This window comes from Nycticebus coucang, chromosome 18, assembly GCF_027406575.1.
Source record: "Nycticebus coucang isolate mNycCou1 chromosome 18, mNycCou1.pri, whole genome shotgun sequence".
In the NCBI taxonomy this organism is placed as follows: domain Eukaryota; kingdom Metazoa; phylum Chordata; class Mammalia; order Primates; family Lorisidae; genus Nycticebus; species Nycticebus coucang.
In genome coordinates, this window is record NC_069797.1 from 31,921,264 (window position 1) to 32,137,038 (window position 215,775).

General features: G+C 48.9%; 2 protein-coding genes and 1 long non-coding RNA gene across 18 annotated transcripts; 1 reads left to right on the top strand and 2 right to left on the bottom strand.

Moving 5' to 3' along the window:
* Positions 1 to 49,207: 49,207 nt before the first annotated feature.
* MYO18A (myosin XVIIIA) lies at positions 49,208 to 151,201 on the top strand. 14 transcript variants are annotated; one of them, XM_053569619.1, is made up of 45 exons: positions 89,262 to 89,396; positions 91,667 to 91,728; positions 94,277 to 94,987; positions 97,101 to 97,175; positions 98,355 to 98,390; positions 100,370 to 100,457; positions 100,656 to 100,762; positions 100,876 to 101,052; positions 101,400 to 101,613; positions 101,857 to 101,999; positions 102,659 to 102,759; positions 103,593 to 103,656; positions 103,861 to 104,005; positions 106,056 to 106,232; positions 106,447 to 106,537; positions 106,835 to 107,027; positions 107,815 to 107,901; positions 110,138 to 110,279; positions 110,429 to 110,588; positions 111,921 to 112,107; positions 112,404 to 112,647; positions 116,266 to 116,375; positions 119,155 to 119,220; positions 122,190 to 122,318; positions 122,978 to 123,121; positions 123,496 to 123,585; positions 123,672 to 123,791; positions 123,976 to 124,087; positions 124,448 to 124,575; positions 124,861 to 125,015; positions 126,675 to 126,798; positions 126,887 to 127,087; positions 127,671 to 127,781; positions 128,298 to 128,402; positions 128,683 to 128,829; positions 129,214 to 129,327; positions 130,991 to 131,107; positions 131,302 to 131,385; positions 131,816 to 131,953; positions 134,554 to 134,739; positions 135,037 to 135,176; positions 136,238 to 136,282; positions 139,410 to 139,532; positions 141,143 to 142,419; positions 148,036 to 148,176. In XM_053569619.1, exons 1-44 carry the CDS (start codon positions 89,360 to 89,362, stop codon positions 142,413 to 142,415), a joined length of 7,203 nt encoding a protein of 2,400 aa, XP_053425594.1. In that variant the 5' UTR covers positions 89,262 to 89,359; the 3' UTR covers positions 142,416 to 142,419; positions 148,036 to 148,176. The 14 variants fall into 14 exon arrangements, 13 of the variants coding, with proteins under 13 accessions (XP_053425592.1, XP_053425593.1, XP_053425601.1 ...); XM_053569617.1 differs by lacking the exons at positions 89,262 to 89,396; positions 91,667 to 91,728; positions 94,277 to 94,987; positions 97,101 to 97,175 and adding exons at positions 49,208 to 51,176; positions 51,303 to 51,451; positions 58,721 to 59,800; XM_053569618.1 differs by lacking the exons at positions 89,262 to 89,396; positions 91,667 to 91,728; positions 94,277 to 94,987; positions 97,101 to 97,175; positions 98,355 to 98,390 and adding exons at positions 49,208 to 51,176; positions 51,303 to 51,451; positions 58,721 to 59,800.
* Positions 87,581 to 90,208, bottom strand: LOC128570461 (uncharacterized). Its single transcript, XR_008375584.1, has 3 exons — positions 89,718 to 90,208; positions 89,282 to 89,385; positions 87,581 to 89,019 (listed from the first exon to the last, which is right to left on the bottom strand). It is a non-coding gene; the product is annotated as an uncharacterized LOC128570461 (long non-coding RNA).
* Positions 151,202 to 162,993: 11,792 nt separating the features above from the next.
* PIPOX (pipecolic acid and sarcosine oxidase) lies at positions 162,994 to 178,061 on the bottom strand. 3 transcript variants are annotated; one of them, XM_053569640.1, is made up of 8 exons: positions 176,602 to 176,737; positions 176,201 to 176,349; positions 167,308 to 167,521; positions 166,765 to 166,947; positions 165,522 to 165,668; positions 165,045 to 165,203; positions 164,392 to 164,467; positions 162,995 to 164,121 (listed from the first exon to the last, which is right to left on the bottom strand). In XM_053569640.1, exons 2-8 carry the CDS (start codon positions 176,263 to 176,265, stop codon positions 163,991 to 163,993), a joined length of 975 nt encoding a protein of 324 aa, XP_053425615.1. In that variant the 5' UTR covers positions 176,266 to 176,349; positions 176,602 to 176,737; the 3' UTR covers positions 162,995 to 163,990. The 3 variants fall into 3 exon arrangements, with proteins under 3 accessions (XP_053425614.1, XP_053425615.1, XP_053425613.1); XM_053569638.1 differs by lacking the exon at positions 176,602 to 176,737 and adding an exon at positions 177,545 to 178,061 and having other exon boundaries at positions 162,996 to 164,121; XM_053569639.1 differs by lacking the exons at positions 164,392 to 164,467; positions 176,602 to 176,737 and adding an exon at positions 177,545 to 178,061 and having other exon boundaries at positions 162,994 to 164,121.
* Positions 178,062 to 215,775: the final 37,714 nt, after the last annotated feature.

Genomic DNA, 215,775 nt, shown 5'->3' on the forward strand with positions numbered 1-215,775 from the left:
AATTCAATTGTAGTTGACAAGTAGACGTAATTTCTCTGTAGCAATTTTATTAAATATTCATTCTGCAGTTTTCTCTAAAGATCTGGAGCCAATCAGTCTTTTGGGTGTTTCAATATATTGTTTTAGGCCCTTGGAAATCTCATCGTCCCAAGGTACCGTGCCTATAGTCTCCTTAAAGGTAAAATGACTTCTCCCAGCAAGTTCAAGACACTTGATGAAGGCAGGGCAGGGGAATCAAGGGCCTACCCAGGGGCCTTGAAGGGGAAGAAGTATTGATCAGGTATCACAGGCACTGTGGGAAGCAAGAAGACAGACACAGTGGGTGGGGAGGGCTTTGGACCAGGTAGGTGTGGGTTCAAATCCCAGCCCCCAGACTTTGGCAAGTCACTCAGCCTCTCTTCAGCCTCAAAAAACAAGACAATATCTACCTGACATATTGTTAGTTTACTTTTTTTTTTTTTTTTTTTTCAGTTTTTGGCCGGGGTTGGGTTTGAACCCACCACCTCTGGCATATGGGGCCTGTGCCCTACTCCTTTGAGCCGCAGGCGCCACTCAGTTTATGATTATTTATTATCCTACTCTCTTTTCCAGTGACAGACACTATAGAAAATCTTATAGCAGCTTGGAGGGAAGAAAGTTCTCCAAATCCCTCTGTAATCTCACTAGCCCATACTTCAAGTTTCATCAGAGCCCCTTATTCTCTAGAACCAAAAATTAGGGGATGGCAAGAGGGACTTTACCTAACAATTGCAATCAGTGTAACCTGGCTTATTGTACCCTCAATGAATCCTCAACAATAAAAAAAAATATATATATATATATATATATAAAAATTAGGGGATGAAGTCTGGTATATATGTGAGTATTTACAGATTTGGGCAGAATATTCTAGCCATATAAGTTTTTTTTTTTTTTTGAGAGAGAGTCTCAAGCTGCTGCCCTGGGTAGAGTGCTATGGCATCACAGCTCACAGCACCCTCCTGCTTGGGCTTAAGCGATCCTCTTGCCTCAGTTTTTCTATTTTTATTTTTATTTATTTGTTTATTTTTCTGAGACAGAGTCTCACTATCTCACCCTAGGTAGAGTGCTGTGTTATCACAGCTCACAGCAACCTCAAACTCTTGGGATTAAGCGATTCTCTTGCTTCAGCCTCCCAAGTAGCTTGGACTACAGGCACCCACCACAACACCCAGCTATTTTTTGTTGCAGATGTCATTCTTGTTTTAAAAGCTGGCCTGGGCCGGGTTCAAACCACCAGCCTTGGTCTATGTGGCCAGCGCCCTAACCACTGAGCTACAGGCACCAAACCTAGTTTTTCTATTTTTAATAGAGACGGGTCAGGCTGGTCTCAAACTTGTAAACTCAAGCAATCCACCAACCTCTGCCTCCCAGAATTCTAGGATTATAGGCATGAATCACTGTGCCGTCCAGCCATATAAGTCTTATGTGTTTGCATTTGGTTTTTTTGATCAAACATGAAGCATGACGCACCACCCCAAGGATGTTTCTGCTGCTTTGATCAATTAGTGATGTCTGGGCCAATGGTTGGCAAAGGACAGAGTTGCCCTGGGTATCACAGCACACTATGGCTTTCTGATGTCTGTACAATGGCTTAAAGCACTAGCTGTTCATGGCTGGTGGTTCTTCCTCTATTTTCCTCCTCTTTCTCCTTTCTTTCCTCTCCAGAATTGGGGTCTTAGGGAAATACTTATTTGGCCATTTGTTCATTCATTTATTCCTTAACCCCGAGACTGGCTTAGGTAACCCCACAATTGTGCTCTAATGGAACCTTGCACTTCTTCAATGATCACATTGATTATGCTGAAGAAATTAGAAACTAGAAATATTGGGCCCCAAGGAGGGGAACTGAGATACCTGGATCTCAGGTACATAACAAAATTTCCACAGTGTACGTTTCTGTAATCTTTGAATTTTGAACACTGAGAACGTATTTTCCATTAAAACAAAGTTATTTTTAAAAATACTGATTGCTGGCTCGGCACCTGTGGCTCAAGCGGCTAAGGCGCCAGCCACATACACCTAAGCTGGCGGGTTCTAATCCAGCCCGGGCCCTCCAAACAATGACGGCTGCAACCAAAAAATAGCTGGGCGTTGTGGCGGGTGCCTGTAGTCCCAGCTACTTGGGAGGTGGAGGCAGGAGAATCACTTGAGCCCAGGAGTTGGAGGTTGCTGTGAGCTGTGATGCCACAGCACGCTACCCAAGGCAACAGCTTGAAGCTCTGTCTCAAAAAAAAAAATACTGATTGCGGCTTAGCGCCTGTGGCTCAAGCGGCTAAGGCGCCAGCCATATACACCTGAGCTGGCGGGTTTGAATCCAGCCCCGGCCCACCAAACAACAATGATGGCTGTAACCAAAAAAAAAAAAAAAATAGCTGAGTGTTGTGGTGGGCACCTGTAGTCCCAGCTACTTGGGAGGCAGAGGCAGGAGAGTCGCTTGAGCCCAGGAGTTGGAGGTTGCTGTGAGCTGTGATGTCACAGCACTCTACCCAGGGTGACAGCTTGAGGCTCTATCTCAAAAATAAATGAATAAATAAATAAATAAAAATAAAAATACTGATTGCTTGATTATCTACTTCTTCCACTAGACTCTGTACTCTGTGAGGGCTGGGGCTTTATCTGTCTTGTTTGGCTATAAACTATAACTCCTACTTTCATAAATATATTTTGAAAGAAGAAAGGAAGAATTAAGTTCTGTGGCTCTATGGGCACAGAAATACTTGTGGCATAGTCCTTATTGCTAGGAGCACCCAGCTAAGCTTGGTCCACTCACCCCAGCCACAACTGGCTTACTTGTTCCATATGTGTATTTCTTCATTTTTTTAGTATTTTTTATTTTTTTATTTTTTTGCAGTTTTTGGCTGGGGCTGGGCTTGAACCCACTGCCTCTGGCACATGGAGTCAGCGCCCTACTCCTTTGAGCCACATGGTGGCTCATGCCTGTATTCCGAGCACTTGGTAGGCCGAGGTGGGTGGATTGCCTAAGCTCACAGGTTCAAGACCAGCCTGAGCCAGAGTGGGACCCGTCTTTACTAAAAGCCCAGACACAAATGCACAAAACTATTGTGGGGGAGAAAAGTCAAGAGTTATTGTGCTAAGAATTTAGAAATATCCATAAAGCATTCTTGGAGTCATAAGCAACCCTAGCCTGTGCTCCCTCCACTTTCCTCAATCACCTTAAGTCCTGGAAGCTTGAGAAGGATTCTCAGATCTCCAGTGCTAACAAGCAATCTCAAGCAATCCTCCTGCCTTGGCCTCCAAGAGCTAGGCAGGAGGATAGGCAGCAAGCTTTCCAAATGCCAAGTCAATGTGTTGTTTTTTTTTTTTTTGTAGAGACAGAGTCTCACTTTATGGCCCTCCGTAGAGTGCCGTGGCGTCACACAGCTCACAGCAACCTCCAACTCCTGGGCTTAAGCGATTCTCTTGCCTCAGCCTCCGGAGCAGCTGGGACTACAGGCGCCCGCACAACGCCCGGCTATTTTTTGGTTGCAGTTTGGCCGGGGCGGGTTTGAACCCGCCACCCTCGGTATATGGGGCCGGCGCCTTACCGACTGAGCCACAGGCGCCGCCCATCAATGTGGTTTTTAACCAAGGTCTAGAGCAGTGGTTCTCAACCTTCGTAATTCCACGATACTTTAATACAGTTCCTCATTAATTATGGTGACACCCCCAAGCATAAAAAATTATTTTCGTTGCTACTTCATAACTGTAATTTTGTTACTGTTATGAATCGTAATGAAAAATATCTGATATGCAGGATATATTTTCATTGTTACAAAGGTTGAGAACTGCTGGTAGAGAATCCAATGTCTAGAAACATTGTCTAGAACTGCTGCTTTACCTACTCCTCATTTGGGTCATGGACTTGGAGCTCCATCTCCCAGCCCCATCTCTTTCTAGGACAGTTACGGCAGAGCCATTCAAAGAGTGGAAATGAAGGGAGCAACTAGCCTGAAAGCCAATGCTTTTCAACCTTTTTTATCTCATGGCACACTTCGATTTATAGTTAAACTTCCATGGCACACTTAAATTATGTTGATCAAAAAGAAAAAAAAAGTTAAAAAGAAAAAAAAGAATACACTTACTGTGTTTTGAATTTCTTTGAAAAATAATTTAATTAATGATCTTTAAAAATTGTGGCACACCTAAGATCCTCTCATGGCACACCAGCGTATCACAGCCTACCGGTTGAAAAATCACTGCTATACTCCCTTCCCACTCTGACTTTGGATCGCTCTTGCTCACCTGTTCATCCTTAGCAATAATAGTAACTACAGCTTACTGAGCGTTGACTACAAATCGGACAGTAATTTTGTAATCCTCACAACAAACCCATGAAGTAGATCGTTATAATATCCATTTTACTGATAAGTTAACTGATGTTGAGAGGCTAAATTCCAGGTCAGGGAAGGTTTATGTCTTACAGCAAAGCCCATGCTCCTCTCTGGCATGAAGTAAGAGGATAATATACGGTCAGCTGAAGGGAGATCAAAAGGTGTGTACGGCAGTGGTAGCTATTCAGAGTTCAATGAACGCTAACTCCATTACTGACTGTGCCACATCAGATACAATCTCGTGCCAGATTCTCATAGAGACAAATTGGAGTAAACGGCAGAGATTTTAGAAAAATTCAGACAAAAAAATATTTTCTTGGAATTTGGAGAAGGCCACATTCACTCAGTTTTTCTTCTTTCCCAATTATTTTTTTAATTCAATTGCAGCAGCGCAATCTATCAGTCTGGTTTTCTGAAGGGTATTGCTCTAGTGGGGGCATGGATTGTGAACTGTGTTCTCAGCCCATACACTTATTGCATACACTGGCTGCCTAGCGGGATAGGCTTCTAAATTTGGGGGTGATGCCTGGCATTTGGACTTCTGGACCCCAGAGCTACCAAGGATGGTAGGTGCTCAACAGAATTGTATGGATGGCTTGGACTCCCTGGCCTTGCCTGTGGGCCTAGTGGGGGAGGGAGTGAGGTCATGGGGCCAGGGAACCCCTTGGACTCAGCACTTTGTGGTAAGAACACAATAGGGCCTGCCAGGCGGCTGAGCAGCACTTTTGTTGTTTGGGAATAAGCAGGATGGGTACAAAGCAAAGGGCCCAGTCAGCATTCAGCCAACACCTACCTCCCCACGAGGGGGCTACTTCTGGGGGATCTTTTTTGCCCTGTCCCTTTCTGCCTCTTTAAACAAGCAGGACCGTCTGAGCCTGGTTAGGTCTGAAAATGCGGTAAGGCAGGCACTAGGGGAGAATTTAGGAGACATCTCTTTCTTGTTCTTTCTAAGCCCTCTCTGAGGTCATCCATCCCTTTATTTCCAGCAAATGGATGCCAGTCTGCTGGGAGTACCGTTGTCCTAAAGGCCCAGCCTCCACAGCTGGCTTGCTCTGTGTGCAAATGGCTCAAGGATATTTCAATTCAACTCAGTCTAACTGAATTTCTTCATATTGCAGCTTAAGTCTTTCTCCCTTGATTAAGTCTATTTAACTTAGAAAAAGTGGTATGAGGACAGTACTTGTTCTATTGCGTGAAGCTCAGCTTACTCTGTCCACTGTAGCCAAGCAGTCCAACTCTATGTCTCATTTAGGATTGCCAGAGTGAGCAAATAAAAATACAGGACACCCAATTAAATTTGAATTTCAGATAAACAGTAATTATTTTTTAGTATAAGTCTCAAACATTTAGTAGGTCTCAAACTTTTTTTTTTTTTTTTTTTTTGAGACATAGTCTCATTCTGTCACCTGGGGTTAGAATGCAGTGGAGTTAACATAGCTCACTGCAACCTCAAACTCCTGGTCTCCTTCCTCAGCCTCCTGAGAAGCTAAGACTAGAGGCATGCACTACCACACCTGGCTAATTTTTCTATTTTGTCTCTTCTTTTTTTGGAGACAAAGTCTTGCTTTGTCACCCTTGGGAGAGTGCCATGGCGTCATAGCTCGCAGCAAGCTCTAACTCCTGTCAGGGGTCCTCAAACTACGGCTCACGGGCTACATGAGGCAGTGTGATTGTATTTGTTCCCATTTTGCTTTTTTACTTCAAAATAAGATATGTGTAGTGTGCATAGGATTTGTTCATAGTTTTTTTTTTAACTATTGTCCAGCCCTCCAACAGTCTGAGGGACAGTAAACTGGCCCCCTGTTTAAAAAGTTTGAGGACCCCTGGATTAAGCAATCCCTTTACCTCAGTCTCCCAAGTAGCTGGGACTATAGGCACCTGCCACAACGCCTGGCTATTTTCTTTTTTTTTTTTTTTGAGACAGAGTCTCACTCTGTGGCCCCAGGGTAGAGGGCCATCACGTCATAACTCACAGCAACCTCAAACTCTTGGGTTCAAGCAATCCTCTTGCCTGAGGCTCCCAAGTAGCTGGGAGCCACAGTGCTGGGCTATTTTTAGTGATGGGGTCATGCTCTTGCTCAGGCTGGTCTCAAACTCCTGAGCTCAAGCAATCCACCTACCTTAGCCTCCCAGAGTGCTAGGATTACAGACATGAGCCATCGCACCCGGTCCCTGGGCCTCACTCTTGCTTAGGCTGGTTTCCAACTCCTGGTCTCAAGCAATCCTCCTGCCTTGTCCTCCCGGAGCTAGGATTACCACCATGAACCACTACACCCAGCCAGCAATCTCAATTTTTTTTATTTCCTTGCTTATTTTTTATTTTTAATTCTTTGCTTATTTTGTCATTGTTGTTGTTGAGACAGAGTCCTACCCTATGCCCCTGAGCAGAGTGCAATGGCGTCATAGCTCACTGCAACCTCAAACTCAGGCTGTGGGCATCCTGCTGCCTCAGACTCTGGTAGCTGCTGGGATTACAGGCATTCGCTGCAGCACCCTGCTGGGAGTCAGGGGTCTTATTCTCCTCAGCCTCCCACAGTGCTGGGATTACAGGCGTGGGCCACTGCGCCCAGCAGCAGCAATCTCAATTTTAAAGAGAATATTCAGTCCATGGTAGTGACCCAAACTTCAGTCTCCTTTCAAAGGTAAGTCTTCTCCTTGTGACCCAGATAGGGCCTGCTTTAGGCAGAAAGCTGCACCCAGGAAGGTGCATCTTTTTTCTTTCTCCCACTTACTCAGTGGTTTCTGACCCTGAGGGTTGGAGAGAACAGGAGAGCATGCCGAGCAAGGAATTTCTTACTCGAATGGTCCTGTGATAAAATAGCTTCACTCTCTCTATCTGGCAAGTGTTCAAAGCTGTCACTCTTTGGCTCAAGCAGTTCTCTTGCCTCAGTTTTTCTATTTTAGTAGAGATAGGGTCTTGCTTTTGCTTAGGCTGGTCTCAAACTCGAGAGCTCAAGCAATCCACCCTCCTCGGCCTTCCAGAGGACTAGGATTAGTCGTGAGCCCCTGTGTCGCCCTGCAGAGACTTCTCTTGACTGATGTCCTAGGAATTCCCTTTGCTTCCCTTAGGTTTGAACCCTGTGATTTTCTCTTTTATAGCTTACCTTCTATTTTAATAAAGCACATTCTTCAATAGTGTCCTGAGAAATGGTACATGGAGATAATTTTTGAAGTAAAAATGTTTGTTTGAGACAGAGTGTCACTCTGTCGCCCTGGCTAGACTGCCATGGCATCATCATAGCTCACAGCAACCTCAAACTATTGGGCTCAAGTAATCTTCTTGCCTCAGCCTCCTGAGTAGCTAGTGCTATAAGTGTTTGCCAGCTACCACACCTGGTTAGTTTTTCTATTTTTAGTAGAGATGGGGTCTCACTCTTACTCAGGGTGGTCTCAGACTCCTGCCTCCCAGAGTGCTAGGATTACAGGTATGAGCCACTGCACTCAGTGTGTGTATTTTTGTGTTGTCCCATTTGATTGAAGGTTTGGCTGGATATAGAGTAAGTTCTAGTCCTCTATAAATTGTGAAAGTATTCCCCTTTTGTCTTCTATGTGCAATGGTGCTATTGAGGAGTAGGATGCCATTTTGACTTCTGATTTTTCATGTGAGCTTTTTGTTTTCTTTCTAGAAGCTTTTGAATATTTTCCGCTCAGTAATCTGAATTTCCTGAGGCTATGCCTTGATTAAATAATATTTTTTAAATTTATATTTATATTTCTGGGCATTTGATACACTCTTCCAACCTTCAGGAAATGTGTGTCCCTCTATGGTTTGGAGTGTGCATATATTATTTCTTTGATCATTTTTCTCACCTGTTTATTATGTCTCTTTCTGCAACTTCTTTTTTTTTTTTTTTGTAGAGACAGAGTCTTACTTTACCGCCCTCCGGTAGAGTGCTATGGCGTCACAGCTCACAGCAACCTCCAACTCTTGGGCTTAGGCAATTCTCTTGCCTTAGCCTCTCAAGCAGCTGGGACTACAGGCGCCCGCCACAACACCGGCTATTTTTTTGTTGCAGTTTGGCTGGGGCTGGGTTTGAACCCACCACCTTCAGCATATGGGGCCAGCGCCCTACTCACTGAGCCACAGGCGCCGCCCCTCTTTCTGCAACTTCTATTCGTTGGATGTTGGACCACCTGAATTGATATTCCACTTTTCTTACATGCATTTCTCTTCTATTTTATGTCTCTTTCTGACTTCTAAGATATTTCCTTGATTTTAGCTTTTAACCTTGTATTAGTTTCCTTTTGTTGCTATAACAAATTACCACAAATTTAGTGGTTTAAAACAATACACATTTATTATCTCACAGTTCGGGGTGGGGGGGCGGGAGGACTGCATTCCTTCTGGAGGCTCTAGGGAAGAATCTATTTCTTCATCTTTTCCAGCTCTTAGAAGCAGCCTGCATTCCTTGGTTCATGACTCCTCCTATCATCTTCAAAGCTAACTGCAAAGCATCTTCAAATTTCAATCTGTCTCTCTACCTCTGCCTCTGACCCTTCTTCCTGACTCCCACAAAGACCTTTGTGATCACATACTCAGATAATCTAGAATAATTTCCCATAATTTCAAATTCATTTCCTTCCTTTCTTCCTTCCTCCCTCCCTCTATCTCTCTCTCTCTTTTTTAAGACAGTCTTGCTCTGTTGCCCTGGCTACAGTGCAATGGCATCATCATACCACACTGCAACCTCAAACTCCTGGACTCAAGTAATCCTCTTGCTTCATCCTCCTAAGTAGCTAGGACTAAAGGCACATACCACCATGCCCAGCTAATTTTTCTATTTTGTATAGAAACAGGGTCTCATATGTTGCTCAGGGTGGTCTTGAACTTCTGACCTCATGATCCTCCTTGGCCTCCTTGGCCTCCCAGAGCGCTAGGATTATAGGCATGAGTCATGGTGCCCAGCCTCAAGTTTTATTTTCCCAAGTAGCTGGGACTACAGGTGCCCATCACAATGCCTGGCTAACTTTTAGAGACAGGGTCTTGTTCTTGTTCTTGTTCAAGCTGGTCTCAAACTCCTGAGCTCAGGCAATCCATCTGCCTCAGCCTCCCAAAGTGCTAGGATTACAGGCATGAGCCGCCATGCCCAGCCTCAAGTTTCATAATCATATCTGCAAAATCCTTTTGCTATGTAAGAACATGTTTACAAATTGTGAGGATTAGGACACGGACATCTTTGGAGGGCTGTTATTCTGTCTATCACAAACTCTTTTTCCCAAATTTATTAGTTTAACTATCACATTTTCAGTGTCCAAGAGCCCATTTTGTTTAGAGAGGAGGATTCTTTCTTCCTTTCTCTCTCTCTCTCTCTTTCTTTCTTTGAGACAGAGTCTCACTCTGTTGCCTTGGATAGAGTGCCATGGTGTCATAGCTCACTACAACCTAAAACTCTTGGGTTCAAGCGATCCTCCTGCTCAGCCTCCTAAGCAGCTAGGACTACAGGCTCCTGCCACAACAATGCCCAGCTAGTTTTTATATATTTTTTTAGTAGAGACAGGGTTTTGCTCTTGCTTAGGCTGGTCTTGAACTTGTGAACTCAAGCAATCCACCCACCTCAGCCTCTCAAAGTGCTGGGATTACAGACATGAGCCACCACACTTGGCCTCTTAAGGATATTTTTGCTTCTCTGAAGTTTTCTCCATCTCCCTACATTGTTTCTATTCCCTTTGGATTACTTTATTTATGTTTGTTCATTTCAAGCTTTTTAAATATTGAAGGTTTTTCTCAAATGTGTTATTACCTGTGAATGTACTTTCATATTGAAGTAAAAGCTGATTAGAAGCTGATTGGGAAAATCTGACTGGAAATTCTAGACGCTTGAGTGAAGATTGTCAATTGGTGGGTTTTCCTATTTGACAACAGGTGGTCAACTGGCTTTTTTATTGAGGACTGGACCCTTCCTTTCCCTTCCCTTTCCCTCTCTCTCTCTTTTGAGCAAGACAGTCTTGCTCTGTTGCGCAGGTAATCAGTATCTGTAGTTATTTTCCTTAGTCTGGTTCAATTTCTTGTAAGACACCCTGATTGTCTGATGTCTGTCTGTTAGTTTTCTGGAGCTGGGTGGGAGGGAATAGATTCACTTGAGGCTTTCATTTCTTCCTCCTGCATTCAGAAATCTATCCTCATTTGCGCTGGAAGCCCCTCTAATTCAAAGTCTATATAAAATCCCAAGGGTTGATAATGAGTGGGAATATGAGGAGAACCAAAATATAGTTACTCCTTATCCAGATTTTTAAAAAAGTGTCCTGTTTTGAGTCTCCTTTTTAACCCTAGCCTCAGGTGGATACTCGTATTTGGTGCCTCCAATTCCAGGCCCCTTTCAAAGTTCTTTTTTTTTTTTTTTTTGTAGAGACGAGTCTCACTTTATGGCCCTAGGTAGAGTGCCGTGGCATCACACAGCTCACAGCAACCTCCAAGTCCTGGGCTTAAGTGATTCTCTTGCCTCAGCCTCCCGAGTAGTTGGGACTACAGGCGCCCGCCACAATGCCCGGCTATTTTTTTGTTGCAGTTCAGCCGGGGCCGGGCTTGAACCCGCCACCCTCAGTATATGGGGCCTGCGCCTTACCGACTGAGCCACAGGCGCTGCCCCCCTTTCAAAGTTCTAATGGGTATTCCTCACTGTCCTCTCTTATGTTTGATTTTTTGTCAGTCTATAGACTACCTTCCATTCACTTTTTAAAAAATAAACTTTAAAAACTTTTAGAACAGTTTTAGATTTACATAATTTTTTTTTTTTTTAAGAGACAGAGTCTCACTTTTTTGCCCTTAGTACAGTGCTGTGGCATCACAGCTCACAGCAACCTCTAGCTCTTGGGCTTAGGTGATTCTCCTGCCTCAGCCTCCCAAGTAGCTGGGACTACAGGAGCCCGCCACAACGCCCAGCTACTTTTTTGTTGCAGTTTGGCCGGGACCGGGTTTGAACTCACCACCCTCAGTATATGGGGCTGGTGCCCTACTCACTGAGCCACAGGCGCCACCCCACTATGTCCTTTTTCACCTTCAAGATATAAACAAGGACATCATACACATTTTATTGTTAGGCTATCATGTCACATTTTTTTTTTTTTTGTTATGTCTCCTCAGGCTTTTTTTGGTGGCAAAAAAAGCCTGACTTTTCTTGTTTTTGATGACCATGACAGTTTGGAGGAGCACTGGTTAGATATTTTTATATAATATTTCTCGATTAGGATTCGTCTGATGTTTTTCTCAAAATTAGACTTGGGTAATGTCATTCTCATCACATCATATCAAGAGTACATACCATCAAATGAGTTATCACTGTTGATGTTAACCTTGATCACCTGACTTGAGGTAGTGTTTGTGAGATTTCTCCACTTGTAAAGTTACTTTTTTATTTTTCTGTCCATGCCGCCCTCTTTGGAAGAAAGTCACTCTACATACCCCCTACCCCCTTAGGGAATGGTGAGTTATGGGCATCTCCTCAAAGGCTCCCACTCACTTTTGGTCTTCAGTATTAGAAGTTATGTAAGTCTACTAGTTCCATCAATAATGGAGTTTGCATTTCTGTTTTTTGGTCTCCATGTTCTGTTCCTATAATTTTAATCATTTCTTTACTGATTTCTTTTTCTCAGCTTCTAAATATGTTTAAATCTCTCTTATCTCAAGCAAAACTCAAATCCCACCCAGGACTCTTCTCCCACTTCAGAGAGTAGGATCATCACCCACTCTCACCCTGTCTTTTATAGCTCCGGGCCTTAAAAGAATAGTGACCGTTTCAATGTCCTCATCTCCTGCTCAGTCTTCAGTAACAGCATTCTTATTCCTACCCTTGCCACTTTTCTGCAACTGCTTTGGTAAGGAAGACTAGAGACTTCTGTATTGCCACACCCAATAGACTCTTTTTGTTTCTCTTGTGTGAGGTATCTCTACACTATTTGGCCTATTGAATAAACACTTCTTTCTTGAGAAACACTCTTTTCTCTTGACTTCCAAATCACCATTCTCTGCTACTCCTCTTTAGTCTTCTTTGTCCATTCCTTTTCTTCTTCCTGCTGCATAAATAGCAGCCTTCCCCAGGGTCTGCTCTTGGCCTTCATTTCTCCTTTTGTATGCTCCTTCAGTAAGCTCCTCTGTCCCCAAGAGTTCAGTAACCACTGTGTGGGCTCGGCGCCCATAGCGCAGTGGTTATGGTGCCAGCCACATACACCGAGGTTGGCGGGTTTGAGCCCAGCCCGGGCCAGCTAAACAACAGCAACTGCAACAAAAAGTAGGTGGGCGTTGTGGTGGGCACCTGTAGTGCCAGCTACCTGGGAGGCGGAGGCAAAAGAATTGCTTAAGCCCAAGAGTTTGAGGTTGCTGTGAGCTGTGATGCCATGACACTCTACCGAGGGCGACATACTGAGACTCTGTCTCAAAAAAACAAAACAAAACAAACAAACAAAAACACCTTCTGCAGATGACTTCCATATCTACATGTCAAATTTAGACATCTCTCTTTGTATTAGTTTCTTGAGGCTACTATAACAAATTTGCTACAAACTTGGCTTAAAACAACAGAAATGTATTCTCTTCCAGTTCTATAAGCCAGAAGTCTGAAATCAAGAGTTGATTTCTCCTGGGTCAGGCACAGTTGGTCACCCCTGTAATCCTAGCACTCTAGGAGGCCAAAGCAGGTGGATTGCTTGAGCTCAGGAGTTTGAGACCAGCCTGAGCAAGAGTGAGACCCCTATCTCTACTAAAAATAGAAAAAACTAGCTGGACATTGTGTTGAGTGCCTGTAGTCACAGCTACTTGGGAGGCTGAAGCAAGAGGATCGCTTGAGCCCAAAAGTCAGAAGTTGCATTGAGCTATGACACCACAGCACTCTACAAGGTAGACAAAGTGAGACTATCTCCAAAAATCTTCCCATGCCTTTTTTTTTTTTTTTGGTAGAGACAGAGTCTCACTTTATGGCCCTCGGTAGAGTGCCATGGCCTCACACAGCTCACAGCAACCTCCAACTCCTGGGCTTAAGCGATTCTCTTGCCTCAGCCTCCCAAGGAGCTGGGATTACAGGCACCCGCCTTTTTTTTTTTAGAGACAGAGTCTCGTTTTGTCACCCTCTGTAGAGTGATGTGGCATCACAGCTCACAGCAACCTCCAGCTCTTGGGCTTAAGCGATTCTCTTGCCTCAGCCTCCTGAGTAGCTGGGACTACAGGCACCCACCACAATGTCTGGCTATTTTTTTGTTGCAGTTTGGCCGGGGCTGGGTTCAAACCCACCACCCTCGCTATATGGGACTGGTGCCTTACCCACTGAGCTATAGGCGCCACCCCATATGGCCTTCTTATAAGGACATTCATCATTACATTTTGTGCCTACCTTAATCCAGTATGACCTCATCTTAATTTATCTTAGTTCATCTTCAAAGACCCTATTTCCAAATAAGATCACATTCTGAGATTCCAAGTGGACATGAATTTGAAGGAGACATTATTCAAACCAGTCCACTCTTCAACTTCAGATTTGAGTAGTTAACTGTCTCCTGGACCTTTCCAATTTGATGACATCCAACAGATTCCTCAAACTCAAGACAGTCAGGCTGTTCAGGTTACCTCCACTGTTGCCTCTAACTCCAACCTGATCTTCCTTTGATAGTCCCTGTCTCAGAGCTAGCACCACTCCAGGCAGAAATCTGGGAATCAATCATGCCACCTCTTTCTTTCTCACCGTCATATCCAGTGTTTGGCTGAATCTTGCTAACTCTGCCTCCTAACAGTGCTATATGTCTCCATGTCATTGTAAGTTTGGCTGCAAGTAAGAGAAAACCTAAAGCAAATCGGCCTAGACAGTCAGAAAATTATTTAGTTCCCTTAACAGAAAATAACAGTCAGATAAGCTTCAGGCTTGGTCGATCCAGTGTTTGTTTCAATGACCTGGGTTTTTTTCCATCTCTGTTCTACTGACTTCAGCTTTGACTTCATCCTAAGGCTGGCTGCTTTCATCATTCTTGGATGATTTCCAGTAGCACTTGGGGCTGTGTGCTTCATTGTTCATATCCACCCGGAGCTGGGGAGAGGGGCGCGGAGAAGCTTCCTGTGGCTTTCTGAAGAGCAAGGCAGAACTTTCCCAATAGCCCCCAGTAATCCCAACTTTAACCAAAATGAACAAAGCTAACATTTTGTCATATTTGCTTCAGATCTTTTTAGAAAGCGAAATAAACCTTACAGATGAAATGGAAGATTCCTTTGTACTTCACCCTAGTCTTATTCCCATTTCCCCTCCTCAGAGGCTTGAAGTTGGTATGTATTCTTCTCATCTATGTTTGTATCTTTTTGCTATATACTTATAGAAATTGATCGTATACTTTTTTGTGTGCTTTATTGAAAAAATGTAGGTGAATAATGTGCATGTAAATTGCATTTGATGTATATGATACATATGAATTCTGCAGATCACTTTCTTCCTTCAACATTATATTTTTGAAGTCTGTCCATGTGGATACGTGTAGACCATGCTGACTCATTTTATGGGCTGTATGACATCCCACAGTCTGAATATACTACAGTTTACATTCTTAGTTTTTTTTGGCAGTTTCTGGCCGGGGCCGGGTATGAACCTGCCACCTCTGGCTTATGGGGCCGGTGCCGTACTCCATCGAGTACAGGTGCCGCCCCCCTTCTTACATTTTTATCTCTCATTTGACATGATTTTCTATGCTTCTTGCCCTCTATTCCTGCCTTCTGATGGAGTTTTCTTGTTTTCTTTTTTCTCTCATGTCTTGAAAAGTATACATTAATTTCTACTATATTAAAAATTATATTTTAATTTTAACGGTGTCAGTTTCTCTACCCTTCTGAACAAAGAGATGAAAACTTTCCATTCCCTTCTTCTATGTAAATATTTGGTCCTTCATTTTATTTTTTAGTGATCAATACTTATTTAGATTTACCAATTTATTTATTTACCATTTCTTTTTGCATTTCACTCTTTCCTTCTGGATTAGTGTTCCTTGTTAATGAAGTACTTCTTTTTTTTTTTTTTTTTGAGACAGAGGCTCAAGCTGTCGCCCTGGGTAGAGTGCTATGGCATCACAGCTCACAGCAACCTTCAACTCCTGGGCTTAAGCGATTCTCCTGCCTCCGCCTCCCAAGTAGCTGGGACTACAGGTGCCTGCCACCATGCCCAGCTATTTTTTGGTTGCAGCCATCGTTGTTTGGTGGGCCCAGGGCTGGATTCAAACCGGCCAGCTCAAGTGTATGTGCCTGGAGCCTTAGCCGCTTGAGCCACAGGCACCAAGCCCTGAAGTAATTCTTTGATCATACTTTCAGCTAATTTCTATAAGTGGTAAACTTTACTTTCTTTCTTCTTTTTTTTTTTCTGAGACAGAGTCTTATTCCTATCCCCTGAGTAGAGTGTCATGTAGTCATAGCTCACAGCAACCTCAAACTCTTGGGCTGAAACGATTCTCTTGCCTCAGCCTCCTAAATTGCTGGGACTACAAGCACCCGCCACAACCCCTGGCTATTTTTAGAGATGGGGGGGTCTTTCTGTGGCTCAGGTTGGTCTCCAACTCCTGACCTCAAGCAATCCACCTGCCTCGGCCTCCCAGAGTGCTAGGATTACAGGCGTGAGCCATGGTGCCCAGCCATATATTTCTTTTAAATTGGTTTTCATGGGGCCAGGCACCATGGCTCACACCCATAATCCTAGCACTCTGGGAGGCTGAGATGGGTGGATTACTTGAGGTCAGGAGTTCAAGAACAGTCTGAGCAAGAGTGAGACCTAGTCTCTAAAAACTAGCTGAGTGCTGTGGTGGGCACCTATAGTCCCAGCTACTCAGGAGGCTGAGATAAGAGGATCACTTGAGCCCAGGAGTGTGAGGTTGCTGTAAGCTATGATGCCATGGGCACTCTACCGAGGGCAACAGAGTGACATGCTGTCTCAAATAAATAAATAAATAAAGTTTTCATGTTTCATGAACTAAAACATTTTTCAGATTGTCCTTTTATCCGTACTTCCCGAAGTATACAATGTTTTATTTTTTGCATCTGCTGCCTCTCTATCATTGCATTTGCTTCTTTATTGTTTCTTCAGGGAGCTGGGTATTTTTCATTCTCTAGGTTTTGGACTAATTCCTATGTGGCTATTTCGCTTCTCTATGCAAGTACTATACGTGTTTCGCCATTTCTGGTCAGTTGTTACTAATTTCCTAGCCTGGCGTTCTCAAACAGCAAGTCTGGTGCATTCTCAGGTGCACCTCTGTGACTGGCACAGTGTTAGAGAACTGACTTTGTCACCCACAGGCTCCAGGCAGGTATCTAGCTCTCTTGCTGTGTTCCATGGCTGAGTGGTACAGTTTTTCTAGAACCCATTTTATCTACCAGATAGCCCTTTTGTTCTTGACTTTGAGCAGGAAATCTAGTTTCCAGATGGGCCCGATGCGCCACATCTTTCATCCCCAGAGGAGCATTAAATTCCTGTTTCTGATACCATATAAGACTCTGGGCTTCAGTGATAAGTATGGACTGGGTATATTCTGTGACTGGTCATGAAGGACCTACCAAGACTTTTTTTAGTAAACTTTTTATTGAAATCTAACATCCTCATAGAAAAGTGTGCAGATTTTGAGCAAACAGCCTGGTGGGTTTTCTAAAGACTTTTTTTTTTTTTTTTTTGCTGTTTTTGGCCAGGGCTGGGTTTGAACCTGCCACCTCCAGCATATGGGGCCAGCATCCTACTCCTTTGAGCCACAGGCACTGCCCAGTCTGCTGGGTTTTTATAAAGTTCATACACCTGTATAAGTGCCCCACAGATCAAGATGCAGAGCATTACTGGCAACCCTCTCCCCAAAACTCCTTCACAGACCCTCCAATCATTATTCTCCATCAAAAGGTAACTATGATTCCAATTTCCAAAAGAATAGAGTCACTTTACCCTTTTGTGCTTTATATCCATGGAATCATGTGGCCTATACTCTTCAGTGTCTGGCTTCTTTCTCTTATTATATATTTGTGAGATTGACCCATGTAGCTGCATTTAGCTGTAGTTTGTTTACTCTCATTGCTGTGTACTGTTCTGTGAAAATGCCAGGTTTTTAATCCATTCTAGTGTTGATAGATACTTAGATAATAACTTTGCTGTTATTATAAATAGTATTGCTATGAACATTCTTGTATATGTTTTGTTTTCGTTTGTTTGTTTTTTCTTTTGAGACAGTGTCTCAATTTGTCACCTTGGGTAGAGTGCTGCGGCATCATAGCTCACAGCAACTTCCAACTCGGGCTCAAGTGATCCTCTTGCCTCAGTTTTTCTATTTTTTAGTAAAGATGGGGTCTCGCTTTTGCTCAGGCTGGTCTTGAACTCGTGAGCTCAAGCAATCCACCTGCGTTGGCCTCCCAGAGTGCTAGGATTACAGGCATGAGCCACTGAGCCCGGCCTTATGTTTTGGTTTATCTATCTATCTATCTATCTATCTATTTATTTATTTATTTTTATTTTTTTAAGAGACAGAGTCTCACTTTGTCCTCCTCGGTAGAGTGCCGTGGCATCACAGCTCACAGCAACCTCCAGCTCTTGGGCTTAGGCGATTCTCTTGCCTCAGCCTCCCGAGTAGCTGGGACCACAGGTGCCAGCCAAACGCCCAGCTATTTTTTTATTGCAGTTTGGCTGGGGCCGCGTGCGAACCCGCCACCCTCAGTATATGGGGCTGGCACCCTACTCACTGAGCCACAGGCGCTGCCCTATTTATTTATTTTTTGAGACAGCGTCTCACTCTCTTGCCCTGGGTAGAGTGTTGTGGCATCATCATAGTTCATAGCAACCTTGTATTCCTGGGCCTGAGCGTCTACTCTTGCCTTGGCCTCCCAAGTAGCTGGGACTATAGGTGCTCACCACAAGGCCCAGCTAGCGTGTCTATTTTTTTAGTAGAAATGGGGTCTCCCTCTTGCTCAAGTTGGTCTAAAACTCCTGAACTCAAGCAATCTACCCACCTTGACCTCCCAGAGTGCTGGGATTACAGGCATCAGCCAACATGCCCAGCCTCTTGTATATGTTTTTAGATTAACATGTATAAACATCTCTTTGGGGCATATACCTAGGAATGGAATTACTGGGTCACAAATATGTTCGGTTGTAGCAGACACTATCAAACTATTTTTCATAATTATTGTACTAATTTATACTCCCACACAGTGTGGAACAGTTTTTATGTGCGTGTATCACACATTAGAGGATTTCAGAACTGGAGCAGATCTTGTCTCTCAGCTACAATGGCTTGAGAATTATTAATGTTCCTTTTCAAGTTGAATGAATCAATACTGATGCAAGGGCCAGGTGTGGTGGCTCATGCCTGTAAACCTAGCACTCTGGGAGGCCAAAGTGGGAGAATCCCTTGAGCTCAGGAGTTGGAGCCCAGCCTCAGCAAGAGCAAGACCTCCTCCACTAAAAATAGAAAAACTGGCCGGGCATTGTGGCAGGTGTTGTGGCTACCCAGGAGGCTGAGGCAGGAGGATTGTTTGAACCCAGGAGTTTGAGGTTGCTGTCAGCTAGGCTAACACTGCCTGGGCAACAGAATGAGACTCTATCTCAAGAAATAAAAAAAAAAATGACTGATGTCAGAACCACTGATATATATTTTTTGTACTTCATGATATAAAACTACAAAGTATACAAAATTACTACAGATTTTTTTTAACTTTTACCATGTGGCAAGCACTTTTCTAAGAGGCCATTTTATTCTAATTATAACTCTATGAGGTACGTGTTATTATTATTCACGGGGTTCAGGTGAGGCAGCTGTAGCTCAGAAAGAGGAAAGAACTGTCTCAGGGTCCCAGACCTGAGGCAGCAGAGCTGGGGCAGCTTCTTCCCACCGCACTGCAAATGCAGACGCTCCTGTGTTCTCATTCCAGCGTGTGGGCTCAGCATTTTTCAAAACACTCTTTTTCAGCTTTCCAGAAGCCCTAAAATTCAGAGCCATATGTTGTTAGATACAAATACTTAGACCAGATGAAATTTGTCCAACTGCTACTTAAAATCAATGCCTGTCTATCAGTGGATGTAAACAGGTGAGCAGTCACCTTGAAGAATTCACTCCCCCAAAGTCTTGTTTCTCTCCGTGTGCTGTGTGTTACAATGGCTCCGTGCTGGCACAGAGTGGCACCTCAGTAATATTGGCTGAATGGAATTCTAGAAAAATTCACATTTGTGCAGTTGACTGAGGACCCTGTTGGCTGCAGCTCCTAGCCTGTAATCTCTGACCACCAGGGGGCATATGTCTGTTCCCAGAATACACTCATTCCCAGCAGACTCCTGAAAGAGAGCTCCCTGGGAGCAGGGGGTCCCAAGGAAGTAAAGGACTCTGCGCCAGAAAACTCTCGCGTTAGAAACAAGGTACATTAGAAATGGGTGTTCAGAGTGCAGTCCAAGAGCCACTAAATTATAAACCCTTAAAGTACAGACTTCACCTTGTTTACCCCAGACCTAGAGAATCAGAATTTCTGGGAGCAGGACCTGGGAATCGTATGTTAAAGAAAGTCACTATGTGATTTTCTTTGATGCATATGGCTCTGTATTCAGACTACCTATGTTCAAGATTGACTTTTTTACATGTTAACTATGTGACCTTGAGCTAATCAATTAAGCTAAGACTCAATATTCTCATACTAAGAGAACATAAAAACACACCTAACTTTTAGAGTTGCTGGGTAGCAATAAATGAATCAATTAGTGTCGAGAACTTTGATGCTGGGCAGCATCTTAGCACTTGCACCTCTTAAGATATGGTTGTTGTTTCTTAAACTTAGGAGGGAGGGTAGAGAGAGGGCAAGAGCACAGTGAAACGGCAGCTAGAAGTTCAAGATACATGATTCCAATCTCAGTTGGGGTATTCTTACCAGCTATGTGACCTTGGCAACTTACCTCAGCCTCAGTTTCTACACACGTAAAAAGAGGGAGTGGCCTCGGCACCTGTAGCTCAGCAGCTAGGGCGCCAGCCACATACACTGGAGCTGGCGGGTTCAAATCCAGCCCGGGCCTGCCAAACAACAATGACAACTACAACCAAAAAATAGCCAGGCATTGTGGCGGGCACCTGTAGTCCCAGCTACTTGGGAGGCTGAGGCAAGAGAATCACTTAAGCCCAAGAGTTTGAAGTTGCTGTGAACTGTGACACCGTGGCACTCTACCCAGGACATAGCTTGAGACTCTGTCTCAAAAATAAAAATAAATAAAAAAATAAAAAGAGGGAGTGGGATTAAGTGATCTATAAGATCCCCTTCAGGGCTGATGTTTTATGGAAACTTCATGGGTTTGAGGAGCCTCCTGAGCACACACATGCGGGTGCCCACGTGCCCACACATGCACACCATCACCCTTCCTCTATGTCCCTACCGCTCCTGATGGTTTAATCACCTTGGATTACAGTGTTGACTCCTTCTCTGCTTTTCTGAGGAGGGCAGGGCCTGCATCTTCTTTATCCCAGGGCTTCAGACCCTGGTCACGATTCCCATCTTACAGTTCCTGTAAAGTAAATATACTGCAGAAAGTAGAGAATAAAGTGAGATACAAATGGGAGGAATGGGGGTAGTTTTTAACTAGTATTCCTAGTTTTTAAGAAAATGGTTGTTGGTGGTGGGGAAGAGGATTAGGCCAGGAATGGCTGGAGGGGTTAGAGACTTTAGGAGGGCATTCTGGGCATTGTGGGAATAGAGAACAGTTATAGGATATGGTAGAAGAAAGACCAGGCTGGAGTCTACAGTGTGGCTTACCTCCCAGGCTCCTCCTGCAATTAACCTTCTTTTGGTTGTTGTCAGTTTTTTTGAGAGAAGCAGGAATGGGGTCAGTGCCCAGCCTAGTAACCTGCACCATCTAGGTCTTCAGCTACTTCACAGATTTAGCCAAGGATCATGGGGTGTGGGAGCTGGAAGGAAGAATCCCATGCTTGTCAAAATGACACATCAGGTAATAGTGACCATGGGAATGTGGATCTGATGACTTCCAACCTAAGGTCCTGCCCTGGACCCTGCTTCCTCTGACACTTTTGGATGAAAAGTGAATGCAATCACATAGGAATGTTTCTGAATGTGTGATCTTTTTTTTTTTTTTTTTGTTTGTTTGCTTTTCTAGACACAGGGTCTGGCTCTGTCACCCAGGCTGGAGCGCAGTGGCACAATCATAGGTCACTGTAGCCTCAAACTCCTAGACTCAAGTGATCCCCCACCTTGGCCCCCCAGGTGCTGGGACTACAGGCATGATCACAGCCTCTGGCCAATGTCTTTACTAGTCTTTGGTTCTGTCCAACTCTGCGTGTCCAGCTGCCTCCTGCATGACTCCACCTGGATGTCCCCCAGGCATCTGAAACACAGATAGTCAAAACCAAACTCATTATCTTCTTCTAGAGTCTTCTCTTTTCCCTCTTGTGCTTCCTCCCACAGCAAATGATGCCGCCATTTATTGTTGCGTTGTCTGGATTAGAAATCTGGGTGCTGTGCTTGACTCTCGTCTCTTCCTTACGCTTCAGATCATTACCTGTGCTTGTCAGCCCTCCTCCTGCTCTCTCTCCATTTCATCCCTGTGAAGCTTCACTCTGGGGACTCATCACTTCCAGGCACCTGACCCTGGCAGACACCTAACCACTCTTGATACTCTGCACTCAATCTCCAGTCCCCAGCAGCCCAAAGTGTCACCTGCAGGCTGTTTGTAAAACATGAACCTTATAGGGAGGCACCTGTGGCTCAGTGAGTGGGGCGCCGGCCCCATATACTGAGGGTGGCGGTTTGAACCTAACCCCAGCCAGGCTGCAACAAAAAACAACCGGGTGTTGTGGTGGGCACCTGTGGTCCCAGCAACTAGGGAGGCTGAGGCAAGAGAATTGCCTAAGCCCAAGAGCTGGAGGTTTCTGTGAGCTGTGAAGCCACAGCACTCTACGGAGGGCGACAAGGTGAGACTCTGTCTCTAAAAACAAAAAACAAAAAACCATGAACCTTATCAAATGCTTTTTGTATTTTTGTTTTGGAGCAGGATCTTGCTCTGTCACCTGGGCTAGAGAATCTCTGGTTCTTGGACTAAAGCGACCCTCCTGCCTCACTTTCCCCAGTAGCTGGGGCTACAGGTGCCCACTACCACAACCAGCTAATTTATTTATTTATTCCTTCCTTTCTTCCTTCCTTCCTTCCTTCCTTTCTCTTTCTTTCTTCTCTCTCTCTCTCTCTCTTTTTGGTAGAGATGGGGTCTTGCTCTTGCTCAGGCTGGCCTTGAACTCAAATTTTGATTGAAGTCCTGTGTTTGGTGCTAAGCAAATGATAATGAACAAGACAGACATGATCCAAGGGTTGACCAGAGTGGGGGTGATATGGACAAATATATGCCAATTACAATACATCCTGGTGAGGGCTGTGGGCATGGAAATGCAGAGTGAGGTGCGAGTACTGGGGAAGAACAGCTTCTGAAGCTGCTGTGTTAAGTGCGTTAACATGAGTAAATGAATCATACTCCTAATCCTGTGAGAGTTCAGTACCTGCTTAGCCTCTGTGTCTTGTAAGCTGTGTGGGCTGTGAATGGGACTATGTCTTTGTACATATGTGTCTCTTAGGATTGGATTCAGCTGTCAATGACATAACCAAAAGAGTCACACCTTGCTGAAAAGAAGACTGGGAAATGAGGTCTTTATTCTGAGTGGTTTCAGCAACACAGAGTTAATTTTTTTCTCTGACTTAAGGTCCAGATCTAAGTGGTCCAGGGACGGTGTGGTGTTTTTAAAACAAGGTTGCAAATACTTTTGCCACTTCTCTCACTCAGAATACAGAGTCTACATCTCTTCTCCTTGAATCTGGGTGGGTTTGTGATTGCTTTGATCAATAGAGTAGGTCAAATAGAGTAGGCAGAAGTGATGTCAAGTGACTTTTGAGGGTCAGTTGTAAAAGGCCATGGAGCGTCTGTCTTGATCACTGGAATACTTGCTCTTAGATCCCTGAACTCCCATTATGAAGTCCAGCTCTCCAGAGGCCATCTGCTGGAGAGGCCACATATAGACGCTCCAGGTAACAATTCCAGCTGAGCCTTTCAGCTGTCCCTGCCAACATGCCAGGTATATGAGTGAAGTTGTCTTGGAGCCTCCAAGCCAGCTCGTGCACTAGCTGAAGGACTATAGTCAGTGACACAAAGAGTAAAAATATTGTCCAGCTGAGCCCTTCCTGGAAGTCGCCCACACCACTATGTTGTATATCTCCATCAACCATACATGTAGCTACACCTTGCTGAAAAGAAGACGGGGGAATGAGGTCTTTATTCTGGGTGGACATTGCCCATGTGTAAATAAAATGTTTTATTACTATAGAAGAAACAGTATCTCGTATTAGGGCAAGGTTAGCAGTCTTGTCAAATTTGTGTGTGTGTGTGTGTGTTTGTGCGCATGCATCCAGGCAGTAGATAGACTTGGAACTTGCAGCTTCTGGCCTTGGCCCTGACCCTCAACTCCTAGGATCATACTGCCAGCGCCTGCTCTGCCTGGCACCAACTTTCAGATACTCACACTCACTACTGAGTAGATTCAGAGACCCTGGATTAGGGTAATAGTTTCCCAACCTTCTCCAGAAAAGAGTAGACAAGAAGGAGGTGGCTCGAGCCTGGAGCCCTGGGTAACTCTTCTGATCTCAGCCTGGGGGCATATCATCAGGTGAGCCAACCTGGCTGAAGGACCTACAGTCTGGTATTTTGATCCCTGGGAATAACTCCCTTCTCCCAGCCAACTTCCCGCTTCTGCATGGCAAAAACAGTTCATGCCAACATTTCATCATATCCTTGTCTGGAGAGGTATCCATCTACTAGGTCATATATTTCTCAAGGCTGTTGAATGGGCAGCCAGAGTGGCAATAGTTTTTGTGGTGCATCTGGACAGTGTGGCTCAGTGCATGTATGATCCTGTGCAAGATGTTTTTGCTCTCTAAAGATCAGTCTCCTGATATGTAAAATGGAGATAATAAGAAGTGCATCTTAGGATTTTTATCAGCATTAAATGAAATAATATGGGTAAAACACTTATCACTGTGCCTGCCCGTAACAAGTACTCAGCACACGTTAGCCATCATTATGATTGTTGTTGTTATTTTTTGAGACAGAGTCTCTCTATGTTGCCCTGGGTAGAGTGCTATGGTATCACAGCTCGCAGCAACCTCAAGGTCTTGGGCTTAAGTGATTCTCTTGCCTCAGCCTCCCAAGTAGCTGGGACTACAGGCACCTGTCACAACGCCTGGCTATTTTTTGGTTGCAATTGTCTTGTTTAGCAGGCCCGGGCTGGATTCGAACCTGACAGCCCCCGTGTATGTGGTTGGTGCCCTAGCTGCGGAGCTACAGGCGCCAAGCTGTTGTTGTTGTTGTTAAGCCCTGCAGGGCTATAATATCTCTGTCCCCCAAGAAAAGAGAAATTGAGAGAAATAATAATAATAAATTCATGTAAGGTTATTGATGTAATTTTTTGGAGGTCTTACCCCTCTTTTCCTTACTGGTATTTTAATGCCTCTTCCATCACTGTCCCCCTTTCAAGGTGCTGGGTTATCCTGTGCTCATTGCCTCAGGAGGCAATGCCACAGAAATAAAATGGCTTTTTGGTCCAGCTCCCCAGAAACCTAGCCTTCAGGGAAATGGAGAGGCCTTTGAGTATAGGCAAATATTTGAAGAAAATACCATAAGTGAAAGCTGGGTGGGGAGTGGGGCTCCATTCAGACTAGAGAAGTTTCCTCCAGGCTGATGGCAAAAAAGACAGAGGGGAAGGGATGATTGTTTAGGTGGTCATGAGTCCCAGTAAGAAGGACCCTACTGTGTATCTGTAGCCACACTCCTAAAGGATCAGAAAGGGAATGGCCCCATCGTGAGGCTGGGCAGATGGGAACTTGGCCCCCAGGAATCCTGGAACTTAAAAGCCTGGCAAGGATGTAACAAAGAAAGTCACCAGACCAGAAACAAAGGATATCTCATCAGTAATACATGTGTGGGTCAATGACTAGATGGACAAAGGGTGGCCCAGTGATACTCATCAGGAGAGATTACCTAGAGACTGTGTGTTTTCACCCCTGTCTGGGGGTGAAAAATTCTGACGAAATCCTGGTATAGAGGGAGGGCGAACCTAAATTGACTGGGATTAACCGAGTTATGCAAAAGTTAGTATCTATTTTCTGTATCTTACGGTTGAGGACAGAGTCATTGCTGCTATACTTCCATTAAGCGCCATATAATTTGTGGTAGAAAGCTATGGAGTTTGAAACACCTGGATCTGGGATTTGAATTCCAGCTGTGTGGCTCAAGCTAAGTTACTTAACCTTTCTGCTCTTTAGTCTCCTCTTCTGCAATGTATGGATCCAAATATCAATCTCGTAGGGTTGGTAGGAGGATTTGGACAAGGCAAGGAACGGAAAGATTCTATGTGTTTGGCACTAGGAAAGCAGCTAATATTTGTTGGCTTTTACACAAATGAGGAACCAAAGAGTATTGTGAGTTGCCCAAAGTTACACAGGAAGTGATCAAGCCCTGCACCCCTGATTTCAGGCTCAGATGCTAAAAGAGATCAGGGAGACCAGAGAAGCTGGGAAGCCTTTCTGGAGAAGTGGGCTCTTTCTTGAGAAGGTGTTCCTAAACTTCATCCCTAAGCTTCTCTGTGCCCTTCCATAAACATAGGAGAAAAGGGCTTCACCAGTAGGAATTTGGGGGTGGATAAAGCCACAAACTCTCATTCATTCCTGCCAATGTAGGCTGAGCTCCCTCAGGGACCAGGTGGTTTCCAAGCTAGGCTTCATCTGTCCTTCCTCAGGGTGACCACATAGGACCACCTAGGTGTCCACACTTGCGGAATGAATTTCACAAATCTGGCAGGCCATGGCCACAGCCAGGTCCTGAATGCTGGAGGTGGGGGGATTCTCGTGGCTTCTATTGTGCTGAGTGGGCAGGCTTTAGAACACGAGGGATGCCCATTGTTTTCTCCTTGCTTTTGTCCCAGCCGTTTCTGAGTTTTCCTCCTGCAGGGGCCCCAAGGCTGGGGGATAAACAGCCCATGTTCTGTGCATTCCCTGGTCCACAGTACTCCTAAGCAGGCAGCAGATTTTGGCTCCAGCTGTCAGAGACAATTACTCCTTTTCAGGTAAGAGAATGGTGGGTCTGAATGCGGGGGTTCTCCAAGAGTCCAGAGCCATACTACAGGGCATTTAGAATATGTTGAAGGAGCACCTTTCTGATGGGGAGGAGGACAAGGCTCCAGAAAAGGCCTTGTTTATGGGACTGGTTCAATTATTTTTCTCTTCGAGGATTGCCAGATGTATAGACCTTTTTTTCAAGCCCCACCGTTTCTCCTTTGGGAGGCTGTTCAGTACAAGAGCACAGGCTTTGAAGGCAGCAAACCTAGATTCAAATCCTGGTTCTGCCATTCAGCTTTCTCATCTGTAAAATGGAAATAATTGTATCTACCTCAAAGAGGGCTGCAATAAGAACATGAGTGAGGATCCTGGCATGGATCAGATGTTTACTGCCCCTCCTTCCCTGGAGAGGAAAGTGAGTTCAGAGAGATTTTTTTCCTTTTTGAGGAGACACCTGGGTGCCTGTCCCAGGACCATGTTCCATAAGAAATTGAGGAGAAGTAGAAGAGAAACTTTAGAGTAGGAGAGTCAATATAGGGGCCAACAGCCAGTGGTGTGTTGGTAATTGTTTAAAAACTAGCTCTCAGCTGGGCAGGGTGGTTTAAGCCTGTAATCTTAGCTGAGGCAGGTGGATTGCCTGAGCTCAGGAGTTCGAGACCAGCCTGAACAAGACTAAGACCCTGTCTGTACTAAAAATAGGAAAAATTAGCCAGGTATTATGGTGGGTGCCTGTAGTCCCAGCTATTTGGGAGGCTGAGGCAAGAGGATCACTTGAGCCCAAGAGTTAGAGGTTGCTGGGAGCTATGACACCACAGCACTCAACCCCAGGACAACAGAGACTCTGTCTCAGAAAACAAAACAAACAAACAAACAAAAACTGGCTTTCTGAAAAGATGTATGTGTATATTTAAGTTTATTATATATTTTCATTTATGTAAAGGATATATAGCATATAATTTACAATATTCTTTGTTGCAAATTCCATCGAGGCATTTATTCACTATGCTTTCATTGATTTTTGAGGAACACTTGTACCAATAACAACCCAGGGTTATAAATGACAGATAAATGAGGTTTTGACATGAATGTTAATTGATATTCTCATTTAAGTTAAGGAGTAAGATGAAAATAAAACAATGAAGATTTTTGTCTGAATTTCACTCCCTATTCAATGATATGAACAGCCTCTTTGTTGTATTGGACAGTAGTTTTCAAATGCTGGAAGAATATTTACTCAGATTGTTGTACTACTCACAATTTAATGGCTGTAGACAAGCTATACAATTAAGTTTAGTTAGTATTATTAACATTTTATCCATCAATACCTTAAGTCTTTTTTTTTTTTGAGACAGAGCCTCAAGCTGTCCCCCTGGGTAGAGTGCTATGGCATCACAGCTCACAGCAACCTCCAACTCCTGGGCTCAAGCGATTCTCCTGCCTCCGCCTCCCAAGTAGCTGGGACTACAGGCACCCACCACAATGCCTGGCTATTTTTTGGTTACAGCCATCATTGTTGTTTGGTGGGCTTGGGCTGGATTCGAACCCGCCAGCTCAGGTGTATGTGGCTGGCGCCTTGAGCCACAGGCACTGAGCCAATACCTTAAGTCTTGACAATCAACAAACCAATAGATCAAGCCCTGGTTTGTAGTGTTTGATGGTAAGTTTTGTTTTGAATATAACTCATTTAATTGTAATTTCATATAATTTATTTTTTTATAATGACTATAATTAATAACAGACTGAAAATTTGACGATCAGCTGTTGTGAACTGGTAAAACTTCAGCTCGCCAGTGCACAGGAGATAGGGTGGGTCTTTTAAATGGGAGAAGTTGGCTGGGTGTAGCTGAGGGAAATTGGGCAGCATGCACCTCCCCTAAATGGGAAGCCCCCCTAACCAAGTCCCAAAAGCTATTGCCCATGGTAATTGCCTATTTTTTCTAGAAATCTGGATTTTTATGTGACTGTTGATTTTTTAAAAATTGGCAACAAATAAAGAATTTTTTACAAATAGCGCAGGCTAAACAAAACTCATGTGTGTACCAAATTTAGTCTGTGGACCCCCATCTGTGACCTCCACTTTCACATGTGCCTTGCAGGCTCATCTGTTGGCCCTGTGAGGCAGGGCCAGGATGACAGTGACAGGAGCGAGGCACAATATTTAAGGGAATGCCAAAAAACTCAGTAATCAAGATAAAAAATATTTTAATGCCACATTCAAAATTTTTTTCTTAGAGATGAGGTCTTGCTATGTTGCTCAGGCTGGATTTAAGTTTCTGGAGCTGAGTGATCCTTCTGCTTCGGCCTCTCAAGTAGCTAGAACTATAGGTACATGCCACTGTACCCAGCTAATGCTGTAATTTATTTTTAGAATATAAAAGTATAAGTTTATTTTACATTAGAGAGAGGGAAGAGATGAAAAAGAGAGAGAGAAAGGAGCAGAAAGTAGGGAATGAAAGAAAACAAGATTGGGTGAATAAAAACGAGGGTGAGAATGGGTGGCATCCCAAAGAAAGAAAGGAAGAATGCCAGCTAATACTGTAATTTTTAAAATAAAAATGAATGCAAAAAGTCCATATTGACCACAATAACACTTTGAATAAAGACAGAATCAGTGACACACTGGAGCCCGAGGCAAAATGAAAAATTTATAATACTGATTTGGGACTAGGGAAGCTTAATTCATCAGTGTCATTCCCTGATTTGATGGTTCCCTGGTTGAATGACTTATTCATCAGTGTCATTTGTGGTTTGATGTTTGCAGGGGTGTCCAACCTTTTTTTCTTTCCTCTGCCACATGTTGAAAAAATAAGAGTTGTCTCGGGTCAAACATTAAATACACAACCCTAATGAAAGTTGATTCGCCTAAAAAAAGATACATGCATACTTTTCATGGTATCTGACAGCACAGATGAGTATAAAAAGTCCTCACAAAATTAGCATGCAGCCCAGGGCAGGTTGAAAACTCCTATTCTAGGGCTTTAGAGAGGGCAAGGATACTCTAAGATTTGAAGCTGGGAATTTTCTTTCCAGGACTTGGTTCTTCTTGCAGGTTCTATTTTCTGTGTGGCTCCAAGGAAGGCCCAGAGAATGGCTGCTCAGCTATCTCCTCTAACCCCAGAAAATCTGAGTTCAGAGGAGTAGAATCAACCCAAGATGGAGTTGATTTGAGTAATAGGACTTGTAGTTGCTGAAACCCTGTGGATTCACTTCTCCTGACTCTGCAAGGTCCTTACTATGTGACTTCGGGCAGCTGTCTGGAGTTTCACAGTTTCCTATGATTGGGGGCCTATGTTCTCTCTGATTTCCAGCCAGTTACAGCATCTTGCTTACCCCTTCAGGAGTTTTACTCTTTTGTATCCTAGAACCTAAAGGTCAAATTTTTCATCCTCTGGCTCTAAGAGAAAAACACTTTGCTTAGCCTAGATCAGTGGTTCTCAAACGGGGGAATGGGGGAGATTTTGTTCATCAGTGGACATTTGGCAATGGAGACTTTTTTTATTGTTATGATTGGGGGTGGGGGTGCTTCTAGCGTCTAGAGCAGTGGTTCTCAACTTTCCTAATGCCATGGCCCTTTAATACAGTTCCTGTGGGTCACGACCCGCAGGTTGAGAACCACTGATCTAGAGAGTAGAGGCCAGGGATGCTATTGAACCTCCTACAGTGCACAAGATAGTACCCTACACTGTAGGATTATCTGGTCCAAAGTGTCAGTCTGTTGAGGTTAAAGTTGAAGTTGAGAAATCCTGGCCTAAAAAGATAGATCTCTGCTCCATTTTCAAAGTTCTCCTGGGAGACTATGTTCCCTTCCATTGCCTTAAAGCTCTGGTAACCAGAGCATCTAACCTCATTCACTTATATTGCTATTAAAACTGTCTTTCCCTCTAGCCTCAAGGGAGATAGAAAGTAAGTTCCTTAACCACTCCCCCTATCTTCTTGGGCTGTCATTTCCCCATCAATATTCTATGGCTCGTTTGTTTTTTTGTTTTCCACCTTTCTCTCACGAGGACCCATGTCAGCAGAAGGAAATGCTCCATACTTGTTTCTTAAATTTGAGAAAGAGCCCATGCCTTTGCTCTTCAGAAAGGCAAGCTAGGGTACCTAGAAAATAAGTTTCAGAGTCTTTTGGGGGCCAACGACTGACAAGCATAAGCTGAGAGCCCACCAAATACCAATTGATTAATAAATATTTGAACGATGGAAGGCAAGTAGTTTCATCTTGCCACCAACTCCTGGCTGACTTTGCTTGGTAAGAAGAAAAGAAAGTTCCCAGAGGCATCCATTTCCCAGGAGATTTCTCCTTGACTGAGGAGGCATTATAGAATGCCAGCCTTATGGCAGCTCCTACTTCCTTGAAGGTAGTTGTGGGAAGTTTGAGTACTCAGACTTCTTCCTGAAGAGTGAAGAGAAGGGGGTTGGGCAGGGTATATGAAAAGAGCCACCAATAGCAATAATAATAGCTTCTACTTATTATTGAGCATCTACTAGGTGCCAGGTATCGAGCAAAGTTCCCCTTGTTTGGTCATGCAAATTTTTCATGGTGAAGTATACATATAGAATTTGCCATTCTAGCCATTTTAGGGGTACAGTTTGGTGACATTAAGTATATTCATGATATTGTATAATCATCATCATTCTCCATGTCCAGAACTTTTTCATCATCCCAAATAGAAACTCTGTCCCCATTAAAGAGTAACTCCCCATTCCCCCTATTTTCCCAGCCCCTGGTCACCTCTATTCTACTTTCTGTCTCTCCATGTTTGGGCAAAGAGTTTTTAGAAACACATTATAATTGCCACCATGTCTTTGCAATTCTATGTTAAAGTCTCTGCTTTAGAGATGAGAACACAGTCCCAGAGCAGGTAAGTAGATGGCCTCATACATGGCAAATGACATAGCCAGGATTTGAACTCAGGTCTCTCTGGCTCCAAAGGGCAGAGAGAGAAGAGGCAAGGAGAGAGAATGGAGGAGTTTCCCGAAGTGAGGAATGGCAGGAGCTTGCATTTTCCTTCTTTCTTTCTACTGATGGGTCACTCGGGAACTGCAGACGAGGCCTTTCTCTCCAGCCTCCCTAACTCAAACCTGGAGCTTTGAATGATGAGAACAGGTGGGTTTCTTTTCTACCTGGTGCCTCTTTTTGTTTTTTATTTTCTTTCTTTTTTTTTGAGACAGATTTTCACTATGTCACCCTCGGTAGAGTGCCATGGCGTCACAGTTCACAGCAACCTCAAACTCTTGGGCTTAAGCTATTCTCATGCCTCAGCCTCCCAGGTAGCTGGGACAACAGGCACCCACCACAATGCCCAGCTTTTTTTTTTTTTTTTTTTTTTTTTAATAGTTGTCATTGTTATTTAGCAGGTCCTGGCCAGGTTGGAACCCACCAGCCTCGGTGTACGTGGCTGGCGCCCTAACCACTGAGCTATGGGCTCCCTGGTGCCTCTTTTTCCACAAATTCACCTGAAACCCTTCCCAGATAAAGCCAGAATGATGGAAATTTGAACTCTAGGCTCTAAATAAAATCTGGTAGGGCTTCCTCCTGAATCTCCTTCCTCACAAGCCTTTTTATTCTTATACAGTTTGACCAGGAGTCTATTTGTATGAGTCTATCAGAACAGCTCCCCCTGGTTCGACCCAGTGCTGGGTGCTTTGCTAGACACAAGACAAAGCCTGACAACAGGGAATCACACCAACCAGAATGTGCCCAGTGACTCAGGCTACCAGTGAGGGTAAGGAATTCGGGGATGGAGGCATTCAGGATTGGTTGGAATAGTCAAGGAAGAATTCCTAGAGGAAGTGGGTCTCAAGAGACTGGTAGGATTGGAATGAAAGAAAAAACAAAGAGAGTTCTTGGGAGATGAGAGTAATTCAGAAGTCTTGTGGAGGACTCCTTTCTCTGGAGCTCTGGGAACCCCAGGGATGGAAGATTCTATCATCTACCCATTCAGTCTGTCCCTTATTTATCCAATAAACAACTCATTCATGTGAAGCATAGGAGTAGTGACAAATAAGGTACAGTTTCTGCCATCAAATAATTCACAATCTAATAATAAAGATAAGTTCTTATGTTTTAGAAGAGGTGGCATTGAAGGGACAAGGTTACCAATTAAATGTGAAGAAGTGAGAGGAAGGAATTACGGGTAATGAGTAGGATTTCAGCTTTGATGAGCACTATTCACCAAGACAAGAAGAAAAGTAAGTTTGGGGGAGAGATAATAATATCTGATTTTCTTTTTGGTAGAGTTGAGGGTTTCACTCTTGCTTAGGTTGTTCTCCAACTCCTGGCCTCGAGCAATTCTCCCACCTCAGTCTCCCAAAGTGCTAGGATTACAGGCCTGAGCCACCACATTCAGCCAATAGTATCTGATATGTATAAAGCACTTACTATGTGCCAGACACATTTCTAAGTCTTTTATATGTTCTAACTCAAATAACCTGTACAACTCTATAAAGTAAATGCCTTTATTATCTTCACTGAACAGATGAAGAAACAGGAGCCTAGAGAGGTTGAGCAACTTGCTCAAGGTTGCACAGGTCTGAGCATTTAAGTCCAGGTCTGAGTTCATAGCACTACACCACTCCTTTCTGAAGGAGTAAGTTTAATTTGAACTGGGGATGCCCTTTGCTGTCCTAACAGACTGAATCTTCCCCAGGACCAGCAAGAGATTCTCAGATATCTGGAGGAACCCTGATGTTTGCAGAGGGCAGAGGGGAAGAACCCCACATTAACCAAAATGGAACAGCCAAGGGGGATAAGAATCAAGACAACTTGGGTTCCTGAAAGTTAAGAGGGAAGAGGGAGGGGTGCCAGCAGGACTTCCAAGATTTTGTTTCGGAGGGGATTATGGAAGGCAATCAGTGTGGTGAAGGCTGGGATCTTGTCTTCACCTGGAGTTTACGCAGTAAATATTCTACTGCTGCTGCTACTGAAGGTGCAAGGGAGGTTCAGTATAGGTCTACGTCCTTGTCACACAAAGATCCAATTATTGAGACAAGGAGAATCGGCAAGGAAGAAAGTCTTACTGCAAGAACAGGAGAAGCAGCCTCAAATCATCTCTCTGACTGAGGAACTTCAACTTTTTTTTTTTCGAGACAGAGTCTCACTTTCACCCTGGGTAGAGTGCCATACTGTCATAGCTCACAGCAACCTGAAACCCTTGGGTTCAAGTGATCCTCTTGGCTCAGCCTCTCAAGAGCTGAGACTACTGTCACCTGCCACAACTCCCAGTTATTGAAATTTGTTGGTGGACTGTTACATTGCTATGTTTAATTGGGAGGCTGAAGGGAAGGTGTTGACAGAAGCAACCTGGGAATGTTATACACCCTGGGGATATTTTCTGTAATTCCCAGGGCCAAGAGCTGCCCTGGGAATAAATGTAAAATAAAATGAGATTTTTTTGCAAAGTGAGGCTCTAAAGAGCATCCACTAGGCAGGAAAAGGGGGATGTGAGCCCTGTCTCTTCCAAACTCTGATATGGTGATCAAAAATCATACGTTGGCTTGGTACCTGTAGCTCAGTGGCTAGGGCACCGGCCACATACACCGGGGCAGGCAGGTTCGAACCTGGCCCAGTTTGCCAAACAACAATGACAACTACAGCAAAAAAAAAAAAAAATAGCCAGGCATTGTGGAGAGCACCTGTAGTCCCAGCTACTTGGAAGGCTGAGGCAAGAGAATCGCTTGAGCCCATGACTTTGAGGTTGCTGAGAGTTGCAATGCCACGGCACTCTACCAAGGGCAACAAAGAGAGACTCTGTCTCAAAAAAAAAAAAAAAAGAAATCAATCATATGTTATCCTGGACCCTGGAGGAAAACAATCTAAGTCAGGAATATGCCTGATATTATGTAGGTCTGAAGAAAATGCCCAAGACAGGGTCAGGGGCAGTGGCTCATGCCTATAGTACCGATGGCTTGAGCTCAGTAGTTCAAGATCAGCCTGAGCAACAGTGAGGCCCCATCTTTAAAAATAGAAAAACAGGGCAGGCGCTGTGGCAGGTACCTATAGTCCCAGCTATTCAGGAGGCTGAGGCAAGGGGACTGTTCAAGCCCAAGAATTTTAGGTGGCTGTAAGCTATGATGCCATGGCACTCTACCTAGGGTGATTCTCACTCTGTCTCACTGAGTATAAATCTGTCTCAAACAATAAAAAAGAAAAGAAAATGCCCAGGACAGGTGGAAGGCCTGAAAGCCTATTTAGTTAGGAACATTTCAGTGGAGGCCTCCCTGTAACGTGTGTGCAGCCTGCTTCGGTTAATTCTGGGTTGCATTGGGGCTCCTTCAGGGTGCTGCTGCTTCCGTCCCTTCTTCCTCAGAGTCCTTTCTGTCAGCTTGTTCCTCTTGTCCTTGTCAGGCAGCAAGTGGCATGCCTGGGCGTCTGGTGCAGATAGAACTGGAGCTCTTGCTTTGGGCCAGAATTAGCTTTGCAAATATCTGGCTGTGGGGGCTTTATGTTTTTATCACAGCCCCTCATTTCAATTTCTTCCTCAAGGCTTGTGGTTTCTGTGTGCAGGGGTGAGTGATTGGCTGTTCCAGGCTGGCTCCTGACCCAAGAGCAGAAAGATTCCACACACTGGCAAGGTGTGGCTCATTGTCCCCCTGATCTTCTGCATCCTGCTAGTCACTCAGGTGGGAGATGGTGTCCATGGAGATGAGCAGTGCAAGTTCACCTGCAAGCCCCTGAAGCCTGGCTACACCCAAATCTGCTGCGACCACTTCTTGCCCATCTCCCACTTCTGCTTCTGGGTTTTCCAGATTGTGCTGATGGTTATGCCCTCCATCTTTTTCGTTGTCTGTGTCCTGCACCAGATTATGAGGGAGAAGAAAGTGAGTGTGGCAGAGAGGGTACCTGGTGGAGATCTTATAAAAGGCAGCAGCTCGCGGTAGGTCTGGGCCCTGCGAGGACCCAGGCTGAAGCTCCTAGGGTCTTCTTAGAGGGGCAGCTCTTCCTAGGAGAGCTCTTCCTCTCCAAAGGCCATGGTGTTGCAACCTGGTACCCTGGCCTGCCGTCACATAGGGTCTTGGCCATCTACTCTGCCTTTGTGGCGACACAGGCCCCTTCTGGTGCTGGCGTTGCTGGTGGGGTCGCGCTCTCTCTTTGGGGATGATGTGCCATTCTTGCTTTACAGCCATTCATCCCCCTGTTCCACTGCTTTGTGTCCAGGGCTGCAAAGAAGATCAACTTCTGGAATTCCTTTTTCGTATTTTTTAATTTTTATTTCAAATTAATATGAGGGTACAAATGATTAGGTTACAATGTTTGTGTACCCCAGTTTCTTTATTCAAAAAATGGGAATAATAATAGATCCTACCTCCTAAGAATGTTGAGGATAAAATGAGCTTATACATGTAAAGTGCTTACCAATGGTAGTTGGTAACAATAAATATTAGCCATCGTATTAACCTTAGCTACCTAGAGCTAATCAATTGTCAACTCTTCCCTCCGTTGCTCTTACAGCTGTTGGTAGCCAAGTCCCCACATAAATCTTCCTTCCACCTGTATGTGTTCCCTCTTCCTGGTCCCTGTGTCATCTCCCTAGTTCAGGTTTGCATTCTCGTTCCTCTGGGCTGCTATTGCTGCACCTGCCAAGAATTCCCTCCATTCCAACCTCCACTTGCCCTCCTGCCGATTCTCCTTGAATTAACCACTGGTATCCAGCATTTTCCACCAGCTTGCTCTGCTCCCAGCCCGAGGACCCACTCTTTTCCGCAGAAGCCCTCCATTCTGGCTGTCCTGGAAGTGTGTCCAGGACCCTCCCGGGCCTCCTCATTCTCCACTCTCTGCTCATGCTCCCTCCTGGGGAACTCTGACCTGGGAGGCTTCAGAACTAAGTTCAAATCCGGCCCTGCCACTCAGGGGCTGTGTGACCTTGGGCAATCTACTTGGTCCTTTGGTGGATCAGTTTCTTGCTGTATAAAAAAAGAGACTAATAATACCTACTTCCCAGGATTATGAAGGATTACAAGACAATGTAAAGGAAGTACCAGACACGCAATGCTCCTCAACAAGCAGCAGATGCTGTTTTGATGTCTACTCTTCTGTGATAAGTACCGCCCTCTCTCTGCGAAGCCTTCCTTGACCACTCCTCTGGTCTTTTTCTCCTCTGGGCCTCCATGGCAATTCCGCTTGCTAATTAGTCATGCACTGTTTTGTCACTTCCCCTTTATTGTGGTCTAGAGCAGTTATTTGAATCCCATCCCGCTCTGTAACTTTGCATGTGTCTCTGACTGGTCTTTTCATCTTAGTCATAAGGAGGGACGGAGACCATGTGCTTTGCAAGAAGAGGACACACAATCCTGCTCCTAGCTCAGCACTTTGCATGGAATAGGGGCTCAACTCCTACACGGCGATTTAATTAATTTTGAGATCTTTAGGCTAGAATTAGGACTGAGTCCAAATAGAGCTACATCTGAGGCTTGTTCGACAACTGGAAGAGAGAGACATTCTTTCATCTCCTTCCACAACTTGGGCAAATTGCTGACAATCCGTTAATAACTAAGAAATGTCGTGCTGGGGTCTAATTTGATTCCTGCTTGCTGCAATTGAAGTTGTTTTCCTTGCGCCTCAGGTTACTAATGTCTAGATCCTAACAAGCGAGGGGACAATATCAAGTATAATTGGAGACACGAACCTCCTGTGACCCAGAAATTCTATTCCTAAACACACAGCCCAGAAGATATATTTTCAAATGTTCACAGAAGCATTGTTTTGCAATAGCAAAACCCAGGCACAACCATAAATATTTATCACCAGAAGAATGGATAATTAGATGGTGGTGTATTCACACAAGGGAATGTTATACAATACTGAACATGAATACATAAGAGCTAATGATATTAATATGAATTTTTCAATGATGAGCAAACCCAGAAAGTTTCAGAAGAGTAAAGAGAATGTGCTACCATTTTTACAAACTGGACAAAATAATACTTTATATTGTTTGAGGATATGTACTATGTAGTAAAAGCATATTGAAATGCGTGGGGATATGGCAGCGCCCGTAGCTTAGTAGGTTGGGCGCTGGCCACATACACTGAGGATGGTGGGTTCGAACCCAACCCAGGGCCAGCTAAAAGAATGACAACAACAAAAATAGCCGGGTGCTGTGGAGGGCACCTGTAGTCCCAGCTACTTGGGAGACTGAGGTAAGAGAATGGCTTAAGCCCAAGAGTTGGAGGTTGCTGTGAGCTGTGACGCCATGGCACTCTACCCAGGGTGACAGCTTGAGATTCTGTCTCAAAAAAAAAAAAAAAGAAAGAAAGAAAGAAATGCATGGGGGTGATAAACATTCAATTCAGAATAGTGGACCCCACTGACAAGGGGGAGGATAATGCAGGGTGATACTGAGTGTTCAAATAGAGTTTGAGTAATGCTTTATTTCTTAAGTTGAATAGTTTCCCTTTTTCATCTGAATTATCTTGTCATTTATATTTATATTTGTATTGTACTATCTTGTATTATACTTAGTTAAAGCAAAGAGCCTAATACCAAAGGATTTGTTTTCTCTTTTTATATTATGGTAAAACATATATAACAAAATTTATCTTTTTAACCTTTTTTTTTTTTTGAGACAAAGCCTCAAGTTATTGCCCTGGGTAGAATGCCACGATGTCACAGCTCACAGCAACCTCCAACTCCTGGGCTTAAGCGATTCTCTTGCCTCAGCCTCCCAAGTAGCTGGGACTACAGGCACCTGCCACAACGCCCAGCTATTTTTTGGTTGTAGTTGTCATTGTTTGGCAGGCCCAGGCTGGATTCAAACCCACCAGCTCTGGTGTATGTGGTTGGTGCCTTAGCCACTTGAGCTACAGGCACCGCCCTTTTTAACCATTTTTAAGTGAACAGTTTAAATAGATTTTTATATAGAGCCACTTTCCAAGGAAAAAATAATGGAGGTTTTTTTTCCCCCAACTCTGCAGGTTCACACCCTTCCCTTTATAAGTGGGAATTCTGAGATGGAGAGAGGTGGAATGATTAGCTAGGTGCTATGTGAGAAATCAGGAGACTTTTTCTTTGAAACAAGGTGAAGTTGTAGTAGTTACTTGTAGTTTTGGAGCCATTGAGACTTGCGTTTTAATCCTGCCTCTGACACTATCTGGCTGCATGGTCTTAGCCAATCTTTAACTTCTTTAAGCCTGAGTTCCTCATTTAAATACGAGAATAACAACACCCAGTTTGCAAGGTTGTTGGCAGGTTTAAAATGGGAGTGGTCCACTTTGCTGTATGTCTGTTACATTGTAGAAATGCAGCATAGGTCCCCTTTTTTCATAATCAACTAATCAGTAATCTCCTGGCCCTTTGTTCTTAGGGACCTTAGCCACCTCTTCTCCCTGTTTGGAATCAGGAATCTCTTCTGAAGAGATAGTCACTTTTCATATAATTATGACATCTTGTACCATGGAAATGATGAATACATTTAATTTCAATGCATTTTTTCATTAAGCAAATAACTATCAGTCAGTATAGTATGAAACTATGGGCTTCATTTAATCTTTTTTTTTTTTTAGTAGTGACAGGGTTCTCCTTCTTACTTGGGCTGGTCTCAAACTCCTGAGCTTAAGCAATCCTCTCGTCTCAGCCTCCCAGAATGCTAGGATTACAGGCGTGAGCCATAGGGCCCTGCCAAAACAACTCATCTGGTTGAAACTATGGACTTCAAACTGTAGAATCAAACTCTGGACTTAAGGTTAGAGATCTGGGTTCTAGTCTTGGCTATGCCATTTACAAGCTGTGTGACCTGGGCGAGTTATTTACACTGTCATTTCTTTACCTGTATAATGGAGCTAACAACAGTACGTACCCTCATGGGACTTGCTGCAAGTATTAAATGAAAGCTCATGTATGGTGTTTGGCAGTAGTTGTTACTCTACTAGCACAATCCAGCAAAGTGCTCAGCAATGGGAGGAGGAAGTATGAATAAGACTGGTCTTGAAGCATCATGGTCAAAAGGGATGATGACAAATAAATACCATATACATCCCTGGAATGATGAATGTAGTAACAGAGATAGGTAGAGAGTGCTGGAGTCGGTGAAGGAGGACCAGCTCTTTCTGACAAAGTTGTGCGGCAGCTTCACAGAGGAACTAATACTTGGAATGGACCTTAAGAATCAGTAGGCTGGCTTGGCACCTGTAGCTCAGGGACTAGGGCACCAGCCACATACACCGAAGCTGGTGGGTTCAAATCCAGCCCAGGCCTGCCAAACAACAATGACAACTACAACCAAAAAATAGTCGGGTGTTGTGGTGGGCGCCTGTAGTCCCAGCTGTTTGGGAGGCCGAGGCAAGAGAATCTCTTAAGCCCAGGAGTTGGAGGTTGCTATGAGCTGTGATGCCATGGCACTCTACCCAGGGTGACAGCTTGAGGCTCTGTCTCAAAAAAAAAAAAGAATCAGTGGGCTGGCCTCGGGTGTGGTGGCTCATGCCTGTAATCCTAGCACTCTGGGAGGCCAAAGTGGGTGGATTGCTTGAGCTCGGAAATATGAGACCAGCCTGAGCAAAAGCAAAACCCTGTCTCCATTAAAAATAAGAAAACTGAGGCAAGAGGATCACTTGAGCCCAAGAACTTGAGGTTGCTATGAACTATAATGCCACAGAACTCTAGTCAGGGTGCCAGAGTGAGACTCTATCCCCCACCCCCCACCCCCCCAAAAAAGAATCAGTGGGCTCCCTGGACTTAGCAGAATGATGTTTCAAATTGAGAGGACAGCATATACTAAAAGATGGTGATAAATTTGGGGAAGAGCAAGGCATTTCCCATGGCTGCTGTGTAAAGGGCCTCTTGGGTTGTACTAAGAAGCTTGAATTTTATTCCCTAGGCCAGGGGTCAGCAAACTACAGCCCTCTGGTAAATCTGTCCTACCACTTATTTTTCTAAATAAAGTTTTACCGTGGTACAGCCATGCCCACTCATTTATGTAATGTCTATGGCTGCTTTTGTGCCATAGTAGTAGAGTTGAGTAGCTAAGACAGAAAGCACCTGGCCGGCAAAGCCTAAATTATTAGACCCTTCATAGAAAAAGTTTGCTGACCCCTGTGCTAGGCCATTGGGAATCTTTGAAGAATTCCAAGCCAGGGAGTGACATGATTATATTTGTATTTTAGAAAGATCACTTTGGCAGTCACATGGAGGACAATTTAGATGGGACGAAGTAGAAGCAAGTGACCACAAAAAGGCTGGTGCAATTGTCCAGCTGAGAGCTAACAAGGCCTGAATTGAGGTGATGGCAGTGGGAGTCAGCGGGTGATGCAGATTGGTGAGATATTTAAGGAGTAGCACCAATGGACTTGGTTTCTGAGAGGATGGTGGCTAAGGAGGGGGAGGAGGCAGGGAAGTAGGGTTAGGGTCATTAACCAAAGAGGAAAACGTTGATAAGAAAGGTTGTACATTTGGCTTTGGACACAATTAGTTTGGGGTATTTATAAATGAAAGTGGGAATACCAGGCTGGCCTCTAGAGTGGTATCAGCCATGGAGATGTGAGAAGTGTCTGGAAGTCCTGGGAATGCACAAGATCTCCCCAGTAGAAGATGTATGATTATAAGAGCAGAAGGCAATGAAAGAAATCCTGAGAAGTATCAGCATTGAAGGTCAAAAAGTAGATGTAGATCCAGCAAGAAAATCCAGGAGAAGTGGTTCTGGAGACCAAGTTCTAGAAGGAAGGCAGGTCAAAGTGGAAATGGTCAGCAGGCCAGAGAGGCAGGTAGTCTCTAGAATTGGCAACTGAGAGGTCTCTATTTGAGTGACCAACTCATGTCTAGAACTTTCTCAGTTTTAGCACTGAAAAGTCCACACATCCAGGGAACACCCTCAGTCCTTTTTTTGAGACAGAGTCTCACTATGTCACCCTCGGTAGAGTGCCATGGCATCACAGCTCACAGCAACCTCCAACTCTTGGGCTTACGCAATTGTCTTGCCTCAGCCTCCTGAGTAGCTGGGACTACAGGTGCCTGCCACAATGCCCGGCTATTTTTTGTTGCAGTTGTCATTATTGTTTAGCTGTCCCGGGTTGGGTTCAAACCCACCAACTTTGGTGTACGTGGCTGGCACTGTAACCACTGTGCTACGGGCGCCAAGCCAACAATCATAAATTTCTGATGTCTAAAGGTGTTACTTCAGAGACCACCAGATACTGTGTGTTTCCTGATGGAAGCAGACTACACTCCCTATTAAGTATGCTTGCTAAAAAAAAAAAATCAAACTTAAATCTGATCAAGCCTGTAGATCTATCTACCAATTCTAGAATGTTAAACGACACTGTGGGGATGCAATCAGAAAAATCCAGACTGTGGAAATATCCGTAGTATCAATGATTTAGTTCCTACAACAAAGAAGTTACAGGGAGAAAAAAAGAGATAGAAGAGAAACTTGTTTATTAAAAGATATGTAAAGATCATATCCGGGGTGGCACGTGTGGCTCAGTGAGTAGGGCGCCAGCCCTGTATACCGAGGGCAACGGGTTCAAACCCAGCCTCAGCCAAACTGTAACAACAACAAAAATAGCCAGGTGTTGTGGCAGATGCCTCTAGTCCCAGCTACTTGGGAGGCTGAGGCAAGAGAATTGCCTAAGCCCAAGAGCTGGGGGTTGCTGTGAGCTGTGACACCACAGCACTCTACCGAGGGTGATAAAGTGAGACTCTGTCTCTAAAAAAAAAAAAAAGAAAGAAAGAAAAGAAGAAAAAAGATCATATCTGCTCATTGCAATGTGTGGATTTGATTCAAATATTTTTTTTAAAAACGACAATTATAGAGATAATTGAAATTTATGAAGGTACTTTCATTCTGGAGATAATTGAGTATTTGATGACATAAAATAATTATTGTTAAAAAATATTAGGTGTGATGATGGTATTGTGGTTTGTTTAAAAAATAATCCTTATCTTTCAGAGATACACACTGAAATATTTTCATATGAAATAATGTGATATCTGGGATTTACTTCAAAATTATACCAGGTATAGGGAGTGTGGAGTAGGTGGGAAAATAGTTGAAAAAAGAGTTAATAACTATTGAAGTTGTATGATGTCTAGCTGGGGGTTATTATATTATTTTGTTTACTTTTGCGTGTATTTGAATTTCCCAAAGTAGAAACTTTTTAATGTCATTTCAGAGGTGTGCTCCTTCATTTGGTACTGATCTTTAGCAGGTGCTCTCTTCTATAAATTCGGCCGTTTTAAGTTTCCTAGAAAACATTCTCCACCCATATGCCACGCTCCTATGCAAAGGAGTAAAGGATCTTAAGCTAATAAATACATTTTGAGGAACAGTATTCAAAGGTGTGCTTTCCTCATTTGAACAACACCAATTATCAGGCATATTTGCAATTCTGTGGAGAGTGATATTGTGAGTGATATCAGGCATTTTTCAATTCTTTTTGGAGAGTGATATTGTGGTAACTTGCCATGTGATAGGCATCATTTTATCTGCTTTACATTTGCCATTTTTTTCTAAGGCTCAAAATAACTGTACATATTATTATTAGCTTCCATCTTACAGATGAGGAAATAGAGACTCAGAGAGATTAATAATAGCTAACATGCTAATCACTTACTATGTTTCAAGTAGTGGGCTAATTGCTTTTAATGAATTTGCTTATTTTATCTTCTTGCACCCTTACAGGTACAGGTATCCACTATTATTATCCCCGTTTTATAGATGAGGAAATTGAGGTTTAGAGAGGCTAAGGACGGTTCGGCACCTGTAGCTCAGCAACTAGGGTTCCAGCCACATACACTGGTGCTGGTGGGTACAAACTCAGCTTGGGCCTGCCAAACAACAATGACAACTATAACCAAAAAATAGCTGGGCATTGTGGTGGGTGCCTGTAGTTCCAGCTACTTGGGGGACGGAGGCAAGAGAATCACTTAAGCCCAAGAGTTTGAGGTTGCTGTGAGCTGCGACGTCATGGCACTCTACTGAGGGTGACATAGTGAGACTCTGTCTCAAAAAAAAAAAAAAAGAAAGAAAGAAAATTGGGAGGCTAAGGAGCTTGCTGCCAGCTGCTAGAGCCAGGCTGTATGGCCCCAAAGCCCAGGCACTTTCCACTCCAGAGGAGTGGTTCAGGGCAAGCATTCTGGGCTCTGTTATTAGTCATATGGCCTTGGGCAAATTAATTCACTTTCTGTAAAATGGGGATAATAGCTCCTCCCTAATAAGGTAACTGGAATTAAATGAGCCTATGCACCAAGGAGTTAGCATAAATGCCTGACCCAAAGTAGGGGTTCAATTGATGGAAGTGATTTTTATTTCCAACCTTCCTTTGAGGGGGCTCCTCAATTAAAGTCAGATTGCCTTAAGACTTTGGAAATCTTCTGGAAAAATTGGCCTTCCCATGACCACCTGAGTTTTTGTGTGAATACTGCTCTGGCATTTTTCTGTGCGAGGCGGAGAGGGTGCTTTTACTTTTACTTTTACTTAGAGCCAGGGAAGGGATCATTCTGGCCTTTGGGAAAGAAAAGACAAAAAACAAGTGACCAGGAACCAGAGTCACTGTGTCACTGTGAGTGTTGCCCTAGCATTTTTAATCTTTCCTGGTGTCTGAAACTGGTTCCTAGTTCAGGCAAAAGGAGCTCTTAGAAATATGGTGTGCTCAGGTGGTGCCTGTGGCTCAGTGGGTAGGGCGCCATTTACTGAGGGTGGTGGGTTCAAACCCGGCCCTAGCCAAACTGCAAAACAAAAAAATAGCTGGGCATTGTGGTGGGCACCTGTAGTTCCAGCTACTTGGGAGGCTGAGGCAGGAGAATTGTCTAAGCCCAGGAGTTGGAGTTTGCTGTGAGCTGTGATGCCACGGCACCATACTGAGGGCGATAAAGTGAGACTCTGTCTCTAAAAAATATATATATATTGTGTGCTACCCTGACAGTGCCCTAGGTGTGGAGACAGGTCAGTAAAAGAGGTTTTTTTTGGGCCGGGGTTACGTTTGAACCCGCCACCTCCAGCATATGGGACTGGCGCCCTACTCCTTGAGCCACAGGCGCCGCCCGGTTTTTTTTTTCTTTTTTGAGACAGAGTCTCACTATGTCACCCTCGGTACAGTGCTGTGGCGTCACAGCCCACAGCAACCTCTAACTCTTGGGCTTAGATTCTCTTGTCTCAGCCTCCCAAGTAGCTGGGACTACAGGCGCCCGCCACAACGCCCAGCTATTTTTGTTGTTGTTATTGCAGTTGTTGTTTGGTAGGGCCAGGCTGGGCTTGAACCCGCCTGCCTCTGTGTATGTGGCCAGCGCCCTAACTGCTGAGCTATGGGCACCAAGCCAGTAAAAGAGATGTTAACATGCCTATTCCTTTCACTGCCATGGTGCAGGGAAAAGAACATGGGGCTTTGGGGACTTCAGCTTGAATCCTGACTCTGCCATTCTTAGGCTGTGCTCAAGTCACAAACCTATCTGTGCTTCATTTCCACCTCTGTGAGTTAGTGTTTACTATATGCTGGGCACAGTTCTTTTTATCTATTAACTAATTTAATGTTTTTTAATCAATAAACTTTAGGAGGCTGAGGCAAGAGGATTGCTTAAGCCCAAGAGTTTGAGGTTGCTGTGAGTTATAATGCCACCGCACTCTACCGAAGGCGACAAAGTGAGATTCTCTCTCAAAACAAACAAAAATAAAATGTATTTTTTAAAGCATCTTAAGTTCACAGCAAAATTAAGTAGAAAGTACAGAGATTTCCCCTATGACCCCTTCCCCTCTATATGGGCTATCTCCCCATTATCACATCCTACTCCTGAATCAGAGTTGTATAGTTGTTATAATTGATGAAGCTACATTGACACATCATTGTCACCCAAAGTCAGTCGTTAACATTAGGATTCACTCTTGGTATTGTATATCCTGTGGGTTTTGACAAATGTATGGTGACATGTATCCACCATTGTAGTATCACACAGAATAGTTTCGCCACCCTAAAAATCTTCTGTGCTCTGCCTAACCCATGGCACTACTAATTTTTTTTACCGTCTCCATGGTTTTGCCTTTTCTAAAACATAATATAGTTGGAATCGTAACAGTATGTAGCCTTTTCAGATTGGCTTCTTTCACTTAGTAATATACATTTAAGTTTCCTCCATGTTTGGCTCAGAGCCCATAGCACAGTGGTTATGGCGCTAGACATATGCACAGAGGCTGGTGGGTTCGAGCCTGGCCCAGGCCAGCTAAACAACAACAACAAATGCAACAAAAAAATAGCCGGGTGCTGTGGCGGGCACCTATAGTCCCAGCTACTCGGGAGGCTGAGGCAAGAAAATCACAGCAATCTGAGGTTGCTGTGAGCTACGACACTACGGCACTCTACTGAGGGTGACACAGTAAGACTCTGTCTCCTCTCTCCCTTCCTCCCTACCTCCCTTCCTATCTCCCTCCCTCCCTCCCTGGATTCAAACCCGCCAGCTCAGGTGTATGTGGCTGGCGCCTTAGCCACTTGAGCCACAGGCGCTGAGCCTTGTGTGCAGGATTTAAAAAAAAAATTTTTTTTTTTAATTCCTTCCTTTCTTCTTTTCACAGGGTCTCCCTCTGTTAGCCAATCTGGAATGCAATAGTGTGATAATAGCTCATCATAACCTCTAACTCATGGGCTTAAACAATCCTCCCACCTTAGCCTCCCAAGTAGCTGGGACTACAGGAACATACCACCAGACCCAGCTAATTTTGTTTTCAGTTTTTGTAGAGACAGTTTCACTATCCTCCAGCTTTAGCCTCTCCAGTGCTAGGATTGCAGGAGCCACCACACCCAGCCTGTGTGCAAGCTTTCGGCTGGATGATATGGTAAAAGTTTGTTTATTTATTTATTTATTATTTTTGAGACAGAGTCTCACTTTGTCGCCCACAGCAACCTCAAACTCTTGGGCTCAAGCGATTCTCTTGTCTCAGCCTTCCAAGTAGCTGGGACTACAGGCACCCACCACAACACCTGGCTATTTTTTAGAGACAGGGTTTCACGCTTGCTCAGGCTGCTCTCCAACCTGTGCTCAGGCAATCCATCCTCTTTGGCCTCCCAAAGTGCTATGATAAATGTACTTTTACTTTCAAAATATACATTATAAAATGTTACAAAGAGGTGGCCAACACATAGAGAATATTTTGTAATGAATATTTTGTAAAGGTACATTTAGCTAGAATTTCCCATTTTCCCTATGAATGGTGACTTTAGGGACCATATGTTACCCATTTTGAGTTAATTTTTGCTTGTGAAGGGTGTAAGGTCTATACCTAGATTCTTTTTTTTTTTTTTTTGGTATGTAAATGTCCAGTTTTTCCAGGACCATTTGTTGACAAGACTAAACTCCTTTAATTTTAAAATAACCTTTGAGAGAGAGAGGCACTATTATTATCCCCAATTACAGATAAACAAACTGAGGTACATGAGAGTTCACAGATCACTCAGTAACACAGCTAGTACTTGTCAGAACTGAGATCTGAACCCATGCAGCCTGGCTCCAAAATCCATGCACACGGGTAGCGCCTGTGGCTCAAAGGAGTAGGGGGCTGGCCCCATGTGCCGGAGGTGGCAGGTTCAAACCCAGCCCTGGCCAAAAACTGCAAAAAAAAAAAAAAAAAAAATCCATGCACACTCAACTTCTATCTATAATAATAATTTTTCCTCATAAATTTGTTGTGAGGAATAAAGATATTGTCTAGCATAAAGGAGGTGCTCAGGAAGCAGGAGGGATAGTCATTCCTACCTAGTTTCCAAGGTTCCACTCAAATGTCACGTTCTTGAAGTAGCTTCCTCACTCTTCCAGCTAACTAGGACTTCCATCATAGCACCTATCTCTATCTCATCATCCAAGGAATGACAGCATGGTGAGCCCTACTTCAGGCACTTCTACCTGTTCCCTCTGTGAGTTCCCTGGAGACAGACAACAGGCCACATCTGAATTTCTTCTGTGTCACTCAGAGTGCCTGGGGCTGCATTTGGCACTTAGCAGGCATCGTTTGTTAAATTGAGTTTGAGTTGCGTGTTACTCGTTTATCCAAAATGCTCGTCCCAGCTGGGTAAGGTAGCTCATGCCCATAATCCCAGCACTTTGGCAGGCCTAGTGGGTGGAAAGATAGCTTGAGGTCAGAAGTTTGAGACTAGCTGAACAAAATATTGACGCCCCATCTCTACTAAAAGTAGAAAAATTAGCTGGGCATGGGGGTGGGCACCTGTAGCCCCAGGAGGCAGAGGCTGGAGGATCACATAAGGCTTAAGTCTTAAGCCCAGGAGTTTGAGGTTGCTGTGAGCAATTACCATGCCACTGCCTCATGCCTGGGCAACAAAGTGAGACCCTGTCTCTAAATAAATAAATAAATAAAATAAAATAAAAATAAAACAAAAAATTTAAAAAACAACCAAACTGCTTGTACTGGTGTGCTATTCCTCAGGAACTCCTAGCTCTTACTCAACTCTGCTCCTAAGACTCCTCCTCACTCTACTCTCCAGCCTTTCCTGTTCTGTCCGGCTGTGCCACCCTTGCCTAGAGAAGTTCCTGTTTGGGCTGTCTGGGGGGGGGGGGCAGTTGCCATTATCTGCTGTACCCTTTTTCCTGCACCACCCCACCCAGTTTCTTCCACATTCTGGGGCACCCCACTCCAGCATGGACACTGCCTGGAGAAATGTCCACTTCTCTCTTTCCAATCAAGACAGCACCTATATTGGAGGCCTGGTCTCTCAACACCTCTTGGCCTCTCCCAGGAAGTCTAAAACCTCTTTGAGTTGGATAGAGCAGCTCACTTGATACCACAGGACATGACAGACCCAGGGACAGACTGCATTCCAAAGAGCTTCTGAAGGGTGTTAATCTTGGCATTGGTGGACTCTTTCAGGGAGTGAGTGCCACTTATGGCGGTGCTCTGGGGCCCTGGTATACCTCTTGGGCAGCTTCACTTTAGGCCGGGCTCTTTCAGAGCAGGCTACTGGGAGACTGTTCCCACTTTGGGGAGTGCCTTCGGACAGTGCCACTTTGGACATGGCAGGCAGAACCTGCTATGGACTGAGCCAGCTGGTGCCATCCAGCAGGGCCTAGCCACCTTGGGAAGAGGTGGCCAGCAAGACTCAACTGCTTCCTCTAAGTAGCACTACCCTGGTCATAGCCTGCAGAGTCCAGTGTCTGCGTTAAACAAAACCTCTTCTACACATTTATCACAACCCTGATGCCTACCCTGGGCAGGCCACTAACCAACTTCCGGACATGTCCAGCAGCCTCCAGCGCTCAGGACAGACAGGACCTGCAGGCAGGGCCTCTCGGGCACAGCGAGAGGGGCCTCGGAGCCCACTGCGGACAGAGTCTCCCAGGGCAGCGCCGGTGCCCCGCATGGCCCGCGTCTGGCGGTGCGCCTAGCGCTGCCCGGCAGGCCGGGCGTTTTTCCCGGAGCCGCCAGCAGGGAGCTCCCTTTCGGCTCGGCTCGCGCGGTCGCGGGGGGCGGCGCTGCGCCGCGCCGCGCCGCGCTGCGCTCCTGCCCGGACCGGGCCGGGGCCGCTGGATGCCGCGTCTCCGCTCCTGCTGCCTGCCGGGCGGGCTCCGGCGGCCGGTGAGTGCGGGGAGACGGGGGCGGGCCCTCGGTAGCTGGCCGGGCCTGGTGGGGCGGTGGGGCGGCGGGGCGGGCTCCGGCTGGGTGGACGGGCGGGCGGCGGGGCCCGCCGGCTCCTCCTACTGCCCTGGCCCCTGGAAGCGGCGGCCCGGACTCCCGGCTCCCGTCCCTGGCGGCGCCTTGGAGCTCGACGAACGGGAGAGGGGTCCGACCGGGAGGGGAGGGCTGGGGTAGGGCAGCTCCGGCCCCTCCGGCCAGGCTGGGGACGCGGGGAGGCAGAACAGGGCGGCCTCAGTTTGGGGGGATTCGGAACTTGGAGGAGCCGAGTTGGCCCAGAGCTTCGGGGTTGGGGCTGCAGCTTTGGGGGTGGGGGCTTCTCGGGGCCAGGGCCAGGCCCAGGCCCCCAGATACAGCGATGGAGCGAGGAGCTGAGGAAGGCAGCGGGGAAGGCGAGCACCTCCGCTGAGCCCTGTATCCCTCCCAGCGGCCTTCACTCTTTCACTGCCAGGCCGACAGCGGGCTCCTCTCAAAGGAGCAGCTGCTAGACAGCTGGCAAAACAATGGAGACCCCGCTTCCCTGGGCCCCCTCCCCTTGGGACAGAAGACGGAATGAGGGGGTGGGGGTGGGGGTAAATGGCAGACTTAGGGGATTAGGAAGTGGAGGCTGTCCCCAGTGACGGCTGCTCACCTCACCTTTCCCTGCAAAGGGGTGGGGTGTGTGTGGGAAGGTCGGACAGGCTGCCCCAGGCCTCTAGGAGACCGCCCTGACGCCCCGCCCTGCTAACCTGTCATGCCGGTTGTTTCGCCAATGGGATGGGGAGATGGTGGGGTTAGCTGCCCCCAACCCCGTGTTGGGGGGACGCTGCCTGGTACCTAGCCTGGTCAGGAGTGTGGGTCGTGTTCCTGGCTGAGATAAGGCCTACAGGGACACACCACACGTTGGGGCTTTGTTGTGGGGGTGGAATGGGGGTGTCGCCCTGTTGCAAGGCACATGTGTCCTGCTGATTAGTTGGAAAGGCTGAGGGCAGAGTAAGCCAGAGGTGGGGGGAGGTGAGAAGGAAGACAGCTAGTTTGTTTTTTAAGCCGGTACTCAATTTGCCTGGTCACTTGGCCAAGGGGCGTATGTTTGGGGTTGGCCTCTTAGTTTGTGCTGGTGTGGGGATGATGAAGAGAATGCTTTCTGAGAGGAGGTCTCCTGCCTAAGACTGTCTTGCCCTCAGGTCCCCCTAAATTATAGAATTGGCTTCCCTCTCCTTCGCTTTGCCAATGATAGGCTAGTTTGCTGGGTTCATTTTGTCTCTCCGAGTCCCTGGCATGGCTGTGGCTGAGGAGACCTTTGTACCTGCCCCTCCACACAGTGAACTGTGGAAAGTGTGTATGCACTGGGGCTGTGGTGGGAGGGAGGGAAGGTCACCCGGGTGATTAAAAGCAAGATCACCTTGGCAGGACATTGAATCCAGAACACATGGAATGAAGCTGCCTTTCCTTATGCTTACCAGATCTAGGGCCCTTTTCTTGACAAGCTGGTATCCTGTAGGCATGGCAACAGGTCTGGCCTAACATTCCCCACCCTTTTTTGATTGGGGGCTACTTTCTATTTGGGGATATTGAGTGTTGCTCTCCTGAGGTCTCTGGCTTCCTGACAAGCCTCCTTGGCTCTTTGTCAATGGCCTGCCACCTCCTCAGCTTCCCCTTTGTCCTTTTGTGATGAGGGCTTTCCAGGAAACATGCTTCTGGTTTCTGGACTTGACATGACTGGTTATGTATAGCCTCTGGTGGAAGTATGTTTTTCCATCTGGGGTTGAGGGCATCGAGGCTGGGGCACAGGGCCTCAGTCCCAGGAAGACAATGGCTTTGGGAGCAGGATTGTGTTGGGGGGGATTAGAAGAATGAGAAGGGTTGTAGGTCAGTTATGAGGGATGGAGTGAGAGGGATCATGGGCTTACGGTCACTTCCTTTGGGAGCTTTGAACTTTGAACAGTTGACGACCTAGCACCTGGTAGCTCTGAGTGTCTAATTTGTTTGCCCTGCTGGCCTGGCTCAGGTGCCAGGGTGTGTGCCTGAGGGTTTCCTCCTGTGCCCCAGACTTTCCTGAGAAGCCTTCAGTGGATTATGCCCTTTCTGACTCCTGCCTGTCTCTCAACCTCACTCCTAGTTAGTCTGGGCAACCAGCCACTTGCCTGGAACCCCTTTGCTGGGGTTCCTCATAATGGGATGCTTGTGTCTTCAGAAGTTGGGCCTGAAAACTCTGGAGTCTCCCAGAAGCAGGTACCTAAAGATGGATTGGGTGGGGCAGAACTGAAGCTTATGTGAAAGGGAGAATCCACCCTGCTGGGGTGGAGCAGGGAGTTGTTGGAACTCAGGAAGCCTTGATCCGGACTTGGTGTGTCACAGGTCTCCAGGGCAGCAGAGCTGTTCTTGCTCCTTCAAACCAGAAGTCCTCCCAGCCAGACTCTTACCGGAGTGGATACCTCCAGTGGGAACCAGAACATCCATGTGAGCCAGGTCCTGTCAGTGGCCCTGGGGCCCTAGGCCTCTACTGGGTATGTTGGATAAAGCTGAGGGGCTCCGGCTTGATGTAACTTAAAGATTTGAGGGGTTGGGCGGCGCCAGTGGCTCAGTGGGTAGGGCACCAGCCCCATCTACCCAGGGTGGCAGGTTCGAACCCCGCCCCTGCCAAACTGCCACTGCTGGACATTGTGGCAGGCGCCTGTAGTCCCAGCTACTCGGGAGGCTGAGGCAAGAGAATCGCCTAAGCCCAGGAGTTGGACGTTGCTGTGAGCTGTGTGTTGCCACAGCAGTCTGCCGAGGGCAATAAAGTGAGACTCTGTCTCAAAAAAAAAAAGATTTGAGGGGAATGGGATGGCCCAGCCCACTGTGTGCTGATAGGACTTGGGATGGGGGCTTGATGGAGTTTCTAAATTCTGCTTTGGGCCAGGCCAAGAGAGTGCTTTAAGATCTGCACACCCCAACCACCTTCACCATTCCTCCCCCACCCCCAGCATTTGAATTAGGGGGTGGAGAGGTATAGAAGTAAGAGCTGGATTGAGGGCGGGGAGCAGACCTGGTGAGCCTCCACTGTCTGCTCCCTCACTTCCCTAACCTTTTCTGGAGGTGGGAATTGTGTGACTTGTAAATTATGCACATTCTTTGACATTTCAAACAGTTTTAAGTGAGCCAGTGGTTTGAGTTGTTGGACTGGTGACTTTACTGGGCCCAAGGCCTTTGCTCTCTGTTAGGTACTTTATGTTTATTTACAAGGGATTATTTTTATTATTCTCTGGTATTCATAGATGTTGGATGATGGGCTCAAGGTCACACAACATGTCAGAGGCAGAGCAGAATTAGAACCTGCAGTTTGTGGCTGAATAGAATACTCGCCGGGAAAGTCTTAAGGCCAAGTCTGAGATCTCAGGCCCTTTTAGATTTTAGAACTGAAATAGCTGAGGCCCAGAGAGGGGATGGGACTTGCTCAAGGTCACACAGAGGGATTGGAGCTGAGTGCGACTGTTATGGACTTGAGCGGCCCCTTGGGGCAGAGCCGTGTACCTGGAATAGCAGCAGGGGACTAGGCTGGGCTGCTGGCATCTTTCTGCTCTCTCGTGTCTCCGGCCCGCGGGATTGCTGCGTTCCGGGGGAGACGGTATCACAGCGGGAGGCGCCACGGGGCTGCGGCTGCGCCCGCCTGAAAGCCTGGAAACGCAGAGGGCCGCCGGCTCCCCGCGCTTGCGGCGGGCGGGCCGGGCTGATGTCATGTGAGAAGTGTGCAGTCGGAGTGAGGGAGCACACCTGGTGCCAGATAAGCTCCGTGTGACCTGGCAGTGAGTCACCGGACGCTGTGGAGCTCAGCAGAACCCGCCAGGAGCAGGCTTGGGGAGGCCGCCGGGCTGGGCCAGGTGCTGCGCGACCCCACGGGGCCGCTTTTGCAGTCAGTCCTCGGTGCGGGCCAGCGCCAAGTTAGGGGCCTCAAGGCTGTCGGAAACGGCCGCTCAGGGGAGGTCAGAGGCCGAGAGAGGGAGGCAGGCTCTCTTGGGAAAGTATTTCCTTTGTATTTATTTATGAGTGTGGTCTGGGGTTGGGGGTGGGGAACTGACCTATGTATACTCCCGCAGCAGCCTAGTCTGGGCGCCCTCCTCTCGGGATGCTAACGTTATAGTTTCCATTTCCTGGGGTTTCTACTTTGCCAGAAGCTGGGTGACCCATTTAAATCTGTCCCCACTTACAGCCACAAGACACCACTGAAATATATTTTAACCAAGTCCCCCAAGTCACTGAAACTTTTGCAAGATACCAAGGCAATCCTTAAACTATTGCAAACCCGTTTACAGCTTTAATGTTAATGGTTTGCTTACTACTTTGGCAAGACCTTCTTTGGTTTTTGTTGGTCTTTAAAATCATTCAAGTAACAGGCTGGAAAAAAGTTGAGTCAGGTACATTAGATAGAAAGCTCAAGTGTTACCCTCTTTCGTCCTACCACCCGGAGATGACCATTGGTAGATTTTTGTAATGGATCTTTCCTGACTGTTGTTCAAAGAGCTTGTTACATTTATTCTACATATTATATATATTTATAGTTTAATATACACATTATATAGTGCATAAAATATTTTATATAAATATTAAAACTTTTTCTTCTGGGCAGCGCCTGTGGCTCAAAGGAGCAGGTGGCAGGTTAAAACCCAACCCCGGCCAAAAACTGCAAAAATAAAAACCCAACAAAAACAAAAAACTTTTTATTCTGTAGGAAATAAATAGCATCTAGAAAAGTAGAAGAAAAACTGGGCAGCACCTGTGGCTCAGTGAGTAGCATGCTGGCGCCATATACTGAGGGTGGCAGGTTCAAACCCAGCCCCGGCCAAACTGCAACAGAAAAATAGCTGGCCACTGTGGTGGGCACCTGTGGTCCCAGCTACTCGGGAGGCTGAGGCAAAGAGAATCGCCTTGGCCCAGGAGTTGGAGGTTGCTGTGAGCTGTGTGAGGCCACGGCACTCTACCAAGGGTGATAAAGTGAGACTCTGTCTCCACAAAAAAAAAAAAAAAAAAATTAGAAGAAAAATTACAAATAATCCCATTACCCTGGGATTAAATATGTATATACACACACATACCCCTATCAACTGAATATTCTCAATGTGAAAAATTAAAACAATATAGGGAAGCTAGCGTCATCTAACTTGGCCATGTGCTTACTAGGTTGCCTTTACTTCTTTGGGCTTTACTTTCCATATACGAAGGTCTTAGTTACATTTGTGCACTCTATTATCATCTTAGTATTTCATTTAGACGGCAAAAAATGCTACTATTAGATATTATTCTTGAATGGGGTAGGCATTATAGGAAGGGCTTATATACATATTTCTTGTAATTCCTATACTTTATGTGGTATGTGCTATTAACATTATCTCCATTATATAGATGGAGAAATGGAGTCACAGAGACCTTAAATGACTTGCCCAAGATTGCATAGCTATTAACTCGGATTTGTTCCCATTTTTATCACCTGACATTCAAAGCCTGAGCGCTTTCAGGAGACTTGTTTACCTTTATATCATTTGAATCTAGTACATACCTGATAGATACATAATTTTTCTCAACATGCCGTGGCGGCACACGGCTCACAGCAACCTCTTAACTCTTGGGCTTACGCTATTCTCTTGCCTCAGCCTCCCGAGCAGCTGGGACTACAGGCGCCCGCCACAACGCCCGGCTATTTTTTTTTTTTTTTTTTGTAGAGACAGAGTCTCACTGTACCGCCCTCGGGTAGAGTGCCTTGGCGTCACACGGCTCACAGCAACCTCCAACTCTTGGGCTTACGCGATTCTCTTGCCTCAGCCTCCCGAGCAGCTGGGACTACAGGCGCCCGCCAAGGGCGGCTCCTGTGGCTCAGTGAGTAGGGCGCCGGCCCCATATGCCGAGGGTGGCGGGTTCAAACCCAGCCCCGGCCAAACTGCAACCAAAAAATAGCCGGGCTTTGTGGCGGGCGCCTGTAGTCCCAGCTGCTCGGGAGGCTGAGGCAAGAGAATCGCGTAAGCCCAAGAGTTAGAGGTTGCTGTGAGCCGTGTGCCGCCACGGCACTCTACCCGAGGGCGGTACAGTGAGACTCTGTCTCTACAAAAAAAAAAAAAAATCTGTAAACATTCAGAAAAGTTAAAGGATTTTTTAGCAAACACTTTCTACCTCCGAGATTCTTCAATTAACATTTTCCTCTCCTTAAAGTCACCACTTGACCCAGCCATCAAAGTATCTTACATTTTTGCCACATCTCAAATTGTAGACATCAGTATATTTTACCCCCAGTACTTTAGTATATTTATTTACAATTCTTTTTTTCTTTTGAGTGAATATTTACACACATCGAAATGCCTAAATATTATGTACACTATTTGTTGATTGTTGACAAAGGCTTATACCTGTCAACCTAAACAACAGGCAGTGTACAGGGCATGAGCAACACCCTCATGCCCTTGCTCATACCATCTCCACTCCTACCCTGCAGAGGTAACCCCTGTTCTGAATTTTTTTCACCCTATGTTAGTTTTGCCTGTCTACAAGTAGGTGATAGAGCCCAGCTGTCTAGCAAAGTGGGGGTGAGGAGCATAGGAACAGCAGTTGGATTTTACATCTGGTCCTAAAAGAGAAGGCTACAGGGAGTCAGGTAGCTCTAGACATATGGCTCAGGAGAGAACTAGTCCACAGCGAGGCCTGGCAATTATGGGGGTGACAGTGGAAAAAGGGTGCCTTGTGAGCTGTGTAGATGATAGTGGCAGGACAGGGATAGTGAGGGAAGGGCTGATGTGGCCTTAGTCTCTGATGGCTCCAGGGTTGGGAAAAGGTTAATACTAAGTTGCATCCCCCCAAGGGGCTTAGATATTTGAAAATATAGACCTAGAAGAGAGGCCTAGATCAAGGGGCTCAAGGTCCCCCAGCAATTTTTTAGCAGATCCAAACCTGAATACCAAATCTCCTAAAACTTATGGCTAATGCTATTACCTGTGCTGCTGCTATGACTGACTATTGTTCCTGCTTGCTGCGGTGACTGAGGAACAAGATGGATTTTGCTGAGGGATTTACATGAAATTACTTCTCAGGGACCTTTTTAGCTCAAAGATTCTGAAATTCTGGGGGCTGTTTTCCATTGATACTGCTTAGCTACCCAGGCCCCAGCAAAAAGCAAGGTTGGGATAAGGATTGCAAAGTGAGGATTGGGGGTCTTGGTGGGATAGCACTGTAGGCAGTTGTGTTCTCTGTGGTTGGGCTGAGGCCAAGATACTCTTATATGTCCCCTCGAAGTCCCCAAGGTGGATTTCTGTCCTCATTCCCCCCCAGGATCATTTTCTTTTTTTTTTTTTTTTTTGGCAGTTTCTGGCTGGGGCTGGATTTGAACCCACCACCTCTGGCATATGGGGCCAGTGCCCTACCCCTTTGAGCCAAGGGCACCACCCCTTAGGATAATTTTCTAAACCAGTCCTTTTAAGACTGTGCAGGTAGAAGTGGGTGAGGGGTAGGATAGGCAGTAACCAGTTGAAGATTTCACATTTTTGTATGTGGTAGGTCTGTCACCCCTATCAACATTCAGGAGGAGAGAGATTCCCTGTGTTAAAGTTGAGCTTTGAAGAGAGGATGCCAGCTGTCAGGCACTCCTCTACTCCAAAGCAGTTCAGATGTAGCTGGCCTAGGCCCTTGGCTGTGTACCTCTTAGGCCCTAGATTTCCTGTCTTCCAAGGTACTGTGCATATTCAGAAAGCACTTTGTTTCACCAAGTAGAACCTGAGGTCAGAGGGGAACATGGCTCATGCTAGGCTCCCAGGGAGCTAGTGACTGGGCCAGATTTTCTGCCTCTTTGGATGTGCTCTCCTAAAGAATTCTCTAGAATAGCATTGTCTAATCCAATAGCCACTACCCTCGTGGGGCTGTTGAATACTTGAGATATGGTTAGTCTGAATTGAGATGTGTTCTAAGTGTAAAATACACACCAGATTTCAAAGATATAATTTGGAAAAGAGAATGTAAAATGTCTCAATATTTTTTTATAGATTACATGTTGAGATGACAATATTTTGGATATATCACATCAAATAAAATATTATCAGCCTGGGCAACACAGTGAGACTAAATCTCTACAAAAAATTAAAAAATTAGCCAAGCATGGTGGCAAGGAGCTATAGTCATGGCTACTTAGGAGGCTGAGCTGGAGGATTGCTTTACCCTAGGAATTTGAGGTTGCAGTAAGCTGTGCCATTGTACTCCAGGCTGGGTGACAGAGTGAAACTCTGTCTCTCAAAAATTAATTAATTAATTAATTAAATTAAAAACATTCAAGTTAAGTTCACCTGTTTCTTTTTACCTTTTTTAGAGTGGCCACTAGAAAATTTCAAATTACACATATGACTTAAGATATATTATTATATTTATGGACAGTGCTACTTTAGAAAGATTTGTTGGTCTGCCAGGAATCACATGGGTCAGAGTCCTGGGGCAGGGGAGCAATTAACCATTGCACCAGGCCCTTTGGGAGTTCCAGGCTTGGATGCCTTCCAGGAGGCTATACCTGTGTTGGGTCTGGGGGGTTCCCTCTAGGTAGAATGGGGAGCTTGGTGGGCCCTGTTTGGCTGTGAGGGCTAGGGGTACACAGAGAGGGAAGGCTTGTCCTGGGCCTGGCATGAGACCATTAGGTACGGATCCTGTGTCTGAAACTCAGAGGGAGAGATATTCACTAAAGAAAAAGTGACATTTAATTTCTAATTAGGTGGTGTGGCCCACTTCTTGTTCCCTGCTGGTTAGAACAAGAAAGACTCTCAACTCCTCCTCACCAGGTTTTTCTCAGTCCCATCCCCACTTGGATGTGCAGGGGCGTGGGGTAGGTTGACGCCATAGTTGCTGGTGTCCTGGAGCTGGGATTTTCTCTCAGGATGCCACAACTTTCTTCCCGAGGCTATATTTAGGTGTTGATCTGGGGAAAAGGATGTGAGTTTTTCAGGATCCTGTTTATCCCGTAGACCCTACCCCACCCCGACCCTGTTCATCCTCTGTTCTGTCTGGAACTTCCCCTTCCTTCCCTCCCAGCTTCACTGTGGGCACCCAGACCCTGGAAAGAATGTAGTTTTTGCTATCCGATCGTGGCATGTCCACTTATTAGCAGTATAACAACTAATATACACTTAAAATGAGTCCTGCTTTTCTCATTTGTGAATTGGAGATAATGATACCTACCTTGCAGGAATGCTATAAGGTTCAAAAGAGATAGTGTATGTAAGGTGCCTGGTATAATCCCTGGCAAGTGATAGTCGTTAAATACATATTGGTTCTTTTGTTAGGCAGTGCCTAAGGATGTTGCTCTAGGGATAACAGCCCAGGGGCATGCGATGTCTGTTGCTTCAGTGGCTAGCTGCAGGGAGGTGTTGGTGTATTCAGCCTCTTTTCTTTTCTTTGTGTCTGAATCCTAAGGCAGGTCCCTGGTTGGCTTGATACATCCATTTTCTAGGAGATCAGGTCTCCCAAATGCTACCTTCAGGCACACCTAAGTCTCCATCTATCAGGGATTGAAGTAAATGACAGTCTTTGGAGTTTGGACTTTTACAGACCTATCTAAACCTAAAGTTTCCTTTTTGTAAAATGAGGTAGTAATAGCACCTATGTACAGAAATGTTATAGGATTAAATTAACTGAGACAGTATTGGGCAAAGCAGAGTGCCTGGCACACAGCTAGTACCTCATCAGGGGTAGCTCAATAAGCTGCTTTTGTCTGGACTGGAGACACAGGAAGAGGCTCTGCTCGAATAACTTTTTCTTTTTCTGTGTGTTTCTGTTTGCAGCAGCAAAGTGGGGCACAAAGACCCTGTACTAAGCACTTATAATCCTCTGGGGGTGCCACCCCTAAGAACAGCACCCTCACCATGTTTAACCTAATGAAGAAAGACAAGGACAAAGATGGTGGGCGGAAGGAGAAGAAGGAGAAAAAGGAAAAGAAGGAGCGGATGTCAGCGGCTGAGCTCCGGAGCCTGGAGGAAATGAGCCTGCGACGAGGCTTCTTCAACTTGAACCGCTCCTCTAAGCGTGAATCCAAGACGCGCCTGGAGATCTCTAACCCCATCCCCATCAAGGTGGCCAGTGGCTCTGACCTGCACCTGACTGACATTGACTCTGACAGTAACCGAGGCAGCATCATCCTGGACTCAGGCCACCTAAGCACAGCCAGCTCCAGCGATGACCTCAAGGGTGAAGAAGGCAGCTTCCGAGGCTCTGTGCTGCAGCGGGCAGCCAAGTTTGGCTCTCTGGCCAAGCAGAACTCACAGATGATTGTGAAGCGCTTCTCCTTCTCCCAGCGTAGCCGGGATGAGAGTGCCTCAGAGACCTCAACCCCCTCAGAGCACTCTGCTGCCCCATCACCACAGGTGGAGGTGAGGACTCTAGAGGGACAGCTGTTGCAGCATTCTGGCGTGGGCATCCCTCGACCAGGGCCCCGGTCCCGAGTTCCTGAGCTGGTAACTAAAAAGTTCCCAGCTGACCTGCGCCTGCCCCCCGTAGTAGCCCTTCCCCCACCTGCTCTCCGGGAGCTGGAGCTTCAGCGAAGGCCCACTGGAGATTTTGGCTTCTCCCTGCGGCGTACAACCATGCTGGATCGGGGCCCTGAGGGCCAGGTCTGTCGGCGGGTAGTCCATTTTGCTGAGCCTGGTGCAGGCACCAAGGACCTGGCCCTGGGGCTGGTGCCAGGAGATCGACTGGTGGAGATTAATGGGCACAATGTGGAAAGCAAGTCAAGGGATGAAATTGTGGAGATGATCCGGCAGTCCGGGGACAGCGTACGACTCAAAGTGCAGCCCATCCCAGAGCTCAGTGAGCTGAGTCGGAGCTGGCTGCACAGCAGCGAGGGACCCCGCAGGGAGCCAGCTGATGTGAGTGCTTCCGTGGGTACCAGGGGTGAGCAGGGATCAGGAATGCTGGCATCTCCTGCTGTTGTGCCAAGGTGGGTGTTTGGGGTAACCAAGAGCTGCAGTCAGAGCTCAGCAAGTGTGTAAGTGAGGTTGCCTGCCATTCACTTTCTGAGCCTGCAGGTAGGAGTGACCTCAAGAGAAACTAACTGCCCTACACCAGATGCTCATTAAAGGAATCACACCTTTGTCTCTGTACTTTGTCTAGGAGCTGAGGAAGGTTCCCCAGAGTTCAGTGTGGTAGAGTCCTCTACAGTTTAGCCAGGCCTGTGGTTTGTTGTTTTTGTTTTTTGTTGTTGTTGTTGCAGTTTGGCCGGGGCCGGGTTCAAACCTGCCACCCTCAGTATATGGGGCCAGTGCCCTACTCACAGAGCCACAGGCGCCACCCATGGTTTGATGTTTTTGTCCAGTGTTCTGTGTCTGTTGGATTGACTTGACCGAAGATAGCATAATGCCTTTCTCACAGATACGGGGCTAGACCAAGTTCTGCCTGAACTTAGCTGCATCTCTAATAGATCTTAGGAGGGGTCTGATGTTGGTTGGTAATTACCATGAAAGTGTTCTGCTTCGTGATATCAGGATGGATTAGGGTACCATACAGCATGGCCAGAAAGTTTGTGTGCAATTTAAATTAATACTATTTTATTTATTATTATTTTTATTTATTTATTTATTTTTTTTTTTTTTTGCAGTTTTTGGCCACGGCCAGGTTTGAACCCACCACCTCCCATATACTGGGCCAGCACCCTACTCCTTTGAGCCATAGGTACCTCCCAATACTATTTTAAACTGCATATGAACTTTATGGCTACCATAGATTTCCTAATTCCTAACTTGAACATATAGGCTAACATGTGTCTGTCACTTCCAGTCATGATAGAGACAATCTGGACAATATAATACAGTATGTCCATGTTATGTAGATATTGGAGGTTAATTTTTTTTTTTTTTGTAGAGACAGAGTCTCACTTTATGGCCCTCGGTGGAGTGCCGTGGCCTCACACAGCTCACAGCAACCTCCAACTGCTGGGCTTAAGCGATTCTCTTACCTCAGCCTCCTGAGTAGCTGGGACTACAGGCGCCCGGCTATTTTTGGTTGCAGTTTGGCCGGGGCCGGGTTTGAACCCGCCACCCTCGGTATATGGGGCCGGCGCCTTACCGACTGAGCCACAGGCGCCGCCCGATATTGGAGGTTAAAAAAAAAGACAGTTTCAAATTGGGGCTGTCATGGAACATCTGAGATGTATAGCTGCTGTGGTTATAGCTCCTGGGAAGATGACCTAAGGCCAGAGCCTCTTTTTGCCCCTGAGTGAGCAAGGTAATACCAGGTGAGGTTGCAGAGATAGCAGGGGCCAGTTCATGAATGACCTTGTAAATAATGGTTGGAGTTCAGATTTTCTTCTAGTGAAATGGGACCATTGAAGGGTTTGAACCAGGGGAGTGACTGGATCTGATTTGCAAAAAAACGCTTGGGCCCCAAGAGCCTTTATTACCTCTCCCTGAAGAAGAAAAAGCATGGTCTTAGAAAAGCAACAGGTGGGCGGCGCCTGTGGCTCAGTGAGTAGGGCGCCTGCCCCATATGCCGAGGGTGGCGGGTTCAAACCCAGCCCCGGCCAAAAATAGCCGGGTGTTGTGGCGGGCGCCTGTAGTCCCAGCTACTCGGGAGGCTGAGGCAAGAGAATCGCTTAAGCCCAGGAGCTGGAGGTTGCTGTGAGCTGTGTGATGCCACGGCACTCTACCAAGGGCCATAAAGTGAGACTCTGTCTCTACAAAAAAAAAAAAAAAATGTTAAAAAAAAAAAAATAGTTCACATTTAAAAAAAAAAAAAAAAGAAAAGCAACAGGGATCAAACCTGCACAGATAGTATGGCCTGGCTATCCCTGAGATCCCAACTATTATCCTGCCCACACAAAAGAGCAGTGGGAGGCACTGGAGTGAAAGAGATTTAGATCAGATCAGTAGGAGCAGCTCTCTAAGGGAGCTCAAACTCTCAAGGGAGTCCGGGGGTCTTTTGATAGGGTGATTACATATCAGTTTGGAATGTCTTATCTGGAGGCAGCAGATGAAGGACAAGTTGACCTCTGGCCATCCTTCTCTTCCAGTTGTGGCTTTTAGGACTGTCTAGATCTGGCCTTTGCAGCCTGACCCGTACACAGCCTGGCTAGGACTTTGCAGCAGTAAGCAACCAGCCAGATGTGTTAAAATCAGAAATGGGAGGAAGTGCTAAGGAAACAGGCAGAGTCCTGGTCTCAGCTTTCTCCCAGTGAAAGGAAGTGGGATGGCTGCTCAACCTGGAAGCATATTGGGCGTGAAAGGGGCTAAGAGTGGCAGGATCAGACTCTGGCAGGAAGTGCTGGAGTTGGGGCTAGTTTGGTTTAGGCAGCTTGATAGTCAGGGAGCAGTAGTAAGTGGGAAGGAGCCTGCGTGGAATCCAGGGCTCATTCATTCTAGAAGCACATCGAGCACCTACCATGTATTAGCCTCCAAACTGGGCTGAACTCAGAGAACCACAACTTAGAGGAAGAAGAAAGAGGGAGTGGTCTTTACCTCAGAGCCAATGACTATAAAGCATTGCCATGCCTGTCTGCTTTCTTCCAGGCTAGCATTGCTTTTAACAGATGGAATTTTCTTCTTAAAGAATGAATCTCCCAGGGGATTGTTGCCAGCTCCCTGCTGAACCAGGGCCCTGGGCCTGGCATCCCAGATGCTGTTTAGTTTTCTCTTTATAGCACAGGGATCATCCCGGCATCTCACATTTCCTAGCCACCTTTTCTTCTCATCAGCTGCTGCTGTCCCATCTCTGGGGAAGTGAGTGGTTTAGCTTTGGAAGTTCTGGTGGATTCCAAGTTACTGCCGGTACTATGCGTCTCTGAGATGCTGGCTCACTCTAGCTCCCAGGGGACTTCTTACCTTGGCATCAACCTGGAGGACCCAGCAGGGGATGTAGTAGAAAGTGCCACCCCCTTACATCTCCTAGAGCCATCTGGCAGGACAAGAAACACAGGGCTGAGAGAAGGTCTGTATCTTAACACTCCAGGTAGGTGATGGCGACTTGTGCCACAAGTAGAGAGGAGTAGGGTGAGCCCAGTATTTCCATCTTCCTGGGACAGACCCAGGTGCTGAAACAGGGGTGCTATAGCCTCTTTTGTACCCTCAGTGTCTTTCTCCTCTTCCTCCCACTCCTCCTACTGTTCCTTTTCTTGACAGCAGTTCTAATCTCAGTTCCACACCAAGAAAAGAGTCTTCCCGCCTCCTCAAGGCTCCTGGGCGGCGTATCCTGATGACTGCAGCCCCACAGGGACAGCTCCTGGTGGTCACCCTGCCATCAGGCCATCCATCAACTGTGTCGACACATTGCCTATCCCCAGGGAGCTGACTAGCCATCTGTTCTCTTCCTGCACACATATGGGGCCAGGCCACACGGCTCCTCTCCATGGCCTGTTCAGAAAGCCCCAGGGAGAGACAGCCCCTCGGGTTTCCCTCTCACATGGTGTGTGTCTAGATGCTTGGCTCACACCTACTTCATGAGGCCCTTTAGCTGCCAGACAAGGTTCCACTGGGAGCAGGGGTGAGCCACAATGGTAAGATAGACTTGGGGCTTGACAGAAGCCAGCCAGTAGGCCTGAGAGAAGCAATTCTATCCTTTTCCCCACCTGTCCATTAAGTAAGCACTTGTTGAGCACTTTCTGTGTACCAGGTCCTGGGATCCAGCAGCACATAATCCCAGCCCTAAGGAGCTCTTTTTTTTTTTTTTTTTGAGACAGAGTCTTACTTTGTCACCCTGAGTAGAGTGACTTGATGTCATAGCTCACAGCAACCTCAAACTCTTGGGCTCAAGCAGTCCTCTTGCTTCAGCCCCCCAAGTAGCTGGGACTACAGATGCCTACCACAATGCCCAGCTAGTTTTTCTATTTTTAGTAGAGATGAGTTCTCTTGCTCCAGCTGGTCTCAAACTCCTGAACTTGAGCAGTCCACCCACCTTGGCTTCCCCGAGTGAGACACCACGCCCGGCCTTCCCAAGGAGCTCTTATCTGATGGGAGAGATGGTCCAGCACAGACCGTGACATGCCTTCTGAGAAGTTCCACACAGGGCCAGTCCAGGTGCTAGAGAGGAGATGAGTGAGGGGGAAGCAGGAGGAGGGGGAAGCCTGTCACAGACGTAGGCCTAGAGGTTGGAGAGAGAAAGACACATGTCAGAATAAGGCCAGAGGACAAGGACAATGTGTGGGTGGGAGTGTGTTGGGAGAAGCAGTAGGAATGGGCAGAGCCAGGTCACGTAGGCCCAAACCATGCTAGGGAGCGTGAACTTTAACTGAAGTGCAATTTAAGCAGGAAGTGATAGGAGCAGATTTTAGGAAATTGCTCCAGCTGCTTATGGATGTAGCAGGGGTGGCTGTGGGGAGAGTGATGAGGAGCTATTGTAATCCTGGTAGAACTGCGGAGGCCTGAGCATGGGCAGAAGCAGTGGGATGGAGAGGAGTCTCAGACTCCAGCAACTGAGATAGGCTCTGTGGTTTCAGTGATTGACTGCAGTGGGGGCCGAGGAAGCAGAGGGGTCAACCATTTGAGGGGAAGATGCTATATTCTTTCCTTGATCCCTCAGGGAAAGTTTTGTGGAGTCATCTGTATTTGGATCAGTTACTCCTAAGTTTGCTAAAGGCCAAGTGCTTCCTGAGTCTGGTGATGTTAGGGGAGGTGTTGGTAAAGGTGAGGATGGGCAAACCCATGTTAGATGAAACTTCCCTCCTCCAGTTCCGTAAGTCTAGGTGGGAAGTGAAGGCCCCCTGAGAAGGAGTAGAGCCCAGCCTGGGGACTAGGGTCTAGGAGTGGAGAAGACTGGTTCCTTCTGTTTGTTTCCTCAATGGACCCATCGCAAGGGACAAGAGGAGGTCTTTGGGGTTGGGAGTGTCCCCCGACATTTGGGAAGGTAGGATTTTTCTGCTGAGTTCAGAAAAGCCCATTCTGCTAAACCCTGATCAATGTGGTTGTCACTGCCACGAAGCGCTGGAGAAGCTGACCTGCATGGGCGCCTTCCCCAGAAAGCACTGCCTCCTTGAACTTTTGAGGATGTGGGAGGAAGGGAGGGGATTTTAAAGAAAGGCCTACTGCTTCTTACTCTATTTGCCAAGATCTGAGATACAGTTGCTTCTCCTGTTGGACATTGGGGTTTATAGTGAAAAGCTTTGGGGCTGTGTAAGGTCATCATGTCCATGAAAACCAACTCCACATTCAGGAGAGCCTGGGAGGGGGCATGTTACAGTGGAAGGAATATGGGCTTTGGAGCCAGAAAGATGTGGATTGGGGTTTTACCAAAGTTACTCAAACCTTTCTGAGCCTCAGGGTACTTATTTCTTCAACAACCATTTAATGAAGTTTATTTAAGGACCAGGCACTGTGCTGGTGCTGGGGGATTAAATAAACAAACTATAATCATTCCTTGAGGAAGCATAAGCCTAAGTAAAGAAATGCAATCCAACACCATAGCTGCTATCACTGAAGTCTGCACAGGCATATGGTGGAGCAGGAGCAAAATGGTCAACTTTGCCCAGGGGGAAGAGGTGGCAATCAGGAGAGACCTCCTGATGGAGAGGACCCTTCATCTCTATAAAAAAAGCCTGTTTATCCTCCCAGAGTTTGAGAAGGTTAAGTTTGAGAGGAATGCATACCCAACTAACTCACTCCCATTATCTCTGAGGAGAGGGGAATTGGAGGCTAAAAGGAGATTTGCTTTTTATTCTGTATACTATACTTTGTGGGTCTTTATATAAGATAAGCATTTTACATATCAGGTGAGTTCACTTATGTGTCAACTTATCAGGTGGTAAATGCTTAGGAAGATTAGTACCCTTCCCGTCCCTCTGCCCAGTCTCTAAAGCCATCCAGGACAGGTAATTTCGTACCTGTCTTAATCCATTCTAGTGCTCTCTCCTCCTTGCTCTTGATTTTCTGTCCAAGGGAGACTCCCGATGCTTTTGTCCAAACCTTCTCTGTAGCTCCAGCCTTAAAGACAGCTGAAGGGAGAGACAGGACACTGGGTGCTCTCTGTCCTTTTCCAGCTTATGAGAGCCCAGTGTCTCAGACCTGCAGGCTGGTCACATTGGCCATCCGGTCACAGTGGCCCTTCAGGAGGCTGGCCAGTCAGGGTTGCCTGTATCTGGGAGGACAGGAGAGCCCCCTTTGGTGTAGTGGAAGCCCTGACCTAGACCCCTGGTTGGAAACCGTGAACCTAATCAACCTTGTCCCCAGGGCACCTGGCTGCTGTCAGGAGTGGGGCCTGTAGGATTCCAAGGGGAGACTCGAAATTGTCCTGCCTCCAGGCCTGTCAGGCTGGGCGTGAGCAGGGCTGTCCTAGAGGCTTCTTGTGGTGGTGGAGCTATTGGATGCTGCCTAGGCTCAGTGTTCTAATTTTACTCCAAGTGATCCTTGAAGGGGTTTTTGTTTCTGTTTTTTTTTTTTTTTTCAACTGGAAATTTTTACTTCATTTTGTGCCAAAGCTTCAGGCACCTCTGGCATTGGAGTCTCACCATGTGCAAGTCCCAGCTCTGGGCTTAGAGTGGGACTCAAACAAAGTCCTTTGGCAATGAAGGCAGATGTGAAGGGCATATATTTCAGTAGTGGGTGAAAGGTCTTTGGGAGCATCTTGAAGGGTTACTGATCCTGGATTAGTGGGGGGCATGGGATCAGCAGGTGGACCAGATCATTTCTGTGCCCTTCCCGAAGGCATTCTGTTCAGCTGAATCTTAACCTCCTCTTTCCTTGGAGGACCATTCTGCCTTCTTCCCCATGAGATGCTACGTGAACTGCTGCTCCAGAGTGCCCTGGCCACCCAGCCCGTAGGTGTAGGGCACAGTGCCCAGGTCACACTGAACTGGGTATGGGTATATGTCATGGACATCGCGTGTTTTTGCAGGCGCGGCTTGGAGCACTGACGTGGGGGCGGGGTCTTAAAGGTAGCCTGCCCCAGCTCCTTCCTGCCCTGGCCAGAGGCCCTCAGTCTAGCCCTGACCCAGCCACCCTGCCCTCTGCTCTCTTGTAATCTTTCTTATTTACATTGAAATGATTCCAGAAAATACCAGATATGCAAACACCCTGACTGGGGGTGGATGGGGAGTGGGGTGAAGGGGGTTGTGTGGCTGGTGGAAACACAAGTATTTTAAATATGCTGCAAATCTCTACAGCGTTTTCCAGAAACCACAAGCACGCGCTCTGCCTGCCAGCAGAGCTCCTGCCACCCCACTGCACTAAGCTGCTAGGATCTCCCCACTGCTGCCTTGGATGGACAGTAGCATGTGGGGGACTGTAGGGGCTCCCCTGCCACCTGGGCAGACCTCCTGGGGCCTCCATTGTCAATGCTGGGCAGTGGGTGTGGAGGTGCCCAGGCATCAGGCAGTGCTATGGGCACCCAGCAGGCCAGGCAGGCACGGTGAAGAAGTGGTGTTTTCAGGACCCCCCCCCTGCTGTGCAGCTGGATGGGGCAGCCAAGTCTAGGGTCCTGCGTGGTGTTTGGCATCAGCGTCTGTTCTGTTAAATACAGGGGACAGTGTCAGCAAAGCTTTTTTTTTCACTCGTGGGCTCTAGTTTGGTTGGGAAACTATTTCCCTAGACCTCAGTCACCACTTTGTCTCCCTTAATCTCTTGCCATATATTCCCCAGAATGAGGGCATGGCATTCTGCCCTGGCACGACTCAGCTGGTCGCTTGCACAGCCCTTGGGTCTGAGAAGAAGGTACGGTAATTGGCTCAGTGTTATCTGTATGGTGCCCAAGACAGCGTGTAGCACATACATGCTCCCTAAGTGGTGTTCAGTTCATCTGGTTAAGATTCAGCTGAACAGAATGCCTTTGGGAAGGGCATGGCAAGGACTGGCAAAGTGAGGGTCACAGCTAGCATTCACCATGTGTTAGGCACTCTTCCCAGGATTTTATGTCTGTTAACTCATGTAATTTTCCCATCAACACTTAGAAGGAAGGGTTATAATGATCACTGTTTCAACAAATGAGGAAACTGGATTACAGAGACGTTAAAGTTAAACAAGTTGTGTAATGTCACACAGGTATTAAGTGACTTGTCAGAATTTGAACTCCAGCCATCAGCTGTTAATTAACGAATGTGCCACACAGGGGAGGGGAAAACAGCATCTGGGTATCTTTATAAATCTATTGTCCAGCTTAGACCTAGATCCTTCTAATTCCTAGTTCTAAAATCACCAGAAGCTTCTTCATCTCTTTATCATCTCCCCAGAAGGGAAGGAGAAGCCAGGAGTGATCGGCCTCTCTTGCTGTATGGATAGTGTGCTGCAGAAGGGTGTGACCATTGCTTTCAGTGTCTCCTGGGTTAGCTGGAAGTGTAGCAAGCAGGATTCAATCTTGTAGGAGCTAGGAGAGGTCTGGCAGCATTGGAATGTGATCCTCCTGGGGTGCAGGAAGGGCACACTACTGCTACCAATACTAGATTTGGGAGGCAGGGACTTTACCCTCTCACCTTTTTGGCCTACTAGCAGGTAAATACTGATCTCCATGGCACCTGGGGTGGCGATACCCTTTGAGTGTCACCTCTGACGAAGATCAGGCTGCTGTGTGTTGGATGGAGCTATATGCTGTTGTTTCCTCAGTGTGCGTTGTGGGAAAACAGCAGGGAAGCACAGCCTGGTCTGGGCCTAGCAGGGAGGCCTAGCATGTGATGGGTGTGGAGTACAGAGTTCTCATTGACCTCTATCCTTGAGCTCCTGCCCTGGCTTTTATTTATAGTACTTTTCCCTGCCCATTCTCTTACACTTGCACACTTTGGCCTCAATTTGAATATTGCTTCCTCAGGGAAGCCTTTGCTGATCCTCCCAGATTACGTCAGGCCCCCATCCTGACAGCACCCCATTCTTCTTCATTGTAGCATTTACACAATTGTCATTAATTTAGCTCTTTTGTCATTTCTCCAATTCTGGGCACTAGAGCAAAGGAGATTTGTTGCCTGGACGCAGTGGCTCACACCTGTAATCCCAGCACCCTGGGAGGCCCAGGCAGGTAGATCGCCTGAGCTCACAGGTTTGAGACCAGCCTGAGCCAGAATGAGACCCCGCCTCTAAAAATAGCCTGGCATTGTGGTGGGCGCCTGTAGTCCCAGCTACTTGGGAGGCTGAGGCAAGAGGATCACTTGAGCCTAAGACTTTGAGGTTGCTATGAGCTATGATGTCCACAGCACTCTACTGAGAGGAACCAAATGAAATTCTGTCTCAAAAAAAAAAAAAGGTTTGTTGAAGGAAAGAAGATAGTTCTTTAATCAAGAACTGGTTTCCCATTCTCTCTAGGCTTCTGGACGGGAACCCAAACTTTGGCTCAGTTTTGGCTCCTGGAACCCTCCCCTCTGACTAGTCTTAGTGACTTGCCTGTCCTGCCTCCATCCATGGACTCTGTTGTTTACGTACTTGGGGACTGGAGTGTGGGGACATGGCTCTAAGAGCCTGGGGAAGGAGGGTCTTAGAGACGGGCTGCCTCATGCCCCTCCATAGGAGCCCCTGTGAAGGGGAGATTCAGGGTTACATGGGAGCCCCAGTGTCCAGCTCAGGAGACCTTGGAGGAAAGTGCATGTCTTACTGGCTCCAGGTCTCTGAGGGGCTGGAACATGGCCCGGGAGGGCTCTGAGCGGATTCCTCTTCTTTCTGCTGCTTTCCTTGAACTGCCTACATGTTGGAATATCAGCGACCTGGGAGTTTTCATGGCAAGGATATTTCCCAGTCAGTGCAACAGATACTAGCTGGAGCCTGGGGACAGCCCCCACATGGGTAAGGTTGACTAAAGAGGGCAGGGCAGGTGCCAGGGGAGCCCCAACTGCTCTGTTCTTGAGGCCCAGACTCAGTTCCAGTCCCCTCCTGAAGACACAAATAGATATCTCTCTACTGACCAGGCTGGGGGCAACCTGGTCTGGAGCTGCAAGGCTCAGGAGAGAGAGTAGGAAGCCTTGGAGGCCAGAGACTCCACCTCTGTGAGGAGAGGAAGAGGCTGGCCACATCCCATAAGGCCTCACTGCCTCCAGCCACATGAGTCAGGAGTGGAGCCGCCCTGGATTCCATCCTCAGGTGGGGCCGTGCCTGCCAGACCCAGGTTCTCTGGCATACAAGGGCCACCTGGACCTGGCCTCACTCTGTGGGCCCCACATCTCCAGGGCCTGGCTCCTTCTCTCCAGTGACCTTTCCAGGCTTCTGTGCCCTCTGCCCCCAATCTCATTTCTATAGGCTCCTCCCTCCCATTCCCATTTCTGCAAGGAGCTGACTCACTTCCCTCTACACCCTCTCTCACTGCCAGGCCCCGTGGCCAGCAGGGTACACACAGGGAATTCTCACAGGGCATTTGCTGGGTTCTCTTCTCTGGCAGCAGGGCTGTGAGGCTGTCCCTGGCTCAGGGGCAGGTTAAGGCTACATGTGGGTGGGCTCTGGGCACTACAGAAGGCCAGGTGCAGATGTCCCGGGAGCCTTGGCACAGTCAAGGCAAAATATCAGGATGTCTTAATGAGCACCTGCTCCATGTCACCCTATGGGTTTGGTTCTGTGCAGGAAAGGGGATGAAGGTGTCATCCCTGTGATCAAGGAGCCTGTGCCTCCACTAGAATAGGAGACATCTGCAAGAAGATAGATCCTAGCCCTGGGTGGCATGGGCTAGAGGCCAAGCAGTGACAGCACTGTCAGGCAGCATGAGACAGCTTTGACTCTTGGTGACATCCAGTATCATGGCCAGCCCCAACACATCAAGGGAAAAAAAGTATCTGGAGATTCCAATGGAAACTTCCAGGAATGTGGAGAGGGGAAGGGTCTGATACTATTTCTTTGCGTTAGTTCTTCTTGCTGGGGGGCTGCCTCCTGTTGCCACCCACACCTCTCTGGTTTGTTTATGAAGCTGAGAGCTAGCCTTGGAGCAGAAAAGGTGTCCTTCCTGGCTGGGCCAGCATCTTCCACCTTGCCCTCCCTGGGGCTGTCAAGACTGGGTGCCCATGTGCTGAGCCTGGCACAGCCATGCATCCTCAGCAGGCGTGGGTGACATAGAGGACATAGGCACAGGGTGAGGTCGAGTCCCCACTCGCTTGGCCATGCCTCAAGATCAACAGAGGCAGGAGGGAAACTGGGCTCGCTGCCTGAGAAGCCTGGGGGACTGCTGTGGTCTGTCTTCCTGGAATCAAGAGACCAGCAAACATCCCTATTCCCCTTAGCACTTGGCTTTGCCTGGCAGAGACCCCATTGCACTGGCAGCCTGAGATTCTGATGTCAGGACTTCTGGACAATGACGGGTTTCTTGTTAAGGTGAGGATTGGTTGTGGGGGACAGAGCATGCAGGAATGAGGCCAAGGCTCGGAGAAGGTGAGGGGAGCCAGCCTGACCACCTCACCCAAAATGCTCTGGCCCTTGCTCGTGGGAGGCAAACCACGGAGTGCCGGCGCACAGATGCCGTCTGCTTTCCTCTCTCACAGCTGCTTTGCTGTTCCTTGTCTCCACCCATTATTACTTGGCCTCTACCTGGGGAACAGAACCTCAGGACTGGGCTCTGTGGCAGGACACACTGCCCAGGAATGCCTGAGTGCCACACACGTGCACCCACACACACACTGCAGAATTTATATGGGTTGTCCTTTTCTCCCAGACCCCTCCAAAGCCTTTCTGCCACAAGCTTCCAACCCTTCTAACTGGCCCTCACCTTCTCTGCCCTTCAGACCAGAGAACTTGGAACAGAGGCAAATAGAGTTTTTCTCCTTTAATCAGGGCCTTGGGTTCTCTACCCAGCCACTTTATCTTCTTGACTCCTGGTTTTGGGGTCTCCTACGCCTCTGAAAGAAGAACCCATCCTATGAAGAATGTCCCCTACCCATTCTTTTTCAAAATCAAAAAAAACGGCAGCTCTGGTTGTTGCTGTAGAAACAGATGCTTGGCAAATATGAAGTTGGCTGAAGGGCTGGTTTTGGCTGTAGGAACTGCTTTCAGCTCTTTTGGGAGAAGAGAAAGAGAAGGAAGGCAGCCTAGTTCTGTGTGTATTGTTAACACATCGTTGTTATGGATGGGCCAAGGCATGGCCTCTGGAGCCAGACTGCCTGGGTCCAAATCCTGGCTCTGCTGCTCACTGGCTAGGTGAGTGTGGGTAAATTATTTAATTTCTCTGTGCCTCATTTTCCTTATCTGGAAAATGAAAATAATAATAGTACTTTCCTTGTAAGGTTGTTCTAAGGATTAAATTAATCAATACGTATAAATCACTTAGACTAATGCCTCAAAATTAGTGCCTTTTGAATCAAGGCTCGTAAGTGAGCACTGCCGTCATCACCATCATCAATTGATCTCCCTGTGTTGGGAAGCACTTGGTGCCTGGTAGCTTGGTGGATCATCTACCCACAGGGATGCCAGAGCCTCTGTTCCTGTTAATGACTCAGCTCTGCTCATGGGACGGGTGGGAAGAAAGCTGCTTTATTCTTGTCCCAAGGCTGGTGCTTTTGCCCAGAGCCTTTTGGATAGAGATAGGGAAACAGCCCAGGCTAACTGAGGGCCACACAGTAATCTCAGAGCAGGATTGCGTTGCCCTGAGTTTCCAATCTGCTCTGAAGTTCAATGCCAGTTTTTTAAATCATGCTGTTTTTTTCTGTGATTCCTTCCAGTTAAATTCTTAGCTGCTGGCAATATCTCTGGAGTGCCAGGCTTCTTTCTACCTACTTGTTTTCCCATTGAACAAACGGACTACTTTTTAGGGGGTTGGTCTTTAACTTATTTTGTTTCTTCATGCCAGTCTTGCTTTTGACATCTTGACTAGGGCTAAGCAGGAATTGAGGTACAGAGCAGAAAGACAGCACCGACCTGCCAGTTCCTGGGTCTCGCCTCTGCTCCTTCCACCGCACATATGAGCTTGCCCAGACTCTCCCACTCAGATTTTCTAACTACTGTAGCAATACCTCTGAAATGAATTCCCCATGATGGAATGCCAAGCAGTCAGATCCACACTCTGTACCTTGAGCTTCTGTGAATCTGTGGTTGGTGGAGCTGGTCTGAGCCTCACTTGCATTTTGAGCATGCTGAATCCATTCTCCACCATGTTCCCCTTAGCCTCTTCCTCATTTTGTTCATTCAGCTGGTGACACAGGAAGGTTGTCCAGTTTGGTCTTCACTGCCCCGTGGCAGAAATCCTGGTATGCTGCCCCATGCTGTGGACTTATTTGCCCTTCAAAGTTCAGGATTTTGTTGGAACTTCTCTCTCTGGGAACACAACATTAAATGAGTCCTCCAGTGGTGACATGGGGAAGCCCTCAGGCCACTACATTCCAGATGTCTCACCAGTGCATGGCCCAGAGACTGCAGAAACAAGGACTGATTGTGTGGCACTGAGGGGCTTTCTCCAGGGCTGGGACGCCTTCGGGTGGGGGCAGGTTTCCAGTCAGCCTTGCCGTTTCAGGCTCTTGGCATCTGGCTTCTGATCCCAGGCATGATATTAAACTGTGACTACAGTCCCTTCCTCCACTTCTTTTTGAAGGCATAGGGACCAATGCAAAGCACATGGAGTCTCAGTAGACCCTGGGGTGAAGGTGGGAAACAATAGCAGGTATTCAGGGACATCATCTGAAAAGGCTTTGGCAAAGGTGACCAGGACAAACTGAAGGAAGAACTTGTAGACCAGACCTGTCCAATAAAACATCATCCGAAGATGGAAATGTCCTACAATTTGTGCTGTCCAACTCAGTAGCCACTAACCATATTTGGCTAGTAAGTACTTAAAATGTAAATATTAAATATTAATCAGATTTTAATTTAATCAGAAGTATGTCCATTGTTTTGACTTAACTCCAATTTAAATAGCATCTGTGGTTCACAGCTATGATATTTCACAGTGCAGCTCCAGACAGCTCCCGGAAAGAAATGATGGGTGCTCTTGAAGGTTTGTCCCCTCTACAGAGTCCTCCTGGTGAGGCTGGGGGTGGAAGCATTTCCCCTTCCTCTCAGGAAGGAAGGTTTCTCCTCTCTGGCAATTTTTATGCTTCACCAGCTCTGGAATCCTGATGCCCCAGGGCCAACAGGTCCCTGGCTGTGTGCCACCACAACTGGGGCAGTGCTTCCTACCTTGCCAAGCATGTCTTCTGCCCAGCTTTGTAACACACAGATGCTCACAAGCCCTGGTGGATCTGGCCTGAGCTGTTAATGCGGAGGTGGTGGATTGGTAGGCAAAGCAGAGCCTTTCACTTCTTCCTTCCTGCTTCTGTGAAGATTTGGTCTGTGTTTTATTTATATCTCAAAGGGTTCTAGAAACAGGGCTGAAGGTGAACACACACACCTTCAAATATTTATTGAATGTCCAATGTTTGGAGGAACCTGAGGCTTGTCTAAATGAGCCTTTCTGATTTTGAGAATAAGCACCACAGGCCTCCAGCTCACACCTAGGAAGACTTTACTGATGTTTTATTTAAATCAGCGTGGCTGACCCTTAAACTGGTTTTCTTTTTTCTCTTCTATGGAAATAGAAAAGAGTTGTCATTTATATGAAAAGCAGAACAATGCTTCATTATGCTTATTCCTTCATGTCTGCCAGAGGGGGTGGGGATGGAACTATAGTGGATGTTGTGCATTTAGTAGACTAAGAAATGACCAAAGTCCTGATGAGATTTGGAGTAGGGATGTAGGTAGGGAAACCATCCTCATGGCTGGCCTTTGGCTTTGGGCCTTGTGGGACTTGGCAAAGCAGAGCCAATTTGGAAATCCCCAGCAACTGAAAGTAATGGGCCTACTGGACTAGCTAGTCAGGTGGTCCCTGCAGTCAGCCAACACCTAACTGCCTAGTTTTGGGGGACTGATTCCTGGTCTTAGCAGAGAGGACAAGCCCAGGTGTCCCTGCTTGGACTCTGTGTGGAAATGGAGTGGTGGAACCAGGCTCTGAGCAAAACTTTGGGTGTGCCAAGGAGTGTGGAAGGCCCAAGCCTAAGTGATTGCCTCTGTAAGCAGTGATTTGTGGCTCACCCAGCCATGCCCATTGATCCTCCTGATTGCTTGTTCTGGACCCCTCCCCTTAACACAGACTCAAGCCGTCCTTGGTGTCTTCTGACCCCGTATTCATGTATTCGTACATGTTATTCCATTAGCAAACATTTACTGAATGCCTACTATATGTAGAAAAGGTTGTAGGATCTGGGGATAGAGTGAGGAGAACAAAGTGAGCCCTTCAGACATGGGTTTGATTCCCCATCAGGGAACTAAAAAAGAAAGTGGTCGCTGAACTCACCCTGCCTCTTGCCGTTATGGTCCCTTACCGCGAGAGGCCATTTTGCCGCTGCAGCCCCCTCAAGCCTGGAGCTCCGCGGAGTCGCCCCCTGGGGGCGGGCTCGGAAGGCTGGCCCCGCAGAGGGGAGATCCCGCAGCCTGGGCAGCACGCGCGGGTCGGATAGAAGGCGGTGGCCGCCCTCTGCTGGGCTCTGGCGGCGCTGCAGGGCGGTGCATCCCCGGGGCCCCTGGCGCATGTGCCAGGCCTGGCTCCGCCCACGCGCCGGCCGCTGGGTGGGACCAGGAAGCGCCAGCGCGACGTGGGCCTGGGGCTTCCTCGCCCGGCAAAGACCTCGACCCGCGCGGAAGACGCTGAGTATCTGGGCGAGTTCCGGGGCGTGCGCCCCTCGTCACTCCACATGTCCTCTCTGAGACCATCTCTAGGCTTCTTCAAGGGTGGGGGTCTGTTCTCTTGCACGTCATCTGTGCCTGTAAAATTTCCCCCCAAATCTTGGCATCTTAAAAGGGGCCAATCGCTGTCTGTTAGCGCGGTTATTTCATTAAAGAGAAGACATTTGTTACACGCACTCACAGATTAGAATAAAGGATGATTCTTCCCAAGAAAGGGAAGGCACTCTTGCGCTGGCATAGTTCTGGTCCTAGATCGTCTGAGAGAGTGCACCTGTCACTGTGGTGGCTGATGCCCTCCTACCTCAGGAAATAAGTGCTCCAGGTCCTTCCTTGCCTTGAGGCCTGAGTACTTGAAACTGGACTCCCGAACTTCCCTAAATTTGCATTTTATATATCGCAAATTTGTAATACAAGTATTGTTATAATTGGTATCTTTTCTGGAGACAGTATTTTTTTTTTTTGAGACAGAGTTACAGTTTGTCACCCTTGCTAGAGTGCTGTAGCGTCATAGCTCACAGCAACTTCAAACTCTTGGGTTCAAGCGATCCTCTTACCTCAGCCTCCCAAGTAGCTGGGACTACAGGTGCCCACCACAACGGCCTGCTAATTTTAGAGACGAGGTCTCTTTCTGGCTCAAGCTGGTCTCGATTCTGTGAGCTCAGGCAATCCACCCACCTCAGCCTCCCAAATGCTGGGATTACAGGAGTGAACCACCGTGCCCGGCCTTGGAGACAGTATTTATAGGCTTTTTAAAAAGGAGTTTTGATTTACAGGGAAACTAGAGGGACGAACTGGATCAGAGGAGTATTCTTTTGTTAGATATTAAATAGAACCCCAGTCTCAATGTTTTCCAAATTATCTCTTTCCCTTTTGACTCAGCCTCCATTTTTCTTTCCTATTTTGCTTAGTGGCTTCATACTGTCCTCTCAAACTCACAAGCTCTTTAGTTCCTTTTCCTAACCCTACCCCGACCTCCTTGTGCCCATTTCCCATCCTTCCCTAATAGTCACCAGGTCTTGCCAACTTCTTTCTTTCGCATCACCCTCTCTTCTCCATCCACTGCCAGAAACCTATGCAGACCCTCTTTATCTTTCATTTGGCCATCTCCTTGGCTTTCTAATGGTCTTTCAGTCTCCTTCCCTTTCCCAGTATCCTTCTGTTAGATCAGCATTCCTAAAGCATAGGTTAAATCATGCCCCTTACTCCCCACCCCGAAACCTGCTGTGCCTCTCATTGCTTCTCAGGCAGGTCGTAGCATGGAAGGAGCAGGGCCCTGGGATTATTTAAATTCTCTAAACCTTAGTTTCCTAATCCACGATTCCCCTTTTCAATATTACTTCCCAGGGTTTTTTTGTTTTGTTTTGTCTTTTGAGACAGAGTCTCACTTTGTCACCTTTGGTAGAGGGCCTTGGCGTCACTGCTCACAGCAACCTCGAACTCTTGGGCTTAAGTAATTCTCTTGCCTCAGCCTTCCAAGTAGCTGGAACTACAGGCGCCCGCCACAATGCCCAGTTATTTTTTGTTGCAGTTGTCATAGTTGTTTTACCTGGCCTGGTCCGAGTTCAAACCTGCCAGTCTCAGCGTATGAGGCTGGTGCCGTAACCATTGTGCTACAGGCGCCGAGCCGCCTCCCAGGGTTTTGAGAGGAAAACAAGTAGCACTGTGCCTTCCTCCTGGCTAGTATTCAAAGTGTGCTTTCTTTTCCCTCAGACTGCTTACCTTGCTTTGGTCTCAGGTACAGATCTTTCAGTTACAAGGGACAGAAAGCCCAGCTCAACTGACTTTTAAAGAAAAACGAATGCATTGGTTCATATATCTGAAAAACTCTAGGATTGGAACTGGCTGTAGGCTCAGCCTTTTCTGGAAACAGTGTGCTCAGGACCCAGGCCTTTTCTTTCTTTTAGCTCTCAATTCCAGGGCAACAGAGTTAAGACTCTGTCTCAAAAAAAAAAAATTCTAGTCTAAGTTTTATTGTATGTCTTTGAAATTGTCTGGGTCACATGCCTTTCATGAACCAATCTTTGTAAGTTGGGGATATAATAAGAATTGGCTAAGCCCAAGACACACACCAGTGTTGGTCCCTGTAGGGAAACTAGGACATTGTAATCAGGATGGAGGAATGTGTAGCAGGCAGCAGAAACAACATGTCTGCTATGACACACATCTCTTGGCTGGGGACCCAACTACCTTCCCAGCTTTGTCTATCCTTGTTTCCTGATACATGTCTTCATCCAGACTTACTGTCCACATCTCATACTTTCCTACTTCTTTGCCTTTTCTTCTGCTACGTCTTCTCTCTGGAATTCTGTTCCTACCTCATCTCCACATTATAAAATCCTTTCTTTCATGGCCTAGCTCCATGCTATCTGCCTAACTCCCTTCTGAATTTTCCTGGGATGTTATTGATGCCCACTTGAAGCTCTGAGCAAGCTCTGAATCAAATTATAATTATTGGGGTGCATTTTTTTTTGAGACAGAGTCTCACTGTGTCACCCTTGGTAGAGTGCTGTGGTGTCATAGCTCACAGCAACCTCAAAATCTTGGGCTTAAGTGATTCTCTTGCCTTAGCCTCCCAAGTAGCTAAGACTATTGGTGCCCACCACAATGCCCGGCTATTTTTTTGTTGTAGTTGTCGTTGTTGTTTTTAGCAGGCCGGGGGCAGATTCGAGCTGGCCAGCCGCGGTGTATGTGGCTGGTGCCCTATCCACTGAGCTACAGGCATCTGGTCAATTGGGGTACTCTGTTAACTCTCCTGCTGCTCTATACAGTTTCTGAAATGAGGAAGGATGTTTGCATCATCTTGTTTAACTCGCTCTCTCAAACATGTATTGTGTGTCATAACTAAGCAGGACCTGGTGCCAAGTGGGAACTAGGGCTAAAATGCACAACTCACAACCTTTGCCTCAAGAAGTTCATGGTCTAGTTGAGGGGAGTCCCCCAAAGAAGCAGGCACGGTGCTTGCCTGTCCACAGTGTTCAGGAGTTTTCAACACCTTGAGGTGTTACACATCACAGCTAGTTGAATAATAACCTCTTAAATCCCTCACAGCTTCCTGTCTGGCCTGCCCCCACCTCTGCTTAGCCATTTGGCCTGGCAGAATGCCTGAAACAGAGCCAGGGACCTTTCATTGCAACCATGTCACCAACGGGGGACAGCAGAGTAGTTGAAGTTGTTACCTCACATGGATGTCAGCTGACTTATTGTGCATGCACCTTTCAGGTCAGTTAGTTAAATCAGTGGATTTTTTTTTTTTTTGTAGAGACAGAGTCTCACTTTATGGCCCTCGGTAGAGTGCCGTGGCCTCACACAGCTCACAGCAACCTCCAACTCCTGGGCTTCAGCGATTCTCTTGCCTCAGCCTCCCGAGTAGCTGGGACTACAGGCGCCACAACGCCCGGCTAAAATCAGTGGATTTTTGTGGCACATTTATTGTGTGCCTGGTGCTGGGGAATGGGATACGATATAAAGGAAGCAGGAAATGGTCTCTGCTCTCCAGGGAGAACAGCCTTAAAACATATGACATAAATTGATAACCATTCAAAACATTAATTATTCTAGATAGTCATGGAATACGCACAATAAACTTCAATAAATTCACCTCTATGCTTGTGCAAGCAACTATATCACAGTAATTTAAAATTATAATCCTGGGCTGGGTGCAGTATCTCCCACCTATAATAAAACCAGCACTTTGAGAGGCCGAGGCTGAGGCCAGGGGCAACACAATGGGCAACACAACGGGCAACACAACACAATGTAGAGCTCCCTTGCTACAAAAAATTAAATATTAAAAAGTTAGTCAAGCATGGTAGCTCATACCTGCCTGTAGTCCTAGCTACTTGGGAGGCTGAGGTGGAAGGATGACTTAAGCCCAGAAGTTTAAAGCTACAAGGAGCTATGATCATGCCACCGCATTTCAGCCTAGGTGACAGAATGAGACCCTGACTCTAACTAACTACTGCACTATACTTTGTGAACAATTTAAGGGATTTTCAGGAGTTTTCAACTATATTCTATTTTTGCCTTATATGCTGACTTTAGAATCTACCCCCATGTAGTATGCGATGCCACTGTGTACAACAGAACACCATATTGAGTATGATCAAGCCCCATTATATGTATGTGATGCGCTGTGCTATCTAATAGCGATTCATAATAATTTAATTACTACCTACAATTTTCTAGGATGGATGTCAGTACTTTACATATACGCTCTTTATTCTCGTAACAGCCTCATCAGACTGGTACATGCATCATGCTGTTTAACAGTAACAAAAGTGGAAACTCTAAGAAGTCAAATAACTTTCCCTTAGGTCAGACAGCAAGAAAGAGGCTGAGCTGGGATTCAGACCCAGGTGTGTGTCTGCCAAGTCCACGCTCTTTGCACGGCATTTCCAGGCAGGTCTTGGGTTTCAGGGAAGGCTTCATAAAAGAGGCAGGATTCAAGATGGGTCTCAGGAGATGGGGAGGGTTAGGCAATCTGGAGAGGCACTCACAAATCAAGGCTCTAAGGGGATTTGGAGAGGTCTACCTGAGAGGGAGAAAGAGTGTGAGCCAGGCAGACTAAGAAGAAAAAGAAGAAGAAGCATGAATCCTATGTACTCAATTTTGATATGAGGACAATTAATGACAATTAAGGTTATGGGGGAGGGGAAGCAGAAAGAGGGACGGAGGGAGGGGGGTGGGGCCTTGGTGTGTGTCACACTTTATGGGGGCAAGACATGATTGCAAGAGGGACTTTACCTAACAATTGCAATCAGTGTAACCTGGCTTATTGTACCCTCAATGAATCCCCAACAATAAAAAAAAATAAAATAAAATAAAGAAGAAAAAGAAGAGACCAAAGAGGTAGAGGTGAGGTGGGAGGAGGCATGCTGAGGGGTCTGGGGGTGGCCAGGCTGGCTGTGGGAGTGCCTGCTTGGCCTCTGGAGCCATCCGTTAGGCTTCCTGAAGACATGGACCAGGCCTAGTGATGGCATCCCCTTGGAGCAGCAGAGGTGCTGATTGTGGTTGGGTGTGAAGCTGAATGAGTTGCCAGGGCCTCAAGATCCCTCCTCTGAACACAGAGCCCTGCCCTTTTCACTAGGGGAAGTGAAACTGCTTTGACATAATCTCTATCAGTAGCACCAAACACCTCAGAGACAGAACTGACAGGGTTTAGCCCTCTAAATAGAAAAGAAGTGAATGGACACATGGTTACTAGTAACTCAGGACAAGACTGTGCAGATAAAGTGACGCCCTGGTCACGCAGAAGTCGTCTTCTGGAGCACTGCTGAATGGCAGGGGACACAGAAAGCCCTTGAGCAGTCAGCGTAGAGGACAGCAAGTCCTCATGTGAAAACCCAGGCCCTTCACTCATAGGAGAACCTGTTGGTTTCGCTGATCCAGGCCCTTCACTGTAGGTTTTGTTGACATCCTGCTTGTTCTACTTTGGACACCTTCTTTTTTTTTTTTTTTTTTACCCAAATCAATTTAATTTAACATTGGCAAATATAAACAAATTTTGCATTGGGAAAATATAAACATGGAAATCAATACATACACAGACAATAAGAAAAACTGTGGTATCTATTATACAGTATAAATACAGCAAAATGGACACCTTCTATCAGGCCTGGTTATCTGGTTTTCTAGCCTTTGGCAGAAAAAGTATATTAAAAGGAAGTGAAACTGCCGGAGACAGGCACGCTGACAGGCCAGTGACAGCTGACAGGCTGACAGGGTAAGGGACAAAGAACTAAAAATCAGACATACAGCCACAAAGAGCATCTGGCCTTCCTAATATAGGCATATCTGAGGCTTCAGTTTGCTAGTGGTGCTTGGGAGGGGGCTGGAGGGGGTCTGCTACCCTTTGAGAGATGTGTGGGGTATTGCAGGGGAGGAGCCATGTTGTTGCCAGGCTGGGAAGTCAGGAGTCATCACAGTAGGGACAACGTGCACTTCAGTACAGGATGGAGTGGAAATAGTTTGGACTCAAGAGGCAAAGCTAAATTTGAGATCTTTGAGCTAAATTCAGTGTGTTTTTTCTTAAAGTATAGAGTATATGAAATGTTTGTTATTTTTATGATTAGAAACAGAATTTAGAAAACCTACTTAAAATAAAAAATATTTTGTCCCGGCAGCACCTGTGGCTCAGTGAGTAGGGCACCGGCCCCATATACCGAGGGTAGCGGGTTCAAACCCGGCCCCGGCCAAACTGCAACAAAAAACTAGCCGGGCGTTGTGGCGGGCACCTGTAGTCCCAGCTGCTGGGGAGGCTGAGGCAAGAGAATCGCTTAAGCCCAGGAGTTGGAGGTTGCTGTGAGTCATGTGACACCATGGCAATCTACAGAGGGCGTTAAAGTGAGACTCTGTCTCTGCAAAAAAAAAAAAAAATATATATATATATATATAGTCCCTTAAAAGGGCTAAGCTTCAGTTACCTGGAAATTTTGCTTATAATGCCACATTTTTCCTCTCTAATGATCCTAGAGGTGAAAATTCTTCTTATTTTTTAAAGGACTCAATTATTTTTATTTTATTTATTTATTTATTTTTGAGACAAGAGTTTCACTCTGTTGCCCTGGCTGAAGTGCTGTGGCATCATAGCTCACAGCAACCTCAAACTCCTGAGCTCAAATGATCCTTTTGCCTCAACCTCCTGAGTAGCTGGGACAACAGGTACTCACCACAATGCCCGGCTAGTTTTTCTATTTTTAGTAGAAATGGTGTCTTCTTCCTCCTTCTCAGACTGGTCTTGAACTCCTAAACTCAAGCAATCTACCCACCTCGGCCTCCTAGAGTGCTAGGATTACAGGGGTAAGCCACTGAGCCCAGCCAAAAATTTCCTTTTAAGCAGTAGTTCTCAGACTTTAATGTGCACCAGAATCACCTGGAAGCTAGTTAAAACATAGGTGCTGCCCCCCTTATCCAGAGTTCTTGATGCAGTAGGTCTGAAGTGGGGCCCTGGAGTTTGCACATCTGACAAGTCCCAAGGGGATGCTGATGTTGCTGGTCTGAAAACTTTTGAAAACAAAGCTCTTTTACCTATGCTCTGATCAGTCTCATGCTAGCTCAGTAAAAGGGGCAGTACAGACCTAATCCTCAATTTTATGGACAAAAGAAATTTAAGTCACCTGCTCATGTTCATACAGCTAAGTCATTCATTCTTTCATTCATTCACTCATTCATTTAACAAATGACATACCTGTGTGAGACCTTATGCTGGCTTCAGTAGAGCAGTTCTCTACATGTAATAATTATTTGGGGAACTTTTATAATTCCCAGAGCCCAGGCCACCATCTTCAACCAATTAAATCAGAAACCAAGAGTGAAAGGATAGGATCCAGGCACGAATATTTTGAAAGTCCCATGGAGGATTTCAGTGAGCAGCTGAGGTTGGCAGCACTGTGCTAAGAAGGCACTGGAAATGCAAAGACTTATGACACTGAACATGCTTCAGAAGGGCCGATGATCCCCCAGGAAGACATACCACTCCCTAGGGAGCAGGGGCACAAGAAACTGTGCCCAAATGGCCTGTGTTTATGGCTGTATGACTATGTGGGCAGTGTGTGGTATGTAGGAGGCAGAGCTGGCGTTTGGTCTTCTCAGTCAGAGCTTACCAGTGTTCTGATGGGAGAACGTAAGACAATTTACAGGACCCACTGGCCCCTAGAACTGGCCAGGGGTGACAAGCCCGGAGTCTCTGCCCTACTGGTTAGGAGACAGCTTTGCTGCAGGGCTTCCTGCTTCGAAGCACCTCCCCACCCTGCCTTTTTTTTTCTTCTGGAGAGGAAGAAGGAAGCAATGACTGTTTCTTTCTTTTCTGCAGAGCTGACATCTTCTGAGAGTTGCAGGTTCTGTCCTTTTGCTCCTTCTCATTTGGGTCCCAGCTTCCATTTCAGCCTCTGGGTGGGGTGGGGGGAGGTCCTGAGCCCTGGTCTGGGCACCCTGTGGTGCTAACTGGAGAGCTGGGCCAGGGTTTTGAGGACACTGGCTTTTCACTGGCAGCCGTTGCTCATTGGCCAGACACCCACAGTTTCCTCTGTGTGCAGGGCTCAGGCTCACCCACCACACCCCACCTACCTCACCCTCATCTGTGCCTGTGCAGTCACTGGCTTGTGTGGGGGGAGAGGGCTGTGTACTTAGAGTGTGATTTTCTGCATGTCCCCAGTGTGTTTATTACAGTGAGGCAGTAACTGGGCCTCAGACTAATTGTGTGGGTCTCTGCTCCTCCTGGACTTTGCAGGACTGCTGTGTGGCTGCTGTTTGGGCACATTGTGCAGTGGACTTGCGTGTTGTATTGGATGTGACGTTAGCGGCTGTCTTGTCCTCTGCCGCAGTAATTAGATGACTGGGCTAGACCTGTGATTTGTGTGCTCCTGAGAACACTGTGCTGGGAGTGAGTGTACGTGAGTGTACGTGAGTGCGCATGTGCTTGTCTCAGTCTTGGCCTGTGGGGCCGGGGGCTGCAGGTCTCAAATTCCTCTGCTATTTTTAGGGGCCGTATCAGCTCAGCTGTCTGGGAGCCTGGGTGTGTGTCAGTAGGAAAGTCCCACCCTCCCTGTCCCTTACCCCTAACCTCTCAAACTGCCTGTCCCCCACCCTGATGCCCTTAGACCAAGAGCCTCCTCCTTCCCTTCCACATACACACCATGTCACCTCTCCCAACGGCATACCAGGTACCCGCAGTCCTGCAGACTACTGGCGCTCTCCACCGGCTCGGCCAGGGCTGGGCAGCTCTGTGGGAGGGGCCTAGAGAGAGGGCGGGGTGGGGCGGGGCCCAGGGAGAGCTATTTTGAGCTGCTAAGGGAGCAGCATCAGAGGGAGTCTCCTTGCTCTGGGCTGCTCCAGGCCAGGCCATGCGGGTGAGTGTCCCTCTGACCCCCCACTCCGGAAATGTCCCAGGCTCCTCTTGCTATTTCCTCATTTAGGAAGGAGGGACCTTTTGTTATTTCCCCAGATGTGTCTGCAGTAGGTGGAGAAAGAGAGGTGGGGCGGCCTTGGGGCTTTCTTATCTAGAGCTTCTTGGTAGGAAGAGAATTACTGTCCCCAGAAGCCTCAAAACCCCTCAGAGGCCAGGGACAGGGCATCCTGGGCCTGACTCATGACTTTGGGAGCTCTGGACGGTACGGTCTTCTAAATCTCAGTTTCCTGGGACTACATCTGCCAACCACAGGACACCCCTTCCCCACAAACCATTAGTGTTTTTGCAACCTTCATTCCTTAGAATGCTGTTTTCTTCAAAAGCCTTGGAACCCAGCACCCCAAGGCTGGTGGCAGTCTTGTCCCGTGATTTGTGTTGTCAGTACAGCCCTCTACCCTCTCTTCCTCTTGGCTAGACAGGAGGGAGTGTTTTGAAAGGTGATGGTCCTTGGGATCACTAGGGAGTCCCCTTCCAACTGTCCCCCAAAGCAGGCTTAGCATGGCCACCTTCATTTCTGTGCACAGGACACTTGGAAAGGGCACAGATGGCATCTTGGGGATGCCTGACTGTCCGTAAGTCTCTCTTTTAGTAGGGATTACTTCAGAGAAGTAAGTTCCTTAAAAAAGCAAGTGAGGAGAGACTTAGCTGCCTCCCAGTCCTTTCTGTTTCCCCGCACTCTACCCCTCCCAGCTGCCAAGGGTAAGGTTTTCAGTTGTGTCAGCAGTTGGCAGAGTGTGTGGGCCGGCCTTATGCGGAGATGTATCAGAAGCCTGAGGTGTGCCCATGAGCACTTGTATCTCTCTGTGCCCAGGGACTGTCCCACGTCAGCCCCAAACTGGCACCAGGGTGGAGGTGTGTGTGGGCAGGATGGGGGTAGGGTAGAGAGTGCCTCACTCTGAGAGGTGGATACTTCCTAGTCTAACATACTCTCTGCCCCGCTTCTAGCCCCCAGGCCACCAGCAGCAGGTCACAAATTCAGGGCCATACTCAGTGATGGTCAGGCAGATGGCACAGTGCCCTGCAGAGCAGCAGTGAAGATCCCCAGGGAAGCAAAGTCCCCAATATGGCTGTTAGAGGAGGAAACTCAGGCCCTTTTGCAACTACAGTGGCAGCAGGAAGCCATTCCAGAGCACCTGCTTCCTCGGGGCTGGCCAGCAATGACAGCAGTGATGGTGGGCTCTCAGCTGCTTTCTGTTCTGCCCTGGGACAGAGGAGGGCTCTGGCTGAAGGCTAGACTGAAAGGACTAGAGTGTGCCTGCCAAGTTCTGCTCCCCCTCCTCCTCTGGTTGGCAACGTGGCTTCAGGACACTCCCTACAGAGCTCCCCTTCCTCTCAGGCAGCTCCATGTAAAGTGTTTTCGGTCATGGGTGGAGGGGTAGGTCATCTGGAGAAACTCTTGCTTTCCACCCTGATGTCAGGAAAGGACAACAGTGGGGGTGAAACGAGGGAAGTGGAGGAAGGGCTTGCCTCCATTCCTGAAAGTGAGCGTGGAGGCTCTTGCTGGAGGACCTGGGTGTGAGTCCCAGATCTGCCACTTGCTGTATGAGGCCTTGGACAAGTTACTTGACCTTCTGAACCTCCTTTTGCTCATTTGTAAAGTAGCAATCATGCTATTATCTGTTTCAGAGGGATGTTGTGAGGACCAAATGAGATAATGCATGTAAATACAGTACCTGGCACATAGTAAATGCTCCATAATGAGTAGCTATTATTACTATTAATTACTATTATTACTATTATTTCTTCCTTTCTCCTTCACCCCTTATTCTTTAGATGTGTTGGTGCTAGCTTGGGACTGGGAGGGAGAGGGTCTCCTGGGAGCTTCCCTCTGTGCCTCAGAAAAGGAAGAGACAGAGAGGAGAGGAGAAGGCTGCACCTCTTGCCCCTCTGATGAGAAAGCCCAAGCGTGCACAAGTGTGGGCAGGAGGGCGAGACAGGGAAGGCACCCGAGCACTCTGACTCTCAGGGTCCCCCTGCCACTATGGGTCTGCAGTGTGCAGATGTCTGGCATGGACGCTTGGGCCTTGATGCATTTGCCCAGGCCAGGCCTTCCAAGTTAGGGGACTGAATTATTCTCTTGAGAGTATTTATGCTCCCAGTCCCTCCTGGGAGGGTAGTGGAGGGTGAGCCTTGCTGGCACTGTGGAGGGTAGAACCCAGCCTGGCTCCATGAGTGCCAGAATCTCTGGGGATGAGGCTTAATGGTTCCTCAGCACATTTCTTGGATTTCTCCTCTTTGAGAGCAAATGCTTCTAGCTATTATCTCCTTTGCTTTTTCTTTTTTATTGACTACTTAACCATCTTCACAATTAAAATAAGCAGTAAGTAACAAATACATAACAAAACAAATACCAAGTGTGTCTGTGGCGTCTAATTCACACAGTTTACGAGATTATTACAATCATTGTTCACATACTATCCAGGCTCTAGTTTTTTTGACTGATGTTATTCTGTATGGAGTTTTCAATATGGTTACCTTGACCACATGTTTAAATGGCAATATAACAATACATTGCACCGAAGCACCATAGTTTACCTAACTGTTCCCTAATTCTAGGCATTTGGGTTGTTTCCAATTTGGAGCTGTTATATAGAATGCATCTGTAAAAATATTTGCATAGGTTTGTGGGCTTTCTCTTTTTTTTTCTTTAGGTCAGTTCATTAGACATAGGTTCCTGAAGATACGGTGGCTAGGCCAGAGGACGATGCATTCTCTGGCTATTGTTGTTCCATAAAGAGCAATTTCAAACTGTCCCTGCCCTCTCTCCCAAACCCATGGCATTAAGTTTTCTTTTGATTTTGTTGCTGGTGAGTTTAGAGATTTATAAGTCCCACATACAGGGACTTACAACCGGTACCATTCTCCGTAGTTTGTAATAGGAGGAAGAGACTAGATGGAAATAAGAGGTTTGTGCAGAGAACCCCAATTCCAGCACTGTCCTGCAGCTATTAAACATTTATTAAGTGTTTACAGTATGATGGAGAAGATAGAATCCTGCTCAGGAGGAAATCACAGTCTGAGAATGATGTACAAACATCAAGATCCATCCTGATTGTGAATGCCAGTTTGGCCACTCACTAGTCTTAGGGCTCTTGGCAACTTACCTTCTCTATTTCCTTATCTAGAAAGTGGGTTGTCGTGAGGATCAAATGAGGCGACAGGTAGGAAGTGCCTGGTAGCCCTGTGCGTGGCTCATAGAAAGTATTCAGTGAGTGTTGGTTTCTTCTTCCTTCCCTCAAGGAAAGAGGTCAGAAGTGCCACAGAGGGAGGAGGTAGTTAGAGCCCCAGAGTTGGTGGGATCATGGTTGTGTCTCCTTTTGCAAGACCAGAAACTTATATTTGCAAAAGTTAAGCACTAGTAAACATGGCACTATCAATCCATGCTTTGGGTTAACCCAGATTTCCTAAACCTGGACGCTGATGAAGTATATCAACCAGATTTGGCAACTTAAGGATGACTCAGCCCCTCTATGACAGCCTGATATAGGAGAAAAGGTGGATACCAAGGGGTAACACAGGTTAGGAGTCAGACCAACTTGGTTCAAACCTGAGTTCTACCATTTACAAGTTCTGTGACTTAATCTTTTCCTGAGTCTTTTTCCTCATCAGTAAAATGGGAATAATAATAATTCCTATCTCATGAGATTGTTGTAAGATTTATTTTAGAAAATAAATACCTTGTGTAGGGCCTGTCTTGTTCAGGAGTTCCATATTCTGTAATTAATGTTGCTGGAAATGGATGAAAGCTCTAGGCAGGGAACAGGTCAGGAAAGAAAGGTCTTGGCTCTGAGCACTCTTGCTCCACAAAGCCAGTAGTTCCCAACTCTGCGGTGACTGTAGCAGCAACATTGCCACCATCTTTGAGGCCTGAGTTCCTTATCTGGTTTATACTGAATAAAATTAACTTGCTTTTCTTTTTTCGCAGTTTTTGGCCGGGGCTGGGTTTAAACACACCACCTCCGGTATATGGGGCTGGTATATGGGGCTGGCGCCCTACTCCTTGAGCCACAGGCACCACCCCGGTTAACTTGTTCTTGATCATAAGCAAAGCTTAGTCAAAATCCAGTGAAAAATGAAGAGAGGAAAAATATTCAGGCAATTCTACATAAAAGCCATAGAGAGAATTTCCTTTGGGGAGAACCCATGTTTATGTTCAGAGCCATGCTCATAGGAACAGGTGAAGGGACCTGGTGTCCTCATAGCCGGGGCCCAGGGGGACCTCCCTGGACAAATAGGCAAACTTGAATGACAGATCAAAGAGTAAATGAGTTAATTAAAGTCTCCAGTATATTAACTGAATACTAAAACACAATCCACAAAGCAAATTAAAAATAATTGACAACAAAATATTTTCTAATTTTTAGCTATTGATTCATTATAAGCATTTATAAGAATAAACCAATTCTTAAACTCACTGAGTTGAACTGATTCGTTGAATGTAGCCCCTCCCTAGGCTGAGGCAGATTTTGGCTGATGATTTTCAGGAGGCCTAGCTTCTATCCACAAATGGGGCAACTTTATGGTTCTCCAGGCCTCTTGCCCCTGGCAGGTCATTGTGTGTTGCAGGCAGAAGGCAGAGTTGCTGGGGTCCAGGTCATAGGTCTGCACCTCGGGTTTACTGTGCTAAGGGCTTCTTCCCATCCAAATTCTGAGGGTTCCAGACCTGGAAAGACATTAGCTGTGTTCTACACTAGTGCAGCCCATAATTCTACAGAGAGGTCTAAAGAGGAGAAGTGGCTTATTGGAGGGCATACAGCTTGTGAGGATAGGAAGTTCTGTGTTCTATACCCAACTTGCCTTCACTTTCCTCTAGTATTTTATTTATTGCTCCTTCTATGACCTTTTGAGTTTTATAATCCTTCCTCCTCCACTCCATCCCTCCTTTCCCTTTATCACCTACAGCATTGGTCCTGGCAGGTCCTGACCTTTAGGAAGACTCGAGTCCCTGAGAGACCTGCTCCCCATTTCTTCTCTGACCCAGGGTGCAGGTTACCTTCAGCACTATGGCCTTTTCATCAAGGTTTGCCTTCTGGGAGCAAAAGGAAAGTTGGATTTCAAAATCTTTATGTTTTCCTCGTGTGCTTGGCATGGTGTATCTGCAGGCAAGAGACTGGCTTGTGGAAGAGGGAGCTTTGGAAGCTAGAGGTGGACTGGGGCATGTCTGTAGAATTGGGAGTGGGGGCCAGAATAACTAGGGGGCTGGAGAACTCCCTCTTCTGTCTGGATGGGCTCCTGAGCTGGCTGAGTTACGCTTTTCCCCTGAGTTCCACCTCTGGTAAGCTGAGCTGCCTTTTGTCCTGCTGGTGCCCCTCCAGATTAACCCCTCCACACCCTCCACACTGCCCCGCTGCTCTGACTCACCCCTGGGAGCACACGCTGCTGTGGAGGGACTGCTGGAAATGACTTTGGCCCTAAGGCCTCTGGAACCAGGACTCCCCAAATCTGGAGGCTGTGGTGGGTCAGAGGAGAAGGGGCAAAGGGGAAGGGAAGACCTGGGCATGCCTTTGTGTGTGTACACAGTACCCAGCTGGGCAGTGACCTACAACAGCCAGAGCCCTTCTAGTGGGGGAAGGAGCAGTGAGTCAGCCTGATACTAAATCTAGAGCTGAGCTCAGAGCTGAGCCCAGTGTCCCAGACACTTGGGGGGCAACCAGTGTTTTCACCAAGGCCTCACCTTGGGCCAGACGTTTGGGGTCCCTAACCCAAGCCACTGGAGGGAGGACAGATTTGGAGCTGGTAAAGGACACGGAGCAGACTTGGAAACTGGGCCACCCCAGAGCCTGAGCTAACAGCACTGCACGCAGTTATGAACGTGTGGTTTGCGAACACTTGCTGTCCCCCTAACCAATGTGCCTGTGAGTTAATGCACGGTGTGATCCCTGGGGGAGGGGGAGGGTTGGAGTGGGTGGCCTGACGGCCTTTAGTGGGGGGCAGGAGAGGCAGACCCAGATTCTGCCCCTCTTCTCTATTCCTTCTCCACCAGCCCCTCCCTTCTCTTTCTGGGTGCTCCAAACCCAATTCCTAAAGTAACAGGCTCCACTCTAATGAATATTTGCCATTCCCTCTGTCCTCAGAACTAACTTTGAAGCTTGAGCCCATTGAAAGTAGCTCTGTGGACAGGCTGCAGCTTTAAAACTGCAGCAGCCATCACACTGCTGATTTGGGGTCAAAAGTAGCCATAGACCCTGATTAAAATTGGAGAGTCCCCCCTAAGTGAGTAATGTAAACGATTCTAGATGTTTCTAAGGATCTTACCTCTTAGGAATCAAGGATTTCTTCCTGTGCTCCTACACCCATGGTGTATTGAAGAGACAGGCATGCTGAGGATGGGAGAGGGCTGGTAACAGGCCTGCCTTTCCTGTAGTCCTAGGTGACTGGGGAGAGAACAAAGATTGAACCCACTAGGGCTGTCTGAGCTTTTGGAGGGAGAGATGCTAGTGCGGAGGAGGAGGGAAAGCTCTCCCAACCTTGAGGCCCCTTTGAGTATGTTCTGAGACCAATCTCCAACCTGAAAGAACCTTCAGAGCTTCCACCTCATTATCTGTCCTCTTTCCAGACACGCTGTGGTAGCTGCTGTTTCCCTGCCTCTGCTCCTCCCCTCTGAGTCAGGCCAGCCAGCGCCTGGGCTCCACAAACCCCAGGCATCTTTCCTTCCTCCACTTCCCACCCCTAACCTTGGGGTTCCCTCCCTCAGCTGCATGGTTGGCAGTTTTGAGGTTGGGAAAGTATCTGGCCTCCTGAATCCCTGCCTCTGCCCCACTTCCTGCCTCCAGCCAGAGCTCAGCATGGCTGGGCGGGCCCTCAGGCTGTGAGCCTGGAGAAATCATACAGGACCGAGCAAAAAGCCAGCACCAGCTTCAAAAAGCCAGCACCAGCTTGATGGGGCCAGCCAATCACCCTGTTCTGATACCTACACCGGGGTTATCTCCTCCTTCTCAGTGACTAGAACAGGGACTTTCAGTTCAAACCGCTTCATCTGAGCTGCGAGTGACTCTTATAGTTGGCATGAGTTGAATTAGCTGGATCTTTCTATCCAACTTGTAATCAAGCTGGGGGCAACCTCATGACACAGGGTGCTGAGGGCTAGGGTACTTGGCTTTCACCCCCACTAAGATTCTTCATTTTTGAGGTTGTCACTGGAGACTTTTCATCCTGGGATAGGTTATTTCTTGCCCAGGTGTCCTATCTTCAGTACTCCTGAAGATTCGGGAGCTCTGCATCGTAGGGAGAGAGCGTCCCCTTGAATGCTTTCTCCCTGTGCTTTTAGTGCTGGGTCCTGACCTGCCAGTGACTTCTTTGTCTGCTCCCTCAGGTTAAAGAGGAGGACAAAACTCTGCCAAAGGCTGGCCCTCCTGGCAAGGAGGAAGGGGCTGTAAGTGTTTCCCCAAGACGTGTGTGTGTGTGTGTGTGTGTGTGTGTGTGTGTGTGTGTGTGTGTATCTGGATGGTTGGGCTTTCTCTGTACCGTCAGCCCTAGACTAGCCTGTGAGACAGTTCATGGAGTGGAACTGTGAGGGCCCCTCTATGTGTCGCATGGCTAGATGGAGTGCCTTTCAAGGGGCAGAAAGTGCATCATGTGCAATGCCAGATTGGGGGGTGTGAAGGAGATGGCCAAGGTGCTTTGGTGACCTCCTGCTGACCTTGTCCTCCCACCCCCTTTAGTTGCCTAGCTTTAGTTCTGGTTTCCCGAAGCCTCTGGGGCTAGAGAGGCTTAGCTGGGCAAACTTATAGATCAGGGAGCACGAATGAGAGCTCAGCTGTCGGGACTCTTTAGCCTGCTCTGGGTGGCACAAGACAAGGGCACAGAGGGATTTCACTGCAGCTGCTGCTGTCTCTTACAAGACCCCGTCAGCTGCTTGGTGCTGGTGACTGGGAAGCAGGCTCCAGCTGCCCTCCTTCCCCAGCCCCCACAGCCTGGAGATAGAGACCCTGAGTAAAGCTGAACTTTTCCAAGGCGAGAGGGAGAGAGAGTTTCTGAATAGCCAGATCCAGAGACATGCATTTAGGGGAGGGCTGCTGTTAGCACCGGAGGCAGGAGCGCCCGGGGCTGTGGAGCAGAGCTGGATCACAAAACAGACCAATACTTCGTTACACTGGATGGTGCCTATCCCAGGTCCCTTCCTAACTTCCTTAGACAATGTGATTAGCCAGGCATTGTGGCTTCCATCTGATCTACAAACAACCCTGCAAAACTAGCCTGTGATTTCAGAGGGATGTGTTTGATATGTGAGGGAATGGCCTCAGAGTAGCCCAGATTTTTTTGTGTGTGTGAAAATTACATATAAAGTACTTAGAAGAGTGCTTGGCACTAGTAAGTTCTGTATCATCATCTTCTTAAGTTAGGGGGTGCTAGGAGGAAAGCCAGAAGAAGGAGGGGAAGGGAATAGGACCCAGCAGCTAGGACATTGGCCAGCTGTATCCTGTCCTAGTATGCCACTGAGTACTCTTGGCCTAAGAGGTTGAGGAAGAGGCATCTTCCAGGCGGCACCTGTGACTCAAGGAGTAGGGCGCCGGTCCCATATGCCGGAGGTGGCGGGTTCAAACCCAGCCCCGGCCAAAAGAGACAAAAAAAAAAAAAAAAAAGGAGGAAGAGGCATCTTTCAAGCCTTCCTCTCCACCCTTGAAGCAGAGCTGCTCTGTGGCCTGGACCAAGGCCCTTGGCTCAACTGTGCTCAGGAGATGGGGCAGCCTCTCCAGCAGCTTCTAGATCTGTCTACTCTGTGAGCATCTTCCTGCATCCAGACAGGCATGGCAGCCAGATCTTCACAGAGCCCAGGTGCATTCTATAACCAAGGTGACTATTTTGGGGAACAAGGACTGAAGCACAGCTCAGTGACAGAGTACTGCCTGGGCAAGCAAGGAAACCCCAGGTTGACCTTGGTCCCCCAGGCAATGTGGCTTGCTTTGCAGAAAACTCTTCCCTGCCCTTGGCCTTCCTACTGTCCCTTAGGACTTCAGATAGTCCCCACCAGTGTGTGGGAGAAAGGTGGATACACCAACTGGAGTGTGCCAGCGACTCCAATGGACTCCTGAGTGCCCAAAGGCTGAGAGGCTGGCTGGGCCAGGGACCCCACTCTAGAGCAGAATGGAGCTATGGCTTCTTATCCCTTTGTGATCCATAGCTGCCTCCTCTTCCTCCCATGATATCACACATACACTCTGGGAGCTAGGAGATCTCCAAACCCTTGAGAGCTTTATAGGAGGAAAACTGCAGAGACTGGCAGAAAGGCTGAAGTGGAAGCTTCCTGGGCCAGCACTGGAGCTCTGTAGCCTGTGAGAGTGTAGGTGAAGGGCAGATAGTGGCCACAGAAGAGGGGCATTGGGGGCAAGAGGCTTGACACATGTCTTGGGACCAGGATGAGCTCCCTGACTCTTTCCTTCTTTAGAATTGTTAGGTTTGGGGTCTGACTGCCCAGAAAACCAGACGATGAAAGGACCAGGGAGCACAAAGGCAGGAAGCCCAGGTGTTAATGCTAGGGATCGGTGATAGGAGTGTTGGGAGGAGTTGGCTGCTTGCTCCATCTCTGCTGTGTTTGGGCTGTGAGGCAGGGGCCTCACCTGGGCTGGGGCTAAGTTGCCACCCTGACATAAAGCCAGTAATTCTGGGGCACCTCATGGGCCTCTAGGCACTCTGCACTAGCATTTCACAGTTCTATGCTAAGCCTGGGGGTGATAGCAGGTGACCACAGTACCTGATTGTGCTTTGCCAGAAAGAGAAGCCAAACTTGTAGATGCAGTTGTCCCATCAGAAAGATGGATTGAGGCCATCTCGGGATAGCTTCTTAGAGCTCTGTGTTGTTTCGGGGGAGAGTGGAAGATCTCTTCTGGGGCATGAGGTCACACTCTTTTACTTCCTCTGCATGGGGTGGGGCGGGATGCAGGGATTGATGCTAATGTCTACCTGTATTTGTATGACTGTAGCTAGAGCCCAGCTCAAAGGACAGCGGTGGCCCATCTAGAAGTCCTCAGCCTTCCACCAGTCCTGTACCCTCAGAGACTTCCCAGAGAGCCAAGAGCCCTTCACCCATACTCGCCATGAATGGCCTGGGGGCTGCCTCAGCAGAAAGTCCAAGCGAGGAGGGCCAGGGCCTATCCCGGAAGCGGGTGGCAAATGCAGTAAGGAAGGTGGTGAGCAAAGTGCTGCCTGGTGAGGAGCTTGGGAGTTCCAAGGAGCTCCCAGGCAGAGCGGTCAAGTCTTTTGAGCACCCAGCTCGAGACAAGAGGGGAGAAAAGGCAGCCCCTAGTCCCAAGCCACCACCCCCTCCACCTCCTCCCACTCCTCCATCTAAGCCTGAAGCAAAGAAGGAGTCAGCCAAGGATGAGCTTTCGGTGGGCCTGCGGAGCCTGATGTCTCGAGGCAGAGGCAAAGACCATAAGCCCCGTGGCAAGCAGTCTCCTGGGAAGGGGGAGAAACCTTCTAGCCAGGAGCCATGCTCATTGGGGAAACCAGGCTCCCCAAGGATGGTGGACTCCCCAGAGAAAGCAGGATCCCCAGCCAAACCTGAAATCCCTAAGAAGCAGTGTTCCCCAGCCCCACCGGAAAAGCTGGAGGACCCAGGCTCTGCAGGTCAGAAGTCAAACCTCACTGAAGAGCAGCTGTCCACGTCACCGGCTCCTGGTGTGCAGCAGGAGGTACCCAAGTGTGTCACTAACCTGCCTTCCCCTCACCACTCTTGCTTGAGGGCCAGTCACCCTCACGGCTGGCTTCCCCAAGCCACCTCAAGGAACCTTGCATGACTGAGAGGCTGGTCCCAAGGTCATGTGCCAATGGCAGCGACTGCATGGCTTTCCTTAACTGAATGCCAGGACCCGTGGTTGCCTGGGCTCTGGCCCAGTGGCTGGGATGGAAACTGCTAACCAGCATGCTCCTGGCCTTGCCATGGGAGTCAGGGCCTGGTCCCCAACTACACGGTGCCAGCTTGAGGCCCTGGATCCCAAGCTGAGGATCAGTCTTAGCAGATTAGTGCCAGGGTAGAGAGATGGTGTTTTCTCAAGTCAAGTGGCCCTATGTTCACATCTCCAGCCACTTGCCCAGTGTGCCTGTCAAGTGAATATAACCCAGGTTCATAATCTCTTTTCTGATGCCCTTGGGGCCAGAAATATTTTAGAAATGAATAGTTTTGGGTATTTTAGAACTTCATGCAGTGTGCATCATGAGCAGCAACCCCTAATAAACACATCATTAATATTTCCAAGGCAAAGTCTATGAATACTCACATCGCAGGGGGATAAACAACAGTCAGTTTGGGTACCAAAATAATTAAGAAAAATCTTTTGTTTGGGAGGCTTTTTGGATTTTGGAAATGCAAATAAAGGATAATACTTGTTTTGAAGGGTTTTAAGTAACCAAAAGATTAGAAATGATACAGGTAATGCTCCAAGCCTAGTCCCTGGAGAGATGGGTGCTTCACAAATGGCAGAATTGCTAGGGATGCTGAGGACACTTGTTATTAACGCCACTACTACCTTCTTCAGGCCTGGCCAGCATGTACCTTTAGCAGCAGGACTTTTGAGGAGCCCTATGCCTGATGGAAGATGGGCATAGTAGGCCCCTTTGGATTTGGGGACACTGTCTGGGACACTGTCTTCCCAGAAAGTACCGTCTGTGAGGGGCAGGAGGCTGAGAAGCAGGAGGGAGGGCCCAATGATGGTTACTCTAATCCTGGCTCCCTGCATGGCTGGTCTTTGAGTTAGGGACAGTTCTCTTTTTTTTGTTTTAAAACAGAGTCTAACTTTCTTGTCCCCGGTAGAGTGCCATAGCATCATAGCTCACAGCAACCTCAAATTCTTGGGATCAAGCAATCCTCTTGTCTCAGCCTCCCGAGTAGCTGGGACTGCAGGTACCTGCTACAGTGCCCGGCTATTTTTTAGAGATGGGGGTCTCACTTTTGCTAAGGCTGGTCTCGAACTTGTGAGCTCAAATGATCCACCCACTTCTGCCTCCTAGAGTGTAGGGACAGTTCTCTTTAAGCTTCCCTGTTTTGTGGACCCTGCTGAGGCCTCATAGTGTGTGGGGGAGGGACATCAGCTCCAGTACTGCTTCCCACTGCAGGCTCCTTCTGGCTGGAGGGAGAGGTCAGGAGGATGCTGGGGCACAGCCAGAGGGTCCTTGAGGCCCTCCATTGAGTGCTACTTCCTGGGACCTGGGAAGCTTCCAGCTTCTCTGGAAGCTGCCTTGCCCACCTTCTTCCTGGATTCTACAGCACTTAAAGGGTAGCCAGCTGCAGCTGTCTCCACCTTCCTGGTCCACTCTGTGAATCAGAGAAGTGACTGCTCTTGGCACACAGGAAGCATTAGCACAGATATTTTGACCAAACAGACAGGATATGAGCTGACCTGTCCGCTCTTCAGGAGAACCTCTAAGTAGCCAGGGAGTGTCTCATGCCTGTTCCTGGGCGGCTACTCTCTCTGTCCCTCCTCCTCTCACTAGGGAGGAGTTGGGGTCTGAGATGTCCTGGAGTTCAGCTGCCTGTCACCTGGGCCTGGGGTAGGGACCAGAAGGGCAAGTGGGGCAACAGGGCTGTCTGGGGCTCAAGATAGAACAGTAAGAAGAAATAACCCCAGAACTCCCAGGCACCTGTTATTTTTCCTCATGTGATTATTTAAAAACTCAACTTGGCACCTGGCTTGCCTCCCTGACCGTACTCTTACTTCCCTGCTGGAGTGGAGTGGCTTCCTGGGCTGGGAGCTCAGCATGCTGCACCCCTGTTCCCCAGGCCAAGACTAATAGTGATTTAACCTTCAGGCAGGAGCTGCTGAGGTCCCGCTGACCCCTGCGGAAGAGGCCCACCTGCGGCTTGAGAGGATCTTCACAGCTCCTGTAATGCCCTTTCTCTTGGGTGTGGGTCCCCAGCCCCTGCCCCTCCTCTTCCTGAGGCTAGCGGCAGGACTCTGTGTGTCTGTGTGTTAGGAGCACTGGCTGTGAAGGGTGGCTGCATGGTGGCCCGTGGGCCTGTACGTTGGCAATTGTCAAAATGAGAGAAAGGATCTGGGGAAGGTTGTTCCTCCAGAGACCTCAAAACCGTGTGTACATGGGAGGGGGGCCCTCTCATTTGGGAATCTAGTCTCCTTTGGCCTGATTCTTCTGCCTCAAGGATGTGTCTTGTTGCCAGGGCTTGGTGGATGGTAAGACAGGGAGCTGATGTTCCCCATTTTTGATGCCCTGGCTCATCAGACCCACATGGGGCCTATTACCTCCTTGCGCATTTCTAACAGGCAACATGCAAGGCTTGGCTGACTCCCTCCTCCCCAGAAATGGCTCCAAGTAACTAGGGCAGAGACAGAGGTCAAGGCTGGCCTCAGTCTCTTGGCTCTTGTGCAGTTGGGAGGTGGCCCCCAGGTTGGACCTGAGTAGAGTCAGTGTGGAAAAGGTAGGATTACAAGAGTTTGGTGGGGATTTGAAGAAGAGGCCCTGGACTTGAGGCTGTTAGAGGTCTTGTTCTTTGAGAGGTACAGGGGGATAGCTCTGAAAGTAGCCCTTGGCCCAGGGAATGGCGCTCTTGGGCATGTGTTTGGAGGCAAGGGACAGTCTGTGCTGGTGTCTGGTAGCCACAGTGGAACTAGGCTGAAAAATGCCCTGGAGATAAGGCAAGAAGCTCCCAGGGGACCCAGGCCCTGGGTATGGTGAAGTGGCCCAGCCCAGTAGACACACGCAAAGGAAACCTCATTCAGAATGGACTAGATGCTAACCCAGGAGAGATGTGGCCAGAGGCAGTGTGGCACACTGCCAAGACTTACAAGAGCATCTCTTCTAAGAGTCTGATGGTAACAAGTGTCTCTTCACCTTCCTGCTCTGGTCTCTCCTTGACTGACTGTATACAGTTCATTGTCCAGGCCAGCTCCCAGGTCCTGGTGTTCAGGTCCTCCCACCTCCACCCTGTGCCTTGGGCAGTGAGAGGGGCCAGGTCACTTGGTCCAGGGGAGCTTGCTGAAGGGACGTGCCAGTCGTCTGCTTGTCTTCACCCTTATTCTTCTCTTTCTCTTTGTTTGCTGCCGGTAGCTGGACCCTGAGGCCGCCTCTCCTGCCCTCAGCCAGGTAGGGTGCTCCTGCCACCCTCAGGAGCCCTCTGCTTCCTGCAGTGACCACCCACCACCCCTGGCCTGTACCTGGGCTGGCTTCTGTGCTCGGGCCTCCTGCTGGAGTGTAAGGCCTCTTTCTCCTTCAGGCTCCCACCCTGTGTCTTGGGGGGATGCCCAGGGGATGGCAATGCCAGGAGTTTGAGATGGTGCAGCTCTGTGCCAGGTTCTTGAGGAGCCTCTGGACCAAGTGTCATCCTTCAAGTTCAGCCTCTGTGCCATGTGGTTCTCAGCCACTAGAGTCCAAGGGTCTGGTTGGGTTCTAGGTGTCTCAACTCTTCCCAGTCTGGGTAGAGAAAGCCAAAAAGGCTGAATCTCTGCCCTCTTCCCAGCCCAAGCTTGCAGATGAGACATTCTCTGTCTCCACCTCCTGGCCAATGTGAGAAAGCCATTTTCAGATTAGTCCTGAAGGAGTTAGATACAACTTGGATGTCACCTTATTCATCAGTCCCCAAATACCCGGCCCATAGAATCTATCCATTCAAGACAAAGGTCTCACCTGTCTCACAAGATTTGGAAAAAATACAACATTTGATGATTTTTTTATAAAGTTATATTTCTTCAAATATAAAGGACTATCCTTTTTTAATGTCCTCACTTAACAAATAAAAAACATTGACAGCCCCATAGTGATCATCCCATCTAAAAGGTCATGTCACCAGTTCATGAAACCCAGATATCTGGGGGCCTCTCACCTCAGGCCGGGGAAGGGCAGTCCAGTAGGCAAGGGGGAGTTATCTGAAGCGAGTCCAACCTGGGAATAGAACCTAGATCTCCTTTTCTTTCAACTCCAAGAAATGTGACAAAGAACATACTTCTTGTGTTTCTTTGTCCTTTCCTGATCCCTCACCCATGGTCCCATGAGGAAGGGACACCTAGGGCAAGAGACTCTAGGACACTAACTGTGCCTCATGTGTGAGGGTTAGAGCTGGCCTGAGGGTGAATCCATGCCCCTGGGGCATTCCTCCCCACCCCCTGCCATTTTGCTCACACACAACCAATAAGCCTGGTCAGCCATAGGCGCTGGGTCCTTTTCCAAGCTCCCCCATTTACCATTTCTCCCCAGCTCAAGTGTCCTTCTTAGAAACGCCAAGTTTGGCAGCCCTGACAGCGCCTATGAATGCTTATTCCTAATGTGCCCTCCTGGGGCCTCTGGGCTCCCTGCCCCTTTACACCCCTTCCCGTGCCCATCTGTGTGACATACAAGTCACTCCCTGTGTTTGACAGAGCAATCCTGCCCCTTGCCTCCAAATCTCTGCCTTGTTCCATTGTGTGGCATTGGCGTGTCTACTGCCCCTTTCTCAGGAGGGGACTTTGCTGATGGTGACATGGAGAAGCAGCAGGGAGGCTGGCATGTGTACCTGAACACTGCCCCCTGCCTAGGTAGAGCATCGTTTGGAGGGAAAGGCTAGGGCTCCAAACCTACCTGTCATTCTGCGCTACAAAGTTCTAGGTGGACATTTCTCTCCTCAGGTCTGAGGAAATGCCTCTTCTCAGCTTGGTGAAGGAGGCCCTGTCAACTGATGAAGGGAGAAACTAGATGTGAAAGACCCTAGTAGCTGTGGCTTAGGGTTCGGGGGATTGGGCTCAGGATACCGATCTTACAGGGTTGGCATGGTGGAGGGCCGAGGGTGGCTGAGGGTAGAACCTTGCTTTCCTGGGGCCTGCTCTCTCCTGGGCACATGCTCCCTGTGTTCCTGTCCTTCCAGACCCTCAATACTGGTGTGGTCTCTCCTCTGTGGCTACTCAGAATCACCACTGCTACTTGGCTTCCTCACCCTCTTTCCCTGACCCCTCTGATGTCCTTGTTTTCTGTGTCTACCATCTAACCATTCCCTTTCCCAGTGGCTCATCTTGAAGGCCTTCCCCTCACTTGTCTCCTCTCTCCTGCTAACTTCTAGAGCAGGGCCTAACTTTATTTTTCCCCTTCTCTGATAGGCAAAGACAGAAGAGCAGATCGCAGCCGAGGAGGCCTGGTATGAGACAGAGAAGGTGTGGCTGGTCCATAAGGATGGCTTCTCTCTGGGTGAGTCTTGAGAGGGGCAGGGGGCACATGTCCAGGACTCTGGTCTCAGGGCTGGGCACTGGTTGTGCCTTCTGGGTCTGGTGAGAGCTGGGCCGAGAGAGGCTGGTGATACCGTGAGAAGGAGGAACCATGGAGGGCTTAAGTAGGGCAACAAAGTCTTCCTAGGCCCACATATAGCTGTCTGTCCCTCCTCTGCAGCCAGTCAGCTCAAATCCGAGGAGCTCAGCTTACCTGAGGGGAAGGTGCGCGTGAAGCTGGACCATGATGGAGCCATCCTGGATGTGGATGAGGATGACGTGGAAAAGGTGTGCAGGGGACGGGGCAAGGGTATAGGAGTGGGCTGGGCAGGGCAGGCCTGTCCTCTGTGATGGAGGCAGCTTCTGCTTCTTCAATGTGGCCTGCCTATCCTGTCACACAGGCTAATGCTCCCTCCTGCGACCGTCTAGATGATCTGGCCTCGCTGGTGTACCTCAATGAGTCCAGCGTCCTGCACACACTGCGCCAGCGCTATGGTGGTAGCCTGCTGCACACCTATGCAGGCCCCAGCCTGCTCGTCCTCAGCCCTCGTGGGGCCCCCGCCATGTACTCTGAGAAGGTGCAGCACCCGCAAGGCTACCAGGCCCAACTTCCACCCCACCTGCCCTGGCTCTCTGCCCTGCCCCTTTGACATCCCACTGGGCTCCTGTCCACCCTCATCAACCCTCATAGTTGACCGTGGGAGAAGAGTCATTTTGAGGGATGGGAGGGCAGAAGGACCTCCCTGTAACATTTAATGGAGTCCAGAACTTGGCCAATATCTGCATCTCTATGCATGGCCTTAGCTTCAGAATCCCTGGGCACCACTGGAGTGAAGACCCAGAAAGATGTGGGCCTTGGGGGTGAGGGCGTCTGGATAGGACCTGCTAAGAGGCTACCCTTCCCTCCATCACTCTCCTGCCCAAGGTGATGCACATGTTCAAGGGGTGTCGGCGGGAGGACATGGCACCCCACATCTATGCCGTGGCCCAGACCGCATACAGGGCAATGCTGATGAGCCGTCAGGACCAGTCCATCATCCTCCTGGGCAGCAGTGGCAGTGGCAAGACCACCAGCTGCCAGCATCTAGTGCAGTACCTGGCTACCATTGCAGGCACCAGTGGGAACAAGGTGTTCTCTGGTGAGGCAGGAACAACTAACTGGGAAAGCTGAGACTGGGTTGAGATGGGGGTGGGGAGGGAGGACCCTCCTAGGGGCCAGTTCCTTTTCTCTTTGGCTTCTCTACTTTCTATCCCTTCAAAACCACCCTGTCCCTGGGCAGTTCTGATCTGAGTGGCCCCAAGGCTTCGTGCCTCTGGATGCCATGACTGAGGGTGAGCTGCCCCTTGCTTTCCTGATGTCCCCTTGGGCTTGTATTCCACAGTGGAGAAGTGGCAGGCTCTGTACACCCTCCTGGAAGCCTTTGGGAACAGCCCCACAATCATAAATGGCAATGCCACTCGCTTCTCCCAGATCCTCTCCCTGGACTTTGACCAAGCTGGCCAGGTGGCCTCAGCCTCCATTCAGGTGAGGGGCACTGCCCAGGCCCCAGGATGGTGGGAGTTGGGCCACTTGGTTTCATGCCCTAGAAGCTAGCCTTCCTATGCCTCACTTTTCCTGGGATTCTGCCTTGACACGAGGGACCTGGCGCGTACAGGGCTGGCTAAACTGCCTGCAAGCATCACCACTCTGCCATCGGTACCTCCCACCCCAGATGGGGCCTAGCTCAGCCTCCTGCCCAGCTCCTTTCTCCCTTCTAACCCTGAGGTTGTTCCTACCCTACTGTTCCCAGCCTCATGCCCACTTTCTGAAGTCTGTGCTCAGGGCTTCTCTCAGGTGATTTCCCCCCTAGGAGACTGGCTTGTCAGGACAGCAGGGCCTGGCTAACACTGACACCCTCCAGGGTGAATATCTCACCACAAGCTTCCATTTCAGAAGGCTGGTCCTGGGGGCTGGGTGGGGTGGGGGCCAGGGAGGAGGGGCTAGGCCTGTCTTCTTCCCCCTGGTTTTGGTTCTGTCCTCTGTTTGACCCCAGGGGGATCTGGCCTCTGATTGAACACCTTGAGAATCAGATGCAGCTGCTTGTTCCTAGGCCTGGAGGGCCACAGTCTGGTTCCTTCTGGTGTGGGTGGGAGAAACAGCTTGGCACTACCGGTCTTCCCCACATCTCCATGCTCTGCATCTAGACGATGCTTCTAGAGAAGCTGCGTGTGGCTCGGCGCCCGGCCAATGAGGCCACGTTCAACATCTTCTACTACTTGCTGGCCTGTGGGGATGCCACCCTCAGGTGAGACGGGACAGAGGGCACACAGAGGGTGCTTTGGACTCTGGCCCACTGACTAGGTTTTTGGACCTTATTATATCCTATGCCCCTGGTTTATTGAGTGCCTGCTATGTGCTAGGCCCTGAGCTTGGCCTTGAGGACAGTGAGATGGATGATACACAGGCCTTGCCAGGAATTCCCTGGTCCTGGATACTTGGAGCCCTGCTATACGAGAGGGCACAGCTGACCCTTCCATGTTCCCAGGGCCTAACTTGGGTCTCTGTTACCCATGAAGCCAGGACTGGAGAGGAAAGTACACTGAGATGTAGGTGGCTGGGGATTTCGGCCACAGTCACCCCGCCATATGGAGCCAAGCTGGTGTTTGAGTCCACACTGGGGCCAAAAACCCGTGTCTTTTCCTGTGCCCTCCACATTCGCCCTCTCTGCCCCATGTTGGCTGCCTCTGCCCATTCTTCCCTTCAGACCATCAGACTTGCTATCTGTGTTCACACAGTTCAAAAGGACTACATGTAAGGCTGAGCCAGCAGCCCCAGGCCATTGTCCTCCTCAGCCCTTCTTGTAACTGAGGGCACAGTCTCTGCCTTGGCAAGACTTACTCTTTAGGCAGGTTCCCTCGAGGGGTCTGGCTGGACCCTCTCACCAGGGCATCTCTGTTGACCTGTCCTGGGGAGGCTGGTGCTCTGACCAGGCATCCAGACCAGTTAGGAAAGGTGGTGGTACTGCCAGTCAGGGAAGACAGGCATCTGGAAGCTGAAGCTAACTGTCTCTGCACTGGGAGGGAGATGGCCTGGGCGTGGGGACCACACACTGTGCTGATGCCTCATTTGTACCCCTAGGACAGAACTCCACTTAAACCACTTGGCAGAGAACAATGTGTTTGGGATTATGCCACTAGCCAAGGTGAGGGGCCTGGGTTGGCAGACTCGGGTCTTGGGAGTGGAGGAAACCTCCACGTGGAAGATGCCCCAGGGAACTAACAGGAGCCTAGCCAGAGTGGGGTAACTGTGCCCAAGCCTGGCCCTCCCTGAATCCAACAGCGTGGGGTATGCCAGGAGGGACAGCCCCTCTGAGGTCCACTGCCAGTGTGCCCGTCTTTCTCTGCAGCCTGAGGAGAAGCAGAAAGCAGCTCAGCAGTTTAGTAAGCTACAGACAGCCATGAAGGTGCTGGGTATCTCCCCTGATGAGCAGAAGGCCTGCTGGCTCATCCTGGCTGCCATCTACCACCTGGGGGCTGCAGGAGCCACCAAAGGTAACCTGCAGGGGGTCCCAACAGGCTGGCTTGATGCCCTTGAGACCTTGTAGGGACCCTGCACAGACCCAGCTGTTCAGACATACCTCTCTTTTGCCTGTGCCTCTTCTCAGTCCCCCACATCAGAGCAGAGAAGTGTCTCTGCCAGTGATGGTCTGAGGCCTGGACTGAAATGGCCTTGACTGGGAGCACCCTGTGGAGCAGAGAGGGGGTTGGGAGGCTGAGGGTGGGGGAGGACACAGACTCGGAGCAGAACCCAGAAATAACTCTGCTTCTTGTTCTCTTCCTGGCAGAGGCCCCCGAGGAGCAAGCGGGTAACTGATGTCAGTCCCACCCTGGGGTGTAGGGGCCGCCTCGCCCTGCCTTGGTGCTTCCTCTGGGCTCTCTCTGGGGCTGGGCTTATTCTGCCATAGCACAGGGGACTGGTCTGGGTCCCCCTGGGTCAAGCCCCAGGGTTGAGGGTAGAAGGAGAGCCTGCTGGCCGTGAGTCTCCAAGTCCCAGGAATGACTGCTTCCCTGTCCTGTTATGCAGCCAGATCCTGGAACCTCTCAGGAAGCCTCCAGGGGGCTCAGGTGGGGTGGGGTGGGCATGCTTCCTGGGGCCTCCAAGGCCAGTGTCCCCATCTTCTCTCCTTCCCTCCAATGATCCAGTGTCTATGTCTCTCCCACTAGGGGGCAGCAGGCCCCACAGTAACAAGCGGGCTGCCGCTTCCGCTGCGCTTGGGGCTTGAGTTCTGTTACCCTCCTCTGAGATTACACTGAGCAATTGGCAGCAATTGGCGATTTGAGCACCTCTTTGCCCCTTTCCCCTCCATTTTTGGGAAAGGGGATGCTTGTGTTGAGTGGCAGTTTGTGCTTTGTCTTTGTCACCTGTGCGATGTGAAGGCCCAAGCTCTTTAGCAGCAGTGCTGGCGCTGGTGGGTGCATGTAGGACCAGGGGCAGGTGTCAGGCCCCTGTGACCCCAGCAGGTGGCACCCCTGCCAAAGAGGACCTGGGCTCTGGGTTAAAGAAGTTGTCTGCAGACTGAGTAGGAGGATGGACAGACAAGCGTGTGGCTGTGTCTTGAGGGAAGGTTCTTTACTCTGAGATGACAAGCCCAGGTTTAACCCCACCCAGCTCTGCCTGCAGGTGGAGAACTCTGGGTGTGCCCGTACCTCCTGTTGAGCAGTGTCTGAAGCTCTTCAGAGCTTCCAGGGTCACAGGGGCGGGTATAATGGGTGTCTCTTTCTGTGTGTGTCATTGTGATCACACCCACAAACACTCCCTTGAGACTGTGAGTGTGTGAGTGTGTGTGTTCCTCAGCCTACATATTTCTTGCCTGCTCATCCTTATAAGCCCCTACCCCCCACCGGTCCCTTCCCATGAGCCTGGCGGGCTCAGTTGATGACTATTTGCTAACACACTGTTTTTCTTTGCATGCTGCATGCTGGTCCTTTGCCTTACAGAAGCTGCTGAAGGTAAAACCTTGTTTCTTGTTAGCTTTCCCTAATTGCTGTGATTAGACACATGTTGGCTGAGGCTCATATGTCTGTGTGGGCTGTTCCCTTTCCCCTGTGGTTTTTTTGCCTCCTCACTATTGGGCCATTTGTGGTCTCCCCTGGCAGATGCCTGGGGGCAAGAGGGAGGTTCTAATGCTTCTGGAGAGGAGGGGGGCGCTAGTACTGTGTCGGGATAGAGTGGTGTTTGTGTTCATCACCGGTGGGCTGGCTCATCCTCTGACTTTGTCCTTCCCCAATGTGGCCCCCCCACCCCCCAGCCAAGCCCTCTGTAAGGGATCTTCCCAACTGGCTTGCTGCCGTCTGGTGGCAGTATGAGGAGTTACCTCCTCTTTTAGGGCCTGTTCATTCCTTCCATTCCCCAGAGACACAGGAAGTGCTGGTAGCTGCTGGCTGTCCCTGTCCTGCCAGAAACCCATCTGGTGTCCTCAGGGCTGTTTTTTTCCTCCAGGAGATACCCACTCCCCAGTCCTGTGAGGAGGAATGCATAGTGGTCATCATCTGGCCTAAGGAGAAAGGCCCAAGATGCCAGATCCTTTTTTTCACCCCACAGCTGGGCGTAAGCAGTTTGCTCGTCATGAATGGGCCCAGAAGGCTGCCTACTTGCTGGGCTGTAACCTAGAGGAGCTGTCCTCAGCCATCTTCAAGCACCAGCACAAGGGTGGCACCTTGCAGCGGTCCACCTCCTTCCGCCAGGGACCTGAGGAGAGCAGCCTGGGAGATAGCACAGGTACCCTACCCTTAGCCCCCTGGTAGGTAGATGTGAGTAGGAGGTCTCATCCACAGCCTGCTGACATTTCTGGGGGTGGAAGGGATTGCTGGAGTGAAGAGATGCCTCCATTGGTGGAGGAGGCTGAGCCCCAGAGCCCCAAGCAGGGTAGGGAACATACCCAGGTGGGGAGCCCCAGGGAGTGGGAGATAGAGCTGATCCTCTTGCCCCGCAGGCCCCAAACTGAGTGCACTGGAGTGCTTAGAGGGCATGGCATCTGGCCTCTACAGTGAGCTCTTCACCCTTCTGGTCTCCCTGGTGAACAGGTGAGTGCTAGGCAGGACACAGGGCCTCCCTGCTTCCTGCTTTGGCAAAGGTGAAGTTGACACCTTTGCACCTGTGGCTGGCTGAGGCAGAGCTGTCTTCCACCAGCAGAGGGCTCACTGTCCCGTGGGCCATGAGCAAAGCAAAGCCAGTCCTTCTCACCAGGGCCCTGGGCATCTGGGTAGGGATGGGGACCTGGCTTGGAGCAGGGAAGAGCTGACTGGTGCCAGGGGCAGACCACTGGGGCCTGCTGTTTGGCATTGCCCTGGCCAGCTCTGACTTACGCTCTCCCTACAAAGGGCTCTCAAGTCCAGCCAGCACTCACTCTGCTCCATGATGATTGTGGACACTCCGGGCTTCCAGAACCCTGAGCAGGGTGGATCAGCCCGTGGAGCCTCCTTTGAAGAACTGTGCCACAACTACGTCCAGGACCGGCTACAGAGGCTCTTCCACGAACGAACCTTTGTGCAGGAGTTGGAAAGATACAAGGAGGTAAGGGGATAACAGCCTCACTTTCTGGCCTCAGCGCTCTAGAGAGAGTGCCTGTGGAGGTGGAAGGCACCACCCCTCCTGCCTTTACTCCTTTGTTTGTGTCCTCCTGTGCTCTCTGGAATGGAGGTCATTGTCCTGCCCCCTGTTTCTGGCCTTTAGCTTTGGCTACGTTCTTACTCTGTGGAGCATTTACTCTCTAAGAAGCTAAAGGTGCATTTGGGGTCCCTGGGATCCCTTCACCCTCCTTCAAGGCCCCTCCAGCCATGTGAATTGCCACAGTGTAGTTCTTGCTTCCCAGTGTGTCTGGGCCTGGCCTTCCCTGTTTCCTTTTCCTGATGTGAGGATGGGTGGTGGATTATTTAGTGCCACTCCATACAAGGGTGTCCCAGATGGGACAAGATCTGGAATCATACCTCACATAGAGGTGAACTGAATGAATTGGGGAGGATATTTATTTTGGATGAGAGAAGATTCAGGAGGAAAATGACAGTTGTCTTTAAGTGTTTCAAGGATGATCGTGTGAAATTGAGAGTAGGCTTCTCCTGTATTGCCTAATCAACTGATGTGAATAACAGGAGAATGTGACTTTGGCTTAGTATAAAAAGAGGTTATGAGAATTTTAGCTGTCAAAAAATACAGGTGTGTTGCCTTGGGAGTTGGTAAACAGTTTGTCATTTGGGAGGTTGGCCTTGCTGACTTATGCTCAGAGTCCCTTCTCAGGCTATTCATAGGGGTGTACGTCCACACATGGCCCCCACACTCAGTATTGCACTGCCTTCTTTCCTAGGAGAACATCGAGCTGGCGTTTGATGACTTGGAGCCAACCACAGATGACTCTGTGTCCACTGTGGACCAGGCACCCCATCAGGCTCTGGTAGGCTTTCCATGGGAGTATGGGTTAGCTTTCTCTCTCATTTCCCACCTCTCTCCCTCTGGTTGAGCCCTTCCCATCTGAGCTGCTACTGGGGAAGCCACTGCAAGGTGAGGGAAGGCCAAGCAATCATGCCCAGATACCAAGCACTTTTGTGCTTCCCTAGAGCACTCGGACAGTCTGGCCAGGAAGGTAGCACTTTCTTCTGCCCTGGTGCAATGAGAGCCATAGCCCACCTGTGTCCTATGCAGGCAGGAAGGTGTACCTCCTCCCTCACCAGCTGAGGCTCAGTCCTCATCCCATGACTGGCTGAGTCTCCACTGTGTCTGGTGTGAGGGCCTGGATCCCAGGGACATAGTCATTCCCTCCCATTGTCCCCAAGAAGATGACTGATGCAGCCTAGCAGGGCCCCACTCAAACAGGGAACAGTGCCAAGCTCTAAGACCCTTTCTGGGGGCTGTCATGGATGTGAGCCCTTGACCCTTAACCTTGTGGGTGGCCACCATCACCTTTGTGGTAGTGTCTTGGGCACCTTAGTGCTTGATGGGAAACTGGCTGACCTGATGACCAAAAGCACTTGGCATTTGGTGATTGTCTTCCATTAGAGAAATTGCATAAGGAGCTTTAATGGCGAGCCAGCGTTTTTGCTAGGCTGCTGATATCCTGCCTGTGCTTTGATTCCTGCCCTGCTCCCTGCAGTAAGGCCATGCTTGGCTAGCACAAGTGGTGAGCCCCAGGGAAAGCAAGTATCCCTCTGGAGACAAATGCTTAAAGTGCCCAAGTACCGAGTCTCCCCAGGGAAGTTGGGTTTTCTTTTCCTGCCACCTGGGCTCCCATGGTGGCCTCACTTGAGAGCCCTTGCCATTCCCAAGAGACAAGGGAAGTCAGCACATGTGACTTGTGAGCAGAAGTGGGTCAGACAGTGTGTTTGGATGGGGCTCAGCCATCCTTTTTCCCCTGCATGCTCTCCACTCTGAGTAGCCTTGTCATCAGGCAGCTGCACCCCAGGAAGGGGGGTGCCAAGCCTGCCACTTACATCTGATGGCTTCATCGCTCTTTCTTCCACTCAGCTTCAGCCACTGGGGATGCCCCTCAGCCCTTGGCCACATCCTTCTTCCTTGTGATAATCACACAGACTCCCTTGGGCAGCCGTGAGGAGGAGATATAGGTAGCTGGGGTCAAAGAGAGGCAAAATGGCACTTGTCCTCCAATTCCTAAAGGCCAGGCCAGAATAAGGTATGGGGAAGGGTCAGTCTTTCTTGCCCAAGGAAGACATGGAAATGCTTTAAAAAAGTTACCTTCAGGCCAGATGTGGCCATAGTCGTAGTTTGTTTAGTCTTCATGGGGTATCAGAAATCAGAATGCTATCAGCCTGAGCAAGAGCAAGACCTTGTCTCTACTAAGAATAGAAAAAAATCTGCTGGGTGTGATGGTGTGTGGCTGTAGTCCCAGCTACTTGGGATTCTGAGGCAGGAGGATTGCTTGAACCCTGGAGTTTGAGGCTGCTATAAGCTATGATGGTACCACTGTGCTCTGCCCAGAGCAACAGAGCAAGACTCTGTCAGACAGAGAGAGAAAGAGAGAGAGGAGATCAGAAGTTTCTATTTCCACCTTCTCTTGAAAAAAACAGAGGACTTATCAACACTAGGCCAGTGTTAGTGGCAGTTGTCCCGTTCAGATGGAAACATTTGTTCTCTAGCTTGCCCCAGTCTCTGCCCACTTTGGCTGCCACATCCATTGAGTCTCCTGTCTTACACTCTTGGCCCTTGAGTTTGTACCCTGCAATGATCCCACCTGCAGCAATCTGTGCCCTCTCTGGGTTCTCCCCTCTGGGGGACCAGGGTTAACTCCATAGCCATCACTTATTAAGAGCTTCCTTTGGCCCAGGCACTGTGCTCAAAACCCTAAAGACTCCCATGGAGTGGGAGCAATAACCCCTGGTGACCTCTGAGGGGTGCAGGTGAAGGAGAGTCTTGGGTAAGGTTAATAGGAAGCCTTCAGTCTTTGCTGACTATGGACATGAGTCCTAAGAATTGCATTTTGCTGTGGGCTTCTCTCTGATCCCTTTCCAGGCCCCTCTTGGCCCTTGCTACCCACCTCCCCACTGTATCAGCGAGCAGCGGGAGCTGCAGTGTGTGTGCACTTGTGTAGCACGTTTGTAGTGTACGGTTGGGGCCAGGATGCCTGGCTCCTTTCCCCACTCCATGTGACAAGGTGGGGCTGCTTTCCTTCTCCACAGGTCCGCTCACTGGCCCGAGCCAACGAGGCAAGGGGCCTGCTGTGGCTATTGGAAGAAGAGGCTCTGGTGCCAGGGGCCACTGAGGACACCCTTCTGGAGCGCCTTTTTTCCTATTATGGGCCCCAAGAGGGTGACAAGAAAGGTAGGTGGCATCCCTACAGCTTAGTTTCTCTGCTTGCTGACCAAACGACCCACCTATATGGGTCTAGGTGGCACCACCTGGGGACTCAGTTGTTCCCCAGGCTCTGTGTCTGGTCTTGACAATCTGAACCTTGCTGTTCCCACTCTCAGGCCAAAGCCCCCTTCTGCGCAGCAGCAAACCACACCATTTTCTCCTGGGCCACAGCCATGGCACCAACTGGGTAGAGTACAGCATGGCCGGCTGGCTGAGCTACACCAAGCAGAATCCAGCCACCCAGAATGCCCCCCGGCTCCTGCAGGACTCCCAGAAGTAAGAACCACTCACTCTGCTCCTCTCTGATCCCCAGAACTGTTTGGGGCTCCTTTCCCCTGAAGAAGCCACAGAGGTAGCCAAGCCAGTTGGCCTTGGTGGGTGGAGGTGGCCTCCTGGAGTAGAGGTAGGAGACAGACATGGCTGAAGAACCTTTAGTTTTAAATTTTAATAACACCCTTACATTCTTCAAAGAAGGAGCAGTCTTAGAGGCCGCTCGGTCATATAAGCCCTGTATTCCATTCATTTCTTCAGTAGATGATCAGTAGGCACCTACTCTCTGACAGAGGTTTCTAAATGCTTGGCAGATAGCAGTAAACAGAATAAGAATCCCTGCCTTTGTAGAATTTACATTCTTGTAGGGGGACAGGAATAATGAACAGTCCATGTAATAAGTAAATTATAGGACAGCGCCTGTGGCTCAGTGAGTAGGGCGCTGGCCCCATATACCAAGGGCAGTGGGTTCAAACCCAGCCCCAGGCCAAACTGCGACAAAAAAAGCCAGGCATTGTGGCAGATGCCTGTAATCCCAGCTACTCAGGAGGCTGAGGCAAAGAGAATCACCTAAGCCCAGGAGTTGGAGGTTGCTATGAGCTGTGTTAACGCCACAGCACTCTACCAAGGGCAACAAAATGAGACTCTGTCTCTACAAAAAAAAAAAAAAGGTAAATTATAGAGCATGTTAGAAGATGTTGAACTCACTGGGTATGGTGGCACGTGCCTGTAGTTCCAGCTACTCAGGAGGCTGAGACAGGAGGATCGGTTGAGTCCAGGAGTTCTGGGTTGTAGTGCGCTATGCTGATCTGGTGTCCACACTAATTTCGGCATCAGTATGGTGACCTCCCTGGAGCAGGGGGCCACCAGGTTGCCCAAGGAGGGGCAAACTGGCCTAGGTCGGAAACAGAGCGGGTCAGAGCTCACATGCTGATCTATAGTGGGATCGTGCCTATGAATAGCCACTGCACTCTAGCCTGGGCAACATAGTGAGACCCTGTCTCTTAAAAAAAGAAGAAGAAGAAGATGTTGAACTCTAATCTCTCCTGCCACATTAGAAACCCTTTCTATACCTTTGCCTTCTGTGATGAGGGAGATGAGTAGATTGCCCCGCTCTGTCCAATCCTGCCTGTCCCTTGGCTTCTGCTCACCTCTGGCTTTTCACTTCTTTGAAAATTTCTCTAAAGTTTCTCCATAGGGTTTGGGCATGCAGCCCAGATAACCCAGGCCCCTGGCCATGGCTATATGGGGGTTGTTTGGATCCCTGGCAGTTGGGAGGAGGAAAGGCCTCTACTGCTCAATTAATGTGATTCCTTGCCTTCCCTCTGCCTCTGGCAGAAAAATCATCAGCAACCTGTTTCTGGGCCGGGCAGGCAGTGCCACGGTGCTCTCAGGCTCCATCGCAGGCTTGGAGGGCGGCTCACAGCTGGCACTGCGCCGGGCCACCAGCATGAGGAAGACCTTTACCACAGGCATGGCAGCTGTCAAGAAGAAGTCACTGTGCATCCAGATTAAGCTGCAGGTGGTGAGTGTGCCAGCCCAGGCCCCAGGGCTCTTCCTTACCCCTGGCCAATAGGCCTGGGCACTCAGGCATGCTGAGGTCAGCCAGTGCCCTGGGTGGATAGGAAGGGCCTTCTTTTCAGTGCTGCTGCCTCTGAGTGGCCATCAGGGCCTGCAGAGGGCAGTCGTCCAGGTTTAGCATGTTCTAGCTGGTGCTGGGATGCCTGCTATCCTGTGAGGAGTGGAGGTGCTGGCACCAGTCCCTGCTCTCCTGAGCACAACCATCAGAGCCCACTGAGAGTGGTCCCTTTCCTTTGGCAGGATGCCCTCATTGACACCATCAAGAAGTCTAAGCTGCATTTTGTGCACTGCTTTCTGCCTGTGGCTGAGGGCTGGGCTGGGGAGCCCCGTTCTGCATCCTCCCGCCGAGTCAGCAGCAGCAGTGAGCTGGACCTGCCCTCAGGAGACCACTGCGAAGCTGGGCTCCTACAGCTGGACGTGCCCCTACTTCGTGCCCAGCTCCGTGGCTCTCGCCTGCTAGATGCCATACGCATGTACCGCCAAGGTGGGGCTTCCTTCCCCCTAATCTTTGGCTCTCTTTTCTAGAACTAGCCTTGCCGACCTCCCAAATGGGCCCACAGGCTGAAGGATTGCTACTTTCCACCTGTCTCAGGACAGCCCTGTCTTTTTCCTGCTTTCTGCTCTGGAGCCTCCTCTAGGGGTTCTCTTGGGGTTTTTTGTTTTGGTTTTTTTCCTCTCTTTCTCTTTTTTCTTGTTTTGAGACAGAGTCTCATTCTGTTGCCCTGTGTAGAGTGCGGTGGCATCATAGCTCACAGCAACCTCAAACTCTTGGGCTCAACTGATTCTCTTGCCTCAGCCTCCCGAGTAGCTGGAACTACAGGCACCCGCCACAACATGCTGCTAGTTTTTCTATTTTGAGTAGAGACAGGGTTTTACTCTTGCTCAGGCTGGTTTCAAACGCCTCAGCTCAAGTGATCTACCCGCCTTGGCCTCCCAGAGTGCTGGAGTCACAAGTGTGAGCTACAATAAGCCAGCTCGCTTATTGGGGTTTTTGTTGTTGTTGCTGTTGTTGTTGTTGTTTGATACAGAGTTTCACCCTGTTATCGTGGGTAGAGTGCCAAAGCATCATAGCTCACAGCAACCTCAAACTCTTGGGCTTGAGCAATCCTCTTGCCTCAGCCTCTCAAGTAGCTGGGACTACAGGCAGGCACAACCATCCCTGGCTAGTTTTTCTGGTTTTGGTAGAGACAGGGTCTCACTCTTGCTCAGGCTGGTCTCAAACTCCTGAGCTCAAACAATCCACCTGCCTCGGCCTCCCAAAATTCTAGGATTATAGGTGTGAGCCACCATGCCCAGCTGGGGGCTTTCTCTTCTCATCTCTCCCAGACCACCTATCTATAGCCAGGTCCACTCGAGGTATCCCCATGGGTGCTTATTTCTTTCTCTGTTTCTTTCCACCCTGCAGTCTCCCCTCATCCCCCTCTCCCTTCTAGGCTCAAGTTCTCTTCTCCCCCTTCCCCTCCTTGCCTCATATTCCCTGTTGTTTGTCCAGGCTCCATCCTTCCCCGTGTCCCTAATTTGGACAGGTCAGCTTTGCCCATAGCAGCAGACGCAGTGCCCTTTTGGAGCCTCCTGCCCAGTGGGAAATGAGGCGGTAGATTTTTCAATTCCCAAGAACAGTCGAACAAACCCTTTTTAGGGACCTATCTAGAGGAGGGGATGGGTAGCATGACAGTAATGGTAGTTGCTTAGAGTCCTTTAGTGGATTTACTGCATGCCAGACACTATTCTAAACTCTTCTCACACATTAAGTCATTTACTCTTCACATCAACCTCATGAGGTGGGCACTACTGTTGTCTCCTGAGGCTCAGAGATTTAAGTAGCCTGTCCAAGGTTGCACAGCTTGTGAGTAGCAGAGCAGGATGTGACCTAGGCAGGCTGGCCTCAGAATCATGCCTCTCATGTAGGATTTTGTTTGCCTGTGAGGTTATGAGTTGCTGGGTTTCTGCTGCTTTTTCCTTGGTTAGATGAGCAGGCAGGGTCCCATCCACCCATAGCCAGGTCCCCTTGAGGTATCCCCATAGGCATCAGTCACTTTTCCTTAGCAGTCAAAGCCAGGAAACGGGCTCTCTGCCCTGCTCTAAATAAATCATCGATCTGTCCCCACATCTTGATATGGAGTTGGTGTTTATTATTTCAAAACCAGATTGTTACCGCTCTGAACCAAAATCAATGTGCTTTACTCAAACAAGCAGATCGATGTGGCAGCAGCAGCAGGTCCCCCTTCCCTCACCCGGCCCCCAGCCACCGACGATAGCGCTGATGATTAATTAAGATGCCAGGCGTCCAGACCTGCTATCCTGGCCCATCAATTTAATTGCAATTCAGATACAATCAATAGCTCACTTTGTCTTGGCCCCTCAGCAGCCCCCGCCTCCTGTTTCAATTATCAGGCACATGCATCAGCCTCATCTCCCAGTTGGAGGGATTCCCAGAGCTGGCTGGCCTGGTGGTGCTATGAAGCGAGCCCCCAGCTGGCTGTCAGGAGCCCACGTTTGGAGTCTGGTCCTGCCCCTGCTACAGCCTTTGTGACCTTGAACAAGCTAGTCACTCTGTCTCTCAGGCTTAAGTTTCCATATCTGAAAAATGAGTTGATCTGGTTTAAGACCCTTTTCTGGTTTGAAATTCTATGATTCTGCAGGAGTGGATTTCTTGGTCCTCCAGTGGGGACTCTGGTTGAAATCAGATTGACTCAGAGTCCCCTCCAGCTGGCCACCATTGCTGCAAACCAGAAGCCATCTCACCCCTCCTCCCAACCTGAAGCCCAGAAACTCAAGGAAAGAGAATCTATAAATCTTTTGGTCACTTGGCCTAGGGCTCAGGGTATGGCAGGGAGGGGAGCCCTTTCTCATAGCCCGTTTCAGTGGGCACAGGAAAGGAAAGGAGTGTTTTAGTGACCGTCTACCAAGCGAGCTAGATTGGTTTCTTTTTTTTTATTTGTTTTCTTTCCTTTATTTAAAAAAAGAAATAGAGTTGGGGGTAAAAATTAATTTTTTTTTGTTGTCGCAGGGATGATTTGTATCGTGGTAAAGTCAGACCTTTTACCCAATCCTACCCGTTTTTCTCCTTCCAACTCCATGACTACCATACAAGATAAATGCTAGGACCCCCACATAAAAATGAAGTCTGAGATTCAAAGAGGTTGAGTGACTGGTCCAAGGTTACATGATCCTAAGAGGCAGGGTCAGGATTCCAGTGCCCAACCCAGGCACTTTTCCTCTGTGCTACCTCCTGATGCCTTATTATTTTTCTTTTCTTTCTTTCTTTTTTTTTTTTTTTTTTTGTTTTTTGCAGTTTTTGGCCAGGGCTGGGTTTGAACCCACCACCTCTGGCATATGGGGCTGGCGCCCTACCCCTTTGAGCCACAGGTGCCGCCCGCCTTATTATTTTTCTTAAGTCTCTCTGGGTTGTCACAGAGTCATAGATTTAGAGAGCAAGAAGGCACCTTCTAGATCACCCAGATCCCCACAGCACTTCTTCCAGATCACCTGCCCCTCCACTCCCCTGCCCTCCAATTTGCAGGACTAGCAAACTAGGAATTTGATTTCTTCTTTTATTTTGAGACAAAGTCTTACCTCTGTTACCCTGGCTACAGTGTTGTGGCATCATAGTTCACAGCAACCTCAAACTCAGGTTTGAGGATTCCTCCTGCCTCAGCCTCCCAAGTATCTGGGACTGTTGGCACCACTGTACCTGGCTAGTTTTTCTATTTTTTTTTCTAAAGTTGGGCCTCACTCTTACTCAGACTGGTCTTGAACTCCTGAACTCAAGCAATCTACCTGCCTCAGCCTTCTAGAGTGCTAGGATTACAGGCATGAGCCACCATGCCTGGCCTGGAATTTGATTTCTTCTGGAGGAATCCATTGCCTTTTTAAACCTGCCCACCTTCTGTGGAGCAACCCCGATTGTCTTCTTAGCCTCCTCCCTCTCAGCTCTCCTTTCCCGGCCTGCCTTACCCACAGGCTCCCCGCTCCCAGCAGTTTCTTCCCCTTTAGGTTGACTCCCCACTGGCTGCCCAGGCACCAGTGGCTACTGGGGTATTCTGGGAGCAGGCAGAACCGGTGTTAACAGGCCTGCCTATGGGCTGCTCTCTCTCTCCAGGTTACCCTGACCACATGGTGTTTTCCGAGTTCCGTCGCCGCTTTGATGTCCTGGCCCCACACCTGACCAAGAAACATGGGCGCAACTACATTGTGGTGGATGAAAGGCGGGTAGGTCTGGGTCTCCAGACTCCCAGCAGACACCTCTTCCTCTGCTCAGGCCCTTCCAAACATCTGTCCTTCCTTCCCCAGAGACAGTTGTTTGCCATTGTTCAGACCTCTGGTTTAGGCTGGCCAGGGCCAGGACAGGCACCAAGCTGTAGCAGTGGAAAGATGGCAGCCTGGGGCATGGACTGTAGGAATTGGAAAAGAACCAACCTCTTTGGAGGCTCAAGCTGGGGGTGTCTGCTCTCTAGTAAGCCAAATGATTATCTAAGAGCTCGCAGGCCAGGGCCTTCCAGGTGGCAGAAGAGAACTAGTGATTTGGGTACTCCACTGATGGTACCTGGGCCCCAACCTTGGCCTCCATGTCAGGAATTGATTCCTGAAGCAGAAAGCTGGCCACAGCTGGGGCAAACATCCTTCCTAGAATGAGGGTTGACAGGCAAGACCTCCTTGGTGCCAGGGTGACCTCAAGACTGCCGGGTCCTTTGCCAGCCCAGGTTGGTGTATTTGTGGCTGCAGAAGGGATCTCTCTCTGCCATTCTAGGTTAGATCCCAGCGGCAGCTCCTCAGATAACTGAAGTGCCTTGAGCAGAGGAACCTTCATTGGCTGTGCTCAGGCCTCAGGCACCCAGCCTGACTCGAAAGGCATCTCAGACCTTAAGAGAGCTTCCCTAAAAGGGAGGGCTCTGCATCACAGGGCAGGAAGCTCCACAGCAATACCCAGCCTTGTCTGTGTGTGCCCCTCCCCTTGCCCCAGACCCATATTCATGGAGCCCTTGAAGACCTTTCTGTCCCCAGGCCTGCCAGGGTGTTGGGTGACCCTGGTGTGGATATAGCTGACCATATTGTTCCCTCTTCTCAGGCCCTCAACCTCCACTCCAGCTTCCCACTCACAGCTACACTGGGATCTCCTCATCCCTGGAAAGCTCCACCTCTGAAATCCTGACCATAGCCTCCTGTCTTTGAGTCTCACTTCTCACTTCCTCTCGGGACACCTGCTGACTCCATCAAGATCTCTTTTCTGGACCCTACTCCATTTTCTCCACTCTGTCAGGGTCCCTCCCAACTTTACTTCCTTTTTTGCATAGCCTTGGTGCTTCAGTCCACCCTGTCATCTGCCTTCATCCCTCACCCCTCCTAAGCCTCCTACAATAACTGCCCTGCCACCAACCCTCCTCCCTGCAAAAGGCCCAGCTTTGGGTTCCCAAGGGTTGTGAGAGAAAATTATACAACTGTATGGACTTGAATTCCCGCAGATTCATGGTCTTCAGCCTTACCTGGGCCCCTTGGGATGGCCAGCAAGTCTTCCATGTGTCCCTCCTTACCTAGCCCTGATTCTAGGCCTTTTACGTGCTGTTCTATTCACTATCCTTCTCAAATCCTACCGACTTCACCTTCCCAGATGACCTTGCCTCCAAGCTTTAATGAAATCAAGGCTTCACCTTCTTTTTCTGCCTTCTTCAAACTTCTCTTCTTGTGCCTCCTTCCCCCAGCCCTGACATGCTAGGAGAGGATACCTCCAATCCTGTCTCCCAGGCTTCAGAACCCCTTTGGTCTCCCCAGATGACTGTTCATCGATGCTAACTCTTTCTTGTTCCTTCAGCGTCTTCTCTCCCAGCTCTTTTCTCTCAGTGCAGAAACATTCTGCAGACATTGCTCTCTGAAGGAAGCCTCCTGTCGTCCCTCTCTGGACTACCCACTGTCTCTCACCTGCCCTATATCATTGATAACTTACTTTCTTCCTGCCACCCCCCACCCTGGCTACCGTGCACCTGCACCCATTGGTGCCTGGTCCCACTCTATGCCACCCTAAGACTGGCCTTTTCTTCTCTTGCCTTCCATAGTTGCAGAGCCAATGGGCACTTTTCTATCCTTCTGTTACTTGAATTCTTAGCCATGTGCAACTTTTTTCTTTTCTTTTTTTTTTTTTGAGACAGAGCCTCAAGCTGTTGCCCTGGGTAGAGTGCTTTGGCATCACAGCTCACAGCAACATCCAACTCCTGGGCTCAAGCAATTCTTCTGCCTCTGCCTCCCAAGTGTTGGGACTACAGGCACCCACCACAAAGCCTGGCTAATTTTTTGGTTGCAGCCATCATCATTGTTGTTTGGTGGGCCCAGGCTGCATTCGAACCCACCATTTCAGGTGTATGTGGCTGGCGCCTTAGCCACTTGAGCCTTAGGCGCCAAGCCACCTGGCTATTTTTTTTTTTTTAGAGACAGAGTCTCACTTTGTCGCCCTAGGTAGAGTGCTATGGCGTCATAGCTCCCAGCAATCTCAAATTCTTGGGCTCAAGCAATCCTCTTGCCTCAGCCTCCCAAGCAGCTGGGACTACACACTCTGGCTCCTGCCCACTTCTTTTTTGCACCCGAGTCCCCTACCCAGTTCTAGTGAACTACTTGGAGTGTCAGTGCCTTTGCTGTCTTGTGCTCCCAGGCCTTTGCTGGGGCAGGGTCCTCTGCCTGAATTGCCCTCTCCCTGCTTTGTGTAGCTGATTCTTACCTGCATAGAAATGCTCAGTATAAACAGCCCCCAGGGTGCTCTGTGCAGCCATCTTGTCTGAGGTGGATGCCTGCTCCTTTGTGGACTCACTTGTCTTGCTTTCCAACAAAATGGTTTGTTCCTCCTGTAGTGATCTGTGTCCCCAGAGTTCAACTCGGTGCTTGACACTGGAATAAATACTGGACTATCAAGAAGGAGGGCAGGGAAGGGCCGAGTGCCCGGGTGAGGTCCTGCGTGGTGAGGGGAGGCATGGGCGGGCTGCCTGACGGAGGCCTCTCCCCACAGGCAGTGGAGGAACTGCTGGAGTCATTGGACCTGGAAAAGAGCAGCTGCTGCATGGGCCTGAGCCGGGTGAGTTGCCTACAGCAGGGCGGCTGGCCCTGCCCTTCTGTGCCTCCCTGTCAGCCAGACATTGGAAGTCTCCTGCTGCCCCTTTGGAGTCCTACCCCTACTCCCAGCCCCACCCCTCCCAGCCTCGCAGAGGCTGCCCCTCTTCTCAGCTGCCCCCTTCAGGGCCAGGGGCCGGGGAGGTTGATATTTCAGATGCAGCAAACTTAACTTTTCCTCCCTCTGCATCACTGGCTTGTTCAGTACCATGAGCACCTCTGTGATAGCAGGAGAGAGTGGGTTGAAGGTGGTCTGAGCCCTGGTGAGAACCAGAGCAGGGTAGACCAGGAGAAGCAGCCAGGTGGCAGGCAGAGCTCCTGGAAAGTTGTCAAGGACCCCAGGGCCCCAGGAGGGCAAGCAGTACATGTTAGGCCGTGCTGCTGCTGCCTGCCCACAGGTCAGATTCCTTATCTGAACCATGCATAAAAGGCAACCCCGCCTGCCCCTGGGTGCCAGTCTGCCACGCATCACTCCACACCAAAGGGTCAGCTAGGTGGGGAGCCCTGCACACCCCTCTCTCCCGAGCCTGGGGGGCTTGGACAGGCCGCATCTGCATATGTGCTGTAATGACTGGGGTGGAGGGAAGGGTATTGGGAAGCCAGAGAGAAGGTTCTGGACCTGTCCAAATGTCAGCAGAGAGGGAAGGAACTCTAAGATGGAAGGAGGTGCTTGGCAAAAAGCTTGAGTCTTACTTGTGCGCTGTTCTGTGTCCTTCTCTGCATGTCAAATCACTTTCTTGGTCTCTCCTGCCCTCTGCCTCACTATGACTCCCTTTCTCTCACTGTATCTTTGTGTCTGCTGGCCCTGGTTTTCCCTTTTCCTTTTGGCCCCAGCAGTCCTTGCTGGTCTCTGGTTTTGTGTTTTTCTGTTTCTCTCCTTGTGGGTCTTTTGTGGTCCCATCCTCTTTGGGTCATTTTCTGGTTTGGGTCTCTGCATTGTCTGCCTCTGTGTCTGGCTCACCTCCTTTCTCTCTGTTCCCTCTCCCAGCTTTTGTAAGCTCAGGGGCTACCAGCTGAGCCTCCTCTCTGGGGCAGTCAGGGATTTGCCTCAGCCCCAGGCTCTCTCCCTGGGTTCGCTCACACTGGGCCTTCCCACCACTCCCACCTCTCTAGCAGACTGAGCTGATACTGGCTGACACTGTGAGTGGTACCTCCTTCAGCCGATTCCTGGTCCCCAGATCTATCTTCCCAGCTGCTATCTCAGACCCTCTGCCACCCTCTGCCAGGTGTGCAGCTGAGGCAGGACAGCCGGGGCAACACTGGGTGTTTGCTCACAACTGGTTTGGGAGAGAAAGCACAGGCCTTCCAGGCTCTGGTTAGCACTGGCTGGTGAGCAAGGATTCCCTGTGTGTTTGTCACATTGCTTCAGAATACAGGGGTCTCCATCTGACCCATGGGACCTGGAGGGTTCAGGCAAGGACTTTAGGGGGCTGAGAGGCTGGAGACATTGTTAAATTTGTATGAATGGGCATTTAGGGGAGGAGATGGCCCTGAGCTTTCACCTGATACCCAAAAGGATCCTGAACCCCACAAATGTTCAAAAGAGGTGTGAGGCTCACTACCCTAGCCACTAGACCATTCTTTCTCTTCTTAGTGCATTTATGGACCATTCCTTCTGCCCTGGTCAGGTAGCTATGAGTGCTAGCAAGCATTCGTGCCCTCCTCCAAGGGGCACTTGGATAGTCCCTTCCCCAGTGGAATCCCAGGCTCATACATTCTGGGAAATTGGAGCTCAGGTAGAGCTTGAGACCCAGGGAGATCCCACAGAGCCCCGCTTATGGGATTCAGCAAAATGTCACAAAGCGGTAAGCTGACTTTTTCCAAGGTCAGCCTCAGAGACTAGCTTTCCATGAAGTCACGATAGGCAAAGCTTGCTCAGCAGAAAGTTTAGGACCTCTCCTCACTTATTCCCTGAAGGGGGGTCCTTAGGATACTGTCCCCATTGGCTCTAAGTTCATTTACATGACCTCTGTTCCCAGAGACTTCACATCTTCTCTTTGCCCTCCTGAAGGGAACTTTCTGTGTGCTGTGCCAGGTGGAGGTACCCATATACTTAAGTGTCTCTACCCTCTCAAGGATACCAGAGTCTTTTTTTTACCTGATCATTCTCCCTCACACATAGTCCTCTTAGTAGGGCAGCTTCTACTGAATGTCATCTCAGAGCAGGAAAGTGAGAGGAAAGGCCAGGGGTGGGGGTGCCCAGCTGGTTCCTCCACGTGGGTCTTCCCTCCAGCCCCCAAACCTGTATGACAAGTCCCTTGGCTGGGCCAGCCCCCACCCACCTCACTGGCTTCTTCATGAGAAGGTGAAACCTGGGTGTGTGTGATGCGGTTGGCACTTGAAAGAGGAGGCCTCTGAGATGAAACTGCGGGGGCAGGCAGGAGACTCCTCCTTTCCCCTCCCCTCCCCTCTGCATGCTGCTCCCTGGGGCTGCTTCTCACACAGACACTCACCACCATGTGCTTCGCCTGACCCAGGGGCTGGGTGGCAAAGGGGGCTGGAACCATCAGCCAGTCCCTGCAGTGGACTTCGGGCTCAGGGGACATTGACGGTGTTGGTTGGCGGTCCTGGAGTCAGGGCTGTCACAGTCATTGCCGAAGAGCATCTTCTCCCTGTGTGACCAGTGACTGCTTCATTTTCTTTCTTGCCCCCTTACCCCAGGTATCTTCCCTTTTGTTTCTCTTTCATCTCTTTTTGAAGTTAAATTTCCCACCTTACTCTTCCCCAACCCTCCTTCCCAGGGCCTCTTCCTGCTACTCCCTCCTTTCTTAGACAATTGGATTTTCAGGCTCTTTTCAAGCAAAGGCTGCACTACCTGGCCTACTGGTTTCCTGTGCTTGTTCCCCAGTTCCCCCCTCACCTCTTTCCCTCTGCTCTGCTGTCCCCAGCCTCGGGGTCCTGCCTCACTGGCCTCACTGGCCTGCCCTTTCACAGGTGTTCTTCCGGGCAGGAACATTGGCTCGGCTGGAGGAGCAGCGGGATGAACAGACCAGCAGGAACCTAACCCTATTCCAGGCAGCCTGCAGGGGCTACCTTGCCCGCCAGCACTTCAAGAAGAGGAAGGTGCTGCTCTAAGACCACCTCCCCCAACCCTCCGCAGCCTAGATGGGCACAGCTGAGTTCCTGGAGGTGGTGGGGGAGGGCGGCTTGCAGGAACTTGTAGAGGCAAGAAGCTCCCAGGCACCTGCCCTGGACCAGGGTGGGGAATAGGCAGCTCCTGGGTGCCAGTGAGTATACTTGCATGGTCAGAGGGCTGTGTTGAGGGGTGTTGGGGGGAAGCAAGGCCCAGGCAGAGGTGGTCTCTGGATCATAGGCTGCTCCATGAAGATTAAGTAGCTGTGTCAGCGACTCCTTTTCTTATTAGCAAGTCCATAAAACAGCCAGCACTGCCGCCTCTTGTGTTTCAGCAAGATTAGGTTTTATGGCACAGCTAGGCCAGGGTGCTGGAAATAATCAGGCAGCAAGTAAAACAGACGAAATTATTCCTAATGATGGTGGAGTGGTTAGTGCCCAGTGCAGGGCTCCAGGGCCAGACTCCGTGTTGCCCACCCTCTGCAGGATGGAGGGGGCCTGGGGCAAAGGGGAGCATGGGAAGTGTCTGCCTCAGGATCAGGAGGCCAGAGGAGCAACATTGGGGGCTGTGCAGCTCAGGAGAGGATCCTTGGCCGACTTTGGCCACAGTGATTAAGATCCCTGTGTACATGACGCCACCCCAACTGCAGATCCAGGACCTGGCCATTCGCTGTGTGCAGAAGAACATCAAGAAGAACAAAGGGGTGAAGGACTGGCCCTGGTGGAAGCTCTTCACCACTGTGAGGCCCCTCATCGAAGTGCAGCTGTCAGAGGAGCAGATCCGGAACAAAGACGTACGCAGCAAGCTGGGGAGGGCCGAGTTGCTAGGAGGTGATCCATACCTGCAGGAGCCTTGTCGGCCTGTCTTGAGCTTTCAAGCACTCCTTTGTCTAGTCCAGAGAGCTGGCGTCCTTGAACTATGCCCAATAAACAGAAGGTGTCCCTCTGGAGTGCTGGCCAAGCCCCTGGGCAGCCTCTTAGGATAACATCTCAGGCATCCTCAGCTTATTGGGACAGGGACTGTGCGAGGCAGTGACTCTCCTGTTGCAGATGCCCCCCACACCCCCATTGTCTTGGCCTGAGCTTTATCAGCTTCATTCACTGCAGGGGTGCAAACCCAGGGCCCCAGCCCCTTGCAGCGCTGACTCACTTCCTTGCTCCATGCCAGGAGGAGATCCAGCAGCTCCGGAGCAAGCTCGAGAAGGTGGAGAAGGAGCGGAATGAGCTGCGGCTCAACAGTGACCGACTGGAGACCAGGGTGAGTGGCCCATTTAGGACCCCTACTGTTCTGGCTGAGTGAGGCAGGCACTTCAACTGGTGGTGACTCCCTCCCTTCAACCCCAGATCTCGGAGCTGACATCGGAGCTGACAGATGAACGTAACACAGGAGAGTCTGCCTCCCAGCTGCTGGATGCAGAGACCGCAGAGAGGCTCCGTGCTGAGAAGGAAATGAAAGAGCTGCAGGTGAGGGCAGGGCCAGGGTGAGGACAGTAGGCTGGTAACTGCTACACTCTAGTGCCCACCTGTTCACCCCAGCCCCGCGTCCATGTCTGCCTGGGTAAGCCAGTGGCTGTGGTCTGTGTGGTTAGTGGGGTGGTGGTACTGAGTGAGCAGTGGAGTGGCACAGCTTATGAACCCTCTTCCGCAGACCCAGTACGATGCACTGAAGAAGCAAATGGAAGTGATGGAGATGGAGGTGATGGAGGCCCGTCTCATCCGGGCCGCTGAGATCAATGGAGAAGTGGATGATGATGATGCAGGTGGGTCTGAGGCCCAAGCAGCTCCGCAGTGGCCTGGGGAACAAGCCCTGATGCCCAGCCCTGGGTAACCAGGCCCTTCATCCAGGCCTGTCTCCCTTCCCTAGGGCTATTATGAGACCAAGGTGAAATAATAGGTGAGAAGGCAGAGGTGCCAATAAATGCAGATTAGCAGGTGTGTCGATAACCACCATGATAATGACACCATCTAGGGGCAGTCCTGGCAGTTCCTGCCAGGACAGATGACAGATGACAGGAAGAGGACAGCAGATATAGCTACATCTCTCCTTCTGGTCTTCTCCCACCATGGCAGAGTGCCTTCTGGGGACTCCCATCCTCCCTCATCTGTCCTCAACCCCACAGGTGGTGAATGGAGGTTAAAATATGAGCGAGCCATGCGGGAGGTGGACTTCACCAAGAAGCGGCTGCAGCAGGAGTTTGAGGACAAGCTGGAGGTGGAACAGCAGAATAAGAGGCAGCTGGAGCGGCGGGTAAGGCTGGGGAGGGGCCAGCACCACGTGTCTGCTCAGGGAACTGAAGGCCCACAGGTCCAGGAGACTGACTGGGAAGGAAGGCCAGCAGGTTATCCTCTCAGCATAGATAACGGGGGACAAACTGTCATTGGAGCTTCTTAGGTTCCCTGGATGACCCTGACTGACTCCCTCCTTCGCCACTGGGTCTTCCCCTCACTCACCCACCTCCCTCTCCTCCTCTTCTCCACCAAATGCTTCTGGACCTCTCCTGGCTGCTGCCCTGCACCTCTTCTTGGCCCCTAGCTTGGGGACCTGCAGGCAGATAGCGAGGAGAGTCAGCGGGCTCTGCAGCAACTCAAGAAGAAGTGCCAGCGGCTGACGGCGGAGCTGCAGGATACCAAGCTGCACCTGGAGGGCCAGCAGGTCCGCAACCACGAGCTGGAGAAGAAGCAGAGGAGGTGGGTGGGCCCCCCGCCCTGGGCTCAGAACCTTCTAGAGCAGCCACCTCCTCCCCTTTCAGGGAAGAAGAGGGGAGGACCTGAATTTGGCCAATGGCCTTGCTTCTCAGGTCACTTGTCCTGGAGCATAGACGAGGGGCTCAGTTCAGTCCTGACTACATCCCCACTGAAGGCCTACTCAGGCCTCTGCTCTTGGATGTGCTCCTCACATTGTGTAGCTGTCACCCCTGCCTGGGCTTACTCAGGTCCCCTGCAGGAACTGCTGACTGGGTCCCCCAGCTCTGCGTCTCTCTCAGTTGCCTCAGCTACACAAACACACTCTCCTGACTAATGTCGTTAAACTACCGTGCCACTTCCATCTCATTATGGTAATGACACAGAGAAGGGGGGTGGCCCTCATAGGAGAAAATCCAATCTAAATTAATTTCCCTGACTGGGGATGGGAATGGGATGCCTTTATTAGGAACACTGAGGAACTCACAAGCCCCGGGAACAGCAGGCTGCCCAGGGAGTGGGAGCAGCACCCATTACTCCTCTGCAGAAGGGCTTCCCGGTGGAGCACCAGTTGCCTTTGTGAAGGGGCAGCCCCATACCCAGGACCTGGGAGTGAGGGTACAGAGCAGAGCCTTTCCAGTGACCCTGGGTGACCCCTCCCCCACCTCCTGGACTCACTGCTGTCTTCCCAGCTGGACTGGTGTTCTGAGGAAAGTGAGGGGAAATGGGGAGGTTGTCTGTTCCTCCCTTCTGCACCGTGACTATCCACCTCCCTCATTCTCATCTTTATCCCACCCTAGCCCTTTACCCATGGGCTAGCTCCCTGAGCAGGACCCCCTTCTGAGCACCCTGATGACAGTGCCAGCAGCCTGGTTACCATGCTGCCACACTCTCTGCCAGGCAATTTGTTAGGTTTCAGCTGCCCAGTTTTCTTAGATTTTTTTTGTTGATGTTAGGTTAGGTGGGGGGAGCTGTCCAAATTCGGCTGGAAACTGATTAGTTATTTAGGGAAGGTGTTAGGAATTTCATCAGTTTGCTCCTTAGTTAGACACTGGGCAGGAATGGAAGGCTGGGAAGAGAAGGAGGGAAAGAGTGAAGGAGGCAGCCCCGACCATGTGCCCGTGGAAGCTGTCAGCCCCAGCCTGGCGTGGGGCATCCTGTTAGGATGGTCCTGGCCAAAGGCTGGCGCCCAGAGGTGGATGCTGGAGCAAGCGGCTCCACCCACAGTTTTTGAACTGAACTGTAGAAAGTGAGTATGATGCAGAAAGTGAGTGTGATGAGGTAGGACCTCCTTTTCTACCCATTCCAGTGCCCACTCAGTCCTCACCCTGGCCCCTCCCTCTTTGATCCGTTGAAATTGAAAAATCCTGAGGAAGGCCTGTGCATCTCTTCCTGGAAGCAGTCTGTGGGTCCCCCATAGGCCCACTTGCTGAAAGGGCTCTTTCAGTGAGGCACACCCCATCTGAGGACAGGACCTCAGTGGCCTGACTTGTAATTCCTGGGTGTTACCTCCACCTCCCCACTAGCCCCAACTTAGAACTGCATGCATCCCTCCACCCCTGCTTGTGTCTTGTCCATATCTGTGGCACCACTCCCTGGCAGTGTCTGTTTGACACTGAGGCAGACTCTTCCCTCATCTGATGGAGCCACCATGCTCCCTCACAGGTTTGACAGTGAGCTCTCACAGGCGCATGAGGAGGCCCAGCGGGAAAAGCTGCAGCGGGAGAAGCTGCAGCGGGAAAAGGACATGCTCCTTGCTGAGGCTTTCAGCCTAAAGCAGCAGCTGGAGGTAGGTGGGGCTGCCTGCCGTCCTGTCCCCATCCCCGTCCCCAGCTAGGGCCAGCTCTACCCCAGCCTCATTTTCTACTTCATTCCAGGAAAAAGACATGGACCTTGCAGGGTTCACCCAGAAGGTCATCTCTCTAGAGGCTGAGCTCCAGGACATTTCCTCCCAAGAGTCCAAGGACGAGGCCTCTCTGGCCAAGGTCAAGAAACAGCTCCGGGACCTAGAGGCCAAGGTCAAGGATCAAGAAGAGGAGTTGGACGAGCAGGCAGGGACCATCCAGATGTTAGAGCAGGTACTGGAGGGCTTGGCCAAGGGAAGGGTGAGGTGCAGCAGGGAGAACCCCCATCTCCCAGCTAGCTCAGGACATGGGCCAGGGGAGGGCAAGATCCTACCTCCATTCATTCCTTTGTTCACACGTTCACCTACTCACAAAATGTAGAGTGATTACCTGATCTGTGCCAGCCTCAGTGTGAAGACAATTAAGTTTTCATGAAGCTTCTTAAGAAAACACATCTGATTGAGCCCTAATCGTGAGAAGCTCCAATGCACAGCAGCCAGAGGGCCACACACCCACCCAGCCTACCACTGAGCCACCTAGTCAGCTCAGGAGCTAGAGCCTGCAGGCCAAAGGGAAAAGGTGAAGAATTGTCCCCACTCTCAGCAGCCTCTCTCTGGACCTGTGCCAAACCTCTAGTAAGGGTGTTCAGCTTCTCTGGAGAAGCTGGCTGCCATGGGAGCAAAGTACGAACAAAGGGAACTGGCTGGCAGAGACATTCTCAGCTCCTGAGCCTTGGGAGAGCTGCATGGCAGGGGCAGGGGCCAGGAAGTGGGCACTACCAGGAAAGGAACCCAGTCCCTACTCTAACCACCTCCAGGCCAAGCTGCGTCTAGAGATGGAAATGGAGCGGATGAGGCAGACTCATTCCAAGGAGATGGAGAGTCGGGATGAGGAGGTAGAGGAGGCCCGGCAGTCATGTCAGAAGAAGGTAAGGTATCTGGGCACTTACCTGTACGGTGTAAGGGCCTTTTCCCCCACTGCTGCCTTAAAGCAAGTGGCTTTCTGTTTCCCTACCTTAGCCATATTGTTTTCTGTTGCCATTCCGGACCAGGATCTCCTCTTGGGTTTCTGGCATTGGCTGGGATGTGTTGGCTAACGATCTGCAGAGAAGCTTGAGGAACTAACGTTCCCTGCTTTCTGTGCCAAGGGGCAGCCAACCCTGTGTGTCTCATGCTGGTCTGGTGCTGCACACAGCCAGCTAGCCTGGCTGAAGAGGTCTCCACTCTGCTCAGGTGGCCACTGTGTGTGGTCTGCCATTCCTCCTCTCCCTCCCGAGCTGCTCTGGCACCCTGTTAACTTGGAATTCAGGTTCTGTCCCCTCTGAGGTCATCATGCTCAGTCCTACCCCACTACTCTCATGGGATGGGGAACCCAGAAGGGAAGGGGGCTCCCTGGCACCAGATACTAAAGGGACTGACGGGTCTCTGTCCCCACGGTACTCTAGTTAAAACAAATGGAAGTGCAGCTGGAGGAAGAGTATGAGGACAAGCAGAAGGTGCTGCGCGAGAAGCGGGAGCTAGAGGGCAAGCTCGCCACACTCAGCGACCAGGTGGGTGAGGATGCTGTGCCCCACGCAGCCCAAGGAATGAAAGTGTAGGGACAGCAAGCTGGGGTAAGGTGGGATGTCCATTGTCCTCCTGTGGATGGGGGGATGTCACTGTGCTTGGGCACACCGGGCCTTTCTCCTTGGCCAGCATGACCCTGGACTTCCGGTGTCAGTGCCCATTGGAAAGACTCTGATAATGAGGACAGGGTAAGGAGGGGATTGGGGGACAACAGGAGGAAGCCCCATGGTGGAACCCAGACCTCAGCTACTGGTGCCAACCCAGGTGAACCAGCGGGATTTTGAGTCAGAGAAGCGGCTGCGGAAAGACCTGAAGCGCACCAAGGCCCTGCTGGCAGACGCCCAGCTCATGCTGGACCACTTGAAGAACAATGCGCCCAGCAAGAGGGAGATCGCCCAGCTCAAGAACCAGGTATCTGTGCAGAGAGGAAGTTGCTGGTCCAGGGCCACAAGGCTCGTGTTTTCAGTTCTCTTTCTTCCCCTCTTGCTCTACTCAGTGGCCCTCGAGTCCTTGGGAAGAAAGGTGGCAGGAAAGGGGGGAGAAGCCATTTGGAACAGCCAGACTCCCCAGGGTCTCTGTATGCTGTACAGTCTGACCACCAAGCCCCAGGGTGGTATGGACGAGGCCTGGTGTCCTGGTGACCTTCCCCACACGGGAGGAGATGCCCATGGCCCTGGGGTCTGAAGTAAACAGAGGAGGAGGAAAGCATCTCCCTCTTGCGAGCACCTTGCATAGCCCTCTTGCCCCAGGGAGTGGCTGACCTCTCTCCCTCGGGCTGGGGTGGCACTGTTCCAGCTGGAGGAATCAGAGTTCACCTGTGCAGCAGCCGTAAAAGCAAGGAAAGCCATGGAGGTGGAGATTGAAGACCTGCACCTGCAGATTGATGACATCGCCAAAGCCAAGACAGCGGTGAGGGCCCAGGGTGTACAGGGCAGGGCTCAGGGCACTGAGGGAGAATAGAGCTGCGACTCTGGCTCCCTTTACCCCACACGGGTTCCTCCTTGCCAGGTCTTCCTGCAGGGAGAACTGGCCTCCCCTCCTCTGCCTCTCCCCACTCAGAGCAGAGGATTAAGGGAGAGGCGGGGCAGCGCCTGTGGCTCAGTCGGTAAGGCGCCGGCCCCATATACCGAGGGAGGCGGGTTCAAACCTGGCCCCGGCCAAACTGCAACCAAAAAAAAAAAAAAAATAGCCAGGCGTTGTGGCAGGCACCTGTAGTCCCAGCTACTTGGGAGGCTGAGGCAAGAGAATCGCTTAAGCCCAGGAGTTGGAGGTTGCTGTGAGCTGTGTAAGGCCCCGGCACTCTACCGAGGGCCATAAAGTGAGACTCTGTCTCTACAAAAAAGAAAAAAAAGGGAGAGGTGGATAGAAGAGGGAGCCAGCAAGGGCCCTTCTCCCTTTTAACCACCTGCCTATGGGAGCTTGGCCGCAGGCCCCAACACCATAAATAAAAGCAGCTAATGTGGCTGAGGGACATAAACAGGTGCCTAGAGATTAGCAGAAGCACCGATAAGAGGATGGGATGGCTCAGATTCCCTCCCTTTCCCCTGCCCAGCCCACTGACAAGCCCAAGCGGCAGCTAATTAGACCTCTTATTTAATGCCTCCCTTTTAATTCCCCACCTCTCCCATGGCCCATCCATCAGCAGAGAATTCATTACTGGGATGTGGCCACCACTGTCCCTCCTTAGGCAGAGAGTGGGGCAGGGGAGGAAGCCAAGCTTGGCTGTTGGCTTCATGGCCCCCTGGCCAGTCACCTGGCTGCTGAGAGATGCCAATCTCACAAGCTTGATTTATCCCCATGACATTTGTGCTCCTCAGCAGTTTTCAGGTGAGTAATTCAAATTCCTTAATTGTGTTAAAAAAGGCTGTTATAAAATTACCATTTTATTTAAATCCGAGTTAATAAATTTCTTGGCGGAGGCTTCCCCAGCTCCCTACAGCCCAGTAACAAGATGGATGGGGCAGAGAAGGAGCCAACGCAGTCATTTTGGTTTGGAATTACAGGCTAATAGATTCATTCATTTCCTGAAGCTGCTGTTGGCTGTCTCTTCCCTTCCCCCCAGGAGGGGACTGGCGGTGGGGGCTGGATGCCCAGGGAGTGGGCAGTCTCGAGGGAAATGAGAACCTAAGCCAGGGGAGCTTCACAGATTTGAGGGGTCCTTCCCTGGGGCCTGAAGGGGCAGAGTACATGCAAGTCAGGGCCTAGGCTGATAGTGTCAGGATATCTGGTCATTGTTCTCGGGCAGACCTTTTTTGCCTTCTGATTAGCCTCAAAAGAGCTGCCAGAAAGCAGCTGTCATTCAGCCTAGAGGCCCAGAATCTCCCTGCACTGCAAAGACAAACCTTTCCCTCATCTCCCTGGCCCAGAGCATGACTGGAAGTTCCCTGAGCATCACTGGTCCGGGAACCCACTCCAGAAGAGTGGAAGCAGGGGGGACCCAGACCCATCATCACTTCCCCTACCTCCCAGCGCACCCCCATCAGAGGTGGCATGGAGGAGGCTTGGACTTGCCACCTGGACCCTTCAGGCACACTAAGCTGAGGGCCTCTGATCTGTCTTTGCTTCCCTCCAGCTGGAGGAGCAGCTGAGCCGCCTTCAGCGTGAGAAGAATGAGATCCAGAATCGCCTGGAAGAGGATCAAGAAGACATGAATGAGCTGATGAAGAAGCACAAGGCCGCCGTGGCGCAGGTACCCTGCCAGGAGTGCCCCCGTACACCGTGCACAGTAACTGTCCTTCAGGGCCTGCTGTGGGTCCCTGGCACAGCCGCTTGTTTTAGGAGGTGGCAGTGTGAGACCCCGGGTGCCCTGACACTCTGTGTGGGCAGCACTGGGCTGGGTGTTTGTGGGGAATCCTGCTTCTGATGCTTTTGCTTCTGTCCCAGGCCTCCCGAGACCTGGCTCAGATGAATGATTTCCAGGCTCAGCTAGAAGAAGCCAACAAGGAAAAGCAGGAGCTGCAGGAGAAGGTGGGCACTGGGGCTCCCTCATCAGAGTGGGGGCCAGGATCACTTCATGTGGGGAGGAACCCCTAAGTTCACAGTAGTTAAGGCACTTTTTTCTGCCATCAGTAATCCATAGAGCAATGTAAACTAGTAAAAAGAACTAGGCTTGGAGCCTTATCACTGTAGCAGACATTTTGACTTCAGCTGCTTCATTTCCCATTTCTATTCCTTCTCTGGCCCTCAGCTGTCTTCTTTCTCTCCAAAGGGCAAGGTCTGTGCCAAGCACTGGGCAGGTGGGGGATACCTTTGGCTCAAGGCCCATCCTCCCTTTTCCCCTGTGTAGCCCTCCCTGCCTCAGCCTTCTGGTCACCATGGTGATATTGCCTGCCCCAGACTCGGCCCCCTCCTTCTCTAGGCTGAGTTCATTCTTCTCTTTCTGCCCCTAACCCCTCAGCTACAAGCCCTCCAGAGCCAGGTGGAGTTCCTGGAGCAGTCCATGGTGGACAAGTCCCTGGTGAGCAGACAGGAGGCTAAGATCAGGGAGCTGGAGACACGCCTGGAGTTCGAAAGGACCCAAGTGAAGCGTCTGGAGGTGAGTTCACACTTCTCCTCATCCACAGCAAGCAAGGCAGAGCTGCCCCAGTGGCTGGAGCCACGCATGCTCAGCAGGGGTGGGCAGGCCCACGGACACTCCTCAGAGGCCTCTGCCAAGCAGCCAGGCCAGCTGACAGGCGGGTGCTTCTCTCCCGCCCCGCCTGGCCTGCTCTCTGGGTACCGTGGAGCCTGCCTGCTTTACATTCTGCTTCCGTGTCTGCTTTCTGCCAAGGGACCAGAGCAGCTTAGCTTTTCGTCTTCATATTTTCCTCCACCACAGGCTCCCCCCTCCGCCTGTTCCCCTCACCCGGCTTTCCAGCAGGGTCATAAATATGCAGCGGATGGCGCCACTTCTGTAGGGGCTGAAGTCTGTTCTCTTTTCCTCTCCCTTTCCGTCTTCTATTCCTTTTTTCCCTCACTTCTTCCCATCCTTCCTGTCTCTGCTTTTTCCGCTTTCTTCATTTTCTCTATTATTGCCCTGTTCTTTCTTCTCCCTTCATATATCTCCCCCCAATCTTATTCCTCTTCCTTACCCTCTTCCCATTTCTTCTTTCCCCCCATTCTATTTTTCTTTTCCGTTTATTTTCCATTCTCTTTCCTTTAACGCTTCTCCTTTTTTTGTTCACTTCTTTTCTTCTCTATTTTTTTTTTATCTCTCCTTCCTCTCAACTGGAATCTCCATTCCCCAAATTCAATCCTTTTTCTTCTACTCTCCTGAAACCAACATGTCCAGCCCCCTCCGTCCCTGGCAGAACAGATAGCGAGAAAGAGGCAGGCAGAATTATCTCTCTGGGCTTATGCCCCTTTCACCTTATTTTTAAGTTCTGCTTCTTGAGTTACAGACATTTGTCTAAGCACTTTCAGCTCTGCCTGAGAATCATGTCCTGGGTGTGGTTCCTGAGCAGTGTCTCTGCCGCCTGCATCAGCTCCTCAGTCCATGCAGCAAGCACTTAGGCAGGGATGGAAATAAGTGGGCATTTGTCACCTTGACAAAGGGAGAGGGTAGGACTGACCATCCCAAGATGGGGTCACAGTCCTCAGGAGAGCTCGAGAGAGAAATGTAGAGGAAGCTTCATTAGTTCATTTTCTGCCCACCACACCCCTAGGACAGTTGGTGATATTTTGATCCCCATTTTACATACAGGAAAGGTTAAGTAGATTGCCCAAAGTCACACAGCTGTCAGGGGACATAAGAGGCCGTGGGTCTGCTGGCTCTAGGGCAGGCCTATAGAACCTGCCTCCTTTTCTCCTGGGCCCTAGGCACTCCCCTCACCTCCATCCCTCAGGTTCCCCTCTGCTCATAAAGGCAATACTAGGCCAGGCACGGTGGCTCACGCCTATAATCCTAGCACTCTGGGAGGCAGGTAAATTGCTTGAGCTCAGGAGTTTGAGACCAGCCTAAGCCAGAAAGAGACCCCATCTCTAAAACAGCTGGATGTTGTGGCGGGCACCTGTAGTTCCAGCTACTTGTGAGGTGGAGGCAAGAGGATTGCTTGAGCCCAAGAGTTTGAGGTTGCTATGAGCTAAGATATCATGGTACTCTACTAAGGGTGACAAAGTGAAACTTTGTTTAAAAAAAAAAATGGCGGCTCGGCACCTGTAGCTCAGCACCTAGGGTGCCAGCCACATGTACTGGCACTGGTGGGTTCAAGCCTGGCTGGGCCTGCCAAATAACAATGACAACTACAACAACAACAACAAAAAAGCCGGGTGTTGTGGCAGGCGCCTGTAGTCCCAGCTACTTGGAAGGCTGAGGCAGGAGAATCACTTAAGCCCAGGAGTTGGAGGTTGCTGTGAGCTGTAATGCCAGGGCACTCTACTGAGGGCAACATACTAAAACTCTATCTCAAAAAAAAGGCAATACTGTGGTTTACACTCATGGAATGTTAAACACAAGCGGTCTGATCATTTAACCTAGATCTGTTATTCAGAGACACAGAAGCTGGGGGACAGTCAATGGTAGAACCAGGTTGAGAACCAGATGCAGGGTCCTTCCCTCACACTCGGCCCCCCTCTCCTGGTCATTTCTTGCTCAGCATCCCACTGCCCGGTGGGGAAAAACATATTCAAGTTTCTGGAGGAAGAAAGATTCATTAGGCTTAGAAAGATGGTTCTCTGCTTAGAACCTGATGAGTGTATAGTCTCCTAATCCTAAATGCTCAGTAAAGCCACTTACCTCAGAGCACAGGATTTAGCTGTTGGGGCCTCTGGGTTCAGAGTCCCTGAGGGAAGCCCTGTAGACTGCTGAGGTATGGTGTCAATACCATAGTCCCACCAGGCTGTACCCAGAACATATCCTCAGTGTTGTGTTGTTAGTGCTGATAATGACAGTAGTGCCTTTCATCTTCCAAAGTGCCTTCACATTCATTACTTATGGGGTCCTCAAAAGACCCCTGGGGTATAGGCATTATTCTCCCAGTTTCACAGAAAAGCAAAGGCAGCCTCAGAGGGCTTTAGTTTGCTTGCCCACATAGCCAGCAGATGGTGGAGCCAGAGCTTACCCTAGGCCTCCTGACTCAGCCAGCACTCTGCCTCACCCTTCTCTCTGCCTGGCCCATGGGCCGACTGCTGAGATTTTCTTCCCCACCTGCCCTCCAGAGCCTGGCCAGCCGGCTCAAGGAAAACATGGAGAAGCTAACTGAGGAGCGGGACCAGCGCATTGCCGCTGAGAACCGGGAGAAGGAACAGAACAAACGGCTGCAAAGGCTGCTCCGAGACACCAAAGAGGAGATGGGCGAGCTGGCCAGGAAGGAGGCGGAGGCGAGCCGCAAGAAGCACGAACTGGTAATGTCCCCTCGGGGGGCCCAAGCTGGCCGCCCTCTGAGTTGCTGCTGAGTGCACACCTGACCCTGGGCTGGAGGTTAGAGAGCTGAAAGGAGGAGGAGGAGTATGTCAAGAGGACAGTCCTGAGGGCAGGCTGGGAAGCCAAGGGTGGCCCCTACAGCGCAACAACACAGGAGCAGAAAAGGCTCTGAAGGTGCATAGCTTCTCCACAGCTGGGAGAGATTTGAAGCAGGCTTCTGGGCTATTGGAGGGGAGGCTAACCCTCCTGAAAACTGGACTGCCCACATTCCCTCCTAGGAAATGGACCTGGAAAGTCTGGAGGCCGCTAACCAGAGCCTGCAGGCTGACCTGAAACTGGCATTCAAGCGCATCGGGGACCTGCAGGCCGCCATCGAGGATGAGATGGAGAGCGATGAAAACGAGGACCTCATCAACAGGTGAGGGGAGGCTCGGCGCCTGTGGCTCAAGAGGCTAAGGCTCCAGCCACATACACCTGAGGTGGCAGGTTCAAATCCAGCCAGGACCTGCCAAACAACAATGACGGCTGCAACCAAAAAATAGCCAGGCGTTGTGGTGGGCTCCTGTAGTCCCAGCTACTTGGGAGGCAGAGGCAGGAGAATCGCTTGAGCCCAGGAGTTGGAGGTTGCTGTGAGCTGTGATGTCACAGCACTCTACCCAGGGTGACAGCTTGAGGCTCTGTCTCAAAAAAAAAACAGGTGAGGGGAGCCTCTTGGCATCTTGAGCCAGCACAGAGGCCCTCTTGACTGCTTCTGGAGTGAGGCCAGCAGGTAGAGTAACTGTAGCCTCTGGCTCCCATCAACAAGCCACCAACACTCCCTCCCTCTGCTGCCAGACCCTGGTATGGCCCACCCTGCAGCAGCTGAAGGTGGGACGGGTGTAGCCTTGGTGAGCTCCCCACCCCTGTGTTCCCCTCTCCAGGCCTCCTGAGGACCTGGTTCTCCAGCTCTGCCTGCCCAAGATGAGTTATTCCCCTGTTTAGCTGCATTACCAATGGTGCCTGCCCTACTCTGGGGAGAGCAGAGATTTAAAGGCTGTAGTGCCTTGTTACCGTGCCAGAGATTTTCTCTCATAAAATCAACCCAGGGAACAGTTTAGGAGAGAGAGATTTGTAGTCCTAGGCCGAGGAGACAGTCACGAGAAGGGAAGACCAGCAGTGCAGGGTGGGGTTAGGCCCCGGAGATGTTCTAAAGGCTGCACTGGGCAACCTGGAACTTACTGCCTCAGGGCTAGGGCCCATCCTGCAGATTGGTCCAGGGATGTCCCTGGAGCCTGCTTCCTTTGGGGAGGGGAGGTTCCCAGACCAGACTCTGAGAACAACTGTATCATGCATCCCACTGCCTGGTCTCTGCCAGCCAGAGCCAGCTCTTACTGAGGAAAGAGAGGTTCTTGGCTAAAGGGTCCACCTTGATTTTTGCCCATTGATTTTCTGTCTCCTTCCTGTGGGCCCCCTTGCCCACCATTTTCTTTCTGTTTCCAGTTTGCAGGACATGGTGACAAAGTATCAGAAAAGAAAGAATAAACTGTGAGGACTGGAGCGCATGCATGCGCTCTCTGCCTCTCCCCATGGGTGTCTAACCACCCCTAACACTGGGCTCCACCCAGGGCCCTGCTGCATGCTGCATGTGGACACAGCCTCCCCACACACTCCTGCCTAGCTGGTCTCTAACGCTAACATTGCTTACTGTCCTCAGGGGAGACCGGGAACCGGGTGGGCACTGGCAGAGGCAGAGGGCAGGCAATGAGGTATTCTCCCCTAGAAGGGGGGTGGCCCTCACGCCCTTGGTGGGCAGGAGCAGAGTTCTCCAACAGCAGGAAAGTTCACCCTTCTTCAGTGGTGCCTGCAGTCTACATTCTGAGTTCCGGCCTTCTCCCTCAGAAACCAAGTGTAGCTACCTCCCTGGCCTCTTTCTCTGGGGGAAAGTCTGTTTGGACTGGATTTGTCCACATCCTTGGGTTCCTTTAGAGCCTTAGCTGCTTGAAGGAAGTGGATACGTTTTGTCTTTAAAGGTCTGCCACTTTCTTTTGGCAGGCAAGAATAGAAGGTGAGGAGCATCTAACAGTTTCTTGTTTGGAGAAAGCATTCAGGCAGCTAATCACAGCTGCTCTACTGTGGCAGGGGAAGGGAACACAGCCAGATGTGTTTACTTTACACCCTGCGGCACTGTGGACAGAGGGAGGCCCCAGGCCTGGTTTGTTCGTGCTGGTGCTGTCTGTCAGGTGGTGGGAAGCCCAGGAAATCCACCGCTCTCTTCTCTCCCTCTTTTCTGGGTAAGAGCTGGGCAGCACACACGCAGATGCGCAGACCTTCAGGCGCATCAGGCTGATCCTCCGTCAAGTCGAACAGGGTTGTTTCATTTTTTTAAGCGTGGCGTTGCGTTTCCTCCCCCACTCCTTGCCTGGCAGGCCTCCTCCCCTGGCCAGGATGGGCTGGCAGCAGCGCAAAGGACTTGGTGAGAGCTAATGATAAATGTAATAGTGTGTAACAGTGATAGAGGGCCGCTGGAGCCCGGTTGTCACACACAATTAATATCCCCCGCCATTCTGTCTCCGTTTGTTTGTTCCCCTGTGATTCGGCTCCCAGTTAACTAATAGCACATGAGCCCGGACATAAATTGTATTTGACTCAAGGTTTAATTCCGACCATTTAAAATTTCAACTGCCCCCTGAGCCTGCCTGCCCCCGGAATTTGTTTACAGGCCTGATTATTTAAGGAAAAGAATCCAAACATCACCTAGATGCCTGCAACTAAAGGAAGACAAGGGCAGACAGGCCAGCTTTGCAACCCATTAGCTCCTCTGAACGTAAGGAGGGAAAATTCGTATTCTGGGCCCATGACTGCCTGTCCCCTGTGTGTTCCAGCCCTGCAATCCTTGGGCAGTAGGAGCTTCAAGGACTGATAAAATGCACATTTAAGATCATATTCTAAACCATACCCAGGCACACACGCCTTCTTGCACTCACGCAGACACATGGGGATGTGCAGTTCTAACCAGGTTCCCACTGATAGCAGGGAGATGGTGTGGCTCCTTCCTTAGCAGCTCTGGCCCCAGCTCCAAGTTATCGAGCACTAAGGCAGGCAGAAAAATAATGTTTCGATTTACTTAGAGATACAGTTGTTATTGCCATAACCTTAATGAAAGCAGTAAACAGTGCAGTATTAAGGGAGATTTATACAGAAACGCTTTTAACATGTAGACATAGATTTTGCGATGCATACAGCACCTCCTTTCTAAAGGCAATCAATATGGTTATGAACGGCGGTGATAAATTATAGGCTCTGAAGCTAGAGAGGGAGGTTTTTTGCACGGGTGTATAAATCAGGTGGTATTGGCGTTCCATGGGGTCCGGGCACCACAGTAAATCTGCCAGGCTTGGACGGGCATAGGGCTTGCATTAGCAGTTTCAGGGCTGTCTGCTAAACTCCTGTTTACCCGGGGCATCAGCCAACCTCGTCTTTGTTATAATTCTGTATTTGATGGAAGCCCATAAAATATGCCTTTTTATTCCCCCTCCCCATGAGTCAGGCTCTCTCACGGTCCCCAGAACAGAATCTAGTGGTTTCCACGGTGTGTGTGTGTATGTGTTGCACATGCCTGTGTGGCTATTTATTCAAGAACGTAATTCAAGAACAGGGCTGCTCCTGTTGACACAGATGAAAGGAAATTTATATCAAGGAGAAACCTAGCCTATCTGTGGCAGGGGAACTTGGTGAGCAGACATTCTGCAGCTTGTTAGAAGCATTATCACTCAGAAGCTATCTCCAAGGGAGGGAGTCTCCATGACTCCAGCCTCACAATTTGACTCCTTTGGGCTTGCCTGCAAGTGCTAGGATCAGCTTGGCCAAAAGAAGCACTGGGGACTAATAGCTAGAGGCTGCCTGAGGGAGAGAAGAGGAGACATGGAGAGACAAAGTCCTTCTCTGGAACTTTATGAGCCCAGCGGGGTCTCTCGGGGCAGTCTGGATCCTAAAGCTGTTGCCAGTCCTTCAGGAAATGCTGACTCCTCTCCTTTTCCTTTCTCTGTATTTAAGGGCCAGGGAAGTCACAGAGTGGGTCTGGGATATGGCTTATGCCTCCTTAACATAGTGCCCAGGTTAGGGTTACCATCAGCTAAGGACCCTGCAGGTGCCAGCTCACTTGAAATCCTATGAAGCCCTTCTCCTCTCTAGCTTCATGGCCAGCACAAGCCCAGGTCTTGTAAGAAAGACATGGAAAACGGCAGCAACTTATATCTACAATTTGGAGTGACAGACAGAAAACAGCAGAGTTGGCCTCAAGGAATAGCTAAAGGGCCCAGGACTCCTCCTTTTTAACCATTTAACTGTCATTGATAAGTGGATGGTCTTCCTGTCATTCTGCTTGGGTTGATCAGCTGAACAGTTGTCTTTCACAGATAACTGGGATAGGAGCTGCCATCACGCTCCTCAGAGTCATCTTGGTGGCTGTCACACTATGTGGCTGGCCAGGTGGGAACGGGCTCCTTGTGAGTGGTGTGCCCCGTCACTTACTCTCCTCCATGACTCACCGATGCGCATGCCACCCTGCATCCCACACACACCCTCTCCCCCATTGACTTTCCCTTCTGGGCAACGGGTGACCACCTCTTGCCTGGCCTGGCCTGGCCTACCTTTCTGCTCCTCATTCCTACAGTGAGGGGGACTCCGATGTGGACTCAGAGCTGGAGGACCGGGTTGATGGGGTCAAGTCCTGGTTGTCGAAAAACAAGGGACCTTCCAAGGCAGCTTCTGATGACGGCAGCTTGAAGAGTTCCAGGTGAGCGTGTGGCCTTGAGCTGGGAGAAAAAGTCATTTCATGCCACCAGGAATGAATAAGCAGCACCTTGATCCCATGAGGGCAGGCTCATGCCATCGGCGTCTCTTGCCTACTTTCTGTGAGGGGGGCCCATGTGTGTTCCTGGCATGTGAAATGAGCATAGGAGAAGGCTCGGTTTCTTCTTAGCCAGGGTCTGTGTCTCCCTTATTTTTCTCAGGTAATCTTTTTCCTGTTAGGCTCAGGTTTGGTGTAGGATTACCTTCATTCCTGCTTATTCATTCAACAAATGTTGATTAAACTACCCGATAGTTCAGGCCCTTGGAGTCAAGGCTGGAATGGGGCACAGAAGAATCTGGATCCCACAATGCTTGCCAGCTCTGCAGCTCTGACATCTTAATGAGAATAGCAGCAGAAGCCAGGTGCAGCCAGGTTATGCCTGTAACCTCAGTGCTCTGGGAGGCTGAGGTAGGAGATTTGCTTGAGGTCAGCCATTCAAGCCTGAAGTGAGACCCCATCTCTACGGAAAAAAAAGAAAGGAAGAAAAAATTAGCCAGGTATGGTGGCGTACATCTATAGTCCCAATTACTCAGGAGGCTGAGGCAGGAGGATCACTTGAGGCCAGGAGTTTGAGGTTGTAGTGAGCTATGATGATGCTACCACATCATCAGAGCAAGACCTTGTTTCAAAAAAAAAAAAAAAGAATAGTAGCAGAAAAGGCACCAGTTCCCTTGATTCCTGTCCCAGACACAGGCATATTTCTGTCTTTCTCTGCCCATTTTCTACTTTCTCTAACCTTTTCACTGGCTTGTGATATTTCCTCCTAGTACCCATCCACTGGGGGTACTTGCCCCCTATTCCTATTTGCTAGTTAGCCATAGCCTGTGATCATATAGACAGCTACCCCTGGAATTCAGGGCTTCCCCTTCCCCATCCCCTACCTATTGGCCAGCATGGCAGCAAGGAAGAAGAACAGTCTTTCATTCCCTCCCCTCCTATGGCCACTTCCCTGCTAGCTGCCCCTTCACACACGTAGTCCTCCCTCCAACTCAAGCTGATGCTCATCCTCAGGGCACACCTTCCCACCCCTCCCAGAGACAGCAGGTGGGCTGAGTAGAAAAAGTAACATCCCTTCCTCCCCTCTTAACTCCTCCGAGTCCCCTTCCCCAAATCTGGCTTCTCACCAGAAGCACCCAGCAGCCCCCTATAATTGGTTTAATTTATTCGGCCAAACAACATTTTGTTTTTGCAGATAATGCCGACTTCCCCGCCCCACTGCTGTGGTTCACCACGGCGTGGCACAAGGCTCCAGGTAGTTGACAATGAAATAAATTGAACTAAACGTTTAGAGGGGGAAAAGTGATGAAATAGAACAATAGTCTAATTTACATGACATTCTCCATGAAGCTATTTTCACTGACGCAAATTATTTTGCTTCATTTCCTCCGACGTTCGCACCACCACTTTGCCAGAGCTGCTGCCGGTTTCTCCTCCTTTCACCTCCCTCCCCTGTGTCTTTATTCTCTAGGTTTAATGCTTTTTCCTCTCTCTCTCTACATCTCCCTTTCCTGGCTGCCCCTCATCCACGGCTGCTTCTCACATCCCTCCCTCAGAACGGCTCTCAATACCCTCTCTAAGGAGGGCAAGGGGGCAGAGGAGAGGCCGGCCTCTGTGCTGAGCTCCCTGAGCTATCGCAAACGGCTCATCCTAAAGGACTCCATCGGGGGCACCGGGGACGAGGAGTCACTCTTCACTACCCTGAGCAAGCGGGCAGCCTCCCCTGAGAGGCCCCCCCGGAAGGCCCGCACTGGCCCCAAGGAGGAGCCAGGCCAGGGCAGAAAGTCAGAGGAGCCAGATGAATGTGGCTCCATCTTCTCAGAGGCTGGGAGGCGAGCTGGCCGGGGGCTAGAGAAACAGTGGGGCTCAGACTTTGACCGGGCCTCAACCGTCTCTGCACCTGTCAGTCGGGCCTCCTCGGCCACCCGGCATGGCTCTGGTGAGGACAGGGCCCACTCCTCCCTGAGCTTCTCACTGTCAGGCTCACCCAGTTCCCGCCGAAGCACTTCCCGGCTTGACAGCCTGTCAAGGACCCTCAGCCCTTCCTTGAGCCGAGCCTTGGGCTTAAGCCGAGAGAGCCCTGATTCCCGCCTGTCGAGCTGCCTGGATGAGTGGGATGATGGAGCCAGCGTGGCCTTGAGTGAGTCCCACTCACAGTACAGCCACCCATCACTGGCCCGCAGCCTGTCGGTGCCACCCCAGCCACGCGGCTCAGCCTCAGCCACGGATGAGCCTGTGGGCTCTGGCTCCCGCCCTGTCAGTCGTCACTCCTACCTGGACCCAGACCTGGAAGCTGCCATCAATGAGGTCTTAAACTACAAACCTGTCCCATTCCAACGGAGCAGGCTGGAGCCTGATTCTGAGGAGGACGACCGAAAGAGCATCCAAAGTGCCCGGAGTGCCCAGCTGGATCCCCCAGAGCGAGCTACCAGCATCCGCCGCTCTGCCTCTGCTGCTGACGTCTCCCAGTCCCATAGCAGCCGGAAAAGCCGGAGTAAACGAAGGAGCAGAAGGAGCAGCTCCAGCTCCAGCTCCAGCTCAAGTTCCTCGGAGCACAAGCGGCGGAAGAAGGGGCGCTCCCGGAAGAGCAAGAAGAAGTCCAAATCGAGAAGAAAAAGAATGGAGTCAGAATCTGAATCCTCCACCACCTCTTCCTCTAGTGGGTCAACTGTCTCAGGCCACAGCCGCTCAAGCGTCAAGAAGGGCCCAGCTGCAGAAAGTGAAGCAGCTGGGCAGGCACCCCGGCCATCAAAGAAAGAGGAGAAAAAGCGCAAGAAAGAGGTGGACAGCCTGATGATGCGGTACCTGTACCGGCCCGAGAGCGACTAGTGCAGTAGGTGGCACCTGGCATAGAGTGCAGCATGGTGTGTTCCACCGGTGTGAACTAACGTGCTCCCTCCCCACCACAGGCCCCTCTTGTGTTTCCCTTGGGCAGGCCTGGCTACCTTGGAGACCTGGGACCAGCTAAGCTGGTCAGTCACTCTGAGCCCAACCAACTGAACTTGCTGGTGATGTTAGTTATAGTTCCCACTTACCAAATCTTTACCCTGGATCCAGGACCATCCTAGATACTTGCCACACTTTATTTACATAATCCTCACCATAACCCCCAACACAGGCCTGAGTAGCCCTGTTTCATAGAAGGGGAAGCTGAGGCTCGAAGAGGTTGTCACTTGCCAAGGTCACATAGCTAGGCAGTAATGTGGCAGTAACCTGGTCACATTGCCAGGTTCTGAACAGGGGCTGTTCAACTCCACACTTAGGCCCTTAACCACTTCTCCGTACAGCCCAATGCTGAGCACGTGGACAACATGTTTACTGGATGTGCAAGCCACACCCATTTGGGAGTTTCTGTCTACTGCCCTGACAGGCTGGGCCCAGAGAAGGACCTGAGCTGACACCCCAGCTGTGAGTTGCTGCATCAGTGCATAAGCTATTATGGGGCCTTTTGCTCAGCTCTCACCTGGCCCTGCAAAGCCACCTTTTTCCCTGACATGGATTTCAAGCCTAGGAGCACAAGGCTCACAGAGCCACAGCCCACACAGCACCACACCCTGCAGAGACCCAGAAGATGCCTGACTCCTCCCTCAACCCTCCCACTTCCAGCCCACACATGGGCGTCACCTTGGTTCTGCTCATCTTGTAAAGTTCTAATGAATAGAAATTAGTAGGTGCTGAGTGACAGCCCCCTCATGGCTCTCCTGCCTCCCCCAGCTCTTCTCCCTGTGGGGAGGGAGATCTAGCAGTAAGGCCCTTTATGCCCACACCTCCGCCATGGAAGAAAGACAGAGCCTGACTCATTGGAATCCCATTGTTACCAGTTTCCCTAGTAGGTGGTGACATTCTGGATCACCCTAGTTATGTGAAGCTGTTTTCAGTATGGTGCCCTCCCAGGGCAAGCTTGCTGCTTCCCAGGAGGTATGACCCCGAGCTCAGCCCCCTGGGGCCTGGGCGTTTATTTTCCGGATGCATGAACTAACACACTTGTTGCATGCTTGTGCCGTGGAGCTGCTGGACATATTTGCTGATTTTGGATGGTTTATACCAAAGGGACCAGTTTTAAGGTTCCTTTAAGGAATGGAACCAGTGGAAGGGTGATAGATAGGCTAGGGGAAGTGGAACTTGAACTCATTCCTCAGGCCTCAGCTGCCCTGAAACCAAGCTCTGAGGCTCAGCCCTGCTCTGTTGCTTCCCCCATATGTCAGATGGTTGTCTATGAAAGTCAGGAGGTATCTCCATTGTACTAGACAGCCATTGTCAGCTCCACAGTGAGAAAAGACCAGAGTCAAAATATTTGGTCTATCATCTCAGCCTCCTATCAACAGCCCTGCTAGGTCCCAGCACCCCCAGGGTAGGAAGCAGTAGATGGACTCAGGGGAGAAGGCAAAGCAAAGCCAAGGCCCTTTTGCACACTGTGCCTTACCCCAGAGGGGCACATGGGCCTAGCTATGCAACTGGCAGATTTCATATCCCAGTGCCCTCAGCCCACCATTGCCCTTGACCTCACAGCCAGCAAGAACAAAAAGACAGACTGTTTCTTCTACAACCATGAGCACAGTTCTTCTAGTTCACTGGGAAACAAGGAGAAATCCTGAAACCCCACACACCACCACCTCCAAGGAGGATTGGATTCACTGCTGGTAGAGTGGCACCAAGCCAGAGCCTAACCAACCAACATAGAGCCAGAGAGAGAAGGCTTGGGAAGGGAGGACCTTGCTGGCATGCAGCATCAACTGGCTTTGCGGTGGATAAACTGTGAAGGGTGGGGGCAGGGGACAGAGCAGTCAGTTAGCTTCCCATCTGGTCATGAGGACCAGCAAGCATTCGGAACACGAACGAACAAACGCAGCATCCATAGCGAAGTCAGGGGGACAGGGTGGGGGGAAGCTGCCATCCTGGGCTCTCCCAGCGGGAATTAGCTTATGTACCAAATTGTTTGTGACAGTGCTGAGCAGGAGACACTGACTCATGGGGAGGAAAGCTTTTTAAACAATTTGGTTAAAATGTTCAAATTGCCAGCCCTGACTCTTGCCCTGGGGAGGAGGCTAGCTGCCTGCTATTGGCTTTGTGATGGCTGCGGCAGTAGACCTCACTAAGGAGACTGGCTAAAGAGCACCCAAGCTACAAGCAAGGAGGATCTTGGAGATGCACAGCCCAGGGGGAGAGAGACATGGAGTTTACCACCTCCTTGGCTATCTCTGCCGCTGCCCAGAATCTTGGTAGAAAAGATGGAAACCTGGCTGGCTCTCATCTAGGTGTCTGCCTGGCAGGCACAGGAGTATGGCGGTGGGGGCTAGAACCCCCACTTTGAGAAGAGGTAGGGAATGGAGAGGAGCACAGGGCCTTGAAGCAGTTCTTACAGGGCCCAGGGCTCTCCAGCAGTACCTCATTTGCATCTGGGTCCCAGCCCTGGCATCTGCCTCTGCCCTTCTGCCTATAAAATAACCCCACTGTCTTTCCACAAAGTCAGACATTGCTTTGCCTAACAGCAGAACTTTAGCACTGGGTGCCCAGAAATTCTATGTAAAAAATGAGAACCAAACCAGGTTCTAATCACTGCCACTAATTTAGAATTCCAACCCCAAAGCTAAAATAACCCCAATTTTTTTTCTATGTTGCACAGTCATCATTGAGCTTTGTAACTGTGTCCTGGAGACCCCTCAGAGTCCTTAAGTGCCTTTGGTCTATCAAAGTAAGACTCATTTATGTTCAGTCTAGTTTATATTAAATGTGTTTTGTACTATTCTGATTCCTTTAAAAATGGTAATTCATTCATGAGAAATACGATAACTATTACCCAGATTGTCCATTCCTGAACCTTTTTGCATAATTGAACATGTATTCTATCAGGCTCTTCCTTCCCCTGCCCCCAACCCCTCGGGACAGAGAGAGAAAGAGACCTGTCTTTTGCACACCCCTTTGGGCACTCGCCCAGACCAGCAGGAGAATTCAGGTTTGGCCTTATTTTCCTCTCTGGTCATTCAATCTAGCTGCAAAATGGAGTCCTCCAAAGTCTTTGAGGTCTCAGAGTCCCAAGTTCAAGTTTACATACTGGCTGTGTGACCTTGAACAAGGTGTTTCCTCTATTTGAACTAGCTTCCTCATGGTTATTGTAAAGAATAAGATATCTGGCCAGGCGCAGTGGCTCACACCTATAATCCCAGCACTCTGGGAGTCCAAGGCAGGTAGATTGCTTGAGCTCAGGCGTTGGAAACCAGCCGGAGCAACAGCGAGACCCTATTTCTAACAAAAATAAAACATCTAGCTGGGCATTTTTGTAGGTATCTGTAGTCCTGGCTCCCTGGGAGACTGAGGCAAGAGGATTGCTTGCACCCAGGAGTTTGAGGTTGCTGTTAGCTATGACGCCACAGTACTCTACCCAGGGTGACAGAGTAAGACTCTGTCTCCAAAAAAAAGATAGCACACACATGGTGCCTAGGCCTATATCTCATACACGGTACTCAGTAATCAAATCCTTTCCTCTGGATTTCCCACTGACACCTTGGAAAAAGCTCAGAAGGTAGTTCTTTCTTACAGAATCCTGTTTTCTTCTCTTTTGGGTTAGGGACAGAAATTTAATTTTTTATTTTTATTTATTTTTTTTGAGAGAAAAAAACTCACTGTGTTGCCCTCAGTAGAGTGCTGTAGTGTCACAGCTCACAGCAACCTCAAACTCTTGGGCTTAAGTGATTCTCTTGCCTCAGCCTCCTGAGTAGCTGGGTCTACAGGCACTTGCCACAATGCCTGGCTATTTTTGTTTCCAGTTGTCATTGTTGTTTAGCAAGCCCAGGCCGAGCTCGAACCTGCCAGCCTCGGTGTATGTGGCCAGCGCCCTACTCACTGAGCTATGGGCACCTGAGCCAGGATAGAACTTTCAAAGTTCTAGTAAACAAAAGGTACCCCCCAGATTCTTAAATCAGAATTGTAGGCAGTAGGGATCACAGAATTCCTGTTTGCCTAAGGAGAAACTCTAGGACCTGGAAGCAGGGCTGTTGTTCTAAGGACCCGCTGAGTACAGGGCACCGGTAGGTGTGGAGCCACACTGAGCTGAATTTTCTCCAGTGGGGTTCAAATTATAGTGCACTTGAACTGGCAGAGGCAGAGGAAGCAGGAGGGGTAGAGAAGGTGGCTCTAAGACTTTGGGAAAGAAAAAAGGGAAGGTGGATGAAGCTGGAAGATGAGGTCCCCTCTTCCCTACTCCATCCAGGGGCTGATGCTTCGAATCTGGGCAGAAGGATAGTTGGAGGCTTTTTAGAGCTAGTGGCCTGATGCATGTCTTCTAGGATTAGGCTATTGTACCAAAAAGGGGCTTTTCCCATTGTGCCACCCTGAAACAGAGGTCTTGCCAGCCCCTATTTCCTGAGTCTCCATTCCTTATGATGGGTAAGTGATGCCACAGTCAAGGATAGAAATTCTCTGGCTTGGTGCCTGTAGCTTAGCAGCTAGGGCACCACCACATACACCGGAGCTGGCAGGTTTGAATCCAGCCCAGGCCTGCCAAACAACAATGACAACTACAACCAAAAAAACAAAAAAAAAAAATTAGCTGGGCATTGTGGTAGGCACCTGTAGTCCCAGCTACTTGGGAGGCTGAGGCAAGAGAATCTCTTAAGCCCAAGAGTTTGAGGTTGCTGTGAGCTGTGACCCAGGGTAGACAGCTTGAGACTCTGTCTCAAAAAAAAACTTGGGGCGGGGGGAAGGCAGAAATTCTCACAACTCTTAAGAAAATCTGATTGTCCTAGCATTCTGGGAGGCCGAGGCAGGTGGTTTGCCTGAGCTCAGGAGTTCAAGACCAGCCTGAGCAAGAGCAAGACCCCATCTCAAAAAAAAAAAAAAAAGAAACACAGAAAAATCTGATTAGGGGAAAGTTACTGTCTGGGAGGGAAAGCCCTCCTTTTCAGAAGGAATCTTTATAGGAATAACTTCAGCCTAGAGGATATTAAGGAAATTAACAAATAAATGGCTATTAGGAATAACTTGCCTTACAACCTTAGACAGGTTGTAATCATGTAATCACCAGACCTCCAGTCTCCAAGTCAGTATGGTTCATGAACTGCCTGCATCAGAATCTTCTAAGGAGGGAGATGAAAGTACAGAATTCCTGGATTGTACCCAAAGGCTAACAAATCAGCATTTCTAAGAGGAAGACCCAGGAGTGTGCAGCTGATTCTTATGCCCACTCAAGTCCAAGGCCCACTGCTTCCAGCACCGCTTTCCTAGGAATCTTACTTAACATCTTCCAGAGCCAAAATGGTGCTCTCCTTTCCTTTACTACTTTGAGTATCTGTTAGGTAAGCCAGGGATGGTTTTCACTTAGCAATGTTTGGCTTCGGTGAGTGCTCTTGACAGGGTCTTTACAGGGCCTTGTGGGCCTCTCTCCAGAACCAAAAGCTTTGGTGTTGAAATATAGGAGTGTCATTTGTCTGTAACCTATTCCTCTGTCCCACAGTCCCACCAGCTACTGGAAGTCCCTTGCCCCTGACCGGTCAGATGATGAGCACGACCCTCTGGACAACACCTCCAAACCCCAATACTCCCACAGCTATCTGAGTGACAGTGATACAGAGGCCAAGCTGACGGAGACCAACGCATAGCCCAGGGGACTGGTTTGCAGCCCTCCCACCCACAGCCTGTGGCTGCCTTGGCGCCTCTCCCAGGAAATGGTGGGGTACTAATCTCCCCCACCCCCAACTGCAGATCTGCATGGGAAGCACCCCAACCCTCTCTGTCAGGGGGATTTTCCAGGCTGTGGGTGTCCAACATCTCCACACAGAAGAGGTGGGAGAAGAGGAGCTTCTGAAAAGAGAACTTTTTGCTCCTCCCTGCCTCGAAAATGCCACACTCTTGGCTTCTACCGTGGGCCACTGTGGGCAGTGGCAGGTGGCCTGGCACTGCATGGAGCCAGTAAGCTGACCTCCAACTCAGCTCCCTGCTCAGGGACAGTGGACAGGTTGCCTACTGGGACACTCTAGGTTGTCAGGTCCTTGGGGAGGAGTTAGGGAGGGGGCAGCATTTCCTTCTCTCTGTTTTGGGGTGAGGGCTTTCTCTTCTCAGTGCCTGCTGTCTTTCTACTTTTTAATTTAAATACCCAACCGCTCCATCACAGCTGCACCTCTGAGAGTGGGAGGTGCAGCTGGAGCCCCCGGGAATGCCTTGGGAAGCTCATCTGCATCTTCACTCTTCAGAGAGCAGTCCTCTCTCTGCAGCTGGAGACACTGGTGAGCAGAGCTGGGTCCAGGTTCTTATGAGTCAGCGTGAGGAGGGGCCCTTGGGTGCTTCTGGTTTGGGCAGAGCAGGCCTATACAGACGGGTGCATACCGACCTTCTGCAACTTCCAGGCCCCACCCACCTCCTCAGTGTGTTACGTGCAATGACCTATTTAAGAGTAAACCCATTCCACCTATGCCAATTCAGGGCTATCCAAGCACGGCCTCCCTCCCCTTCTGTCCCAGTTGCCTGGATCATGAGCTCCACGTGGGAGGGAAGGCGTTGGGTTGAGGGCTTGTGATCAGAAAGTCTGAAGATTGAAGTTTTGGTCAGTGTTGATGTGTATCACACACGAGTCCTTACCCTGTGTTCTGAGCCTGTGTCATTTTTCTTCTTTCAGTCTCCCTGCCCCCACACACTTATCCCAGACATGACAGTGTGATGGTGGTGGTGGTGGGTCTGAAGGCCCCAGCCCCACCCCAAAAGCTTATCCTGACCAGTCCACCATACTTCGGGGCCCAAGGGCAGTGCCTGGTGCTGCACCTGTCTGCTGTCCCCCCTTTTTTCCTGCAATGGTTTGTACTCACTGGGCTGTGCTCTCCCTTCCCTGTTTACCTAATGTATGGAAATAAAGGCCTTTTTCTTCCTGGCTACACCAGTTTTCCTGCCTGTTCCTTCAGGCTCAAGTAAGGTCCAGTGTGATCTTGGAGGGAGAGGTGGGATTCTGATGGGAACGTGGGGGTCTCAGGCCTGCTCCCATGTTGGACAAGTGTCACTTAGAGGGACTTGGTAGGTCACTTGGGGCAGGCATGAGAGAGTTGATCAAGAAAGACATAATCCCCACCTTCTATGTTAAGAGCCCATGGACTATAATCCAGGTTGGCAGAGTGGTCTAAGCCTCATCCTTCCCTTGCCTCCAGGAGGGAATGTTGAGGTCTACCTAATAGTTAAACCTCACCAATTACCAATTACAGACAGACATTCTATCTTCTCTCCTTCTCTCTCTTTTTTTAGGGGTAAAGGGTTTTGTTTAAGTCATAAAATATCTATTTGTTTCCTTGGCAGTCAAGAAATATTTCATAACTGTTTACTGTGGTCTAGGCACCATTCTAGGTGCTGGGGGTAGATAAGATCTCTCCCTTCATAAAGTGGATATTCCACTGGAGGAGGGAGACACATGAAATACATTCTGTACCTTCTAGTGTGCACAAGTCCTGATTGGGTCGAGAGGAATAAATCGTAGTGTTTGTGCTCCAGGGGATTGTGGACTTGGGCCAGAGCTGACCTATTTGGAAATCATTACACAAGACATAACAGAAGGACAAGATGGGGGCATATTATGAAAGGAGACTGTTTTTGAGGTAGGGTGGGACAGCTTCTGAGAAGATGCATGAAGATAGACCTTCAGGTAGATATTGCTGGAATAGACAAGCTGGGGGGAAGAAGAGCTTATACCAAGGTCCTGGGGCAGGGAGAGACTGGTGAAGAGCATGCTGCAGGCCGTCTGGGGAAGCCAGAGGACAAAGCCTGAGATAACCAATGCTTCTCCAAGTTTCGGTGAAGCCCCTTGGCCAAGGTGGTGGGCCGTAGGCTGGGAAGGAGATAATTCCCTTGGCACTAACCCTAGAGGAAGGAGTACAGGAGTCTTCAGGACCACCAAATTCTGTCTTCACTTTGGGTAAAGTACCCTCACCTGCACACTCATGGCAGCTCTGCTCCTTAAGATGTGATTCATGCAAAACAGAAAGCAAATCTGTCCCTGTGCCGGGCTCAAAGCCAGCTTGCTAGATCCTTCTCTCTAATCACAGACCCTCAGGATTGCTTGGGCTCCTGAATAAGAGAGAACCAAAGTCCTGTGGAACTGGTGCCTAGTCTGTACCCAGGGACTATAGCAGCAAGCAGTGACCCTGAAACTGCCTCCCTTTGTCCTTGTGTCCCCTTGGCAGATTATCTCAGTTGTCCTTTCCCCCATCCCCCGCCCCCATGCCTGGTGGCACAGACACTTAGCGATTTGCTCCTTAATTGTCCCCCAGCTAGGCTTCGCAGATGCCGCTCTTTAATCTCTCCTGATAAATGAATTGCGCTGCTCCTTTAATCATATGTTCATATCCAGGCCAATTTGAATCAATTTGGCAGGAAGTGTGTTGCAAGAGATGCTATGACTGCTGTTTCTCCCCCCCAGGGCCCGGGAGCCAGAGCAACTTTTGTCCTCACCCTCAGCAAAGAGCCCAAGACGCCCATTCAAGGAAAGGATCTCCTACCTGAATGGTGGGGACTTTTCAAAGTCATCTCTTTCATTCTTGTCCTCCAAGCAGGCCAAGTGCGACTGGAGGGAGATGGATTCCCAAAGGTCTCAGAAACGGAAGGGAGGGGGATGAGTCCATAGCCTTCCTTGGTCACTGAATAAAGGGCTCAGAAATGATCTCTGGGAGAAAGTGCTGCCTTAAATCTACCCTAATCCTTTCTGTCCCCCATTCATTTCCTCTGAGCTGGTTCTCAGGGAAGCTGGAACACTTCGTCACCTTTTATATAGCAACACATTCCAGACAAGTCTATGATAATTTGTCCTTGCCTGCTACTGCTGCTGGCATTCACTCCAACTCCTTTCATCTTCCCCTAGGACATATTTTCTAAAACCTCCAGCCTGGTGGGCAGTCTGGGACAGCTTGGTAATGTACCAAGATCTGCCATATGTGGGGGCTGCTCCCTTTTTTACCTCTAGAATGGTGCCTACGTGCAGTAGTGAAAACAAAGCAAAAATAGACAAAGCCTACTAAACAGCGCTTATTCTGCTGCTAGCGCTGTGACCTTGCAGAAGGGACTTAACCTCTCAAGCCTAAGGTGGTATTGCTGGCAAGAACATTTTGGCTCCCAAATTCAGAGCTCCTTACCGCAGCCAACAGAATCTCCCATCCCCAGTCCTTTATTGCACCCACCCCTCACCCCCATCCATCCCTCACCCCGGTGAGAGCCAGAGGGCTGCGAATTCCGGTACCATGGGGGAATATCATCTCCCCTGGTCTCTTTGGGGTTAGTTTTAGTCTAGCCGACCCGTCGAGCCTCAGCGTCGGGTTTCATTTCCTGTCTTTCCCTGGCTCTGCCAGTCCGGGCAGGTGCCCAGCCATTCACTGGACAACTGAGATGTCATTAGCACAGTCATATATCATTTGCACGCCCACGGCTTCAAGAGCGCACTATCCTAAGACTCTGCCCCCCGCCTGGAGGGTCTTCTCTTATTTCTCGTAGGCCACGCCCCTTAAAAGAGAAAATATAGCCTTGTCCTCGGGTTTTTAGGCAGCTGCTGGGGCACACTTACCCGCGTTGCCCTTTTAATGATTACAATGGATCGAGGACCCAGCTACTCTATGTAAACCCTGTTTCTTGGCTTGGCTGCCTGTGGCTCAAGGGGCTAAGGCGCCAGCCACACACACCTGAGCTGGCAGGTTCAAATCCAGCCCGGGCCCGCCAAACAATAATGGCTGCAACCAAAAAACAGCCGGGCGTTTTGGCGGATGCCTCTAATCCCAGCTACTTGGGAGGCAGAGGCAGGAGAATCACTTGAGCCCAGGAGTTGGAGGTTGCTGTGAGCTGTGATGCCACAGCACTCTACCCAGGGTGACAGCTTGAGACTGTCTCAAAAAAACAAAAAAACACAGTTTCTTGCCCTTTGAAGGGCTCTTTGAAGTCCGTAGGGACTGAGACTGAGGGGTCCCCTCCCAGCCTGTCAGCAAAGATCTGTACAATGAAGAGGATGGTGATACCAATAATAGTTCCTACTTGTTAAGCACTTTGTCTACAAAATCTCATTTAACCCCATCACAACTCTGTGAAATGTCATTGTCCTCTTAAAGAAATTGAAGCTGAGAAGTGATGTCATCTTGCCAAGCAGGGTCCTCAGCTTGGTTCCATCAGCTGGCCAGGCATTTGGGAACTATTCTAACCTTGCCAGAGGATGAAGAGAAGGCTGGAAAGCGAAGAATTGCTGCCATGGTCCTCATCTCAAATTGCTGCATGCTTGGTATTCACCAAAGCTTGACCTTAAGAAGGAAACACTTCTTGGCAATTTGAGGCAAAAAAAAAAAAAAAGAAAGAAAGAAAGAAAAGAAAAGAAAAAGAAATCTACCTCACATTTGTGTAGCTCTTTACAATTTTCAGAGCAGCCCCCACACATTACCACATTTGCACTTTACTCCCACTGTGCCAACAATATGAATAACAGTTCCACATAGCCCAGAATGCTATTTCAAGCTATATTCACTTCAGTCTAATTTCATTACAGTACAACAGAGCAATCCAGACCATTCTCTGAGATTTGATCTGGGAGGAGAGATTTCCAGAGCAATAGCCATTTTGGAGTTAACAAGGATGCTAGATTTGCTTAGAAGGAATTTTACAGAGAAATTGAGTCTTCTGTAGTGTAAGCCCCAGTGATGGGTCATATACATAAGGGAGATTCCAGAAAGGATGTGTGCTTTGCGATTGAAGTCAGTGACATAAATCTCCCAGTCAAATACTTATATGTGCAGATAGAATTTGCTGTAGATATCAAAAGTCAGCTATGATAGTTTTACCAAAAAAAGAGAAAAATTCAAAAAGGATATATTAAGTTTTGACACCATCCAGGCAAATTATATTTGAGGTGGCTTAAGAGTCAAAGATTTTCCACATTTTAATACATTTTTTATATGTTTTGTGGTGTATCTATGATCTGACTAGATTAGGAAAAGCAGCAAATGGATTTAGGGAAGAGAGGACACTAAGGAATTTGAAAGTGGAGAATTTTAAAAAGGAGTCAAAAAAAAGAAAAGAAAAGAAAAAGATCCCTATATGAAGAAGATGCAGCCAATAGCTTCAGAAATTTTAGGTCTTTGAAAGATCAGCAATGGGTAGCCAGTCAAATATAAAACTGTATGTGATAAAAGAGGTCTCTTGGCTCATTGTAGCCCTGGGGCCTAAAATCAATTGCATGTTGGCACCTTTGCTTTAGGGCTGCTTCTGCCCCCAGGAGATTACTGTCCTATGGAGAGCAAGGGAGAGTGACCTTGGTGAATGGCACCCCATGGAATGTTCTACACTGCAAACACAGGTTGCATGCCCCTTCGTGGGTCCTAGAACTCGTCTGTGGGGGCTTTTCTTTCTGGTGGACATTCCCAGCCACTGGACAGGATTTAATAGTAGAATTTTCCCAGGAACTGGCAAAATACGACTAGAGAACCAACTAGAAATTGAGGCAGTCTTACAGCTCCATTAATGGGTTCTTAAGGTTATACATAGATGTGAAAAAAAGTAGGTGTGAAAACAGAGATCAATAAATAAATATTTAGGGCGGTACCTGTGGCTCAGTGAGTAGGGTGCCGGCCCCATATACAGAGGGTGGTGGATTCAAACCCTACCCCCACCAAACAGCAACAACAAAAAATAGCCCAGCGTTGTGGCGGGCGCCTATAGTCCCAGCTACTCGGGAGGCTGAGGCAAGAGAATGGCCTAAGCCCAGGAATTGGAGGTTGCTGTGAGCTGTGATGCCACAGCACTCTACCAAGGGCGATAAAGTGAGACTCTGTCTCTAAAAAAATAAATAAATAAATAAATATTTAAAGGGACCTCTGAAAACTACAAAATAGTTTTATTTGGAGATGTGGAGATATTGATAAAGTATTTCATATCAAGTTTTCACACTTTTTTTTTTTTTTTTTTTTTGTAGAGACAGAGTCTCACTTTACCGCCCTCAGTAGAGTGCCGTGGCATCACACAGCTCACAGCAACCTCCAGCTCTTGGGCTTAGGTGATTCTCTTGCCTCAGCCTCCCGAGCAGCTGGGACTACAGGCGCCCGCCACAACGCCCGGCTATTTTTTGGTTGCAGTTTGGACGGGGCTGGGTTTGAACCCACCACCCTCGGTATATGGGGCCGGCACCCTACTCACTGAGCCACAGGCGCCGCCCAGTTTTCACACGTTTTTTAAGAAAGAAGTTAGTACAGGCCAGGTGTATTGGCTTATACCTATAATCCCAGCACTTCTGGAGGCCAAAGCAGAATGATTACTTGAAGCCAAGAGTCCAACACTACCCTGAGCAATATCAAGACTCCATCTCTACAAAAAAATAAATAGACAAAACTAGCCAGGCATGGTGTTGCTCACCACTAGTCCTGGCTACTCCAAAGGCTGAGGCAGGAAGATGGTTGGAGCCCAGGAGTTTGAGGTTGCAGTGAGCTATGATGACACCACTGCACTCTAGCCTGGACAACAGACCCTGTTTTAAGAAGAGAAAAAAAAAAAGTCAGTTCAGATATGTGTACCAATACCAAAAGTAGGCTCCACATTGTCATATTAGGGTGACTATAAGAGTAGCTTCTTTTCCGGGATTTGTTATATAGAAATCATAGCTGTGGGGGGTGAACCATGTGGCAAAGCTGCTTAGAAACTGCTCAGATCTCTTCCTCAGGGAAAGCCATTCTTAAAGCAGCAGGCGTCTCTTGGCATGGCTGAGAGTGGAAGCTGGAAGAGGAACAGATTGGAGGGTGGAACTTGAATGGGGTATTTAGGAGAGAGAAGAGCATTTAGAGCAAGCCCTCCCCTGCAGCCTGGTGCCCAGCAGGTGACTGGTTTGGGTGAGGATGTTCCTGCGGACAGAGACTGGTGGTGGAGTTGGGATGAGAAGCCAAGAGTTGAGAAGGTCATTTAGGATGTTTGTGTCATAATGATAGACTTTCTTTTTTTAAGATCTGTAAAGGGGGGGGGGAGGAGGGCAGAGCTCACTGGCCAGACTGTGTGCCTGGCTGATAGATTTGTGCTTCTGAGAAGGTTTAGCCCCTTAAGGAAGTACTGTTGCTGACTCAAGTGACCAGTGAGTTTCTCTAAGAAAATGAGATATCCATAGTAGAAGAGGAAGCCTGGGGTTTCTGCATGTGGGAAGGTCTGGGAGGAGTAAGTCTCCAGGGACGTGGGTGTGATCGCCATCCCCAGCCCTGCCCCCACTCCTTGCTCCCCAGTAGAAATCAGCTACAAATCTCAGCTTGTTGGGAACAGATGGCCTTGGCTGACGAATAAGCCACCGCAGGCTGCTCCACCTGTTCTCAGGCTGGAATAATCAGCTCGAGACAAACATCAGCGCTGAAATAACTCATGGCAGCGGGTGATGCGCAGGCACGGATTCCAAAAATCTCTTAAACAGACCCCCTCCAACTCTCTCTCCTCCCCAGCCCCTAGAGGCCATCAGGGGAAGGTAATGGAGCGCAGAAGACTGATAGAGCCCCAGTCTGAGCTGGAGGCCAGAGCTGGTAGTGCCATGGGTGGGGCTGGGTGGAAGACAGGGCTGATTTCTGCGACAAGGCAGGGCCACACACCTCTGTGGGGCTGGAAATCTTTCCTTGGGAGCACGTGGAGAACAAGGGACTGGTTGGTCCAGGGCCGTGCCAAGGACGAGAAGACCTGACGAGTCTGGAGTAGTACAGACCTGAGAATTGGGGATTCGTTTGGATTTGTTCATTAAAGGAGAGACATGCAAATAGGATCAAGCTACCAGAGAATCTCTCGGAAGCTCAGGCAGCTCTGGCAGCAGCCACTGGAGCCCTCTCTCTCTGGCTCTGGCAGTGGGTGCCTGGGTGCCGGTGATTTCATGGACTCGTGTTCAGCCTCCCCTCACACCCCTGATGGAATCAGCTGGGCTGATTAATGTTCCCCGAGAGAGGCAGAAGAGCCTATCAGGGGGGTGACAGAGCAGGGAAACAGTGGTGACAGAAGTAAGGGGTGCCAGCTGAGATGGGGTTCCAGTCTGAAGAGGGCAGGGAAGGAAAGGAGGAGGGCTGGTTCTGGTGTTGGGTACCTCAGACAGGCGGTTCCCTCGGTCCACCAGCCAGACCAAGTGCCTAGAACATGGGGCTGTAAGCCTCCAGAGAAAGTGTGGGCATACGAGGAAGGAGACTGTAGAGCCCTTCAGTGGCCCCCCTCTTGCATGTCTAACTGCCAGTCACTTTTTCCACCAATGGCCCCTGCTATGCCTTGGAATGGGGGCAGGATATGAGAGGACCCTCTCCTATTATTTAGGGTCCTGCAAACTTGTTTAAGAGGCCAGTTCTCCTCACAGATATGTCTCAGTGGCCCCTGTCCTCAGCGCCCAGTTCTGTGGTTCTCCCTCCTGGCTGTTTAGTTGGTAGTATAAAGTAAAAAGAATGGTATAATGAATGAACCTGTTTACCCCTCAAGCGGCTTCAACAGTTTTCAGCAGCAAATCTTGCTAGTCAGCACCTCTACCTACTTCCAAGTTCTCTTCACTGCATTATTTTGAAAGTAACCCCAGAAATGATGTCATTTTATCAGGAAATACTTTCGTATCCATCCCTCAAAGAAAAGAACATGGCCATGGGCCATGGCTCACACCTATAATCCTAACACTCTGGGAGGCTGAGGCAGGTGCATCGCTTGAGCTCATGAGTACAAGACCAGCCTAAGCAAGAGTGAGACCTCATCTTTACCAAAAATAGAAAAACTAGCCGAGTGTTGTGGTGCACACCCATAGTCTCAGCCACTTGGGAGGCTGAGACAGGAGGATTGCTCAAGCCCAAGAGTTTGAGGTTGCTGTGAGCTATGACCCCACAGCACTCTACCAAGGGCAACAGAGTGAGACTCTGTCAAAAAGAGAGGAAAGAGAGAGAGAGGAGAATATGACTCTTTAAGAAAACATAATCACAGTACTCTTATCACAACTAAAACAAGATTAATAATTCCTTAATATCAACTATCCAGTGTTTAGGCCGGGCACGGTGACTCATGCCTGTAATCCTAGCACTCTGGGATGCCAAGGCGGATGGATTGCCTGAGCTCACAGGCAAGATCCTGACTCTAAAAATGGCTGGGCGTTGTGGTAAGTGCCTATAGGCCCAGATACTTGGAAGGCTGAGGCAAGAGAATCACTTGAGCCCAAGAGTTTGAGGTTGCTGTGAACTATGACTCCACGGCACTCTACTAAGGCTAACAAAGTGAGACTCTATCTCAAAAAAAAAAAAAAAAAGAAAGAAATATCCAATGTTTAACTTTTTCTGATTTTATTATATGCTTTTTCTTAGGTATATTTTGAAGTTGATTTGTTTACACTAGGATCCAAACAAAATGAAGGCACTGTTTTAAAAATACTATGCCGAGGGTGCCTTCTCCTTCAGGGATCCTGATTTAATTGACCTTGGGTGGGGCCCAAGCATCATGGTTTTTAAAGCTCCCCAGGTGATTTTAATGTGCAGCCAGGGACATGAAAAATGCTCCACCTCCTCCCCCCACCCCTCCAGTTTCCTGCCAGTTCCTCCAGGTTCTGGCTGTTAAATACTTCTCCGTGTCTCTGCCCAGTAGACGTGGCAGCTCCCAGAGCAGTGGCACTACCATCCTTGCTTGGACAAATTGAGTGCTGCCCACTTTCTCCATACCTGTCCTGGAAGGTGGACACTGCACTACTTTTCCCTACAAATTCCCATACCATGAGTGTCTGTTCCTATTTCTTTCTGCCCTAATACACATATGCCTGGTACTTGTTCTTGCCTTGCAAGTGTAGCAGTTTTTTTTTTCTTTAGTGAAAATAGCAAAATTCCTGCCTCAGGAAAAAGTGAGAGCTTCCCCGGGGGCTGTACTCATTTGGCTGCTCAAGTGGCTAAGCGGAGCACTGGAGCTGAGTGCCAGGCCTGCTGGGGGCTTGGCAGCAGATGTAAGGAAAACTGGGGATTTGAATGGGACTTGAACCCAGCACATTTTGAGGACTCTAAGAACCCTTTCTCTCCTTAAGATGTTGGCTCCAGGAGCATTTTAGAGAATTAAGCCCATATCCCTAGCTCCATGCCTCTGCTCACAGTCATGAGCCTGCCTTCCCACTCATAGCCTTTCTGTTCTTCAGTCCCCTACCCATCCATGCCACTTGCCTTCTGGATGCATTCCTCCCTCTCGTGCCCCCCACTCCATGCCTCGCTGAATGTTGGTGAAACAAATCTATTCTAAAATAATGAGCAGTCAACTACTCTGATGCTTGGGGCAGGCTGGGCAGGGGCTGGGGGAAGGGGCAGGGAGCTGAATCATTTATAAAGCTTAATAAAGATGCAGATGAGCAATACTGACTAGGAACCCCGGAGCTGGGCTTATTCATTATTCAACGTTATGTAAATACCACTGGGTCCTGCGTCTTAGAACCCTGCCCCTTGTCCCTGCTGCCTCTCCCAGGGCTGACAGATCCAGCCCATCTCGTGCCTCCCCTGTACCCCCAACAAGTGCTTGCATTAGTCCTGTCTTAGGACTGTGCCCAGATATCTAAGTCAGACCCTACCTGCAGGGTGATAAAAATTCTAGGCCCCTTCCCTAGGGAGAAGCCTTCCAGAGATTGCGTGGGGAAGCCTTGGCCTCCAGGTAACCCTCCACAGAGCCATACAGATGGGCTTCTCATTTTTTAAGTTTTCTAAATAAAGTATACTTTATTAAGTGAGAGCTTCTGGGTACTGTAGGAGTACCCATCTATCTGTTGTTGTTTTGAGGTGGGGGTTGTTCTTTTTTTAAGACAGAGTCTCTACCCTGGGTAGAGTGCAGTAGGGTCACAGCTCACAGCAACCTCAAACTATTGGGCTTAAGCGATTCTCTCTTTTTTTTTAAGAGTAGTTGTTTTTTGTTTTTGTTTTTTGAGACAGAGCCTCAAGCTGTTGCCCTGGGTAGACTGCTATGGCATCACAGCTCACAGCAACCTCCAACTCCTGGGCTCAAGTGATTCTCCTGCCTCGGCCTCCCAAGTAGCTGGGACAACAGGCACCTGCCACAACGCCCGGCCATTTTTTGGTTGCAGCCATCATTGTTGTTTGGTGGGCTCGGGCTGGACTCTAACCTGCCAGCTTGAGCCAGAGGCGCCAAGCATTTTTTTTAGTTTTGGTTTTTTTTTGAGACTTTTATTTATTTGCTTTTTGTTGTTGTTGTTGTTGTCATTTGGCCGGGGCCAGGTTCGAACCCACCACCTTCAGTATATGGGGCTGGCGCCCTACTCACTGAGCTACAGGCACCGCCTTAAGTGATTCTCTTGCCTCAGCCTCCCAAGTAGCTGGGACTACAGGTACTCACCACAACGCCTGGCTATTTTTTTGGTGTTGCAGTTGTCATTGTTGTTTTAGCTGGCCCAGCGGAGTTCAAACACACCAACCTCAGTGTATATGGCCAGTGCCCTACACACTGAGCTACAGGCGCCACCCCATCTATCTGTTTCAATATCTCCCAAATCTATCTAATGGGGTGTGTTTGCTGAAATCTGACTTTATCCCTCTTGCTTCATTGAAAACCCACCACTGACATAACCATACCTCTTGAATCACTCCTCTGAGAGGTTAAATGCAAGCACAGAGTCCTTTCTACCCTCCTGTCTCCAGACTGACCATCCTTGTTGCCTTTTACCTTTCTAGATCATTGGCCCTCCTTCCAAGCTCTACTCACATTCTTCAAGCTCTTAAACTTGTTCTAAGATACCAAACTCTGGAGAGAGTTGAATGGTACTAACAATGGTACACATCTCCCCTTTTCCTCACTATGATTACTGATGTGTACCCCACAAGTGCCCAGCTCTTAGGACTCAAATTCCTTTCCCCCTCGACTCTTCCCTCTCTGTACCAATTTCTCCCTACTTCCCACCATCCTCTCATTTTTTGGTGAGGCTGAGAGATGAAAAATTGGGTCAGAGTCGAAACAGCATCGATTGCCTCTCCTCTCCCTCCTTTTCTGGACTGGCTCGCCTCCCTCCCCGCCCCCAGTCTATTTTCAGCCTGCCTCCGCTTTCCTTAGTCTGGTTGGCAACCAGGCCGGCCTCTTTCTCTTCATTGCCCTTATCTCTCCCCTGCAGCCTGTGCAGACCCCAGCTGCCCTTCCAGAGGTCTCTTGCTGCCTGCCCAATTGATTTTGATTTTCTTCCATCTTGGAGATATGGAGGGGCTGTATGAAAGGGGATGCCTGGCCATGCTTCGGCAAAAGGGAAGCAGTGAGATAATACTAGTACATCTATTTCTGGCAAATCCCTCAATATTACCGAAACCCTCAGCTGTCCTCTGACCCCCTTCTCCTCTATGATCCCGCCCCATCCCAACTAACACTCACTCACTCACTCCCACTCAGACATTCTGGCCCCATTTCTATGGCTTTAGGGGGGCAGGTGTAGCGTCCCAGGAGATGCTGTCGGCCTTCTTGGTCTGTACTTTGCCAGCCTCTTCCCACTCAGTTCCTTATCTGTCTCCCTTCACTGGCCCTGCCCTGCCCCTACTCACATCCTTGCCTTCTCCAGCTCTTTGCTGGGACGCAAGGCCTCGGCCAGTTCAGGCAGGGCTTGGTGGCATCCCCCATTCGTCCTTTCTCAGCTCCTCAAGACACTGGCTTTCCTTTAGCTGTCACTAACAAGCTGAATAAAGCTGGATATTTTGGAAGGGGAGCAGCAGCTGGCTGGGAGGGGGGAGGGGGGCACTAAGAGAAGAGAGGGAGCTGCGGGCAGCTGTGGGGCCGGAGGGGACATTCCTAGCACTCTTTCTCCTTTTCTGCCAGCTTGGGAGCTGACGGGATCTTACATGGGTGCCTCTCTGTACCTCTCTTTTCTCTCCCCTTCGTATCTGCCCAGCTTACTCTTCCCACCTCAGTGAGTCCTGCCCCAGCACCATCTGAAATGGCAGGCCCTCCCCAGCACTCCCTGTCACCTCCTCACCCCCTACTCTGCTTTCCCCAAAGCACTTCTAATATATGATAGAATTTACTTGCACGTATTCCTCATATGTCTTCTCTTCACTGGACTGTATGCTCTGTAAAAACAAGACTTTTTAAAAAATTGTGGTAGCATGCATACAACATAAAATTTACCATCTTAACCGTTTTTTAAGTGTATAGCTTAGTGGCATTCACAGAGCTCCTTTCATCTTGCAAAACTGAAACTCTATACCCATAAACAAATGCCCACTTCCTCCTCTTCCGAGCGCCTGGTAACCACTAGACCGGTGCTTCTGGTCTGTCTGGGGTTAGTTTTCGTCCAGCCAAACCGTTTGAGTCTCAGGGTCCAGTTATTTCCCCTGCTCCTTCTCTGGCTCAGCCATACTCTGGGAAACCGAGATTAATTAGCATATTCATATCATTTGCATGTCCTTTGCCTTTGGAGTATTCGCCCTATGACTCCGCCCCCCTGCAACCCCCCACCCCTCCAGCCAGGAAGGTATTTCCGCATTTCCCATAGGCCACGCCCCCCCAAAAAGCAAGATTAGCTCTGTCTCTAGATACCTCACACACAGGGAGCGTGGAGGGAATCACACTGTCCCTTGTGACTGGCTTATTTCACTTAGCATAATGCCCTCAGGTTTCGTCCACGTAGCATGTGTCAGAATTCCCTTCCTTTTTAAGGCTGAATAACAATCCATTGTGGGTACATACCCCATTTTGTTTATCTATCATTCCTTGATGGGCACCTCTGGTGCTTCTACCTTTTGGCTATTGTGAATAATGCTGCTCTGAACATGGGTGTATAAATATCTCTTCTAGACCCTGTTCTCAATTCTTTTGGGTTTATACCCAGAAATGGAATTGCTGGATCATATGGTGATTCTATTTTTAACTTTTTTGAGGAACAACCATACTGTTTTAGAACAGAGTTGTTTATCTTTTTTGTTCACTGATATATCCACAGGGCCCAGCACAGAGCCTGGCACATAGTAGAGGTGTGAAAAATACTTGTATATTCAATAAATAACCTTATTTGAAACCTCACACAGCCCTGTAGAGGTTATTTGCATCTGTAGTATTATTATCCAGTTTACAGATGCTGCGGGTTCAAGGAACCATCTGAGATCACCCAAAAAGCAGCCTTGCAATATAGATGACAGGATTGCTGGCTTTTATAACTCACTGGAGAAATCAGTGCTAATACATGTGCCTAGGCCCTGGAGGACCTAGGCAGTTGAAGAGTAATTTCCTCTGCGCTGAATTTCCTTTGGGAATAGTTTTACTCTCATTCCCATTGCCCACTCTTCATTCGCTACTCAGTGACTCTTCCTAACATATCCACCCCACTCAGCCTTGGTTTTTCTCTCCCCAGAGCATTTTAACTCCTGTCCTCTGGGGTTGAACCTGCTTGAGTCCCTGTTACAGCCCTCACCCCTCCACCCACCCTGGGGTAGTAATGAGCCTGTTCCCTTCCAAAGCAATTAGTGCAAGGAGGCCAGCCAACGCGGTGCTAATGCTGTTTCATTAAGTGGGAGCAATCCTAATGATAATAAAATGGCACATTTAACATTCAAACATTGAACAGGGTTTCTGAGCGAGTGTGTCTTTCTCTTTCTTTCTGGTATAACAGCTCCATCTTCATAAGGACCTGACAATACACCTTAATGAGAGCCTGGAAGCTGATCATCCTTACAGAAGCAGAAAGAGGATGAGGAGGAGACAAAATATCCAGATGAAGGGGGTGCAGGGCTGAAAGGGGATAAAGACTCCAAGCGTTCCTGAGTTAATGGATTCTATGGTGCTAATTTAGACAATTAGAGCCTGTGAGAAATAAGGTCACATGGAAAAGAAAGCCCACCATGGACTTAAATGCAATGCAGCTATTTCTTTGTTTGTTTGTTCAACAAATCTTTCAACAAATATTTATTGTGCATCTAAGACAAGCCAGAAATTTTATGGGCATGCATGATTGGAAGGTAGCTCTAGTTTTAGAAAAAGAAACTCCAAGGGCAGTAGTGATCTATAGGAGATCATCTTGTTCACCCTCTCCTGGGAAGATTTAGTCAAATCCATTTCAAGTTCATCAAATATCCCAGCAAAAAGAATTTTAACTACTGCTTTGGTCTCCTGAGCCAGTCCTTGTGCCCCTCCATATTGAAACATCCATCTCAAAGGTCCTTGCGAATCCGTGATTATAGAATATCTGATTGACCTTTTGCAAGCACAAGAGTAGTTGAGATTAGGAAGCTGGTCAGGGAACGAAGGTCGACTCAACCATCCAGTGACTGTGGAGGATTCAAAAGAGGCAGAGGGCAGCACCTGTGGCTCAAAGGGGTAGGGCACTGGCCCCATATGCCGGAAGTGGCGTGTTCAAACTCAGCCCTGGCCAAAAACTGCAACAAAAAAAAAAGGCAGAAAAAGATGACATCTCAGAGCCACTTCCTACAACTGAGAAGTCTTCTCCAGCAGGGACTCCTGTGCACTGAGGGGAGGCTGCTGGCCAGGGGTCAAAGGTGAGCTTTGCCCAGGCCATGGAAGCGGCTGATTCGAAAAGGTGTCAAGTCATAAGATGGTGTTAGTTTCATGCTTAATTCATATAGGATCGTCCCCACAACAGGGGCCAGCTTGAATCCATGCCCTAGGAAAAAAAAGAGTAGATGGTCAAGCATCCTCAGAGACAGGTTGAGCTCTCCAGAAGTCTCCTACTTAACCAGACAGAGCTGACTCTCGGGTGGATCATATCCCGAAGCCGGAAGTTACCTCCCACCGTGAGTACCCCTTTTCTGACTGCCCAACCTCCTTACTCACTCAGTGTCCAGGTTTCAGTACTTATCTGGAAAATACCATTTTGCCTGGCACTGAAGCAGGTTGCCTTTAGAGCACCCCATCTCCCCCAGCTTTGGCTCACCAGAGAATCCAGCACCAATGACAATGTTGTCATACTTTGGGTGGCAATCGAGAATGAAGTGCTCATCAGGGGTGTTCTGAAAAGGAACAATCCTATTGGTGTCCTTTGAGGTTAGAGGGTGTACTGGAGGCTCTGATGGGAAGGGACTAAGCTAGAGTTCTTCCCACAAAGAATGGGAATGGGGTACAAACATGCTTTCTGCACACCAGAGCCCCTCTGGGTGTGCCGGTCTTTCTCATTTGTCCATCTGCCTCTCTTCTCATACAGAGCTATGAACACCGTAGGTGCTCAGTTAATCTCTGCAAACTAACTTTAGCCAAGATGCCTTAGGTCCTGGTGACATCTGTCTCTTCTCTTTGTCCCTAAGGCCTGTTCAACCAGAGCATCTCGCCAAAAAAAAATTTTAAAGCACTTCTGGGAAATACAGTGAAGGACTGCCAGGCATAGGCCTATTTTCCTAATGAAAAAGAATATGAATAATCCCTACCAGGCCCCTCTCTGGTAGTGACACACCAACCCACAGAAATTATTTGCTCATTGGTTGAAGTCCCAGACTATGTCAGGGGTCAAATAGAGTTGGGCCTGGCCAGCAAGGTCTGTCTGTCTCCTTGCCCATTCTCCAGAGCCGTGAGAGAGCTGCCCAGACCCCTTACCGTGTACATGCAGTGCTCCACGATGGCAGGCTCTGGCTTCAAGCCAGGTAAGTGATCTTTGACAAAGCGGCACAGGATTTGGACATCTTGAATGTCTAGGCATGCTGTGGGACAGTCCCGCTCATCAGGGTCTGTGTGGTTGCCGTGGTGATAGCAGACCTGGCTCCCAATCAGAGTGATGTGATGTGAGCGGCAAGGGCACTGCCCTCCACGCACCCACCACTGCCAAGGGGCAGGCTTATACACAGGATGACCCCATCCATCATTCCAGCTTCTCCCACCCTGGCAGGTGCTGCTGGGTGCTCAGTCCCAGCACCCACCCTATGTGGCAGCTGAGGGTCTTTCTCTGCAAATAGCAGCAAAGCAGGCTCTGCTGCTGCCTCGGGGACCGGAGGGAGTCTGCAGAGGGGAAAGTTAAAGCAGCTGCCCCAAATCTGCACAGGCACCTATTCGCCTTCTCTCGGCCTTTCTGCTCACCTTCATAAGCCCTGGGTACTCTCCTTCTGGCAGCCCGTAGATATGGTGGGGGGCTTGGCCCAGGCCCAGGAAGCATGGAAAGGCCTGGAATACACCATAACTCCCAGGAGACTTCTCTCGCCAGTAACAAACATTGATCCTCAGGGTCTTAAAGCAAGGAGAGGAAGTGGGAGGTGAAAGGGAAAAGCCAAGGAACTCTATAGCAGTGACAGCAGCTTCTTCTGGGGCTCTGCAGCCCTTTAACACAAGCCTGCATGCCCAGCTGAACCCATCTATCTGGCTTCACCCACTTCTCCAGTCATTTACCTGTTACATATGTTACAACACACAAGAATCTCCGGCTCAGTGCTATAGCTCAGCGGTTAGGGCACTGGCCACATACACCAGGGCTGGTGGGTTTGAACCCGGCCTAGGCCTGCCAAACAGCAATGACAACTATAACCAAAAAATAGCCAGGTGTTGTGGCGCCTATAGTCCCAACTACTTGGGAGGCAGAGGCAAGAGAATCACTTAAGCCCAAGAGTTTGAGGTTGCTGTGAGCTATGACACCACAGCACTCTACGGAGGGTGACATAGTGAGACTCTGTCTCAAAAAATAAAAAAGAGAGGGCGGCGCCTGTGGCTCAGTCGGTAAGAAGCCGGCCCCATATACCGAGGGTGGCGGGTTCAAACCCGGCCCCGGCCAAATTGCAACCAAAAAAAAAAAAAAAAATAGCCGGGCGTTGTGGCGGGCACCTGTAGTCCCAGCTACTCGGGAGGCTGAGGCAAGAGAATCGCTTTGGCCCAGGAGTTGGAGGTTGCTGTGAGCTGTGTGAGGCCATGGCACTCTACCGAGGGCCATAAAGTGAGACTCTGTCTCTACAAAAAAAAAAAAAAGAGAGAGAGAGAATCTCCAAACCTCTGATTCTTCCTCATTCTCAGTTTTCTCACACAGCTGCACCTCACCCCTTTTTCTCTCACTTTCTGGGAGTTCAAAATACCACATATATCCTGGGTGCTTACTATAAGCCAGGCTATCTCCCAAGGACTAAAATATGTCATATACTTTAATTCTCCAACAGTGCTAGGAGATAGCTATTACTTCCTCACACTACAGGTGATAAAACTGAGGCTCAGTGAGGTAAACTAATTTTCCAAAGTTTGTCCACTTGCAAGTAGCAGATCCTGAACTCAAACTTGACTCCATCTGGCTCCAAAGCTGCTTCTCTTAAGCACCAACTCTCAAGCTTCCAGTTCGTCTTACCTGGAGAGGTAGCTCGATTCCCAGGGGACGGAGGAGACAGTTGGTCCAAGGACCTGCTGTGATGATCAAGCTCTTGGCTTGGTAGCTCCCAGAGCTGGTTTTCACCATGACTGGCAGCCCCGGTTTTATCTCCATCACCTTTTCTGCATCCCGCACTGTACCTCCCAGCTGTCGAACTGCATTCTGAGAGGGCAGGAGCCAAATTGGCTGTGAATGTGCTTAACCATGGTGGAGAAAGAGCCCTTAGCTTAGGGCAGAAGAGAGAGTGCAGAATCTAGATGCCCCTCCCGTATCAACAAGGCTAGCAGGGTATATAACACTGCCCTGCCCAAGAGGTCAAGCCTAAAGGCAGCAGGGCAAAGGGGCTAGCTGTTTAAACCCAGGATGCTGGGTGGTGCCTGTGGCTTAAAGGGGTAGGGAGCCGGCCCCATATACCGGAGGTGGTCGATTCAAACCCAGTCCCGGCCAAAAACTGAAAAAAAAAAAAAGAACCCAGGATGCCCAGAGCAGGAAGCAGCGTTGCCCCAGTGTGTGTGATCTCACCTGGAGAGCTCGGAGGGCCCTGTCTGCATAGAGAACTCCCCCAGACTTCTCCAAGAGCCCCACTTCTCCCTGGGGCAACCGAATATTTGGGAAACGGTGTTTCAGTTCCTCAGATGAAAGACACTGGTGTTCTATCCTCTGCCTAGATAGAGTGGCCTGAATTGTTTTTAATTCTGGATTTTCCTTTGGTCCCACCACCAGTAGTCCAGTCTGCCTGTTTAAAAAAAAAAAAAAAAGAGCCACCTAAGTAAAAGTACGTGCCAAAGCTCTGAGACACTTACTCTACTGCTCCAGCACGGATCCCAGGTCCTGGTCCAGGCCTGAGCCTCGTGGTCAGAGGACAGGAGAAGAGCCCGGTCGTAAGAGCCTCGGTATTCTTTTTTTTTTTTTTTGCAGTTTTTGGCCAGGGCTGGCTTTGAATCCACCACCTCTGGTATATGAGGCCGGCGCCCGACTTCTTAGAGCCACAGGTGCCGCCCAAGCCCCAGTATTCTTGAGCTGAATTCCCCAGCTCTCACTCTTAGTTTATTTGTTCTCTATCTTCCTTCCTCAGGATCCATCCTGTCTTTGAAAGCAGAGAGCCTAAGTCCTCTTTCATCTTTCACACCTTGAAAGTCACTTTGATAAGATTTCATCTCCTCCTCCTGTCCCCTGACCCCTGGGAGCATTATATTCACATGGAATTCCCATCCTCTCCAACACCATTCCTTTCCCCTTTTCCTCTTCTTGTCATTTGATGTTTTTATCCCCTCATGTGTGTCTGTCTTTATCTCTCAGTTCCTTCTCAGAAGAAAGGGTCCATTTTGTGGGAAAGGTCCTAAATTGAAAGATTTTTTTTTTTTTTTTGCAGTTTTTGGCCAGGGCTGGGTTTGAACCCACCACCTCCAGCATATGGGGCCAACGCCCTACTTCTTTGAGCCACAGGTGCCGCCCCTAAATTGAAAGATTTGACTCTGCAGAAAGTCTTGGCATCATCTTGGTGTGACCTTGACTTTGTTGCTCACCCCTCGGGGCCCAGACTCCTCTGCTGTAACATGTGTCTGTGGGTGTTCCACACCAGGGTGATCCCCCTCGACCCACCATGAACGAGTGGCCCATTTTCCCAGTTGACACCATGCCTAGGATTGCCATTCACATTTAGTGGGCCGGAGCCAGGGATGCTGAACCTGCAATGTTCAAGAAGGTTCCACCCCATGTGCCAATGACATCCTCTTGCAGAAACACTAGTGGATGGTCTCCTTAGGGCTCCAGCAATAAATTCAGTGATTCTATGATTTCATTTCTCCATGTACCTCCCACTATGTTTCCAAGTCCCTAAGGAGCAAAGGCTGTTTCTCATTCATGCTTCCTGTGTCTCTGTCACAAGAGATCAGAGGCCCCTTTGGCGGGGAGTAGGTCTAAACAATAGAAGGGTCACTCTGGCCCTTGGGACCATTCCTGCAGTCCCTCTCAGTCTCAGCAGCCACACTGACCAGCAACAGCCTGGTACATCCCCCAGGTATCACACATAAAGCTCGTAATAGCCTATAATGGAGTCTCATGGATATTACATGCTTCCAAATCCCACATTATCTGGTTGGGGGGATTAAAGAGAAGATTGGGAGGGGGTAGGGACGCAGTGGGCCCTGGGGCGGGTGTCAGTACACAGAGCCGCGCAGCGTGCCCAATCCATTTGCCACGGCACCCGCCCCCCCAGCATTCTCCACTGGTGAGATAGCAGCCAGAGCGCTGCCTCTTCAAAGACCAACAGAGGAAAGAGGCTGGAGAAATCCCCACTCGCCAGGAGGAGATAGCCTTTTTCTGTGGCCCCTAAAAGGATTTCAGATTGGTTTCCAGGTAATGAAAACTTGCCTAGTAAACTTCTTAGTCAACAAGATAATTATGAAGTCATCCAGTCTTCTTGAGCCCTTTTTACCAGAGGGGGTCCTGGTTGGGTAAGATTCGGGGAAAGACATGATCCACATCTCGTCTAAGCAGACGTAATGTCAAATCCCTGGAAATTTCAGAGCAGCATATTCTAACCTCTGCCTGTAATACACCAGCCTTGGCCTCTCATATGCTCTGAGATTCACTTTGCCTTTTCTACCCTTCCTTCTCTCCTCCCCTCCCTCCCTCCCTTCCTTCCTTCCTTCCTTCTTTCCTTCCTTCCTTCCTTCTTTCCTTGAATTAAGAACTCCACTTACAGGAAGGTGCTGCATGGGAAAGACAACCACATCCAAGACAACAGGCGAATCTGTCGAATTATGAAATGCTGAGTGATGTTCTAATTCCCAAGCCGTCCTGTGGTGGCTGAACCGGGAGCTCCCCATCCTTAGGAGTAATCAGTGAGCTGATTCTGCCGGTGAATGTAATTGTGCCGATTGTAATCATTTTGCTCCAGCTCCCTGCCCCTGTGGCATTTATTTCTTAGCCCAGATATTGATCTAACAGTGGGAAATTTTCCATCTGAATTTGTGATGCTGGACCCTCCTCTGGTCTGAAGATATGTATGGGAAATTCTCATTTTCCGTGGATCACAGCTGAGCTATTTGGCCTGAGGGAAACCGTGCACTGCTGGAGAAATGCCTTGGATTGGAGAAAGATTTTTGACCATTATGAGCAAATCGGAAATAAATGTAAAACACTGCCTAGAAATGCAAAGGCCTGTCATTATGGGAGATAGGTGAGAGGCTCCTATGGGAGATGTTTAGAGAATTGGAGATCAGTCAATCAAAACCAAGATTGGAGAACGGGTCTTTTTTCCCCCCTGTATGATGATAGATGACTTCCACGGGCAGATTGAAAATCATTTAAGTGCTTATTTTCTTAATGCCTTTTTCTAGATACCAATAAATAGACTGCTCATTCCGCATCAATTTCTCAACCTGTGCTCCGGGCCTCCCCTTCCTCTTTTTCTGCTCAGACCTGGGCTACAAAGTTTGGGAAGAGACAAGGGCACCTGCAGGGGAAGGAGAAGCGAGGAATGAATGGTGAGGACTAGCTAGAAAGGAAGGCTGGAAGCTAGCACTTGGGTTGCCAGGGAACCCTAGAAAAGAATACATCTCCCAGCTCCCAGAATGCCCATCTGCTGAGTCAAGAGCATTTGGTATATGAACTATGCCTTCCTCCCAGCCCCAGTCTGAGCCAGCACTAGGAAGAGGTAATCTGATCCTCTCAAGGCCTTTGTTCACTATCCTGTGGCCCAACTCATGCCTCAGATGTGATGTACAGAGCTGGTGATCAGGGATTTCCACCAGTTACTACAACAGGACACAGTGCAGAATGGAATGGGGGAGAAAAGGGGAAGGGGAGTCAGCTCTCCAGGCATCTACTCTCCCTGGGGAGAGTCAGCTCTCCCCAGCTTCATCCCAGCTTTCCCATTTAGGCTAAAAGTGCCAGCTCTTAAGCCAGCTCTTGGAGTCACGTTGGGGATGGGGCTCAAATGGGGACTCGGTAATGGCTGCTGTCTTTGTTGGTTTTGGAGGAGCTCTCTGTTTCATCTTCCTCCGCTCAGTGGGCCGAGGTGGAATTGGTTAACAAAGACTGCTCCAGGGAGGGGACGTGGCTGACAAGCCAGACACTTTGCAGACACAAGAAGCAGCAGCTGCGGAGGGGGCCACCAGGTTCTGCCAGCAGCTGTACTGCCTACGGCTGTGATCTTGTCTGATATTGTCAGCTAAGCAGGGGCAGCCCGGGTCAGGAGCTAGATAGTAGGACTCAAAGGGAGAAGGCGGGGCAGGAAAGAAATGGTCCACAGAGCTGGGCTTTGCTGTTGGTATCAGCGTCCTGGCTGTACACATCACAAAAGATTCAGACCTTTTGATCTGACACATGTGGCATTGTCTGTTCCTGGAATATATGCAAATATTCTGAACCCACCCTTGTTTAGTATGCTGTTGTCACAGGAAGCAGCCAAACAGAATAAAAAGCATTGGACAACCTTCTTAACTACCTACTCTTACAGGTTTGTTGTTGTTGTTGTTGTTTTTGTAGAGACAGAGTCTCACTGTACCGCCCTCGGGTAGAGTGCCATGGCCTCACACAGCTCACAGCAACCTCCAGCTCTTGGGCTTACGCGATTCTCTTGCCTCAGCCTCCCGAGCAGCTGGGACTACAGGCGCCCGCCACAACGCCCGGCTATTTTTTGGTTGCAGTTTGGCCGGGGCTGGGTTTGAACCCGCCACCCTCGGCATATGGGGCTGGCGCCCTACTCACTGAGCCACAGGCGCCGCCCTGTTGTTGTTGTTTTAATCATCATCAAATAGCATTAAGTATGTCCACTTCTGTCAGTTATGGGATTGGCTAGTTCTTCTCTAGAAGAATGTTGGGAGACGTAATGACCACAAAGATGATGAATCATTTAGAAAATCAGAATTGGGACAAGCAAGGTGCAGTGGCTCATGCCTGTAATCCTAGCACTCTGGGAGGTGGAAGCTGGAAGATCTCTTGAGCTCAAGAATTGAGACGAGCCTGAGCAAGAATAAGACAGCTCCTCTCCCATCTCTATTAAAAATAGAGAAATTAGCTGGGTGTTATGGTGGGCCCCTGTCATCCTAGCTGCTCGGGAAGCTGAAGCAGGAGGATCACTTGAACGCAGGAGTTTGAGGTTTCTGTGAGCTAGGCTGATGCCAAAACATTCTAACCTGGTCAACAGAGTGACACTCTGTCTCAAAAAAAAAAAAAAGAAAAGAAAAGAAAATCAGAATCAAGAGTAAAAGCTGCCGGGCATGGTGGCTTTCTCCTATAATCCTAGCATTCTGGGAGGCCGAGGTGGGTGAATTGCCTGAGCTCACAAGTTTGAGACCAGCCTGTGTTAGAGTGAGACCCCCAGAGTGAGACCTCAGTCTCTTAAAAAGAAAAAAAGTAGGGCGGCGCCTGTGGCTCAAAGGAGTAGAGCGCCGGCCCCATACGCCAGAGGTGGTAGGTTCAAACCCAGCCCTGGCCAAAAACTGCAAAAAAAAAAAAGAAAAAAAATAGCCAGTGTTGTGGCAGACGCCTGTAGTCCCAGAACCAAGAGAATCACTTGAGCCCAGGAGTTTAAAGTTGCTGAGAGCTGTGATGCTACTGCACTCTACCAAGGTCAACAAAGTGAAACTCTATCTCAAAAAAAAAAAAAAAGGGTAAAAGCTAAAAGATAAAGGAATTGGAATGACTTTTAGCCTGAAGGTAGAGCTATATTCAGATACCATTCTGAGAATGGGAAGCATCTATTCTGTGTCCCTACTAAGTAAAAGAACCAAATAAATTAATGTACCTGAGTAAATCAGGTTAGCCATAAGAAAAGACTTATTAATAATAGAATAACAGCAACAATAAGAAGAATACTTAGCAACCTATAGTACTTTAAAGGTTTTTAATACCCAATTCATATCACTTTTCACTATTCCTAACCGGGGCTTTGAGGCATCCGAATGGTCTTTTAAGAGGGACTATGATATTTCCCTGTCTTCCAACATACAGTGGCAATCTTTTGATGTGGGATGATTAAGACATGAATTTATTTGGAGACAGGGGAATGGAAAAGGGGACCAATTTCAGGTATCTTCCAGACTAAGTGCCAACAAACATGACCCAGGGACAAAATCTGGCCTCTACCTGTTTTTGTCTATGTCGTGAGCCAAGATTCCTTTTAAATTTTGATTTTTTAAAAAATCAAAAGAATAGGGCGGTGCCTGTGGCTCAGCGGGTAGGGCGCCGGCCCCATATGCCGAGGGTGGCGGGTTCAAACCCAGCCCCGGCCAAACTGCAACAAAAAAATAGCCGGGCGTTGTGGCAGGCGCCTGTAGTCCCAGCTACTCGGGAGGCTGAGGCAAGAGAATCGCCTAAGCCCAAGGATTTGGAGGTTGCTGTGAGCTGTGTGATGCCACGGCACTCTACCAAGGGTGATAAGGTGAGACTCTGTCTCTACAAAAAAAAAAAAAAAAATCAAAAGAATAATAATATTTCACCAGGCACGGTGGCTCATGCTTATAATCCCAGCACTTGGGAGGGTGAGGCAGGTAGATTGCCTGAGCTCACAGGTTCGAGACCCGCTTGAGCCAGAGCAAGACCTCATCTCTAAAAATAGCCAGGCATTGTGCCAGGTGCCTGTAGTCTCAGCTACTTGGGAGGCTGAGGCAAGAGAATCGCTTGAGCCTAAGAGTTTGAGGTTGCTGTGAGCTATGACGCCATGGCACTCTACCCAGGGTGACAAAGTGAGACTCTGTCTCAAAAAAAAAAATAATTTTTCATAACATGAAAATTATATGAATCGTAATTTCGTTGTCCATAAATAAAGATTTTGGGAACAATCTAGGCTCATTTATCTACATCTTGCTTTCACATTACAATGGCAGAGCTGGATAGTTGTGACGGGCGCCTGTAGTCCCAGCTGCTCAGGAGGCTGGGGCAGGAGAATCGCCTAGGCCCAAGAGCTGGAGGTTGCTGTGAGTCCTGTGACGACATGGCACTCTACCGAGGGCGGTAAAGTGAGACTCTGTCTCTACAAAAAAAAAAGAGTATGGTAATTCTGTGACATTAACAGGTTAAGACCCTGACTACTCAGTAGCAACCTTCTCATAAGATTGTGAGGGCACTTGAGTGAGTTATATATATCAAGTAGTTAGACTAGCTCCTAGTTTGTTTTGTTTTGTTTTGTTTTTCGTTTTAGAGACAGGGTCTCATTCTGTCAGCCAGCCTAGAGTACCATGGCATGATTGTAGCTTGCTCAAGTGGGCTCAAGTTATCTTTCTGCCTCAGCCTCTGAGAAGCTAGTTATAGGTGCCCGCCACACCCAGGGAATTGTAGAGACAGGGTCTGGTGATGCTGCCCAGGCTGCTTTCAAACTCTAGGCCTCAAATGATCCTCTTGCCTTGGCCTCCCAAAGTGCTGATGATGAGGGTGAGTCACTACGGCTGGTCCCTAGTTTCTCATTGTTAGCACAAAATATGTGGTGAGAATGATGATAGTGATGATTTTCCACTTAGTTCTAAGCCCATTACATACTTACCCTCACAACAGGCCCATGAAATAGGTATTATAACCCTCACTCTGCAGACAAGAAAACCAAGTCTCACAGAGGTTACACAGTTCACGCCCAACCACAAAGCAAGGAGCGTCAGAGCTGAGATTTACGGCCAAGCCTGACTAGTCCCAGAGCTATTCCAAATTCCAGTCCTCCTGCCAAAGAGGAAGACTGTGAGTTTCTGGGGATCTCCTATGCAAAGGTTCCTTTCCCTCTCTCCTGCAGCCTGGATGTCCATGATGGTTGCAGACCCTTTGTCTCCCCTGCTTTTTTCCTCCATGGCTAAGTGGAACAAGAATGTAGCTGACCCTGAATAGGGGAAAGAGACTCCCACTTATGACAGGTACTTGGCACTATGCCAAGGATTTTACAAAAGTTGTGCCTGTGGCTCAAAGGAGTGGGGTGCTGGCCCCATATGCTGGAGATGGTGGGTTCAAACCCAGCCCCGGCCAAAAACTGCAAAAAGAAAAAAAAAGTCGGCTTGGCGCCTATAGCTCAAGCAGCTAAGGCACCAGCCACATACACCTGAGCTGGCAGGTTCGAATCCAGCCCGGGCCCGCCAAACAACAATGACGGCTGCAACCAAAAAAATAGCCGGGCATTGTGGTAGGTGCCTGTAGTCCCAGCTACTCAGGAGGCTGAGGCAAGAGAATCGCTTGAGCCCAGGAGTTGGAGGTTGCTGTGAGCTGTAATGCCACAGCACTCTACAGAGGGTGACAGCTTGAGGCTCTGTCTCAAAAAAAAAAGTCCCATTTAATCCCCACAGAGCCCTAAGAGAAAAAGTGAGGCACAGAGAGGTAAAGAAACTTTTCTAGGATCACACAGCTGGTATCAGAATAGAGCACAAGGTCAAATCCAACCCTGTCTGACTCCAGAATCCGCTTCCCTGGGAGAGATTCCAGATACTCTTCTCACATCTCCAAGGCCCAGGGCAATTCTTTTACCACCAGCATTCACAGACAGCTGACAGAGAAGGGTCCCTTTGCCTGGACACCCCGCAGCAAGACATGTTCCTTTCTTTGGGTGCTGGGTGCATTAGCTGCCTCTGAATAAATCTGTAATTAGCTGCCCCGGCTGTATTTGCATAATGGATTTCACTTAGTTTTTAAGTTAATGGTGTTTCTGCAACAGAACAGTAACCTCTTGGTTCCCGTCCATTACAGTAACTGCCACCCTGTAGGGCAGAACCACAGTTTGTTGTGAGTTCAGATGAGAGTTGCAGAGGAGGTGGGAGGGGACACGGGGTGATTAAAGTTCCCATTGCAACACAGGTTATGGACCTTCCCCTGAGTGTTCCAAAGGTCAGCGAGGGAGGAGTCTTAAGGTTAGAGAAAACCATGAAGGCTACAGAGAAAGAGGCACAGGCTTACTGCCAGGCAAGCAACCCAGCCTGAGCTGCATCCCCGTTTTGTTCCTACAGAAGGTATATAGGCAAAAAAAGAAAAAAAAAAAAAGAAAGAAAGAAAGAAGGTATTCAGAGAGAAGGAAACAGATTTATGGGCTCTCTATGGAGTTAAGGACCCAGCATGAAAAGTCATGAAACTGGTAGGACTACAAAGAACTCAGCAGGCAGCAGCCTCCTCTATCCCAGCCCTGCCCTAAGAGCCTCAGAGGGCTCTGCAGAGGCAAAGGCACAACCTCCAGCAGATCCCTCACAGGCCTGCCCTGCTCTGCGCCTCTCCAGCTAGCCTTGATCACGCGGCCTGAACCCAGTCCTGGAACTCAGAGCCCAGCAGGAGCTGGTGGACCTGGCTGGAGTTATCAAGGACACTGAGCAGAATGCTTCCGAGCATCCGCACTTCTCTCCACCTGTGTCCCTCCCATTGCATTCATTGCAAGTGTTCCTGGTGCTGCCATCTCACAGTAAACACACCTCCAGGTATGGGCCCATGATCCCAGGAATTCCCTCACCTGTACAGTTGGGTTTCAGACTCCTGCTCCAGCTGGGCCCAGATCCGATAGCACTCATCCATCATCTGGGTGTAAAAGTCGTCCACGTATGCCTTTCGGATAATCCGGCTCTGTCCATGGGAACTTCCTCGGGAGTGTGGTAGAAAGAACTGGAAGAGAGACAAGGGAAGCCATTGCCCCTTACTCTGCGGCCTCACTGTGTGCTGTCAACCTGGAGCCTCTTATCCTTTAAACATTTCCAAATCCCCTTTATGATCGATTTACTGACTTAACAATCAAAATAGAAGTTCTTCAGTAGCACGAACTTAGGCTTCCTTTTGTTAACATCATTCACATCTAGGAGTCCCTTTGTTAGCTAATTTCCAACCATTCTGCTGCAGCCTCACCCCACTTAGACTCACAGAGAAGAAGAGTAAGAAAGAATCTTCCAGATCATTCTAGTCTAGTCTCTTTGTTTTACGAGCAAGGAGATTGATGCTGACTTTATTTTCTGTGGCTTCAGATCACCAGGATAAGGGAACCACCCTGGGATTCTGCAAAACATGGAGAGTCTCCTGAGAGGATGAACCAAGATCTTCGAGAAAACTGATAGAGAAATGAAGACGGTTTCTAACGACTCGGGGTAAACATAACTAGCCTGGACAGCTGTCAGCAGAATGGATAAAGGAGCGCCACCTGCAGTAGAAACCTTTGATGGTGAGAGGTGCACCTGGCCTTGGAAGGACCCTGCACATACACAGGGCCCACCCTCATATGTAGTGTTCACTGCAGACTGCACTGCATGGCTTTACTTTTCTTTTAAAGAAAAATAAGACCTAAGTCTCACTCCCCGTGTATCAAACAAAGAGGCTGCTATTGTCTGAAGGAGGCAGAAAAAAACAGAAGCTTCTACTGGGATCTAGGGTGTGAGACCAGGAATATGCTGGGAGAATACTACATTTTAGGCTGATAAATTAACCTTTGTCCCTAGGCAAAATTATCTTTGCTTAAGGCTGCCCACACAGACCTGATTGTTTTTCTGTTCTTGATCAACCCTGTGGGCACAGAAAGACAAAGTAGCAAAAAGAAAGAGAAAGGGCCTGGGACACTTCTTGATCAAGGGCAAGAACTGGGAGGCAGCCAAAGGGGAAAACGTACCAAGAAACCCGAGGGGGGTCTGAGGCGTAGTGAAAATTTCTCGGAACTGTCATGAAAGACCCCAAGCAGCCAAGCTAAAAATTGCACAGAATTTGGCATGATTCAGGCCCTTTGGCCTTGCCCCCACACCCTGCCGGCTTGGAAACCCCTCTGCAATGGAGGAGAGGAACAGTCCTTAAGATCAGGAGTGCAGAAGAGGCACTGTACCTGCTCCAGGAGGAGGACCTGCTTCCTGTGTTTGGCCAGGTGGTATGCAGTGAAGCAGCCCTGGATGCCTGCACCAAGCACAATAGCATCCCAGAGATCTTTCTGGGCAGCCATGATGCCCACTTGGTCAGCCCTACAGTCCCAGAGCCCACATAGGAGAAGGCAAGCAAAGGTGGCTCCCCTGCTGAAGAGGAAGGCAAAGTCCAGCCCGGTCCGTGTTCCCACAATCCCCTGGGGCCAGGGCCCTTCCCCCGTCTCCTCTCCCTCCCTTCCAGCCTGGCACAGGACTCAGCCTCCCTTCCTCTGCAGAGCAGAACTGGGTAGTCTGATTTGTGAGGTTTAGCCCAGCTCAGCTGCCAACCTCACCCTTGCATCCCTCTAGCTTTCTATTCTTGGCTCAATTATTGTCATGCAAATGGGCTCCTTCCTTTGCCACCTTCCTGTCTCATTATGATCTTTGTCTCAGGACTTCTGCCCTGGAATTTCAATGGCTCATAGACCAAGCTAGGCACCAGGAATGCTGCCTCCCCCTGCTGGCTTTCCCCTCTTCTGCCTGATTTCCTTTAGAGATTCTAGAGGGTCGAGCTTAGAACTTGGCGTGATGCCCAGGGTTAGACCCACCTTCCTGGTGGGTGGTGATGTCAGGGGGTACAGATAGGGGCCTACTGGGAGGGCAGTTTTGTGATTATGAAACTATTCTCAGCATTTTTTTTTTAAGATACAGAGTCTCACTTTGTCACCCTCTGTAGAGTGCTGTAACATCACAGCTCACAGCAACCTCCAACTCCTGAGCTTAGGCGATTCTCTTGCCTCAGCCTCCTGAGTAGCTGGGATTACAGGTGCCTGCCACAACACCCAGCCATTTTTTGTTGCGGTTTGGCTGGGGCCGGGTTTGAACTCACCACCCTCGGTATATGGGGCCAGCGCCCTACTCACTGAGCCACAGGTGCGTCCCTATTCTCAGCATGTTTTACTTTCATTTTGCAGAAAGGAAAATAAATAATCCTGAAAAAATGGGAAGGTCAGAATGAGATAGGAGCCCTCACTTCAGCCACAGAGGGGAGCAGGCATCAGCCTAACACCTGTGCGACCGGTACTAAGCATACCCTGTACTAAGCTAGGCAGTGTGCTGCATAAGTGTTGTGACTGGCACCAGGGACAGAGCCAGGATCTGTATGACCTGATTCCTACAATTTTAGGGTCCTTTTTAAGAAAAGGCGCCAGTAGTATGGTGGTGACAGTGCCAGCCACATACACCAAGGCTGGCGGGTTCAAACCCAGCCCAGGCCAGCTAAACAACGACAACTGCAATAAAAAATAGCTGGGTGTTGTGGCAGGCGCCTACAGTCCCAGCTGCTTGGGGACTGAGGCAAGAGAATCCCTTAAGCCCAAAAGTTTGAGGTTGCTGTGAGCTGTGATGCCACAGCGCTCTACTGAGGGCAACATAGTGAGACTCTGTCTCAAAAAAAAAAAGAAAGAAAGAAAAAGAAAAAGAAAGGAGGCCAGGCACGGTGGCTCACATATGTAAATCTAGCACTTTGGGAGGCTAAGGTGGGAGAATCACTTGAGCCCAAGAGTTTGAGACAAGCCTGGGCAATAGTGAGACCTCCATCCCTACAAAAAAAATTTTTTAATTAGCCAGACACAGTGGCACGCGTCTGTAAGTGCCAGCTACTTGGGATGCTGAGGCAGGAGAATCGCTGGAGCCCAGGAGTTTGAGGTTACAGTGGGCATGATGATATCACTACATTCTAGTCCAGGCAACATAATGAGACCCTGTCTGAAAAAGAAAAAGGAAAAGAAGAATTACGAATACAAAATTCAGTGCCAGGACTTGGAAAAAACCATTCGCTTAAGGAGCTCTGTGGTTGAAGGGTCATTAGCATTGTGGTAAATCTGCCTCTGCACATGTTATACAATTTGATCCTCACAGCCCTAGAAGTAAGAATTTTTACCCCCACTTTTTTTTTTTTTTTTTTTTTTTGTAGAGACAAAGTTTCACTTTATCGCCCTGGGTAGAGTGCCGTGGCATCACACAGCTCACAGCAACCTCCAACTCCTGGGCTTAAGCGATTCTCTTGCCTCAGCCTCCCGAGTAGCTGGGACTACAGGCGCCCGGCACAACGCCCGGCTATTTTTTGATTGCAGTTCAGCCAGGGCCGGGTTTGAACCCGCCACCCTCGGTATATGGGGCCAGCGCCCTGCTCACTGAGCCACAGGCACACCCTTTACCCCCACTTTTGAATCGCTGGAGCCCAGGAGTTTGAGGTTACAGTGGGCATGATGATATCACTACATTCTAGTCCAGGCAACATAATGAGACCCTGTCTGAAAAAGAAAAAGGGAAAGAAGAATTACGAATACAAAATTCAGTGCCAGGACTTGGAAAAAACCATTCACTTAAGGAGCTCTGTGGTTGAAGGGTCATTAGCGTCGTGGTAAATCTGCCTCTGCGCATGTTACATAATTTGATCCTCACAGCCCTAGAAGTAAGAATTTTTACCCCCACTGCTGGCATATTACAGGTGGCCCCTTTAATATGCCAAAATTCTTTGTCACTCCATCACAGCCTCTGTGATTGACTGATCAACAGAATATGGCAGAAGTGACACTTTCTGGCCAGCCCTTTAGAGACTAGCAGCTTCCTCTTCTCGTCTTAGAGCTCGTCCCCTTTGTGCCCTGAGCTGCCATATCAGAAGTCCAAACACCTGTGGGAGAAGCCACATGGAGAGGGCCTGGGACTACCGGGAAAACTGAGTGTACAAGTGAGGCCATCTCAACTCATGAGGCTGAGGCAGAAGGATTGCTTGAGTCTAGGAGTTCAAGACTCCATATGAAAAAAAAAAAAAAAGCGAATCCATGTGGATCCTCCAGCCCAGCCCAACTAGCAAAACACCATTGAGTGACCTAATTAATGCCATATGGTGCAGAAGAACCACCCAGTTAAGCCCCATCAGAATTCTTAACCCACAAAATTATGAGATAGAATAAAAGGGTTGTTGTTTTCAACCATTTTTAAGTTTGGGGGTGATTTTTCTTTTTGGTAGAGGTAGAGTCTCACTTTGTCACCCTCGGTAGAGTGCCATGGCGTCACAGCTTACAGCAACCTCAAACTCTCGGGCTTAAGAGATTCTCTTGCCTCAGCCTCCCAAGTAGCTGAGGCTACAGGCGTCCACCACAGCGCCTGGCTATTTTTTGTTGTTGTTGCAGCTGTCATTGCTGTTTAGCTGGCCTAGGCCAGGTTTGAACCCCAGCCTGGGTGTATGTAGCTGGTGCCCTACCCATTGAGCTCCGGGTTCCACCCTTGGGATTATTTTTTACATAGCCATCACTGAAACACTACTGAACGGCCAAGCACATAAAGACATAGAGAGGTTATATCTCGCCTAAAGCCACACACTTGGGATACAGAGACACTGAGCTGTGAACTCAGTCTGTCTACACCAGAACTCATTTCTTTTACCACTGTGCTTTACTGAGGATTACTCAGAACTTGTAGTGATGATTCTGATTTGAATATTTGCTGTTTCTCTCGTGGCCACACTGTGAGTGGGAGAAAATAATGGTCCCGGAAGCCCAGATGACTATAGGGAGATGCCCAGCCCCACCACGGTGGCCTGCTGAGGCCCCCAGCAATAATTCTCATTCCACAAATAATCTCCAAGAGTGGCCTTGGCAACTGGCTGTACTCTTAGCCCAGCCTTTCAGTTCTTGGAAAAACAGGAACCCAGAGAGAGGGTGTCATCTGAGTGGCTTTTTTTTCTTCTGAAAAAAATATCGCTCTAGAGTCTAGAAGTCATCCCAACTCCATGCCACCCACCTCACCACAATTGGACAGCTCCCATAGAGTAAAAAATCGCAGACATAACTGAGAAAAATGTACTATTTAAGTATGTAAAGGCTGGATATAGAAATATAAAGTCAGCCCCCAGATTTCTCTTGATAAGGTGTCAGAGGAGATGAACAGTTTACACACAAGGAAAAGCATGCAATAAATCTTCACGTGGAAGAGCGCCCAGTCTCACTCGCAATGAGAGGAATGAGAATGAAATAACTGTAAGGTACTATTATGTGCCTATTAAAAAGAAAAAATAAATTTAAAAAGACAATATCTTACGTTGTCGATGCTGTGGGAACACATGGAGGAAGAGTAGAGTGGCCAGTTGGGTTGTCTGGGTCTCTGGAGGTTGCTGCCACAACACAAAACAATCAGGATAAAATTGCTCCAACCTTCTTTTTTTTTTTTTGTAGAGAGAGAGTCTCACTTTACCGCCCTCGGTAGAGCGCCATGACGTCACAGGACTCACAGCAACCTCCAGCTCTTGGGCTTCCGCGATTCTCCTGCCTCAGCCTCCCAAGCAGCTGGGACTACAGGCGCCCGCCACAACACCCAGCTATTTTTTTGTTGTAGTTCCGCCGGGGCTGGGTTTGAACCCACCACCCTCGGTATATGGGGCTGGCGCTCTACTCACTGAGCCACAAGCGCCACCCTGGCTCCAACCTTCTGACCTAGAAATTCTACTTGGGGAACTATACCCCAGGATATAAAGAAAATGGTGTGAAGGCATTTATCGCTTTGATTCAAGAATATAAAAAAATAGGGGGTTGGGCACAGTGGCTCACACCTGTAATCTCAGCACTTTGGGAGGCCAAGGCAGGAGGATTATTGGAGGCCAGGAGTTTGAGACCAGCCTGAACAACATAGTGAGACCTCATCTCTATGAAAAAAGTAGAAAAATTAGCCAGGCAGCTGCTCAGGAGACTGAGGCAGAAGGATTGCTTGAGCCCAGGAATTCGAGGTTGAAGTAAGCTGTGATAACACCACCATACTGTAGCCCAGACAACAAAGAGACACCTTTTTCTTTTTTTTTTTTTTTTGTAGAGACAGAGTCTCACTTTATGGCCCTCGGTAGAGTGCCGTGGCCTCACACAGCTCACAGCAACCTCCAACTCCTGGGCTTAAGCGATTCTCCTGCCTCAGCCTCCCGAGTAGCTGGGACTACAGGCGCCCGCCACAACGCCCGGCTATTCTTTGGTTGCAGTTTGGCCAGGGCAGGGTTTGAACCCGCCACCCTCCGTATATGGGGCCGGCGCCTTACCGACTGAGCCACAGGCGCCGCCCGAGAGACCTTTTTCAAAAAAATAAAATTGGTGGTAGGTGGCGCCTATGGCTCAAAGGAGTAGGGCACTGGCCCCATATGCCAGAGGTGGCAGGTTCAAACCCATCTCTGGCCAAAAGCTGCAAAAAAAAAAGAAAAAGAAAGAAAATTGGTGACTCAGCACTCATAGTTCTGTGGTTAGGGCGCCAGCCACATACACAAGGGTTGGTGGGTTCAAACCCAGCCTGGGCCTGCTAAACAACAATGTGACAATTATAACAAAAAAAATGGCCAGGCGTTGTGGCGGGCGCCTATAGTCCCCACTACTTAGGAGGCTGAGGCAAGAGAATCACTTAAGCCCAAGAGTTGAAGGTTGCTGTGAGCTGTGATGCCACAGCACTCTACCAAACCTGACATTGTGAGACTCTATTGAAAGAAAGAAAGAAAAAAAGAAAGAAAGAAAATTGGAAATTACCCAACAACCAGGAATAGCTGAATAAACAGACAGCTGAACATTGGCATGTTTACACAATGGACTACTATGTAGCTGTTCAAAACGACCAGCGGGGAGCTGGTCTCTACTAGTCCTCTCCAAGGACTCTACTCCATGGAAATGTGTATATAAAATAATACTGAGAACCAGAACACAAACAGACACACTGATCACAGCCATGTGTTATCAAAGACCTAAAGAGAATTTGGTGCGGTATTTGAGCTTAATGCTCATCAGTTCTCATATTCTATAAAAATTGCAGATCCATTCATAATTTGTAAAAGAAGGAGAAATCTCCTAGGGAAGCAGATGCTTCAAATCACCCTGGTCACTGATTCCAGGACCTGGGGAAGTTCATTCTCTGTTCTAATCTCTGTTCTTCCTTCTGCCCTCAACATTTCTTATTGTTTAGTCTCCAGGGAAGCTGCAAAGCATCTCTGTACCCCTCCCCCAACACTTTGTTTAATATAATATCCCTTTGGAGATGAAATGACAATTCCATTTCCCCATCCCTACTTCACAAGCCTGCCCTGGATTCCTGGACTCAAACATTCTGCTTCTTGTTAAGAATTTCAAACAGCTCCTCCGAAAGCAGACACTGGCCATGGCCCAACCTTGAAATGAAAAAGCGAATCAGCTTCTGAAGGCTTCCCCTTCTCTCAGGGTTGCCGTCCTTTTGGATGTCCTGACAGGGGGAGGCAGAGAGAAGCTATCCGCTCAGATTCCATTTTAACACCCATTCTGGCTCCGAAGACTATAGCCAACAGCCCTACACCTTGCTGCCTGTGTGTGTCAGCAATCGCTCGCGTCCTGGGGCAGAGATGCTGAGGATATGAGGCTGAGCTGCTCATCTGATGACTTGATTGACACTTTGCAGACGGGGGTGGGAGAGCTGAGCCAGGGAAGCAGCCAAGCTGTAGAGATCAGAAATAATGAGGACCCGAATTGAGAGAGAACGCAGAATAAATAAGATAGACCTAAGAGTTGGATGTCGAAGAAGAGGCTTTTGTTCCTTTTTCCCTACCCCACTTTGCCAAGAAGCCTAGGGCAAGGAAGCAAGCAGGCAGCCCAGGACAGGACCCTCTGGACGCATCCCGCCAGCTGCTGGGGTATCTGGAGCTCCACATGCAGAGGATGCCAGGGTGCATGCTCTCCGTACAGACTGTGGCCCAGTACCGGTCTCAGATTTAATCCTTCTCTGTCATCTCTGCTCCCTTTGCCTGGGGTCATCCATCCACCACCGCTCACCTAGATTATTGCATTAACCTCCAAATGCTTTTCCCCACCCTGTCATCTCCCCTCTTAATCTATCCTCCACATGCCTGCCAGAGCCATCTCTCTAAACAGCAGATCTGAACAGGTCAGTCCCCGCTGAAAATTCTTTAAATAGCCGCCCATTTCCTATTAGGATAAAATCTAAACTCCTTAGTATGGCTCACAAGGCAGTTCACGTTCTGGCCTCCGCCTGCTCCTGCAGCTCCGTCACAGGTCCCTTCTCACTGTGCTTTTTATGCTCTGGCAACGCTGAGCTGAGCGCGGTTCCAGCATTTACTGAGATAATTCAGAATTCCCCAACACCCACCACCCCACTTAGGCGACTTCTCTCCCACACTCCCTTCCCACCCTCAGACTCCCAAGGATAACAATGAGCATATTGTATTGTAATTTGTTTGCATGTCTGCTTTTCGAGCTTTTTAAGGGGAAGGAGTCTTCTTTTCATTGTCACTTTTTCATAGGTAATACATAAAGTGTACAAAAGAGAACTCTGTGAAAAGGAAGTCTCCTTTCCACCCTGTCCTCTGGTGCTTAGTTCTCATCAGATGCAACATTGTTGCTATTTTCTTTTGTGTCCTTCCAGAAATGTTCCATGGGTATACAAATATACTTACACAGTATATTCCTTTTGTTATCTCAAAAATAGCATACTACGCACACCTTGATGTTTTCATTTCTTTTATCTTGGCAACCCAATCAGTCACATGGAGCCAGCACCTTGCTCCTGATGGCTACCTAATGCTCTGTGGTATGGAGGAGGCATTTGGAACAGAGAAACCACCCTTACAGGTCTGCTGCTAGGTGGCAGGTCTCTCTGGCTCCCATAGTGCCCGCTACTCACGTGGCTCTCTAGCTGCCTGGCACTGGGTGTTCAGAAAGAATGAGATCGCCCAGCAAGGTTTAGCAAAGGCTGACGGTGCCCTCTGTGTGTACCAAGGACAGTACCCACCCTCAGACCAGGAGATGGTGGGGGTAGAACACCCAGAGACTCTGGCTTCTGCTTCCTGCCATGTCTTTCTGCACTTGTTGAATGTCAGATATTAGGGTCAACCCTGCTCCCTCAAGATACAAGAATGCAATTGTGAGGCAGACTCCAGGGGAGGGAGGACAATAAGTCCCGGAACTGGGACTGAAACCTCTGAGGAAATATTAAATAATCGTTTAGTTTTGGGGAGGGAGCAGGATGTACCCAGGAAAGGGTATTCTTAGACCTCACTGGGACAAAAGGAAATGCATTAAAAAGGAGAGAGGAGGGGTTTTCATTTATCTTAAGAGAAAACTGCCCTGAAGATGAACACTGGAGTCTTCTGAACCTTATCTCCAGCCCTATGCAAAAACATGTGAGTATTTGCAGGCTCATCTGACTATGGTGCTCTGACATACATCCAGGTGTTCATTAAGCAGGTGTCTTTATACATACGTGCATCCGAATCGGTATATTTCCACCGCGAGGCATTTTGGAGAATGTCTTATTGGGGAAAATGAGAAATCAAAGAGTGATAAGAATTGGTGTCCCAGTTCTCTATGTCTGAGATGGAGACTAGATGGGGATCCCCTGTCGGCAGCCCTCCTCCCTTCTCTGGAGGATGCTTTTCCAGGCCTTCCCCTTGATTCACAGCCGGGATATCACTATCCTTTGAGGTGGAGAGTTGGGAAGAGAATGAAAATTAGGAGAAGGAAAAGTAAATGGCTTTTGTGTGGTTTGGGCTGTCTTGACAGGTGACAAATGGCAACCAAAATTCAGGAGCACGCAGGAGATTAACTCCAGGGTTCAGCCTTCTGGTATTCTCTCCCAACAGTGTCTAAGTCATCTTCAATCTCTATCTTCTGCTTGTGGCCTCCAGAGTGGCCCCTAAAGCCTGCTGGGCCCATCTCCTGAGCCATGATGCCTACAGGTTGCAACTCTCTTGGTCTTTTTTCCACTAGTTCTTTTTTTTTTGTAGATACAGAGTCTCGCTTTACCACCTTTGGTAGAGTGCCATGATGTCACAGGACTCACAGCAACCTCTAACTCGTGGGCTTCCGTGATTCTCCTGCCTCAGCCTCCCAAGCAGCTGGGACTACAGGCGCCCACCACAATGCCGGCTATTTTTTGGTTGCAGTTCAGCCGAGGCTGGGTTTGAACCCGCCACCCTTGGTATATGGGGCCGGCGCCCTACTCACTGAGCCACAGGTGCCACCCTTTCCACTAGTTCTTATTCTTCTGTTCTTTTTTCTGTTTCTGCCTGGAGTTCCCTTCCCTCCCTTGAGGTCAAGAGAGAGAGAAAGAGAAGTTTAAGGGAAGCCCTTTTGTGGATGGATGGTAGGACACCAAGTCCCAGAGGGATTAGGGAGGGGAGAAGTCTCAAGGCAGCGGAAAAGTGAGAAAGGCCTAGGGGAGCCAGGGAACCCGTGGTGCCAAGGCCACTAGGCTTTGTGTTTTCTTCTTGTCGAGGTTTTTATGGGAGGTTTAATCCTGCTGGATTGAAGCGGCACTCTCAGCTGTACCTCTCCCCTCCTCTCTCATCTAACTACCGCTGCATATAGAACTTCCCTGCTTGGTATCTAATTCTTCTTGAATCTGTGGATTGGTATCTTTCATCTGTTCTGGAAAACTCCCACCATTGTCTCTTCACCTACTTGTCTCTACCCTATTTGTTCTTTTCCCTCTATCTGGGACATTAATTAAACATGTATTAAACCTCCATTTCCTTTATCTCTTATCTTCTCTATTCTTCCCTGCTTTTTTTTTTTTTGAACCAGAGTCTCACTTTTTCACCCTTGGTAGAGTGCTCTGGCATCATAGCTCACAGCAACCTCCAACTCTTGGGCTCAAGCAATTATCTTGCCTTAGCCTCCTAAGTAGCTGAGACTACAGGCGCCCACCACAATGCCTGGCTATTTTTTTTTTTTTTTTTTTGCCTGGCTATTTTTTAGAGATAGGGTCTCGCTCTTGCTCAGGCTGGTCTTAAACTACTGAGTTCAAGCAATCCACCCACCTCTGCCTCCTGTAGTGATAGGATTACAGGCCTGAGTCACTGCTCCTAGCCTCTTCCCTGCTTTTCTTTCTTTCTTTTTTCTTTTTTCTGCAGTTTTTGGCCAGGGCTGAGTTTGAACCCTGCACCTCTGGTATATGGGACCAGGGCCCTACTCCTTTGAGCCACAGGCACTGCCCTCGTCCCTGCTTTTTAATCTCTATGATATATTCTGGATAATTTCTTTTTCTTTCTTTTTTTTTTTTTTTTGCAGTTTTTGGGTTTGAACCCACCACCTCTGGCATATGGGGCCAGCGCCCTACTCCACTGAGCCACAGGCACCGCCCTTTTTTTATTTTTTTTTTTTATAGAGACAGAGTCTTTCTTTATGGCCCTCAGTAGAGTGCAGTGGCATCACAGCTCACAGCGACCTCCAACTCCTGGACTTAAGCGATTCTCTTGCCTCAGCCTCCAGAGTAGCTGTGACTACAGGTGCCTGCCACAACGCCTGGCTATTTTTTTGTTGCAGTTCGGCCGGGGCTGGGTTTGAACCTGCCACCCTGGGTATATGGGGCTGGCGCCTTACCGACTGAGCCACAAGCGCTGCCCTATTCTGGATAATTTCCCATTATTATCTTCTATTTTGCTAACCTTTTTGTTTCACAACATCTAAGCTGCTTTTAAAGTAATAATTTGAGTTTTAACTGCAGATGTTGATTTCTTTTTTATTTTTAGAATTTCATTTGGAGTTTCTTTAAAGTCCATATTGTCGCCTCATATAATTTCTTCTGTCTTGCAAACACTTTCAAGTTTGTCTTTTATTTACGTAACCATAGTAAGCATAGACTATTTCTATAATTTTAGGAATAGTTTTATAAACTATTTCCGTTCATTCTAATATGTGAAGTCCTAACAGTTTTTTTTTTTTTTCATTTGGCTCTTGTTTCTGTAATTTTTACTCACATAGCCTTATTTTCTTGTAAGCTCGTCTATCTTCTGGTAACTGGGCTTGAACAAAGAATATATTGGGGCTGACTAGGTGGCTCATGCCTGTTATCCCAGCACTTTGGAAGCCTAAGGCAAGAGGACTGTTTGAGGCCAATATTTTAAGATGAGGCTGAGCAAGACCCTGGCCAGGTGCAGAGGCTCACGCCTATAATCCTAACACTCTGGGAGGCTGAGGTGTGTGGATTGCTTGAGCTCAGGAGTTCAAGACCAGCCTAAGCAAAAGCGAGACCCTGTCTCTACTAAAAATAGAAAAACTGTGGCAAGAGGGTCACTTGAGTTCGAGTTGGAGGTTGCTGTGAGCTATGACGCCACAGCACTCTACCCAGGGCAATAGCTTGAGACTCTGTCTCCAAAAAAAAAAGAAAAGGAAAAAGAAGACCCTGTCTCTACAGAAAACAAAAACAGAAAAATTAGCCTAGTGTGGCAGAGTACACCTGTAGTCCCAGCTACTTGGAAGGCTGAAGCAGAGGGTTCACTTGACCTTGGAAGTTTGAAGTTGCCATGAACTATGATGACACCAGGATGCTACAGCCCAAGCAAAAAAGCAAAACCCTATCTCAAAAAAAAAGGAAAAGAAAAAAGGGAGAGAGAGAGAAGTGCTTTTTATCTTCTAGTTTTCTCCTTCATGATTGTCTGTTGATTCCTTATTGTTTTATTAACTCTTCAGGGCTTTTAAGATGTTTTTGAGGTCCCTCTCACCTCTGCTCCTTCATGAGAGGGACCCACTTCCAACTCTCTTTGGAAGGGCTCTAAACTTTCTCTTTAAAAAAAGATGTTTTTGATATTTTGTCAAGCATTTTAGTTGTTTTTACTGGGATAATTGGTCCAAATGACTCAGCCTGCCATTGTTAGGCTTCCAAACTTGATTGTAATCAGATTACTAATACCCCAGTACACATAAGCTCCCGGTACGTTCTTCATTTATACTGGTCTCCCATTTCCCCAGTCCCTTCCTCCACAGATACAAAGAGTGAAAAAAGACAATGGCAATTGTCAACACAGATGACCATCTCCCTCAGAGGACAGCAAGAGTGGGAATCTCATAATAAAGCCTCCATGTGCAGCGCCCGTAGCTCAGTGAGTAGAGCGCCAGCCACATACACTGAGGCTGGTGGGTTCAAACCCGGCCCCAGCCAGCTAAAACAACAATGACAACTGCAACAACAACAAAAAAAAACAAAAATAGCTGGGCGTTGTGGTGGGCGCCTGTACTCCCAGCTACTTGGGAGGCTGAGGCAAGAGAATTGCTTAAACTCAAGAGTTTGAGGTTGCTGTGAGCTGTGACGCCATAGCACTCTACCCAGGGTGACAGCTTGAGACTCTGTCTAAAAATAAAAATAATAATAATAATAATGGCCACTGTGGCCGATGCAGTGGTTAACACCTCTAATCCTAGCACTCTGGGAGACCAAGGCAGGTGGATTGCTTGAGCTCACAAGTTCAAGACCAGCCTGAGCAAGAGCAAGACCCCGTCTCTACTAAAAATAGAAAAACTGAGGCAAGGGGATTGCTAGAGTCCAAGAGTTGGAGGTTGCTGTGAGCTATGATGCCACAGCACTTTACCAAGGGTGACGGCTTGAGACTCTGTCTCAAAAAGTAATAATAAATAGCCACCGTGAGAGCCACTTAGGTGTGGATCAGCCAGGCTGTGGCTGAGGGGCCAGTATGCAGGGGACCTTAAAGCATCATCATGAATTGGAGTAAGTTAAAAGAGCATTTTTCTGACTAGAATGCCTTTTGGGGAATCACTGTATTTGTTTAAAAGAAAGAATATTTTGATAAGGTGCAGGTGTAGGCTGTGACCTCCAAGGTTAATTGCCTTCAGCTGAGAGTCAGTCCTGCTTACCACACAGCTTTTGTTTTGATGAATGGGGCAGCAATTGCCCACCAGCGCTGACTTGCTCACTACCACAGAGAAGCATGGTCCTCTGTTCATCCTTCCTTTCTGCACTACCTAACCTCTTAAATAAAATGTTGAACAAATATTTAAAGAAAATCAATTTTATCTCTATAAGGATAGCAAGAAACTGGCAACACTGGTTGCCTCTGGGGAACGAAGCTGGGCAGAATCTTGCTACATATAGAAAAAGACTTAGAAGAAAATGCTGCACAGATCATTGCAGTCCTCCTGGGACTGGGGGATGGGCTCTGGGCATCGTCACATCCTGTCTATACCTACACTCCCAACCACAGCCAGTCTTTGGCCTGGGAGGATTGAAATCCACAGAAGACCAGAGAGCAGGTGAAGGAAAGAGTGTGTGCAGCATTTTGAAATGCAGAGAATATAAAGGAAGAGAGATTGCTGGGGCCACACTGGGTCTCATCTCACTAAGCAGGGTTCTCACAAAGAACCTTCGAAGGACATGTGCAGAGCTCTCAGTGGCATGGTGAGTTTTAACCAACTGCTACCTGCTTCCCGCCTGGGCAGCCCCTCTCCCAAATGGAATCTTGGCTTTTCTCTCTCTCTCTGTATCTTCCAGTCTCTCACCTCTCATACTTGTCCGCCTTTATTTTCCTGCTGTTTGGAGGGGCAGGAGGAAGAAAGGTTTAGTTAGAAAAGACATTGGGAAGATTCCAGTTGTGTTTGGAACAGACTCTCAGGGCTCCTTGCCCAGAATTCTTAAAGGAAAGGAGACAGTGATGGTTCCAAGAATGGGCTGCCGGAAAGTCTGCCTGGAGCCCATTCAATCTGCTCTCCAGACACCTCAGGTGCTGGATAAAACCCTGGTCCTCATTATTGCTACTGCACAACCTGCATCACGTCGCATAAGCTTGTCACAGGTTTCAGGGCACTCATTTCACAGGCATCTGATTCAATCTTTACAACAACCCTGCAAAGGGGATGGGCAGGCATTTTTATACCCATTGTGCAGATGAGGAGACTGATAGCTAAAAAGTGACAAAGCCTTGGCTCAGCAGCTAGAGCATCAGCCACATATGCCTGAACTAGTGGGTTGGAACCCAGCCTGGGCCTGCCAATCAACAATGACAACTACAACCAAAAAATACTGGACGTTGTGGTGGGCACCTGTAGTCCCAGCTACTTGGGAGGCTGAGGCAAGAGAATCGCTTAAACCCAAGAGCTGGAGGTTGCTGTGAGCTGTGACGCCACAGCACTCTACTGATGGCAACATAGTGAGACCGTCTCAAAAAAAAAAAAAAGTGACAAAGCCAGTGTTCCCACCCCCACCCAGAACTGAAAGCCCAGAGCTTTCTTCCACATCAAGAGAGAGGTGCTTGCTCGTAACCCTCAGCACCGTGGGTCCTGGGTCCTGGCTTCTGGGTTCTGGGTCCTGGGCTCAGATCTGTTGTGAAGATGGGGTGAGAATTGTTGTAAATAACAGCACTCCCTACCTCCATCCACTCCTGCAAAGACAGAGGAGCATGACCCCCAGTGGGAAGTCATTCTAAAGCAGCCCCTGGGGACCTTGGGCGAAGCCGTTTGATTTATTCCAGTCCCTACTGGTATTCTATGCCACATTTATAAACGTCAGTGCCGAAAATGAAGTTCCCACTGCCCTGGCAGCTGCTGGTTGCTGCTGCTGCTCGCCAAGGGCTCAGATAAAGTGTTTTCCCCTCCCCTTGACTGATAGGGAACTGAGAAGAAAAGGAAAAAAAGCCCCCCAGGAACACTGATGGAAGGGAGGGGACAGGTTTTCAAGAGAAAGGGCCATGACCTAGAAAAGGCTGATATGCAACAGAGAGGGGTATGTGTCTGTCTGTCTGTGTTTGTCAATGTGTAAAGAAAAGACCCAATTATTAAGCATTTGGAAAATAAATACCTTCAGCTTCTGCAGAAAGAGAAACGTGGTGAAATCTGTATTTCTTTTTTTTTTTTTTGTAGAGACAGAGTCTCATTTTACCGCCCTTGGTAGAGTGCCATGGTGTCACAGGACTCACAGCAACCTCCAGCTCTGGGGCTTCCGCGATTCTCCTGCCTCAGCCTCCCGAGCAGCTGGGACTACAGGCGCCCGCCACAACGCCCAGCTATTTTTTGGTTGCAGTTCAGCCGGGGCTGGGTTTGAACCCCCCACCCTCGGTATATGGGGCCGGCGCCCTACTCACTTAGCCACAGGCACCACCCATGAAATCTGTATTTCCTTTCAGAGGTTCTGTCACAAGATGAGGGAAGGAAGGGGGCTCGGTGAGGTTGTCATTGCGACCTCAAGGCTTCTATTCCCCTGAAAAGGATCTGCTATCTTCTGGGGTCCAGGACAGGGATGAAGCTGGCAGAGATTTAGGATAAAGGGGTTCCAGAGGAGAGATGGAAGAAATGAAAGGTAAAAGGTCCCAAGGGACCCCACAGAGACAAGGCATCATCATGATAAACTGAACCTGGTGGCTGAGACTGAGGAGCAGCTCGAGATACTATAGGTGGTGCTGTCCACACTCCTGCAATAATGCCTTCCCTTGCAGCTCTTGTCTGGCCTTTGAGGAATGCTTGTTGGTGGGATGCCGAGGTAGGTGGATTGCTTGAGTTTGGGAGTTCAAGACCAGCCTGAGCCAGAGTGAAAGCCTGTCTCTAAAACTAGCCAGACTTTATGGCCGGCTAGTAGCTGTAGTCCCAGCTACTGCTAAGGCAAGAGGATGGCTTGAGCCCCGGAGTTTGAGGTTGCTGTGAGCTATGATGCCACAGCAGTCTACCCGGAGCAACAGAGAGTCTGTCTCAAAAAAGAAAAAAAGAAAGAAATGCTGGTTGGGACCAGCTTTTACAGCAACTCTGGTCAAGTGCTTGAGGGATGCGGTAGTTGTTTTCAATTTGATTTTTGTATATTTATTTTAAAACATACCAGACCAAATTATTTTTGAATGACCATTGTTCTCAAAGTCACCCTTTGAGAAGTTGTGTAGTGAATCAGGTGGTGCTCAGTGTGTGGCCCGAGTCATCCTGGAGGGTGATGTGTGAAATACCTCCAAGGCCAATTTATAACCCAGGCAATAAAATGTCCTGTTACTTTATAGGGGTTTTCCTACCTTTCCCTTAACTTGATTTATCACATTTCTTTCCCTGTAACTTTTGGCCCTTCCCAAATACCAAATGCTCTGCCAAGCAGCTTTCTCAGAATGGATTGGAGCAGCCCTGGGAGCACAGGATTGTTCATGATGGGATGGAGGTATAATTATCAGCAAGACAGAGATGGAAATACACAAAATGGGAAATTGTTACGTATGTATTCATGTGACAACAGTCTGTATGGGTTTTCTCTTTGTTTTACTTTCCTCGTGTGGAAATGTTTCTCTTTTTTAAAGGAGTAGAACTGGTTCAGTGCCTGTAGCTCAGTGAATAGGGCACAAGCCACATACATGGAGGCTGGCGGGTTCAAGCCCAACCCTGCCCTACTAAACAACAATGACAACTGCAACAACAACAACACGGGCGTTGTGGCGGGTGCCTATGGTCCCAGCTACTTGGGAGGCTGAGGCAAGAGAAGGGAATCGCTTAAGCCCAAGAGTTTAAGGTTGCTGTGAGCTGCAATGCTACAGCACTCTACAGAGGGTGACACAGTGAGACTGTCTTAAAAAACAGGGGGAGTGGAACAAACAAACATATATGCATATATATATGTATACAATGAAATATTATTCAGCTTTAGAAAGAAATGTCATTCTGACCCAGGCTACAACTGGATAAACCTTGAGAACATAATGCTAAGTGAAACAAGCCAGACCAAAAAAAAAAAGAAATACTATATTATAATTCTATTTATACAAAGTACCTAGAATAGGCACAGTTGAAAAAAGTGGACGGGTGGTTACCATGAGTGGGAGGAGGGGGAGTTACTGTTTCATGGGTACAGTTTCAATTTGGGATAATGAAAAAATTCTGGAGATGGATGATGGTGACGGTTGCACAACAATGTGAATGCATTTAATGCTATTAATCTGTACCCCTACAATGGTTATATTGTAAGTTTTACCTTATGTATATTTTACCACAGTAAAAAAAAAAGTCTAGATAACAAAATCAAATCTACTTTCAAAAGGTAAAAATTTAATCACCGATATTATCAAAAGGATTTGCTGTGGCATGGGCCAAAGTCCAAACAGAAAGGCCCAAAATATTCTTTTCACAAGAACTGAGTAGCTAGGGTCAGCTGGGTTAACTACTGGTTAACCTACAGCCTGTCCCTCTGTTCTGAAGTAGCTCCAAGAGGGGACCTCTCCCCATAGCTTGTCTATCGTCACACCGCCCATGCCATTGTGAGCCTGCCACCACTGCCATAAACACCCCTCCTGACCCCAGAACATTCCGCAGCATGGCACAGATTCCCCTGCCCTGGCCCTGGGGGCTGGCCCACTCCCCTGGCAGCATGAACAAGGCTCCATCGAGCCAAGGTTCTGCTGGCCGGGAGGCTGCTGAGGTGGCTTTTTAATCCTCCAGCCATGCCGTCCTAGTGATTGCTTTTATTAGGAAATGTGATGAAAAAAACTATATGAAGCCCTGCCAGGAAAAAAAAAGAAAAAAAAAAAAACCTAATAAGATTTTGCACCAAGTGTGGCGAGAAAAGAAAAGGGGGAAAAAGCACATTAGGAGTCAGATAATGAGATAAATGAAAGACCGCAGGGAAGATCATTTTTGCAGACTTGCCGGATGGTTGTAAAATTTTTAATTTGCTGAATTCTCTCTTTTCGTTGTCTCTGACTCTCCCCATCTCTGTCTTTCACCATCATCAGAAGCGCTTTGAATCTTGTCTTTCTCGACTTGCCTCTCCTGATTCCTTGATTGTTTTTCTCCCTCTGTTTCAGCTCTTGCTGTGTGTGCGTGTGCGTGTGTGTGTGTGTGTGTCTTTCCCTGTGGCCAAATCCTGCCTCATGACTAGGGTAGAAGGCTGGGACCTGGGCAGGCAGGAGAAGAAAGAGGACAAAGAACTGCCTCCCCCTCCTTTGCCTTCTAGGGAGCAGCTATGATTCAGCTAAAGGAAGCGAAAGGGAGGGAAATCAAGGGAAGAAGGAGAGGGAGAAATGGACTATGGAGGGAGGACAAGAGATCAAAGACCAGGGAAGTAAGGAGAAAGAGAAAGCCCCACTGTTCCGCAAATCGATTCTCGGCAATGCCTGCCTCCCTGTCTGTGCTCGGAGCTCCTGAGCAGAATGCCAGCTCCGTGGGTTGCCAGACCTGAACAGGAGGGCTCTGGGGCACTGGGCAGGCACACAGGCCAGGGCACTGGGGACCCTAGGCCTACCCGGCCCAGCAGAGAGGACCCACTCCTCTAGGACCACCCTCTCACCACCCACACTTCAGGAAACTCCTCTCTAAAATCTAGTTTAACTACTTGCTTTTCCTTCCTCCTGTTCTGAACTTGGGAATTCTGAGGGGTTTCTTTGCTGCTGTGCGTAAGTTCCCCGTTCACAGCTGCAGTTGGAGGGACTGAGGGTGGACACAATGAGTTGCATCCCCATGGGGGGGAAGAGGGGAGCCTGAGAAGTACAGGAATGAATAGCTCAGGACGGAGACACACGGTTAGTTATTAGGAACATCACTCTTGCTCCTCCAATTCCTTGTTCCTTCCCCAGTGGGGACCATCTGCTCTGTTTCCCTCCCAGGGAATTCATCTCTCTCCAGTGCTTCCCTCTTGCAAAAGTGTGCCGCTGGTTACCTAGGGAATGGGCGGTTCCGCACCAGCCATTGCGGGAGATAAAAGAGCTGTGAAAATCAGCTAGGTCCATGGGAATGAGAGGACCTAATAGAAACCAGGCACTTTCTGGGTCTCATAAAGACAAAGAGTAGATTGCTGGTTCCCAGATGCTGGGAAGGGCAGGGAGGAGTGGAGATCAAGAGAGGTTGATTAATAGGTACAAACATACACTAGGGGTAGAAGAAATAAGACCTGGTGTTCGATAGATCACTAGGGTACTCTAGTTAACATTAGTCGATTGTACATTTCAAAATAGCTAGAAGAGAATAATTCAGAGGTTTCTAGTGTAAAGAAAAGATAAATACTCAAGGTTACAGGTATCCCAGTTACCCTGATTTGATTATTTGAATGTATCAAATTGTCATATGTGTCCTGAAAATATGTACATCTAATATATGTCAATAAAAATTGTTGTTAACGGCTCAGTGCCTGTGGCTCAAGTGGCTAAGGCACCAGCCACATACACCTGAGCTGGTGGGTTTGAATCCAGCCCGGGCCCACCAAACAACAATGACGGCTGCAACCAAAAAATAGTAGGGCGTTGTAGTGGGCGCCTGTAGTCCCAGCTACTTGGCAGACAGAGGCAGGAGAATGGCTGGGGCCCAGGAGTTGAAGGTTGCTGTGAGCTGTGATGCCACGGCACTCTACCCAGGTCAACAGCTTGAGGCTCTGTCTCAAAAAAAATTTTTTTTTGTTAAGTATAGTACAGTAAATACATTTTTTTTAAGAAATCAAGAACTTTGTATCCTTTGATCAACATCTCCGCTTTCCCCATCCACCCCCCTTCCCAGCCTCTAGTAACCATCATTCTCCTTTTTTTTTTTTTTTTTTGAGACAGAGCCTCACTTTGTCACCCTCAGTGGAATGCTATGGTGTCATGGCTCGCAGCAACCTCAAACTCTTAGGCTCAAGTGATTCTCTTGCCTCAGCCTCCTGAGTAGTTGGGACTACAGGTACCTGCCACAACACCTGGCAATTTTTTAGAGATGAGGTCTCGCTCTGGCTCAGGCTAGTCTCGAACCCGTGAATTCAGGCAATCCACCTGCCTCGAGGCCTTCCAAGTGCTAGGATTACAGGTGTGAGCCCACTGCACCCAGCCTTCATTCCACTTCTATAAGTTCAACTTTTTTAGATTCCACATATAAGTGAGAAAATATGACGGATGTGTTAATTAGTCTGATTTAATCATTCCACATTGTAAACATTTATCAAAACATCACATTGTATCCCATAAATATGTAAGTATTCATTAAAAATTGAAATTTTTTTAAAAAGAAAGAAATCAGACAAAAGTCCTGCTATGTCAACAGCACTCCAGAGAGTCTCAGGGAAGCCTCTAGGAATGGGACGGGGTAAATGGGAAGGGGTGTGACAGTGCTACCCCCCCAGCCAAACTAGTCAAGGGAAGAAGGGGGCTGGGAAATAAGGTGGATTGGGATAGATATAGGCAGTCTTAAGAGGGAAGATGATAGAGGTTCAAGGTCAGTTGGGAGGGGCGGCTGGTACCAGACTAGAATAGACTAGACTAGGAATCAGAGCCAATGCACGTCCAGACCAGCTTATTGAAGTGAGGAAATAAAAGAGCTAATACACACAGTGCGTGCTATGCTCCAGGCAGTGCCCTGAGAACTTGGGGATTTTTACTTCTTTAATCCTTACCATGATCCTATGAGGTTGGTACTGTTATTAACGTCTCCATTTGACCCATGAGGAAAATGAATCTGTGCTCTTAACCGTATCTCTCTTCTCCCACTTCTGAAAAAGATACAGGTTTGGCAAAGTATGGAGAGGAGAACAGAATGTGAACTTCTGGGCCAGACAACCTGACTCTTACCCTCCCTGTGACCCTGGATAGGATCCTTAGCACTAAGGTCACCCCTCAGAAAGATGCAAGGAGAGACCGGAAGCATGTGGGTCAGAGCAGGAGCACAGCAATGGACCTGAGCTCAGTGGGTGGCACTTTTTCACATTGTTACTCTCTGCTTCTCATGAGATAAAGGAAGCACCTTCCAGTTCTTGGTAACTAGCGAGATTCACCTCCCTTCCAACAGGGACCAACTTCTTGGGGGCACAAAGTCTTGCAAACAGGTCCAGGAAGGGCCCAGACGCATGACACAGCCCCTCTTCCCAGAGCCCAGAGCTGACCTCCCCTTGCTGTGTCCTGATGACCCATCCACAGTTCTACTGGCTCCTTGCATTGTTCCAGGAACTGTGTGCCCCGCCCTCCTTCCCTCCCCCAAGTCCCTGCTTTTCTCTTTATGGAGAAGGCACAAATTAGGCAGAAAGGGAAATGTTGACAGTTCCCAGCCCTCCCTTGCTGGGGATAAAGAGAAATACGTTAACGGTTGAAGCTTTAGGCGGATCAAACACAGTTTGTGAGATGCCTCAAATGTATTATTCATCTCACCAATGAGATGCAATCTTGGGCTTTCTCTTTTCGCCCCATCAAGAAGAAACCTCAGCTACCGTGGAGATGCCGGGCTCCAGGGGGAGGGGGTGCTTTCAAAACGCCATCTTTTCTTTTTTCTTTTAATTTCAAAATATTAGGGGTATACAAATGTTTTAGGTTACATGGATCATTTGTGTAATACTTGAAAAAGCCATCTTTTCAATTAAATCAACAGATTTGTCTCATGTCTGTCTTGTTTCTCCTGAAGCTTTCCAAATGACATGGGACAACTTGCCAGAGAATCTAATGGCACAAAGGCTGTGTGCGAGACCTACAGGAATCAGACAATGACAAGTCCTTAGGATCAAAGAGAAAACTGGGATACTTAGAGGGGATAGGAGCTGGAGACCTTGATCCTGGACAGTCCTCCATGTGCCACATGAACTTGAGGGATGCAACTCCCATGGGCAAGAAGACCTCCAAGAAGCCATCTTGCCATGCCTTTAGCTCCTCAGGGCCACTGCAGAGGTAAGGCTGTACTCATCCTGACACTAGATGCCTGGAGGACAGATCTGGATCCAGCCTCAGATGCCTGCTGCACAACCTTTGGCCTTGTGATTTGAACTGATGAAGGCCCCCACCCTGCCTGCCTAGGGGCTCTGCACCCAGTCCTTGTTGCTTCTCCTTTTCCCTTTGGCCACTGAGGCCCCCTCTGGGCTCCCGTCAGCATTCTAGGGTTTTCACTCAGAGAAGAAACTGCCCCAGCCTCCTTTGATTTTGCCCCTCTGTCTCACAAATGTTACACTTGTGCTGTGCTAGATAAACCTGATACGGGGGTGGGGAGCAGGCCCTGCTGGTAGAATGGGAGGTTGCAATAGCCCAAAGGAAAGGAAATTTGACAAATGGATCAAAAAGCCTTAATGTATACATACCCTTTAACCCAATAATTCCATTTTTTTTTTTATTCTTGGGGATTCATTGAGGGTACAATAAGCCAGGTTACACTGATTGCAATTGTTAGGTAAAGTCCCTCAATAATTCCATTTCTTAAAAACTGCCCCAAGGAAACACAAGTGTGCAGAGATGTGTAAAAATGTCCATCTCAACTTCATGTATAGTAGCAAAACTTGCAAACATCTTAAAACCATAATAATAAATGATGGGTTAAATAGTAGGCTTCTGACCTAGTCATTTAAAATTAGGTTCTAGAAAAGTATCAGGAGGAAGTAATGTATCAGTATATTTTCATTCTAAAAAAAATTTCAAATAATAAAGCAAAGTTCCCCCTTAATCCTAGCCCAATCCCTTTACTATCCTAAGGTAACTGTTACCAATTTAGTATGTATCCTCTCCAGTCTTTATTTTGGAAGAATTATATTTAAGGCAAACAAGTAATGGAAGGTTATGGACATTGTAACCACAAATTGCAGGTGCCTATGCAAGGAGAAAGAGCCCGCTCATTATCCGCCAAAATATAAACAGTATTCAGCTCTATATAGTGGATTGTATATGATTTTTATTTTCCTCTGTAGGAATTATTCTATTTTCTACATGAACAAAAAAGAAAAACAACGCTGTTTTTGAATCTAGTGAAACACAAGCAATTGATGGCACTGGCTGCCTATGGGGAGTAGGAGAGTATATTCATGCCTGTTGAATTTTGCACCTTGAGCACATATTACCTATTCTAAAAATGAATACAAATTGGCAAAAATTTAATATGGCAATAAAATGAAACGAGGGGGTTGGTGGAAAAGACCTTACAAGGATGGCAAGCCCCGATATTTTGAGAATCTGTAAAATTCTTCCATATAGTGTGTGTCTGAATCAGCTCCAGAACTCACTCCAGTAGTGCTGATCTCTGTCTCAATGGGCGAAGAATTAGGGCCTATATATGGGAAGAAATGAGGTAGGGTCTAAAATAAACCAGGCTGCCAGCCAGAAATAACTTTATAACAGTATATAGCATAGCAACAGTAATGGCTCCGTTGAACTGGTTTTCATACTTTTCAAAGAACTTTTCATCTCCCTTTGGTTCTCCAAATTTTCCTGGAGGCTACCCACCACTTGCAGGTTCCTGGGGAGGAAAGGATGGGACAGAAGACCTTGTCTAAAGGGCCATTGTTTGAAGTCTGCTCTTAAGACCCACATTTCCCCAGGGTTGGATGTTGGTCTCAGGCAGCAATCCTCTCTCCTTCCCAGGCCCATCTCATCTGTCAGCACCCAGCTCCTGTCACCAGTCCCCGAGCCTCAGGTTCCTAATTTGTAAAATGAGGGTAATCAGCATTGCCCAGTAAACTGCTTGTAAGATGTGGATGACAACTGACAGAATGAACAACAAGGTTGACGCCCACTCCAGAGTTCCCAGGGCTAGAGTCTACAGCCATTCACCCCAGAAGAAGGATCTAGACAGCGTGTGGGGAGCTCCCTGAAGCCTGATATGGCCACTATATATCAACTAATGACAGACACTTTCCATCAGCTATGTTGTTGGCATTAAAGATGATAAGACACGTGTTTGTGCAGTGATGACACATGCAGTCCACCCAGCCTAGAAAATGCTCTAGAAAGTATTAATTCCCTCCCCTGGAAAGCCTCCTAGGGGATCTGCTCTGGGCCCCCCACCACACCTTCCTCAGACACCTCCCTGCATGGCAATTGCGTGCTTGTCTCACACCGTCTAAACAGACCAGATTCTTTAAGAGCAAGATTTGTATCCAAATCACTTTTATTGTCACCTAATAGGTCCTCAGAAACTATTTGTTGAATGAATACATGAAGGCTATTTATAGAGCCATGAGCCTTGTAAATTCTCCCTAGGTAGACCCAGAGGAGATGGGGCCAAGAAACTTGGGGCGTGGGAGCAGCACAGCTTGAAAAGTGGACTGGACTGAGAGACTACCTCTCTGGGCTGTTTCTTCACCTACACTTAATCGTGATCATTGGAACAGATCAGGATTGAAAACTCAAATGCCGGGCAGTGCCTGTGGCTCAAAGGGGTAGGGCACGGGCCCCATATGCCGGAGGTGGTGGGTTCAAACCCAGCCCTGGCCAAAAACTGCAAAAAAAAAAAAGAAAAGAACACTCAAATGCCCACAGGGACCAGGAAAATCACGTGGAGAAGGGAATAAAGGGTGGAGGGTGGCACCCTGCCTGTGTTGGAGCAAGGATGCGTGCCTTGCATCACACTGCCCTCAGTGCCAGCTGATCCTTTCCAACTGATGCAAGACTGTGAGTCAAGTCTTGTGGCAAAATTTTCTGATTTTTCAAGAGAAGCCAGAAATCTGGATTTTTATGTGAATTCTCCCCAATAGGTCAAGCTCCACAGGCCGTTTACAGCCTGGAGACTACCCACCAGTTTGTGATCTGTGCAGCAGCTGACCACCCGGCTTCTTTCCAGCTCTTAAATTCTGTGAGTGCAGGAAAGGGACCCTAAGATTTAATGTTCTTGGAAGTAACCAAGGGAAGACCCAGAGCCTCATTCTGACTAGTGTGCCTCTGCAACTGCCACTTGATTCCAAAACTGCCTTTTATGGAAGTTTGTGGCCCCTGTCTGCCAGTTTTCCCTCCACCCCATTAGTGGGCAGAATGGGGTGTAGGGGAAAATGGTCACTTGTCCTGGAGTAGTCCAGAACGCAGCTGTTTTGCTCCTCAAAGTGCCTGCCCTACCCAGAGACCTAGGTTTGGGGGGCAAACTCCCCACCTCAACGCTCCCCTGCACAGGGGCACCCACTGGTGATAGTCTCACCTCATAAATTCCTGTCAGAAAAGCTGTCAGGGCCTGGGAAATAAATAATGATATTTAACATTTTGTAATAACAACAATTAACCAGTAAATAATGTCCTTTAAACTGCAAACGCTGGAGTAAATTAATTCTTCTAATGAGCTGTCAGGCATGGAAGAAAAAAAAGTTCCCGTGTTCTTTGGGGCCACGCGGCTGCCGTGTGAGCAGCCGGAGAAGCTCACCTCGGGCCCTAGGAGCTGGTTACAGGGAAGCGCCCGGCGCGGGGTTCCCGGGGAATCGCGGGCTCCCACGTGGGCGCTCAGCGGTCACCCCCTCAACCCGCGCAAACCCTGCGAGCGCCCCGCCCGCCCCGCACTCCCATCACAAACGCGCAGCGCAGGAGGCATTTCAATTAGAGTCCCCCCTCTTTCTGGTCGCCTGAACGGCGCTCAGCCTAGAGGTGGCTGGGGACTGAGGAAAGGGAGAGCCCCCAACCCCAACCCGTGCGTCCCTAGTTCTTGCTACGTGACCTTGGAGAGATTTCCTTCCCTCTCTGGGCGGGGATGTCGTAAATGGAAATGTGAAGCTAATCAAGCCAGCTGTGATTACTCCTGAGCTCCTGAGAAGCCTGTGAGCATAAAAAGACACCTAAGAGTAAGGCGGCTCTTTATGTACTGATTCCGAGTAATCTCCAAGATATATTGTCAGGTGACAAAAGCAAAGCACAGAACAGAGTGCAGAGTGTTAAAAATAGGACTAAAGGAAGAGCACGTGTGTCCATATTTGCTCCTGTGCGTGTCTAGACAGAAACCACATAATGTTGCTCGCCACTGGGGGCTGGGGGGACCTGAACTGGGGGACTAGGGCAGGAGAGACACTGAACAACCTCTTGTGCTCTTATTTTGTGAACCACGTGTGGGTATTACCTATTCCAGAACTAAAAGTTACACAAGACCCAGCTACACTCATCAGAGGTCATCTGGTCTCTCAGGAGCTTTCAGGAAGTGGAAACCACAGTGAGAGCCCATCTGAAACCCCTCCAGAGAGAAAGCAGCTGCCTCTCTAATCACCTACTCTAGAGACAAGTTGATGATCAGGAAGTCCTTCGCAGTAGCTAATCTCGTTCCCTCCTAATATATTCTAAGTTTCTTTCTTCATATTCTGTATTTGGTGGTGGAAGGGCTGCTGGATGACTCTTCACAGACCAGGGGGAGAGGGCAGTCCCTGTACTGAAAAGAGAGAGTGGGGGTGATCCCAGTCTCTGGAGCCGTGCAGGCCTGGGTTTGAATCCACTTCTGAGACTTGCTAGCTATATGGTATTGTATGTCACTCTTCATTGCTGAGTTTCAGTTTCCTGAGGTTCCTGCCTCCCCTGGGGAGGCATCTACCTGTCACAAGAGCAAGCAGGCCCATTGCTCCCTGTGATGGACAGTCCTGGGTCATCTGGCCAGATCTATGGCTCCCCAGCCACCATGCCCAGCCCCACCTGCCACCCCAGATCAGATGCACATGAAGCCTCCCTGTGGCCAAAGGCAGATTTGCCCATTTGGCACCTAAATTGTCATGCTCTGAATTCAGAATAGGCTTAAGGTAGCTGGTGGCTGAGAAACAATGCGGGAACCAGAAAAATTATCCAGGCCCAGGGCTTGGAGGAAGACCTCAGGGGCTGCCCTGGGACTGAGCTAAGAGAGGCTCAATCAGGAGAGCTCCCAGGCCCCTGCTGCTGTCTGACCAACTCCTGGTTTATCTACTTTGTTTCCTTGCCTTCCTCATAAAGTGTCTTCTACTTAAAGAGTTCTTAGCTAAGACATATTTGAAAGGCCTAGACCTTGGCCATTCAAAACTGGGGACCCAAAGCATGGTGTTCCAGAAAGAGCAGAGCCAAGCAAGGGAGAAAAACCCAACACACAGTGAGCACCGACTCCACACCAGGCACTTGGCAAGCAACATTTCTTTTAAATCCTCACGGCCTGTGGTTTGGCTAATATCCCCACTACATAGAACAGGAGGACTTGCCTAGGTATATTCAGCTAACAAGTGGTTGGACCCCCATTTGCTGACTCCAAAGCCACATCTCTCAACAGGCTGCTGCCCATCTCAGCCCCACTCCTCATCATCTCAATATACTAACAGGGCGGGGGTGGGGATGAGTGTGCAGGGCTGGGGTGTGGGGAGGTGGCCAGCTCAGCCTCCTGACCATCTCATTTCCTCAACATCCTCAGCTCTGTACCTGAAACATCAAGGTGAAAGTTCAGGGAACGATTCCTAATTGTGAGAATCCATGAGAAGGTTCCCCTTTCCTGGCAACCTGGAAGAAAAGAATGGACTTCATTTAACCAGGCAGTTTCTTTTCTTTTCTTTCCTTTTTTTTTTTTTCAGACAGAGTCTCATTCTGTTGCCCTGGATAGAGTGCTGTGGTGTCATCATAGCTCACAGCAACCTCAGATTTTTGGGCTCAAGTGAACGTCTTATTTCAGCCTCCTAAATAGTTGGGACTATAGGTACTCACCACCACTCCTGACTAGTTTTAGTAGAGACAGGGTCTTGCTCTTGCTCAGTCTGGTCTCAAACTCCTGAACTCAAGCAATCCTCCTGCCTCAGCCTCCCAGAGTGCCAGGGAGACTGCGCCTGGCCTAAGTAGGCAGTTTCTAGGCAGGAAGAGAGTGAAGGCACATCTGATGTCACCTTTAGGAGAATGTGGTGGCTAAAGCTTAGGCTGGGGATCCAGGCTCTACCACTTAAAAGCTGTGTGACTCAGGCGGCGCCTGTGGCTCAGTCAGTAAGGCGCTGGCCCCATATACCAAGGGTGGCGGGTTCAAACCCAGCCCCGGCCAAACTGCAACCAAAAAATAGCGTTGTGGCGGGCGCCTGTAGTCCCAGCTGCTCGGGAGGCTGAGGCAGGAGAATCGCTTAAGCCCAGGAGTTGGAGGTTGCTGTGAGCTGTGTGAGGCCACAGCACTCTACAGAGGGCCATAAAGTGAGACTCTGTCTCTACAAAAAAAAAAAAAAGCTGTGTGACTCAGGACAAGTTACTTAACCTCTCTGTGCTTTGTTTTCCTCCCCTACAAAATGTGGAATTGCTACCTATCTCTTTGGGCTGTTATGAGGGTTAAGAAGATGATGTGTAAAGTATTTAGCAAAGTGCCTTGTCATAAAGTAAATACCCAGCAAATGGCTATATCTGTCCTGATGAGTTCTTTGCTACCGTGCTAGACAAACTCAATCTCTAAGACCAAAAAGGGCAGTTGTCCTGGTGCCTGAGATAGGCAGGCTACCTCTGCAGCTCCCTGATTTGGGAGGCAGCCCAGAAAGGCCTCCAGGCTTGGTTTTTGCAGAGGGCAGCGGAAAATCGAAGCTGAAGCCAGCAAAACAAAGTTCCCAGCAGTGGATCTGAGTCAGCTCCTTCTGGGTCTGGGGGTTCAAGAGCCTTTCTCAAAGTCACACAGCTTCCTCATCGCCCTGTCCTCCATGCAGCTGCCCCCTGAAACTTCTGAGGGCCCTGGGCACCTGTGTGCATAGAGCACTAGCTAGGGAAAAGGGGGTGCTTTGGTGAGCAGAGGAAGCTGGGTCTCAGCCATGCGGAAATTAAAACCAGCTTGCCCAGCGCTGAGTTACCATGTCGCCTAAAATCAGATTGATTTCTTGGGCTTGTTGTGACGGCAGTGTTGAAATTGATTCGTCTGGATGGCGGGGAGTTTATCTATTCAGAGCTGTCTGTCATTGATCTGAATAAGCTTCTAAAATTGCCCAAATACCTGGCCAGGGCGAGGTCGCCACCAACCCAGCTCAATATTAATTATAATAATGAACAGGCATGAGGAGTGTTGGTTCATTGCCTGCCCTGCAGGGCTGGCCTCTGTGAGGTTTGGTGTTTAATATTCATTTTGAATCAACAGCATTCAAAAAGCTGGTGGACACTCCTAAGCTGAGGAAAGTTCGTACAGGCAGTGATGTTGTTCTGCTTCTATGGGACTGAGAAGGAACCAGTGCTGCTGAAACAGGAAAGGATTAGGTTAGACCTCAAGAAGGACTTCCTAGGGAGCACCCATAGCTCAGTGGAGTAGGGTGGCCACATACACCAAGGCTGCCGGGTTAAACCCAGTCTGGGCCAGCTAACAACAACTGCAACAAAAAAATAGCCAAGCGTTGGGCAGCACCTGTGGTTCAGTGGGCAGGGCACCAGCCCCATATACTGAGGGTGGCGGGTTCAAACCCGGCCCCGGCCAAACTGCAACAAAGAACAGTGGGGTATTGTGGTAGGTGCCTGTAGTCCCAGGTACTTGGGAGGCTGAGACAGGAGAATCGCCTAACCCCAGGAGCTGGAGGTTGTTGTGAGCTGTGTGACGCCACAGCACTCTACCAAGGGTGATAAAGTGAGACTCTGTCTCAAAAAAAAAAACAAAAAAAAAAGCCAGGCATTGTGGCGGATGCCTGTAGTCCCAGGTATTTGGAAGGATAAAGCAAGAGAATCACTTAAGCCCAAGAGTTTGAGGTTGCTATGAGCTGTGATACCACGGCACTCTACCGAGGGCAACAAAGTGAGACTCTGTCTCCAAAAAGAAAAAAAAAAGGACTTCCTAATGACCAAAAGTGTATGGGCATAGAATATCTAGTTCACTTTATTTTTTTAAATAATTATTTATTTTATTTATTTATTTGCAGTTTTTGGCCGGGGCTGGGTTTAAACCTGCCACCTCTGGCATATGGGGCCAGCGCCCTACCCCTCTGAGCCACAGGCGCCACCCTCTAGTTCACTTTAGATAACAATTTACTTCTCCTCTCTGAATCTACTTTCTCCTCTTTAAAGTAGGGATTATAATACCTAATTCTCCTGACCAAAAATCAAGACAAAACAAAACAAAATAGGAAGGCTCTTCTAGGCTGTTGTATGGTTGAATGAGCAGCAGAGGGGTCCTACTTTGGGTGACAAAGCACCTGCCCTTCTCAACCTTGACACAGAGTAAGCAAGCATTCAATGCAGCTACTATAATAATTATTGATTCATGAATATTTATTGGGTACCTCTCTATATGCCTGACCCTGAGAAAAAACTATTGAACAAGCCATGAGAAAAAACTATTGAACAAGCCATGATCGCCGTCTTTGAGAAGATGAAATCTGGGATTACTCTGGGAGCTGGGGCATCCCGCTCACTGGAGGCTCTCAGGAATAAGGGTGGTAGCTTGGAAGGTGCACCTGGAGGCAGGCAGATGGATACGAGGCCCTCAAAGGGAGTCTGTGTTATCCACCAGTAGAAATCAGTCAACAGGAGCCCCTCCAGAGTATTGCTTTTCTAGGAAAAAGAGGATCCTACCCTCAACAAATCTTGCAGAAATGTGGTCAGACTTGAGGTTCATGTCTGCAAGAAGCAAAGAGTAACCAGCTGCCTCCCGCTGCCCCTGAAGACACTAGCTGAAATTGCAGCAAGAAACATGGAAGTTAAACCTACACAAGGACTTCCCAGTTGAGGTCTGCAGGGCAGTGAAGGAGACATTCCTGTGTCTGTCTGGGAGCCTAGCTGCTGCCTTCCTGGAGACATTCCTCCCTCTGTTCCTACAAAGCTCTCCTCTCTCCTCCAGTACAGCTGCTGGCAGAGACCCCCGTGGTCAGCCTTAAGAGAAACATCAGAAGAAAGTTAATAGCTTAACGCTCTGGCGGATCTAATTGATTTTTTTCCTATTGGTTCCCTAATATAGGCAACACTGTTCCTACCGCTTTTCTGGGCTGGAGATTATGTCATAAATAAAGAGATTTGCTCCCTATTTCCATGTGCTTATCTTTAATAAGTTAAGAACTCAACAAGCTTTAGGAGGACTTGAAATAAGCAAGAGATCCAGTGGTGGCTTCTGCTGTGGTGATGGCAGCCACAGCTTTATTTCAGTAAAGGAGGAGGCAGATGGCTGAGGCAGGTGCGGGGAGAATTGGCATTCTTTGGGCTACATTGGACCCAGGCTCAGCTGGAGGAATTAGAAGAGAGGGGCAGGTGGGAGAGCTGGGGGAGGAAGTTCGTAGTAGCAGACATGGCAAATGGGTGGAGAGGACCTTCCAGGGCTGGGAGTTAAGAGCTTAGGTTTGGCCTGGGCTTGGGAGGTTGAGCCAGGAGGATCACTTGAAGTCAAGAGTTTGAGACCAGCCTGAGCAAGAGCAAGACGCCATCTCTACTAAAAATAGAAAGTTAGCTGGTGGCTCGGTGCCCATGGCACAGTGGTTACGGCGCCAGCCACATATACCGAGGCTGACGGGTTTGAACCCAGTCCAGGCCAGCTAAACAACAATGACAACTGCAACAAAAAGAAAGAAAGTTAGCTGGGCATGGTGGCCCATGCCTGTAGTCCCAGCTATTTAGGAGGCTGAGGCAAGAAGATTGATCAAAACTAGGAGTTTGAGGTCGCAATGAGATAGGCTGACACCACTGTACTCTAGCCTGGGCAACAGAGTAAGACCCTGTTTCCAAAAAACAAAAGAAAGAGAGAGAGAGAGCATAGGTCTTAGTGTCAGATAATTCAGATACCCTGGGTTCAAATCCCAGCTTCAGCATTGCTTACTAGCTGTGTAACCTTGAGCACATTACTTAGTCTCTCTGTTTCATTTAAAAAATGAATAGTAAAAAAAAGAAAAAAAAGAATAGTAACAATATCTGTCTCCTAGATTGTTGTAAGGAACAATATGTAAAGTGTTTAGAACAGAGTCTGGCACAGGATATGCACCGAATATATGTTAACCAGATGTTAAGACATCTTCTAACTCAAGTCACCTTCACTATTGCTGAGTCTCTGCCACGGCCAGGCCCTGGCTTCACAGAAGAGTGAAACATGGTGCACTCACTCTGACTTCAAGGAGCTCCCAGCCCCTGGGACTGGTACAAGTTGGCAGCGCTTCTGCATATCTGCCCCGGGGGATTTAGCAAGGGAGTGGTGTCCCCTTTCCTGGGGAGACTGCTGTCCTGTGGCCATGTCTTAAGGTTCACCAGTTCTGGACACCCCTCAGATTAACTCATGTCTCCTGAAAGCTAACTGTGAACAGAAACTGTGTGGCACATGCAGACACAGCCTCACTCGAGATTGAACACAATTGTGGTGCCTGTGGCTCAAGGGAGTAGGGCACGGACCCCCTATGCTGGAGGTGGTGGGTTCAAACCCAGCCCTGGCCAAAAACTGCAAAAAAAAAAAAAAAGATTGAACACAATTGCCACTGTCTACTGTGCACTTTACATGTGGCAAACTGTGCTATTTATTTATTTAAGACAGTCTTGCTCTGTCTTCCATACTGGAGTGCTATGACCTGATCATAGCTTACTGCAGCCTTCAACTCTTAGGCTCAAACAATTCTCCTGCCTCAGCCTCCCCAGTAGCTAAGATTACAGATGTGTACCACACAGTCCAGCTAATTTCTTTTTCTTTTTTGAGACAGAGTCTCATTTTGTCGCCCCCAGTAGAGTGCAGTGGCATCATAGCTCACAGCAACCTCAGACTCCGGGGCTCAAGCGATTCTCTTGCCTCAGTCTCCTGAGTAGTTGGGATCAGAGGCGCCCACCACAAAGCCCGGCTATTTTTAGAGATGGGGTCTCACTGTGGCTCAGGCTGGTCTCGAATCTGTGAACTCAGGGAATCCACCTGCCTTGGCCTCCCAGAGTGCTAAGATTACAGGCGTGAGCCACCAATTTTTTTTTTTTTTTAATAGATATGGGATCTCACTATGTTACCCAGGCTAGTTTCAAACTCCTGAGCTCAAGCATTCCTCCTGCCTTGGCCTCCCAAAGTGTTGTAATTACAGGCATGAGCCACTGCACCCAGCCTGGCCATGCTATTTATTTGCAGTGACTCCTGAGCAACACTATGAAGAGAATACTATTAGTGTCTCCCATTTAACAGCTAAGGAAACCAAGGCACAGAGAGGTGTGGTGATTTGTTCAAAGGCTTACAGCTAGTAAGGAACAGATACAGGATTTGAATCCAGGTCCACTGATTTCCCCTGCTCTAAACATTGCCCTCTATTCCTCAGCCTGCGCTTACAGTAACAAGCATGAATAAAGCACATATAATATACAAAACCTTAGGCTAAGGGCTGAGGGAGATAGAAAAATAAATATAATAAAGGCTATTAGGCTGGGCATGGTGGCTCACACCTGTAATCCTTGCACTCTGGGAGGCCAAGGCAAGTGGATCACCTGAGTTCAAGACCAGCCTGAACAAGAGTGAGATCCTCTCTCTCTCTAAAAAAACAAAACAAAACAAAACAAAAATAGCTGGGTGTTGTGGTGGATGCGTTCTAGTCCCAGCTATTGGGACACTGAAACAAGAGGATCACTTGAGCCCAAGAGTTTGAGGTTGCTGTGAGCTATGATACCACAGCACTCTACCCAGGGTGACTGAGTGAGCTCTGTCTCAAAAAATAAAAAATAAGGGTTATTGAGCACTACCATGTGCCAAGCCCTCCTGCAAGTTATCACACTGCTCTTCTGAAAGGCAACGGCATCATTTTCCTTTTATAGGTAAAGCAATGGAGGCTCCAAAATTCGCTCAGGCAAGTGATAGGCTGGGATGATTTGTTTGAACTTGGGCCTGATGGTGAAGGGCCTGGACATTGTTTAGCCTCTTGAGAAGCAGTCCCACTTTCTCACAGGCTTTGCTCTTGCAAACCAAGAACCTCACTGTATATGGGCAGAGAAGTGACATCATCCTCTCTCCCTAGGCCTTGGGTGGCCTTACCCGATGATTTCCACCTTGGGTCCCTATTTTGCATTCTTCCTCTCTCCTCCAGGCCATTGTCTGCACCCCCACAGATTCTGTCACTTTAAGGACTAGTGACCTCACAATCAGTTGCCATAGAGACCATTGTGATGTCACAAGCAGAGGACAAGTAGTTCAAAGAGGAATAGGACTGGGAATGCATGGATAGAACTAAGGGACATTGGGGACATCTGTCCTATTTTCAGGCCCAGAAAAGGAAGTGGCTAGAAGTGTATCTGAGGCTGGGTTCTGATGTCTGAGGGAGAACTGACCATGTTCTCCTGTCATTTCTCCTGGGTCTCCTAAGACTGCAATGTCTCAAAGGAAGGGTTTGTGAAAACAAACATTAGAAACACTCCCCGCCACTTTGGGGTGGTAAGAAATGGGCTATTTTTATAGCAGGAAGGAAGAGAATTAGATGCCAGGAGGATCTGTGTGGTTGGAAGATCTCCCTGGAGGGACTAATGGATGCTTGCCTTGGGAAACTTAATGCCTGGGTGCCTTGTCCTCTAGGGCTTCCAGAGCCGTGTTTAAGTACCTCATAGACATAGACATGCTACCTTACAGTGTGTGGAGACTCTGTCTCCTGTCCCTGGACAAGGTGCTCCTCGAGGGGTCTGTCTCTCCAACAGATCCTGGCACACACACGGCACTCAATAAATATTCCTTCATTCAGTAAATGAATGAGTGAATGGGTGATGAATAAACTAGGTGGGCGGTTGGGTGCAGGATGAATGAATAGATGGACAGATGGATGGGCAGGTGGAGAGCTCAAAGATCACATAAAACCCTCTAAGCTTTGGAGCTCTGCATCTGCCTCCCTCTCTAACTACATCCCACACCATGCTTCTTCTTGTCTGCCATCCAACCACACTAACCATCTCTTCATCTTGCCTACCCATGCACATGCTGTTCCCTCTGCACAGAAGGCACTTCCTTTCCTCTTCAATCAAATAACTAATACTCATCTCACTCTAGCCCCTTGATGCCCACCTGCTGGGGCAAACCACAGGATACACCAAGGCCCTCCTCCCTCTCTCTCAGGAGCTCACTCAACCTAGTGACCCACTCCCTCATCATATGGCCATCAACCTGGCACCAAGTCCCCAGCCCAGAGCGGCACTATAAACCCAATGTCTCTAGACAGATGTATTTTATGTAAGTTCAAGCACTAAAAATATTGAGTTCAGAGGATTTTATTTCTAGAGTCCTCTATATTTCTCTGGGATTATCGCCTGTCTTTGTTCCCTCCCTCTCTTGGTTATTATCATTGGACCCTTTCCAAGCCAAACTGACTTGATTGCTTGGGGAGACAAAGGCTCCCAATATCCTCCCATGGTGTCTCTGGATCTGGTGAGGATGACCTTTGGGGACCTTTTATTCTCCCTTCAGAATAACTCTGCAGGTGGCCACACTGTCCAGGCAGCCTTGGCTTTTAGGAGCTGGCTTCACTAAGAGACTCTCCAAGTGTCAGCAAGCATTGAGGAGATAGTAGAAGTGGAAGCCTCATGTCCCCCAAGTTGCAGAAGGCTATGCTCAGAGTCAGCCCTGGGGTGCAGAGGGGAGGGAGAAGGCCAGCTGTTCTCTCTCCTACACTGTGCCAATCTAGCCTGACACCACATTAATAACATTCAAATGAAATGCAAAGTATTATGCAAATCCAGAAGAAAAAGCCCCTCTTACCAAGGCTTTTGGGCTGTTGGAACTAGTGCTGTGAGTCCTTTGCAGAGGACTCCATGGGCTCCCTTCAACTTCAACCCCTGCATCTTTGGCACCAGCTGGTGTGAAGAATCCAATGATCCTGGCACACGTGCTCACTCTGGCCTCATGTCCCAGACACTCAGGGCCTCTTCCATTCTGTAATGATACAAAGGAAGCCCAGGAAGGTAGCACAACCTCCCTCTGGATGCCCCAATGCAAAGTAGATGCAGGGGGGTTTGCATCTATTTAACTGTCCATTAAAACAGCCCCATGCCCATCACCTCTGCACAGGCCCAGGCTTCCAAATTGCCAACCCCTGCTGCCTGTAAGCACCAAGTGGTTCCTGCGCCTGGTAATTGCTGTGGTGTTTGTTGAGCTGTATTTGCATTTGATTGTCATTTAACTTTCCATCTTTCTCCTTCATTGAAGCAGAGATTGGGCTTTTGCAATTGATTATTCATTTTATTTTCATCCCCTTGGTGGTTTTCAAAGAGTTTTCTTTATTAGTGACACAAACTTGAACCTTGGGACTTCTCCCATGGCATGGAGGGGGAGAGCTTCCTCCCACCCATCCCAGGGCTTCTATGTGAAAATGATCTAGCCAGCATCATGGATCTTAAGTCCTATCCCCACTCTCGCTGTTCCAGCACCTGCCTCATTTCTGCCCAGCCGGTGGCATTAAACATTTATGGAGCTGTGGAGGATCAAAGGCCTTGGCTGGGGGTGGTGGGCAGGCTGGAGGCCTCCATTCGAAGATAGAAAGTAGCTCACATCAAACCACTTTCTGCTGCCGTCTCCATCTACCATGGGCTCTTGCTGCAGATGGTCTGATCCCACTCCTGGAGCGGGAGCAATCACCTAGGAGCCAGGAATCTTCATTTATCAGAACAGGGCCTTCCTCCTGCCCTTAAATCAAAGGGCTGACTTTGGGTAATCCAGGAAGCCTGGCTGGAGCCCTGGCATCTCTGACTGTTCCAAACACACACTGCAAGGTTCAGGAACCTATGCCAAGAAGCAAATTGAGGTAAGCAGGCAGCTCTGTATCCCTGGGAGTCTCTGGAGTGAGTTGGTATCCCCTGCCCCTCCTTTCTCAAAACCCCCAAACCCCTTTGGCTCCACAGAAGATATATCTCTGATTTGAAAGCTGTCTTGGAGGAGAGTAATTTTCTCCTCCTCTCACTCAGAAAGCAAGTGTCATCCCAGCAGAGACTTCAAAATAAGTCACCAGTGTGCCTGTTATTCTGCAAATTGATGGGCTGTTTGGAAATGGGGAAGTGAGGCTGGCTTCTCCAGGGAGGGGGGCTGGATGTCTGGCTTTGTCTGGGCAGGGGCTGCTAGGGTCTGTGGGATTGGAGAGCGCCTTCTTCCTTGTCTCTGGCTCTCTATCCTAATTCAGCCATTGTAGCTCACTCCCACCCCCACCTTCTGAGTCAGCAATAAGCCCCACAGTTCCTACCACTCGCCATAGTACTTGAAAACCCACCTTAATGATTCCAGAGACCTGCCATGGTGGCTCACACCTATAATCCTAGCAGTCTGGGAGGCCAAGGCAGGTGGATTGCTTGAGCTCAGGAGTTCGAGACCAGCCTGAGCAAGAGCAAGACCCTGTCTCTACTGAAAAAAGAAAAACTAGCCAGGCACCCGTAGTCCCAACTACTTGGGAGGCTGAGGCAAGAGGATCGCTTGAGCCTAAGAGTTTGAGGTTGCTGTGAAATATGGTATTGCCACAGCAAAGCCTCTCATAGACCTCAGCCTACTCGGCCTACTCAGCCCTTCCTCTTTCTTCCTCGCAAGGACTCTGCTACCCCAGAACCAGTCCTCTCACTGATCCCAGACTATCTTGCATTTCCCGTCACTTTGCCTCTACATAAGCCATGACCCCCGCTTTGGATGCATACCCTCTCTCTCGCCATTGAAACATGAAACATATTTCAGAGCCGGGTAAAATGGCTCATACCTGTAATCTTAGCAGTTTGGGGAGCCAAGGCGGAAGGATCCCTTGAGACCAGGAGTTTGAGACCAGCCTGAGCTACATAGACAGAACCCTGTCTCTACAAAATATATATTTTAAAAATTATCTGAGTGTGGTGGCACATGTCAGTAGTCTCAGTTACTTAGGAGGCCGAGGCAGGGGAATCACGTGAGCCCAGGTGTTTGAAGTTGCAGTGAGCTATGATGACACTGAAGTTGCAGTGAGCTATGATGACCCCATCTCAAAAAAATGGTTTTGTTCATCTGCTGTTGAAACCTTCAATGACCTTGCCTCATCCCCAGAAGAAGCAACTGCCCTCTTTGCATTACCTCACAGCACTTGGCACCAGTGACCTATCTTGGGCTTGAGACACTTCCCACCCCCAACACTTACTCACAAATATTTATTGAGCGTATACTATGTGCTGGCCACTGGACTAGGTTGTGGGTAATGACACAGACACGGTCTGTTCCTTCACAGAGTTGACAACTAGTAGAGAAGACAGACAGTTAAGTAAGCAATTACATAGAAAGGGGAAGCCAGGATCCCCTGGGACTAAAAAGCCCAGGTGGGGGACACAGAGACCAGGAGAAATGAGTGAAGGGAGCCTCATGAGTCCCCCCAGGATTCCACTTTCAAATGTGTATTTGAATTAAGTACACTGTAAGCCTGTAAGCTCTGTAAATAGCTGAATGTCCTCTTGAGCATTTTATTATCCTCAATTTGTGGGCAATGCTGAGGTTAGGGAAGAATAGGCCCCTTGGAGGATATGACAGAAGGTGCTTGATAAAAACTTTGCTGCATCCCAGTTTGGCCCAGGTGCTGCCTCAACCTAACTAGGAACCCATTGCATAGAGGCCACGTTGAGCATCCTTAGGAGGGAGGGACAGCACAGATGCATTACTATTCCCATCATGCAGTATAAACCTATTCTCTGAGCTCAGGGATGAATGCTGTATTCTGGGACTTTTAGTCTCCCCCAGACTCCCTCCTGAATACCTAGGGAAACTGATGTGGCAAGTTCCTGGATACCTCCTCTCACCCTTCTTGTGGGTAGTTCCCAGCCCATAAGAGCCAAGTTGCCAGAAGAGTCAGATAATGCTGGCACCAGCTTCCATGTCCCCATGAATTATCCTGGCATGCAAGGTTTATCCCTAGGTCATGACTCACCCTCCTTTGCTCAATCTGCCTAGTCCTGAAGGACCCAAGGATACTGGAGGAGCCCAAGAATACTTTCCAAGAGGAAAGA

Bases quoted from the DNA above. Each gene is read 5' to 3' on its own strand.
- PIPOX (XM_053569638.1), bottom strand. From the start codon at position 177,658: ATGGCTGCCCAGAAAGATCTCTGGGATGCTATTGTGCTTGGTGCAGGC. The intron at 176,350-177,544 runs GTACAGTGCCTC...TCTCTCTTCCAG, and splicing joins AGGTCCTCCTCCTGGAGCAG to TTCTTTCTACCACACTCCCG. The intron at 165,669-166,764 runs GTAAGACGAACT...CCTTGCTTTAAG, and splicing joins GAATCGAGCTACCTCTCCAG to ACCCTGAGGATCAATGTTTG.
- MYO18A (XM_053569617.1), top strand. From the start codon at position 58,802: ATGTTTAACCTAATGAAGAAAGACAAGGACAAAGATGGTGGGCGGAAG. The intron at 127,088-127,670 runs GTACTGGAGGGC...AACCACCTCCAG, and splicing joins CCATCCAGATGTTAGAGCAG to GCCAAGCTGCGTCTAGAGAT. The intron at 128,403-128,682 runs GTGGGTGAGGAT...GTGCCAACCCAG, and splicing joins TCGCCACACTCAGCGACCAG to GTGAACCAGCGGGATTTTGA.